General features: G+C 33.8%; 6 protein-coding genes across 10 annotated transcripts; 5 read left to right on the forward strand and 1 right to left on the reverse strand.

Moving 5' to 3' along the window:
- The first annotated feature begins 2,004 nt into the window (after positions 1 to 2,004).
- On the forward strand, positions 2,005 to 15,968 carry LOC111060263 (RING finger protein 121). Its single transcript, XM_039438789.1, has 7 exons — positions 2,005 to 2,178; positions 3,698 to 3,874; positions 5,104 to 5,258; positions 9,507 to 9,735; positions 10,804 to 10,937; positions 12,145 to 12,246; positions 13,902 to 15,968. The coding sequence occupies exons 1-7, from the start codon at positions 2,152 to 2,154 to the stop codon at positions 14,020 to 14,022; spliced, it is 945 nt and encodes a 314-aa protein (XP_039294723.1). The 5' UTR covers positions 2,005 to 2,151; the 3' UTR covers positions 14,023 to 15,968.
- A 5,309-nt stretch (positions 15,969 to 21,277) lies between these two features.
- On the forward strand, positions 21,278 to 109,023 carry LOC111057558 (protein kinase C and casein kinase substrate in neurons protein 1). Of its 4 annotated transcripts, XM_039438785.1 has the most exons (11): positions 21,278 to 21,528; positions 75,513 to 75,753; positions 81,208 to 81,356; positions 88,321 to 88,509; positions 90,708 to 90,719; positions 94,109 to 94,335; positions 95,634 to 95,754; positions 98,119 to 98,226; positions 100,434 to 100,588; positions 105,167 to 105,345; positions 107,677 to 109,023. In XM_039438785.1, exons 2-11 carry the CDS (start codon positions 75,540 to 75,542, stop codon positions 107,784 to 107,786), a joined length of 1,464 nt encoding a protein of 487 aa, XP_039294719.1. In that variant the 5' UTR covers positions 21,278 to 21,528; positions 75,513 to 75,539; the 3' UTR covers positions 107,787 to 109,023. The 4 variants fall into 4 exon arrangements, with proteins under 4 accessions (XP_039294719.1, XP_039294721.1, XP_039294720.1 ...); XM_039438787.1 differs by lacking the exon at positions 98,119 to 98,226; XM_039438786.1 differs by lacking the exon at positions 90,708 to 90,719.
- A 3,430-nt stretch (positions 109,024 to 112,453) lies between these two features.
- LOC111057557 (proteasome subunit alpha type-1) lies at positions 112,454 to 123,302 on the forward strand. The gene is made up of 5 exons (XM_022344991.2): positions 112,454 to 112,563; positions 116,410 to 116,660; positions 118,009 to 118,168; positions 121,238 to 121,447; positions 122,108 to 123,302. The coding sequence occupies exons 1-5, from the start codon at positions 112,561 to 112,563 to the stop codon at positions 122,327 to 122,329; spliced, it is 846 nt and encodes a 281-aa protein (XP_022200683.1). The 5' UTR covers positions 112,454 to 112,560; the 3' UTR covers positions 122,330 to 123,302.
- Positions 123,303 to 128,463: 5,161 nt separating this feature from the next.
- Positions 128,464 to 139,183, forward strand: LOC111056017. Of its 2 annotated transcripts, none has more exons than XM_022343328.2 (5): positions 128,464 to 128,655; positions 132,252 to 132,416; positions 133,606 to 133,762; positions 135,903 to 136,109; positions 138,989 to 139,183. In XM_022343328.2, the coding sequence occupies exons 1-4, from the start codon at positions 128,597 to 128,599 to the stop codon at positions 136,053 to 136,055; spliced, it is 534 nt and encodes a 177-aa protein (XP_022199020.2). In that variant the 5' UTR covers positions 128,464 to 128,596; the 3' UTR covers positions 136,056 to 136,109; positions 138,989 to 139,183. The 2 variants fall into 2 exon arrangements, with proteins under 2 accessions (XP_022199020.2, XP_022199023.2); XM_022343331.2 differs by having other exon boundaries at positions 128,493 to 128,655; positions 135,903 to 136,133; positions 138,989 to 139,100.
- Positions 139,184 to 139,541: 358 nt separating this feature from the next.
- Positions 139,542 to 176,470, reverse strand: LOC111056016 (periodic tryptophan protein 2 homolog). The gene is made up of 19 exons (XM_022343327.2): positions 176,319 to 176,470; positions 175,038 to 175,150; positions 173,438 to 173,532; positions 167,437 to 167,565; positions 165,260 to 165,377; positions 163,977 to 164,129; positions 162,595 to 162,785; positions 160,806 to 161,019; positions 158,634 to 158,847; positions 156,334 to 156,482; positions 155,299 to 155,446; positions 152,336 to 152,492; positions 151,171 to 151,351; positions 149,422 to 149,569; positions 145,003 to 145,183; positions 143,558 to 143,701; positions 142,527 to 142,601; positions 141,411 to 141,615; positions 139,542 to 139,779 (listed from the first exon to the last, which is right to left on the reverse strand). The coding sequence occupies exons 1-19, from the start codon at positions 176,334 to 176,336 to the stop codon at positions 139,632 to 139,634; spliced, it is 2,781 nt and encodes a 926-aa protein (XP_022199019.2). The 5' UTR covers positions 176,337 to 176,470; the 3' UTR covers positions 139,542 to 139,631.
- Positions 176,471 to 176,739: 269 nt separating this feature from the next.
- On the forward strand, positions 176,740 to 193,104 carry LOC111056018 (V-type proton ATPase 16 kDa proteolipid subunit). Its single transcript, XM_022343332.2, has 3 exons — positions 176,740 to 177,035; positions 187,273 to 187,462; positions 189,973 to 193,104. The coding sequence occupies exons 1-3, from the start codon at positions 176,960 to 176,962 to the stop codon at positions 190,175 to 190,177; spliced, it is 471 nt and encodes a 156-aa protein (XP_022199024.1). The 5' UTR covers positions 176,740 to 176,959; the 3' UTR covers positions 190,178 to 193,104.
- Positions 193,105 to 205,159: the final 12,055 nt, after the last annotated feature.

Below are 205,159 nucleotides of genomic sequence, written 5' to 3' on the forward strand. Positions count from 1 at the left end.
ATCCAGCTTCTCCAGATTGATTGATGAATGTTTTTGGCTTTAGATTTTGTGGGAAAATGGTCATGGATAACATCAGCTTTTCAAAACTTAGTTAGTCTTGCCATTATAAATCATCATTAGACTAGCTCAAATTAGTTTTTACAGTAGCTAAACCCGACCGGTCCAAGCAACGCCATAACATACTATCATCAGCCCGTCGAGAATCACGCCTATATTTATATAGCCTTTACAATTAGCCCTGGTTTTTTTGCTGAGTTGGATTTTCTTTCCTTACCAAGTCTCTTAATATTATCATTTTATTTCTATTCAAACAACCCTTTATCAATTTCTACAAGCTAAATCAAAAGCATCTCGGACTATCTTATCTGAGCAAAGCAGCTATGAAAACAAATCCGTCTTATCACCACGGTTCGTGTCAAACTCTTTCACGGTGATCACTGTCCAGAAATAATAAGCTTGAAATAATTTGATAGTATGTGAGAAATGTTGTGGTACTCCATAATTGAAAGAATAAAAATATCAATCTGTAAGGCGAGAAGTGTACTACCGTACCAAGAACCTCACTCCCAACACGAACCAGAAGAAAATCAGTGACCAGTCGTTTATGCAACATAGAGGACGGCCAGAAGTCACAACTATTCACAGGGCCGCCTCTTCCTGCAATTATTCTTCTTCTCTATATATTTTTAATAATATACTGTCATCCTCAAAAAGCACAAAGAGTGAGTTGATCATTGTTGAAAAAATTAAAGAATGTGTGCATTTCATTGGTTTCTGGCCTATCCTGAAAGTTTCAAATCTCTGTACCGGTTGCTCAAAAGCCGGTTAAATTTTAATCGTGATTAATTCCATGAGGACCAATCAGAGAAGCCGTCTTACCAAAAAGGCCTTCTCTCATTGGTTCTCGTGAAATTAATCACGGTTAAAAGCCTTAACCGGCTTTTGTGCAACTGTGTCTCTATAACATATTAGTCTCATAACTATACAGTTGGAAAGTGTTCAAAAATTGTGTTTATAGTTTCATTTATAGACATTTGTAAAAAAATGAATATAAAATGCGGTTAATCACATTCACAAAAAAAAAATTGAACTTGGTCCTAAAAAAATAGTGTGTGTAAGTTATTTTGAATATGAGGATTAGAAGGCATATGTTTCTTATTTTTTGGACACAGTGGTGCCCACAGGAAAAATTGGCCCATCTGACACAAACTGCGTTATTAGAATTCTTGAAGTGAGCTCTGAAACTAATCTGGGGGAAGGAGGTCAACGACCCCTTTTTTTGTGAGGTGAAGGGTGAGAGAACTTGAAAATGTTCATAGAATAAACTTGTATACGGTAGTGTATTAGTTTAAGTTTTCTCTGTTATGGTCTATTTCGCACCCATCACAGACAATATCCTGCTAACGAGCTAAAAAGATTCAGCGCGTCCGAGATCCGAGAAGTGTTGGTAATCCGGGGCCTAGGTCGCAACCGCTGAGTAGGTTTATAGGTTTAAACAAAACCCAAGTGGCCGGCCCGGATCAAAGTGGAAAACTGAGACACGGTTGCATAAAAGCCGGATTTTAATCGTCATTAATTTTACAAGAACCAATCAGAGAAGCATTATTTTCAAAAAATAATAATAATTAATCAAGATTAAAATTTAACCGGCTTTTGTTCAACCCGGCTAAATTCTTGTAGGAATGGGATATCAAAAGGCAAATATCGATAAATCGAAAGGCGAATATCGATATATCGAAAGGTAAATATCGATAAATGCTTGACAGCTATCGATCGATAACACCATTGTTTAGAGATAAGAGATATATTCTTGATATTATATCAATGAATTTAAGGTCTGGATGGAAATACATTTTTTTAGAGAATATTCGCACATGGACCTTGGCAATCACTTCTAAGGTTGAAAATGAGAAAACAAAATTTTATTTTCATTTTTGATATATCAAATAATAGTAAATATCGATGTTAATCAAAGTGAGCCGTATCGAGTATCGAAAAATATCTCATACATAACCGCATCGCATTCCTCATCTCGTCATCTGACAAATTGAGTGAATGTTAAACCACTCATTTTTTGCATAATAAAGTTGAAAACAATGCTTTTCATTTGTAAAAGATAGATTCGACTTTTTATTAGTTATACAATTCATTATGGAGTCAGGAATTTCCGAAAATAAGGTGAGTCAAACCGGAATAATGAATAAATTGAGTCATGGTGTACATAACCTATATTAGAATAGACTTCTTCTAGAACTCTTCATTTATAATTAACTTACGACTCGGATTTGGGTCAAAATTCAACCTCATTACGGTCGTCAATATACAAAAATCAATAGTTATGACTCTTAAGATACATTTATTGCGAATATTTTATAATTTGATAGGCCTACCTAAAAGATGTACTGTAGGTATCGTGCAGCTGATGCTTGATAATTGTTTTTGTTTATTACTTTGCAATTTTTGGTCTGCTTAGGCTTTAGTGGGAGCAAAAAGAGTAATAAATTGCTCCGGGGCCCCAATTGAACAGAGGGTAACATTTTGGGCGTTTGTCATTTTCTTCAGTTTGTTTATTTAAACACCCGATATTATTGAATTATTTTGTAAGCACTTGCCTTAATAGTAATTTTAAAGCAAGCACTTGCTTACTGAAAATAATAAATTCTGTAGATAAAGCTTTCTGGTTTCTTTGAAAACATTAAATTGACTCACCAACATCAAGTATAAAATGAGTGTTATACAATTTGAAAACTAGTAATTTATTTTAAACAAAAATAATGAGCCTGGTAATCAAAGAACTGTAGTTTCTATATGCTTACGAATTTACTTACGAATTTCTCTAGTTTTTTCAATTCTCCTAGACTGCCTCACCATTACCGTACTATAGTTATGGGTATATTAGGGGGGGGGCGAGCCCTCCCCTCCCGAAATTAAAAAAAAAGAATTTTTCGGTCCGACTTTGGAAAACACCAGATTAACCTGGACGGCTGGGACCTGCCACCTCGTTACAAAAATATTTTTTTGCAATTTTATTGCAATAATTGTAGCTTCATCCCTAAAACTACTGGCTATTCTTACGGTTTCTGTCGCCACTGTGGAGAGAACATTCTCCAGCCTCAGACGACTCAAGACATACTTAAAAAATAGAACATCTGAAAGAAGACTCGCTTTGCTTTCTATCCACAGAGATATTTCAGTAAGTGATGATAAGTTTGCAAGGAAGACGAACTTTGTATTATAAACATTTATTTTTAAATAGGCTAGGCTAGTTTTATTTAACACTGTTTCTTTTTAAGTATTAAATCCAAATTTGTTTATTGAACATATATGCTATTCACTTGCATTCAGAATATTGATTTTTTTTTAAATAATGTTTATATAAAGGAAACTTTGTACCAATCATATATTTTTTTAAACACCTTTCTAATTTATTTACAGAATATTATTTAAGTCTGAAATATTCTTTCACCTGGGAAACGAACCACTTTTCTATCAGTTATTTTATAGCTAGAATAGTTAAAAATGTGCTTTTGGACACCTAATTTGAAAAAAATTCCTGGGGAGAGCCCCCGGACCCCCTCCCCCCCGGTATCATCGGCCCCACTGAAAAATCTCGATTCATTTTTCTTTATGACTGAATACTCTGCATAATTATTAATGAATGCTCTTTTATTGATTTCTGCTAAATCTTTTTCCTTAGTCGGCAGAGCCGCTGACTCCAGAGGAGATGCGACGTCTAGAGCACATAAGACTTCACGAGCAACATAGAGGCCATGACGCAATGCACCTTGAAATGATACTCATTCTTATCGTAACTCTCGTCGTAGCGCAAGTAGTTTTAGTAGAATGGAAACGAAGACACCATAAATCTTATCAGGTAATTTGATTCTTACTCCAAATAATCATATCTATCATATTCAGTCATTCATTCGTTTTTATTTATTAGCCATGAACAGAAATACATACTATAAGACATCATGTATCCAAGTCCAACTAATCGACAATTGGCGTACAATGCATTCAAAAACATAGAATCAGTATTTTAAAATAAAGTGGAGATTGGGAGTAGTATTTTAAAATATAAATTAATTAGACTGCTATGTCGTAATTTAAGTATTCAAAAGTGATTATTAACAAGCAGTTCGTAATGAAAACAAACTTTGAAGAGTTTTTTTAAATGTAAAATAAACTAATACACTATTAGTTTCAGTCTGCCTTGAATGCCTAAAAAGTTAATCAAATATGATTTGATTTAATTTACGATATTTAACTGTATATGATAATGCTGTGTTGAATAAATAAATATCTTATCTAGTATGAAATTAGACAGTTTTCGTACGGTATCCGCGTGGAAAGTTGCTGACCTAATAATTCAAAGTACTCGGTCTCTATAGTCACGAGAAAAAGGTCGGCGTCCATTACACTACTGCAGTTGCAAAATTTCTCTTATGTCTGAACCATATATAGTTAAATATCTCTGACTTTATTATCTATGACTAAGAAGATACATCATTTTTCTCGGGCCATTCCCGTGTTTCGAATGAAAACTTGATTGTTGGTCCAGGCTTTCTTTAGTTTTTTTTTTTTAAATAGTCTTGCGAAAACTCTCCTGGCTGTCCAAATTAATTATAATAATTTCTCTGATCGAGGGTACAATACGACCAGAGGAGTTTATTCAGTAATAACATAAAACACGATGATTACATAAAACAGTCAAGTTACCTACGATTATTTACAAAGTAGTGATACAAAAAATTATAATTAGCTGATTTGAGCTAATGTTGCCCTCACTGTATATGTGTCGGGGTACGTCTATTTTTTCTTTATTTAAATGTTACATTATATGAAAATATGTAGGATACGAACAATTTTAGGCTGAGCCTGCAGCTGTTCTCGTCCGATATGAGTAAATGATTGATTTTGATTTACATGACAAGATTTTGTTATTTTACATATTATATTATTTTTCTATAAAAATTCGGAAAACACATTTTTGTGTTTATCCTGTTGATTCTTTGCCAATCATTGATTTGTTTCTGTACGTAAATAAATAAATAAATTATTATATGATTTGTGCTTGTATGAATAAATTAATGAATTTTGCAGCTCGTAACGTTAGCTGGTATGTGGATAATTCCGCTCGGCTGCTGCTTAAAAAACCAGTGGTGGAGGTTCATCTTCCTCTGGCTACTTTTCTCGTGCATAACTGCTCTAGTCGTAAGGAAAGCGTTAGAGAAGCCTATTCAAGGAACCACTCCTAGGTATGTATATTGGAGAGCTCTATGTTGTAGAGAATATTATTTCTCCTACTATGTTGAAAAATTATGATTATTTTAAACTTTCTGTGTTGTAACTTAGTTGTGGAGAAGGTGATATCCATATTAGGTGAAACTACTTGAAAGGGACACAACGAATTAGTACTGTTTACACAGTAAAAGCTTAAACTGAATCGAACCAGCTGGTGGGTTAATTTCAAATTTTGTGATTCAATCACATTTCAATAAATCATGATTATTATTGAAAACTCAGATGGCTGGATGAACTGGAGAAGGACTTGAGAGAGATGGGAATACGACGATGGAAGACGACTGCACTGGATAGAGAGAGATGGAGACTGATTGTAGAGCAGGCCAAAACTCGACTATCGGGTTGTAGTGCCACATAATGATGATGATAATTATTATTGACCGAGCGAAGTGAGGTTTAAGATTCAAGTCGATGGTTTGGCATTTCTCTTTATGATTAAATTTTTATATGTTGCGCATTTACGGCGAAACGCGGTAATAGATTTTCATGAAATTTGACAGGTGTGTTCCTTTTTAAATTGCGCGTTGACGAATATACAAGGTTTTTGGAACTTTTGCATTTCAAGGATAATATAAAAGGAAAAAGGAGCCTCCTTCATACGCCAATAGTAGAGTAAAAATCAGACCATGCCATGACGCATGCAATTCAATATCTCAATGTGACTTGGCAAAAAATCAGCAGCAGTGTAGACTATTAATTGCATGCCTCATTGAATGCAATTTTTAAGCACTATTAAATGAACTATTGATTGCGTGCAATAACGCATTCAATTAATGACTAAAATAACATAGTATTGTCTCTCGAACTTTCTCTGCTTTGAACTCGGGATGTCCTGTTGCCAGTATGTCTTGAAGGAGATTAGTTTTTGATGTAAGCATTTTTGATACACCTACCCGAACAGCTATTAGCTGTTTTCACACCGATATCTCGCCGACACAACATACAAACAGGATTTACTCTGATGGACAGTATAAGAGGAGGCTGCGGTTTATAACTGCGCGAGGTCTACTGTTTACAGAACTACTTGTAGAAAACGAAACTTAACATATATTTGGGCTCAAACTGAGATTCCGTTTAAAATGGCACCGTGCAAACTTCCTTTATTTATTAGAACATTAAAAAAATAATTTAGGTAATTTCTGAGAGTTTACTACATGTAAAATGAAATTTTATTCCTTATTAGTTGGACATGGCATACATTCCATTGGAATACTATACTGTGACAGTGAATTACTATTTTATTTTTCTGAACACACAGAAACTGAGTAAATTGCATCTATTCTACTGTAGTTTACTAGCGAGTGTATCAACCAAAACTGGTTTCTCATTTTTCCAATAAATAAGTTATAGTGACAATTTGTAGACACTTCATTGGTATTACTTGAATCCATTAAACTTGATCAATTAACAATGTGGAAAATTGAAATTTCTTGTTGATATTTATTACATTCAACTAGATCTTTCTGTGACTAGTGCCTCTACCGTATCAAAAATTCATTGGAAAGTAGACCTTGAAATGTCGAATCACACGCTCAATTAAGTGTAGAATCACAAACTTAATTAAATGTGATATTGAGTGTGACAATATTAATGAAGTGTGGAATCACTCACTTGATGTTGTAAAATAATGAAAGAAACTTGATCATTTTCTTCAAGCTGGTTTTAATTAATTTTGAAGTCATTTAATCGAGGAAATAAGTTTAAAGTACTGTATTCCATTTATCCAGGTCTCCCCCCACATTGTTCAGGAAACTGTTCCATTATCATGTATTCCAAACAGACAAAAGTTCATTTCAAAAATTTCATCACAATTTGAATTGTTTGTCTAGGCTATACCACAGAATACAAGGAATACATAATATTATAGGAGTTTAAAGAATACATATATTATAGGAGTTTTCTCTGGCTATACTTTGACAAAAAAATATCTCTCAAAATATCAACTTCCAATCTTTACAAATTGGGGAAAAAATTTAAACTTTTATAAACACTTTTAGCACATCTTAAGATGTGCTGGTTTCAACACGAAACCGCTGTCTCGTAAATTGATAAAAGTGGATTTTTGTTCTAGATGTAATGTAGAGATGATTACTTAATGATTTGATCTGCCAACTAAGACAGTGTTTTTCAGTTACGGAGAAGTTCCTGTTTTTGCTCGTCCAATATCATTTCAATGACGAGCAATTTGAAACAATGAATAAATAAAATCAATATCTATTAAACTAAAAGTAAATGCTACTTGAAAAGTTTAAAGCTATGAGTTCCTTCTATTTTATTATGATACTATTTTCATGGCTAGTATACGAATTCTTCTTATTAATTTCCACTTAATCTTAGTTTAACACCGTGTGTTGAATGTGTTCTTTCATTCAGAAAATTGACTCGAGATTTATACTCTAAACATGTTAGACAATGATTGTATTGACTATTCTTATTATTTGTGCATTTTTTATGTTATCATTGAAAGAATAAGACGTTCATGTTGCTAATACCATTATATTTGTTCGAAATCAATTTATCTCTATTTAACTTGATTGTTCATCAACATCAGTTCACCTGAAGATGTGGCAGGTGTTGCCATGAAACCTGGTTCTGCAATTTAGATTGACTTTGAACCAATATAGTGGTATTGACAACATCAACGTATTATTCTTTCAATTATGGAGATTTACCTCAACATCACCTCCCATACAACCAAATTATTACTGTAATTATTAAGTCCGAGAACGGCTTAATATCTCATACACAAAGGTAATTCGACGGTGGGTGAGGTTGAGGATCCTACTCAAATTGAAAAAAAACACATTACTATGACTTTAAAAATCTGATCCGACATCTTGGATCCGCCATATTGAATGCAACTTTATTTTTTTAAATAGGAAGGTGGTCATGCAATGCATGAATTCGATACGGAATTCCAAGAAAAAAATTAATGGTTAAAACCGCACATCTCAAACCGTTTAGAAGATATTCATATTATTAATCAATACCGCTTATGTATAATTCATTTTTGAATTACATGGTATTGATTAATAATGTGAATATCTTCTAAACGGTTTGAGCAATCAATGTGCGGTTTTCGCCATTCATTTTGTCTTGAAATTCTGTATTGAAATCATGTATCGTATGACAACCTTCCTATTTAAAAAATAAAGTTGCATTCAATATGGCGGATCCAAGATGGCGGTCCAGATTTGTAAAGTCATAGTAAAGTAGTATTTTCAATTTGAGTAGAATCCTCAATCACACCCACCATCAAATTACCTTTGTGTATTAGATATTAAGCCGTTCTCAGACTTTTTTCTCTCCTTTCAGCTTTGAATAATATTGATTAACAATCTTCGAAACGGTTTGAGATATCGATGTGCGGTTTTCACCATTAATTTTTTCATAAAATTCCCTATCGAAATCATGTACCTTCCTATTTAAAAAAATAAAGTTGCATTCACGATGGCGGACCAGATTTTTAAATTAATAGTAAAGTAGTATTTTCAATTTGAGTAAGATCCCCATTCACACCCACCTTCAAATTACCTTTTCCTACAGTTACGTTGAAAAGTGGCCATTGCTGCACTGATTACAGAACGCAAAGAATCACTTTTCCGCTCTAGTGCGGGAAAAATTTTTCTGCACTCCAGATTTGCAACATGGCAACGCAAAATACTTAGTAGGTTATATGGAGCAACAGTGCAGCAAAATCAAAATGAAGTTGGTAACAGTGACTGCTGTGGCTGCTATAGTGAGCAGAGGTGCAACGAAGCACAACGCGCTAATTATTATTCATTATATATTATAACCAAGGACAACGAGGACTTTAGGATTTTAGGATAAGGTTTTTATCAATAATAAAATTACACAGAAAAACATTTGATGCATTTCAGGCAATTTTACCCATAATTACCCACTTTTCATATTCAATGGTAACTGTAGGAAAAACTTAATGTGAAATACGTGCGCAAAGTACCTCTGCTGCACTCAAGAAACCATTCCGCCCTCGCCTACGGCTCGGGCGTAAACGTTTCTTTCGGTGCAGCAAACTGTCACTTTGCGCACTAGTTGCACAAATAACTATTGTGTATGAGATATTAAGTCGTTCTCGGACTTTTCACCCACTCTGTATATTTTGTGAATACTGATCACTTGATTGTTCAAGTAAAAATGTGATTGATGTGAGAATTTTTGATTGTGATACTGTTTTGCAGGCTAGTGTACAAATGGTTCTACTTCATCTACCGGTTGAGCTATGGCCTGGGCATCGTGGGCTATGTGATAATGATGGCCACCCTATTCGGCCTCAACATAGTGTTCGATGCCAAGCCACAGACTTGGATGGATGTGGCGCTGCTATTTCTCTTCTATGGCCTCTACTACGGAGTCTTGGGCCAGGACGTGGCTGAAATATCCAGTGACAAGATGGCCTCCCATATTGGGGTGAGTGCGCAGCTGAAACGATTCAAATTCGAAAAACTGTATCCAAGTTTCTAAAGTAGTTCAGAATAATGTTTGGTTAGGCTTTTTTGTATTTTCAGTTTTACTTTTGATCTCTTTCAAGAACTTTGTACTTCGAGTTTGTACTGATTTCATTCACTTTAAATGTTCTCCCAAAAAGTATACTTGGAGAACAATCCCGTGTTTTTTGTGTTGGAGTGCAAAATTGACCATTAGAATTGTGTGGCAGCATGGAATAATAAAATTATTGGAACTGCTCTGTAATTTAATAATTACAGCAACATTTTGAGATAATAGGGCGGGGCTTAGAGTGAAACTTCAGCTTTGTTCGTTCACAATTGGTAGTCTCTGTTGTTAGTTGTCAAATCAGCAGTGATCTTGCTATTTTTCCCTTGCCTGCTACAATTTTATTGTACAAATTAAGCTCATTCGGAACTTGTTTACTTGTATCGATGGATATATCTTGCTTTCTTTCTATCTCACTTGTTGTAAGGCAAACGCTCACTGCAACAGACGAACTTATGCAGACAGACGGAGGGAAAATCAGGTGTTTGAATGTTGCAATGCACACAGACATCTGTCTGCTCATGTTTGCATAAGGACGTTTGATTTTTGTCCGCCTGTCTGTTGCTGTGTGAGTTTGCCTTACAAGAAATGAGGTTAAAAGAAAGCAAGAGATATCCATCGGTAGAAGTAAACAAGTTCTGAATGAACTCAATTTGTTCTAATAAAATAATGAATACATAAATAAATAATTTAACCATTGTAATCGTTAATAAATAATAAATTAATAAATAATAACCATTGTAATCGTTAATAAATAATAACCGTTCTAACTAACCTAACCTAAGGCTGCCAGGACTATTCCACTGATTCTTTCTTCCATGTCTGACACTGAAGAATAACCTAGCTGCATTTGGTCAGCTGCAGTTGTATGAATTATAATAGAGAACGTTTTGGGCTGTTAGTAACCTGTGGTGTCTTTCTTAAAGTTGTATGCATGTCACAGTAAATGATGGATTGATATTAATTTTCTTTTTTGAATTTCAGTACTACACGAGTCAAGGTATGCCCACAAGGCACCTGGAGCCGGGAGTATGCGCCGTGTGTGGCAACAAACTTCTAGTCCATGAAAACGAAGAGGGTGTTCTCGAAAATACTTACAAACTAAGCTGTGATCATGTGTATCCTTCAATGCTAACACTTGTTTCAATGCTTTATTCCAATTTACTGAGTTACTGTATTATTCAATTCATTATTCTGTACCTCAGAGCTAGAGGATCGTAAGTCCATTTTTGACAAAATGATGTTTTTAGTGGGTCTTGTTTAGTTTTTCGAACTCTATAGATTCAAGATAAGGTAAGTCATCTGCAGTTGATTGTTTTGAAGATAGTCAGAGCTGAAAGAGCGTAAGTCCAGTAAGCATTAACACTGAAACAATGTGAGTCCAATACTTCACAAGTGAGTTTAATGCTGATTCAACTTACGCTCTTTTGCCCCGGCTGGGAGTGTATTACTTTTTGGGCTCTCCTGTAAAATCATCCGTTTGAGTCTTAAGCCCTTCTAACTCTGAGGTACAGTATTATATGTTCCATTTTTTTTATCTTCCAACTTCCATTTGGTGTTATATGTTCCATTATTATTATGTATTATGTATTATTGTATTCCAGTATTATATGTTCCATTTTTTATCTTCCAACTTACATTTGGTTACTGTAGTATTGTATTTTTCACAAATAACTGATAGTTCACGTTGTTCATATCATGATAATCACCAGTATCTAATTACAATGGTAAAATGCAATATTTTTCACTTCTCATCTTGCTGATTAAGTCCACATAAGTAATAATCAAGTTGAGTATCGTGTTGTGCATAGGAAAAGTAATAGCTGCGCTGAATAGTGAGTTGTGTTTTTCTGGCTCTAAATTTTTGGAGTTCGAAATTACTCAAACATTTTCTCATTACAGTAATTGTGATTTGAGTGTTATATCAGTCTTTATATTAGTCTTTTATTCAGTTTATCAACCGTAAAAAATAAACATTTTTAGTTTTTGTTGTTTTTCGGTGAAAATGAACTACATTTTAGAAAAGTGAAATCTTAATCCTATTTCGAACTTTTTATCTAAATTTGGAAGAGAAATAAATAGTACAAGGTATCCTCAGTTTTTGTCTCCCAATTTGTGCCTTTTTCTAATAATAATATGTGTCTTGAGGATTCCAAAAGTACCAAGTACCTTTTTAATTATTGTGAATTAAACCAATATCATAGCAATCAAGCCCTATCAAAAATCGCCTAACTGCTACTATTAAAAATGTGCTATTTTCTCAAGTGTTGATAATAATTTACTTGTGATAGCAAATACTTGCTTCCTTGACAAAACTAATTTCAGATTCCATGAATTCTGCATTAGAGGCTGGTGCATTGTGGGTAAGAAGCAAACGTGTCCTTATTGTAAGGAGAAGGTCGACCTGAAGAAGATGTTCTGCAACCCGTATCCTTTTGAAAATACTAATCTCTATTTATATATTTTTCTCTACTTTGAAAGATACACAAATCATAGAATGATTGGGAAAGGATCATTACTCAAAATTACCTGTTCCAATTTATTCTACTGTAGGCCACTGTAAAGGTTGTGAACACACATAGAACTGTAAGCGGTCTTAGTAGATATAGAATATACATATACTTTATAGATATAGAATACACATTTCATAATTTAGAATTGGTCATTGATCTAGACAATTGTAAGACCGCTCGAATCGGAACGCATGACCGCTCTCTGCATAAATGCGTTAATTGAAAAAACAAGTCTAGAAAGTTTTGTTAATTCTGGGATACCTTTGGTTATTCTAGTGCCACGGGATTCAACTATATATATGTTTTGAAACCGATTGAATCAAATTAACCAAAGTCCAACTCACACAGCAACAGATATAGTACAGAAATAGGACTGAAATAGTACAAGGTATTCTTAGTTTTTCTCTCCCGATCTGTGCTTCATTGTAAAAAATAATAAATGAGAAATAAAGATAGACTGGGGAAAAAATCAAACGTCTGCATGCAGCCGTGAGCAGACATATGAAGACAAACGAACCTCTATGTGCGTTGCAATATTCGAACGCCTTGAGAGGAATTTTTCGTCCGTCTATCTACATAAGTCCGCCTGTTGATGTGTGCGTTTGCCTTGAGGCCCATATGCAATATCTGCTTTTAACGCTAATCTAGTTTTACTAGAAGATATTGTCGCATTTATTATAATGCGTTGATTAAGGGAGATCAATCAGCTGTTGGTTTAAACCCGGAATGAAACATATATATAATAAAAGCGACCATACCATCATTTAATCGTAAATTGGCGTTAAACTTGGTACATATGACCCTAAAGCTGGGTTTTAGTTAGTGCGTAAATGCCGTCGTCGACCACGACAGGGTAAGGGTCTCAGATTGGGTAGATTTCAATTTGTCTAAATAACCTAAAAGATTAAGATCAATCATGTTCCAATGGGGGAGGTTGAGTTTATACTTTTTTATTCTTTTAAATGGCAATATGTTGCTATTATTGGAAATGTTTCGACTCTTGAATAATAAAGACAAATAATGAAAAGTTATTTGATCAGCTGTTTCAGCACACTTGAAATTTGGACAATATGAATGTCAACAATTCTTGTCGTCGTCGACTGCGGAAGTTTACGCATAAACGAAAATGCAACTTTAGGGCCGGTTTCCGAGCTCGTAATTTAGCCAAGTTCTAGACTTTGAACAGCTGGATTCAGAAAATTGGATTTTTCGAAACGGGGCGTAGTCGTTGTTCATGTTTAAATTAAACTTCGAAAAACTAGAAAATTGAACAAAAACATAAAGAGAAATAGTGTAAAGTTTCAGCTATTTTGAATTATTTAGGAATGTGAACGATTTTGTCAAGGAAAATCGTCTCCAATTATAGAAATGAGAAAATAAAGATTATCATAAAAACTACGATTACGCCCCGTTTCGGAAAGCCAATTTTCTGATTCCAGCTGTTTAAAGACTAGAACTTAGCTGCTCGGAAACCGGCCCTTAGTGTTTGTTATTTCGGGGATATCTTTTTATATTCAAGTTTTAAGTGATGTAATTCTTGTGAAGTTTTTCTTGACTGAAAATTGACAGATGGGAAAAGCCTCATGTGCTGTATGGTCAACTGCTCGACTGGATCAGATGGTTAGTGGCGTGGCAGCCTGTCATCTTGGGACTTGTGCAGGGTATCAATTATGTGTTGGGACTAGAGTGACAGGACCAGTAATTATCTGTTGATTCGTTTCAACTTTCAACAATCGACATTAATTATAGATACTGCTGATTACACTTTCAATATTTTTATGAATTATCATAATACAGCGCAGCTTGTTTCAGTTAAATTTTCTTCAACCAAAATACTTTTATTCTAAATAAAAAGTCGTTACACAATTTTTCAACTTTTGATAGAATTTTTAGATGGATTCCATCCAGATTTTTGGGCTTAATCCATAAGGACAGTGCTCATTGTTTGTATCGTAGTACAGCTAGACTGATGAAAATAATTTTTCCCCAATTTCTCGATAGTTTTTTGAATGTGTTGTAAAATTGCACAAAATTCAAATTGCATGCTATTAAATACCCTGAAGATTGAAATCGATGAACAGTAATTGATGAAAAAAAATGTTCAAGCGGGAAACGAACCTTAAATTTTCTGATTGTTAGTCAGATTGTTTGACTTGATTCTTTCATAGCTAAGGATTTTCTAGCCTTAGTAATGGTCACAGAATCAGTCTTGCCAATAGCTGCTTATGTACCAAAGTTTGTAAAACTAATGACAGTCACTGTAAACGTTATACTCAATCAAATTACATGGAGTTTGTACCAAGAGCCCAAGACAGAAGTTTGACAGACTATTTGCTTGTATTAGAGATGTATGCATGTTTGGTTTAAAAAAGTGAATTAAGTGAACATCTATGGTGCTGTCATCTCTCACAGAGGTTTTCAGGGTATCTGATACCTTATTGATTTGTATTTTGTTTCATCAATTACTATTATATTTGATAGCAATTGAATAATAATTGCAATCTCATTTTTATTTCCAAATTTAAAGATGTATTCTATTTATTTTGGGCTCATGTTATATTGACGGTACATTAGTAACTGGTTTGTGAATAGTTCTTTGAACTGTTTTGCAGAATAATTAATTACAAAGGATTACTAGTAACCTTTTTTGATTTAATTTATGATTTGTAAAAACAGAAATAATTTCAATTTGAAATAACTTTAATATTGAATAATTATAATTTTTGTTTATTTCAATTTGGAAGAGAAACAGTAGATATCAGTAGAAGATTCCTAAATTGTTGTCTTGGATGGCAAAATCAAAAATGTCAGCTCAACTGTCAAAATTATAAGTTTCAAACATACTTCTCGGTAGTTCGGAACTCACCTAAAACTGTAGGTCCATTCATCTACCATCATAATCCATATTTATTCGCTCTTGCACTTTGATTAATTCTCAATCTATAGTTATAGTTACACTTATATCTTATAAAATTATTCATGAATGTTTTATTTGTAGAAAGCTATTGCTGTATTTTAAGGCTATTTGTCTGAACACTCTTGTGATGATGATGATGATAATAAAAGAGCTGCTGAAGCTCTATAAATGCTATTTTCCCAACATATTTTGCTAATATTGGCGGTAAAATCATTGTTTTAACAATTTTAATACTCATGGGCAATTTATTCAAGTTATATGTCTATTTCCCTCCTTTTTTATAAAACTATTCCGACCATACTTTATCATCCTTCACAATATTCACTTTCTTTAACTGAGACTTCTATATTTTAATTAGGATTAGAAGTGTAATCAGCGTCGTTACTATTAGATTTGACACAAATCTATATTATTTATAATGATATTAGTTGCAAAATGTTAATATATTATTATTATTATTTTCTAAATCTTTGAAAGATTCCATAAACAGTTCACCATTAAAATTACAAATAATATATTTATTGTATGCAAACGTTGTGTGTTACATCAGTGTGTGTAGGTGTTTTAATTTTAATGGTATGTTATTTGGTGTTAATTTGTCCTTATTTGTTCCATTATGCTGTGAATTATGAACACAATCTATGAACGTTTTTTTAAAATTCGACAATTTTTATTGCAAGCTGTAGACTTTTGAAAAATATACATATTTCGTGATCTCATTGAGTTGTATTTATTTATTCAACATTTTTCTAGAAATAAAAAGGTAAGTAGTTTCTATTTGAATACTATGAGATCCTACCGAACGTAAATAGATAGTAAAAAAATCAGGTAGGCCTACTATCGTGCGTAGTATTCTTTAAATATATTGTTCAAAATATTCCAATGTTTTTCTCAATTTGTTAAAATATTGTCTCATTATATCAAGTTACTTTTGTTGAATATTTAATTTAACTCATAATCAAATCGGCTAAAATTAGCAATCAAACATTTATTTTGGAATGTGCAAGAGTGAGTGGATAAGGTAAACCGTCTACGGCGGCACTGGTCATTGGTTCGTTTCCCAATCTGATTTGCATTTATTTATATCACTCATACCGTCATTCAAACACATTTTGTTAGCATAATTTATTAATAAAAAGATTCATGTTGCCTTGATACAATTTTAGTCCAGTCAATATATAGACATGAAAAAGGGGGCTTGCTTGCAATTTATATTGTAGCTCTGATTTTTTATTACCTATATTGTTTGGATTCATGAGAGAAGTCCAGAACCAATTTTTTATGCAAAATTTCCTTGTACTAGATACAGAATGGTCCAAAAACCTTGTATTTTCGGTTCATTTTCCAGTTTTAAGCTGCTTCCTCCAAATCCTGTTATCGGACAGGAAAAGTCGCTCTCGCCTTTTCTCAAGATCTTGAAATTCCTAATAAAATGAGATAATTCTCTTTCTTCAATAAGTACTGAGTCAACATTTTTTAAAAGTGAGTAAAACTTTAAGAAAAAATCAATGTTGATGAATTTTAGTTTTTGATCAATAATATCTTCCGATTGTTACCATTCAAATGTATAATTCAAAATCCCTATCTGGGCGTAATTTTTTGCTCTACAATCTGAGACCAGGTAGAGCGCTATATATCATGTACATTTCCAGGTAGGCTACACCTGTCAACAATGCTCCTTGTATTTTTTAGAACTCTTAATTTTTTAGCTTCAACCATTATCACCAACTCCATTGACATTACATTGATATTATGCTTATACTTATGTATATAAGTTCTTAGGATTATGTTCTATGAGAATCACCAGTTAGATGCACTTAATTTAGTGGAAAAGCGCGTATAAGGACACTTCAAGGATCAAAATTTCAAACAATCATAACTTTTGACACAATGATAGGATCTCGTCGTACTACAGCACATTCTTCTCGGCTCGTCAAGGCGTTTCATGCATCATAAGTCAAATTCGGTTAAAAAATAGAAAACTCAAATCCTTGAGTGTATTGGTACCTTAACCAGTATTTCAATACTGGCACATAAAAAATGGCCAATTTCTATATTAAAAGCAGCATGTCTTATATGCGCTTCTCCGCTAAATTAAGTGCATAATAATAATGAGTTTCTGTTCATGGCGTGGTCATAGGTATGGCCACAAGTAAACAAGTCAAGAACATAAAAAACTGTCATAAGACAGGTCAAGAACAAAAAATACACGTCAAAACACAAAAAGCAGCAAGAAGTATCTTGACTCACAGTCTGAGGATCACAATCATAGAACTCCCTCAGAATAAAAGGGGTTCTCCTGAAGGAAAGCCCTCAGTCTCCTCTTCAAGACCATCTCTGACAGAGTCCTGGCTGGAACAGGCAGCTTGTTCAAAATTCTAGCTGGCTGGTAGATGAGGCTGCTCTGGCTCCTCCCCAATCTACAATATGGCAGATCCAGCCTCAGCCTGCTTCTGGTGCCATAGTCATGCACATCACCCCTGGTAGGAAAAGTACGGACACTGTGGAATGCCTTTATAGCTGACCTGTAGCTGTAAAGATTGAATACAGTGAGAATCTTCTCACTCACAAAAAGAGGCCTACAATGCGCTAAAAATTCCGCCCCACAAAGAATCCGGATGGCCTTCTTCTGCATCAGAAGTATATCTTTTACCTCAGAGGCGCCACCCCACAAGGTGATACCATATGCCATCACACTTTGATAGAAGGCAAAGTAACACATGCGAAGATGGGCCTCTGGTACACGTCATCTTCTCAGGCTCCTGAGCAAAAACAGCACCCTGCTCAACCTGCCACAGACTACCTGAATGTGCCCGCCCCAGGAAAGCTTACGGTCCAGAGTGAAGCCAAGGAGCTTCACTGGAGGGAAATCATACAGTACTCCATTCCTGAGGCCAAACACAATTCTTTGGGTCTTCTCGCCATTGAGAAGGAAAAGATTTGCCCGAAACCAGTCTGCAACAGCCCTCTCAGAAGCACACATCTTTCTGCCCAGGTCAGTCATGTCACCACTGATATCCAGCATTGAGGTGTCATCAGCATAACACACACCACAGTCCTGTCTCTGAAAAGGGCAACATCATTAATCATAATGATAAACAGGAGAGGCCCCAGTACAGAGCCTTGGGGGACCCCACAGCTCACTGATCTGACTTGAGACCTCACACCATTCGCCAGCACTATCTGCTCACGTCCTTCCAGGTAGGAACGGAGAAGCATCAGAGGGCTGTCACCAATTCCATAGGAAGCGAGTTTGGCCAAAAGAGTAGCATGGTCCAGGGTGTCAAATGCCTTTCTAAGGTCACACAGTGTGAGCCCAGCAAGGCCTCCATCCTCAAAACTTGCATGGACCGTGAGAACAATAAGTTCAACAGCCTCCACTGTCAACTTCCCCACTCTGAAGCCAAACTGTGTACCTGCAAACAGATTATTCAACTCACAAAATTCATAGAGTTGCTCAGCTATAACCATTTCAAATATTTTGGATAAAATAGGCAAAATCTACCGGTTATTCTAATAGAACATGATCTTATAAACTTATATCATTTTGCAAAATCTCAATGTGATGACAATGGAGTTGGTGATGATGATTGAAGCTAAAAATAAGGTGTTTTTAAAGGAGCATTGTTGACAGGTGTGCCTCGAAATCTACATGAGATAGAACGCTCTACCTGTCTCAGACTCAGATTGTTTCAAATCCATTTTCATGATTTTTTGAAACGAGCGAATCGAACTTCCTAAATATACAGTATTTTTTCATGTATTATTCACGTCAAATGATAAAGAAGATTCAATATTCGTTTATTGTCAGAACATTAAAAACAATAATGCAAGACATCGTCAAAAAATATACAAACAATCACAATTTTAACAATTTATCACAGGTCATAGAATTACATCACATTATTTAGTATTTCAAACTGTAAGGTTAGCAGTCAATTAAAACAAGTTTTACATTAATATATCACAGGTCATAAAAATTACATCACATTATTTATGCATTACATCAAGTCATTTATACTGTAAGGACAACAATAAATTAAAATATTTTTCACACAAATTTTGAACTGTCTAATTTCAAGCTCTTTTATTTCAACTGGTAACTTATTGTACATTCAACTAGAACTTGTACAATTAGAACTGTCTAATTTCAAGCTCTTTTATTTCAAATGGTAACTTATTGTACATTCTTTTTCCAAACTCAACAAAACTATTCAACATAAAGTGGTAGTTACACTGAGTGCTGTAGCCTGTAGTAAAATGGCTGTGAACATTACTATTGATTGGAAAACTGTTTACATTTTTCTTTGTGTACATCATGCATTCAAAAGCATACAATGCAGTAATTGTCATGATTCTTAGGCTTTTAAACAATGGTTTACAATGGGTTCTACTATCCTTATTACAAATTACTCTGATAGTTCTCTTTTGTAATATAAAAAGTTTCTTCACATTTGAATCTCTCCCCCATGCAACAATGCCATATGCCAAATGAGACTGAATATATGCATGATAAACAGCAATCAACACATCAAGACTAACAATATGCCTTAATCTGCTAAGCATAAAAATACCTCTAGAAACCTTACTACACAGTAAGCTGACATGCTTTTCCCACTTTAAATTATTTTGTAATGTGATGCCTAGAAATTTCACATGATTAATATCACATCGGCCACTTAAATCAAATTTTAACAACTGTGTTTTGTCTTTGTTGAGACAAAGAGAGTTTGCAGCTGTCCAGTCTTCGATAGTTGCATTGACAAAATTAAGGATATTTATGTTGTCAAAGAATTGTGTTCTACAACTTGAGTAATTTTTTTTTATCACAGCCTGATGGGTTTCCGTAATAAGCAGCTTTGAATATAGAATTTGGCCATTTTTTTATGTATGGAAATATATACAGTAGGTTTAAGTACAGTCATGGATAAATTTCTGATTTTTTGACCGACTTTGACTTATGATACATGATTTTGAACCGCCTGGAGGAGCTGAGAAGAGTGAGCTGTAGTATGAGAATGATCATTGAGTCAAAAGTTATGTGTTTGAAATTTGATCCTTGAGTTTTCCTTATGTTGTGTGCCTCTCCACTAGAAAATAGATACAGAAAAGAAGTTCATCTAACGGGTGCTTATGATAGAACTTGATCTCATAAACCTTTATTATTGAACCTCATTCTCAATAAGAGGATAATGAAGTTGATGGGGGTTGATGCTGAAAATCGGGTGTTTTTCGAAGTACAAGGAACATTGTTATCGTGTGAACTGTATCTAAAAATCTATCTGAGATAGTACGATCTACCTAGTCTCTGGTTGTAGAACACAATATTACGCCCAGAGGGATTTTGAATTATAAGTTTAAATTGTTGAAATCGGAAGATATCGGGCCTAGGTTGATTGAAAACATAATTTAATTTTTTTCGTTTTTTCCGAGAATTTTATTTTTTAATTGTACATTAACTCAGCACTCAATAAAGATAGAGAGCTCGGAGTTATTCCATTTTATTCACAATTTTGTTATCTTAAAAAAGGTGTGTTTTTCCTGTCCGTCGATGGCTCAATTTGGCAAAAATCTCAAAGAATTTGAGGAGCTAAAAATCGGTGGTTTAGTTTTTAGGGCACTCTGCAGCCCCGATTTCTTCAAGGCTAAACCGCTAAAAGGTTAACTTTTCGTATGTAGTATGTCCAATACTCCATAATTATTTCACAGAAAAATTACCGTAGTGTGTTCAGAGTTTTTTCCAGCAAAAAGTAACTGGTGCCTGTACTTTAATTCTCCGAATCGGCGTTTAGTATTTAAAAAAGCGCGCTCTTATGAGCTAGCGATCCTGTCGGTGAAGAGAGAAATCAAACTAACAAAGATATTTTTCAAAATTTTATTTCAATGATTCCTGAATTTTATATGCAACTTGTCTATAATTTACTACACAGATAACATTTTCATGATCATTAATTACAACAAATGAAGTGTAATGCAACTCCAGGTACGCCTGTATTTCAAGTTCTGACAGTGACATTGGATTCAGTAAGTTGCCTGGCCTGCTCAGTAGCGAACATCTCTGTGATGTCGACTGTTGTGATCTGTGCTGTGAGATCTGCGATAAGTGGTTACGTTTTTAGTGTGTGAAATTTTCTTTATTTTCAAAATTTGTGGTGTTCTGTGCTTTTAGTTTTAATTAGATACATACATGCTTAAACAAGTGAATGAAAACATCGTCTGAATGATATTGGAATAAACAATTTCGATTTGTGCTGGATACAGTCAACCACCCATTTCAAGGTACAGTAGGCTAATTTATTTACCTAATCTCCAATTTGTTTACATTTTCATTACCTTATACGTACTGATCTGTTTTATTATTTCTACTAGTTTCTTCAGAAGTTTCAGGAGAATGATCTTGTAGGCAGTATTTTATTTACGTTTAGTTCATTCAGAATTGTATTTCCAACCTAGCCTATCTTTCTGCAAGTAGGCTAGTGTATGTCAATTCATGTAGTGGGTTGTTTTACTGTTTATAAGTATAAATAACTATAAATCCTTTTAGTTTAACTGCTTCTCCTTAAGACAATCTTATTTGTCTTATATCTTGTAATTCAAAAAAGTGTCATCGTCTGATTAGAATATCTGTAAGTCTAAATTTAAAATCTTCAACCTGTCTTGACATGTACACGTATTTAAAAAAAAAAAAACGTACAGTATTTTAACTGATAATTCTTATCAATATTATCTACTTTTTACAGTATCAGAGCAGGGTTATTTTTTAAACTAATTGTTTTATTCAGATAGATGAACATTTAAAATGTAAATTGGCTACAACAATGATAAAATTTGATTAAACTGTAGAATATTAATTAAACACTGTTTTATATCTGAGCTTTGTAAATTATTTTTGACAGACAAGTATCTATGAAATTATGGCTGGCTTGTATTTCCAAGTTGCCATATAAGTTGAACTTTTTAGAATATTGCTCAATCCAAATTATTAGCTACGAAAAGGTACTTAGTTGTCTATTGTTATAGATGAATGAATTAAAAAGATGATTAAAAGGTCAAATAATTTTGCTCTTTGTCAGAAAATTATATGTTCAAGCAGATACACCAAAATAATTGTAGAACTAAGCAAGTTATAGGTCCGTTCGACCTCCATTCATTCAAAACTGGCCAGTTTTAAGGTGATAAACAAGATATTGCCTATTTCACATGCAATAAATCAATCATGTTAACGACAGTAATTTCTCAATTTTTTTTAATTGTCAATATCTTACTGTCCATAAATATCACCTCTATTTGGACAAGTTCCACAAAATTTCTGTTTCTAATCAACTTTTGGTTTAAATGTGTTCCATCCACATCTATAATACCGTACTACAAATAAAATTGTTCAATATCAAATGGTGCTTTTGTTTTGAAATTATTATATTTTGGAGTTGAAAAGAAAGCTTCCAAATCACGTCTTATTCTACCTACAATAATCGAATAGTAATTTATCTCGCAATGATGCTGGTCTTTATCCTTTTAAGACACGTTCATTACAAAATAATAACAATAACAACTTTGACAAATGAATTAGGTTACATTATCCTGTAATTAAATAACACATCTAAGCTAAAACAGTATCTGAAAAAATATGTCGCTTAAAAATTTTGGGCTATTACATTCATTAAGTGAATCAATTAACATAATATTCCTAGAAGAATATTCCGTGATCTTCCTTCATAGACCTAAAGTGGCATATCGTAATTATTTATTTATTTGATGAAGATGTCAATATTATAATACTCAACCTATATTAATTAGTTCTGGTCAAGAGAATTGTTGCTTTGCTCAAGTGGAAATCTCTGCTAAAAAAATTAGCTGCTTTGCCTACGAATCTTGTCTAGAACACGAATATTTTGAAATTTCCAATAGCTGATATCGATTCTTAACATTTTTTTCTTGTAAATGCTGCCTAGACAATTTTAATAGTGTACCGTACCGTAACTAGATTTTTTGGATAATGTGCTACGATATTTATATTCTGTCTTTATTGAAACTATTTTACCATAGTAAAACAACACACAATTTCTCCCGAAATACCTTACAATTACTTGTTTGTAGAGTAAGTAAGATGTAAATTTGTAAAATTATATTTTTTCAATTTCGAACCATTATTGAGAGTTATTTCTAATACGTAACCTAAGATACAAAAATAATAGTGTCACTATAAAATAAAAATAGAAATTGTTGTCAAGTTACAATACTGTTCTAAATATTTTTTTGCCATTCCGTAATATCTTGATCATTGATGTATATATGTATCTTAAGGCCCAATTAAATGCTGTAAATCACCCTGAAGACTTCTGCTACTGCAAATATTGACAACAGGGTAAACAGGTAGATGGAAATTCGATTAGTGCTACTATTAAAAAATTATTTGTCAGCCCGGGAATCGAACCCAGTACTCATCGAATTTCTATATAGCTGTTTACCCTGTAGTCAATATTTGCATTAGTAGAAGTCTTCGGGGTGATTTGCAGCATTTAATTGGGATTTTCGTTTAATAATAATTATTCATTAATTAGCATTTGAACAAATGCAACTTCTAATTTATTTCCATCTGTAACTTAAGTATTTTTCATGTAGAAGGAAGTATGAATAAGTTATGAATAAAGTGATGTTATGGATGAAGTCACATCACAATGATTTGCAGGATGAAATTATGAAAACTATGATAATTAAACTTATCAAGTTCACTTGAAGGTCTGTACTCTGTACTGAGTAGATTTATACTGAATTTCACTAAATAAACGGATTTGGAAGATTTCTCATTAGGCTAAATAGGTCTCTTCAAATTCTACAAGAGACTTCTCTAGTAGAACTCTCATCAAATTCCTGAATAATCTCGTGTCAAATTTTGCGTCTGGTTCATTTCAAGACTATTAAAAAAAATACAAGATGCATTGAGATAATTCATCAATGACTGATACTGGAATAACGTTGTGAAAACTGTATATAAAGTGACTGGTATTATAAAGTGGAAAAATTAACGTCTATTACAAAAATTTGAGACATTTTGTGATGAAACTTGATTTCAAGCAATTAAATTTTAAATAGGTCGTTGAAGGTTTTATCTCAATTTTAAGGCGTCATTGTCATAAATTTCAAGTGTTATGACTGACTGAATTGAGAAATAAGTTCGTTTCTGAGCAGAGTTGCTTCTTGATTCTTCGTTATGTGATGTAACTTAAATTCCAAGATCATTGAAGGAATTCAATCTAGTTCAAATTAACTTCAGACAAGAATAATACATGAATATTATTTCAACTGGAAAGTTATTGAAAACGAAATATATGTATGAGCGTATGACTTGAAAGGCCTTCAGGACATCAAACTCTTCAAATTCATCTGTTGAAATATTCTGATATCTCCTATCATAATTTGAGAATTGTTTTATAAAAACTTCAAATATCAATAATGTTTTATTATGAATGACCCTGCTCCGTTTCTATCCAGTCATTTCCAAATTTAGGTCTTCCTAATAAAAATTTCAATCTCATTGGGGACTTGAAAGTAATAAACATTTCACAGTTTGTCGGCTCGATACTTCTAAACTGCTTACGTTTTTGAGTGTATTTCTTGAAAATTTCCTTAGATAAGATAATAGTTGAAAGCTAAATTATTGAATTGTGCTTCTTCACGCAAGCTTCACTTAATTGCAGATATTTCATCAGAGATATCTCTTCTACATTTTTTCTTGATAATTTACGAAAATCATATTTGAACATGTTGTTGATTTTGAGTATATTGTGTTTCAGTAGTAGAATGATATCTTTGAATAATCATACTAAATATTATCAATATGTCTCATTCCTAAATTTAAACTAAAATTGGTCAATAGTTGTGTTGTAAACAAAGGACATGAAGCAATGTTTTCAATCATCGAAATTGATATTTCTTTCTCCGCTTCTCCTGTGCACAACAAAAAATATTCATCTATTCAAACATAATTATACGTATTTCAGTATTATGAAAAATAATTTAAAGTAGTATTTAAAAATATAAAAAAGTATTCATTTGTGATCCAGCCTTCTACTCTGATATTAGATAAGAACTACAATCTAGATTCTTAAGAGAATTTTAAAATTTGAATCTTTAACTTTACAATATTCAAGCTGTCAAGGATCCCGACTCCTGATAAAGATAACCCAGATTTGAGACTTATATTTTTGACGTAAACAAACTTTTCCTGTAATTTACATCCTGAAATACTCCTATTAGAACTCATCGACTATCTCTGAAAATTCAATTCTGTATTAATAAAAAGCTAAAATCTCGGGCTTTATAATTTTCCAAATTGAATGATTACTTTGATACATACCGTACTCCATATTTGTGTTACATTCGTGGTGAACTCTCCTTTTTGATCATAATCAACTAAGGCAAATCATCCTATAATTTTAATTTTCTTCTCATTTGTATAATGTTATCATACATAACTCTTTTCTTTCCCCTAGTATTCCAATAACTTTATTCCCTCTTCTTATCTCCTCAAAAGCCATGATTTTAAATCATTCATTCGGCTCGTTCCTAATTTATCCTTTGTCGCATTCTTCATTTCTCTCTTTCATCTCATTTTATTTATTTCCTTCCCCGTTTCAATTTTGAGTCCTTCTCTTCATGTAATTTCTCTTCATTATTTTACCCTCTTTATTTTCCCCTTTTTTATTAATACTCGCCCCTCAATAATGAATTCCTCTTTATTTTTATGCACATAAATCTATTCAATGAACGTGACATAAATGGAGGTGGTTGGGCATTTGGAGGGACATGAATTGGCGTCCTAATTGAGCGGCGTTCTGGTTTGTTTGAGTCGAATTTCTGATTTAGTTCACTTCATACCCTCCTAAGGCCCATTGTACTTTTAAAAGGACAATATTTTGTACTCTGGTAAAACCCAAGATTGATTCACCACTTTATGTAATTAAAACCCAACGTACTTATTACGTACCCAACGTACTGGTGTAGGCTATTTGGACTTTACTCCTTGAATTAGCCCAATAATACTTGAAAATAGTTCAGTGTCGAGAGGGAAACAGTAGGTAAAGTCTAAAGTGGACTAGTTACTGCCAGTTTTATAATAGAATAAAACATAAATGTTAATTTTTGCAAAAGTTATGAGATTTATTTCTAATTGTTGGGCTACGTGGTTGTGCTGTTATCGAACAGATTAGATTAGAGACTATTAAAAACAATATAAAAACATGAATTACCCTCTTATTTAAAGCATTTCAAACAATTAAATGTTTAAAATGTTTTAAATAAAAGAGTACTTAATGTTTTTATATTGTTTTTTGATAATTTTAATGAAGTAGCCCATACAAGTGATGTGATTTTATATTAGAGATGTCTGCAACTCCTGATTTCAGAGTGACCATTAAGATAATTTTATGTTTGAAGTAAATACTTCTAAATCTAGTATGAATCTAATAATAATTTTCCTTGTGCCCTTATTTATTTTTCTTAATTTGCAAACTATATACTTGATAATTTAGTAATTTATCCATCTGACCATCCATATTATTTGTATTTCTTTTTTTCCTCGACAAGTTGTACAGTTGTTAAGTGGGCATTTCTTATTTTTCAGATCTACTAAGATTGTATTTCAGAAGTTATATACTAGAGTACGGACTTCGAAAAAAAATATTGAAATTCATCCTTGAAAATGATTATAAAATTGTTACAGATGTAAATTACTGAGATATTGCAATTATTCAAATGCTAATGAATTAATTATTACTAAACGAAAATCCAAATTAAATGCTGTAATTCACCCCGAAAAGACTTCTGCTACTGCAAATATTGACAACAGGGTAAACAGCTAGAAGGAAATTCGATGAGCTCTACTATTCAAAAATGATTTGTCAGCCCGGGAAAACTATTTGTTTCCGGGCTGACAAATAATTTTTGAATAGTAGCGCTCATCGAATTTCCATCTAGCTGTTTACCCTGTTGTCAATATTTGCAGTAGCAGAAGTCTTCGGGGTGAATTACAGCATTTAATTTGGATTTTTGTTTAATAATAATAAATAATAAAATTGTTATTTTCAGTGACGATATTCTTGTCATATATCTCCTGAGTTTCTACTGGCAATATTGTGGAAATAAATTTCTATTAATTGCATGCTTAATTGAAAATCATTGTATAAAAAAAATCGACGATTATTATAAAACAATACTTGTCGACTCATACTTGTTGTGAATGTACTTGCTCGTACAGTATTAGTGAATATTTCTGATATATAATTCCAATTGCATGCTGCATCCTTGAAAATATAACTACCATTACTGCTCTTTCAGAAGGTTTGAATGACCCCAACAGGAAACGTCATATATTCTGTTCACAATAGTTCTGTGAATAGGAGTTATTACATTGCTAGAATCAGTTTTCGCCGGTGTGCTATAGAGAGCAGTTCTATAGATATAGTATTGGCGCTTCACTTGATACACCTCTAACAAGATAAACTGCATAGGATGCCGTACTATTGCGTCTATGGTCCGAATCTTAGTTCACTTCTATGGTATCCTCTGCTAAGTAAGATTCATCTCCAACTGTCAGCATTTTTTAATAAATATCACTAATGCTTCCCCTTTAACCAGTACTGACAGTTGGAAGTTGATTTCTTTTTAGTAGTGTACTAAAGACTTTTATCCTATTGTAGAACACACACATACAAATGCGACTCTACACACACACACACACACTCACAGTATGATTAGTGTGGAATGCTATGGCACCTCACACACAGACAAGTGTGTAATTTTGACAATTACTGGCCACCGTTAGCTGCCTGTGGTGATGGATTGTTGGGGAGGCTAGTTCCAAAAAGAGATGAAAGATTGAGTAGGATTGTGATGAGATGTAGATTGAAATATTGGAAGAACGAGGTTGGAGCTGTATTCAGGAAAGTTGTACAAATATCGATAGGCAAATATTGGGGATTATTGGAAAAAAATTTAATATTAAATAAATAAATGTTTATTTCCCAAAAAACTAAAACTACATCAATAAAGAAAATATTGGATAGTTTACAGTTACCTAAAATAGTCATTGATAACCTATATCAACTGCCACAAGTCCCATATCTGTCAAAATTTCAGGAGCTCCGCCCCATCTATGCAAAGTTCGATTTTAGATTTCCAATTATCAGGTCTCAGATATAATTTAAACGAAAAATTTCGAGTGGAAAAAATTGAGCATGGAAGTCTCTTCAATTAATGTCCAGGAACATTTTCACTTAAAATTGAAAATAAGCTTGAAACTTGAGAAAATTTAATTATTCAATTCCAAACTTTTGGCAACTGTTGATTCTATTAAATCATTCACTATGAAGAGATAGCAGATCTCGTGTGTATCCAGCGTTATTGAACTGTCACCAGCTGGCTCAGATCTTTGACTTGAGATGCGCGTTTACACTAGCGTCAGGTGATCAATTTTCATAACGGCAAGGAAATTTGTGTGAGTGCACCACACCAGATTTTTATAATGATTTTTGTTCTTATTTTCGCTGAGGTTGATGCCCACATGAGCTCTAGGCTTGTGCGTGGGTAATGAGGTTGATGATAATGAGAGATGAATTGTTCTACAGATTTCGGTGGGCTCTGAACCACCGGGAAGCGATTTTACAACTCAAGAATCATATTCAGTGGAGTTGGCTCAAGCGGTCACCCTTCCAACGGGAGTAGCAGGCGCATGATTCTTAACTTATCTAAGCGATAGCTTATCAGCGCGACCACTGAGTCAACCCGTTGATTTATTTATTTGTTTGCATTATTTAAAGATGCATTTGAAATTACATGATAATGACGGTTTCAGAATTATTGTAATTAGTGCACATTCATCTAGAGTGAATAAGATGAGTCATACGAGTATAGTGATGATAAATTTGACAATATGTGACAAATTAAGTGATTGATAGAGTCTGACAAGGCGTCTAATTTGTGCTAATCTATTTGCAATGTAACACCAAGTGTTGTGTGTTCCCATTACAATGTAAGTTGGCCAAACATGTATTTACAACAACTCATGTTCAAAATGAATTTATGTCAACAGCACAAACTAGATCGCAATAATATTATTTTCCTACAGTTACGTTGAAAAGTGGCCATTGCTGCACTGATTACAGAACGCAAAGAATCACTTTTCCGCTCTAGTGCGGGAAAAATTTTTCTGCACTCCAGATTTGCAACATGGCAACGCAAAATACTTAGTAGGTTATATGGAGCAACAGTGCAGCAAAATCAAAATGAAGTTGGTAACAGTGACTGCTGTGGCTGCTATAGTGAGCAGAGGTGCAACCAAGCACAACGCGCAAATTATTACATTATATATTATAACCAAGGACAACGAGGATTTTAGGATTAAGGTTTTATCAATAATAAAATTACACAGAAAAACATTTGATGCATTTCAGGCAATTTTACCCATAATTACCCACTTTTCATATTCAATGGTAACTGTAGGAAAAACTTAATGTGAAATACGTGCGCAAAGTTCCTCTGCTGCACTCAAGAAACCATTCCGCCCTCGCCTACGGCTCGGGCGTAAACGTTTCTTTCGGTGCAGCAAACTGTCACTTTGCGCACTAGTTGCACAAATAACTATTATGCAATTGTATAACTATGGTGATTTTATCGTGTGGCACTTCTATATCAACATCTCATGTACAATATTCAGTACTACTTGTACACAGAATTTATGTTGCAGTATATGTGTACAGTGGTCATTGCTGCGACCAAACTTGAATTGAATTTCAGCAATTTGCGTCTGTTGCAGACTTAGCAGTGATGCAGAGCTAAGTTGAAGTGGGGCTTAAGTGGCTTTTAAGTGAATGTTTCCGTTCATACATGACGAATAGTGAGGGCCCGAAATGTCCTAGGCCAATACATCATGCAAAATGTTTTCTCCCTCTCTCGCTCTTTCACTTAGCTTTCTCTCTCTTCTTGCCGCTCTCCAGTTGGTTCTCTGATTCTCTGGTTTCTCGTTTATCTGTGTTTTTCGTCTCTTTTTATCATCAGATTTCTGTATTTCATTTTTTACATAGTTTTCTATTCTTCTTTCCTGTTTACTATTCTATTTTTTAGCTTTTTCTTCTCTCTATAATGTCTCTATGCACTAGTTTCAATCGGTTCTGTCTTCTCTTAGTATTTCTCCCTTTCCTTTCCATGGTATTTCTTGTTCTCAATTATTTTTACAATTTTGTTTGTTTTCGTCTCAGCTCGCCAAACCTTTTTCCTCTCTCTTCTCTCTCTATTTTCTGCCCAAGTATTTCTTCTCTCATTCATCAGTTTTCTCTTGTAATCTTTACTTTTCCCTCTTCTCTTTTCCATTAATACTTTCAATACTTCTCTCTAGTTTTTTTTCATCTCATCTGTCTAGTTCTCATCTTTCTCTTCCTACTCCAATTATTTTTGAACCTCCTTCCCCTCATTTTCTCCTCTTTTCTATCTTCATCATCAATTTTTCCTTATTCTCATTTTTGCTCTCTCACTTCTTTGTTATTTCTCTTTTTATCCTATACTCTGCAAGTTTTCTCTTTTCTCTCCTTTACCATTTTCTTTCTAGTCACCTTTTTTATAATTTCTCCTTTTATATCTTTTCACATACCTCGTTCTCCTCTACAATTTCCTTTTTAGTCTAACTCTTATTGTTTGTCTCATCTTTCTAGTCTTCTTTCTCACTTTACCCTCTATAGTTTACTCCCTAATTCTTCTGTCTATTCTTTTCTCTCAGTGGATCCTACTTCTCTATAGTGCAATCACTACTCCTTTTTCTTTCATATCTGTAATTCTCTCCCACTCTCATTCTCTTCCTCTCTCTTTCTCTATTTCTATTTCTGAAGCCAGCTATTTCTGGAGCATTGTCCGAAGAGACCCTCCTCATTATTCGACAGCAAATCGAAGAGTCTGTCCACAGTGCTGTATCAATGGCTGTGAAATCTATTTTCGAGGAACTTCAGGCATTGAAGGAGGAGAACAAACAGCTGCACGATAGAATTCGTGAGCTGGAGGTGTCTTGTCACCTGAAGGTCGACGACCTCGAGCAATATGGGCGCCGACATTCTATACGTATTTTTGGGATCCCGGAGAGTGACAAAGAAGACACGGACCTGCTGGCGCTCGATGTCTTTAACAAGAAGCTGAACGTGCCCGTGACTTTGGCGGATGTCAACCGCTCGCATCGCGTTGGAAGGCGTCAACCACCTCAACAAGGGCAAGCTAAACCCAAGGACCGACCCATCATAGTTCGACTCTGCAGCTACCGGACCAGGAAGATGATCTTCGACGCTAAGAGGAAGCTGAAGGGTTCCGGCGTCACCATTCGCGAGGATCTGACTGCGGAGCGCCTCAAGATCCTCAACGCTGCGGCCGACCGTCATGGGCATAGGAATGTCTGGTCATCGGACGGGAGGATCAAGATCTCTATCGGCGAGGGAGGATCCAAGAGGGTCCACACAGTCGAGAGGATGACCGACCTTCAAAAAATAAAGGTAAATTAAATCATTTCAGGATTCGATTACTAAGGTGCCCTTCACTACAAACATAGGAAATTCGTATTAAAACATTTCACAATAGATATACCTTGGCATTTTTCATGAGCTGGTTTTCTGTTCTATAAATGAATCTTTCCACTGCTATTTATGATTATGTATGAGGCAATTATTTCAAACTAAGGAGATCCACATTTGTTAATACTGATTAATAATTTATCTTGATATTAATTCCCAAAACTACGTTCAATGCATCAACTACTATACTCCAGAGGGTACTTAGAGAATCATTATCTCCATTTTTACTAATAATTATTACATCTCTACCAAAATTATTTCCATAATTAATAATTTCGAAATGCTGAATTTCAAATAAATGGATGATTAACATACGTTATAGATATGGATGTAATCTATAGGTAAAGATAGTAATCTCTTCTATATTAGGTGTACATAATGATATCTCCTACTGTTGCCACAGCTCGAGCAATAGAAGCAAATGTGTGAAGAATTATTGATAGAACGGAGGGGTGGGTAGTCTGTTCATATGCTTATATAGGGGCTGTGTTTCATTTAATGTTATCTTAGACATTCATCACTAAAATATTACAGTTCTCAATTTACTACTTTTATTGTTATTGCAACTCCCAATAGTTAATTATACTTCTAATACTATATAATATTTTTCACACTTCACCGTTCAATCCTATTTAAAACTCATCTAAAATAATCTAGCACTTTCTCCATCGTCTCCTCTACTTCTTATTTTTCTTTCTAATTTCTCTTCTTGATCTTATATTTATAATGATTACTTGAATATTTGTTTTGCGATGATGATTATTATTCTTTTCTATTCTTCTTCTTCTTCTTCTTCTTCGTCTTCTTCTTCTTTTTCTTCTTCTTCTTCTTCTTCTTCTTCTCTTCTTCTCTTTCTTTTCTTCTTCTTCTTTTTCTTCTTCTTCTTCGTCTTCTTCTTCTTCTTCTTCTTCTCTTCTTTTTCTTCTTCTTCTTCTTCTTCTTCTTCTTCTTCTTCTTCTTCTTCTTCTTCTTCTTCTTCTTCTTCTCTTCTCCTTCTTCTTCTTCTTCTTCTTCTTCTTCATCTTCATCTTCTCATCTTCTTCTTCTTCTTTTTCTTCTCTTCTTCTCTTTCTTTTTCTTTTCTTCTTTTTCTTCTCTCCTTGATTATTTCAAGATCACAATGCGATGTTCTATTTCTTATTCTATAGTTCAGTTTCATAAGTTCTTCACAATCTGTGCACATTCCTTCTTTCTTCTTTTCTTCCCTATTATTATCATTATTTTCCCTGTGATTTTTCCACTAGCTATCCAGCATGTTCAAATGTTTATTTTTCTCTCTATATCTATTTATCTTTCTACCTTTTCTCTTTCCATCTGATTACCTCTACTAATATCCATATATATATATAATATCCATAATTATCCATATTATTCGATTCTTTCCCACATTGAATCATACTATTCCTCTTCAATTTTATGGGGATATTATTCATTATCAGTTGTATTATGTATCTTTTCTCAATTGATAACTTTCTTCAAAGATTTTTCGTTTTTCTGCTGGCTTTTTCTTCTCTTTTTCAGTTTTTACTGGATCCCATTTCGCTCTATCTCCACCATGAACACGATCTTCCACTACTGGATTCCATCTCTCTCTATCTCCACTTGGACTCGATTTTCCACCACTGGATTCCATCTCTCTCTGTCTCCACTTGGACTCGATCTTCCACTACTGGATTCCTTCTCGCTTACCTCCACTTGGACCCGATTCTTCCACTACTGGATACCTACTCGCTCTATCTCCACTTGGACCAGATCTCCCACTACCAGTTCTTCCTCAATCTTCGTCTTATTCACCATTAGGATTATTCATCACCGGAACTCCACACATCTACATCTTATTGTGTTTAGTGAATTTTGTTTTGAACTAGTGCTTTAAATAGTGAAGGGAGCCGAACTGTCAAGGCATGCTGAATGCACTCGAATCAAGAGACTTTTTCATTTAGGTTAAGTTTTATCAGTTTCATCCCCATTTTCCCCGTCATGTGTTGTTCTGAGGTCGGTTCACGATTGGTCTGCTGCTTCCATGATGCCTTCACTGACACGTCAGCTCGCTCGCCCTCAAGTAGGTATGATTATTTCAATAATAGTAATAATGACGCAGGTATGTTTCTAGCAAATAAGCTCCACTCTTTCAAAAAATTTTTCAAGGCTGCTCACCTTAACGTACAATCCCTCAGTTGCCACATTGATGAACTCAGAGCAATCTTCCGTTTTCAGGACTTCAATATAATCGGAATTTCCGAATCATTTTTGAAGCCTAGTATTTCATCAAATTTTGTTGCATTGCCTGGATATAATCTTTTCCGGAATGATAGATTAATAAAGCTTGTGGGGGTGTAGCAATTTATGTGAAAGAAGGTATCAAAACAAAAGTTTTAATCACATCTAAACAAGAGTATTGTTCCAGACCAGAGTTTATGCTACTTGAATTATCCTTATCTAGTACTGATAAATTACTCGTTGGTATCTGTTATCGCCCACCAAAAATAGGTCATTTCACAGATTTCGAAAGTGCCTTGCTTTCTCTTATGCCTTGTTATAACCGTATACTAGTTATGGGGGATATGAACACCGACTTGAACATGACAAATCGTAACTTTGACTACTTTCAACTGACTACAATTTTCCAATGCCTAAACATGACTATTTTACCTCTCGATCCAACTCATCATACTAATGAATCAGACACACTCATTGACCTTCTCATTGTTAGTGATCCCAATGAGGTTGTTCAAGCAGGCCAAATCTCAGTCCCAGCTATTTCTAGACATGATTTGATCTACTGTGTACTTTCCCATAAGATACCCAAGCCAGAACAGAAAATTATCACTTATAGAGACTTCAAAAACTTTGATGAAGCCGCCTTCCTGACTGATGTGGCTCAGACTCCATGGCATCAAATTGAAGCATTACCCTCAGTTGATGACATGGTCAAGACTTTCGAGAATTGGACTTTGACTTTGTATGACAAACATGCACCTTATGTGACAAGGAGGATTAATAGAAAACGACGAGTACCGTGGATGACTGAAGACATACTTAAGATGATGGGACGTAGAGACAAAGCACATAGAAAATTTAAAAAGACATTTGACTTGGACAGTTTGATAGAGTATAGGAGCCTTAGAAATAGGGTTAAACAGGAATTTCCGAATCATTTTTGAAGCCTAGTATTTCATCAAATTTTGTTGCATTGCCTGGATATAATCTTTTCCGGAATGATAGATTAAATAAAGCTTGTGGGGGTGTAGCAATTTATGTGAAAGAAGGTATCAAAACAAAAGTTTTAATCACATCTAAACAAGAGTATTGTTCCAGACCAGAGTTTATGCTACTTGAATTATCCTTATCTAGTACTGATAAATTACTCGTTGGTATCTGTTATCGCCCACCAAAAATAGGTCATTTCACAGATTTCGAAAGTGCCTTGCTTTCTCTTATGCCTTGTTATAACCGTATACTAGTTATGGGGGATATGAACACCGACTTGAACATGACAAATCGTAACTTTGACTACTTTCAACTGACTACAATTTTCCAATGCCTAAACATGACTATTTTACCTCTCGATCCAACTCATCATACTAATGAATCAGACACACTCATTGACCTTCTCATTGTTAGTGATCCCAATGAGGTTGTTCAAGCAGGCCAAATCTCAGTCCCAGCTATTTCTAGACATGATTTGATCTACTGTGTACTTTCCCATAAGATACCCAAGCCAGAACAGAAAATTATCACTTATAGAGACTTCAAAAACTTTGATGAAGCCGCCTTCCTGACTGATGTGGCTCAGACTCCATGGCATCAAATTGAAGCATTACCCTCAGTTGATGACATGGTCAAGACTTTCGAGAATTGGACTTTGACTTTGTATGACAAACATGCACCTTATGTGACAAGGAGGATTAATAGAAAACGACGAGTACCGTGGATGACTGAAGACATACTTAAGATGATGGGACGTAGAGACAAAGCACATAGAAAATTTAAAAAGACATTTGACTTGGACAGTTTGATAGAGTATAGGAGCCTTAGAAATAGGGTTAAACAGGAATTACGGAACTCAAAGATTAGGTACTTGAATTCGTTTATGACAAACAATAGACAAGACTCTAAATCACTTTGGCAGGGAATAAAAGAATTCGGGCTTGGCAAAGAGAAATCGAATCCACAAATTGACTTACCATTGAATAATATAAATGACCATTTCGTTTCACACTCTAACCAACGCGACGAAGTTGTCATTGCTAATCACATTGATGATCTTGAAGAGCAGGTTACAAACTTAGATTTACCAATCACTGATCAATTTCATTTCCATCCAATCTCAGAAGAAGACACTTTCAGAGCAATTCAACGTATTCATAGTAATGCTATGGGTGTAGACAAAATTCCTATTAAATTTATCAAGAAGATGTTATTTGCTGTTTTACAACCATTACATACATTTTCAACAAGTCACTTGAAGAAGGCATTTTCCCTGAAAACTGGAAGTTTGCTCTGGTTCGCCCTCTAAATAAAGTTCCATCACCCAATAAAGTTGAGGATTTTAGACCAATCAGTATTTTACCTGCATTGTCCAAAGTGCTAGAAAGACTCATTCATGCTCAAGTTGTAAAATTTCTAGACAACAATAGTAAGCTTCATAACTTTCAATCAGGCTTTAGAAAATTCCATTCAACTGAGACAGCTCTGCTTCGTGTCACTGATGATATAAGGTTAGCTATGGACCAAAGAAAATGCACCATCCTCACCCTATTTGATTTTTCTAAAGCATTCGATACTGTTGATCATACAGTCCTTCTGAATAAGTTGGCTATTCTTGGTTTCAGTCACAACTCGTTAGTTTGGTTTAAATCCTATCTATTAGGTAGGAAACAATGTGTATCTGTCGGTGACAAAAAGTCAACTTGGAAAAACGTTATGCATGGAGTACCACAAGGTTCAATTTTAGGCCCTCTCCTCTTCACTTTGTATGCTAATGACCTTTCTTCCATTATCAAATTCTCCAGTTTCCATACTTATGCAGACGACCTTCAAATCTATTTAAGCTGTCCCATAACAAAAATTAATGAAACAGTTGGAATAATGAATCAGGATATCAATTCGATAGTGGAATGGACAAAGAAAAATGGCCTTAAGCTTAATCCCATCAAAACACAACCCATTATAATTGGATATTCTCGTCTTATAAACAATATTGACCTTGAATCGATTCACAAATTAGTGTAGACGGTAATGACATTCCTTACTGTAGCTCAGTTAAAAATTTAGGCATTATTATGAATAATACTCTTGACTGGTCAGAACAAGTGAACAAAACTTGTAAAAAGGTATTCTCAGCCATGCATGCATTGAAGAAAATGCACGATATCCTCCCTAGAAACATTAAATTATTATTGGTTCAATCTCTCATCTTCCCACATTTAATGTATTGTAATTCTGTTCTTAACGATATGCAAGTCACTCTGAATGATAAACTACAGCGTTGCCAAAATTATTGTCTACGTTTCGTCTACTCTCTCCAACGCCATGATCATATCACCCCAGCCCACATTGCTAGTTCAACATTAAAGCTTCCGATCAGAGGCTTTTTCGAATAGTCAAGCTTGTTAGAGATATCTTGATATACGGTAATCCGAACTATTTTAAAGATGATTTCAAATTTGTCTCTGAAGGTAGGAGGATAGATGCTTCACATACTAGAACCGGAGAAAGTACTTTAAGGATACCCAATCATCGAACTACTATTTTCACAAAATCCTTCTTAGTCAGTGCCTGTCGTGCATGGAATGCACTTCCTGTTTCTATCAGGTCCATCGAGAGCCGAGCGAGCTTCATCCTAACTTTAAAAAAACATCTTTTGGAACAAATGACTGAAACTGTCCGGCCTAGAACGATCACATGACATCCATCCCCCACCCATCCCACAAATACAAACCTTTAAACCATGTTATAGAACGAATTGTATATATATATATATATTATATAAACTCATGTTATTTCAATTATCCACTGCATAATGCTGTATATTACTGAAAGTTGATAACCCTGATCTACTTTCAGCCTACTTCATTTTATTAATCAATTATTTGATCTTATCTACCTATATAATTATTTTACTCTATCAATTTTCTGTTTTTTTTCTCTTTAATATTCATATTGATTAAAACTTTTACAATATTTCCATTAATAAATAAATCCTTAGTTTAAATAACGAAATTAACGTTTTGGTAGAGAGTTAGTGGGGAGGATATTTTTAATATTCTTTCCGAAGAATGGACATTGATATGTCCAAAGCTCCGCCAATTTATGTAGATGCATAACAATATGATTATTATCTATAGTTATTATATTACAAACTGCTTTTTCATATCATATACAGTTCAATAATTATTTTCTTAGTCTATATTATGTAAATTCATCTATAATTTTGCTGTATTGTAAGCTATTGTATATAAGTGTATAAGCCAGTATATATTGTAATCTACATAAATAAAGTACTCAATCAATCAATCAATCAATCAATCTTCCTTACTCTCTGTTCCTTTCATTCATTTTCGCTCTCTATCTCTTCAAGTGGCCCAATTTAGGTCACATGTGCTCTGATCTTGCCTCTTCATGATGCAAATGAAGCTGCAAGCAATCTTCCTCCACCCTCGTAACCATTAGCAAATTCGTAAAAAACTTGATGGAGGCATTAAAGCTAACAAGCCTTCTCATAACACAGCTTCTTCAAATGCCGCTAAGTTGATGCATTCATAGCTTGTTTTTACTTTTGATAATGCTCACTCGGGTATGAGTAAATAAGAGAAGATTAGTAAGTTCTAGAATCAACAGAAGAAATTCAAAACTGATGTTTGTTGAAGAATGACCTGGCCTGATAAAGAATGTTTTCATATTTTACAAGAACACTGATTTAAGATTCTCAGTTATTAATCCAAATTAAAAGATCATCTTGCTAATTCCAGCTTGAGCATGGAGCTACTAGACTCTGTTGGTATTTATAGACCTATTGATAATGGTATTGGACCACATGTGTTGACAATTGTATAGATATTGTTAGTGACATGAATTGATATCTAGGTGTCTTCCTCAATTATCTGAAAACAATAAGAAAAATGAAAAACCTCAACCGAAATTTACTATTCCCAGTAATTTACTTGAAATGCTATCTGGAAAGTTGCACATCACTTAGTTACTACTGCCACCTAGTGGCTGAATTTGCAACTACGTCTCGATGAATAATTGTTGACCAATCAGGAGAGAGATCGCTTTTCGAGAAATTGTTCATCACCAAGTTACTTTTGACATCTACCGACAGACTTTGGAGCTAGGTATTGAATAATCTATGACCAATCAGGGGAAAGTAGGCGGGGTTTGATGTCATGCGATCTGAGCTGTTGTACACCACCCAGTTACTGCTACCATCTAGTGGAACAATTTGAAACTACACGTTCTCGATAAATATTGGCCAATGATGGAAGAGTAGATAAGGAACTAGAAAAATAATGACCAATCAGGAGGGAGTAGTAGGAGTTAGAAGTTGTGATTGAAGGAGTGACGAATCTGAAACTCATTCGTGATTTTGTTTTCTTTATTCTAATTATATGCTTTATTCATAAATTGTATACTTTGCAAGGCTCTATTTTGTTGTCAATCATTGCAATTTCGATTTTTTCCTTTTTTTAATTAATTCTGTATCAAAATCTGATGTATATTTCTTATTTTATTTTTTCATTTTGCATTAGTTTTCTTTCATTTTTTTACTTAAAATCTTTGAAGTGTAATATTTATTTTGTCTAAGTTTATTTATCTTTTGTAACTAATTTTTTTCCTGTAACTGGGCACCCGCCGAAAAACCTTTGGGTTTGGCAGGACCCTCAACTGTTTGTATTGTGAATAAAAATTTTGATTGATTGATTGAAAACTTTTCAATGGGTCGGGAAAAATGAATAAACATCCAAATTTGAATAACCAAATATAACCACTGGTCTAACTTATTCCTCAGCATCTTTTGTAAAATTCACTCCAAACTCTTAGTATTGTTTGAATGGGAAATATAAGTATTGATGATATAAATATAATAAGAAGTTTTGCCAGTTTCAATAGAAACTCACTATAGTAGCGTTATCAAGGCTGCTAGCTCACTTTTGATACGAAATCTCAGATGCAAACACATTATTTTATTAGATGATAATGAAATTTCGCCGTACGTGTGAACCTGTTTCAAGGTTAATGGCCGTCCAATTATTATCATGAAGAGTTCTGACTAGGTTTGCATTCAATTTAGTTCGCCTTGATTAGTGTGTGATGCTCTAACAAAAAATATGTTAATATTGTCTGAGTTTCACTTTTTCCTTGTGAAATAACGCGATTCTGATTGCAAATAATTTTTCTCATCATGCAATACAAAGTACAATGATGCTACAATTTATAATAGAAAGTGTAGTACAATTTATAATCTAAATACAGTAAATAAGTTAATCAGTAATCAAATAAATACGTAATATAGAATAATCAGTAGATCAGTTATTCTACTCATCATACAATAAAAAAATAACGATACTACAATTTATGTTTAAAAAAATTCAGTTGCTATCTTGAAGTTTCTCTCAATTCGGAAGCAGGAAACGATAATCTTTATCCTGGTCTAGTTGTTCCTGTTTCAAAAGATTATAAATTTATGAATACTGTATTGTAAATGAATAAACGGTGAAGGATAAATGAATTTATTTCTTCAAAATAACATGTAGGAATCACAGAATATTTTCGGAAAAATGTTCTTGTAAATTTGTTGCTGCTAAATCTTATAATATTTTGGTCCTGGAGTAGTGTTTTGTAATTATTTGACGTCACAATGTACCCTAGAAGCATTTTTTAGAAATTGAGAATTAAAAATTTTCCAATTCAAGTGAACTATTCCTGCTTCGAGCATGAATTCGAATCATTTCATGATAGAATTATTAAAAATTTGTTTATGTATTAATGTCTTATTTCTGTTACAATAAAGTTAAATCAATCAGATACAGAAAAAACACCAACACACCAGATGTGCACTTCTTGGTTGTTGCTGAAGAGTCCTGACGGTTCAGTTTAATCTGGATCAGATAACTCAAAATTGACAATCTCAACGATTTTTAATATTCTATCTCCGTGCTTGCAAAAACATTGTATTTGAATTAGAATCGTAATCCATGTTTTTACATGATTGTCCATTAGTGGCCTTGAAAATAAAAATCTTTGTAGGCCAAATTCTTTGAAAGTAAAACTTCTAAAAAACACCTTGTCGTTCTAGAACTAATAATAACTACTTTTCCAAGTCCCCTGACTCGTCTTCAAAAGAGGATGTATTAAGTTACTCATGGTAACATAGTAGTTACATAGTAACAATAATTTCTTCTTCTTTAAATAAATCTTCACCGATTTATATTTTATTGTAGAATTGGAGATATATTGAATTTCAGGCTCAAAACTCTTTCCAATTCTTCGTTCAACTTCTCAAAAATGCCTTGTCATTGCACAACTACACCACTAATCAACTCTTCTAAATCAACTCTATTGATTCTATACATATTTGTATCATCACCATGTCTAATTGTGTCCACTCTGCTCATTGTGTCGGCATCGTCTCAGCTAGCCGGTGGTCATCCTTAAGGATATTCATCCTTAAGGATTTTATTCAAGGAGGCAGAACCCAATTAACAGGTGCGGCCTCTACCTTTGTGGACTGTATAATGCCAGTACCGGATTCCATTAGATTATCTCTCTCTTCTCATTGCTCTCTCTCTCTCTCTCTCTCCCTCTCGATACCACATTGAGATTCACATCTGTTTGGGGTCAGTAACCAAAGACCCACCTCTTCCCATGTAAACTTACAACAGCTAAATAATAAGAATGTTCAGGAGAACCGGTTTCCCTATGTTTTCCATGTGTGTCAGAATTTTAACTAGATATTCTTCTTCGTCCCCCCTTCTTCCTGCTCCAATCCTATTTTCCCCACTCACTAGTCACTACCCTTCTTCTCGTCTATATAGTCGTTTTGTTGTAATTTATCTGGCTAATTCGAATGTTTTGACAAAAATGCGTCTGTCAATGAGATATTGTCCAACTTATGAGAGGCATTTTTGTTTTAACGTGCCTTTTTAGTCGAAAACTTGTATTTTGATTGTTTATTTGACTGTTATGACATCACCTGGTATTGGAAATTATTAATAATTTGGTGGAGCAAGTTTGTTTACAAGAAAAATGCATATTTTGTCCCTGTCTTCTTTACTGTTCTGATGTCAACATGTTCTAATATAATCAATAGTTTATGACACTGTATATCGATAGTGTAGTTTAGTCACTGTATAGAGTAGTTAGTCAACTAGTTTATAATAATGTGTTACGATAACATAATATTAGTCAACTAGATTATTATAATGTGTATCGATAATATGATCATTAAACTAGTTACTTTCCTTGCCCTATTACCATAGGTAAGGAAAGTATTGCTTTCCGAAAAAAATTAGGGTACCCCAATTTCCAAATTTCTATACGTTCCAAGGTCCCTGAGTCCAAAAAAGTGGTTTTTGGGTATTGGTCTGTATGTGTGTGTGTGTATGAGTGTATGTGCGTCTGTGTACACGATATCTCATCTCCCAATTAACTGAATGACTTGAAATTTGGAACTTAAGGTCCTTACACTATGAGGATTCGACACGAACAATTTCGATCAAATGCAATTCAAGATGGCGGCTAAAATGGCGAAAATATTGTCAAAAACAGAGTTTTTCGAGATTTTCCCGAAAACGGCTCCAACGATTTTGATCAAATTTATACCTAAAATAGTAATTGAAAAGCTCTATCAACTGCCACAAGTCCCATATCTGTAAAAATTTCAGGAGCTACGCCCCATCTTTGCAAAGTTTGATTTTAGATTCTCAATTATCAGGCTTCAGATACAATTTAAACAAAACAGTCCAAGTGGAAAAGATTGAGCATGAAAATCTCTACTATTACTGTTCAGTAGCATTTTCACCTAGAATTAAAAATAAGCTCAAAATTCGAGAAAATGTGATTATTCAATTGCAAACTGTCGGCAACTGTTGATTCTATTAAATCATTCACTATGAAGAGATAGCAGAGCTCGTGTGTCTACAGCGTTATTGTCCTGTCACCAGCTGGTTCAGATCTTTGAATAGTAGACTTGAGATGCGCGGGAACACTAGCGTCACGTGATCAATTTTCATAACGGCAAGGAAAGTTGTGTGAATGCGCCACACCAGATTTTTTATTATAATGTGTATCGATAATATGATCATTCAACTAGTTTATTATAATGTGTATCGATTAGTCATTGTGTAGCTTTTTCATACTGTATGATTCTGTGAACGTGACTACTGCTTTTAGCAACTATTGTCCCCTAACGGACAAATTTCTGAACTAGGTTTCGAATGATTTTCAACCAATTAGGAGGAAGTAGGCGGGGCTTGATGTCTTTCTATCTGATGCATCACCCACTAACTGCTACCATCTAGTGGAATATTTTAAAACTAACTTGCGTTTAATTTTCTGTATTGCAGTGAAGATGATGCTGTGATAGATAGATATCCATATTAAATGAAAACGACTTGATATTGTGAAACCACTGTTTTATTGAAACAATTTGAGATATTAGTTGCGGCTGTTTTTATAAATTAGTGGTTTGACAATATTAAGCCCTTCTAATTTATTTGCGATTTATCTGGGAAGAATAGACGAAGCTATTATAATGCCCAATCAGGAGAGAGTATTAGAAACATGAAGGGTGACTGAACCTGTGGTTCCAATCTGATTCCATTTTATCATTATGTTGTGTTTGTACTGACTCTGTGCTCTATTCGTGAATTGTATCCTCTATTTTTTTCTCTATCATTGTTTGCATTTTCAACGTTATTTTGTGAACAGATCCTCTTCTATTTTTCTATGTAGATTAGCTTAAAGAGTGATGATAGAAATGTTCTGAAATTGAGTTCTAATTTCAAGCTAAGCCCAAAAATGGTAAAAGTAGGAACCATACGGTTTTGTTGAGCTCTTATAACTAATGAACTTAAAATTTGAAATGGATTATATCGATGACCAAAACAAGTCACCCGGCTATTACTGTATGAATTGAATTTCTTATTCTCAATAATATACACTACATATCATACAAATACATATGCAATCACATAGGGGTGATGGTGGGAAGGAGTTGAATGGATCGTAAAAAGTTTATAAGCATTTAATGGGAGGTCGCCATAGATAAAAGGTTGGGAAGCACTGGTCTAGATATTACATATATAATGAATGCAGTTCACTTGAAAATGGCATTAATGTCCGAAACATGTTGTGACAAAATAATCTAAAAGGGTACTGAGATTTATATATTTTATTTATTTTAAACCTAAAGAAAAAAAGAAAATAATGACTGGAGGTTTTGTAAATAAATGGTCAATAATAATAATTGTTGAATTTTAATTGTCATCAGTTATTATAATCATCATTAGATTTATTTATTTATTGATTGATACAAAGAATACAATTCATTAAAATGATTAGGGAAGGACCAACAGGCACAGCCCAAAACTGTTTCTAATTACAGTAGTAGAATTTGATGAGTGTTGAATCATCACCAATTTCAAACTAACAAGCCCGATCAAGATGACTACTATATTTTTCACCAGGAACCTAGAAAGCGCAAATAATCTTCACATTTTCCTGAGCTGTACAAAAAATGTTACTTCTTCAAATCCAATTTTCAAGGTCGGATTACTAACAAGGTCGAACAGTTGTAAAAAATGAGGTCGCTGTCTATATGCTGCTAGACAATTGTTTCAAATAAGCTCGTCTTCTATTTGATGCATTTCACGTGTGGTAGTGGTAAGCACTAAGCAACGGTCTGGGGAACCTGTTCCAAACTGCTACAAAATACTTATTTACTACATTTTGTCAGTATCCCCTATAAATAGCATCAATGCTACCCCATTCATCCAAAGCTGACAGTCTGTAGTGAATCTTACTACAGGAGACACATTCCTACTTCTGCCTACGGGCGAGCTAGATTTGTGAGGTGATTTTTCACCTTCCCTCTCTCTCTCGTCATCTGCATGCTCTCTGTCACTTCCCATTTTCTCACTTCCTCTTCGGAAATATTCTGTGAAGAAGCTACTTGAAGATAACAGTGCCTGAAATGGAGAAGTGTTGGGCGTTGGTCGAAAACTATCGTTATCAAGTGGGCTGTGACTTCGGAATTTGTCTCGGCCTCCTCTCTTATTTATTATTCTTCTTTCTTCATCGATGTTACTCTCTCTGTTCGTTGTGTGTTATCGCCTGCTAATATTATTGATAGGTTATCATTTACATTATTATAGATTATCATTATCAATTATTACATGTTGAATGAAAAAGACTAAGAAATTGTCAAAAGCCACAGATTTACATAAAATTATTACATGTACTGTATATGCATTGGAAAATACCAAGAATTAGGGTTGACCAAACGGGTGTTTCAACTCGTAAAACTCAATGTTTTGGGGAACGTTGTGAATTGAACGTTTCATTGTTATTATGCTTTGGCCCGGTTGCACAAAAGCCGGTTAAATTTTAACCGTGAATAATTTCACGAGAACCAATCAGAGAAGGTGTTTTTGAAAAGACGGCTTCTCTGATTGGCTCTCGTGGAATTAATCACGATTTAAATTTAACCGGCTTTTGTACAACCAGCATTTTGTGTTATAGTAATTCTATAGTTATTGTGGTCAAACTCGAATTTCCACTCTTCAATTTTATTGTGTCCTATTTCATAATGTCCAAAAGTATGTGCAATTTGAGCGCAGCCATAAACTTATCAATCCACATTTGAAAAATAGGAAACTTCAAAGTTTAAACTGAAAATCCTCATTTCTTTATTTACTGTAAACTTTATCCTATGTTATCTCTGAAAAGTTGAGCTTTTTAAATGCTATTGCGATCTTCGATAGCTCAGCCAGATATCAAAATTTTATAGAGGATTGATGGTGGTGGGTTTGAAACCCGATAAACTCATGGACTTTGGTTCAACATAACTACATTATAATAACAGAATTATGCTTTACGGGCTACACTAACCTAGAACTTAATGTTATACAGTAAACTCTAATCTATAACTCTTATATGTGTTGCAACAATTCGGTAGTTATATCAAATAGAGTATAAGTGGTCTTACTAATTCAGAGGTGATGGCTAGAATGTCATATTCGTCCTAACTTCAATGTAGTCATTGGATTCACAAATACATTCTACGCATAACATGTTACAATTACAATGTAGTGTTAATTGTATAGATTTTATGTAAGTTTTACAATTTATCTTTTTACTTTTCACTATTCTTCTTCACTTATTTTTTCCTATTTTCTATTTTTCTTCACTTCTCTTTCAAATTTCTCTAAAAATCCTCATTCATTCACATATTTTCTCTTTGTACAAGACTCCTCTTTCTCAATTATCTTCTTTTTATCTGTATATCTTCAATTTATTCGTTGAAGTTTCTACGATTATCAGCAGCTCAATCAGTTAATACCAACTGGGTTTGCAATCAACTATTCCAAGCCTAGTTCAAGTACTTTCATATTATTGCCTGTGACACCTAAAGATTGTTAATGCATTTCACATTCCATTTAAATTGCTATCACTGAAGGAATGTGTCATGACCTGTTGTGAGTACGTGTGCATACCTTAGCTTAGATAAACTAATATGCTATACAATATAGTCTACATATATATTCTGCCATATCGTTAAACGTATACCCGCATGTTCATGTGTTGGAAATACTGTATTCTAGAAAAAATATTCGGAAAGTGTCCTAGACCTATACGCAATTACGTATACCCGTGCTTGCTCATATTTATTGACTTATTCTTTATTCTATTCCCCTTCCATTCTTTTTCTCATAGTAATATTACTCTTCTTTTCTTTCACTCCTCCTCCTCCCTTCCTTCTCCTTTATTTTTGTTTTTTTTCAGTTCTCATTTCCTATCTCTTTTCACTCTTTTTCTCCATCCACCTCCTTCTCTTCTTCGTCTACTTTCGTTCTATTTTCCTCATCATCCTCTTAGACTTTATACTTTCCACTCTTGCATCCATTCTCTCAATGTCCTATCCAGTCTTCCTTTAAGAAATTCTTTTCGACTACTTTTCATCCATCCTCCCATCCATTCTTTCACAAGATTCAGTTTTACGGGATTGTTTCCGATTTTTCACTGGTTACCTTCAAGATTCTTTTGTTTGCTTTTTCGTCACCTGTTTCTTCTCCAATCTCTTCTTTTCCCAACTCTTCCTTGATCCTTTCTCACTTAATCTTTTTCATCGTTTCTCATTGTATTTCGTCATCTTTTCCATTTTCTTTTATTTCTCATTCTCCATTCTTTTTTTAGTCTTAATTTTCAAATTCAAGTTCTTTCTCCGCTCTCCTTCTTTTCCGTCTCCGTTTCCTTTCCTTTATGTGTATTTCTCAGTTTTCTCTTCTCTTATTTATTAACCTCTTTCCCAATCTTGGCTTGAAATTTATTTCCTTCTTCCTTTCCCTTCCTCTTCTTCTTTCTCCCCTTCCCCCCTTTTTCATCCTTCCATTTCGTGATCATTTTTCTATGGTTCCTTTTCCATTTTTCCTCCTCAAAATTTATTCTTCTCATTCTTCTCGTTCTTTCACATCTTCATCGTCTGATTGGTGGAATTCCTTGCAGCTCACGTTGCAAGTCTGAGAGATAAGTGTGACCCTCGAGGGTCAAAGCTGGCTGAACTTGACCTGAGGTCAAAGTTAAGGCTAGCCGTGAGTGTTATCCAAATATGATTCCTGTTTTCAAGCCAGTACGTTAACCTCTTTTTTATGTTATTGTTAATTTTAATTGCCTCTGCAAAATTGTGGACACGTGTTTTAATTCTGAAGTTTTTGAAGATAAGACGCGTGCTAAAGCTTTGCTTACAACGAATTTCTGTTTTGTTGGGAAAGAACAGAAACTGTAAAAGCCATTGATTCTTAAAAGATTGTTCACACATTGAATATCTTGATTATTTTTCTAAAGTAATTCATATTTGTCTTTGGTTTCAGGTATGTCCAGACCAGTGCTAAAGTAGATTTTATTTTATGATGTTTGGTAAGTTTCTTTTGGTAATACAGTAATTATTCTAGATTTACATAATCTCAATCTTTCATAATATGAATGGTGTAAATTATTATTTGTCAATCACAATGATTATAATCATTTTGATTGATAAGAGCATTGATAAGAGCTATTGACTCAAAGCTATAGCTTAGTATTTTTCTATGATTTGTAACAATTTAGATTGAGGAAACTTCCTTATAAGTTAATAAATAGAATAGCTTATATATTTTGACGTATTTTCCTATTTATCCAATGCCATTTATCAACTTATAAGGAAGTTTTCTCAATCTAAATTGTTACTTATCATAGAAAAATACTAAGCTACATCCTACAAATGCAATCAGCCTATTGTCTTCTGTTTTTCTCCGGGAGGATTTTTCTCGTGGAGGAATCCCCGTACTGCATTCCAGATCCTATTCGTTGGGGTTCTAGTTCACCTGCTTATATATTTTCCAATATTGTCTTGGAGCACTTCAGAAATTATTCTTCAACATTCTCACCAGAATTTACGCTATTAATATTTGTAGAAGATAAAGATGTAGATGAAGATTCTAAATTTATAAAACATCAATTTATTTCAAACTGTGATTAAGTATCCACTCTACCGTTGCTTCCAATATACTTATCTAACTTTTCACTTTCCTTGCCCTATTACCATAGGTAAGGAAAGTATTGCTTCCCAAAAAAATTAAAGGTACCCTAATTTAATGTTTTCTATACGTTTCAAGGTCCCCTGAGTCCAAAAACATGATTTTTGGATATTGGTCTGTATGTGTGTGTGTGTGTGTGTGTGTGTGTGTGTGTGTGTGTGTGTGTGTGTGTGTGTGTGTGTGTGTGTGTGTGTGTGTATGAGTGTATGTGCGTCTGTGTACACGATATCTCATCTCCCAATTAACGGAATGACTTGAAATTCGGAACTTAAGGTCCTTACACTATAAGGATCCGACACGAACAATTTCGATTTGAATGCGATTCAAGATGGCGGCTAAAATGGCGTAAACGTTGTCAAAAACAGGGTTTTTCGCGATTTTCTCTAAAATGGCTCCAACGATTTTGATCAAATTCATACCTAAAATAGTCATCGATAAGCTCTATCAACTGCCACAAGTCCCATATCTGTAAAAATTTCGGGAGCTCCGCCCCATCAATGCAAAGTTCGATTTTAGATTCCCAATTATCAGGCTTCAGATACAATTTAAACAAAAAAATCAAATGGAGTAGATTGAGCATGAAAATCTCTACAATTAATGTTTAGTAACATTTTCACCTAAAATTGAAAATAAGCTTTAAATTCGAGAAAATGTGATTATTCAATTGCTAATTATTGTTGATTCTATTAAATCATTCACTATGAAGAGATAGCAGACCTCATGTGTGTCTCCAGCGTTATTGCCCTGTCACCAGCTGGCTCAAATCTTTGAATAGTAGACTTGAGATGCGCGGGAACACTAGCGTCAGGTGATCAATTTTCATAACGGCAAGGAAAGTTGTGTGAGTGCGCCACACCAGATTTTTTAAATTCACATTATTTAACGGATGGATAAATACTGCTCATGTTATCCTTACAAGGAATGTGTCGCCTTCCATCTTCTTTCTGTTATCTGGTAGGCTGAGCAACGTGAATGAAGTCAGGTCTTAGAATCAATGACCTTCAGAAAATGAAGTTTCCTCAGACGGAGTTAAATGTCCTCTCTACCACTCAACCCTTGGCGTGGCGTTTCATCCTGTACCGACGGTAGACGATGTTGGGTTTTATAACAATCTGAATCATACATTCCAGTAGGAGCATAACTTGTGGGATTAGAAGGGCAGAATCCCTAAAATGACAGTTTCCAAACAGTAAACAGACCGAATTTTAAGGCGGCTAGACAACAATGAAACGTTTGGGGTGGATCAGGTTTCTCAGGTCTGCTATTCTGGCTTTCAAATTTTATTTATTCTGATGTCGGTCCCTGTTAGATTCCGCCTCAAGGAAAACTTTGTTACTTTTTCAACATATTCTGTTTTTCTCATCATATTCTTTCTTCTCTTTTATCCTCCTCCCTCCTCCTTGTCTTCCTCCTTCTTCTCTCCTCTTTCTCCTTCTCTCCTCCTCCTCCTCTTCCTCATATTCTTTCTTCTCTTTTGTCCCCTTTTTCTCACTATTTTGCAGGTCTTCCTTCTCCTTCTCTTCCTCATATTCTTTCTTCTCTTTTATCTTCCTATTTCTCACTATTTTGTAGATCTTCCTCCTTCTTCTCTCCTCCTCCTTCTCTTCCTCACCTCTTCCTTCTCCACCTCCTTCTCCTTCTCTCTAACTTCTCTTTCTCTCCTACTACTCCTCCTCCTCCTATACTCCTCCTCCTCCTCCTCCTCCTATACTCCTCCTTCTCCTCCTTCCATATTTCTTTCTCAAATCATTGTTTGTCTTCCCACTGTTATTGAAGAATTATATTGATACCATTGTATTCAAATCATTTTGAGAAATATTAAAATAATATTGATCACATTCACCTGCGATTAAGAAGCTTATACTCTTGCAAATTGGACAACTTTTACTTGGCGTGGATGATGAAATGGTTCAAGTTTTGAGATGCTACAACGTAATCGGCATATTTAGCAGCAACTTTCGACAACTTGCCAAATGATCCATTATCAAGTGATGTTAAAAAGGTTTCATGGATAATGTATGATTTCTGTTATGTAATCAGAGAGTGGGGCTATTTTGAATCGAATTTATGGCAAAATCATAACTTTTGACCTCAATGAATTAATCATGCTCGGTTTCTCATCAGTCGAAAATAACTTGGTCCCAATACTTTTGCTTCAAGTAATTTATGGCAGTTAGTTTGCTCGTTTCTCTATGGTTTTTATACCAGTAATCTTGCTAATCTTTGAACCTACCATATTTGTCCATCTTCCTTCTCTTGTATCGGAATACACTATAATTAATAATAATGTAATTTATGGCAATATAATTAGACATTCATTTCTTGTTTGAAATCAGCTTTATGTAATTTTATGAATCAGATTGTAATGGATTGTAATGTTAGTTTCTAATAACCAAGATAAAAAAAATTGACCCTGGATCAGTGTGCAGAGATTATCCAATATCAATTAATAATAATGTAACTCATGGCAGCATAATTAGACATTTATTTCTTGTTTGAAATCAGCTCTTTGTGATTTAATTAATCGGATTGTAATGTTAGTTTCCAATAACTGAGATCAAACTATTAGATCCTGGATGAGTGTGCAGAGCTTATCCAATATTAAATTTGATCTCGTTTGTTTGCCTCAACATTACATTAGTGACGTCATAGACGTGAATATTTGTTTCGGATATTGTCAACCCTACACCTACCATTATCATTCATGTAATCTTCTCAAATGGCACATGATTAAAAAACGACTGTTATCATCTCATTAATAACTCTAATTTCAATATTAAATTTTTAATTCCAATTGTACTTAAGATGAAGCTTTGATGCTTTTCACTTCAGATGATCTTGTGAAAAGTGGTGATGCATGCAGTACGAAAAGAATTAATTTCTCTGTGACTCTTTGACCAATCTTAATAAATAAGGTATCCTTGAAATCTTGATAACATTTTCTAACTGTTTTGTCTCTTGTAAATTTTCTGTTAAGTGAACGGTTTTCGTGAAATTAAAAATGGCCGTCATTTTGAAAATTTTAATCGAAATTTTATAATTTCATTTTTTAAAATTGAGTCTTCATAGCATAAATATTCATGCCAAATTTTTGATCAATGTAACATTTCGTTCTTGAGATGAAAATTCTTGAGTAAAAAAACAAAATGGCAGCTATAAGTGTAACCACTGAGTTTTGGACACTTCAAATACGACATCTGCAGTCTCCTATCATCCAGGACCAATACCCTAAAATGTTCGACACTACTTCTGAAACATCCTGTATAATATATATACTGAACATTCAATAAGTTCGGATGGAAAGAGTTATCTTGGAAAAATAATTTATTTATACTTTGTCCGAACCTCCGAGGTACCGGTTGGACCTCATTCTGCTTTAATCAATAATTATTAGTTTCCTCTGAATCCAGTGTCTTTTGATAGTTCCTTAATTGCTCCCCTAGTTCAAAAATTGGCCACACAATCATCTCTCTCAAAAATCATTGCAATAAAATAAAATTTAAATTAGAATATTATGATCGTGACATTAATATCTCGAACAAATTCTCAACTATTCATGAATTTGTATCCATCGATATTGATTTCTCTGAATAGTGTATCACAGGGTGAAGAATGGCATGGTTCTAAACTTGACCTACGAAAAGTTACATCATTCTATTCAGACAAAATAGGTTCAGCGCTAAAATTGCTGCTGCTGACGAAATACTTCTTGATAGACACACTCACGAAATGCCACCAGATCTAAAATGGAAAAACCATGTGGACAATGGTATCGTCATCCTTCTCATTCTTCTCTTTTCTCTTCTTCAATCGTCGTCTACCTTCTTTCCTTCTCATTTTCCTCCAGCTTCTTCATGCTTTACCTTTTGTCTTCAACTTTTCCTTCTCATGTTCCCATCACTTTCTCCACTTTTCTATTATCCTTCACCGTTTCCATAATCCTTCTCAGTTCCTTCTACTTCTTCGTTTTTCTTTTTCTACTTCTTTTCATCCTCCTTCTCCTCCCTCTTCTACTACTCCTTCACCTCCATCTTCTCCTCCCACTCCTTCTCTAACTACTTCCCCTTCTAATCCTCCACCTTCTACTCCTCCTTCTTCTCCCACTCCTTCTCCTCCTCCTCCTCCTCCTCCTACTCCTGCTGGTGCTACTTATTTAAATCCTTCTTTGATCCTCTTCTCCGCTCCTCTTCTATTCTGTTATACTTTTTTGTTCCGCTCCCTTTTCTCTGCTTTTCTTCTCCTTTCTTATTTTCCTTCTTTCTTCATTTTGTTTCTTTTCCCCCTCTCTTTTTTTCACCTTCCTCTTATATGAAATTAAATTCTTCCTTCGTTCTTCTTCCTCTTCTCTGATGTTTCCTCTCCCTCTTCTTCTACATCACATTTTTCTTTTCTATTTTCCACCACCTTTCCATCCATTTTGCTCATCACTTGCCTCTATTTGCGCTGTCCAAAAGCCGAACGAACTCTTCCACTTGCACTAAAGTGGCCGTTTTCCGGTCGTCGTACCTTTTGTTACAACAATAAAAATTATCATCTTTCGGACATAGATCATTATCATCATCAGCAGCATCATCATCATCATCAGAATCATCATCATCAGCATCATCATCATCATCATCATCATCATCACCAGCAACATCATCACCATCATAATCATCAGCAGCATCAGTAGAAGTTTCATCACGATCAGAAACAGTAAATGAACCATTGGCTTCATTGCTGAAGTACTCAACTAGATTCAGTATTCGTCATCATTTTGATCAAGATCGAAACATTGAAAATATCAGCAGTGGTGGCATCATTCAAAACACAAGAATCAGCATTTATCATTATAATTATCAGCTCCATCATCGACATTAAATGCACAAAAATAGTACAATAAGTAACATTGAGAGCATAAAAGCATAATCGTCATCATTATCCTATTATATTAAGCGAGCAATTTCTGTATTTTTATATCTGGTTATCTATCTGGTTATTTATATTTTTATCTGGTTATTTATGTTCAACGAATCTCGAAAACGGTTCTAACGATTTTCACGAAATTTACACTAGGTCTCATCCTTGGGAAAACTCGCTGAACACCATTAAGGGGATAATTCATCCTTGGCTGAAACAGCTGTGGATAGTAAAAAAGTGAGTGAGCAACTGATTATGTGAAAAATCAAAATATCGCATCCCCGAAATTCATAAGATGACATAACGAGCTGTTGAATATAAACACGATCATTTTAGAGAATTGTGTTCTGTTTATCAATAAATAAAAATAACGAGCGAAGCTCGGTGCCCCGATATTTGTTATTATCAAAGAAGGGACACAGAATAGTGGCATATTAGGTACAGAATACGGTACCTATACTGGAAGTTACAGCTTTATTCTCATCATTATTAAATAAATAGATTTGAATAAATTATTTCATCATGAATAAATAAATGAATGAACTATTATAATCATCGTCATTGAAGGTACAAGAAATAATAGAACCAGTTTCATAATTGAAAGCACTTGTATAAGCATTATTGTCATCATCATCATCATCATCATCATCATCATCCTCGTTTAAAGCAACGTCAGAAATGTATCAGCAAGAGCATCATTTAAAGCATGGCAAGTGGCAGTATCGAAATGAGTGAGAAACAGCGACTGAGAGTGAGTGAGATGCATGTCTTACGTCATTCTAGGGTGCGATACGCTCCACCCTGCTTAGCTTTTCAAGAATAAAATAGAAATGAATGACTGCCTTCATTTTGTTGCCTAGCAAAGCGTAGCTGGGGCGACTGGAAAAGAAAAAGGAGCGGTAGTAGACAAGAAGTATTGAGATGATTGAAGAATCTGGAAGAGAAACAAAACTGAGGAGAAAACTGAGGAAATAAGAAATAGAGGAAGTAAAAGTGACAATAAAATATAATGTCAAGATATATGAGAAAAAGAGAAGGAAATACTGAAGAGAACGACAAGAAAAGACTAGCAACATGTTCAGAGCCTCCTTCAGATGAAGCCTTATAATTGGCTGATAATTGAACAATCAAAGTAAAGTTCAGTCATTGGCCGAGACTAGACACGCCTACAGTTCTCCAAATATGGGCATGAGAACAGTTGAACAACAAAAATAACTTATACTAAGTAACTAACAATATCCAAATAGAAAATACAAGTGATAGTAAAAGATGAATGACAGTTTTAGTAGCTTGAATATTCTCATTCACCTTTTGCTCATTCATATTCTCACTCATCTTTCCTATTAGGGTTTGTAAGTTATCTAGTATTTCGTATTGTTCAACAGTTCTCATGAATTTCGTAAGCTGTAGGTGTGTTTTATTTACCTCGGCCAATAACAGAGCACAACCTTGATTGGTCAACAACTAACAATCATCTAAATGAAGCTTTGATGTTTAAGATTTCAGTTTACTAGATGTCGATAATAGTGAAACTAGTATCTCGAATTGTTGAAATAAATCAGCGGGTTTGAAAATTTTCTAAGCTGTTTCTATTCAAAATACTCTTGGATGAAGATTTTCATTCATAAATGAAATAATATATTTCTCATCTATTTCACTTTCCATGACGAACTGCTAGTTGATAATTCGTTTTTGAACTATTTTTGACAACACGAGCAACTGAACTTCAAGTCTCATAAACTTTTTGATTCAATAATAAATTCAAATAAAACCGCCAACACCATCGATACCAACAGACCGCATCCTACCTGCCAACAACGGGATGAAGACAGCAGTGTTGAAAATAGATTCAAAAATGCTAGTTTTTAACAACTATTATTCAAAAAATGAGACTTTTTTGTAGTGTTGTCAAAAATAGTTCAAAAACGAATAATTTAACGTATATATTGGTTGAACTGCATTCTCCACCAATATTAAAAGTTATCATCCAGTAATATTCAAGGATTGAAGCACGTCTATACCTGTTCAAAGTGCATCAAATAGTTGTAAAATACACACAGATGCCGAAAGTCAAGCTGCATCTCAACCTTCTTGACTGACGGTCGGTTGTAGAATCTCAATATAGAGACGTAGCCGAACTCTTGAATAACAAGTTCAAACCAGTTTTTTATTCAATTCTCACCGCTTCATTCATCCCAGCTACGTCAACTTCATCACATGTTTCTGACGTTGGCTCGAAAAAAGAAAGGAACTAACAAAAACTAGCGATAAAAAAATTGTCAAATAATTGGTTGCTATCAACTTCACATTGGAGGGAAAATCAGGAATTTTTGGTGAGTGTGTGAACTTCGTAAGCTGGCCTCTTGAACGCGTGGAAAGGTGGCAAAAAATGAAGGCCAGTTTCAAACGGTATACGAACTTGTAGCTTGTGGTCGGTAGTATAATAGTAGTCGAGCCAACCACAAATATGAATGAAATTCTATCTACGAAACCGATCACCTTCAAAAAACTAGACATGAAACGGTAGTCATCAATTTGGAAAGAAATTGTATTATAGTGTACTTTTACAGTACAGTGAAATTGTAATACAGAATACTTGCAGGTTTACTTACAGTGTCTTGCGAAAAGTGACCCCGGTATTGTCACGGTGCTGTGCTAGCCTAACAAACATTGTCAACTTCTGTATCACTTTTACCTGAAAAATATACTTGAATGCACAGTAGACTACTGTTGTACCAACTACAGTTATTTATACAAAAATACTCTAATGCACAGTGGGCTACACTATTGTACCAACAACTTCTGTGTCAGTAAAATACTAGGTTAAAATATTCTAGTGCTTCATTTTGTTGAAATATCTTCATATATCACTAGAAACTGTGTCACAAGTCAAAAATTGTCCTATACAATGTCAATTTCCTCTTAGTTAGTTCTCCTGTAATAAACGTTATTCCAAACAGTTTCCACTTTGAATTGAAAACCTTACTGTTGTGTTGTGAGTGAAGTTGTAGTCCTTTTCCACATTTTCTTCAGCTGAAGAATGTGGCTGGTAAAGCCACAAAACCAGGTTCTGTATATATTATAATAATTTATAATAATAAAAAGTGGTTGACAATTTTTTAATTTGTGTTTTCATTGAATTGAAAATTTATTTGTCAAATAATAAAAATGAATAAATAAGTTTTCATTCCAGTGTAATTAATATGTTAAAAAAGTAATAACTAAAAAAAACATTTTATTTTTGAAATTTGATTACTTGATTAAATTTAAATAAAATTATTTCATGGGGAATATATTGATGTCAATTTAATTTGCTAGAAATTTTTTTTCAATTATCAAAAATCACCCAACGTTTTAGAATTTGGATAAAAGTAGTCGGAATCAAGTCGAAATGAAATATGGTATTTCGTCTGGAATATGTTTACGTCAATTCAATTTGCAAGAAGAGTGTTCCAAAAAAATCACCCAACTTTCCAGAATTTAGATTAGAATGAGTAAGAAACAGGTCCAAATATCATAATCTTCAAATCAGTGTTTGGGTTTCAAACTATGTCTCAAAATATGTTTATTTGAAGCAACCTGTCTCGTATCTAACAGTCTAGAACTGTACTTCCGCTTTTAAATTCAGTTCTACTAGCTTCAAATGAAAAATTAGTAACCAAGTATTATAGAGCAAATTTAATCCAGTTCCAGTCTAGTTATTCAAGAACTTTTGTTCAGCAAAATTACTCAGTTATTGTGAAAAAGTAACTTTTTTTACACTAGTGATGTTGTTGACTCCTAATAAGAAGAAAACGACAGTAGAATACTAGGCCAAATCAACTGTTACGCAAGCCACTCTTAGCCGTCCTCATTGTAATGTTCTAACAGTCTTTTTAATTGACTTCAATTCGAATCGTTCAAGTGAGATGCGTCCTACGAATGGAATTGTTTGTCAAAGATGTATCAATCGGTCTAGAATTTGGGACATTGGTAATTGGGTCACCCTCTAGCTGCTAAGTGATGCTCATTGAGTAGGTATTTAAATGAAATAATTTTAAAAATTGTCCAGTACGTTAGTTCAATAATAATAATCATTACGCCATAACAGAGGCCCTGAAATTGATCAGGTACGGCCTGAAAGCTCTGACACTTGACCTGAGCCAGTCAGGTATTTATTTTCAGGTGATATTATATTCATTAGTGATCGATTAAAAATGTTGTACTTATCTAAAATCATCACTTTATTTGTTGTTGAAAAAGACTAGAAACCGTATCTATAAACGATTCTTGAGTATTTTCTTATCCAACATTGTTTTAGTTTCATAGCAACCAATCAGTCGATTCCATCAAATGGTTTTTAGGTATGCTTGGGTAAACACGTTGTTGCTAATATTGTTTATAGAAGTTATCAGCCTCATTTAAACTTCAACGTTTATAGAAACAGGTTTTCATCGTTAACTTTTGGTTGAACTTTAGATCAACATTTAAACTTCAACGTTTATAGAAAGAGGTTTTCATCGTTAACTTTTGGTTGAACTCATTTGCTCAATTCACTCGCTTAAATTTTTATGAACTGAATTCATCATAGTTTCTAAATTAATCAATCAAGCCAAATATATTAATCGATAAAATAAATCAATCAAGCAAGCTGATGAAATAAAATGATTTTTTCAATTCAATTTAGTTGCCATTTTCTAATAATAAGAATGCAATTTTTTTCTGCAGTGCATTCTTAAAAAATAAATTTATTGAGGAAATTGAAGGTCTCGAAACAGTTCAGTATGATGTTCATTATAACCATGATCTCATAATATGGAATTCTTATTAACAGAAATGTCTTATTGTTACAATAAGAGTATCTTTAAAAACACATCAAGTTTAGAAACACTTGGATATTGTCAATTCCACATTTCATTCTGGAGATGAATACAATAATATATCCCACTATCCCATACATATCAGTTACAGAACGAAGTACTCATCCAACGCATAGTCTAGTCTAGACAATACTCAAAGAAAACAAAAAATAATTCGAGCTTTTTTATCTGTTAAACTGGAAAGTCTGGGTGTTTGTCAGAGGGAAGTACGTCAGAGTGACTGACGTCAGGCAGGCGTTTCAGGGGGTGATGTGTCGGAGGGGCGAGGGAGACTTATCTCCAGGGGTTGGAATAGCAGCGACCCGAAAGGGTGAAAGTCGTTGACAATATTATTGTGCCATATTTTGTTGCCAGAATGTGTTCTCTGTCCCTCCTTAGTTCCATTGTTAAGCTGTTTCTGCTCTGCTCTGGTCTTGAATTATTATCTTGCAGTATTTTCGAAGAAACAACTCGGAGATAAAGTGAAATGAAGTTTTTCTCCGACTTTTGGCCTTTGCTAATAGATTTGATCCACAACTTGTAGTTCTATCTGTAATTAATGTGATAGTAATCATATTTTGTAATGAGTTGTAATAGGGGTGATTTTGTGACATGAATAAACGGATTAATTGTCAAAACCACTTAATTATTGAAAAATTTATGAACTAGTTTTCACATTCAATAGTTTATTTGTACGCGATGATTATAATGAGTTTCACGAATTTTGATTGAATTACAAAATTTCCATTATCATTTTTCATTCAAAATTCTTAGTTTCTGTATAGGCTACTTACTGTAAAAAGTGATCAGTCCATTTTTAAGTGAATCTGCACTCGTTTGTACTGTACATTTTTTTTGCTGCAGCAAATAAATTCATCTATTCATTCTTTACAATTTTTTTCCAAATTCCAAATTATTTATTTTAATCAAGACGATGCGCAGTATATTTAGTAACATAGGTAAGAGTAAGAAACCAATGATCTAAATGAATCTCGAATACAGTATTAAATGACATATTATTAAAAAGTTTCAATGAAATTGCGTAGACAGAACGATTGGAAATGGTATGAGAATCAAAAGTTTTTGAATTCATAACAGCACAAAAATAGAAATCCAAAAAAGTTAGACCTATTCCACAGTGCTGCGCATACAAGCATGATTTCCGTTCTTTCTCGTGATGCGCGTGCTCTCTCGTCTGCGTGCTGTCCACGTCAATCTGTCAGCATTGGTGGAATGGGAAGCATTTACAAGGATCACTGACAGTCTGAAGTGGATTTCACTGTCTTGTCACAATTTCCAACAGTTTTCAACTCTTGCCAGCTTATCAAACCCAATTTTGAGAATTTTCAATTTTTCCAAAATAATAACGATGTGATATTTCACTAGAGCAATAAATGGTGATGCGCTTCATGATTTATGTGGTTGATTATTGTTTTGTTGTCTGCAAATCCAATTTACAGAGAATAATGATGTTCATGATCATGATAATATTGTGTTTTATTTTCTTGGGGATGATGATGATGATGATGATTATGGTGATGTTGTGTGTGATTTTCTTCAAGATAATGAAAAAATTGAATAATTTTTTATCATTTACACATAAACACCATTATTTATTTTTCCATTCATGGAGACAACAAGTAATCACATGATGATGATGATGATGTGTTTGATTTTCTTGAGGATGAGAATGAAGTTGATGATGTGAGACAGCAAAAAAGGTGAAAGTAGTCGGTGTCTATCAAACTCTTGACTAATTAGTGATGTGAACAATGCCACCAGACTCCAGTATGTTTTCATTCCCATACAGAGCTTCTGAAAGGAGAAAGATCCTGTAAGAAAAGGTGTATTTGATTTGATTCAATTAGCTTTATTCATGTGGAATTTGCGCTGTAGTTGGAAATTTTCGTTTATGATATCTAATTTGCTAATAGACGCAACATAAGCAGGAAATACAGGATCAGAATGAAGAATATTGTAGGCGAAGAACGAATTCCAATTCAACTTATTGATTACACACAAAAAATACAAACAATTACAATAACAGTTGTAGTAAATATAACACAATAAAAATACAACAATGCTACAAGTTATTATACGTATTTGATAACTTATTGTAGGCTAGTGTTCTGGAGCGTCGCAACTTCAGTCTGCTATCGGTTCGATTCTCATTTCCTCTGGCATTTATTTGTCTCGAGCCATGCCTAATTAACCATGCAAAGTCATTTGGGCATCATCAGCGAAAAAAATTAAAAACATCCCTATCACTGCCAATGATTAGAAATGTAACCTTTACAAAATCTAATATTTTTAATGATATTAAAATATTAAAAATTGTCTTTGAACAACATGTGTTTCGATTGGGGAATATGTTATTATTGTGTTAATATAGTGGAATGTGTTGATATTGGGGAATACTCAATACTTTTTGAACCTGGTGTAACTAGGTAACCTTTGGTTAACTGACTGTTGTGTTCAACGTCTTTGTGAAACAAACAGACGTTACAGAAAGACGTTGAACACAACAGTCAGTTACCCAAAGTTAACCTAGTTACACGAGGTTCTTAAATTTTGAAGATTCCCCAATATCAACACATTCCACTATATTATAAATAAATATCGGGGACCGAGCTTCGCTCTGGAGTACAAAAGCATAAAAAATGCATTACGAAAGAAGAAATTATAATAACATTCATACAGAAAAATGTTCTATCTAATCACAGTAAATTGAGATTAATTCCCAAAGGGAAGGCAAAAATTTCCCTCACAAAGACCCAGTTGTACAAAAGCCGGTTAGATTTCAATCCTGATTAACTTCACGTGAACCAAATCAGAGAAGACCATTTAAAAAAGATGGATTTACTGGAATTGAACAGGATTGAAAATAACCCGGCTTTTTGCAACCGGCACCAAGTACCTGATTGAATGATTACAAAAGTTCAACAGCTGAGTCATAATTTTGACACAGTCCACCACACATGAACTCGCTCACTCACTTCCATCACCTACAGACGACGAAATAATTATTATCAGCTGTTTTTCCAAGGATGATTAATAATTATCCTTTTAATGTCCTTCAGCGAGTTTTCCAAGGGATGAGACCTAGCTCAATCGAATCTTTATATTATAAACCTACTATGTTCTGAATTTCGTGAGAATCGTTAGAGCCGTTTTCGAGATCCGGTGAAATACAAACATATAAAACATCTAAATATAAAAACAGAAGTTGCTCGTTTAATAATATTGGATATATCATATCCCCAATCGAAACACATGTTGCTTTACACATTCTGTAACGTCTGTTTGATTCAAGATTGCCTTCCACTACAAATGAAAATTTTGGTAGAATAATATACATTGTATGTGTTGAAGTAACTGATATTTTCCAAGATCTGTAGGTGACTCAAGAGCGTCGACTGAAGTCTTGAGCACTTTGGTCGTTTCTGTTTTATGAGTAAAGAATGCAGGAGTTGGTGACGAGGTTTGTTTGACTCAGTGGGATTGGAATGTGATATTTTCGTTTTTAAGATTTCCTGTCCAAAACAGGATTTGTCTAGATTCGAATACTGTAATATTGCCACAGTTTCTTTCCTTCAATGTATGTTACTGTATATAGGTGGATTATTAAATTATGGTTTGCCAGTGTTAGGAGTTGAACTAGTACGTCATGTGTGTGTTTCACTGCTGATAAGTCAATGACAGTATTGAAGTGAAGGATTATGAATGGAACTCATGGATTCATTTGAGATAAAATTTGACGGATAAATTTCGATGAATTTATGAACTCAAGGACCCCTTACTTAGGGACCCCTTCAGTAGCCCCTTTGAAGATCCCCACCACAGTAGGGGGCTTCTTCTGTCTTATAAAGCAAAATGTCTTAGAATGGGGAGCGTTCTATAAAGCTTCAAAGCATGGGAAGCGTTCAAAGTACGGATTATCATTGGGACACACCAACATAAAAATAGCAAGACTATTGAATTGAATCACCTCGGAAACATTGCATTTTATTCGTTCATTGTCATGAATAATAATATGAATGAATGCAAGTACTCAAGTTCTTAGGAGGTAAAGAGATTGGACAATGTGTCAGAAATAGATAGGGTTAGAGTGAGGAGCATAGAAAGAGAGAGAGAGAGAGAGAGAGAAAGAGAGAGATAAAAAAGAAGTAAGTACTCGGATGTTCTAGGTCGAAGCTGAATTGTTCGTCAAAGAACTTGGGAGAGACTCGAGAGGCTCTTAGCCATCCTCCTACGTCTCTCCTCCTTCTCCACTTCTTTTCTTCTTTTCTTCTTCTTCTTCTTCTTCTTCTTCTTCTTCTTCTTCAACGTCTTCTTCTTTTTCATCTTCTCTGTCTTCTTACCTTCTTCAACCCCTCCATTTCTTTCAGATTGTGACTCAAGTATGTCGTTCACATTCATAGCGTACGTGATTTTCAACCCCTTCAAAGTTGGGCATATTTTCCCAGAACTTTTACCTCCTTGTTAGAACCTTTCAGCAGATTGGTGAAACATTATAATTCACTGAAAAAATTCAATTTGTTAATTTTTCATCAGTCATACGATCATTATTTGTAGGCTAATAAAAATTTAAGTAAAAACTTGTCAGTAGAATGAGGTTCAATTTCTATGGCAAAAATAATGGGGTAAACGAAAAATTATTCAAGCACCATGATTGAAGTACATAATTCCGAAATATTTAACGTATATAGGCATGAGATCAAAATTTAAAATATTTTAATTCTGATAAATTCAACAACACTATTTCCAGTGATAAGATTGGAAACTTTCTATCCTGGTCTACAACCAGATACAAAATACAAGAGATACAAGATACTACCAGATACAAGGTTCAATAATTGTATTTTCTTATTTATGTTATACAAAATAATAAACATGGCATCCACTGTACTAATTCAATAAAATATAGAAAGAGTAGACAAAATCCAGTAGGCTTGAAATCTTTGGTAGTGTACCAAAATAGCCGGCTGAATCAAACGGGATATCACGTGTTACGATCACAGACTGAATATCTCAATAAATCATTTGCGGCTGCACCTCAACTATGTACCTACCAGAATTAGTAGGGCGACTGGAAGACTCTATATCTATTTTTCAAACTGTGGACATTCGAATGCTGGTGCAATATATGTTTAGCGTTCTTTTAATTTTATCTGATTGTTTCACTTTCAATGTAAATGTGGGATAATGAGATTCACTTTATTCTGTCATCATTCCCTACAATAGCCTATAATTACCACCAACGCTTCCCATGCTGGCAGTTTAAAGTGAATCTAAAGCTCTTCCCACATTCAACAATACTCTTGGTCCCTTTCTCCTCTATTTCAATGAATGATTCCACCTGTTCAACTTTTCTTTTCATTTTTTCTCATTTGATATGTCTCCTTTCATTTTGCATCTTCATAATCTCTTCTCTCTCCATTGGTTTTCCTCCAACTCAAACTCCTCCTCCACCTACTTCCTCTTCCTAATTAATTTTTTCCTTGTTTCGTCCTTCTCCTAATTCACCTTCTCCTTCACCTCTTTCTGCTCCTCTTCTCTTCCTCTTTCTCCTTCTATCCTACTCTTCAACCCTCTTATCATGTTTCTCTTCCTTCAGATTTCTGCTCCTCCCAACTACCTTACTCTTTGTATATCTTCTACTTTCTGTTTCTCTTATTCTTTCATCAACTCATATCATTCTCCTTTTCTCTCTTCTTAGTCTTCATGTTCTTCTTTCCTTTCTTCTCCCCACTGTTTCTGATTCCCTCTCTCTTCTTTTTCTCCTCTCCCCTCACATCTTTTCTTTGTTCTGTCCCCAGCTTCTCTTTGCCCTTCCCTCTTTCTCCTTCAATTATTTGTTACACTTTTCTAGACACCATATTTTCTCCTTCCTCTACTGTCATAATCATCTCATTACCTCTCTCCTCTGTTTCTACCTCCTTCTCCAACACCTACTGCTCCTTCTCTTCCTTCTTTTTCTTCTTCTTCTCCCTCTGTCTCCTTTTTCGCTTCCTCCCTTCATACTTCCTCTATTAATACACAAACATCTTTTCCCCAAACAACTTTCATCCCCTCCTTCTTTCTCTTTCGCCCATTCATTCTCTTAATCCTCCTTCCTCATTTTATCTTCCATCTTCTTCTTTTTCTTTCTCCTCATCCTCTTCTTCTCCTCCTTCTCCTCCTCCTCCTCCTCCTCCTCCTCCTTCTCCTTCTCCTTCTCCTTCTCCTTCTCCTCCTTCTCCTTCTCTCCCATCTTCTCATAGCCGTTCGTCTGCAATTCCTTTCAACGATGACTCACGTGTTTGTATGTGTAGAATTCATGTCTGCTGTCCATTACTTGCCGTGAGAATATTTTGAAAACTTTCTTCACGAAACGTGAAACGCATCTGAAGAAGAAAGATGAATGTATTGAACAGATGTAATGTACTGAGTGTCTTGATTAAATTGTATTTGTTTCGATACGATGTAATTTTCAATCATAAATGTTGGCTGAAGTGGTCACCCGTCCAACAGCAGTAGCAGGCTTTTTCCTTATCTGAGCGAGTAGATCTGGATACCAGCGCGACCATGGAGCCAAATGCTCCTCAAGTTTTACTTGGCGAATATGACTGAACCATCATCATCATCATCATCATCATCTCCAATAAGATGCAAAGTGACAATGTCACAAGGCACAAATACCCCCTGTGCCCTGCCTCTCAGAGAGCGATCTACGATTCTATAGATTTCTATATTATCTTAGGTGAATGATCTTTATCAATATCCTCCTAAAGAATTCTGATCGCAGATCGTTTTCTCTCTAAGGCCGGACCCTTAAGTTCAGTGAGTTTGTCAGCCCGAGTTGAAAGACCAACATAAGCTAGAATACATTGAGTTGAGCATCATTGCTTACTGCATTTGATAACTTATTTTAGACCTACGTTTACATTGTTGTCAACTTTTTGGGCATGGCATTTTTCAAGCTGGCCAAAACGCGACCCAGAATGCTCTACTGTTGGGAGAGTTAGTCAATCAGATGACATTCTGGGTATGCGTTTTTTAGTTGAGCTCTGAATGTATTTCACTCCTGTTTGCAGACAAGATTTTTCTTAAGCAAACACTATTGTAGTCAATGATCTGTAATAATATCATTTGTGTAACGGAATTTGTCATGTAAGTAATATCATTGAATAAAACTTGATTTGGTTTGGGTTTCCTCTGGGCTTCTAGAAACACTCGACACTGGTCAGCTTTAGAGGTGTCTAAGGCTAGTTACACACACATCTTTTTTCGGACGTTCGATTTTTGCCGACCTTCTATTAGATTAAACAGATGTTTGTCAAGTTCCGTTAAATCTGACGGCAAAAAATCGAACATCCAAAAATCGATGTGCGTGTAACTGGCTTAAGGTAGGCGCACACAGATCGTCATCGGACGGACGGCACGCATCGGACGGATCGGACGATTAGATTTGATGCATTGTTTTCAATTGGAGTGCGCTTACCTATCCGCATCGTACGCATCGTAGATCGGAAATGCCGTCAGGTATCCCGAGAGGAGCATTGAAGCGACGGCTCCGTTCGGATTTAATGACTCAATGGCTCAATCGCACGGAGATAACTGGTGTTCAGTTTAACTATTTGTTGCCTGAGGACGTTCAAAAGCTCAAAAAACATTACTTGCGACATGCAGAAATAGCTAAAAAGATTTACTTCGTCTTCAATTCAATCAGGAAACAGATGATTAAATTCTCCGTTTTCTATCCTTTTCTGATTAATTCTAAGGATCCACATTTTTCGTTTTATCTTCCTACGTCGCTGTACTTCTTCATCTTCGGCTAACAAACAAGTAGCAATTATCACTTCTTCTTAGCTACTGCTATCCGTAATTTATATACTGTAATATTTGTTTATTAAATTCCTAATTTGCACACGACTCGACATACGTCGCAATGAACTAAAATGCCAATGCTCCGATGACGACTAGTATGCGCAGCATCTAAAAAAAGTACGATCCGTCTGTGTGATGACGATCTGTGTGAGCCTACCTTAAATCATCCACTGATTACAGAAAGTAAATGAAGAATAATTATGTATTCTATCGATTTCAATCAGCTGATGAATATTAAACTATCAATAGGCTATTGATTACTCTTGGCACGGGTGAGGACAGAAGACTAGAGATAAGAAGAAGCAAGGAGGAGAAGAAGAAGTAAAAAAAGAAGTAGAGAATGATCATTCACCCGGCTAACGGCTATCGGAATATTTGGAAGCGGCGAAATTGAAATCAACAAGGGACGACATTCCTCGGTGTATTTCTCCTCCTCTTCCTCGTCCTCCTCCTCCCTGGGCCAGGGTTTGATGACACTGCCGAAAGGCATTTCACTTTCTTGTCTGTGGCCTCTGACAGCAATGCAAGACGACACACATTACAAGAGAGAATAAGTGCACACCGGTACTACTGCTGAGAAAGAGAGTGATATAGATGGTGTGCAAGAGAGAGAATGAGGGAGAGAGGTGCCCGCGGCAAGTTGCATCCTGAATACCTTTACTTCCTCTACTTTCCTGTGGGTAAAATTATCCTTAGTAGGTAATGAGTACTGCAATTTCAATTGCAAATTTATGTTATTCTGAGAAAAAACAATTATATTAACAACATATTTTTGGAATTTTGGTCATTCTGGATTGCTCTTGTCAAATCAATAATAATATCGGGCCACCGAGCTTCGCTCGTTTTATTTGATGAACAGAACACAATTCTCTAAAATGATCTTGTTTATATTTCACAGCTGGCTATTATTTCATCTTATGAATTTCGGGGATGCGATATTTTGATTTTTCACATACTCGCTCACTCACTTTTTTACTATCCACAGCTCTTTCAGCCAAGGATGAATTAATGTCGTTCAGCGAGTTTTCCCAAGGATGAGACATAGTGCAATCGAATTTTTATATCATAAACCTACTATGTTCCAAATTTCGTGAAAATCGTTAGAGCCGTTTTAGAGATCCGTTGAACATAAATATCCAGATATAAATATAAATAACCAGATATAAAAATACAGAAATTGCTCGCTTAATATAATAGGATTTTCGTATTTGAAACAGTTGAATGACCGCTTTGTATCAGCTGTTATACTCCATATTTACTTCCTGTACAAATATTATTTTATTGAAATCTAATTCAATCCCTTATTGTATCACATTGTATCATTACTTAGGGCCGTTCGCACAGTTTAAAAACTGAATCAGAAAAGCTGGTGGTTCAATCTGAAAGAGGTCACACATTGTAATTAATGTGACCATAGCTTGATTTTATCCACCAGCTGTCCAGATAAGCGTTTAAACTGACACTTTGCAATAGCTCCTTATAGTTATTATGTAAATAGGCATATCAGAGATCTGCTTTTTATCAAAACAAACGAAGGAGTGAGTGAATTTCATTGACCATTGAGCTTGATCTGTATAAAGGCTTCAAGAATTTGTAAAGTTTATCGATCGAAACGGCCTTTCCATTATCGTCAAACCTACAAATGCCAAAACCCTTGAGTCTAAACTAAGAAATCGTTATAGTTTTTCAATCATAGTTTACTGCTCAAATATTAATTTCGAGTTTTCTCTTTGAGATTTAATCTCAAAGTCAGGTTCAAAGGCTCTGGGAGAGATGGATAAAAATGTTATCTTACAAGGTTGAATCACTACACCTGTCGTATCTTGCAGCATGATCTGAAATATTCACTGGCATTTCTGGAACTCTTTCTACTTTTGTTAAAATCACTCTTCAAGCCTCCGTGCTAATCTCTATTCAGCTTGGAATATCTTATCATTATTTTATCATGTCTGTGTCTAAATTGATGTTGTAGATCAACTCTCAGATCTATCTTGGCGCCCTAATTTCGCCCTCCTAGGTTTATAGTAAAGACAGAAATTATTCAATTCAACAATGAATCAAATTTTCTTGTAACATTCCTGTGATAATTTCCTCTTTAAGACTGTTCGGTACACCTTTTTATTTAAATTGGAAAATCTTTATCAATATAATTGTTAAGATCGTAAGAGTGAGAAAAAGTGGCAACTGAAATTTTTAAGTGATCTAATAAGCGAGTTGTGGGTTGTTGAAGTGCTAAACTCTGTTTTATTTCCAGATCATAAACGGTTTCGAATTTTCCATTGGAGTTTTTTTTATACATTCAGTATATCATTGGCTTTGTTCTAATAAGGGTTATTTCGCGATTAATGCCAAAATAAACGAGTTATCGAATTTAAAAAAAATGTTACTTTTTTATTTATGAACGATATGGGGAATAAAATATTTTAGTTTGGAAAGATACATTTTTTGAATTTTTAAGAAAAATTCTAATAATATAGTCGAAACCGTTTATAATCTGGAAAGTTAGCACGTCAACAACCCATAACTCGCTTACTAGACCACTTAAAAATTTCAGTTGTCACTTTTTCTCTCTCTTATAATACAATACAAATAAATTTTATTTCCATTAATATACAAATAAACAATCTAATCAATAAAATGTACATAATATTCGAAAATACAATATATGAAATTTACTACAAATATAAATAAATTGCATTTTTTCGGAAATTAACGTACTCAACTATGGGAAACCCATGTTCTAGAGCAGGTGTAGTAGTAGTACAGTTAAATTTAGAGTGGGGGTGCAAATACATTGGGTAAGTGAGCTCACATATTGTTCGAAATTATGTTTTCTATATTATGTCTTCCAGTTGTTGTGATCCAGTTTTTAACGGCGCTTTTAAATTTTCTTGAGTTTTCTATCATCTTGATATGTACAGGAAGTAAATTGTGGAGTTTTGGTGCTAGGTGGTTGAAATGTCGTTGGTATGTTGCCTTTCTAGCCACGTTCGTGATAAGTAGGCTTCTATTTCTTGTGTTATGACAGTGGTTTCTGTTTTGAAAGCTTTCTGGGTTCTTGTGCAGTCTGCAAATAATTTCTAGGGAGTAGAGTTGTCTTGCGTCCATCACACCAAACTCATTGTAGAGCTGGTCTGATGGATAACGAGGTGGCTTCTGCTCAATTATTTTAATTATTAGTTTTTGCACTTTTATATAAGGGGGTCGAGGTGAACGTAGTTTGTTCCTCCCCATCCTACAATTCCATAGGTAAGCAAAGACTGAACTAAGGAATAGTAGACCATTTTCATGCACTTCTCGTCTATTATTGTTCTCAGCATAATAATGATTCTAACAATTATATTGAAAAAAATATACAATTTAAATAATTTAAAAAATAACCGAACAGCCTCAACCTCATCGTTCTTTTCCATATTTTTTTCTCATTCCTCTTCATTTTCTGCATTTTTCTTTTCTTCGATCTCTCATAATCCATTCCTCCTTAATCAATTCCGTTCTCCAAATGAATCACTGGAGCGAGTCTAACCTCCCACTCAAGTTTCCAGTTGTTTCATTCCCACACAACTATTCTCTCTCTCTCTCTCTCTCTCTCTCTCTCTCCTTCTCTCTTTGTCGCTCTCCCTCTCACACACTCTCTCTCTCTCTCTTTCTCTGTATTGTTCTCTAAAGATTCTTTGTTTCTCTCTCACTCACTCTCTCCCCACCTTTAGCATATTATTCGTTATGAAGATGATGATAGTGACAACGGTTGCGATGATGATGATGATAATGAGAGTTATCATTAGCTGCCTCTTCACCATAATAGTAGACGTCTTCTTCCTTCCACCATGCAGCATATGTATGGTGCGCATGCGCACTGATCCGGTATGTTTAGAGGCAACATCACCATTATAACACATGAATATATGTGTGGCTTTAGTTGGGGATTTTCTCACGGTGCTCTGCCTCAAGGTCATGCTTATGATTGATCCTCATCGCAATCCTTTGCGCTGCTTTGCCACACTTATCATCGACACATGAGTGCTTCTCTTGATATTAAATTGTTAAATTCATATCAAAATGTTATTGAATTGTTATATTATTAAGTTGTGGATCTAAAGTGTTCTCATACGATTCGTTAGTATAGATTGATACTTTGCTAAATTTCCGTTGAATTAATAGATTTTTGATCTGTAAAAACCTATCACTAAATTGTCTAGCCTATTCAACTTGTTTCATGGAGAACTACATCTTTCGAAAATATTTACCTCTGGTTTATTGAATAAAATTGATGAATTTGTTACTATAAAATTGTTGTTAAATGAATATTGTTAAAAAAATAAATTCCCTTCAAACCCCATCAAGCTCACACTATTCGAAAATATTGCCTTTTCTGAATATGAATTTTCCCGGGTTCAACGATCTAATATGCCACTAGTCATGATCATGCATATGACTGTGAAATGGGGCCTTCATAATTATATCCATTCCTCAGTTCTTCGTCTTTCAAAGAAGTACGTTAAAGCAGTAACGATCCCTGATTGGTTGATCATTCATTTTACAAAGTCTGTATGGTCTGTCGATGGATTACATATAGGCCTATTACTGCATCGATGCTACTTGCATGCGATTGGTCAATTGGTAAATCGCAGTTGACGAAGAGAATGGCTTGCATTAATAACATGTTGCCAATTTTTTCCAAGTCAGTTATGCGGATTAGACTCAAACTATTCTGAGTTCATTTAAATGAATAGCTAAATTTTACACATTGGTCACGCTAACTGTAGTGTTCAGTTATTTTCCGAAAAATTTTTGTGAAATTTATAGGATTGTTTTTTTAGTAGAAATAAATTCATTCATTATTCATTGTCTTCGTATTCTTATTGGCGAGTCGGTTCAAATTCTTAATAAACTTGCACACTAAACTCTCATAATAATTATTCTTTATTTCATTCTAGCTTTGCAGCTTCTTTCTTTCGTAAAATTTGAAATGTGAAGAAAAGTCTCCTCCCATAAAGAGATCTAGGCTACGAAAATGTTTATATAGTGAATTGAGTGAAATAGGCCAATGTTCTGTCTGGCAGTAGATATCGAAAACAGAGCTGCATGTGCCCTAGTGAATACGTAAACTCTGGAATCACTCATCTGGCATTTAACCTTGCTACCACTTTATAGACTTTTTCGACTAGGAAACTTTGTAGACTCTGACATACATTGTGTACAGCACAGATAGACATCTCTTTCCTCTCCATCTATAGAACGAGAGTCTACAGAAATGTATTTCAGTTTTACAACTATATAATATCAAGGTTCAGATCGATGTATTATGAAATATTTAGTACAAACTTGAGTTCATGAAATTAAACTCAATTACACAGTGAGATGATCATCAGTCTTACAAGTTACAACATTCATGATTTAGTGAAGTATTTTTATTTTTTTTTTGGGTTTCAACATCTCTAAATTCCTAGTTTATATATAAATGTTTACATGTTTACATGAGTTTGTGGATTTGAGTGAAATTTTCAATATTTTTTTGCAATTGTGAAGGAAGAGTTTTATTTGGATTCATATTTGGAAATTGATCAATCTAATAAATTCAAAATTGTAGTAGATACATTTTTTGGACTGAAATTGTGTACGAATTATCATTTAAGTTACGTAAGTAGCATAACCTTTAGACTGTGTATTCCAAATTAAGGTTTGAAGCAGTTTTGGGCAAATGCCTGTTGTTTTTACCTGAATTGTATTTGCATATGAATAGATAAATAAATAAATAAATTTCAATCTTTTTTTTGCATACACTCAACCAAACAAGATATTCACAAGTAAAGATTTTTACTTTGACAAATTTTGCAAAAATTTCATCAAACTCTTATACTAGTCTAGGTACTGTAATGATAATGCAACCCAGTGGAAAAACATGAGACTATTCTTAAGAAATTGGCGTGGTTTTGTATAGAAAGGTTGAAATGAATAAAACGGAATAGATCATCAAATCTTAATGTAACTATGGTCATAAAACAAGAGATTAGGTTAGTTTGTGATACATTTGTGTGTTTCTTTGTTAGTCTATGATACAAATGCATAGCAATGATAAGTTTATCGAATTCTCTATCCACCATTCCTCCTAGCTCACTGCATTATCATGTCAATAGAGACATTATGCCAATAATTTCTATTGAGCGAAATGCAACAATTTGCTTATCAATGTACCTGACACACAGGCATCATTTGCGTACGCTCTTATCTAACGTGTACTGTACAGTATTGTAAACCAGTCGCAAGTTCGAATAATTATTGAAGGCTTTGAGTAAAGAAGACACCGCTCACCTTGAAATGTCACATGATTTGCTAATTATTGATGACGTATCACTCTCTCACTCAGTCTCTCTTTCTTTCTCTGTCTCTCTTTTCATCATCATACCTTCCGCCTACAAATTCACATGCCAATTTTCACTCAATTCTTCGTTTATTGTCTGTCTTCTATGCGCCAGCTTCTAAAATCTTGCACTTCTTGTCACCTTCAATTTCATAGACTAAGGGGCTTGAAAAACTGTCTTTGAGTTTGTGCTAGAAAATCACTTTCCCCTGTGATTGGAACCCTTCTAAAAAATTAGGTTTTTTCTCTCTTCAGCAGTCTTTTCATTAATAATTATATTCATTATCTTATTAAATCAACACAACATAGAAGTAGAAATGAATAAGTTCTGAAACTTCTCATTTCAATCAATAAATTTTGTGTAACCTGTCAATTTTGAATTAAGATGAGTGATAATAAAAATGAATTAAGTCAAAACCACAAGGGTATGGTTTATTCAAACTCTTTATCGTTTTAATCCTTCTTGCCACATTTGTTTTCATGAAATAATTTTTTTTCACAGATTTTGACTATAACGTTCAATTGAATAAAACTTTCTTTCCGCACTATTCACTAATCACCTATTTGGTTACAATCCAATCTCGAAATTATACTCTCGTTTAATTCCAAAATCATACCTGTTTTAATACATTTTATGGGCTTTCATGTAGTTTAATAATAATATAGAGTGACCTGGCTAGCTCAGATCTTTCTAGCTCAGGTGCCAGAGTTTTCAGGTGGCAACTGATCAATTACAAGGCCTCTGACATGACCTTACAACTGCTTTTTAGGCAGCCGGGACCGATGGCTTAACGTGTCCATCCGAAACACGGATGTAGAGTTTAACTACTCTACATTGAAATTGAATAGTTTGAAGAAACATACGTAATTACGTTTCTATAAAAAAAATGATCAAAGTTTGGAATAAGAATCATAAGACAGTGGAGAGTTTTAAACCACTCGTTTTCTACTAATTTGTTACCGGTCCTTTTTCTGATGTCATGCATTTTTTTTCATACATGAAAAAGAACTGTATGCTATTTTGAGTTCAAATGTATTCATTTTTAATAAATGAATATGTGTTTCTTATAAACAATTCATTTAATTACAAGTATTACAATAATGAAATGAAAAAACAAGAGGTAGTACAACACTAAATTTACTTCTTGCTTGGCTATTTCTTCAGCTTCACTCTTACATCGGAAAGAACAGTTTGTTATTTTCCCTTCAGTGTATTGATCTTCAATAATGTAATGAATATTCTCTTGTATCCTTTTATGGAATCTAACAATGAACATGATGATACACCCCTACCCCTTCTTAAATCTACTATTGATCGGCTCAAGGTCAACATTTATCGTATGTCGTGATTGGATGACCCTTCGACAGCTTCTTCAATTATTCATCTGTTGTTGGCTAAGCCTATTAATCGTTCTTCTCAAAAAATAAACCTGGAGTCCTGTCATTGTAAACACATATACACCTGTCATGATTGCAATGGAATGTTGGTGTATGCATAGTAATGAAGCGTGTTGTTGGATGTGTCATCGTCTATTATGGGATATGATTATATGAAATAGAAATTTATTTGTTGGTTCATGAGCAAGAATATTTAATCTTGATCATCACGGTTTAAATTTGTTCGTAGAGTATTCGTTCCATGAACAATAGTATAGAATAGAATGACTTCTTTTTTTGTTGACGTGGCGAAGTTTGGACAGAAATTTCCACTCTACCACTTAGCCAAGAACCACGAATAAGTAAGTGGTTTGGATTCGACTCCTTGAACAAGAAATTTTAATGTTTTTGCAACTTTTTTACTGGTGAAATTTTTTCTTAAGTAAGCTTATTTCAATTTTTTACTTTAAATAAAATAACAGAATTTGAAGAATGTTTTAAAAGTTGAATAAATTCCCCTAGAATTGATATTCTGCGAAATCATGTATTATGTCATGTCAGATCATGGATGATTAATATCTTGGAGAATGTATCCTCAAAATTTCATGAATTTATTTGATACCAATTCGGTAACCTTCATGGATTTTCTTTCAACTTTGAACACTTAACTTTGACACTTGTTTGACTTTGGTCACTTAATTTTTTATACTTCATACCAAAGTATAAAAAATGGAATAAGCTTTCTTTGAAACATTTTACCAGTAAAAAAGTTGCAAAAGGCCTTGAAATTCACTGTCGAGTCCTTGTTGTATCTCAAAAAATAAAAATTATGAAAAAAGTTTTTCCTTGGAAATTTGTTTCATTTTGGTAACTTGATAATATAAAATTATATAAAGCTTTTTGATTAAAACTGATATAAAATTTTAATACTTTGAAAAATGTCATCAGTGAAAAGTTTTACGCTGTGATCACAGTGATACGCTTCGAGCAAATTTTTTCTAGGTTAGGTTTTTGTATCTCCAATTTTTTCCTTTGCTGCTCTATTTGAGGTTAAATCATTTTTCTATCATTATAATTAGTAATTTTCCAGTGGTTTGTTTATTGTTATTGGTTGTTTATTCTATGTTAGAAGCCTCTCGCTGATAATGAACATGTGTATTTGCCTGGTAAACATGCATGTTCTACCTTTAGTGGCCAGCCTTACTTATGTGCTAGGGTTCGAGTGATACTGCCGCATATCCACTGAAATATTCTTATTTTGTGCTCTATGTCCAGATCACCTTTATTTACTTACTTATTTATTTATCATTCACAATCAACGTAAGGATGAAGAAACAAACTACAGTCCAAAACTTCTTTTTATCCCATTTTCATAAAATAAATTGTCCGAATAAAGGTTATTCGAGGTTTTGAGCCTTTTCAATTCTTTCAAGCTGATGTCACAGCCTGTAATGTGTGTGTCATGTAATAATAATTTCATTCACCTCATAATTAATTGTTTTGTTTTATGGTGCAGGCTGAGGAGTAGCAGTAAGGGGGGAGGATGTCTCACCATAGCGACGACATGATGCTGATAGCATCGTCGGACTCGTTCTGGGAGCCGGGCAACTACAAGCGCACCACCAAACGCATCGAGGATGGCTACAAGTTGTGCAACGACCTCGTCACACTCATCCAGGAGCGAGCCGACATCGAGAAGGCCTACGCCAAGAGCCTCAAGGGCTGGTCCAAGAAGTGGACTGACCTCATAGAAAAAGGTAGGCTAATGAATCAATTAAATAAATATAAACGAATAAATCAATTATAATAGAAACGAATAAATCAATTTTATAAACAAATGAAATGTTTATTGTCAGCCAGCCAAAAAGCTCAAGACGTTGTCAAAAAGTTATGTACATAGTTTGTACATCAAGCACAAACAGTCATTGTTACGTATTGAGATCATATATTAATTCATACATTTCTGAAGAAAAAGTGAATACAGTATTTTAAGACCAAGTACGGGTTGTATCAGATTTCTATCAGAACCACCCGTTAGTTGACTAAATTTCAGTATTCACCAGTGGAGAACAGCACATGAGGACACCTCAAGGATCAAAATTTCAAAAACTTCTAACTCAAAGACCATGTTCTATCAGAACCGTCCGTTAGTTGCACTAAATTTCAGTATTTCCTAGTAGAGAACCGCGCATAGGGATCAACATTCTTAAACACACATAACTTTCAACAAAATGATCGGATCTCCTCGTTCCACAGCTCATTCTTCTCAACTTGTCAACGCGGCTCATAAGAGTGGAAATAAGCTTCTCAGGCCCGGTTGTACAAAAGCCGATTAAACTTTAATAGTGATTAATTTCACGGACACCAATCAGAGAAGCCTTCTTTTCGAAAAGAATGGTTCTCGTGAAATTAATCACGATTAAAATTCAACCGGCTTTTGTACAACCGGGCCTAAGCAGCTAATTTTCACACTTATGAACCGCGTTGTCAAGTTGAGAAGAATGAGATGTAGTACGATGAGATCCGATCATTGTGTCAAAAGTTATAATTGTTCAAGAATGATGATCCTTATGCGCGGTTCTCCACTAGGAAATACTGAAATTTAGTCAACTAACGGGTGGTTGTTGATTTTTCACTTTTTTTCTTGAAATTTTACTCTTTTTTTTGAAACTCAATACAAGATGTTGCTCATTGGAGAAAGAAAGCTCCAAATAATTTAATTTTATTCAACATTTTATTAAGGTATCTAAAAAAGGCCAGAGTGAATTTTTCTGTCCGATGACTTGATTTGGCGGAAATAGCTGTAAGCTGGGAAATGAACAGAAATTACAATGTTTTGGGGGCACTATCATGTGCAATTTCCAGTTAGCACAAGGTAATTTTGCATGAAAAATTGGTTCTCATGTATTCAATAATAATAACAATATATTATTATAAGATCAAAACTACTAGTAGTTCTGTGAACAGTAGACCTCACGCAGTATTCTCATCCACAAGTACCTGATTGAAACTATATACCTTATGGAAATACAGCAATTAATAGACTGACTTCTCCACACATCTGTGTAATCACTTGTCAGCTGATTTATGATGAATAATTCTATAGTCTGATTTTTCCTTTCCTTGCCCTATTACCATAGGTAAGGAAAGTATTGCTTTCCGAAAAAAATTAAGGTACCCCAATTTCTAAATTTCTATACGTTTCAAGGTCCCCTGAGTCCAAAAAAGTGGTTTTTGGGTATTGGTCTGTATGTATGTATGTATGTGTGTGTATGAGTGTATGTGCGTCTGTGTACACGTTATCTCATCTCCCAATTAACGGAATGACTTGAAATTTGGAACTTAAGGTCCTTACACTATAAGGATCCGACACGTACAATTTCGATCAAATGCAATTCAAGATGGCGGCTAAAATGGCGAAAATGTTGTCAAAAACAGGGTTTTCGCGATTTTCTCGAAAACGGCTCCAACGATTTTGATCAAATTCATACCTAAAAAAAGTCATTGATAAGCTCTATCGACTGCCACAAGTCCCATATCTGTAAAAATTTCAGGAGCACCGCCCCATCTATGCAAAGTTTGATTTTAGATTCTCAATTATCAGGCTTCAGATACAATTTAAACAAAAAAATTTTAGTGGAAAAGATCAGCATGAATATCTATACAATTAATGGTCAGTAACATTTTCACCTAAAATTGAAAATAAGCTCAAAATGTGAGAAAATAAGATTATTTAATTGCAAACTGTTGGCAACTGTTGATTCTATTAAATCATTCACTATGAAGAGATAGCAGACTTCTTGTGTCTGCAGCGCTATTGTCCTGTCACCAGCTGGCTTGGATCTTTGAATAGTAGATTTGATATGCGCGGGAACACTAGCGACAGTTGATCAATTTTCATAACGGCAAGGAAAGTTGTGTGAGTGCGCCACACCAGATTTTTACTCTGATATTGGCGTATGAAGGAGGCTCCTTTTTCCGTTTATATTATTCTTGAAATGCAAAATTTTCAAAAACCTTGTATATACGTCGACGCGCAATTAAAAAAGGAACATACCTGTCAAATTTCATGAAAATCTATTACCGCGTTTGACCGTAAATGCGCAACATAAAAACATATGAACATTTAGGCTACACATTCAAACATTAAGAGAAATGCCAAACCGTCGACTTGAATCTTAGACCTCACTTCGCTCGGTCAATTAGAAGATCAAAACTACAATAAATTTTGCAAGCACCAATATATATAGTGACTGGACAATTTTTTTCGTTATTTCATTTCTGAGCTCTACGTAAATTTGTAATTAATTTCCGAAACCACTATTTTATTTCATGTCTGCAACTTGTAGTACTAGAAATTAGAAACGTCTCCTCTGTCGTATTTCTTGAGTATGCAGTTGGATGCATTTAATCCTGGAACCGGCATTCATAAAAAGCTGATTGATCCTTTCTCTCTGGCCTTCAATTATCCAAATAATTGCCTGTGTGTCTCCAATGCCTCCAATTCGTGTAAACGATTCCTTGATTAGTCAGTCAGAAGAAAGTCACTGATGACCAGATCCATAGAAAGCTGGCCTATTAAACTATAGATGAGTCAAAGTATGACTTGTCTGGTGCCAATTACTTAATGTAATATCGTGGCATTTCAACTTGTGCTTCATTACTTGAAAGTTGAGCTAGAGAAGTACGATTTTATAATTATTGTGCCAACTGACTTCTGTAAAGATGGATTTTCACTATAGTTCAGTTAGTAGCAATCTAGTAATATTTCCTTATAAGGGTTGACTCTAGAAATAAATTATACAATGGAGACAAATTTCTTTTTTCCAATTATGCAAATTATTCACAAATAACATAAAAGTTATTGTTGAAAGATCCTAGTACGAATGAAAGGATCTATATTCAACTTGAATTCATTCGAATGAATACATTTCTTCCATTGCTATATTAGTTCTAATTTGAATATTATTATTCAAAGCATATATTATATCATTATTATTTTCCAAAGCCTAGAATATTCTTCATTGATTCATACAATAAGTACATCATCAAAATGATAGGGAGAGAAAAAGTAAGGTAACCTTGTGCTATTCCTCTCCCAAATTTAGATAAGGTTGCACATATTCCGAAATAGGTTGTCTTGTAGTTGCTCACTTTAGTTATTATTATTCTAATTTGAAGCATATTATTCATTGAATGAATACTCTGAATGTTCATTTAAAGACTGCTACTGCTTTTATAAATAAATAAATAGATTTTATTGTCGTAGACCAATATAGGTGATTGACAAAGTCATAAAAGTCATAGTAATACAATTTCAAAATAATAAAGTCAAAGTAAAAGTGTAAAGTTACAAAGTAGAATTACATCAAGTATACTCAATATTGTGTTTTGTATGTTGAATTTTGTGAGTTGTATTATCCATGTATAAATGCATAAATCCATATATAAATAATTTATTATTCCATGACGAGCTTATACATTTTGAAATTTCAGGCAAAAATAAAGAATTTGAATTTATACTTCTGAATATATTATACTGAATGTATTTATAATCCAACATCAATTATTGATATCATCTGTTAAAATCTTGATTCCATTCATAATCCCTGAGATAATCTGTGGAAAACTAATACGACATTCATTCACAAAATGTGTTTATGAATAAAAACCACTAATTATCTCCCATTGATAGATTTATTAGACATCTCATTTTAAAAGCCTATTATTAGCAGTTTATTTTTGAATATTCATGCTCCATCCCGTTAAAATTAACTATTAAATTACAATCTTGGCAGAGTTAATCTTCTAGTTTTTGAGTGTGACACTCCATAAATAAGTTCATCTGAACGATGAATTTGTTTTTACTAGCAGCAATGATTGTAAACGATTATAGTTGTTAGCTGTGGCCATCATATTGATAGCTCCTTGTCTGGACTCGGCTGTGGAATGCATTTGTAGCATATGCATAGTCTGGAATCTGGCGGCCAAATATAGATCAATTCAACGCAGACATTTCTAATCATTGTGTTTATTCCAGTCAATGGACGCATTAACTGTTCAATAATAGCTCTCTGCAAGAAAAATACAACCTGTTATTTATGAGAATACAAGTAGTGATTGTTATCAATACTTGATACTATAGTGAGATTCACGCTATAAAGTCAGTGAAATGATAGGACTACAGGATTGCCAAGTGTGAGGGTTCCACCGCCTTCTAGAGCCAATAGCATGATTCAATTCATCACAGTATATCTGATCGATAATATCAACTGTTGATTCTTTTTAATTATCAATTATATTTCATTCCTCTATCTTCTTTAAATGTATGAATGCAGGGATACTTTCTTTTATTTATAAAATATAATTATAGTATCCTTTGAAATTAATAAAATAATAGAATAAGAATACTATAGCTACTAGTTTCGGTGTTCACACCATCATCAGGTTATCCTATACTATTAAACCAGCAATTTCTGTTTATATGTTTGTATTTCACCGGATCTCGAAAACGGCTCACGATTCTCACGAAATTCAGAACATAGTAGGTTTATAATATAAAAATTCGATTGCTCTAGGTCTCATCCCCTGGGAAAACTCGCTGAAAGACACTAAAAGGATAATTATTATTCATCCTTGGAAAAACAGCTGATAATAATTATTTCGTCGTCTGTTGATGATGGAAGTGAGTGAGTTCATGTGTGTGGGATTGTGTCAAAATTATGACTCAGCTGTTGAACTTTTGTAATCATTCAATCAGGTACTTAGTGCCGGTTGCAAAAAAGCCGGGTTATTTTCAATCATGATTAATTCCAGTAGATCCATCTTTTTGAAATGGTCTTCTCTGATTTGGTTCACGTGAAATTAATCAGGACTAAAATTTAACCGGCTTTTGTGCAACCGGGCCTTTGTGAGGGAAATTTTTGCATTCCTCTGGGAATCAAACTCAATTTACTGTGATTAGATAGAACATTTCTGTATGAACTATAAAATTATTATTTCTTTTTTCGTAATACATGTTTTATGCCTGAGTACTCCAGAGCGAAGCTCGGTCCTCGATATTAAAAATAAATTCCAAATAAACGCTTACTTATCTATCTTATTCATACATATTTTTAAATTTAAATTAGAGTTTATTTCAGTTTAATTAAAGTTTAAATTAAATTTGAATTAAGTTGTTATATTTTAAATAATTATTTTTCTAATTTCAGGTCCAGAATACGGAACATCGGAAGCAGCATGGAAAGGAGCCCTAATTGAATCAGACCGATTATGTGACCTTCATGTGAAGGTCAAGGACAATCTCACCAATGAAGTCATACAGAAAGTGAAGAACTGGCAAAAGGACACCTACCACAAGGTACAATCACCCACCAATCACTACTCTTGACTAAAGACATGTGCTTTAAGTCAGTTCACAAAGCCATATATCCACTAAGGGTCGTTTGCACAGTCAGAGCTTGAACTGAATTTAATTAGTTGTTGGCTTAAACTCAAAATGTAACACATTGTAACAAACGAGACTTGATACGGATTTAATCCAGTTTAAAATGAAATTTAGTTTAAACTGTCACTGTACAAACGGCCCTAAGTGATGGCTAATTCATGTTCTATGAAGTTGTAGTTTCCAAATCAAGGCAGTTCACAAAATCAAGTCCGAAGTCAGTTCAATAAAGTTCAATAATCGAACTTATAATTGAATAATTATTATTCTCAAAAATTGAAGAGACTTGAGATTTTGTCAATATTGCACTTTATTTCTATAAAAATTATTTGCTCACACATCATCAGCTGCACTAAAGCATGATCCTGTAAAATAATAATTTTTTTTGAAATATTGACAAAATCTCATGTCTCTTCAATTATGGAAAAGTTCCACAGCATCAATATTCACTTTACAAACTTTATTCTCAAAAAGTCAAAAGTTGTTAAGTCAGATTCTGTCCTCAATTATTATTGTCAAGTCCAGCATTCAACGCTCTGCGAGGCTTTCTCACTATAGTACATATACTATACGCCATATACTAAACAGGGTGGGTGAAAAGTCCGAGGACAGCTCAATATCTCATACACAAAGGTAATTTGACAAAATGGTGGATCCAAGTTGGCGGACCAGATTTTTAAAGCTATAGTAAAGCAGTATTTGCAATTTGTGTAGGATCCACAATCACACCCACCGACAAATCAGCTTTGTATATGAGATATTGTGCCGTTCTCGGACTTTTCAACCACTCTGTATAATAATCTCCCAGTCATACATATCGATAGATCAATAATAATACAGAGTGCATTGGGGGAAGTATTTTAATTTTAATCAATTTTTGAAAATAGCACTGCAAAATGAAGCAATGCTTGGTAGTAAAGTGTAAATGTGGCTGTCAAATAATTTATGACTCCCTTCAATGGCGGTATTACAATAATTTGTGACGTTACTGGAGCTGACCACCCTCTCAAGTCTTTTTGTCCATACTTAATCTGTAAGCATGATAAACCACCAAGTATACTATGGTCAAGTGGAATACTCAATAGTATTTTGAAGTTTGACACAAGTACTTTCACCTCGAGTTAGTACTTATTATGAAACAGGCCTAAGGTATGCAATGAATACCAAATATAGAGAAGGGATCGGATCACTCTCCTTATGGCCAAACTTTTTGCATTATTTCATTTGTTTTGTATGCATCAACTGTCGTCCCTGTCACGTTTACTTTCTTTCTTCTCTTCTTTTCTATCTTCTCCTTCTTTCATGGCACGTCCTTGTGTGATTAAGGTGGTCAATACATGGTTGCCAACTTGAAATATTGCTCAGGTATTCATTGCATGCCTGGCAACTTAACAAATGACGAAAGTTGACAGGTGATACTGGTTATCTAATGAAGGATGGCTGAAACTTTTGATTAGCTAAATATGTTGTCCAATTTGTAAATTACACTCAGAGTTTACATAATGAAAATATTGTTTATTAGATGGAGTTATGAATTTTGAGTCTTCCCTACCACACAACCTTGACAATACCAGAAACAGTAAAAAGTAGATACAATAAATTAAAAAAATGTATGGGTATAGTCATAGAGAAACAATAGCATAAGTAGATATCCCATGGTATAGGGTGTTTATGTCGTAACTTTTTCTGTTATCTCAAGCCGATAGTCCACGTAGTTATTTCCCATAAAGCTATCTGACGCTGGCAGTCTCTCATATTGTGCCGTTCATACAATCTCAACCGGCCAAAACAGTAAAAATCGACAGTAATCGGCTTGAGATAACAGTAAAAGTTGCGACATAAACGCCCTATACCATGGGATATCTACTTACGCTATTGTTTCTCTATTGTATAACCTAGTTTTCGTATCAATTTTTTCCCCGAGTACGTGTCAGGAAGAGAGGATATACTTATTGTATTTTCCTACAGTTACGTTGAAAAGTGGCCATTGCTGCACTGATTACAGAACGCAAAGAATCACTTTTCCGCTCTAGTGCGGGAAAAATTTTTCTGCACTCCAGATTTGCAACATGGCAACGCAAAATACTTAGTAGGTTATATGGAGCAACAGTGCAGCAAAATCAAAATGAAGTTGGTAACAGTGACTGCTGTGGCTGCTATAGTGAGCAGAGGTGCAACGAAGCACAACGCGCTAATTATCATTCATTATATATTATAACCAAGGACAACGAGGACTTTAGGATTTTAGGATTAAGGTTTTATCAATAATAAAATTACATAGAAAACATTTGATGCATTTCAGGCAATTTACCCATAATTACCCACTTTTCATATTCAATGGTAACTGTAGGAAAAACTTAATGTGAAATACGTGCACAAAGTTCCTCTGCTGCACTCAAGAAACCATTCCGCCCTCGCCTACGGCTCGGGCGTAAACGTTTCTTTCGGTGCAGCAAACTGTCACTTTGCGCACTAGTTGCACAAATAACTATTTCATACTCTGAATTTGATGTAGAATTTGTTTAATTAAATGGTTCTCAACTTGTGTTTCAAGACCCATATTACATTGGGACACCAGGCTGGGACACCAAGTGTCCGAGAGAGTCGCGGGGCATTAGTTCGTAAAGCGTCTATTACGCTAGGTATACCAGCCAGTACGTTGGGCTGGGACACCAGGATTGGAGAGTGAGGTAGCATTTTTTCTCTCACCTGGTGTCTCACTGGTTTTCCAGCTTACTTCAGACAATATGGCCACCTCTGGTGTCCGTCCCACTGGTGACCGAGGCTGGTGTCCCAATGTAGTACGGGACTGAGAGGCTGGGCTATTATTCTTTAAAGCTGCGTACACATATACGCGCCTCCAACCCGCACCGAGCACGCTCCGCCCTCGTACCGCCCTCATTCCTCCATCGCCCCCGCACCCATCATGAACATTACGGAAGATGTTAGATCTTCTCGCGTTCCCCGGTCGAACCACTGTTGCTCCCCGGTCGATCATCAATCGCTCTGCTGGAGTGACGTTCGGTTGCGGAGCAGAGCGAAAGTCTGTACGCACCTTTATAAAGCTTGTAACCTCTCTACATATAATAATAAAGAAATCTTACTTTTTGACATACTTTATAATATGTTCAACGTGTTTTCTACATTCTTCAAAATTACAACTAATTTAGGTGTGTGGTAGAAAATGATATCAATTTGCAATCATAAAAATTATACTCAACAATATTGATTGCTTTCCATGTGTGAATCATTCATTCATCTGTGAAGAGCTCAAAAATATAGATTTTATTTCATTTAAATAGCTTGTTGAAGGTGATTGATAGCTGATCTTTGAACTTCAAATGTGTATCTTATTCTTTTTTACAGTAATTTAAATGTCAGTTTTATCACTCCAGATTTGCAACATGGCAACGCAAAATACTTAGTAGGTTATATGGAGCAACAGTGCAGCAAAATCAAAATGAAGTTGGTAACAGTGACTGCTGTGGCTGCTATAGTGAGCAGAGGTGCAACGAAGCACAACGCGCTAATTATCATTCATTATATATTATAACCAAGGACAACGAGGACTTTAGGATTTTAGGATTAAGGTTTTATCAATAATAAAATTACATAGAAAACATTTGATGCATTTCAGGCAATTTACCCATAATTACCCACTTTTCATATTCAATGGTAACTGTAGGAAAAACTTAATGTGAAATACGTGCACAAAGTTCCTCTGCTGCACTCAAGAAACCATTCCGCCCTCGCCTACGGCTCGGGCGTAAACGTTTCTTTCGGTGCAGCAAACTGTCACTTTGCGCACTAGTTGCACAAATAACTATTTCATACTCTGAATGTGATGTAGAATTTGTTTAATTAAATGGTTTTCAACTTGTGTTTCAAGACCCATATTACATTGGGACACCAGGCTGGGACACCAAGTGTCCGAGAGAGTCGCGGGGCATTAGTTCGTAAAGCGTCTATTACGCTAGGTATACCAGCCAGTACGTTGGGCTGGGGCACCAGGATTGGAGAGTGAGGTAGCGGTTTTCCTCTCACCTGTTGTCTCACTGGTTTTCCAGCTTACTTCAGACAATATGGCCACCTCTGGTGTCTCTGGTGTCCGTCCCACTGGTGACCGAGGCTGGTGTCCCAATGTAGTACGGGACTGAGAGGCTGGGCTATTATTCTTTAAAGCTGCGTACACATATACGCGCCTCCAACCCGCACCGAGCACGCTCCGCCCTCGTACCGCCCTCATTCCTCCATCGCCCCCGCACCCATCATGAACATTACGGAAGATGTTAGATCTTCTCGCGTTCCCCGGTCGAACCACTGTTGCTCCCCGGTCGATCATCAATCGCTCTGCTGGAGTGACGTTCGGTTGCGGAGCAGAGCGAAAGTCTGTACGCACCTTTATAAAGCTTGTAACCTCTCTACATATAATAATAAAGAAATCTTACTTTTTGACATACTTTATAATATGTTCAACGTGTTTTCTACATTCTTCAAAATTACAACTAATTTAGGTGTGTGGTAGAAAATGATATCAATTTGCAATCATAAAAATTATACTCAACAATATTGATTGCTTTCCATGTGTGAATCATTCATTCATCTGTGAAGAGCTCAAAAATATAGATTTTATTTCATTTAAATAGCTTGTTGAAGGTGATTGATAGCTGATCTTTGAACTTCAAATGTGTATCTTATTCTTTTTTACAGTAATTTAAATGTCAGTTTTATCATTCCACATGTATATGGGCTATAAATTGAGCAATTTAATAACTTTTGAATGTGAAGTGATAATGCATCACAACATTGACAATTGAATGAAAGCCAGTTTGTGTAATTGTTGTTCTTTTTTATAGATGTTGAGAAACTTTGTCTTTGATCGGGTAAAAAAATTTGCTCATAATTTACATCTCGCATCAAGCTTTCAGAAATTTTGCCACTGTAATAGAGATTTTAAAATTTTATAAAATGTGCACCATTTATCCAAAAGTAATTAATGGAATTAATTGAAATGAAACATGATGTTTCATACAACGTAGTTCAATAATTCATTTTCATTAGATTTATATCCTTTTTTGTTTAAAGTTCAAGTTTCAAAATATTTTATTTTTAATAAAAATTTATTAATAGATCAATATCATTTTGAATTAATCTTATGAAAATCTCACTACAAAATATGAATTAGCATAGCGAAATAGGCTTTGCACACAACTAATAATATTTAATATACAAATCACCATTTTTTTCGCATGCTGTTTAGAGAATATTTTTTATACTGAAGAATATTCTTCATATTATTCCTTATCAAAAGTTGCCCAAAATAGTTGTGATTGCATCCTCTTGCAATTTGAAATTATTAATTTCATTTATAGCAGACATTAGCATAAACCTGTAGAAGACATTGAAAACTGCTTAAGCATGATACGATTTTAGTACAAAATAGTTTTATTTTCTTAACAACATTTCATCAGAGTTCATTTATTAGCTGCTTTCAAGTCTGTAGCTTATAAACACATCAACGTTTATTATTAGTTTTCTAAATTCCATTACTTGTAGCCCAAATAATATATATGGTACAAAAATATTCATCAATAATATATTCTTCTAGTAGAACTTATCAATTTATATTTACAGTCATATTGATCGATTTTATTCATTAATAGGACTGAATTTATAATTTTCAAAAAAAGATTAATTTTTGCTAATAATGACCAAAGTACCTCTTCATTTTTAGTAAAATAATGAAACTCATACTTATTTTAAAAATAACTTTTCTATTCGTACAGGTCATTAACATTGAGGATCATCATCATGAGATAGCCTATTATCAAAGATTAAAATATGGTATATTGTCACTTGCTGAAGATGCATCTGTTTCCATATTATTTTGTATTAACTATGTTAGATATTAGATAAATTACTCAATTCTACTTCTCATCAATTAGAGGTATTGAATAAAGACAGATATTCCATGAAAATACTAGAAGTAAAAAATTGTTATTTTTTAGTAGAATGGTGTTTGATACTGTCACAATCTATATGATTTTTTTGTTATTGTAAAAAGTTAGTGACAATTTCAACAATTTTTTCAGTTCAATTTTTTTGACGATATAGCAGTCTAGTTTTGTGTAAATAATTATAGAAACTACCACTCACGTAGGGGAGCGCTCTCAAACATGACATCACTATCTTCAATACTCTGTGTTTTCCACAGTATTTTCTAGACTGCTATTTTGTCAGAAACGTGTTTAAAATGATTCTCATCTACCAGCTCGTAATGGAAAGTTAAATTAAGAATATTACTGATAGTACATTACGGATGTCTACCATCAACTTCATCATATAATGAAGTTAATGATAACAAATTACATAAATAAATGAAATTATGATTGGGGATAACAACATACATAGCCCAAAACCGTTCTTCAAAATTTTGATTAAAAAGTATCATATTACCTTTAACACTACTAAGAAAGACAAAAACCTAAAAACCCCAAATAAAACAGAAATCGTTTTCATGTTAGATAAATTATGATCATAGATGTGTATATTATAGGCTATAGGTGTATTATTATCATGGCTTCCATATTATCTCATACCATATAATCTCAGGTGTAAAATCACAAATTATGTAATTAAAAAAAAAATTATGAATGGTGAGAACAACACACATAGCTCAAAACCGTTCTCCCAAATTCTGATAAAAAATGTCGCATATCACCTTCAATACTAAAAAGACTGAATAAATAAAGACTTATAAAACTGAATTTGCTTCCATGTTAGTTAAACAATGACTATGTTATTAGTGGGACTAATATCAACTAATATTAATGGAACTTATTAAGTACTTTTTATTAATTTGTGTATGTTTTGTTTGCAGTCAATGATCGCTATCAAGGAACGAAAGGAAATGGAAGATACATTCAAGAAGGCGCAGAAACCGTGGGGCAAACTACTGCAGAAGGTGAACAAGGCAAAGAGCGATTACCACGCGGCGTGTAAAACGGAAAAATCCGCCTCTAACCAGGAGAGAAACGCCACTGGTGATAGCTCTTTATCTATGGATCAGGTTAGTTTATCTCAGATACCTCTCTGTAGTTCAATTCATTCAAGTTTTCTTCGTATGTAATTCACATTTCATAATTTCTTTTCACTTTGTTTTATTAAGGCTGTGCAAAGGCTAAAGATAAACTTTCTACTGGTGACATTTTTCAAAGTTTCTCCATTTGTATATCATCAAGCTATCAAAATAAAAAAGTTTTCTCAGAAAAACATTTTTTTCCGATCATTGTTTTTTTGAGATCTGAGCACCTAAAGCTCAAATTTTTGGGACAGAACATTTCAAATTCGGTAAGAGATAAATCCATGAGATTCAGAGTATAAATTCTTCATGGTATTTTTGATTTAATAAAACAAAGATGTTTTGAAAATATTAATTTTTGAGAGAGTTATACAATTTACTAAAAAATGACAAAAAGTAACTCAAAAAAAGGTTGATAGGTAAGGTAGGTAGGTAAAATAACTTTATGAAAAATTGATATTTTCAGGAAATTTCTGTTTTATTCAATCATCAATACCATGAAGAATTTTTCCACTGAATCTCATGGATTTATTTTTTACCGAATTTGAAATGTTCTGTCCTAAAAATTTGAACTCATATCTCAAAAATTAATGATCGGAAAAATATGTTTTCCTTTGCACAGCCTTAAGAACTGTTTCTTGAAACTGTATAATAATTATTTCAAACATCCAATTAAAGCTAGCTATATTAATATAAATAAGGGCTCTGCTACTGCAAATACTGACCAAAGAACTAAATAGCAGAAAATTTGATGAATGAAACTTCCTCATTTTTCGACATTTCCATTCATCAAATTTCCTTCTGCTATTTAGTCCTTCGGTCAATATTTGCAGTAGCAGAAGTCCTTAGTTTTATTTATATAGCTTTAATTGGATGTTTGAAATAATAATTATACAGTACTAATATTCCAGCAGTTGGTTAAACTGCAATTTCCAATAAAATCGTCCAACTGTATCTTATTTCTTATTTTTACTCATATTTATCAATAGTTTTAAATAGTCTTATAAATGCACATTCTGAATTAAGATCTCTTGTCATTGTTTTGGGATCAACAATATGTGTGTTTAACAGAGAAGGGAATAAACCCTTTTTGGACTAATTTTTAATCAAAATTCGGGAATGGGATAGTAAGGGCTACGCATGTTTTATCATCTCCAATCATTCTCTGATATTCATCAGAGAATGACATGTGTGTGTATGTAATTGATGAATAAATTAATAAATTAAGTATTTTAATAGGGCTACTTGAAAATGGCATGAGTGCTCGAAACTATTTGTGTTTGTGTAAAATATTATGAAAAGGTACTAGTATTTGTTGAATGTTATAGATGTTGTTTCCCATGACGAAACACTTGATTATAAGTCAGTTGAAATTACGACATTATTTGTTTCAAAGTTTTTGTCACAAATGCACATGAATTTGAAGGCTTGGCCATACAGAGATTAATCTGAGCGGCGTTAGGTATCTATATCATAGATATCTATATCTATATTATCCTAATGATCGCAGTCTGAGGCCAGGCCCTAAAATAGCTTCTTGATCTTTTATATTTTTCCACTTTTCTTCTGATAATATTATGTTTGGAAGAGAACACAGGCATTGCCCAAAAACTGTTCTTCTTCCGAATTTTGATAAATTAATTGTTTTGGTCTATAAAGATTGGGTTGTTTATTTATTTACTTTATTTATTTTGGGTTGTTTATATTTAAATATTTACGTCCAATTTTTCCACCAAAAATATGGGAACTGGAGATTTTGAATTTAGTAGTATGAAATACTGAATTGAAATTTAATATTCTATAAAAAATTCTCAGCAACCTTGGAAAAATGAGCTATTTTCGAAACCAAAGTACACAAGTGAAGTGTAGATTAAATGAAGCCAAAAATACACAAACTTACTCACTGTTATAAACATAGGAAGTTTGTGTATTTTTTCTGGCTTCAAATGTTTTGAAACAAAGGTACCTATGTTTCTGGCGTACCAAAATAAGAATTTCTTGGATAATAATGGAGTTATTATATGTATATTATGAGTTAGCATCACAAAGTTTGTTACTCACAATCATATTTATAGTATCAATTATATTCGCTATTAATCAATTGTAACTAAGGAAAATATTAAGTTTACTTTATTTTTATTACTACTTGTATCAATACTATCTTCTTTTTTCGTTTCTTCTTTCAGAGGGCGGCCTTGGTGAGATAAGTTGTAGAATTTCAACTTTTCTAAAAAAATGTCTGACTAAATTTTTTTCTAAAGCCTGACTAACCTATATTTCACCTGGCACTAATTTCACTTATTTCCTTGTATTGTAACCAAGTTTTCAGCATTTTCAATAACCTTGTGTAATATTCCCTTTTCCACAATAATTATAAATTATGTAGATGAACAGTGATGAGATATAAATAACATTAATGTTTCAAATTCAACCAATGCTGACACTTGAAAGGGAATTCCACTATAGCCATGTGTGTTGTCAGCCCTATAGAAAAATCATAGCTTACCTTTCTTCTAATTTGTATACAATGTTGTCCTTATCTGGAACCTTTGATGTGTGTATTTATTGCGTTGTGCCCCTGTTTTCTCTACAGCTTTATACTGTTCTACTCCATAACAGCTTTTCTAGTACAGTATCTCCACTAAATTATTCAATTTCCCCAAATACTTCAATCTTCAATAGTATATTAAAGCACAATATCCTGGTTTAATGTTGCTTTTATAGTTATTTTCTCTTGTTTTGTCTGTATAACGCTTTAAAGATATGGATTCCTAGGTTCCATATAATATATATTTGAAGGTACAATATTTTTGAAGGTGTCTCAACCACCGACAGTATTTATTACATTTACTAGGAACTAGTTCCAGTTGTTGAGATGAACAACTCTTGTTTGATCTCTTGTGATATCACAAGAGACTGAAACTACTGAAACTATTCCCTCATTTTTTATTTAATCTATTTAATTCAATAAATAAATAATGGTTTTGTGACAGCTTCAAGTCTGTTTTTCAAATATTTTAAAATATACAGAACCTTTACTACTACATAATTGACCAATTATAAAAAAATGAAACTACAACACAATCTTATTTATCAAGCGAAATCCAACTTGTTTAAGAACCTCCAACCATACCACTGTAACTATTTTATGCTTAATCATATTATGTGTAAATTCACCGTCAAAAATGATAATTATCCAGTAATTCCATATCACAAATTAGTACATTAGAACTATTTAGATCCTTTCTTGAAAATTTGGGGTTATCTTGGTTCTATTCAAGTGAATCAATCAATTTCTTAGAGCAGTTGAACAATAACAAGTCTTCTTATGTGTCATTTGTAAGAAAATGTGTTGTTTATAAAAGTTTGTTTAAAACACTGAATGAGGAAACAGACTATTGTGTAGTTGAAAGGAAACTGTCTATCATCTAGTTTAAAGGGAACATTGTCGGACTCAACTAAGAAATTTTATCTTTGCATAAATGTTTTTTTCCATAGTCTGTATAACATCATGTGCAATTTTCAATTATTCCATAATCCTATGTTGGTTAAAATTAGAGCTATCGTGATGAACCTCTTACCTTCATTAAATTCATTGAAAGGAACTTATCAGTGGTAAATTCTTTTTTATTGTTAATTCACATGAATACAGTAAACAATCAACTACTATGAATCATAGATTGAGTTTTATAGGCTTTCATTTTATGACAGACTGGCACACTGTTAAACGAGAGGATGAGGGCACTTGGAGCATCTATTAAAATGGAAAATAAATAGTAGTAGACAGATTACTACATAAATAACCAGTTTTTTGTTTTATTTCGTTATTCATTCAAAAAAGTGTTGTATCAATTAAAATCAGGCAATAAAATTCTTAATTATCTCTCTGTAATATAACAATAAATGTTTGTATTCCATCTCAATTCCATCTCTTGTTTTATCAGTATAACGCTTGAAAGATATGGATTCCTAGGTTCCATATAATATATATTTGAAGGTACAATATTTTTGAAGGTGTCTCAACTACCGACAGTATTTATTACATTTACTACGAACTAGTTTTTTTTGGTTAAGATAAACAACTCTTGTTTGATCTATTGTGACATCACAAGAGACTGAAACTACTAAAACTATTCCCTCATTTTTTATTTAATTCAATATAGTTATTTGTGCAACTAGTGCGCAAAGTGCCAGTTTGCTGCACCGAAAGAAACGACGGCTCGGCGGAATGGTTTCTTGAGTGCAGCAGAGGAACTTTGCGCACGTATTTCACATTAAGTTTTTCCTACAGTTACTATTGAATATGAAAAGTGGGTAATTATGGGTAAAATTGCCTGAAATGCATCAAATGTTTTTCTGTGTAATTTTATTATTGATAAAACCTTAATCCTAAAATCCTAAAGTCCTCGTTGTCCTTGGTTATAATATATAATGAATAATAATTAGCGCGTTGTGCTTCGTTGCACCTCTGCTCACTATAGCAGCCACAGCAGTCACTGTTACCAACTTAATTTTGATTTTGCTGCATTGTTGCGCCATATAACCTACTAAGTATTTTGCGTTGCCATGTTGCAAATCTGGAGTGCAGAAAAATTTTTGCCGCACTAGAGCGGAAAAGTGATTCTTTGCGTTCTGTAATCAGTGCAGCAATGGCCACTTTTCAACGTAACTGTAGGAAAAATAAATAATGGTTTTGTGACAGCTTTAAGTCTGTTTTTCAAACATTTTAAAATATACAGAACCTTTACTACTACATAATTGACCAATTTCATGTCTACTTTTGCTATCGACTATTTATAGTATACTGTAGTACATAGATACACATTTCACTCAATCATAGATTGAGTTTTATAGGCTTTCATTTTATGACAGACTGGCACACTGTTAAACGAGAGGATGAGGGCACTTGGAGCATCTATTAAAATGGAAAATAAATAGTAGTAGACAGATTACTACATAAATAACCAGTTTTTTGTTTTATTTCGTTATTCATTCAAAAAAGTGTTGTATCAATTAAAATCAGGCAATAAAATTCTTAATTATCTCTCTGTAATATAACAATAAATGTTTGTATTCCATCTCAATTGTTATAACAATAAATGTTTGTATTCCATCTCAATTGTTATAACAATAAATGTTTGTATTCCATCTCAATTCCATCTCTTGTTTTATCAGTATAACGCTTGAAAGATATGGATTCCTAGGTTCCATATAATATATATTTGAAGGTACAATATTTTTGAAGGTGTCTCAACCACCGACAGTATTTATTACATTTACTACGAACTAGTTTTTTTGGTTAAGATAAACAACTCTTGTTTGATCTCTTGTGACATCACAAGAGACTGAAACTACTAAAACTATTCCCTCATTTTTTATTTAATTCAATAAATAAATAATGGTTTTGTGACAGCTTTAAGTCTGTTTTTCAAACATTTTAAAATATACAGAACCTTTACTACTACATAATTGACCAATCTCAATTTCATGTCTACTTTTGCTATCGACTATTTATAGTATACTGTAGTACATAGATACACATTTCACTCAATTTTACATTTTCTAATTACTCATGTTGTATTTTTAGGTGAAAAAAATGCAGGACCGTGTACAGAAAACGAAAGAAGATGTACAGCGCGCTAAAGAGAAATACGAATTGGCGCTTCAGGAGTTGAACAGTTACAATCCAAAATACATGGAGGACATGACAGTAGTATTCAACAAGTGCCAAGAAATGGAAACACAGAGGTTGCAGTTCTTCAAAGAAGTTCTATTCAGCATACACAAGTGTTTAAACATTTCACAAGATCCACTGTGAGTACAGTTATTTGAATATTTCACCTGATATGTGATATCAATTACAATTTTAAGATTCAAATCAAATCAATCTTTTGTTAAGTTAGATTGTGGTAATTCGTAACTTTTCCTGAATTTGATTGTAAACGTTACATATGAGTTGCTGTTTTCCCTGCCTTAATTTGAGTTGTTTATAATTTATAACATGTGAGTAGACGAGTTTGTGAGTTATTTAAAGTATTGTTGCAAGAGCTAATTAATGTTAGTTCATTTCAAAACTATTAGTACTTGAAATATTCTTATTTCAACACATAGTAATAACATATTATATTGTTGTAGGATTTTTTGCAATTATCTTCATTGTTGAATTCAAGTAGAAGAGTTTTCAATCAATCAATCAATTTTTATTCCAATCAACACAATACAATATACATTAAATAAATCAAAACACAAAAAATCACAGTCAAAAATAAATTTCCAATGAAATACAAAAACAGGCTTCATGGCGGGGTGTGCTGAAAAGAAAGAAAGGAGGAAAAATATTTAGCCAACTATGGTTTCCCATGTAATAGGCAGGTAGAGGGTATAAAAGTAAGGAATAAAGGGGTGAATAGGAGAAGAAAAAGGGAAGTATTGGAGAAGATAGTAGGAAAAAAGAGAAAACAATGTACAAAAATTGTAAGCGAGTCCACTTTCAACAAATGTATCTAAAAGAAATGGCCTTGCAAACAGTAGTTTGAGCAGAAATCTCGAGATTCATACGTCGATATGGAAGAAAAAGTTACTGTATGTCCAGGTTTTTATTTCGAGTTTAGTTTTTCTACTAATCTTAGAGTCTATGAAAAAGTGGTCCGGGATAAGGTTTATTATTTTAGTGCCTATATAGATCAACTGTTTCCTTAAACATTCAATATTGGTGTGATATGTGACATATCTATTCGCAGTGGGCCTTAAATGATAATTATTTACAATTGAATTTAAAGTGCGAGGAAAAATGGATTTTTATTTTATCAAGTATTCAATTACGGGTTTAATATATAATTGTTGTATTGCCATTACCTTAAAGGAGAAAGAAAGTTTGAATTGACTAGCTGAAAGTATCTGGAAAAGGTTAGACTGTATCAGTAACTCATCAATGAGGATATCTTGCAAAACATTTTAATAATCATTAGTCTATAGTTTAAATTTTTTCCTACACTATTTTAGAAATTATAATTAAACTACGTCCAGGCTATGTCTAGGCTAGCAACACTTTCTAATATGTAAGTATCGTCTTTTTAATTATATTTCTGAACATTTTCTCACTGTTTTTATAGGCTTCCACAAATCTACGAAGAATTCTACCATACAGTGAACAACGCCGACCACGAAAAGGATTTGAAATGGTGGTCGAATAATCACGGAGTAAATATGGCAATGAACTGGCCCCAATTTGAGGTATTTCATACAAACTTTTTTCATTTCTTCTTTGCTACTCTTTTCAATATTGTTTGCTTTTCAATTAATATTTTTGATTGAGTAGTAGTTCTTGTTAGTTTTAGTTGAAATATATATTCTAGGCCACAAATTTTGTTTCTTTGTTCAAATAACGTAAAGATTTCAAATAAATTTCCAATTCAAGATTTTCTGAAATGCTGATGATTGAATGATATTATTGCAATAAATTATAGTATTTATAACAATAATACTACTGTTTTAGTACACCTAATCTTTTACTTCCATAATTTCACTTGTTTGTAAATAAATAAATGGATAAGTTTCAAATCAAATATTGAAACACATATTTCAATTTAAATATTCGCTCAAAGTAGGCCAAACTATACAAAATAATTCACATAATATATATATACATTATAGTCTTTATAAACATTCCATTATAAAATTATTCTTGTATAATAAAATATCCTTATATGAAGGATTCCGTTATTTCATCTTATATGACGTGGTGTGTAATGTATCAACTGTTCAACTATATTAAATAATAACTTGACATAGATTATTATGTTCAGACTTTTATAATAATATTATTGAGATTTCATTATTATAAACACTTTCATCCATTTTTCTTGACAGTTGGAAAGTTTGTGTCAATTTAAAAGAAATTCAGGATTTTTCTCATTGCATCTTACATGCTCACCATGCATTGATATCCATACATAAAAAGTTTTTTCGAAGTCTATACTTTTCATACCATCCACAAACAATTGCACTTCAATCTATCATAAACTTCAGAAACAAAATAATTTCTTAGCATTTTGGAATGTGAGCATGCTTTACTCACATGTGAGTGTGCATAAATGCTTGACGTGTTGTTCGTGTTATTCATATTTATATTTAGAATTTCTATTATATTTTTCTGTGCTTCTATGTTATATCCCAATCCCGTTACAGATAGTCTCTACTTTTTATTCATTTATAAATTCCCTTATTAAGTGTTTACATGTGTACAAACGTTCTACTTTCAATTCAGAGAAAATTTGAAATTAATTGACATTGAATATTCATTATTGCAGATAAGTCTCATATACGTTATATCTGCACTCTATAAATATATTGGACGAATAATGTCTTGCTTTGTAAATTAAATGTTCATAATTCAACGTATTATATGTTCTACCTTATGCTTAAAACGCATTGTTCTAAAAATTTGCTGAGTCGAAGCGCTATAAAATCATTGCGGCCTATGCGTTCTATTTGAATTTAAGTTTAGTTCTCCTGAAATTGCAAAAACTGCGAATTCTTGCAGTAAGCAGTAGAGATTTTATGTGTTATCTTAATTCTGTTATTTCAGTTGTATTCATTCTAACAAGTGTGTTGTCTTTCTTGATGTTTCCATGGCTAACAATACGGGGCCAAATTTAACCAATTGTTATTTTTTTTTAATGGATGAATGCTTATAATCTATTAAACCATTACTTGATTCCTAACTGTTCTTCTGTGACGTAGGCTATATTTGAAAAATCAATTTCATCAAACTAATATTGTTGGGAAGATGAGCAATTTTTCATGAAACCTAATACTTTACCAGGCTTTCAATCGAGAAAAGCAAGATAATAAATCAATCGACTCGACTTGTGATGAATTTTCCATGTACAATGAAGCCTTATCACAGACCTCTCCCATTTCAATTTGTTTAATCAGTCAATTACTATTACATTTATTTTCCACCCATATCGAAGCTGTTACTTCACTTCCCTAGGTTTTTGCAATAATATACTATTATTTTTTTGTCTATCTCATTTTATAAATCAATCAGTAGGAGTTAGCATGAGCTCTATTTCCTACATGTCTATGCTACTTTTCGTTTTTTCTATTCACTGTTATATTTTTTTATACCATGTTAATGCTATTATTTATAAGTCATTCTATTCATTTATTCAGTAGGAGATAATCCGATTATAATGTAAAATATCTTCACTATTTAGAATCAGTTACTTTTTAAATATTGTTGTTTTCTGCCGTTTGTATCTCAGGCATCAGTCAGTAGAAGTTAGCATGAGATCTATTTTCCCCATGTACGGTTCATGACCTACTTAATCTTTTACTTTTACACGTGTTTGAAATGTTATGCTCTTATTTTCCCCGCAATTTTTATCCAATTTTATAAATCAACCAGTAGTGCATTTGCTGATACCGTACCCATATGTGTTCTGTATTTCTCTCTCCTTTTCTATTTTTCTATACCCCATGACTGTGTGTTGTGTCTCTCTCCTTTTCGTTGTGTTGCAATTTTCTGTTGTTTTGTGCGATGTTGCAATTTATTTGCATGATTGGCTGTGTTTTGTTGCTGCTGCTGTCCAGGACTACACCGAAGAGTTTCGGGACATAGCCAAAGGAAAGTCCAAGGACTCAATCCCGGCCGGAAGTATCACACTCATTAATCAGCGGCCTGTCGGCGAGGACTTGCATGTAAATAACTTGATTTTTTTCATCTTTCGTTCGAGCATGGCACTTTTTTGTAGATTTTATCATTTATTTAATGTGTTTGAGATACTTGATACTATGAGAAAACGTATGTATTCTAAACGTATGTAGGTATATGAAAATGTAGGAACATAAAAATGTAGATATTCTTGGTACTTATATCGATGTTCTATAATCCGTGAATCGATAAGTTTTATTTCTCGTTCCAGAATGATCTTTCTTGTGAATTTTATAATTATCATGTGTTTGAAACACTTCAAATTACAGTATAAGGAAATGTAGGTATTCTTATATCGTATCTGTACGTATATCGTCGAGGTACTACAATTCGTAATTTAATTAGTTTTATTTTTCGTATGAGAATGGCCCTGTTTTATATATTTTATCATTTTTATTTGTTTGAGACACTTGAAATCATAAGAAAATGTAGGTATACTGATGTACTTATATCGTCGAGGTTCTATAATTCGTAAATATAATTTTCAACTTATGATTTTTCCATTATTAAAATTAAAGCAATGTTACTTTAGGTTATAAAAAACAGGTTAGTCCAATGCCTATTCTTTACTATTCTAGTAGACGTTATAGTTATTGGAGGCAAGTTATTGGAAGAATGTAATTTGAACCGTGTGGACACTTACTTGAACCTATTAAACGAACCTTCAACGCTATTATTAAAATTTTGCATAGATTTATAAACAAAGCTAAATTAATTCTAAAAACGTAAATTTTATATTTATTAGTTTGAGTACAAAAACATTCTTTACGCTTAGATGGTTTAGGTATATGCTTCAAATTCACGCTTAAATGGCAAAAAGCTTCATGTAGCTTTATTGAAATTGTGATTACATTCATTTCCTCAAATCAACCCACCCAGCTACTTTAATTCAAGTTTTATGTTGCTCTTATCCTTGGCAATAGCTTTCTCAATAATTATATGCATCGAAGCTTCAAATTAATTTTTAAACTGTACCATTAAATTTTTACCAACTGTGTTCATATATGTCCTGGATTTCTTCCCAAGTTCTGGACAAGCTTTTTCCAACGGTAATGTTGGTAATAGGCAATTCGTGAAATAATGTGATTAAAATTTTAAAATAACATTCATCCCATCTAAATATTTAAGATTTAACATGACATACAGTTGGAACGAAAATAATGTTATTTTCACCTTAATTTCATTTTTATATTATTTTTACCATTTTAATGTGCATAAAACTAGACCAAACACTTTAAAGAATTGAATTCATTATTACATGTTCTTTACGTACGGTATCTTCTGGGGCTACTCAATATTTTCAAACTAATCAACTAGTTTCCTTTCATTTATCTTGTATGAACATAACATGTTTCATGTGTCATGTCTCATTAGGACAAGCGTAAAAAATTACAAAAATGGTTTACTAGTTGATTTCAACTTGTCTTAAATTATAATACCGTATGTTGATAAGTGGTTAACAGAGCTATTTTTGTATGATCATAAAAATACAAATAAAAAAGTGTAGGCCTACTAGTTGATTCGTTTCAAAATAGAATATTAATATCATATTAATTTATTATTATTCTCTATATTTATTTAATATTGGATACTGATAATTTTATCATCTACTAATGATGCCGATGATTATTATTATCATCATCTGTATAAGGTCTGTTCGCACTACGCTCCGCTACGCTGAAATTCGTCTTCGGAAGACGTAGCCGTCCTTTCTCCCATTATTGAAAGCTACGCTACGCTGATATTAACGCTGATTTACCTTTCAATGTTCGGAGATAGAACGGCTACGTCTTTCGAAGACATATTTCAGCGTAGCGTAATGCAATGTGAAGAGACATTAAGATTGGATTGATAGACTAATTTCAAATCATAATTGATTTTAACTGATTGATTCCCCCACATGATCAAGAGTCCAAATGTGGAAATATATTTCGTTAATTTTTGTTTTGTAACAATTGATTATGTAATTCGCTTTTGTGAAAATAAATTCAATTAAAGTTGTTTGAAAACTTGTCTCTTGGTTAAACTATTTATTTATTTAAATATTGATAGATACAATATCATTCTCAACTTTATTTATTAACAAATAGTTGACAAGTTGATGATATATCTGATTTTAACTTGTTTTGACTTGTACGTTAATAACTGGTTGACAGAGTGTTTTTCAATTGGATATCGCGTTTTTTTTTTCAAGGAATTTCCACCGACCAATCACAAGACTGCATCGAAGAAGCCGCAGATGTCGCACCCTCGAGTGATCTCGACGAATGGCGTCGACGCAGCCGACACGCAAAAGCAGCCCAACAACAAATCGTCGCCCGAAAACAACGGACCTTCTGCTACTATCACGTGAGCTATAATCATCAAGAATTCAACTAAACCTTCAAAATTGTCATGTTATTAGATATATCATTAGGCTCGTACTGGAATTTGTCTGTGAGCCTTTCTATGTGTGTATCAAATAAATGAATAAAATTGACTTCAATTATATTTCAACTTGAATAACGTCAATCAATTCTATTACAGAGAATTATTACTAGCGCCCCTTTTATTTTCTTTAGCCGCTTTTACACCAGAGTTGCCAACTTGGGGCACAGCCACACTGAAAGCGGAGCGGAGCGTGGCGTGGCGTGGTCAGAGCGTTCATGATACAAACAGGAAGCGTCTGAGCGTCAAGCGTCTAGAAAATGGCGGTCTCCAAGTTTGCACGGACACTACTTTGTGAAAACAATTACTTAAAGTATTGGATTTTAGCTAAGCCTGCTAGGATTGATTGATTGATTGATTGAGTACTTTATTCATGTAGATTACAATAATTTATAATGGCTTATACACTTATATACAATAGCTCACAATACAGCAAAATTATAGATGATTTTAAATAATATAGACTAAGAAAATTATTATTGAACTGTATATGATATGAAAAAAGCAATTTGTGATAACTAATAGGACAGAGTGGACAGATAGGACAGAGTGGGTTGATGAAATTAACTTGAATCGTAGTCTATTTGGTCAATATCACATCTGTTTAATGTTTTAAGAAAGCATGAGTCCCGATTTTGTGAGTAGCCCCACAGCCTACTATAGATAAAGTAAGCCATGGTAGTCCACATGCGAATGTCAACTTCAACCTTTTATTTTGACGAGAGTGAAGCCAGGTTTAGAAAAACAAGTCACTAATTGCAGGAATCCAATATCTGCTGATGAAAGACTTGAAATTAAAAATTAATTACAAAGATTGAAAGTTTGTGTTTCTTCGATGGTTCTAAAATTGTTTAAAATAACTCAATATTTTTGTTACAAATGGTAATTAAGTGGAATATTTTTAATAAATTCACTAACTGAAGCCATCTAAATTAAAAATTTATAGTTTTCATGTTTATTTTTGGACTAAAATTTTATAGAAATTGTACACGTGGAATTCTAACCTTATCTTGGACTTTGTCACCTATAAATTTGGAAGAAAAATAGCACAAAGACTACCTTATTATTTTATCTTCCAATGTTATTACATAAGTGTCATTTTTATTGTAAATAAATAACACTAAGGTAACCATATTTCATAGAAATTTGAATGAAATGGATTAGAATAGCCTTACTTTTGATTTCAAAGTGCATTAGATGAATGCTCTCTCTTGAATAATCAAATAATACACATTACAGGGGAATTTGGGCAAACATTGAATTTAATATACTAGTGTACTAGAAAATGTAGTAGAACAAGTGCATTATTATGTACAAGAAAATACTACTAGTATGTACATTAGTAGCACTTTGACGCTCCGCTGGTAGACGCTTCAAAAACAAACCAGCTTGTTCCAAAGATTGACGCCACGCTCCGCTCTGCGAGTAGACGCTAGCAGTGTGTTTTAGCTCATTACTTAACATGATATTGTTCACGACGCTCCTTGACGCAACGCTCCGCTTCCAGTGTGGTTGTACCCTTCGTTTTCAACGAAAAATACCATACTATTAAAATACTATTTGTAGACAACATTTTGTTGACAACTTTGATGTAAACGCTTTAGAGACACAACTAGTTTTAAGTATTTATCAAGTGTCAAAAGAATGACTATTTTTAAGTGAATAAACTAGTGTCTCAAAGAAAACAAAAATGATACTAGTAATTCTTTGTAATGAAAATTTAAAATAGTTCTATTGAGATAAATACAATTACTTGAGATTCTTTTGTGAATCCGGCAGCACGATTAAAGGCATTTCATGAAGGCGTGTTTTTCTAGTTTGTAAAACTATGTGTATATACATCCTATGAAATGTACTGAACTGCTTTCACAGTAAATGATGATAACAAAAGAATAATTTTACTATCGAATAAGCTGTTCCAAGTGTATAGAAAACAATGACAATTATTATGAATTAGTCAATAGAATAGTGAGATTGTTGTAATATTTTGTAACAAGAATCGTGAGGAAACTAATTTTTGTGTGCCAACATTCTGGCAAACTTGATAGATCTGCCAAGCTATGCAGTACATTTACATTTCATATTGTTTGGCAAACATGGTGTTTGCACAAAAATATTTTGTAGGCCGATCAGTTATTGTTTTTCATGAAATGTCTGCACTGCTGAGAAGAAAGAGAATAATACCATTAGTTACTATGAAAGTTTTCACTTATTTTCTGTGGGACTATTCACAAATTGGCTGACTAGTGTGTACACTCCCATAAGAAGAACAATGGTGTTATTCTCTTTTCCTACAGTTACGTTGAAAAGTGGCCATTGCTGCACTGATTACAGAACGCAAAGAATCACTTTTCCGCTCTAGTGCGGGAAAAATTTTTCTGCACTCCAGATTTGCAACATGGCAACGCAAAATACTTAGTAGGTTATATGGAGCAACAGTGCAGCAAAATCAAAATGAAGTTGGTAACAGTGACTGCTGTGGCTGCTATAGTGAGCAGAGGTGCAACCAAGCACAACGCGCTAATTATTATTCATTATATATTATAACCAAGGACAACGAGGACTTTAGGATTTTAGGATTAAGGTTTTTATCAATAATAAAAATACACAGAAAAACATTTGATGGATTTCAGGCAATTTTACCCATAATTACCCACTTTTCATATTCAATGGTAACTGTAGGAAAAACTTAATGTGAAATACGTGCGCAAAGTTCCTCTGCTGCACTCAAGAAACCATTCCGCCCTCGCCTACGGCTCGGGCGTAAACGTTTCTTTTCGGTGCAGCAAACTGTCACTTTGCGCACTAGTTGCACAAATAACTATTCTGCTCAGGAGTGATGACATGTATTGGAAAACAATAATTTGTCGGTCTACAAAGTATTTTTGTGCAAACACCATGTTTGCCAAACAATATGGAATGTAAATGTACTGCATAGCTTAACAACCCTATCAAGTTTGCCAGAATGTTTGCATACAAAGTTCTCTCACCACTTCTGTTACAAAATATTGCAACAATCTTCCTATTTTATTGAAAACTAGCTTACACGGTGAACTTCGTGCCGCCAAAAAGTCAATGTATCTCATGTCACACTTGACTTTATTTGGAGAGTCATGAAATTTATCTGACAGTCAATATTTTTATTTACATCTCAATAGGGACTTCCTATGTGCTTAAAACTACCGTTTTAATACCAGTAAACAATTTTATCACAGAGTGACGTGTTTATTACAGCTGGTAAGTTCATATGTTAAATCATATTATCACAACATGATCTTGAATCATGATGATCTTCCCGTTCTACGTTAGCCGCTCGGCCGACAATTTCAAAAACATAGGTCTGTAAAATAGATTGATATATAATTATTATTAGCCCCCCTATTAAAATTTCTGGTCAGAAACCATCCCCAATATTCACACAACATATTCCCAAAGTTTCATGCCTTTCTGTCAAGTAGTTTTCGAGTCTATAGGGAACAAACAAACACACAAACAGACATTCATTTTTATTATAGAGATTGATAATAATTATTGCCATCCATCCAATGCATACCTCTTAGAACGACTTGTTCAAAGATAAAATCGTTGATGGTAATCATCATAATCATTAACATCATTATAATTTTTTTCGGTTCCTAGATCCAGAACTCTTGGAAATTACAACTCCCCTCTTAATAGGATGCAATTTATATCATTTTGTCTGGGCACCTAGATGTCTTCTGGTTTTCTAGCGCTAAATTTCGGAAAGCGTTATACAGTATGATAATCTTGTCTGAACATTGATCTGATCAACTAAACTGATGGTGTTTTAGCGTGGACGAGCATATGGGTCCCAAACCATAGTCGTTCAGTGATAAATTGTTATTTTATTTTATTGATAATATATTATTTGAATTTTTGTTTATTAACAATTATTATATTCTTTAATTTGTATGAGTTTTTGAATTTTCCAAATCCTTGTATTTTTCATTTTTGCATATTTCAGAAGTATTTGAATTCTTTGTATTTCTCATTTTTAGTTACTTTTTTGTTATTTGTATTATTTCTTTCTGCATAAGTTATTACATTCGTATTTGTACTTTTTTTTTGTAAAGGAGACATACTTGGGAAACCCGTTGTCTCCATTGTGAATTAATCAATAATCATTGGTTTTCTGATCAGCAGAGTAGAAAGTCATTGTAGAGCAGGGGAGTATTCACACATTAGTGATCTGTCATTCTGCCAATCACTCTTGCAAAATTTCACATGTTGTGTGAATACTCTTGAAAGTATCTACTTCTACCGTAGAGGAAAGATAGCATAGAAAGGCTTATCGGCTATATAGACTATATCAGCTTATAGACTATATCACTTATCGGCTTCACATAACTGTGAAATTTGTGAAAGCATAAGTTAAAGGATAGCATTTATTATGCTATCTTTTCTCTATCTACTGAGCAGAGATTATATCAGATGGGATAAGAGATGTGAAGCTCAGTTGTAATGAGTGTTTGTTTGTAGGAATGGGAATGGGAACAGTCCTGGTCGAGGGGGCGGAGAGGTGAATCCGTTCGAGGAGGAGGAGTGGGACGAGGAGGGGGAGGGGGATCCACTGGTGGACAACGGGGAACCGGGTGTGCCCGTGCGGGCGCTATACGACTATGAGGGCGCAGAGTCCGACGAACTTAGCTTCAAACAAGGTCAGTCAACCGTCACATTCACCTTAAAAAGTCACTGCAAATTATACGTTCACAGTGTTGCTGATTACCACCCTTTTACCACCGCCTTTTGTATTAGATAGGTCAAGTCTGTGGAAATTATAGGACTACAGAGTTACCAATTCTCTGTTACCACCGCCTTCTGTAGTAGATAGGTTATAGAGTCAATGGATATTATAGGACTACAGAGTTACCGATTCTCGGTTATCACCACCTTCTATAGTAGATAGGTTATAAAGTCAGTGGGAATTAAAGTACGGTAATAAGGAGTTAAAAATGTTATAAAGTCAGTGGAAATTATAGGACCACAGTGTTGCCGATTCTCTGCTATCATCGCTTTCTATAGTAGATAGGTTATAAAGTCAGTTGTAGGACCAAAGTGTTGCCGATTCTCTGTTACCACCGCCTTTTGTATTAGATAGGTCAAGTCTGTGGAAATTATAGGACTACAGAATTGCCAATTCTATGTTATCTCTGCTTCCTGCAGTATATAAGTGCGATTAAAGTATTTATAAAATAGAATTATAGTACCCTTTAAAATTAATAAAATAATAAAACATGAATACAAATTTTAAAATTTAAACTATAATTATATTTTATAAATACAAGAAAGTAGCCCTGAGTTTGAAAAACAGTTTACAGTTTGAAAAAATGGAACTGCGATTAAAGTAATTACGATATGTAATATTAATTCTTGCTTTTTGTGAATAATAATCAACTCTCTCAAATAAATTCTATTCTTCAAGAAGTGTTCCTCGGCGTTCTAGAGTAGGTAGCATTATTCAAGTCATCGCGGTATATCTGATGTAACATGTAATATTAATTGTTGGCTCTTGTTAATTATGATCGATAATTATATTCTATTCATCAAGAAAATATTTTTTCTCATGATTTAATAATCAAATTTCCTTAATTGAGATGCCATATTTTGGTAGTTCATTACATTCCTTCGTAGCCAACATACGATTTGACAACAGTGCTGAGGTAGAAAAGGATAGAACTATCTGCTTTGTCTAATGACAGTCAAGGATTGCAAACTAATGTTAATATGTTGCTGACCATTGAATAATCAATAAACAATGTATCTCTGAATCATTAAATGAATCTCAGTTTATGTCAAGGTTAAATTTCGAGGACCTTTCTAAATTTTGGGGTCAAGTTTCAAATTCAAGGTTATAAGTCTAAATGTGATTCTAAAGGTCATCTTTCTGAAGACTCAATTTACAAAGTTCTTCTGGGGCGGAGTCCCTTCAAAATATCCCTCAGACCCCCTGGAACAATTCGTACTGGAACCTATATTGTTACAATAAAAGCACTGCTTATAGATAGAAGTGAAGTAAAATTCACTTTAAACTGCATTGATGTTATTCATGAGGATTACTGACAATATAAAGTAAATCTCGCTAGAGAAAGACTCCAGAAATCGTTGTATAAATTATTATTTTCCGACTGAAATAAATTTAAATCGTTAACTATTTTCGGCCCGTTTTCTAGGACACTTATTCGATCTAATAGATCAGTAAATCTATAGATGTAATGGTCCATTAGTTTAAATTAATTACCTAGTGTTTTAGAAACCGCGCCTAAAATTGTGTGATGTGTTTGTTTGTGGATAGATAAATAAATTTACGTTTTCGTTTGTCAAGGTATTCGTTGGACATAAAAATCTATTTGGCTAGCAGTATAGTGAACCATTTTTTTGATCCCGATTTGGTTTAACAAAAATTCGAGTGCTTTATCTGCTTTTTAACGTCGAGCGGTTAGCTCTAGGGACAAACTAATTCCGCTAGATCGATCCAGCTGTACTATTCACTTGCTGCCCGAGCATAGCAGGCGTAAAACCGTGTTTTAAAGGTACACATACCAGCGGCTATTATTGTGTCTATGAAATAAGTTTAAGCATCAACTTTATTCATCAAGAACAGCGCTACAAGTTGCTATGAATTTGAAGTCTATAGAACAAACATTGAATGTGGAAAAGGAGTTTTAAATGCATAAAATTTAATTTTCTTCAGATTTTCAGAAACAAAGTTGACGTAATTTTTGCTATATTGAAGAGGAGACTTGCATATTTTTCTCAAATTTTTCTGACCAGTAGTTTTTGTAGGGTATGTGTACCATCTGCCTCAAAAAAGTGACTTTTGAAGCCCTATTGTTAGCTAACAGAAACTGATAAAAATATTTCAATTGCATAGATTATGTCCTAAGAACATGTCCACTAGATTAAAGAAAGGAAAAAACATTTTTTGAAAAAAAAATATTGAATGCACAATCTTAACTTTGTACTTTCATTTCTATTTTTGTTTTTTGTAGGTGAAGAATTTGAGAAGCTTGAAGACGAAGACGAACAAGGATGGTGTAAGGGTAGAAAAGGAGGGCGAGTCGGTCTCTATCCGGCCAACTACGTTGAACCGGTTGCTTGAGACCAGTTGACCGCCGTTAGCTAATCAACCGTTAACTCAACTATCCAAAACATAGGAACAGAATTAATCTATACAGAGATCGATAGTGTGTTATATACATAAATCTAGTGATATGAGATCGGACAGCGGACGTGTGTGTTTGGTGCGAGAATCTTTCTAGAACATTCTAGAATCTAGAACATTCTAAAATCTAGAACATTTTCGATCGGATTGAAGACCAACACCAGCTCAATAACAACTACTATACTGTAATTAATATTCTTTGTAAATTGGTTAAGTATTTAAATAAGTGCGAGGTTGTAATAATTTTAGGTCTTTGAAAAGGCTTAGACAAAAAATTTGTTGGTGTATTAAGAAACAATTGAGACAGTAAGAACAATTAATTTTGAACTTGTTGGAAGAAATGAATACACGAAATTTCATCGTCATTTACAAACGAAACATAAAAAGCAGTTCTTCCTTTGTTACAATATTTATTTTATTCATTTATGCATCACATATTTGTTAATATTAATTGTGTGGCTGTCAGTTTGTTTGAAGGATAATACGAATAAAATGGCGTCAATTTATCCAGAGGAATGTTGTTTTTCTTGTTTATTTTATTTTTGTTGATAGAATTATTATTGTTCTGTTTAATTATATCCAAATAAAATGATTTAGGTTATTATTGTACTTACATGAATTTGTACATGTTAAAATGTGTATTTTATGAATTGATTTATCGAAGAGGAACTTAACAAGCGATTATTTTATTTTCATTCCTTATATTTATGTTTCATATTGTATGATAAGCATTGTATTGTGCTAATGTGTAATGTTGAAATAATGTGGCTACTAAGAAATAGTGGCAATTTGTGCTAACATCCGATAAATAAATTGAAATTGCTGCAACGTATTCAAGTTGTACCTAGTGCCAAAAATCAACAATATTCTACTAGCAGTGTATTATATATTTGAACCGAAATTTATTTATTGATATTGAATTACTGGAATTGAACCTGAACAAAGTAATGTAGTTAATAACTGAATACGGTATCACAGCATTTTCAATTTATTTGCTAACAGGTATAGTTAAGAGGCATATTCGTGAAAGCTTGAACTTTAAATTGATAGTTATCAAAGTAATAAAATGATACGAAACTATATTAAAATCAAATAATGTCAACATATTATAGAACGATAAGATTGTCTTATTGTAAATTTTATTATTTATCAATTACAGCTTTATTTTTGTTTTTGTTATTGTTTTTATTCAAGGTACTTGATCTTTTTGTCATTTTTCCTTAGAAATTATTATACATTTTATCTGAATGCTTGAAAATTTTTCAATATACTGGTAATTAAATTCCAAAACCTAAACATTTTGAAATCATTATGTGAAACTATATCGAATCTGGTTGTCCCATTACTATTTCCTTATTAAAAGTGATTTTTCACAATGTTATTCATGATTGTCTTTTCTTTTGATTTGTTTCTACTTGAATATAATATAGTGCCGGTTGCAGTTACACAAAAGCATGTTGAATTTTAATAATGGTTAAATCCCTTGAGAACCAATCAGAAAAGACGTTTATAAAAGATTGGTTCTCGTGGTATTTAATCACGGTTAAAATTTAACAGACTTTTGTGGAACCGGGCTTTGGCCTACAAGGGAAGCTAAATTTTAGCCCTAAAATTATGATGGGTACTCTCAAGGTGACTGTATAATATTTTATTGATTGATTATCTACAACTATTGCAACCTTGAAACTGCATATATTCAAAAAACAAGGAAAAAGTCAACTAAGACAGTGGGTGAATGCAATGTCTCATATCGTAGGATATGTTCGTGTCACAGAGAAAACAACATTGTTTCCCTCTTCTTTGATCGTGAGTAAATGTGCATTTATATTTGATATCCTGTCGAATTTCGCTAAACCGGAGTTGATTGCAGCAAAGTAAATCTGTTCCATATCTTGTGAATATCCTGTTTTTCCCTAAACTCGCATTATTTTTCTTATAAGAAGATGTTTTTAAATCAATTGTGCGTGAGGATTTTAACTTGATACTCCTGTTCCCCTCTCGGTTACAAAACCTAGTTTTTTGGCAAGTTTGATAGAATCAGTTTTCAATGAAGAGTCAGAGCGGGTTGAAAGAATAGAGAAAATGATGCTTTCACTTCTTATTCCATTCACTTGTACCGTACGTATTGAAATAATTAAGTAAATTGATAAATTCTAGATTTATCATTATACAAGCAAAATGTAAAGAAATAATATGCAATTTTTCCTTATATGTCAAAACACCGCCATTGAAATAAAAGCCTATGGCTGACATAGTTTGAACAATTAGCTGACCATCACATATTGGAAAATATTAATCAATAGCATTGAAATGAATATGCATGTGAAATTCTCTCATTCATGAGTTTTTGATGAAATCAGCATTATTTGATTTTCAAAGACAGTAGTGTGTGCCAGCTACTAGTGAATATGCTAAAAAGTAACTCCAGTAGGTTGACATCCCCAATTGACATAAAAACAAACTTTCCAGTGAATCAGTAAAAGATTGAATGGATCATATAATACTAGTAGTTCTGTGAACAGTAGACCTCGCGCGGTTATAACGACGACACAAACCATAAGCACATCCACACTGATACACTCTAACTATTTATTTGATCAGATCATGCTTACACAAGATTTAATTATCATATAACGCTTTCCGGAATTTAGCGCGAGAAAACCAGAAGACATCTATAGTGAGGTCCACGTTATAATGACAGTATTTGATCAACTTTGGTTTTGCTATCCTTGTCTATCATTCGACAAAGCCGGTTTTACTATCCTTTTCTAGGTCCACAACGATGTCAATTATGTTTTTGACGGTGTAGAAATATAATTAATGCAGAGAATCGGTATCGCTATTCTTCTATCTTTATCCACTGCCATTATAACGTGGACCACACTATAGGCGCCCAGACGAGCAGTTATAAGTTCTTTGCATCCTATTCAATAGTGCATAAAAATTGCATTCAATGTGGCATGCAATTTATAGTCTACACAGCTGTTAATTTTTTACCAAGTTACATTGAGATATTGAATTGCATGCGTCATAGCATGCAATTTATAGTCAACTCGACAGCTGATTTATGATGAATAATTCTATAGTCTGATTTTTACTCTAATATCGACGTATGAAGGAGGCTCCTTTTTCCTTTTATATTATCCTTGAAATGCAAAATTTCCAAAAACCTTGTATATACGTCGACGCGCAATTTAAAAAGGAACATACCTGTCAAATTTCATGGAAATCTATTACCGCGTTTCGCCATAAATGCGCAACATTTAAACATTAAGAGAAATACCAAACCGTTGACTAATACATGATATTCTAGAATTTTTGGACCCTATTATCTCACCAGTTGTCTCGCCGCCAAAAGTAATAATGTTCAGCATGTGTGTCACATTACAAAACAAAATTATCAAAAACACTACAGAATCATTCTGGGAGGTTGCAACTGGTTGAGTTTTTAGCCAATTTGTGATATTTTGAGAATTACAGTTTTCTTTATTTTTTCGCATGGTAAAATGCGACCACAGGCAGGCGGCACTGCTCTGCTTATTAGGACACTCATATCAGGAACGTGAGAACGTTGGAAAATATGTGGAAACTTCGTCATAAATACAGACGCAAATCATACCGGTAGCTACTATAAAATCTGTGATTGTCATCAGAAAAAAATACTTTTTCTGTGCTTCTACTTGTTGCTCCACTCTATAAGATTGTGATGCTACCACAATGGTAAGCAATGAAATTAGTCCAGGCAATCAATGCTCAAAAAAAGGTATAGAGGGAAATGTTTGGGAGACAATTTTTGACCCCACAGTTCTGTTAAGGGTAGTTAGGAGGTAAACATATCAAAAGTCTCCACCCCTACCCGCTGTGCTATGTGGGTGGGGGTGGTTTAAAGGTACCATTTTTGTTTTTTTCGCATATAACTCGAAAACTATGTACCCTGAGAACTCGACTGTCATATAACAAATTAAAGCTTACATAATTTTCTACAATATTTATTAAAAACCTTTTTCTATATCTCCTATACCGTAGTTTCCAAGATATCCGCTCTTAAAGGTTTGACATTTTTGAAAAAAAACACGTTTGCCACTATTTTTTTTCTATTTGCTCTTATAAATTTTCAAAAATCGATGGGAAAACCCATGTTGATTATGAGATTACAGAGCATTAAACTCTCTTCAATTTGATGTATAATTTCACGCTTTAACGAATTCCCCTACACCTTTTGCAGCAGCTTTAGTGTTGAGTGTGAAATCTCTATTTTTGAACAATAGACCAATTGACAAAGGAATTTAGAGGGAATGTTTTAAACAAAATTTTTGACTTTGCAGCTTTGTTGAGACTAAATAGGCAAAAATCTCATGAACATTTTTTTCAAATTTTGGAAAGTCATTACAAATTTTGATTTTACCGCTTTACAGGCTGGCTGAGAAAGAACATAAAGACGATTGGCATTATTGATGGAGAATGTTACTTATTTTTATGACTTGAAATGATAAATGAGAAGAATTTTTTATCATTGCAATGCATCAATCAACTTATCTTAATAAAATGTTTTTAATAAGTTTTAACAGCAATGCTTTGATATTAACCAACCACCAACTCTAGATCTAGAAGGCAGTAGCTTTGAGCGTGACTGAGCGTTTGGAATTTGGATCTTGAGAGTTTGGTAGGCATTTTGGAAATACAATTACTTGGAAAAAAATATAAATAAATAATGGTGAGTAAACTATTTGATTTGATCAATATGACGAATACTTATAATCCTCTATTCATTGTTCGATTATCAATGAAGTTGAAAATATTTAGTGTTTTTCATGGTTTTGTATTTCTAACCTAAAAGCATAGTGAGTCGGCAACATAAACCCTCTTTTATTTTTAGCCTGTTGATAAATAAAATTTAAAAACTGATTTAAAAAAAAATGTATTATAATATTATTATCATTCTTCATATTTAATTTTGAAAATTTGAAGACCTCAATTGAAAAATGATGATATTTTATGTTTAAGATGACAGGTGTTACAATTCATCATTTCCCAGAGAAACTCTTATTGTTTGTCATCTTTAAGAAAGATTTATCAACTATAAAAATAATTTTATATGCATAGTAATTGAACTGAACATAGATGCCCCATATATTGAAGCTAATTTAAATTAGATGGCAGTTTCTTCTGAGGCAGGACATTTCTTTGTAGGCCTACGTATATGAACTCAATTTAATTTTTGTAAATGCAATCAATAAAAATACACTTATAACACAAAGTTTATCAAGATGGAACTAAAAAGATAAGGAAAAAATAACACAAAAAAATTTCTTTAAACCACTTGACTGGAGGTTGGAGACGTTCTGTGGCCGTCTCTTATACATTTTAAGGCTTGAATGGGGTAGCTCCTAATTGCTATGCGATCACAAAAGTTTTGAGTATGGCTATTTGATATCAGTGTTTTTTTTCTGCAAGGAAAGAGTTTTTAGTTGACTGTGCCGAACGTTGTCCCAGTTGTAATACAAACGCAATAGAAGATCTTGAACATATTTTTTTATCTTGCCCGGTTTCTGAGAGTTCTAGACGTCGATTCATTATGAAATATTTACCGTACAAAATTTAGTTCAAAATCAAGATAAAATAATTAAATTGTCAAATTTCTCAGCAGAAAAGAATCGTAATGTTTATATTTATTTGAAAAACGTTCTATTTATCAGATCCATGATAATGGACATTTATAACTTGTATCAAGATCAAATACAGATAATTTTTTTAAGTATAATCTTGAATATAGTTACGATAATGATGAAAATCTCTACTGAAATTGTTATGTTTTGTCTGAATGAGTTCTCTGCCACTATATTTTATAATTATAAATCAATATATTCTTTATGAACGTGTTCGTTGTAGAGTTTGATTACTGGTCAGAATAAATCATCATTAGCTAAAGTTTAATTCTTTCTAGTCATGCATAATTCTGCTAGTCATTCCTTACTGGTTTTCTGATTATTTACTATATTGTTTTTGTTAATTATTGTTATTAAGTTACCTACATTGTATCTTGTTGAGTAATATTGTCAATAATGTCATATTATATATAGGCTATTTTTTTTTTAATGTTATATTGTTTCCAAATGCTGATACCTGGATAGTAACTCTATTTGTATGAAATATGTTCAATAACAAATAGAAAAAAAATTTAATTAATATTTTTTTTTAAATTAATTTGATTTAATTAAAAATTAAAATTTTGATTGATTTTATTTGATTGATATCAGTGCGCCTTCTGGTGTGCTGATGCAATTGAACTCTCCTCATACCTGTGGAGTTTCCTCTTCAGCTACAGCAATGAACTGTAGATGTATTGGCTAAAGACTGTGTCAGCACTTGCTTTCTTTAAAAGATTGGTAGACATGGTTTAAGGCAAGGTACACCACTTATTAAAAGTAGAACTATTTTCTGCAGCCGGGGAATCCTTTCACATACTCGCACGTGGCCCCAGATCACATATATAATCATCAATACCATAATTGATGTGACTATGGAAGAGGCCGTGATAGGCTGTTAGTAGGTACCTGGTGGGTACTTGCATCTTCAGCTTTCACAGCAGACATGTCACCCATTGAGGGTCGATTGCAAACCATACGTACAGTCTGCTCCCATGACAAAAGATTTCAATACAAATCCAAGGAGCTTGACGTCTCGTCCGCCAAAACTCGTCCTGACCTCCTCTTTCAATATAATATATAGATTAAATTGCTGTCATCCGCGGCATATATACCAAAGACCCATTTGATTTAGGAAATTATATCATTAAGTAACAATGCTAATGTTCTAAAGTTAATCTGGCTATTAAGCCCGGCCCAGACGCTCAAGTTAAGCTTCAGTCTTTTGCTCAAGCAAAAGTTGGAGCATGTAAGTCGTTGCGTTTGGACGGTAAAACGGATGGGTCTTCAAGCTTAAGTCGTCAAACTTGAAATGTGTCGGCCGGGAATCTTTTTCCATCAAACCGTCCGTCTTTTGCCTATCCACCAAAACCTAAATCGTGTCAAAAAGGAGATAGAGAAATTGTGATTCCAGATTCGTATTCAGTCCCCTCAAATTAATAAAATGCCTCTCGAGTACTTGAAAATGAGCAAGTTTTTTTTAATATCGATTGTATATAACGCCATTTAACCCTTTTTTCTTTCTTGATTCTCTCAGAATTTGATGTTGATATTATGATTTACTATCATGATATATTAAGATAGGGCATACTTCATCCTACAGAAAATTCTTAGATCAAGGCCTTTAAGCTGGAGCAGTAAAATTAAAATTTATAGGACAGAGCTGCGACCAGTGGTGATGTATGTTTGTGAAACATGGGTATTGAAAAGTTGTGATAAGATGCTGTTGAATCGATAGGAGAGGAAAATCCTAAGAAGAATTTATGGGCCAGAGCTAGAGGCTGATAGGTGGCGACTCAGAAAAAATGATGAGCTCTATAATCTGTATGGGCAACTGAGCATTGTTACTGAAATTAGAAGAGCAAGAATTCGTTGGTTGAGCCATGTGGAACGTATGCCGGAAACCCGTACAGCACGTATGTCTCTGTATCAGCAACCAGGGGGACAAAGAAAACGAGGCCGACCACGCAAGAGATGGTTGGACGACGTGGAGGCAGACCTTCAATCCTTGGGCGTGAGAAGGTGGAGACAGCGAGCACAGGACACATATTCATGGAAAAGGCTTGTGGAGGAGGCCAAGGCTCTTCAAGGGCCGTAGAGTCAATGAGTAGTAGTAGTATTAAGATGTATTATATTGTTGATAAGAATACTATCTACAAAATTTCAATCCATTTACAATCACTGTGTCTCGAGATATGACATGTAAACAAAGCCATATAGCGATTAACAGTAATATTTTTGTCATTATGTTAAATATAGCATTATCCAGTTGAATCAGCGAAAAAATACGATATAATTATTACTCATCTACCGGATATATGTCAACCGTATACAATTCAGACTCAATGAACCATATCAAGCCCAATTTCCATCGGTCATTGCCAGAAGTCAAACATCATTGTCAAGGAGATGACAGGCATACCAACCATGAAATTATGAAAATCATTTCACTCAATACCCTTGTATTGTATAAGTACAATACCCTTGGCTTGTTGCCAATGTTTAATTATATGACATGCGCAGGACATACAGTAACTAGCCTTCTTCACTTGGTTTATATTGCAGATTGCAATATTCATTAACTTCTCGATGAGTGAGTGTATACTGAGCTGTCAAGTGTAAACTCTACCTTTCTTCCTATTTTTACACACAAAACAAGAGTGGCCAAGAGTACTAGCTCTTCCATAGTTGATGACGAACTGAGCTTGAAAATAGGAAAACGGCCGACATAAGACGGACGCGTGTGGACGCAATTTTACATCAGTCTTTTGCTTGAACCAAACGATCCGTCTTTTGCTTGAGCAAAAGACTGATGGTAAACTAGAGCGTCTGGACCGGGCTTTAGTGTACCTAAGGAAAACTATCAACTACCTTACTTTGGGGCTATCTTACGAAACTTGTATGTTTGTTTCCAGTTCAGAAACCAGTACGACAGTGACGTGACGGTATGGAGTCCGCAGGGGCGTCTTCACCAAGTGGAGTACGCCATGGAGGCTGTGAAACTGGGATCCGCCACCGTGGCGTTGAAGAGCAAAACGCATGCGCTGATTCTGGCATTGAAGCGAGCCACATCTGAGCTGTCTGCGCATCAGAAGAAGATGATTCTCATTGACACTCACATGGGAGTTACTATTTCTGGGCTCACCGCCGATGCTAGAGTGCTCAGGTTAGGTTTTTTAGGTTGAATTTAAATTTATTTCAACATGCCTAACACTTCACAATCAATCCATAAGCTATATTTTAAGGATCTGTTGTATAAAGTTCTCTCTGTTCCCTCACAAATTTAATTAAGTCTAGAGTCTCAAGATGTCTTCAAATCCTAAGCAAAATTGCTTAGTTTATTTTTAATTTACATTCTAATATTAATGATACAATCAATCTATAATTTAAATAACTACAAATCTCTTGCAAGCTAAGAAATTCTGTCTGTTATCTTACAAATCTTAATGAAGACTAGATCCTAGAGATTGCTTCAGATTCAAAGCTCAAGTGCTAATGTCATTCATAAAAATAAACAAAAGAAAAAAGATATACCCAACAATAGACTCTCCAAGACAAACAATATTCATCTTCATCTGAGCCTCAACCTTTTCAATAAAATACACACCAGTTACATACCAGGGACGGTATGTCCCTCTTTAAAAAATGTATGTGTTTAAACGGCTAGCGCCACATAGCTAGAAGTAAAATAAGTTATAGTCCGAGAGTATTTTAAATCTGAAGAGGGTAAACCGATTCCCCCTTCCACAGTTTGTAGCATGGACAGAGTAGTGGGGAGGAGTGAGCATGCTGTGGAACAATTGGATACTGATACAAAAGTAGGGAGAATGCTGTAAGGTAGTGGGAGTGATTATTAGTGAAGGAAAGAGCTTCGGGCCTTTCTGGCTTCTAGAGAGAATCGTGTAAAAAGTAATAACTCTCGGACTATAGTGGATGTTTGGCAGAAAGTAACAGTTGAATCTGGTACAGCGAGCTCTATCCCCTGATAAATCTATTAATTGGTCTACCTACGTTTTCTCTAAAGCAGGGGTTTCGTTTGTGCGTAAATGCCGTCGTCGACCACGACAGGCAATCTCAGATTGGGTAGATTTCAGTCTGTCTTCATAACCTAAAAGATTTTGTTCAATTACGTTTTAATGGGGCAGGTTGAGCTTATACTTTTCAATGGCAATATGTGGATATTATTAGAAATGTTTAATTCTTTAATAATAAAGACTAATAATGAAAAGTTATTTGATCAGCTGTTTTAGCACACTTGAAATTTGGACAATATGAATGTACGCATTCATGTACAATATACATTGTATGTCTTGAATAAAGAGATTGATTGATTAAATGTCAACAATGCTTGTCGTCTTCGACTGCGGAAGTTTACGCACAAACGAAAATGCACCTTTAGGTTGTGCATTCTACCTAAATCGATAGTCAATTGCTATCAATGTACAGTACAGAACTGTAGATTGAGCATGTAATATTTTCTGATCTTAATTCATGTTTTTTGTTGTGAATTACAGTCGTTGGATGCGATCGGAGTGCCTGAATCACAAGTATGCCTACAACGACTGTATGCCTGTTTCAAGGCTGATCGCCATGCTAGGCAATAAGATGCAGCTCTGCACACAGCGCTATAACCGACGTCCGTATGGCGTGGGACTTCTCATTGCTGGATATGATGTGAGCAACATAATCATGCAACTCTTCAAACTCTGTTATCCTTGTTAAACTCAAATATTCATTTATTTGCCAATGAAAAAAGGCTTAGCCCTTTCCATTTCATTTCAAAATTTTGTTGGACAATAGAATGAATGAAAAAGTCTTTATTCTCAAAAAGAAACATGTTACAAATATTTGAAATGCTAATCAAACAATGGGTGATGTGAATAAAAATAAGTAATTACTTTTACTTGGTGTTTTTCAAGTAAATACTAGACATTAGGTGAATAAAACATCAGTATTTAGTACTCCTTTTGCAAGTTCAGTATTTACTGGGCTTGACAAGTATTTTCTGATAACTACACAAGTTTACTGATATTTCCTGAGTAATTACTGAAACTAGGTGAATAAACTCTACTATTTACTGAAGTTTATAAGTAAATACTGACGTTTCCTTAAGGCTGCCCCGGACCAGACTTAAACAACAGTACTTATTACTTTTTTCGTTATGGCAGCCTTCATGAATGTTCACGTCGCAAAAAAATACTCAATGAGACGCAGAATCAGCCCTTGTAGGTATAAAGAACTTCTTTGATTTGAAAAATAATCTGTTGATTTCCTGTGCACAACATTCCTACCAGAATCCAATGAGAGAAGAGGAGCGGCATTATCACCAAAACAAAAAGTGAAAATTTTTCTTTGTTACCTATCTTATCCAGGGTATCTATCAGGAGTTGTTGGTGCATACTTCGGAATACATAGATCAACAGTTAGCAAAACATTCAAATTTGTCTTGGACAAGATCAACGACAAAATTGTCTGACTGGATCACATTTCAAACTAACGACCAACTACATACAGCGAAACAAAAATGGATTACAAGATTCATGATGCCGTGTGTAATTGGTGCAGTCGATTGTACTCACATAGAAATTGAAAAACCAATTCAATTTGGAGATTTTTACATAAATCGTAAATTAAAATAAAAAATGAATGATAAATGGGTAAGTCATCAGTTCCCTAAGGGTACGCAATGTAAGCATAGCAGGGTCCAGGGGTCCTCCCCCGAAAAATGGTACCTCACAAAACTAAGGTTTTACATGATTTTGTAAGCCTTAAGGGGGAGTTTTAATCGTCATAGTCCTGCTATGCCACTTACGTACATGAGAACTGGAATATATGGCTTATGTCATCACCAAGACAATTTTCGACAGGGAAAATTTAGAAACGTTCAGTAATTACTGAAGAATAAAGAGAAGAAATACTTTTTACTTTAAGTTCATTAAACTTGACTACACAAGAGTACTTATCCCTAAAAGTATTTACTTATAAGTAAAAGTTAAAGGTTATTCACCTACTTTCCAGTAAATACTAAACTTGTAGAGTATTTACTCTACTCAACCAGTATTTACTGATCAGTAATAAGTACAGTTTATTCACATTAGCCAATAATTTTATAGAATAGTACTCCTCACCTAGAAACGAGTCAATAGGTCAAAGAAAAGTTATGTATCATTAGCAATATTAAATACAGATTAGTGAGATTTATTTTATAAAGTAGTCATCACCTGATTAACATTGGATTGTTATCCTTGTCAGACATTTATTTATTCAATCATGTACAATCATACTTTACTACATTACTCCTCAGCTCTACAGGTCTTTACAATCCTTGGCCTCCCTCACATAGCCTCTCCATCTGTCTCGATCCTCGGCCTGCCTCCTCCAGTTCGCGTCCTTAGATCGCGTTCCACATCATTCGTCCACCTATTTCTTGGTCGATATTTTCTTCTTCTGTTATATATTTTCTCCTTATTTATACATTTCACCACTCTTCCATCTCCCATTCTCAACATATGCCCCATCCATCTTATTCTGCCAGCTTTTATCGACCGCACATTGTCTTCATTGTTTAAGAACTCCTCAATTTCAAAAATTTTCTTCCTCTCCTCAGACCATTCTCAAAAACAGGGCCCAAGATACTTCTCACAACCTTTCTTTCAAAAACTCTCAGTCTTTGCATATCTCCAGCAGTAAGCACCCATGTTTCCGATCCGTAACACACCACAGGCTTTACCAATGCTTTGTATTGTACAATCATACTTATATTATGAAAAGGCACAACAGGATGATGGCTTAAACTGTCCCATTTCAAATGCGTACTACAGTTGAAATTAAAATGTAGGTTATGCCACTTATTTGACTAAGCAGATTTCTAGCTTCTTTTTGTAACACGGCATCAATTCCTAATCAATCATGGACTTTGAAGAAATTTAATGAACTACCAACATATCTCAATTATGAACAAATAACACATGAGTTTCTTTTTCCAAAGAGAAAAGTGCAATTTTAGAAAGTAGTTGGGGAAACAAATATTTATCAACTTCAGTTAACAGCAGATATATATCATTCAAAGATATACAGGGTGTTATTCTACATCTTTCTCTTCGAAATTGAATTTTCTACAAGTTCTGTAGAAAAATATTTTGTGTTTATGGTTCATTTAACATAGTAAATCTACTTCAAACCTTAAAGGAACTTGTTTTTCGGGTCCAAGTTTCGCGTATTTCGTCACATATCTTGAAAATTACTGAAGCTGCAGGTCTGGAAACGGTTTTATCCAATTTTTCAGGTCATTTTACATAAAGTACGCTAAATTGTACATCTTAATTAACAGCCAACAAATACCCGTAGGGCTTCGTTTCGGAAGGGGGAACTGAAATCTTCCACCCTGTATTACTTGGTAACCAAGCATTTTCGGACCTATGTTAATTAGAACTTTTTTCTTCTCTTGATGAGAGGAATCACGCCCTGACGTATGGACACCTTTTTTCAGAACACCCTGTATACAGTATTGGGTTAAACATGTAATTAATAAGAACCTCTTCTTCCTTTTCCCCTCTTTTCCTCCTCCGCCTCCTCCTCCCCTTCCTTTTCCTCATCATCCTCCCCCTCCTCTTCCTCCTCCTCCTCCTCCTCCTCCTCCTCCTCATCCTTTTGCTTTTTCGTTTTCTTGTCACTTTTCCCATCCTACTCCCTATTCACCAACTTCAGTTATATCTAACTTTGTCTAAATTGATTTGCATCTAGGACCAAGGACCGCACATCTTCCAGACGTGTCCGTCGGCCAACTACCACGAGTGCCGAGCGATGGCGGTCGGAGCGAGGTCGCAGAGTGCCCGCACCTACCTCGAGCGACACTTGGACGAGTTTGCCGACTGCTCGGCCGAGGAACTGCTCAAGCATGGGCTGAGAGCACTCAGGGACACCTTGCCCAACGAGCTTGAGCTCAACACTAAGGTAAGCTCAACACATTCTTTATAGAACAGGATTATTTTTTTATTTGTTTGGACAGTAATATCCAATCTAACACTTAACCATGTCGTTTGCAAAAAATAAAATACAAAATATACAGAGATAATAAAGAAATTGAACAAAAAAATTACAATAAAATAGAAGTCATATTTTATATCATATTAGTCTATTTTTAGTCTAATTTATATCATAAAATAGAAGTCTGCAAATATAAGTGTTTTTCAATTAACTAAATCACTTTACTTCTGACAGAGAAGGCAACAAATATTTGAATGAATGGATAGACGGGTTACTGAATAAAATGAATGACTCAGATTAGTAAGAATTGGAATCACAGATGAGTTTGTTGATTTCATAGGAATAGTGAATACAGAAGATAACCTATGAGAAAAACCTGTGTAGGCCTAATATAATTTTAAAGAATGTACATGGGAAAGATAATAAACAGTAGTGTAGAATAACGGGATAGTAAAGAAGATTTAAAATTTTTCTGTTTGATGAAACATAAAACTCCTATACCATGGGATATCATCTCATGCTATCTTTTCTACTGAGTTATGTCAAAATTTAATATTCTTTTAATATATTATTTTTACTTATTATTTAATTTTTATGACAAATATTTGATATTTTGTTATGTTACAGAATGTAGCCATTGGCCTAGTGGGCAAGGACACGCCGTTCCGTGTATTTGACGAGGTGGAGACTGGCCTTTACCTGGCAATGATCGAGGGCGAGGAGCGGCGCGGGGGTGGAGCGGGCGCAGGTGGCGCTGTGGAGCAGGACGACAACCCCCCCGCCCCAGGACCCGACGGGGGGGACGACCACCCCGACCCCCAGGTCGCGGTTGCCATGGAGACCGAGTAGAGCACAAATGGCGCCCAAACGTGGCCGCCACTGTTCTGCTCTTCTGCTTTGCAAAAAAAAAAAAAAAATGAGCCGTGGTTGGGGGTTGGTCCTGGTGTCTGTTTGCAACTGCCTGTGTATTTTTCAGCTTATAATTTTTTGTGGTACCATGTTAGAAAAAATCAAATTATACATACCGCCCACCTTTTATACTTAATTTAACCGAACTTGATTGAATTCTCCACCTCAAGACCAGGGATTCTGATGTTACTGTATAACTATATTACATTATTATAGTAGAGAAGAGTCTTATTCTGCCTTCAATAATTTAAAAGTTTTGTACAACTTGAAAAATAAAATAGGGCCTAGTTGTGTACGATTATTTTCAGGTTTCAGAATAAGAACTTTACTATTATTACCCTAGCAGTTTGTAATATCTTATAAGAACATTTTGATTGTTTTATATAAGGCAGTGAACATTTGAGTAGAATAGAGCAGATACAGTGTTGATGTATTGATCTATTTATATGCTTTCCTTGTAATATTTTAAACAAAATAACTTCATATTTAATAACAATATTGTCATGTTTTGAATATGATGCAAGATGCAAGTGATTGGTGTCTATTCCTATTCGTACAAACGTTCCATTTATCATGAAACGCGTAAAATTTCTAATTGAACTGAGTCATGAGACTGTAACAATAAAACTGGTAAATACAATTATTCACGGTACCATAACAGGAGTTGATGTGGCGAAAAGTAACTTCAATTCAAGTCTTAACTTGATACACTCTCACAAAAATTGATAAGTTGTAGATAGAAAAGTTAGTTGCAATATAGTACATCTTCTGTGTCGACTCTCAACCACGGCTCTCTCTATTCAATACAAAAGTAATACAATTCTAAAGTTATTAATTTTCTATTTAACCGAAATGCTGAATGTTGAATCGATTTGATTGGTTTTGAAATCAATAAATATTTACTTTCTAAAAATGTTTTATTCTTGGATTGTCCTTATTATTTGAATAATAATAGTCCTTGAATTATTTGAGGTAAGTAACAGGAATATGCAGTCAGATCATGAAAATTCTAAAACGTTAACAAGATAAGAGCATTTTACGGTTTTCAATTTCAATTTTCTCAACTAAATATTTATACAGAGTGGGTGAAAAGTCCGATCTCATAAACGAAGGTAATTTGACGGTGGGTGTGATTGCGGATCCTACTCAAATTGAAAAACTACTAAACTATGACTTTAAAAATCTGGTGCGCCATCTTGGATCCACCATTTTTTAATGCAACTTCATTTTTTTTAAATGGGAAGGTGGTCATGCGATACATGAATTCGATACGGGATTTCAAGAAAAATTGGATGACGAAAACTGCATATAGATATCTCAAACCGTTTGGACGATATTCACATTATTAATCAATACTATTCAAAGCAGAAAGAAGAGAAAAAGTATGAGAACGGCTTAGTATCTCATAAACTAGAAGTTCTGTGAACAGTAGACCTCACGCAGTATTCTCATCCACAAGTACCTGATTAAAACTATAGACCTTATGGAAATACAGCAATAGACTGGCTTCTCCACACATCTGTGTAATCACTTGTCAGCTGATGAATAATTCTATAGTCTGATTTTTACTCTAATATTGGCGTATGAAGGAGGCTTCTTTTTTCCTTTTATATTATCCTTCAAATGCAAAATTTCCAAAAACCTTGTATATACGTCGACGCGCAATTAAAAAAGGAACATACCTGTCAAATTTCATGAAAATCTATTACCGCGTTTCGCCGTAAATGCGCAACATATAAACATTTAAACATTAAGAGAAATTCTCAAATTTCAAGCTTATTTTCAATTTTAGATGAAAATGTTACTGGTCATTAATTGTAGGGATTTTCAATCTTTTCCACTCGAAATTTTTCGTTTGAATTATATCTGAGACCTGATAATTGGAAATCTAAAATCAAACTTTGCATAAATGGGGCGGAGCTTCTGAAATTTGAACATAAATATATGAGACTTGTGGCAGTTGATAGAATGACTATTTTGATATACTCATCAATGACTATTTTAGGTGTGAATTTGATGAAAATAGTTTCATAGAAAATCGCAAAAAACCCTGTTTTTAACATAATTTTCGCCATTTTAGCCGTCATCTTGAACTGAATTTAATCGAAATTGTTTGTGTCGGATCCGTATAGTGTAGTAAGTTTCAAATTTCAAGTCATTCCGTTAATTGGGAGATGAGATATCGTGTACACACACACACACACACATACAGACCCAATACCCAAAAACCACTTTTTTGGACTCAGGGGACCTTGAAACGTATAGAAATTTAGAAATTGGGATACCTTAATTTTTTCGGAAAGCAATACTTTCCTTACCTATGGTAATAGGGCAAGGAAAGTAAAAATGAATGGCGATATCTTGAGTGGCCGCACATCGATATCTCAAACCATTTAGAAGATAATTATTCACATTATTAATCAATACCATGCAAATCAGTTAATGAAATACATGAGTGGTATTGATTAATAATATGAATATCTTCTAAATGGTTTGAGATATCGATGTGCGGCTTTCGCCATTCATTTATTCTTGAAATTATGTTTCGCATGACCACCTTCCTATTTGAAAAAAATAAAGTTGCATTCGGACCAGATTTTTAAAGTCATACCGGTAGTAAAGTATTTTTTTTTCAATTTGAGTGGGATCCCCAATCACACCCACCTTCAAATTACCTTTGTTTATGAGATATTAAGCCGTTCTCGGACTTTTCAACCACTCGGTATATTATCTCTTTTAAAATAGAAATAAAGTATCTTTTAGATATTATTTTTGAGACTAGCAGTGCACCCGTTCTTGGTCGGGAGGACTAAAAAGTACTACATTACATCAGGAAAAACTACATGACAAATATTTTAATAGGATATTTAAATATAAGTAAGGGAGGCTTTGCTTTTTAAATGTAAAGGTTACTTATAAAAAGTTGAATAATAATATCATTGATATTCTTTTATTGCAAAAGAATATTGCATAGCAATTTTGGTGAACATTCATACAAATTTGGAACGATTCTATTCATACAATATATAATGTCGGCAAGTTTAGGTATTCTAAATCCTATACTATTAAACGAGCAATTTCTGATTAAATGTTTTGATGTTTAAATGTTTATATGTTTGTATTTCACCGGATCTCGAAAACGGCTCTAACGATTCTCACGAAATTCAGAAAATAGTAGGTTTATAACATAAAAATTCTATTGCACTAGTTCTCATCCCTGGGGAAACTCGCTGAAGGACATTAAAAGAATTTATTCATCCTTGGAAGAACAGCTGATAATTTCGTCGTCTGTTGATGATGGAAGTGAGTGAGCGAGTGCATGTGTGAGGGACTGAGACAAAATTATGACTCAGCTGTTGAACTTTTGTACCTAATTCAATCAGGTACTTAGTGGCAGTTGTACAAAAGCCTTTTAAATTTTAATCCTGATTAATTCCAGTAGAACCAACCAGATAAGCTATCTTTTTGAGATGGTCTTCTGTGATTTGGTTCACGTGAAATTAATCAGGATTAAAATTTAACATGCTTTTGTGAGAGAAATTTTGCATTCCTCTGCGAATTAATCTCAATCCACTGTGATTAGATAGAACCTTTCTGTATGAACTATGAATATTTATTATAATTTCTTCTTTCGTAATAATTTTTATATGCTTTTGTAGTTTTGTAGGTACTCCAGAGCGGAGCTAGGTGCCCCGATATTTATCATAAATTGGAACAGGTTGTTACTGATGTTGTGTTGTTGGTAGTATTTACTTTTTAACATTACAGGAGTAAATAACACAAGTCGAACAAAATTTATCTTTAAATGGTTTGGTTTTTGGAATAAAGATATCATCTGAACAAATACATTTTGTAAATTCTATCTATTAATACCAAATATCGGGGCACCGAGCTTTGCTCGTTATTCATTCATTGATAAACAGAACTCAATTCTTTGAAATGATTGGGAAAGGACTAACAGGCACGGCCCAAAACTGTTTCTTCCCCGAATTTTGATTTATACACTATAAAATTTATAGTTGGAATATTTAATATTCCAAAAAGTAGGTTATGTTTCATACACTTGAATTCAAGTGAAATTTTCAGTCCAAATATTCGAAAACATAAAAGTTCTAATTTAGATTGTTTACATACCAAATTGAATAACAAAATAACACTCACTAATCACTTAAAACTGTAAAATAATTATTAACTTTGAATATTATGATATATACCATCTCATGTCAACAAATCAGATTACTGTATTTTGATCGAGTCGATTAAAATTTCTAGATTTCTCGCGCGATACGATAAGCTAATTGATTACACAGCTGATCTCCCACACAGGCACACGCATCTTCTGTTATCGACAGACGACGAAATCATCATCTGTTTTTTCAAGGATGAACAATTATCCTTTTCATGTCCATCAGGGAGTTTTCTCAGGGATGAGACCTAGTGCAATCGAATTTTGATATCATAAACCTACTATATTCCGAATTTCGTGAAAATCGTTAGAGCCGTTTCCGAGATCTGTTGAACATAAATAATCATATAACCAGATAGCCAGATATAAAAATATAAACAGATATACAGAAATTGCTCGCTTAATATAATAGGATAACAACTTATAGTCCAGTCAAATGATCGTTTTTCAGGAAACAGCCCCGAAAGAATTTTTTTGGATGGTTCTATCTGTATTTTGGGGCGCTAAATTCTAATCTGAAATTTGCTGACACGCCAGAGGGCGACTTCACCCCCAAAATTTTGGACTTTTTTTAAGTTCTCCATTTAATCTCGAGAACCTTGAATTCATCGAGAAAAAGCATTCTTTATATAATATTGAAGATAATAAAATTTCCAATGAATTGACTGGTCGCGCAGGACTACTCTTTGGATTTTTTATCTGAAGTGTTCCACAAGATACACAACTTTGAATGTGCGAGAAATTTGTGATACTTCCTCCATTTTCACAGTCTCGCATATTATGCAACGTTGCGTATCTTGTGGAACACTTCAGATAAAAAATCCAAAAAGTAGTCGAGATTGTGATGAATTTTCTCCTCTTTTCACTTCCATGAATTACTTCTGTTTTCAATACTGTTACAATAATTACTTGATTACTGTGTGGTGAATAGGGTGTAAATTTGAAAGATTGAAATTGGCTTCATTTGATATTTTTGACAAAAGAAGTTTTTTTTCTTCTGTCAAATTCACTAGAGCTTGCGATGTTGTTTATAATTGCATTTTCATTTTAGAGACATAAATATCATCATGAAACGCCTTCGAAATTAAAATAATTATTAGATTAAAATGTACATTACAATTAAACTTATCATTGTGCTTTTGAGAAAATTAGGTTGCAACAGCAAGGAAACTCAAACACAGGACCATTAAAAATTAAAATTAAGCAAATAAGGAAATCAGAATAATAGTGGATGATGAAGTTATAATTTATTTTTGTGAAAGATTTACCATCAAACTCATAGGCTTAGAATTACTAAAATTCCTGCATACAACATATTATCAATTGTATTTTTCATGCTTTATATTGAGTTACACTTTGCAAAATATAACATTGTAAAGGTGGGAAAAGTATTAAAATTAACTACATTAGGATATCTCTATTTAATACCTTGATTTTTTAGCCATGATTCAAAATGTTGGCATAAAATGTAAAAAAATCGTGCCCCCCCAAAAATGTTGATGGCGCAAATTGCGCCATGCCCCCCCCCTTGTGGGCACCCCTGTGTGAAGTTCTTAATTAGGAATTCCTGTCATAATTTCACAACAAAATCAACTGCAACTCACATGACTTCTCTAGTAATTTAGTACAGCATTAATTATTGTACAATGTTCAAAAGTGTTGTGTAATAAATCGATAGTGAAAAATAATCATGACATTGTAAAGTGAGGTTGACTTCGTCAAACTGTCAGCATTGGTTGAAAGGGAAGCATTGATGTGACAACATAAGGAATGCTGACGGATTGAAGTGAATCTCATTGTCTCAATTGTTGAACAATTCTAATGATTGATATTCAATTTTAAATTAGCATACACATTTATGTTGACTAGAGACTTTAAATAGGTAGTTGAAACCCAGTGACGCACTGCACTCTTCAACACATTGTGTTAGATCGAACACAAATAGAAAAGAGAATAATTTTTAGTGATGTGTTAATTTAGTTTTTTAATTGATTTCAAATTTTTGACCCTACCATAACGCAATGGGTCATGTACTTTTTTGGTTCAGGACTGCCTTGGTGACAATTTTCCTTTCTCAAATGTGAGTTTCAAACCCATTCTACTCTTTCAAATTAATGTCTCTTACATCGTTAATAAAATTATAGGTTCATTTCACTGCTATACAGCGAAATTGCTTAGTTGAATTCTATGAATACCTGAGTAATTAATATTTATTCCTTTATTCACATTGACAATCTTATTATATTATTATTATTTATTTATACATTGATACATTGGCTACAATGTCATTCTCAACTATGAATGATTGGGAAAGGAACAACAGGCTTAAAGCCCAAAACTGTTCCTTTCCCAAATTTGGATAGAAATTGTCCAAAAATAGGTTATGTTTTTTTATATTGATAGTTATGAAATTATTTACAACAATAAAACTTGCAGAAAGGAAAAACAGGCTAAAGCCCAAAACTCTTCCTATCTCATGCAATTTACACAACACATATTAATATTTGCTAACAGAATGCTTTTACTGTATTTTGAATGCAATAGGTACTATTAAGTTTTGTTATTTTATTATCTTAGAATAAACATAGTTCCTTATGTTTTTCCTATGGTACTATGCAATGATAACTTGGATACATGGATAAATTGTAAAGACTACCCAACAAAAACAAGCTATACGATAATTTCATTGTTATTATTATAAGACTAGTAGTTCTGTGAACAGTAGACCTCACACAGTATTCTCATCCACAAGTACCTGATTGAAACTATAAAATAGACCTTATGGAAATACAGCAATAGACTGGCTTCTCCACACATCTGTGTAATCACTTGTCAGCTGATTTATAATGAATAATTCTATAATATAGTTTGATTTTTACTTTCCTTGCCCTATTACCATAGGTAAGGAAAGTATTGCTTTCCGAAAAAAATTAAGGTACCCCAATTTCTAAATTTCTATACGTTTCAAGGTCCCCTGAGTCCAAAAAAGTGGTTTCTGGGTATTGGTCTGTAAGTATGTGTGTATGTGTGTGTGTGTGTGTGTGTGTGTGTGTGTGTATGTGTGTCTGTGTACACGATATCTCATCTCCCAATAAACGGAATGACTTGAAATTTGAAACGTAAGGTCCTTGCAATATAAGGATCCTACACGAACAATTTCGATCAAATGCGATTCAAGATGGCGGCTAAAATGACGAAATTGTTGTCAAAAACAGGGTATTTCGCGATTTTCTCGAAAACGGCTCCAACGATTTTGATTAAAGTTATACCTAAAATAGTCATCGATAAGCTCTATCAACTGTCACAAGTCGCATATCTGTAAAAATTTCAGGATCTCCGCCCCATCTATGCATAGTTTGATTTTAGATTCTCAGTTATCAGGCTTCAGATACAATTTAAACAAAAAATTTCGAGTGGAAAAGATTGAGCATGAGAATCTCTACAATTAATGTCCAGTAACATGTTCACCTAGAATTAAAAATAAGCTCGAAATTCGAGAAAATGTGATTATCCAATTGCAAACTGTTGGCAACTGTTGATTCTATTAAATGATTCACTATGAAGAGATAGCAGATCTCGTGTGTCTCCAGCGTTATTGCCCTGTCACCAGCTGGCTCAAATCTTTGAATAGTAGACTTGAGATGCGCGGGAACACTAGCGTCACGTGATCAATTTTCATAACGGCAAGGAAAGTTGTGTGAGTGCGCCACACCAGATTTTTACTCTAATATTGGAGTATGAAGGAGGCTCCTTTTTCCTTTTATATTATCCTTGAAATGAAAAATTTCCAAAAACCTTGTATATACGTCGACGCGCAATTAAAAAAGGAACATACCTGTCAAATTTCATGAAAATCTATTACCGCGTTTCGCCGTAAATGCGCAACATATAAACATTTAAACATTTAAACATTAAGAGAAATGCCAAACCAACGACTCGAATCTTAGACCTCACTTCGCTCGGTCAACTATAGATACACGTAACAGGAATCACTTTTTATGGATTCCTTTTTACAAAAATTCTATTTACAATTCGGAAGATGACCGCTTCAGCCAAATCCTCTGGATAAGATTCATGAGTTGTAAAATCGCTTCCCGGTGGTTCGGAACTCACCTAAAACTATAGGTCCATTAATCTCTCATTATCATCCCTCATTACCCACGCACAAGCCTACAGCTCATTTCGGCATCATCCCCAGAAAAAAAGTATTTTATGTAAAAAACTATGGGTATTGTGTAATGAAATGTGTGACGTGTGACTATAGTCAGGTCCACGTTATAATGGCAGTGTTTAATTAGCAATGGTATTGCTATCCTTGTCTATCATTCAACAAAGCGGATAGCGCTATCTCTTTCTCGCTTTGCCCTGTTGCGTCTTTTAACAATGTGTAATTGATAATTAATTAAAATATTTCATCTCAATTCCGTAAATTCATTATGAAATTGTTGAAAAATATAATTTCTTGCTTAATAAAATATAATTGATTATTATAAACTAGAATGAACAGTTAATATTACATCAATAAACCTATATTACAGCTACCGTCTATAGAAGGCATTGACAAGACAGAGGATCGGCAACGTTTTTCTCCTTGCTATCTTTCTCCACTGCCATTATAACGTGGACCTCACTATAAATATTCCAGAGGTCTTTTCTCATACCTACCATACTTTGTACTATTTCGGTTTAGATTAAACTTGGAAAGTTCAAACAGAAAGTAACGGAATTTTAGTTTCCTTCATAAACTGCGGTTATCTATTTCAAACAGGAGAGAAATAGTGTACGAATAATACCTCTGGTTCCCTATTCGTTTGTAATTTCTTTATATACATGAAAGTGTCACTTATGAGAATGTAACTGTGAAGTATTCACTTGATTTAATTGACCGAAGCGAAGCTGAGGTCTTAGTTTCGACTCGATCGGCTTTTGTCTGTTTGTTTGTTTGTACCGCAGTTATTGTCCGATTTGCATGAAATTTGGTATGCAAGTTCTCTCAAACAAGGCGCAGAAACGTATGTGTAACGATTTTTGGTAGGACTTCCGGTTTTTTTGTAATATTTGAAAAACCGTAGAATAACCTCAAAAGTTACTTATTCGTATCTTTGAAGATACGGTACAGCAATTCATATGTTCCTACTTTTTCGCATTTGTGAGCATTAACATTCTGCATAGGCATAACAAGCCATGAATCCACTTTTCATGAAAAACATCATTAGCAACATCCTGTCATTGTCACCAACAAACCCATCCTATTTAGAATTATTTTCCATCTCACCATCGTCTGTAAGACGATTCATCATCTAAATAATTTAGATTCTTAGGCAATTATTGTCTACTGCATATTCCATTTTTCCGTCAGTCGACCGATTTCTTATTAGATTAATTATTATAAAAGTTGTAGTACCTATATATGTCTATATTGTGAATATGGAGACGATATAAAGGTACCTCCTTGATAAGTCCGGTGTCCCTGCAAACAGTGTCTCTAGCACTTTCAATGGAGAAAATAATAGATGACATGGCTAAATCTTCACAATATATACTGTACTTACTGGCCCTTCTCATTAGACTGAGAGTTGTATTCATGAGCGAGGTCTACTGTTCGCAGAACTACTAGTATCTTGCTTCTTAGCTTCAAGCACATAACTTGATTTAATTGCTATTCTTCTACTACAGGTTGTTATGTTATCATGAAGATAATGGAATTAATTTTCTTACCAAAGAAGTAATTAACAGTGACGTAGACAGTGAAGAAGATCGAAGGGTTCAAGTACATTTTCAAATTCCGACCATAAATAAGCCTATCAAGGGTCCTCATCAAGAAGAACATTTCAATGCTATGCAAGTATATATGTCGATTACTATCCTTTTGATGTATCCACTTTACTGAACGTATAGTTCATCTGAATTATTATTATAATTGAATATCAATTAAATATTAATTATTTAAATAGATAAATAGAATCTTATTCAGTGAAGGAATCTCTCTTTCTACGTGATGTTTTTTAATTTATTTTTTGTATTTGTATATTTTGCAATTTCAATAAAGTTTTTTATTTGAATATTAAAACTCATGAGCCTTGTTCTAACTCATTATTTACACTAACTCATTCATTAGTGGAAAGGAGCGTTACAAACTTAGGTCTGCTTGCATCGCCTGGTTCGTGGGTTCGAAACCCGCCGATGGCATGGATGTTTGATCATCTCATCAATCCACCAATGCACTTTCCATTACCCTCGCACAAGCAAAAAGCTCGTGTGGACATCATCTGCATTAAAAAAGGAAAACATCAAGTTGAACTTTTTTCTACATAGCACTAAAGAATAATGAAATTATTATTACTTTTAAATGATAATACCTGAGAATATTGTTGCAGTGAGAACCCTGTCAAGAGGAACGAACCAAATTACCTACGCAAATCCCTCTGAATCACCACTATTCTGTACTTATAATTCTAAAAAATGTTTCTCTTAGGCTCAACTCACTTACGCGACTCAGGTCGAGAAGAGACTCGACTCTAGTCGAGAGCATGTGTTTTCAAATGGTGACGTCGCGGAGACTAGAATCGACTGGTCGACTCTAGTCGAGAACATGTGTGTGTTTCCAAATGGTGACACTCAGACCAGTCGATTCTAGTCTCCGCGACGTCACCATTTTTTGAAAACACATGTTCTCGACAAGAGTCGAGTCTCTTCTCGACCTGAGTCGCGTAAGTGTGAGTTGAGTCTTAGATACAGCCTCGATGCTCACCTGTCAACGACATGACTACTCAAAATGACGTGATTTTCCCCATCTTACGCCACTATAGTACTATACTATAAACTATATACTATAAACTATATAACTAGATAAAGTAAAATTTAACCACTAGTCCCACTCCGCCTTATCATATTTATTCGTCAGTGATCGTTGGGGTGTTCTTCAGTGATTAGTGAAAATTTTGGGTCAGGAAAGTAAGGAAACTTTGAAATTAGGGCGATATTCTACACCACCTGGTACTTATAAAATTGTTTTTTCTCTTTTCGACAGCTGCATGTCTGGCGATAGTACTATTGCAGGGGATTCAATCCAACATCAAGATGTCTCACTTGTAAGTCGCATCCTTGATCCACCAAGCCAGCCACTTGATGAGTACACTCATACTATAGACTGGAGGACCGAAATACTCACCTGCTTTGTACCACAGGTGAATATTATTTAGTCACATCCTCACATGCATTCTTCTTCAATGAAATTCAATCAATCAATTTTATTAGAAAAACATTTTTACATTGTTGGGTCCTGCTAAACCCGTGGGTTTTTCAGCAGGTGTCAGATCAAAACAAAATTATTCACAACGTTAAATTAAAATTAAGTATAAATAAAATAAAATACCTTATTTGTCGTGAATCAAGAGTAATATACAAGAAATTAATAAAAGGATTACAAAATTCTATTATATAACAAACTTTTTATTCTAAATAGGCTAACATTATTATAAACATGATAAATAAGGAGTTAATGAGAGAGCGAAAAGGGTTTAAGGAAGGAATGAAGGAGGAAATATTTTATACAATATTCATTTAGGATTTGACAAATTTGCTCTTTAAGGGTGTGACTACATTGGATGCGTATATTATGTGCAACTTAAATCATGCATGAGCCGAAAAAAAATAATTGAAAATTGCCATTGAAACACGTTGTGACTTGCATATAGCTGTTCACACTGAACGCAAATGCAAGTGCAAGCGTTGCGTTCAGTGTGAGTCTTCCTATTGCTTTTTTGCCACACAGCACAGAAAGCAGCTGTTTTCCAGTCCCTACGTAGATCTGAAAGACCTTGTTTGCAGACGACTCTTGTCTGACGTCGGAAAAGTCTTTCTTTCCGGCCTAGACCGGAAAACGTACTCTTTCTAGCCGCTAAAATGGAAGTCCGTAGTTAATAAGTCATCTGCTAGATCGGGCGAGTGTCCACTTTCTTCATCAGCTGAAGTCGCCATGATTTCAGTTCGAATCTCTAATCAAACTAATTCAGCATTCGCTTCACAACCATTTTTATTCAATTATTAATTATTGTTGATTAGCGCATTCCGAATTTTCAAAAATGCTTGAAGATGACGACGCCCGTGATATTCCAAGTGAAATTTTAAAAGAATCTGAAATCCTGACTGCAAATCTTCTACCACTAAAATCAAGAGATAGGTACGATAACAAGTATTCTTTATTTATTTTGTCAGCAATACCTGTAGTGTGGCGAAAAATATCGTTCGCACCACTGGCAAAAATGTTTTTCCGGCTCTCAATCTTTTCTAGTCCTCGGCCTACGGCCTCGGACTTGAAAACCGATTTCGAGCCGGAAAAATCTCATTTTCTGCTCTAGGTGCGAAATATACTATTTCCAGGGTTTATTTCTCATTTGCAAGCTTGTTCATGCATAACCACTTGCACATATACGCATCCAATGTGATCACACACTTGGGCCCGGTTGCAAAAAAATGGTTAAATTTTAATCGTGATTAACTTCACGAGAACCAATCAGAGAAGGCGTTTTTGAAAAGACAGCTTCTCTGATTGGTTCTGGTGGAATTAATCACGATTAAAATTTAAACGGCTGTTGTGCAACTGGCACTTGATCTCTAGACTAGATAGCAAAACAGTATTGACAAAAAAAGAAACCTTCAAATTGTTAGCACTGATTGGATGGGAAACTTGATATTATTTATCTTGATTTGGGGTTCATACTAATCAAATTCACTATATCCTAATATATGAGTAGGTCAATGATTAAGGTATGCTACTTGATAGGTAAGTATGCTTGGTACTTGGTATTTGTAGTGACAATACATTTCAATAGGAAATGGAAGTTTCAAAGAAATTGTTACATAACGTGCAAGGTTTATCTTGTGATTATTGCTGAACTGGATTATACTGTGTAGCTCCTTTTGTTTGAAAATTGGTATGTTAGCTTGAACCAAGGAATCTAGAATATATTCTAGGTTCCTTGGCTTGACGGCTTGAGCCATAGAGAAATGATAGCATGATACTATCTTTTATCTATTCTCAAACTATTTATAATGTATAGCTCAAAGTTGGAAAAAAATAACAATGTAGTATATTGGTCCCTGCTTTTGGTTTCTAAACAACCAAAACTTGAGAACTGTTTATGAAGTCATTAAACGTCATTTAAATAATACCCTAGAGCACTTGAAATTTTGGATTAATTTTTGCTTCCTTTTTTACATTTGATTCCTGTTTAAAATTTGAATTGTTCATAACTAACTTCCATTTTCATATATTATGTTAGTACTCTTTGTAAAATGTTTGTTAGCATGGTGCTATTTTTACAGACTTTATACGGTTTCCACCAAGTCAAAAGAGTGTACACACTGAAAAAGCTAGTACATTACGTTGTGCATAATGGCACTGGGGGCGAAATTGAAATAAAACAAATCTTACCAAAAATAAGGAAGGGAGAAAACAATTTCATGGAGTTGAAGTGACAGTGACCACCTACAGTCCATACTTGAACTTCACAGAGACTTATCTCCAATTCAGTAAGCTTGGATATTTTTTGTAAAGTAAGCACAATTTGTAGAACCTAGTATCCACTTACTCAGTACAAAAGTCCCCCGAGAATACTCTATAAGGTTTTAGATGGTTTTGGACCACATATTCAAAATGATTCAGACTCGTTACGTCTGTGGTTGAACTTGAGAAGGGTCAGAGTTGGAAGGTTCATTGAAGTTTTGCTTATTATTAACTCTTAACAAACAACGCCTTTTCAAATAATTTTAACTTGATAGTGTGTAAACTTAATTATGTAGGCACAATTATGAACCTTTCAAAAGTGACGATTACATTTGAAGAGGTGATTTTTATATGGATTTTGATTTTTTGTCCGTAGACTAAGATTGATGCCCAGATGAACGGTTGATAATTTTTAAAATCTGACGAAATTCGTGTTTCACGCCTCAAATACTAAAATATGACTCAATTCAAACTACGATATTCCATTTGTTTGAAAAATTTCGCTAACTCCAAGCAGTTAGTCCTAGGTGAAAATTAAAATTCTGCTGGAACTTTGGTGGATGATAGTATTTTTTCAATTCAATAATTCTTTATTGTCATATACAGTGCACAAGAATACATAGATAGATTTTGGCTATAGGAATAAATATCAATTTACAAAGATGTATTGCACTATCGACCTAGAATATTATTGCTAAGCCATACAAAGTTTGCAAGTTTTGCAAAAAATTAACAAAACCTGCAATTCTGTTATTCGAAATTCAGAGCCATTGGTCGACGACTGCATCGCAAACATGCTCACTATATTATTTAATAACAAACAACCATTTATTTGAAGGCGAAAAACACGAATTTGAGATTAAATTTAAAGAATTCGTTGACCTACACCCGTTCAGAAGATAAATATTCAATTCAAATAACGTATCATCTAATATTCATATGTGGTTCTTTATGGAAATGATTTTCGCAAGCATCTAGGGAATTTTCAAATTTGTATTTGATATTATTATACGCTGATTTTTCCCAATATCATTGGAGAATGGGTATTGAAATAAGCAATTATGTTGTACCCAACTATAAATGACCTACTAGAGTCAATGTTACTGAAGAACGCACACAACTATGCGTACAACGACCACTTTGATTGATTAAAAAAAAAACTCCTGCCATTCAAATTTTTGTTATTGTCATAAACAAACATTTATTGCATCGACAAAAGTCACTTCAACATAATTATTCATGTACAGCACTTGCTCTTTGAAGATTTGAAACACTATTTATTTATTCATACATTGAAACACAATAGCAAAATAAAAAAACAGGTGCTGGCCCAGAACTTATTCTATTCCCAAATTTAGTGTGATAGAATTTCCAAAGTTTGTTCTCAAGTTCACATCAAAACAGCCACAAATTTCACTTCAAAATTAATAACTAATGCCCGGTTTCACCTACAGTAAGTATATAAACCATGATTATATAGTTACTGTAGTTTCACCAAGGAATTTGAACATGGTCATATCAGGTACACTTTAAGGGCCGGTTTCCGAGCTCGGGATTTAGCTAAGTCCTAGACTTTAAACAGCTGGAGTCAGAAATTTGGCTTTCCAAAACGGGGCGTAGTCGCAGCTTTTATAACAGTAGTGGTAGTTTTTATTTTCTCATTTCTATAATTGGAAACGGTTTTCCTTGACGAAATTAGACATTCCTAAATAATTCAAAATAGCTGAAACTTTACACTATTTTCTCTTTATTTTATTTTGTGTTCAATTTTCTAGTTTTTTTGAAATTTAATTCAAACGTGACTGACAATGACTGCGACTACGCCCCGTTTTGGAAAACCAATTTTCTGACTCCAGCTGTTTAAAGTCTAGGACTTAGCTAAATTCCGAGCTCGGAAACCGGCCGGCCCTAAGAGTGCACTGGAACATATGATTTCTATGGCGATAGGTAACCTGCTATCGATATTACCAGTACACACTCTTGTAAAGCGTACCCGTTCAAATGTCTTGACCAAGCTTGGTGATACCAATACCTACTATTTCTTAGGTATTAATAGGGGTATTCACAATGTTGTTTTAGCCAGCTGAAGTGCTATTTGATAACTCTGGATTGTGAACGCCCCATCTAAAACCATCTGCTATCAGCTAACTGCAGTAGCGATCCAAGCGGATAATTTGTCTAACTCAAAGTTTATTATATCTCAAAAGTAAGATTATAAACATATGACTGCCGTTTTAACAGAGATTGCTACAGTTAGTGGACTCAAACCTGCGCTATCTGCTATCTCGTCTGTTAATTTTTTCTAACGTACCACTATTAATAGCATTGAGTTAACACAGACTTAGCAAATAGCTGGAGTTAGTGAATAGCTCGACTTAGCCAGCTAACTCCAACATTGTGAATACCCCTAGTAAGTGGAGTACGCTATATTAGCATAGAGAAAAAATAGCGTAAGTAGATATCCCATGCTATGGGGCGTTTATGTCGCAACTTTTACGGTTAACTCAAGCCGATTATTGTCGATTCTTACTGTTTTGGCCGGGTGAGAGTGTATGAACGGTACAATTCGAGAGACTACCAGCGTGACACAGCTTCATGGGAAAGAACTATGTGGACTATTGGCTTGAGTTAACAGTAAAAGATGCGACATAAACGCCCTATACCATGGGGTATCTACTTATGCTATTGTTTCTCTATGATATTGGTTAAGTAATAGTAGGTATTGGTGATACTGGGCATGAGAAATGTCTGCTCGTACCATGCCCCCCCCCCAGGTATAAGCCACAGTCGCGTGAGTCCTTTGAAGATTGTGAATGTTCCACTTGATAACAAAAATATAAAAATCTTGATAGTAACAAAAAACATTGAGCACCTATGGATGAAGCATTAATTTTGTACTTTTCAGAAGGCCAATACAGAACTATCGTATTCAAAGATCGTGGGTTATTCAATAATGAGAAACTGTCAGTTGTTCGCAATTAGTAAAAATGTTGAAGAATGTCAGGGTCTATATCAGTTCATAAGAGGAGATTGGATATTTTTGTTGTAAGAATATTTTTGTTATAATATGAATTTTCCAAGTAAAATGAATTGGTTTTTCTGCACCACCAGTATATATTTATTCTAGTTTGTCGCAATCATTACCCATGCACAAGCCTAAGAGCTTATGTGGGCATCACCCTCAGTATTAAAAATGGTTAAAATAGTGAAATTGTTTTTGATAGTAAGCTATTTTGTTGAATCTACGTGTTAATTATTGCTCTTTGTATTAATGTGATCTTTTTTCTCTTAAGATGAGAAACTCAATGATTATGACGAATGATAAAGTATTTAATTCGTTCAAAGACGTCTTGTTCAATGTGGATAGTTCATGATGTGTGAGTGGAGGTGAATAAATTAAAATGCAAAGTAGGTAGGACAGTATTTTGCTTGATAGAAGAAAAATCCAAAAACCAAACTTCATTGTAACAAACACTCATGGTTTATTAAAACAAGAAATATAAAAAATTAAAAATTGTCAAAACTAAAACTATTTATCCTAGATAAAACTAGCTAGCTACTTCCATAGCTAATGAATAGTTATCATCATCTTCCCTATCCATATCCATACTTTCCTCATCGTCTTCCATCTTTTTCGTATTCCGCAGACCTCCAAGTCTATTTAGAAATTTAATTGTGTACTTGTTGTAGTCACATCTAGACGGACAAACAAAATAATTATTAGAAATGTCTGAGAATGTGATACAAAAGTAACAATTTATTTATATGATATTTATTATTTATACATTAGACCGATAATTATTACTTGCATTGAAATGAAAAGTAGCAATCTTCTATGGCCATTTCAAACCCATGTAACTAATTAAAATTCATGATAATAATGAAACATGAAAAATGTTCAATTACACTGTAAATAGTATAACTTTTGATAATATGAATAACCCATTAATCTGTTCTCTGTTATGAAGTTTACAGTGAATGAATATTTCGAAGCAGAACTAAGATTGGCTTTTACAGTTCGGAACCCACCTAAAACTGTAGGTTCATTCATCTCTCATTATCATCTATCATTATCTCTCAAATAGTGCTTGAACTCTATTGGTTGCCGTGGAAAAAATTTTAATGTGAAATTTTCAGTTCAATATTATTATCAAAATTTTTATAGTTTTTGCTTTTTAAATGTGATTTTGTGTTTGAAAATAGTTTTCTTGATTTTAAAATTTATAAAACAGAAAGTCAGGAAGTGAAAGTGCAAATTTTTAGTGAGAAAACATGAAGAACCCAAGACATAACCTATAAACTTAAGTGTTGATAGGAAATGACATTGGGAAATACGACAAGGCAGAACATCCGAAAGGATATCTCTGCCGATAAAAGCCATAAGAATAAATAAATAAAATAAATCTCTCATTATCATCCGCCTCATTACCCACGCTCAAGCTTAAGCTCATGTGGGAATTACACTCAGTAAAAAAAAAGTAGTACACCTGAAATAGTTTATATTAGGAAGATATTGGGATTATACGTATTTCCACATAGCCTGAAAACAATTTGGCAACGGTGTGGAGTTGAAAGGATAGATCTATCTGCTTGTCTAATCACAGATAAGGGTAGCAAACCAATGTTAATTAGTGATGAGATGCTGACTTTAGGCCTGATCCAATTATAGGGATTTTATTGAATTAATGCACGAACTCAAACCTGAAGATTTACTCACATTTAAATATATATATATAATAGAAAACATTTTATGTATTTATATATATATATATATATATATATATATATATATATATATATATATATATATATATATATATATATATATATAAATTAAAACAGGAGACACGATATAAATAGATTGAATCAAAAATTGATTGACAAAGGGGGCCCAGCTCCCGAAAATTCCCCCCCATTTCTAATGTAAGTTTTTAAGTGTTTTCAATCTATTTATATCGTGTCTCCTGTTTTAATTTATATTACAAACTTTAAAGTGTCTTCTATATATATATATATATAGAAGATTATTTTTCAATAAAAATGAAAAATAAATTCCATTCAAGTTCAATTGTACAATTCCTTTCTCCAATTTTAGTCTAATTCTTTTTTGATTTCTAATTTTAAATCTCCTCTTTTCTATCAATTCATAAGCCACACCTTTCCTTATTCATAACTCACTCAAATATTAAATTCTTATTTCTAATATACAACATCAAGTATCCAACTTTTTATGAAAATTATGTTTGTTTTGGCATTTAGCTGTAAACTTCATTGTGTTGTTATATTTTCATGTAATGTATTTTTAAAAAAATAATAAATGCACTTACATTTTGGCAATATCGTGATATTTTCTGGTGACGGACCGCTGGACTGTAAGAAGTGTTCTAAGTGGAGGGGTGTCACATTTTAGCAGAAGACTTTCCAGCCAGATCATAAAATATTCAATATGGCGGCTGTTTTCCATCACCGTTGCTATAAAGTCGAGACTCTTCTGGGCATACTGCTGCGGTAAGGATGACACGCACAATTCAACTGAAAAAAATTAGACAAAATCGTACATGAAGATTAATTTTAATAAAAATATTAGAACATGCGGAGTTTAAAAAAGAAAAGAAAATGTACAGAGACATTGCAATTGACTAATATTATGATTGTATTACAGATTGAATTTCAACTTGAGGGTCAAGTATTAGGATTTATAAGAAGGAATTAAGTATTGAAGAAATTTGAATAGTACAAATTCACTTTTTAGCTAACTTTAAAAAAAGATTGTTGTAATTGAAATCTTTCTCTCTCTAGTAACGCTTAAAAATCCATATAAAATAGTATATTATAACGGCAAAATTGTATCACCTTATATATTGTACTTTATAAGTAATCATCTAAAAATTCTTTTCGTATTACTAAAATGTTTTCTTGAAGCTCTGAGTGCCCTATTAAACCAACAAGTTATTGATCAGATTGTGCAAGATATGTGGACTTGCATACAAATCAATGCACAGGTATAAGAAAAAACATGATATGAAATTCAACTTGATGCCTTTCGCTGATGAACCATCTAAAGAATCGAAATTCATAACTGTACTTATTTTATAATTTATATTTGATGTTATTTGTGAGTTGTTAGAAGAAAATTAATTAACTAAATTAAAGGAGGATAAACATAACCTCAAATCGTTCAATTATTTTTATTATAAGGTAGTCAATTTTCACAAGAAAGACGCTTATTTGGCTGGAAAGCTAGCTACAGAAATGTGCGATCGCATATTAAGAGCTGAATAATTATTGAAAAATATTATAAAAACTTACGCAGGTCTTATGAGACTGTTAATGAGAAATTACAATGTTATATTTTTAATGTTTCATGTCATTCAATATTTATGACTTATTGTGAAAAAAAGTTGAAAAAATAAAAAAATTGAATAAAGTTCTCAGAAACTCACTGCTAGCAGACGGAATCGATTCAAAAACTTCGAGTGTAACGTTGGGCATATTCAATCTGAGGGCCATCATGATTGCTGCAAAATAGAAGATATTCGTTAATTATAAAGTGAATCACTTTTTACTAACATAATAAACAAACACTGCAAAATGGTATTGTAAATTATATAGTAAACTATACAAAACTAACGAATATAAATTAAGAAAAAATATATAAACTACTATACTAGAATCCTTCATTTGATGTAGCCTGAATTAATAATTAATTAACCTTAAAACATAAGAAATTCACTCAAATTGCGATGTGAAGTTTAAGGCCCGCCGCAAAGTAGACCCATGCTAATCCACGAAAAGCAACCCACGCCGTGGGATGTTTTGTAAACCATTGCTATAGAATTAATCATAATCAATTAGCTGATAAGTGGATTATTCATTGCATGTATTTATTACACAGTTGTCTGGAGAAGCGTAGCAATGGTTTACAAAACATCCAAAGGCGTGGGTTGCTTTTCGTGGATTAGCGCACTACCTCCTTAAACAAAGCCGTACGGTAGTGCATTCGTGTGACGTCAGCACAGGTGGGGCTCCTACACCAATAGAAACACTAGCTGATATAGATCAGCTGAAATCAACGAATTATTATTGGTGTATGAGCCCTACCTGTGCTGTCGTCACACGAATACACTACGGCTTTGTTTACGGAGGTAGTGATTAGCGTGGGTCTACTTTGCGGCGAGCCTAAAGCGACGATCACTGGTGTGACCAATAATTTTGAAGCTAAAAACGCTTAAAATTTTCAAACTGTAAATTAAAATAGCCATCATGATTCTCCAGTGTATGGTTTTTGAAATGGTGTATGGTCTATGGTCTTGAACGAAGAATTTTTTACCTTCACTTTTTCAAGATAATATTACTTAAGTTTGTAATTGGGGAATTTTTGGGAGTACTAAAGGAAGTAATTAAAGAATTGAGGAAGTACACAAAGACTTACATGAATTATTAGCAAAAAAATAAGAAGTGATACTGTACTAACCTTCGGAATATTCCTTCTTCAAGAGAGTTTGCTTGACAGTTTGAGGCGTTATGTTCATTTCCAACTGGTAAGGATCAAACATGTATTCAGCATCCAGTGAGTAGATTAGTAGACCTTCTGTGGTCACTGCAGCCCACGACTGACCTGAAAATACATTATTCCATTTATACTAAAATATTTCACAATCAAAATAATTAGTTCAGACAGGGAGTGGGATGATAATCCATACAGTTTCATTCACAGTTTTTTTCTGAATATTGTATTTGTTTGCTCTATCCAATAAATAAATAAAGTAAACATTCGATAAACATTGATTTGCTATCCCTTTCTGTCATTAGACAGAGCAGATAACTCCGTCCTTTTCCAACTCTACACCGTACACGTATTGCCAGGCTATTTAGGAATATAATGAACTACCAGAGTATTTCATTACTACGTATTACAACGTGTTTCGGATGTACACGTTAATTCGTCGGTCCCGGCTGCCTAAAAAGCAGTCGTTAGGTCATGTCAGAGACCCTGAAATCGATTAGTTGCGACCTGAAAACTCTGACACAAAACCTGAGCCAGCCAGGTCCACTCGATATTATTATTATTAACAGAGTATTAAATCTCAATTATGAAAACTTATAACTAAATCATGAAAAGATACGTGATATTCAGTAATATTGATCATTATTAATAGCAATCATCGATGAATATAAGATCAAATATATCGAGATGTCTTCAATAATATTATTATTCTACTATTAGAAAAATGAAACGTGATAACAGTGCTAACAGTGCTAACCTATGAAATCCACTGAATTAAAAACGTGAATCTCACCATAGAAGCTTTTACTATTAAGCATACTGAGACTAAATAAGTGATTCAGGCAGTTTAAAATGGTTTTATTCGATTATTCTTCAATTAATTATTGGCCAATTATTTTTTCTATTTAAAAGTAACATTTAAAAATTATATTCTTCAGCCATCAAATACAGCCCAATTGAAATGTGTTAATCACTGACCATTTCGAAAAATGTTGATATTTTTTTGGTAAGCTTCAATTTAACAGAATTTATTATGGAGTAAAAATGTCTGACATTCAATTTCATATAATGATGAGTAGTTACGAAAATTTGTTATGATAATTTTTCTAGGAAAGCTACAATTTGGCAGTAATTAGGAGTAAAAATATCTAGGATTCGATTTTACATATTGATGAGTAATTCAACTAAATATTTAATGAGTTTGAGTGGCCAAAATTATTGTTTGCCAGCAAAGGGCTTGAATGTAATCTGATTTTACATTTGACTATAAAAGTACGCTACATCCAGCTAAATTCTGTACTTATTGTTTTTCTTCTTCTTTACTTTTACCCATTTAGATGGGATCGGTATTCCGGCCTCTTGACCTTGAAAAACACATATAACTGAGATGCTAAATATGTGATATAATTTACCTGTAGGTGAGAACTGGACTTGGAAAACTCTGATCTCCGGTTTACTGGACCTGGCAGCCATGTCTCCCTTCCTGACTCCGGGTAGCTTGACTGCCGTCTTTTCAGTCTTATCGTGAAATTCTCGCTCTTCCACCAGCGCCATATTGCCAAATTCCGTCATTTTTCGACGATTTATAAAGTCCTGCAATCAAACCACAAAAAATAATATTAGTACTCAGAAACCGGAGTTTTTTTAACAATTTCGTTTAATGAATTTCCTTTTGAAATTTAGTTCTTCGGTCGTTTTCACTAGCAGAAGCCCTTAGTTCTAGTTAGCTTTCATTGGATATTGAAATTATCATCATAATATTCAGAAATATTATAATTGTTCATCCTACGTTATACATACATACATACATACATATCCGGGTCCCGTTCCAGCTAGTGCCGGGTCTGGGTGTTTACAATGCCTCTCCATCTTGTTCGGTCCTCCCACCATCGCTCGTCCTCCACCTGCCGCCATCGGTGTCCTCTCTTCTCCACTTCGTTGGCCACTGAGTCTGTCCATCGTCGTCGCGGTCGTCCTCTTGGTCTCCTCCCTTCAATCCTCATCTCCTCCATTCTCCTTGGCAGCCGATCCTCTCTCATTCTCTTCATGTGCCCAAACCAGCGTAGTCTCATACTTTCAACCTTTTCCCTTATACTCCCCATGTTCAATTCTCTTCTTATATCCTCATTTCTAACTCTGTCTCTTCGTGTCTTCCCCTTTATTGCCCTGAGGAACCTCATTTCTCCTGCCTGTATTCGACTCCACTCTCTTTCCGTCATCGTCCATGTCTCGGCTCCGTATAATATGATGGGTACTTAATACATCTTCTACATCATAATCTTTGCCTTTTCTGGTACTTTTCCATCCCAAATCAAATGTTTAACTGTTTGGTAGAAATTCCCCCCCTTTTGTAATCTTCTAGTTATCTCGTGGTTTATTCTCCCATCATCTGCAATTTCACTGCCCAAGTACCTGAAACTTCCAACATTTTTCAGGGGTTCTCCATTCAATCTGATATCTCCGGCAAAATTGTCATCCCTTCCAAAAACCATTACTTCACTCTTTTCCCTGCTTATTTTCAGACCATATTTCTCCATAACCCTGCTCCAAGCATCCAACTGCATCTGTACATCCTCAACTGTTTCTCCCCAAATCATCATATCATCCGCAAATATCATTTTCTTATCCCTTTCTCCTACTTCCTCTCTCACTTGTCTATTCATTCCTTCCATAACTACATTGAACAAGGCTGGTGATAGAATACTTCCCTGTTTTAGCCCATTCCTTACTTCAAACTCGTCTGTACAACCACTTTGTGTTCTTACTCTGCACTTATATCCCCTATTCATCTCCTTTATTATGCCAATATGTTCTTTCTCAATCCCAAAATTTTCCATTTCCTGCCACAAACCTTGCCTATCCACTGAATCATACGCTTTCTCTATGTCTATAAATAGCATCACAATCTTCTTATTATATTCCCAGCTCTTTTCCATCAGTTGTCTTATGGAGAATATAAGATCTACTGTACTGCGGCCTGGTCGAAAACCATATTGTTCCTCACTTTGTTCAAGCTCGATTTTTGGGCTGATTCTGTTTAGTAATATTCTTTCGAAGATTTTCGCACAGTGGCTCATCAAGGTGATTCTCCTATAATTTTTACAATTCTTCTTACTTCCTTTTTCAAACAAGGGAATTATTTCTCCTTTCTTCCAGTCCTCTGGGATTACTTTGTTTTTCCAGATGCATTTCTGAACTCGGTAAAACCATTGTATTCCAATCGGTCCAGCTGCCCTAATCATGTCGACTGATAATTCATCAGGTCCGGGTGCCTTTCCACTGCTCATTCTCTGAATTGCATCTTCCATTTCCTTCCAGCTGATATTACCCTGGTTTGTCTCCCACTGGTTGTTTCCTTCTTCCTCTATTTCTCCCTCGTTGTTGTCTTCATCTTGTCCATTAAGAAGTTTCCTGAAATATTCTTCCCATAACAGTTTTATTTCCTCAGGCTTCTCTACAATTCTCCCGTCTTCTCCTTCCATTCTTTGTGGCATCTCATTCTTCTTCTTCTTATTTTTCATTATCCTATAAAACATTTTACTATTTCCTTTCACGTCATCTCTCAATTTATTTACAAAACCTTCCCATGCATTTTCTTTTTCTTCTTCAATAACTTTTTTACACTTTCTCTTTTCATTATTATATGTATCTCTGTCCTCCTCTGTCTTGGTTCTCCACCATTTTCTCCAGGCTGTGTTCTTATTTTTGACAGCCTCAATCGTACGTGCATTCCACCATACCGTTTCCTTATCTTTAATTTTCCCGGATGTCCTGCCACATACTTTCTCCGCTGTATTTACCAAAGCTCGTTTGAATTGCATCCACTCCTCCTCCACTTCTCCATTCTCACTCCTGGGCATTTCTATTGCTATCAACCGTCTGTATTCTTCAGCTCTATCCCTGTCCTTCAACTTCCATTCCCTTATTCTACATTGTCTTTTCTGCTGTTTTGGTCTTTCCATTTCGTTGCATTTCCACTGTGCCACAAGCAATCTGTGGTCGCCATCCATGCTCACACTTGGTATCACTTTAACATTTGTTAAATTTCTCCCCCATTCCCGGTCCACTAGGAAATAGTCAACTACACTCTTATTTCTTCCATCCCAACTATACCTAGTTATCATATGGCTTTCTCTTTTCTTGTACCAAGTGTTTGCAACTCTCATGCCGTTCCTTTGGCATAAATCAAGAAGTTTTTCTCCTTCCTCATTCCGTGTACCATAACTGAAACATCCTATAACCTCTTCATAACCTGCCCTGCTACTACCCACATGCGCATTGAAATCTCCCATCACTACTTCGACGTTGTGCAAATTACTTTCCAACTCTTCTTCAAATCTCTCTTTTTCGTCGTCGGTACATCCTACTTGTGGAGCATAAACTTGTAGTATTTTCAGCCTACGTTATACACAGTTATAATTCACAAGCCATGGCAATGAATTGAAAACTATCAACAGGCTTGACCAAATTTTTTAAAATACAAATTCAAATTCATTTTCACAAAGTATAAATACTTTTTATTAATACATTATTTATTAGTACCTACAAATACAGAAACTGAAAATACTTTTTCTGTACTGAATTTTCGTTGAATAATACAGTTCTCAGGTAATGTTTTCCCGATCTATAACTAAGATTCCAAGTGAAAAAGTATTCATACTAAGAATTTTGAATTTACAGAGTTGAGATTTCAGAATTTGAGGAGTTCAACAATGACCTTGGATGTAAATGAAACAATTTGTGAAGAGTTGTAATTGTTTCACAATAATAATAATTTCTCTGATTGCTAATGAATTGCAACCAGAGGAGTTTATTGGCAAAACATATACATAAATATTATATTACACATACAAAAGTTGCTAATACTAAACTTAGTTCTAATTGATACAATTACAAAAGAGTTGCAATTTTGAAACAATGTGTTCAATAGTGTTATTAATTATTCATCAATACTCTTGTATAATATCCAAATAGAAGTTTATGTTGAGCCAGAAAATACACATTAATTTTGCTGGATAATGTATTTTCCACATCTAGATTATACAATAAGAAAGGTTGACAGGACTATAGTTGCATAAATATGTTAATTATATTTTTGAAAGAATACATTAATAAGATCAAAAAACGGGAAATCAACTCGAAGGGCATTTATAGTGAGATTAACTTCAAACTTTCAGAATTGGTCGAATAGGAAGCATTATTATTATCATCTATGAGAAATGCTGACAGATTGGAGTGAATCTCAATATAGAACTATCCTTCGATTTTCTTATAAAACTATTTAAACTAAGGTAGGCCTACTTGATACAGTATCTATTACATACGCCAGCGAATATGAAGAGATTAAACGGCGTTTTACGCTGAACATGGTAAGAATATGATTTTTTTAATTGTTTCACGGTTCATTGTTTTTTCTATTCAATTTATGATAATCAACAGTTAATTTTAAGAAACAGAACTTTGCGCTTGACGGGGTTAGTTTAGTGATTATCATTTTCTCAAAAGCCAACATAAAACTCAATTCGTTCTCTTTCTGAAATCTTAAGCCAATTTTTATTATTATTATTTCAAATTGAATAATAAATCACCTCTTGATATTAGAAAAAACGACTAGCAGTCAGATATTTTACAATAAATCTTCTTAAAGAAGAAGATGGCGGACCTGCCGAAAGATCTCGTTGTCACAGTGAGTGATTAATTCATTTATTGTAAAATATCTGACTGCTAGTCGTTTTTTCTAATAGCAAAAAGTGATTTAATAATAAGCAGTTCGTGATGAGAAACAACATTGAAGAATAATAAATGTTTATTATTATTGATTAATTACTCACATCAACAGCATCCAATGACCGATTCTGGGTGATTTCGAATTTTTTCGTGAGCAATCCTTCCTTGACATAGTAGATGCACACGTGTTTGGATTGACCACCGGCTATCACATACTCCCCATCCGCCGAATAGCACACTGTATTGAATGACCTACAAATCACAACATAATCTACTTGACATCTCAAAATACATTACAATAAACAAAAGTATTATTAACTAATGAAGAGTTGACAGACATTAACCTAATAAAAGACGTTAGCCCTTGTACTAGAATAGATGTAATGTTTGTAGTAGGCCTAATAAGAAAATAGATTCAGTGTCCTGGTTGACTCAGGTCAGGGGTCAGGGCCCTGTTGCATGACAAAATACAAGCCAATATTTTTGTAATTTCCTATTCTAATAACCAGCAGACTACTGATATTATTAAACATGCAATAAGAATTACTGGTGTAAGAGTTTCCGGTCATATCCGATCGGGAACGTGACAGCTTGTCAACTCGGCATTTTGACCACAGCTTGTCACCTCCCTAAAAATATATCGCTCCTGACAAGTTGTCAACCCAAAAGCTAGTCACCTTTTGAGACCACAGGTGACAAGTATTCGGGACTATACACATTACAGAGTGTCAACGTCAACCCGTCTAATTGTCACCTCATTAAGCCAGTTATACACACATCGATTTTCAGACGTTCGGATTTTGCCATCCCTATAAAAAATACCATATTAAACGGAACTTGGCAAATAAATGTTGTGATATTGTGTACGTTCTGGGTACAGTACATTGTTCCAGTTCCAATCGTAAATTGTTCCATCACGTGACTAGTGCAAAATGTTCCCATGGAACGCCATTTCAAAATCGTTGGTTCAAGCTTTACACCAAAATGTGTCGTTTACTAGCTGAATGAAGAAAGGCTGTTTTACAAACTTACCGTCTAGAAAAGTGTGCATTTCTTTTATTCCATTACTCTCAAATTTTCTATAGAGAAAAATTCATTTAATGAATGATTATCAAACATCATATTGTTGGTTATTTATTCTATGGCTATGCTATGGTAAACAAACTATCAGCGCATGCGCAGAGAAGCAAGCAGACTACAATAATCGACCAATGAGAGCTCAGATAGTTGGAACTGTACCAGACCGGACAATTTACCACGCTTCGACTGTGGGGCAGGAATTTTGAACTGCAACTGGTTTCTGGTACAGAATCTGTCAAAACTCTTCCCATGGAACGCGGAACTTTTTTTACCTGGTAAATTGTGAATCGGACAATTTATCACATTCTATGTACACAGAACGGGCCCATTATGTACATCAAGATATGTTCAATCTGGTAGAATTTATAAGATGATAAAAAATCGTATGTCCAAAAATCGATGTGTGTTTAACTGGCTTTAGGGTCATAACATAGCGAAGGTAGTTTCAAGCTTCTGTGGACTTACTCACTATAGAAAGATTGTTTGACCACCGCAATTTTGTCTTTAGAAAGAGAGTGTAGCCCACCGCAGAATCCATAAGGCCTGACCGCTCTCTGTTTGGACTGACTCAGGTCTTGTTTCAGAGTTTTCAAATCGCATCTGATCAATTTCAGGGCCTCTGCTAGTACGACTTTACGATTATTTTCAGGCGAACAGATAAGGTAAAACATCAAAACACGTACGCAATAATAGAAAAATGAATTAAATAATGGATGGAATGAATGAAGCGAATTAGCTGATTATGAGAATGAATGAATGAAAAGTTTACTGACTTGCCAGCCAGCGATTTCTTAGCAGTGATAAGATCAGCTTCGAGGCGACCACTACTGAGGTCGTTGCGACCCTCGATACACGAGCACTGACTCGCAGACTCCACCTCGAAAGAAGTGAGGTGCCCATTCAGGGTCGCCACTATCACCTCTTTGCCATCTGGCTTATACGCCACCGATACACCTGTATGTGCACAACACACAAACAATATATAATATATAAACATCCAGATAGAAATGTGAAAAACAAGATGTAAGATGTACATTCAGCTTCTTGAATCTAAAGTGAGATTCACATTTCCAAGTCAGTCGAAATTAGAGGAAGGCAAAGTTGCCACTTTTCCTCTTCCACCACCTTTTATAGTTGGGGTATTCACGATTTTGAGTTGGCCAGCTAAAACGAGCTATCTGCTAGCTTGAATCAGCTGCTATATTTTGTGCAATATACAACTATAGCATTAGTAAGTAATAGTAAGTAATTAAATAGTAAGAAATAGAAAATAGCTGGTCTAAATCCGACATCGTGAATATCCCTATTAGATAGCTTTGATTCAAGTTATCCAGGTTAAACTGACCTATAAGTGTAAGACCATGAAATCCACGTTATTTTAAAGGGCATCCATCAAGGTGAATTGTAATGTTTCTACCACTCATATTAAAGAGATATTTAACATTGGCAGAGCCATTAAAATAATAATTAAGTAAAACTGTTTTGATTTAGTCAAAACCATTTGAGAAAATAGTTCGGTTGTTACATACACCATTTCGAATCTCTATTGTCTGTTTACTAGTTCACTATTAATCTCCATAACCTATTTATTAATTTACTAGAGACTGATAATGATGTAACAACCGAAACTAGTATCTCAACTTGTTTCAATAAATGAGTGGTTTTTACAATATCTAGATAGACGGATATGGACACCACAACACCACCTTCACAACAACACAGAAATGCATCAAGTAGTTGAAAAATTGGATGAGAAGAAGATGAAACATAAGATAAGAACAAACGAGGCTTCAGGAGGTCATTTTAGACCAATTTTGAAACTTAGGGCGAGACTTGACTGGAAATATAATTTCAGATAAAATTAATATGACTGTATCTATTTTAATATTGTTTTACAAGAGGATAACATTTGATAAGTTAGTAAATAAATGAGATTACCGTCAGAGGATAGAACGATTGTTTCACTCTGAGCTCCCGACTCGATGGCATTCCAAAGCCTTAACGTTTTGTCCCAGCTGACTGAAGCCAACGCTGTACTGGATAACACGGGGCTGAACGCCAAGCCAACAACTGGCCCTTCGTGACCTGTTAGCACCTACAACATGTAAAAATTATTATGAATTAATCAAGCACTCTAGTAGATTTATTGCAACGAGAGCCAACAATAACTTGAAGTTTGCGTTTTTGATAACTAATTTCCGCTTTTAATTGCTGGACTCACAAATATCTGTTCACAATGCTTTTTTACACTAATACCCGGTTGCAGAGTCATTACATAAAATCAAACATAGCTATGTGAGACATAGTTTAAAACCACTGAAATAAATGGTTGGTCGTTGCACAGTCGTTTGCCGAAGCCCATTTAGCTATATATCGAATTAGCACCACACATAAGTCACACTGCAGCTCTATTCACTTTTTCTCACTATATTTAGCGATTTGGAGGTTATAAACAACTTAAAAAATTGGGAGAGAAAAAAAAATACTTATATACAGATGATTTTTCGTAAACATCTTTCAAAAAAGCTATCACAACCTCTAAAATGCATTTGGTGGGAGTAGATATTGTTGGATTTAACAGCACGACTTCGGGCCCATAACTTAACTGACCGTTTTTAGCTATTGGGTACATAAATAAGCTCTTTCTGACGACTGTGCAACGAAATCATGTGTCTAATTGGGTGTTTTGAGTTTTATGGGAGCTACAGTTTACTTTGACATCTGTGCAACAGAAAGTGAATTTATGACTTCATAAATGAGTTAACTGCCTGATTTTAACTTAATGTGACAACTCTGCAACCGGGCATGAATCACATTCTGTGCTTATTGAGTTCAGTATTCAACAAAGATGTTGGGTGGCAACTGTGAATCGATCTTGCTGCTCCAAGATCCACTCTCACACGCACATGTTTGTTTACCATTAAATCAAATCAAATTTATTTCCTCCAAAAATACAACAAAAATATCAGCATTTAATTTTAAACTTAATTTCACTAAATTATATGGAAATAAAACAAACCCTGTAACCAATTCGACTTAATAATATATAGAACTTAAAGCAATAAAAAAGGAAAAAGCTTACTCAACTAGAGTTGAGTTTATATTAAGAGACTTGTAGGAAAATTTAAAAAGGAAATAAATGTTTTAAATCTTAAATATTAATTAGGGGAAAAGCTAAAAAGAAAATAAAGATAGAATAAAGACAACAGAGAAAAAATCTGGTGTGGCGCACTCACACAACTTTCCTTGTCGTTATGAGAATTTATTACCTGACGCTAGTGTTCCCGCGCATCTCAAGTCTACTATTTAAAGATCCAAGCCAGCTGGTGACATGGTGACAGGACAATAACGCTGGAGACACACGAAGTCTGCTATCTCTTCATAGTGAATGATTTAATAGAATCAACAGTTGCTAACAGTTTGTAATTGAAATAATAACATTTTCTCGAATCTCGAGCTTATTTTAAATTTTAGGTGAAAATGTTACTGAACATTAATTGTAGAGATTTTCAAGCTCAATCTTTTCCACTTGGAATTTTTTGTTTAAATTGTATCTAGAGCCTGATAATTGGGAATCTAAAATTAAACTTTGCATAGATGGGGCGGAGCTCCTGGAATTTTTACAGATATGGGACTTGGGACTTGTGGCAGTTGATAGAGCTTATCAATGATAATTTTAGGTATAAATTTGAAGAAAATCGTTGAAGCCGTTTTCGAGAAAATCGCGAAAACCCCTGTTTTTGACAACATTTTCACCATTTTATCCGCCATCTTGAAATGCATTAGATCGATATTGTTGGAGTCGGATCCTTATATTGTAAGGACCTTAAGTTCCAAATTTCAAGTCATTCCGTTAATTTGGAGATGAGATATCGTGTACACAGACGCACATACACTCATACACACACACACACACACACACGTACAGACTAATACCCGAAAACCACTTTTTTGGACTCAGGGGACCTTGAAACGTATAGAAATTTAGAAATTGGGGTACCTTAATTTTTTTCGGAAAGCAATACTTTCCTTACCTATGGTAATAGGGCAAGGAAAGTAAAAATAAAGATAGATTGATAGAAGATGCAGAAATTTTAAAGAAGCGGTGAACCAAAAATCAAATTCTTTGAAGTTTGAAGAGAACCAAGTAGAGAGTAGAGTAGCTTCTTCAGAGTAATTTATTCAGTGTTACTTGCACATCAATGTGTTCTAGTTATTTGGCTTTCGTGTAGAGGCATTTTCCCCTGTAACCAATCATTATGTAATAAAAAATATATGCTAATGTATTCATGTTCGAATATATATGATAGTCGACAGTGATCTACAGCTTCATTGATATAATCATTATTTTACTAACGTAGCTTTAGAAACTGGGCTTAGTTAAGAAACTAGAAGTGGATTTTTTAAACATTTTATCCAAAGTCCTAAAATTCTAATCATAGCTTATCCTTGCACAAAATCAATTAAAATGTTAATTGATATTTATGCAATAGTAGAGGTACATAGTTCGAGAGAGTTCAGTTCAGTTCATACAGATTCCGTGTTGCCGCCATAGCTGGTAGACCCTTAGTGGAAGCTATTAATCCTTCTATCAAGCACGCTAAGCACGGGTCAATAGTAGCTTCCACTAGTTTAGGTCGACTAGAACATGTATTTGGAAATGCCATGCACAAATTTTGAGTTCGGGACATTTCCAATTCCGCGTTTCCGTGACAGCTAGTGGAAGCTACTATTGTCCCTGTGTGCAGGCTGTGATCACAGGTATTCATTCTGGCACTGAAGGTGCATAAGAACTGAAGGTATTCTTTCTAGGTAGAATAATATAAAACATATCTTAAACTGTATGATGGGTATTGCATTTTTGAGCACTTTTGTAAGACTTTCTATTGACTAATATTGACCTCAAGCAATCGTCCGACTTTCATGGACCAGAGATAGATTTCGAAGACATCCTGTCCGCCGGCTGCAACGAATTCTCCACTGGCATCCAGAGCCAAGCTCACAAACTGCACAGGGCGGGGCGACGTGAATGTGCGGAAATTACGGTACCTGCCAATAGAAACACACATGAAAATCATACAATAAGGTCTGCTTATCGCAACTACAGTATACGTTCCAATAAATACAGTAAATAAATAATCATTTATTGATTTCATTTCACATAACACCAAATTAATGATTGGGAGAAAATCAACAGGATCGACCCAAAATTATTTCTCTCCCTAATTTTGATAATAGAATAGCCAAAATGAGGTTATGTGACCTAATTACTAGAGGCATGTAACTTGAATCGTGTAAACACTGACTTGAACCTGTAATTTGTATGTGTATGTGTACACACGTTTCACGTGAAAATTTTCTGGTAACCGGCTTCCAGTAAATGGAGTTATGAAAAATAAGCAAATAAGACAGTAGGTAATTGAGAATATTTGGACTGCACCAAAAATTTCAGTAATAGAACGAGTGTACTGAGTTCTTACTAATGACTACCTTAAAGCTAAGTTTCAAACAGTTTCAACTGCGGATAATGCCCACATAAGATTTTTATTTGTGCTCAGATGATGGAAATTTTAAATATAGATCGATTTGAAACAAAATAAAACAAATATATTAATTAGTTAAACACTATTCATCGGTAATAATGTAAAATGTTTCATGCACTTTCTTTAATGCGGATGATGCCCACATAAGCTTTTCACTTGTGCCCAGGTAATGGAATTATATTGATGAAATAATGAAACATCCACGCTGACCGGCGGGATTCGAACCCACGACCAGACAGAGTGTAACAGTCTGGAGTTGCAAACTACAGACCATTACACCTCACCGGCCGGCTATTCTAAGTCTATAAATACTGATTCTTTCTTTAAAAAATGAAATATATTTTTGAATGTATGAAATGATTAAATCTAAATTGAATTGATTGTGATATTGACCTAGTCATATCGAAAGCCCGCACCGTACCGTCAAGCGAGGCAGAAACGAGGAACTTGCGACTATTGGCGAAACGTACGGCACTCACGCTCGATGTGTGCTCACTGAATGTCACAAAGCAGAAACCAGATCTTGTGTTCCATAGTTTCACCTGCAAATCACAACAAAATACAAATTACTAAAAAAATAATGTAAACATTTATAGATAGTCTAAATAATAATTCATTTATAAGTAGAGAGGTACTTAATGAAAAAAAACAATGTTAAACAAATATTTTTTATAAGTAGCGGCATTAATGAAATGAGTAGCCTATGGAAACAATCAACATGTAGCCATTGGCCGTTTTCATACTCACCGATTTCTCGCCGACACGACACGCAGAATGATCCCCGATTGGCTAATTCTCACCAAAAGCTGATTCTCAGTCAATCGGAGAACATCGTATGTTTCGTGTCGGTGAGGAATCGGCGAGTATGGAAACGGCTCAGTTCAACATCAATTATATTACAAAATATACATAGTAGAAAATAGTAGCCTACATAATAGAAAAAATATAATGTCATAATTCATTGATGAAAACATTTTTTGTTGCTCTGGAGAATACTTTCAAGCATGAGAGGTTTCAGTCTGTTGAAAATGACCAAATGTGTTTGGAAGCATGCTCCAGTCACTTTCACTTTCCGCACAAACATTTTGTACTGCAAACTCAGGATTCTATTAGAATTATAATAATTATCAAACGTAATTCGAAATTAAATTGCTGTCAACCACCCATAAGACTTCTGTTATAGAAAATATTTTTATTTATTTGTGGATACAATTGCAGACCATATTATTGATAAGATTGAGATTATACAACAGGCTTGACCCAAAACTATTCTACTAACATGTCCAAAAATATTGAAAATAGGGAGAACAGCTAGAAGGAAATTCTATGAGAGCTATTATCTAAAAATGAATAACACACGCGTAAATCGAACTCGTTCTTTTTGCCAGACAGGCATGCTCAATTACTACTCCAACGGATAGCAGCTATCATTCTATACAAAATCAAAACGGCTTGATAGTACAGGATTTTGCAATAGTACAATTTTAACTACAGAGTAGTTATGGCGTTTAATTTGGAATTTCTTTTGATAATAATTATGCATACGTTGTTGTGTTTAGATGTATTCTACTTTACGAAGTTTTAATAGAGTAATAGTAATTTACTAAGAATATCTTTACAAAGTACTGAAAGTACTCTATTTAAGTTTTCTAAGTAAAGTTTTCTATATAGAAGAATCTCGACATTAGCCACACAATCCATCCATGAAACCCTCAAAATCCTCTAATACAGCCACATCTCATATGACTCCAATCTTTTGTTGTAACTTCTGTCAATGTCCATAACTCTATTCCATATAAAAATACCGAAAAAACATAAACAAAAAGCGCAACATTGTGACTTGATTATTCATATCCAGATCTCTACTTTTGAAAATTGAGGCCATCTTAATGAACACACTACTCCTTTCCATTCGGCATTTAAGATAACATGTTATTACACTTGTTTATGCAGACATTGAATACATAACTGTAAACATACAGTTCTCAGATTTTCAAGTCAAGAAGCGTCCACAGGAACATAAAGATCAGAATATATAAAACTATAATACGCACAGTGGTCACTTATCTAGACCGCTGGGAAAGGGAAATGCTGCGTAGAATATATTATATGGACCTATGTGTGATGAGGGTGTCTGGCGAATAAGAAACAACAACAATGAATTAGCTGCACTCTATAAAGAGCCACCCCTGTCTGTATATGTCAGACTGAACTGCTTGAGATGGGCAGGGCATGTGGAGCAGATGCCAGACCCTCGGTCACCCAGAAAAATATATGTGGGACAACCGGGAGGCAGAAGACCGGTGGGAAAGCTAAGACTGAGATGGGTGGATGGCATCTCAAAGGATGCTGCAGAACTTCTTCGCATCAGGAATTGGAGAATGAAGGCAAGAGATCGTGATGGATGGAGGCGCAGTATTGAGGAGGCCAGGGCTCGATTTGGGCTGTAGCGCCATCAAAGAAGAAGAAGAAGAACATACAGTTCTTCTTCTTCTTAATGTTCTTCTTCTTCTTCCTGTGGTTATGGCGTTTCGGGTCAGTCGCTTCCAGGAGCCTCGGTCATGTGTTTATAATATTCAAATTATAATATTACAAGCACTTATATTTTTATATACCTGACCAAGCAAAACACATAAATAAAAGAACTATATAGTGCATAATATGTAGGTATTTGTGTTGTGTATCTTGCATACCTTTCCGTCTTCTCCGCCGGTTGCAATGTACTGTCCATCTATGGAGTAGGCGAGACACGCCATGCCAGCCGCATGCGACTGCTGCTTCATCACATATGTCTCGGACTGCCACTCCCACACCAGCAGTTGGCCGTGACTCGAACCCCCGCAGCCCAGGGCCAGCCACTCTCCGCTCCCGTTCAGTGACACCGTTGTGATTGCCTGCTCTGATATACTGCAACAAAATCAAATTGCTTTCAAAAGAGTACTATTTTTTTAATTTAAATTTCATTTATTGCCAATTTAGAACATTCAAGACTTATTACATAACATTAAAAATATTTACCAACAATGGGTTCATTCTGGGAGCAAGGTAAGTGGTAAATTGTTCCCTGTCAAGTGACTGCCTATCACGTGACTGGTGAAAAACTACTTGTTCCCATGGAACGCCACTTCAAAATCTTTGATTCAAGCTTTTGGCGCGCACTTTTGAAGTTGATTCCCACCAAAGTTTGTCTTTTACTAGCTGCGAAGATGAACAAATGTTGCTTTACAAACTTACCTTTTAGAAGAGTGTTCATTTCTTCCACTTCATAACTCTCAAATATTCTACCATTCAAAGAATGGTTATCAAGCATCTTTTTGTTGGTTATATATTATGTGGCTTTGTCTCTTTACTGTTTAGGGCTACTTGTAATATAAATATAAATACAAATCTCAGTACCCTTAAAAAATGGCATCAATGTCCGAAACATGTTGTGTTAAAATAATTCAAAAAGGATACTGAGATTTATATTTATATTTGGCTTTACTATGGTAGACCAACAAGCCATCTGCAGACGGTTCATCCTATCAACCAATGACAGCCCTTCGATTTTGGTACATTCTGAATGCGCCGCCGTCAGAGTGCAAGAGAGGATTGATTTATCGGTAACTGGATTTTGGAACATTTACTGTCAAAATGGTTCCCATGTGACGCAGAACTTTTTATCGCTAGTCACAATTCACCACTTGGAACAATTTACCGTGTTCCCAGAACTTAACCAAAAAAACATTATGCAATCCTGTACAGATATCAACAAAAACATAATATATTTTCTGTTCGTAATTCACCATAATATCATATAAGCCCTTATGTCTCTAACGCTTTTGATTTTTCTAGACTAAGGCCCTGTTTCTAGGACAGTTATTGAATCTAATGAACCATTGAACCAATTTATTCAATATAGACTTAATGGTCGATGGTCGAAACCGGGCCTTGGTTACTGTAAGTGCCACTTTTAATTGCATTGTCAATATTAATTTAATCAATCAGCTACCAGCAATATTTGCATTAGGTTGAAGTTTTATGAATTAAATTAGGTGAATTGGTGAAAGTAAAAAGATTATTTTCGCCACACTTCACAGAAAGCAGCTGTTTTCCAGTCCCTACGTAGATCTGAAAGACATTGTTTGCAGACGACTCTCGTCAGAAGTCAGAACAGGTTTCTTTCCGGCTAAGGCCGGAAAGAGTAACCTTTCCGGCCGCTAACAAATTTCAAGTGGGCTAAAACAGATGATCAAAAAACTTTTCATTATTTGTGTTTATTATTCAATAATAATTAAAACATTTATAATAAATAATAAAAAAGTATAAACTCAACCTCCCACATAATTGAACATAATCTTCTAGGTTATTTAGACAAATCAGAATAAAAAATAAAAATACTTGGAAAATTTCTTGATATTCAGATTACCTAAGATTTGCTAGAGCTATGACCTTCCACTTTTGCTTTTGGAAGTGCTTAATAAACAATTATTCTCATATATATATTGTTTATTTTTCTGTGTGGCAAAAAATAGCGTTCGCACCACGGGCAAAAATGTTTTTCCGGTTCTCAATCTTTTCTAGTCCTCGGCCTACGGCCTCGGACTTGAAAACCGATTTCGAGCCGGAAAAGTCTCATTTTCGGCCCTAGGTGCGAAATATACTATTTTGGATTTCTCTTTGGTTTGTGTATCCGATCATATGCCTTAGCTGAACCACTGATAAACTTGATTTTTTTCAACTAAATAATAAACTAAGGAGATTACGTTTTACAATACAACTTTTATCCTTTGCTGTAAAGCAGGAGTTACGTGTTGGTCACAGGTGAATATGATAATACAGTTTTTTCGATAATCGAGTAATAATACCTTCTATAAATTACTCACCTCATGGAATGTATGAGATTAACATCAGGCAGTTCGTGTATTAGGAAAGCACCATTCGAAAATCCTGTGACCAATATATGAGTTTGCTTATGGTAGGCAGCCGAGGTCAGTTTGGGCTTATCGAATCCGAACTGGTCGCACAGGTAATGTTTGGCCAGCAGCTTCATCAGACGCTTCTTCGAATCCGTGTCTTCCGACTCTTTTTGTTCCTCATCTTCCGAAAAAAACAAGATAATTGAGTAAAATATCATTGAATTTTGTTAATCTTTGTCGATATCCGTGTCTTCTGTCTCTTTTTGTTCCTCATCTTCCGAAAAAAAACAAGATAATTAGGTAAAATATCATTGAATTTTGTTACTCTTTGTCGATTCATTCGAAAAAAATGTTCAAGCAAGATAATTTAAGTAAAGCATCGCTGAAATTGTGCAAGAACGTACTATTATTATTAATACGTCGTATTAAACCGCATTTAATGAGCAAAGCTCAAACGGTGTACGACATGTGAAATATATTTATTATTTGTAATTAATTTCATTCAATTTAGAAGTATTTTTTAATTTGAAAATGATTTTTGTGTTTATGGATTGTAAATTGAGTGTGTAATTGAAGAATTTTTGAAGTGACACATAACCTCTAGCTACATTTGGACTGTTGTATAAATTAGAATTGGAACCGTTTTGGGCGTAAGTTAGCCTGTGGTACTTTTCTGTAAGTTGTATAATTCTGAATGAGAATAAATAAATTAAATATAGGGGGTTTTCCTCCATTGAGGGAAAGTTTTTCATTTCAAAAAAACGTCTAAATGATTTTCTGAACACTAGGATTTAAATGAAAATTTGAGAAGATCTCATAGCACTTTCTCACTGAATACGGGCAGCATTCAGTTAGTGTATCTTTGAGAACTGCAATAAATTTACTTAGACATAAATAAATATCTGTTTTGAACTATTTCCTACTATTCTCTAATTGAAAATGTCCAGTTAGGCTGTAGTGTCGTTGAAACTAGTTCAAAACGGACCATTACTTGCAGTTCGTCATGGATAGTGGAATAGATAAGTGTAAATAAATATTGATAACAAACAATAATTCGTCAAAGTGTTTCCTTAACCTTTGTCAATTGATACAAGAAATTGATTTTCATATTTAAATTTCCAAACAGTTGCAAATGGTTCTAAAACACGCTACATACAGGGGAAATCGAATCGGACAATAGTAGCTTCCACAAGCAGCCGCGGGAACGCGGGATTGGAATTGTTATACACATTCGTGTAACGGATATTTCCAATTCTGTGTTTCTGTGGCAGCTACTAGTGGAAGCAACTATTGACCCTGCTAAAGAAACTGAGCCTTACGCCTATTTGTGATCTTTATATAAAAGCACAAAAATATTGAACAATGAATTAATTGAAATGTCAACATGGCGCTGATAAAGTGGGATTCAGTTGAGTAACATGAGAAGATTCCGTTGAATATCATTTATGAGTCGAAACATTACTTTCTGATGGTTCGGAATCCTGCTGTAATATATTAATTAACTCATGAGACATAATTTTATATTATAGTTTTTTTTTTTGAAAACAGGGTTATATGGTAATATTTTTCAACTAACAAATCAAGTAGCCCTGAAAAAAAAACATTATTAGAAATCAATTACATCATTCATCATCATCCTTACTATTACACAGAAGCCCAAACCTCATGTGGGAATTACCCTCAGCAAAAAGAACAAATTTTAAATATGAGCTTTCACCAGAAATTAAAAAGGAAAACAGATAAAATTTCATCTTACTTTTCTTTTCATTCAACTCTTCCATAATCTGTTGCCTTAATTCCCCAGTTAGAAGATTGAGATCGTCTTCTTCTTCTTCCCCATCTCCTTCCTTCTTCATTTTCTTTTTGTTGGGGGCTGCAGTAGCAGCATCGAAGGGCTCCAAATCGCTGAGGCTCAAGCTACATTCCCATATGCACAGCTGACCATTTCTGCAAAATGGACGAAATTGAGCAAAATGATTGTTGCTTTGGAACCTAGGAGGCTGGCAATAGTTTCAAAATCCGATTAACTATTACTATACTACATTGCTTTTCATTTAATGCTTGAAGGTTTATTTCAAAATCCGATTGACTATTGTATTGTTTCATTCAATGCTTGAAGTTGAATTGCTTCATTTTGCTTCAAATTGTAATGCTATCCTTGTCTATCATTCAACAAAGCAGATAGCGCTATCTCTTTCTCGCTTTGCTCTGTAGCCAGATCGTCTTTTAACAATGTAGAGTTCATAATTAATTAACAAAATAATTCATCTTAATTATGAAAATTCATTATGAAATTATTGAAAATATATTTGATGTTAGAAGCTTTGTGGCTTCATTTAAAATATTGTTTGATGCCAAAGTCTAGTTTGCTAAAAGATTTTTAAATTGATGAAATAGTCAAAACTAGTTTCTCGTTATTCTAATGAAACAGTGATTGTTGCAAGTCCTTCTATTCAATTTGAAATTATAAATTCGAGTTCTTGCAATAAGTATGGTAGTTTAATGTCTCAATATTAATAATACACTTTTTCTGCATTCTTCCAGTCAGTATCAAGTGTTTTTATTAAATTTTATCGATCAAATTATATATATTAGATGGAAAAGGAATCCAAATATTTATCATTTCAAAATAAATATCAATACAGTAATATTGATAACAAGGATAATCTATAATATAATAACGGAAAGAATTGGCTTATATATGTACGGGATAGGAGATTCACGAGTCTCGTCTTATCTACTGAACTCATTAACTTGAAATTTTGCATATAGATTTTTAATTCAACGAGGATGGTTATAGGCCCATTACAAATTCTCCTAGATTTCAGTAGGTCAAGTATTCAGTTTGTCAAGTTTCTATATGATAAATACATAAATAAAAATTTATTTAATATAATTAAATAATTCAATCAAATCCAAAAAATAATATTAAAGATAAATATTTAATTTCAAGGACAAAATTTGATAATTAGGTTAATAACTTAATTTAATATCGTTCTGAAGAGAATCCGTTAATCAAATAGTTCTGGTAAAGCCTGCTGTTCCTCTCAATTTGTATATAAATATTATAAATTGCTTATTAATAGATTGATGGATGAATAAATGTTGTTTCTGCTTACTCGATTCATTTGCACTAACCTTCCAATGGTGGTAACATCCAAAGAGTCTTTTTCAAAGAACACAGCCACCACACAATCGGAAAGTGCACTGAGCGTGTGCTCCCTGAAGTTGGTGTACTTTTCCAATGGGTAGAGTTTAGTTGACGTATCCTTAGACCCAACAGCTATCACCCTAGTAAAGTTTGAAAAGAGAATATTAAGTCATCATGAAAAACCAATCAAGTAACTTGTAATTAATTCAAACTCACAAACCAATGATGGTGCTATGAGCATTGAAACTCAAAACATTCCCCATTTTCACGTTCTCATGATTTGTGCGAATTTTCCAGTGTTCACGTCACTACACGTCGAGGTGACCTTGAATATTAACAGCTGATCAGCCTCTGCTGGAAGAAGATACGTTTGAATGACTACTTCCTGAATCTGATGTGTATTGTAAAAATCTCCACTATAAAATGAATTATTCCAATGTTGAGTGGTAGAGTAGACCACATCTCAACTCCGCCTAATAAGGAATAGGAATATTATTTATTATTTGAGTATTTATTTATTAGTATTAACCTAGAGTAAGTTATTATTGTTACACTATTATTTTGTATTTTCATTTCATTCCAATGAAGCTAAATTTTCAATCCTAAAATATACTTGTTTTTCCTATTCAATGAAGAATCGAAGACTTATGAACTTATTTATAGATTTATGGACATTTCTTCTCTTTTCCCTTAGTTGGAAAATCAAAGGCTGAAGGCACATTCCACATTCTTATGAATATTCATTTATTGATTAAATTATAGAAATGATTAGGGGGGACCAACGGGCACATCCCAACACTGTTACTTTCTCCTATCATAGATATGGTCATAAATATTTTGTCCTTCACAGTCACCAAATATTTGGTCAAAAGTCTCTTTGAAACATTTGTCATATCTATGATCAAAGTTTGATGCAAGTCGATTGAAATCGATAGTGTTATAGTTCTGGGGAAACCAAACACCTTTTTAAAAAGAAAACTTTATTTTTTAAACACATATTTATAATATACATAACTAATAAGAGAGAAGTGCTCTCGGTGAAGTTTGGCAGTAGACTGATAAAAAGTACTATGATCGAGCATTGGAATACAGCATCAGCAATAATATTAGGTGTTACCAGATGTAACTTATGACCTACATATGACTGTCTAATGGGGCCCTTATCTAAAAAGACTGCTTGGTATGTGGATGATGTAATTTATTGTAAGATTCCTAGTGATATTGTGGCTTTCATATTCGTTATGACATTATGAAATTTATGATAACGAACCTTGAATCGGAAGTCCAGTCGACGCAAGTGGTTTCGTCGAAACATCCATGGAAAACTCTCACCATTTCCATAGGATTGTAATCGCCCGTGAAATTTCCCGGAGCTTTGTAGATGAAAACTGTTGAAAAATTAATAAATCACATAAATAAAAGAGTATGAGCCCCAGCGCAAAGCACCGCTTGTTTCATTCAAATTTGACAATTTTCATAGTAGTATTTTTTTAATAAATTTTCAATTAAGGCTCAACTCACACCTACGCGACTCAGGTCGAGAAGCGACTCGACTCTAGTCGAGACCATGTGCTTTCAAATGGTGACACTCAGACCAGTCGATTCTAGTCTCCGCGACTGTCACCATTTGAAAACACATGCTCATCGACTAGAGTTGAGTCGTTTCTCGACCTGAGTCGAGCCTTATTGGACAGTGCAACGAATTTTATAATTATATAAGGATGGATGTATAAATGGGAATGAATCAGGATAAACATTAATGCCAATTAATATTTGTCATACATCAAAATATAAGATATCCTCAACATTCAATAAAAAATCCATGCTATAGTGAGGTCCACGTTATAATGGCAGTGAAGGAAGATACGAGAACAACGTTGCCAAATTGACTCCATTTTGCTACTGACTGTACACAGCTGTTAAGCAATTCATCTCATTAAATTTGATCTGATAGTAATTTGAATTCCTTTGATAAAATAATCAATTTCATTCCAATTAATTAAATTCATCGATAAAATGAATATTTTCATAATTTGATTCTAAACTTTGCTTTCATAACTAAGATCAGATTTACAATGGCGGCTAAATTGAAAAGCTGTGATACACCAATCTGAACTTCAAAACAGCAATCAAGTTATTCGGTAGGTATTATATTCCAATTTCTTTTAAAAATAATAGAAAAATAGAAATCCTATATAATAGAATAATATCTCAATAAAAATAATTATATAATTATTTATAAAAATAATTAATACTGAAATAACCTTTCAATATTATTTATACCGGTACCAGTGTAGGCCTAACCTATTCTGGTAAACTGATACATGTTAGGATGGTCTCAAAGTTATCAACTTTTAAAGTGTCGTTTCAAGTGTAATTTGTGTTTCTCATACGGCAATATCTAAAATTTATTTCATTTATTTAAATATACATTTAAAATCAATTATACGACTTATCTACTTTAGCATTTTGTTGTAAATCAAAATAAAACATGGCGGCTGAGGATTGTCTTTCTACTTCTGTACAGTCACTGTTAAAAGTGAAATGAAATATTTCTGGCCAACTGACAACATTGCAAAGCTAGAGAGAGATAGCGCTATCTGTTTTGTTGCATGTTAGACAAGGATAGCAACACTATTGTCAATCGTGCACTGCCATTATAACGTGGACCTCACTATATACATAATGATCCGGGTGAATCAAATATAATAAAATATAATAGTAGAACGAGTACTTGACTTTTTAATGGTAGCCTATACTTGCATAATATGCTATAATAATGCTATGCAGAAATGCATGGCAAATATGTTAAACTACAGTGACATTCACATTATGAAGTCAGCTTCTTCCTTTTCCAACTCCGCATTTTTACCAAACCGTTAGCAGTATGAAGAAATATAATGAACTACCACAATATTCAATCTCATTAAAATGTATATTAAATCATGAAAAGATAATATTCTATTGGAAAATTTAATATATTTTATACATCTTTGATAATAATTAATAAGAATCAACAATACATGTAAAATATACCGGGACGAATTAAATCTCTACTATTTGACTCTATCGGGATGACGAGATGTCTCTCGACCTACTATAGAAGTGTTTTGAGTTTCATGACGCCATCAATCTCACAAGTGTGGGTAATGGATGAAGCAAATTATATATAGATACTTGCTTTCGTTGTCCAAGACTGGAGATTCCAGATAGACAGTGTCACAAACAATGTTGGTTGGTAGCCATTTGGCTAGTCGTTGAAGTAGAACTGCTTAAAAAATGGGGCTCATCCTCAAGCTCAGCAAATGAGTAGAGTGACAAGAAGGCGGTGGGAAAAGAAGTGGCAACATTACTGTCCTATTATCTCCGCTGACATTACAACGTGGATCTCACTACAGATCTAAAGATAATGCAATGAAAAATTGAGCATTAAAAATGTGAAATTACCATTATTTTCCTTGCAAACAGCAAAAAGTTTGCCATCTGGGCTGAATTTGATACAGCAAACGGGTCTCTTGAATTCGAACTTGTTCACCGTTTGTTTGCTCACCATACTCACTACCGAAGCTGTACCAGCTGAAAAACAATTACAACATACCTTGATTATATATACATTATCATAGATAACTACATACTTAGATTATTGCATTGAAAATCACTATAAATGAAATTCCAATTGAGCACAGTGTTAAGGTGGTGAAGATTGTTCCAAGAAGCCAACACGACTCTTGGAATGTCCTACAATTGGCTGAGAATCAGCTTTTGGTGAGAATTAGCCAATCGGAGGACATTCAGTGTGTCGTATTGGCTTGTTGGAACTACAGGTACTATATATACAGAGTGTTCTGAAAAAAGGTGCCCATAAGTCAGGGCGTGATTCTTCACATCAAAAGAAGAAAAAGTTTTAATTAACTTGGGTCCGAAAATGCTTGGTTACCAAGTTTTACAGAGTGAAAGATTTCGTCTGAATTTCAGTTTCCCTTCCCTGCGGGTATTTGTTGACTGTTGATTAAGATGTACAATTTAGCGTACTTTATGTAAAATGAACTGAAAAATTTAATAAAACCATTTCCAGACCTGTAGCTACAGTAATTTTTAAGATATGTGAGGAAATACGCAAAACTTGGTACTTTAAAGTTTGAAGCAGATTTACTATGTTAAATGTACAATAAACACAAAATATTTTTTACTTGACTTGTAGAAAATTTAATTTCGAAGAGAAAGATGTAAAATAAGTCTATAATAGACAAACGCAACCTTTAAAAAAATCCTTAATTACATACAAAACGAAAAAACCTTTTTTTTAGAACACTCTATATATATAAACTGTTTATATAGTTACTGTAGTTGGAACGATCGTCAGTGGCCAGCTTTAGAGAAGACGTAACCCATCTCTTGACACTCAATAAAAATTAAAATACAAAATATGAGTAAGAATTAAATAGATTTCAGGTGTGTTCTCACAGAAAGCGGCCGAGCGTTACGTGTTCCATCGGTCTAGGCTTGTTCGAACTCGGAACGCCTGACAGTTCTCTATGCACAGTAGGCTACACACACCCTTGGGGGAGACCTAGAAAAGGTCTGGATTAACCTATTTATATTAATTTATAAATAGAATTAAAACCAATTTAGTATCTATAGAGGTTTAGATAAAAACTAAATACATATAATAATTATTATGATATTCACTATAAGGGCTACTCGTATTTATGTGAAAATTAAAAAATCAAAGTTCCCTTTTTTAAATTTATTCTATTACTTAAGACATGTTTCCACTATCTTATTTTCAAGTGAGTTATAAAATAAAGTTTAAAGAAAGGGAGCATTGATTTTTTAATTTTTAAACTATTCCGATATACATCAGGACAATTTTAGCTGCAAAATAAAGAACTGGTTATGGGAGTTTGAAATGCTTGTGAATATACTCCCAGTGTCACTTACTTTCAATAAATTTAATCAAGGAATGTAAACTATTTGTAACAATGGACAAATAAGCAATAATCGTGATTAATTTTATAGTCAAAAGTGCAAAGGGGCAACTTTATTTTGTAAAAATTTCAACATAATATTTTTTCAGTTGAAATCTTTGACAATCAATCAGCTTCCTTCAAATATCGAAAAAAAACAGCTGTGCTATTAGTAAAGTTGTGTTTCTTTCTGGCTCAAAATTTTGCAAAATTACTCAAAAATTTCAAATTTGTAGAGATTTGAGTGAAATATTTTTGTTTTTAATTAGTTTTAAAATATCAAAATTTAAAATTTTTATTTTAGTCATTAGTTTTGAAGTGTAAATTGGACTTTTTGAAGTGACAAGTGAAATCTACCTCATTCTTTTTACTTTCCTTGCCCTATTACCATAGGTAAGGAAAGTATTGCTTTCCGAAAAAAATTAAGGTACCTCAATTTCTGAATTTCTATACGTTTTAAGGTACCCTGAGTCCAAAAAAGTGGTTTTTGGGTATTGGTCTGTATGTATGTGTGTGTGTGTGTGTGTGTGTGTGTGTGTGTGTGTGTGTGTGTGTGTGTGTGTGTGTATGTGCGTCTGTGTACACGATATCTCATCTCCCAATTAACGGAATGAATGTAAAATTTGGAACTTAAGGTCCTTACACTATAAGGATCCGACACGAACAATTTCGATCAAATGTGATTCAAGATGGCGGCTAAAATGGCGAAAATGTTGTCAAAAACAGGGTTTTTCGCGATTTTCTCGAAAATGGCTCCAACGATTTTGATCAAATTTAAACCTAAAATAGTCATTGATAAGCTATATCAACTGCCACAAGTCCCATATCTGTGAAAATTTCACGAGCTCCGCCCCATCTATGCAAAGTTTGATTTTAGATTTCCAATTATCAGGTCTCAGATATAATTTAAACAAAAAATTTTTAGTGGAAACGATTAAGCATGGACGTTTCTTCAATTAATGTTCAGTAACATTTTCACCTAAAATTGAAAATAAGCTTGAAATTTGAGAAAATGTAATTATTCAATTGCAAACTGTTGGCAACTGTTGATTCTATTAAATCATTCACTATGAAGAGATAGCAGAGATCTCGTGTGTATCCAGCGTTATTGACCTGTCACCAGCTGGCTCATATCTTTGACTTGAGATGCGCGTTTACACTAGCGTCAGGTGATCAATTTTCATAACGGCAAAGAAACTTGTGTGAGTGCGCCACACCAGATTTTTTGAAACTTTTATTTGTAAAAATTTGGGAAAACACAGTTTTGGGCTATGCTATAGCCTACAATGATAGGCTTTATCTAAAGTAAGCCATGGCTATGCCTGTAGTTGTCTTCTCCCATCATATTTAAATTATTATGATTTGAGATTGTCAATGAAATAAATAAATATCAAGCAATATTTCATAATGAAACAGCTGCACCTTGAATCAACTGGAAAACATTTGTTCTGAGAGAAACATCAGAGAAAAAAGAAGAAGCATTGGAGCATTAGCAAAACAAATTAACCAAGTTCAACTGTTTTTATGTTCAAAAAAAAAATACAAACATTATCTTCAGTTACTCAAAACATCAAAATTCTTAGTTTTTGAGGCACCGAGACTTTGAAATAATTCTTTGAAATTAAATTTACAGTGAATTTCATGGGTTTTATTTAGTTTTTGACGTAACCTAATTTCAATTTTCTCACCAAAGAGCACACAGATAACTTGAGCATAGTGACCGTACTATATTGTGTATACAAACTTTTAACAGTGAAATCCCAAGAAAATTATATTATTTGATTTTGATTCAGAAGACAAATTAAGAATAAGAAAAAGTGGATTGATATTCAAGTTTTTACAGAATTTTGAAGTTTTAATCTACCAAATTTATACAACAGCTTGGAAAAGTAATAGAAAAAGCTAAAAAGCATTTTAGAGTCAAAACGTTTTCAACAAGAAATAATAATACTATGGAGGAGGAGTCCAAATCTTCACAGCCTCAGAAACCCAGACCCAAAGGCAAAGACAATGTTACAACAAATCCGTTTTTCAACTTTTTGCGCGGCTTGCGTCAAAATCCGCAAATGAAAAACGAAAAAGTGACGCAAATCGCTAAAAAAGGAGCCAGCTTATGGAAAAAGATGACTCCTGAAGAGAAAAAGGCTTTCTACGATATGGCCGAAGAAGCAAAAAGAAATAAAATGGGACAAAAATCTTAAAGCAATAGAAACAAGAGAAATTTGAAGAAAAGTGATACAAAAATTGGTTTAAAAACTTGATTGTAACTTAAAATTAACAATAGCTTTGTAATTTGTAAACTGGAAACTATTTGCAAATTTCTTCAAATTTAGCACTCCAAATTATTTTTTGGAAATGTAATATTATGTGATGTGTTTAAAAGTTTAACGTCTATGACATAGAAACAAGTTCAACAACGAAAATAATATTGTGATTATATCGGTGTGTTATATATATCTACTGATCAAGAACTGTTGTGTTTTGTAAAATTTTGTTAAAATAGTCTAAATTATTGTGGTTTAATGTACATAATAAAATCTATTTTCAATGCCTTTGTTAATGTTTTGTTAAATTTAAAAATTTAAATTCAAATCTTTATCTGTCCCAAAAACATGATTACAATGACAATGGTTATAAAAGTAAATTACAATATAAAATGAAATACGATCAAAAAGGATAGAATATAGATATATTAAACGGGAATTACCTGTAAGGTTCAAAAAAGCCTGAGCGCAGAGGCTCAGAGTGTTCAATGAAGAACAATAATGCAAAAAATAATGTGGTAACATGCAACTTAGTTCTGTTAAACTAAATAATATTTAACATTTATTGAGAAAATCGGGGAGAGTAACAGGAAGTGAGGAGGGGAAGAGAAAGTTGCAGAGTAGGGACATAAGAAAAAGAAAAGGGTAGTTGAAAATTACAAAAAACATGGAAGTCTTTATACTAAGATAGGAGATAGTATAGTCTTTATTCTCTAGATTTCAATTACCATTTTTACATGAATTTCAATTACCAGTTTTCTATTAAATTTACTAGTGATAAAATGGTTTAGGATAACATTAATGAGGTTTGATTACTTATATAAAAATTGTTCTCTACGAATTTAATAAAAAAGTATTTGCAATTTGAAAAAGGTTATACGATGTTACACTTCTTTATTTGTCCCAAAAACATGATTACAATGACAATGGTTATAAAACAAACAAAAAAATACAATACAATATGAAATACCATCAAATAGGATGAAATATAAATATATTAAACGAGAAAGACATTTTTTCTTTTTTTTAGTGTACCGGTAATGAAGTTTGGTAGTTCTGATTACTATACTTAACGCATGGATACCGTTAGTTGCGAGACCAAAATGTTCTCTCTGGACGTATTACCAAATATTCCTAAAATTTTGGGAGCATTATATAACAAACGGTTATATGCTGAACACTTCAAACTGTAAATTATAAAATCTTTTTACATCTTCAATGTTAAGTTTTGGACAGAAACTCTGTGCATTAGAATGGTGTATAAGCTGTAAATACAGAATTAGTCATATGTATGGGATGTATGGGAACCCTTCAATAAATTAGAGACTGTTAAAAATATAATACTGTAACTTTCAGGATAAGTTATTGGTCGAAAGTTAAAAGGCCTTTTGGCGTACAACTGTATTTCATCCCCTCATAAGGGGGTGACTTAGGGGTTGTAACTGAAATATTTTAAATATAAACACCCATTGTGTAATACATCATTTAAAGGCCATTTTAAACAAGAAAGGTGGCATCAATAAGAAAGTTCTATGATGCTTGTATCCAAAATGGCGGCTGATTGAAATTCTAATTTTTTTAAAAATGAGGGGTTGTAACTCAAATATTTTAAATGTAAGCACCCATTGTGTGGTACATCATTTAGAAGGCCTTTTCAAAAACAAGAAAGATTACATCAATAAAAAATGTTCTGTGATAATTGTATCTAAAATGGCGGCTGATTGAATGTCAATTCATTTCAAGTACAAACTAAAACTTCAATCAGTCGCCATTTTGGATACAAGTATCATAGAAAACTTTTATTGATGCCATATTTCTTGTTTAAAGAAGGCCTTTAAAATGATGTACCACACAATGGGTGTTTACATTTAAAATATTAGAGTTACAACACCTAAGTCACCCCTTTATGAGGGGTTGAAATACAGTTGTACGTCAAAAGGCCTTATAACTTTCGACCAATAACTTATCCTGAAAGTTACAGTATTATATCTACAACAATCTCCACCTTATTGAAGGGTTTCCATACATACTAATCACTCTGTATATTGATGGATTATCTTTTAATTTGTAATTTGTGTTGAATTTGAATTCTATTTCAAGTAGAACTTGAAAAAGTTATATTTTGTTGATGATAAATGAACGCTCAACAGACCACGATATTTTTGACTCAATTCACACGAATATAATTTATCTAAAATTTCATTTTTTCATCCTTACCTTCATTGACAGCAATCAAGGCGGATCCATTTGGAGATAAATCAATTGCGGTGAAGTTGAAACGACTTTCAACTGGCAGAGTCCATGATTTGTTGCTAGAAAAATGGAATATTTTTACAGATAACAATACCTGAATCAATACGAAACAATCACAGTGACAATAAAATAATAATTTTCATGATGACTTGTGCGAATGTAATAAGGTGAGGTATAATGCACAATTCAACCATAGAGAAAGCTAACACTCCTGTATTCTTATTCTATGATAGAGTCCAGATGCTATGTAGAATGATTCATGATTAACCCTGTTAAGTACTAATCTGGATTTTTTTCAGGAAAATCAAGTTAATGTAGGATTCTGAATGTATCATAAATTTATGGGATTCTAACATTATTATTATTATTATTCCTATGATTCTTTGTAATTACGGTAACTTACTTAGAAAATTGTCTAGAAAACTTGATTCTAAATCATCCTAATTATTAACAATCAATTGACGTTGGAACAATACATTCCAGGAATGAAATGAAATAATATTACTTGATGAGATAATTTTCGCAGTTTTCTAGACAAACTTGAAAATTTGTATGGTTTTGTGGTAAGACCCCGGGTATGGGGGCCATGGGCCATACCCAAGGGTATGGTTGAATTTCTTTACCCGCAAAAATCATTGGAAATGCAACTTTTAAGCCTAGTACGGTTTGGTCGCCTAGGTACCATCTACCAGGACCGATAGACAAAGAGTAGCCTACATTGCACTAAAATGATAATTGTTGTTAGACATTATTTCAAATATATTTTTTTTAATATTCTCTTTAATAGAATGGCCTGAGTGTAGCATTGATGGCAGTGGCCTGACATTGACTCAACGTTGACATGGGAGCCACACATTCTTGGAATAAGTGAGAAGTTATAAAAAGTGATATACATCCTCAGGAAACTGAGATGGCTTCTGAGAATAGAACACTCTTGTTGATGCCATACCATTCAGTTTTTGGTTATATTCATGCAGTGTGTAGTATCCTGATATAGTGCCATTTACCAAATGCCAGGAACGTTCTGCTGCTACAAAAGAGGGTACTACGTGTTATTACACACAGTATAATGCTCATTGCCAGCCCATCTTCCGCAGATTGGGCATTCACACAGTCTGTGGTCTTTGGTCATTGTTTGGCTTTTCTGCTACAACATATCAACATTGCAGCGGAGGCAGCGGACAAATTTGGATGTGCCATGCTGTCGTCTGACGAGAGTGAGGGACTGTTTCCCGGTGATGGCATTGGAAATGTTCAATCATTCGCCAGAGTGAGTGAGAGAGCACCCAGTGAGTGGTTTGTCAATGTGGCTGATTGGCACAAGTCCATAATATGAAAAAGAGGATTTTTCAATGAGAATAATAATGATTTGCAACACTGCCATCATATGATAGTGTGAGTGTGTGTTCTATTGACCTTCGTTTTGAACGTATACAGCTCCTGCTATAAAGGCTTCATGTTAACATAAATATGACACGATCAACCCAGGAATGTCCTGGCCAACGACCTAGAAATTGGAGATTATTATTGAGAAATACTTTTTTTAAATAAATACAGTACTCACTTTTTGAGATCGAATACAGTGATTCTATTCCCAACTGGACTGAATATACAGTTTCCGTCCGGCGAGAAAAACACATTTCCTTTCTTATACACCGAGCCCAGAAGATTACTGAACTGAAATATTAACAAATCAAAAGAAGAATTGATCAGTTATCGATAACAAGAAACATTAAAAAGTTATAAGGAACATGGAACACAATTGCAGTGCAGTATAGCATATTATATTTAAAGCATATAGTATATTTCACCACACAACCGACAGCTCCAGTGGTTGATTTCTTTTGACAATTCCCATATTGATGGGGTTGAAACAGTTCATTTTCATCAAAGTACCCACAAAGCTGAGTGTACATTACTCTGAGTTTTGAAAAAATAAAAATATTAAAACTGAGTTTTGGATAAATGAGAATTATTGAAGCTGCTCTGAATTTTGCCAACTCCTCAGGAGCTCAGGGTCTCCTTTCATTAAGACGGGAATACATCTTCAACTCAGTAGTAGAAAGTCCGGAATCCAAACAATTGTTGATTGGCTCACCTAATGTGTAAATTGAATTGAGTGCTGAATCCCAAGTGACCGGCATCTTGATTGATTTTTATCTATGACATAATACCAATGAACCCACAAGTGTGGGTAATGAGCGGAGAAGTTATAAGGTAATACTCTCAATTTATTGCTGACTTCATTACTGCGGTTAAAACTCTATAAATTTCAGGACTTGTTAAATTATTGTATTATTAGACTACAACAGATTGTTGAGAGTTACCCTCACCCAATTCGAATACCTACAGTTCCAAATATAAACGTGACTTACTGCCTTAACCGATGGTCACAAAGGACTATTAAAATTTCAGCAACATGTTGAATAAAGAAATTATCCATGTAAACAGTATTTAATCTTTTCATTAATACAGCTAACTTCTTCTTAAAACTATTTTAATATGATATTGCTAGAAAATTGTAATAAGATTTCTTATCCAGACCTTCTTTGTATTGACAACGACGAGTGTTGAGTGAATAATTATTGCTATAATAGTTCAAATTTTGTCAGGTACTACCTAACCTCAAACCAAAACTGCATTCATTTATGCAGCAAGAAAATTAAAGCGTGATTTTATGTATGTTTCAACAACGTAGAATACATAATAGTAAATAATAATAAATTCATAGCAGAGGTTTTAATTTTTAAAAACACAAGTTTAGCCTGATAATACAAAATTCACATGTGCTTTGTGCTAAATTATAATTTTGACCAAATAAAGATTTATAAATCTTCCGGCTTACCTTGTAATGGAACTTCATCTTGAAAAATTCAAATATGAACTAATAAAGATTTTTAATTTTTATAATAATAATATTGTCATTTTAAGTTTAATTTGAAACATAAAATTAATCAACATAACCTAAAAACATCACGTTTTGGAACATCAGCTGTGAAAACTGAAATCACAAATTCTGTCATATGATCAGTCTGGCACACCCACTTATCGCAAAATAGTTTGCAAAGCTTTCGGTGTTATGTTTTACAAGCATAATAATTAAAATATCATAATTACAAGTAAAGAAATAGTTTTGCCAAATAATATCTTTTTTCTCATAAGTTATTCTGTCAAAGAGCTTACATAATTTTTGCTGTCAGATATCGCAAAGGCATTGAGAGATAACCAATAATTGCCAGTGACGTCAGATAAACTCCATGTAAAAAGGCTTGCAATTGGTTGATGAAATGGAATATCGTAGCTTTTAGCCAGTAGCAAAACGCCACACTTGGTGTGTTGAGTAGGAATATTTCGACTCATCACATGACCATCGACCACTTTAGGCCATTTTTGATACAAGAGAGTGTTTAGTTCTCTGCAGTTTAGTGCACGGATAAAGTTCTGTTAACTTAGGAACCTGTAAATACTCGAAACAGTATTCTCGAAATGGCGGAAAAGGATAACCCAATTTACGGACCCTTTTTTGGAGTCATGGGAGCTGCCTCAGCTATTATTTTCAGCGGTAAGTATTCTTTTCCATACACTGAAAGTGCGATATTGATTAGATTGGGACTTTACCTTATTCACGATTTTCCTATTTATTATCCTCAAAACGTGTTTCCATCTAAATTTTTATTAATTTAGGAACTAATTGAACAATATTCATGCTTTTCTATGTAGATTCTAATGATATTTTGCGTTTCTACACAAATTCTGTACTGTAAGCCGTATACAGGCGGTAACATACTCATGATTAGACAGGTTCTAAACCAAGTACTTGAATTCAATACCGTTTCAGTTATTATATACTTCATGAATTTCATATAATTTTAAATTCTAAACCATCTTATTTGTGACAATCAAGTAGATTTCTACACAGCTGGTAGCCCAATTTTAGGTTGTTCGGCTGTAATGACATGTTTCAAACACTGGTTGCTCAGTGATGAATCATGGTTTTGTAGGTAGGTTAATATTTTTTATATTTCTTTTGTAAGATGGTCAATTTCTTTTTCTAATTATTTATCTATTACTTTTTAAGGCTAGTAGTGTATTTTGTGAAAGTTCTTCAAGACATGCCAAGTCAGATGACCTACTGTCAGTGCTAGGACCACTCCCTCATGATCAGCTGATCTAGCTCATTCAAGTGGCTGTTGTACATACTATCTTGCGTACTAGAAATGTATTCAAGCACCAGAAGCTTTGATGTATATACATTCAACAGGTTGTTACAACTTGTGAATCTGTTGAATATTTTATTTTGTTCAAATTTAATCTGATAGTTTCCTACCACGCCTTACCTTTCCTGATAGCGTAGTCGGCATGACTTCACGTGATCTAACAAATATTGAAATTGACCCGTAAATGGTTTTATTTATTACCGATTAAAAATAAAAAAATGAGAAATCTCATGGAGTTTTTATTTAGTTTCCCAGAAGTAGGCCTACAGCTCATGTGACTTGGTCATGAGCATTATTTGAGGGAACCAATGTTGGAACTGTGACTAGAGGTTTGTAGTTCTAAAAATAAAATAATGTCTTCATCTTAACCCAATTTCTCAAATTTTGCATTTTTTCTTTTGAATTATATTAATTCAATGCAATACCTACTTCCCTCGAATTTGTTGTTAAAACAGTAAAACTGACGATGAAATTAGGCTATCTGGAAATTAATCTGATAGCTATTGTGTGCTGTGTTCTAATTTACTTTATCCCAAATCAAATTTCCTTTTCGTTGCAATCTATTATTATTTACAAAATATTGATATATCTCGTTCTTTGGAATTATCCAGCCTGAATTATCAGCCTTTCCACATGTTAGATCTCCACCCATTCAATGATAAGCACTTGATGTGAGTTCTCGTGGCATATGATTAATTAAAAATATCAGTTACTCTTTTAGGCATGACTGATAAACTCAATTCCGTATATTTCCATAATTTAAAGGAATTGCCGCACGTTGTGAATCTAAAAATATTTTAATTTATGTTTATGCAGATTTTTAAGGTGTGGTTTATTTAAACTAATCATGCCTACTTGTCTTATTGAAGAACTGTTACCAATATTCAATTTTACTATTCAATCACTAAGCTTATTTAATATTCTTACAGGGGAAACTCATTTCACTGAAAAAACTTTTGATGATAGTGACTTTTTATGATCATATCTGAAGTTCAATAAAACAGCTCCCTAAACTGCAATTTTCTTATAAATTTCTGTTTGAAATATTTTTCTGTTGACTTGGTGATTTGATTCATATTACTACTGACTGGACTGTTTCTATACAATGCCTCACAGTTCTGCTGATTCTTCCGTAAAATATTAGGATATTTGGAGTAGAGTGCTTGCACTTTTAGTTTGTTGGATTTCACTAAACTATGGATTATTCTTATAGAACTCAGTCTGTATAATTTTCAATCCATTCTTCATCTCCTAAAATTACAATCAAATTTATAATCATGACTCATTATTATAAGTTCAGAATTCATTGCTTTGCAAAACTTTATAAATTTCTCCATTTTTTTGAATGTTCTCAACTTGTATTTTAATTCAATTCGGGAATGTTTTGTTAGTAACACCAAGACCAAGTAATCCTTCATTAATGAGATCTGTAATGTTGGAATCCAGCAGCAGAAAAACGTTTTGTATTCTATCATATAGAAATATAGGCTACATAATGTGAAACAAAAATTCAATTTTTTCTTTAAAAGAGCATCCTTTTCAACCTTACGTTAAAGAAGTAAAATTTAAATTTACTTCTTGCTTGATGCATAGTCCCCATTATCAAATAATGATATTGTTTCTCATTATGAAATGTTAAGATTGTATGATTTGAATAAGTTTTATCTTAAGGATGGTTTAGGTGACCCTAGAATTTATTGTTATAATCTGAAAACCAACAAGCTTACAATCTTCAGTTATCAATGACTTGAGAATACTATCTTTTGTTTAAGTTGAGCAGTGTTTGCAGTGTTTTGTAGCCTAGTAAAATTGTTCTTGAACCTCAGCTGTCCTCAACCAATCAACAAACTGAAGATTTAGCTGTCTTCAACCAATCAACAAACTAAAGATTTTCGAATATTTGTCCACTAAAACATCAATAATATAAATGAGACTTTGTTTTATCTGTCTTTGAAACGTGTTAGACTGTAAGTCTGCCGGTTGTAAAACCTCAAATTGGACTCTTTTATCTTGCTAGCAAACCGTAATTATTGTATGGCCCGCTGCCAATTATATCTACTTCTTATTTGTTCATTTTTGGCAGATGCCTTTCTAACAAAAGAATAGTTGTAAAAGAATGGGTGTGGAGAAAAAATAAGGACAGATAATGGAGTACTGAAAGAAATTGAGGAGAAGCAATAAGAGAAAATGAGAATTGGGAAGAGGGGGGAGAAGAAAAAGAGAGAGTATGACTGTGTATGTAAATGGAGTAGACTAAGACGGAAAAAAGGGGGTAGTTGTTCAGGAGGATGGTGAAAATAAGGAGTAGAAGAAAGAGGTGTTAGGAGTGAAAGAGGGAATTGGAGGAGAAAAGGGTGCATTATAAGGAGAATAGATAATGAGAAGAGGGCAAGATGAGAAGAGGAGAAGAAGAAATGTAGAGGAGGTAGAGAATTATGTTGATTAGGAATAAAAGTAAAATCAGGGTGGAGAGGTCAATTGGAAGAGTAATGAGAGATGAACGAAAGTTAGTTCATCCCCTTCACACAGACATTCTGAAAAGTGCAAAACAATTTCAACTAACAAAATAAAAATGTATTGCTTTTTAATGTGTTAAAGGACAGGAATATGATCCCAATAACCCAAGGCACCATATAAAGATACCTGGAAGACACAATCTTTTGTGATTTCTGGTCTACACAAAACAGTTTGCCTAGGTTTTTTTAACAGTGTCTCAGATTTAATTTTTTTATTTTCTGTATAAGACATTACACTAAATCCTATGATTCATTTTCAAAGTAGAAGAGCCAGAAAATGTATATTATGATAAGAATATGACACATTCTATATGTGCTTCTCCTAGTTCAAACAGTCTCTGACTTACCCCTTAGTTAAAACAAACCCCATCTGACGGCTTAGTCTTTGCAGGGGTACTCCTGAAGTTTTGAGTCTTTCGCTTATTTTAAAAATTAGTTTTGTGGAGTAATGAATATCCTGAGTTTGAGGTAATAGAGGTGGAATAAGAATTGGGAAATTTGTTTGAAACGTGGTAGATGATTGAAAGAGTAAGTTGGAAAGGAGAAATAAGAGACCATTGAGAAGTGATTAGAGTAGAGGAAATTGCGTGATAAAAGATGTTGAAAGGAAGTTTGAATTGATGTTTTTGAAGAAAGAGAAAAAGTGATAAATTTTAAGAGAACGACGAAATAGAATTGGAGAGAAGGAAGAAGTTGGAATAATTTATTTTTTACATTGATTTGATTTTGTGTTATCAGAAATGTGAATAAAATTATATAAATAGTGGTGGTCCAGAGATGTGCCACAAAGAAATATGAAAAGAAAAATTCAAGTACAGTATTGAAAATTGAACCAAATTATTTATAACTATTAATTTATTATTAAACATCATTATTAATTTTTTGTAGAAACAGCATAACGTCACAAATCACTATAAGTTACGATGAAATGGAACTGTCTGAAATCCTAGTGTTATCAATTTTCTGATAACAGAATTGTGTTTGATCTTTCAAGCATGTATAAACATACAGTAGTCGAAATTAGCTGACATTGTGTTGGAATATTTTACAATAGTGCAATGCTTTTCCAATGAATTGCTTTTAAAAATTGATACGTTCTCATGAATAACATTTTTAATCAAACTGAAATCTTCTTCAGCTTTAAAATTGTTTGAGTTGATGAACTTTCGCTGAACATTGTAATTTAATTTAATTACAAGCATGAACGAATGTAGGCCATATTTCAAACTATGAAAAGTGTTACTTTCTACAGAATTATAATCAATGTTTGAAATTTCAACAAAACATCTATCAACAGTTTTATTGTCACTTGGTTCTTCCCAATTAGCTACCAAAAAGAATAATTTTCCAAAATTAAAATTGATGTCATATTGACGTGTAATTGAAAGTATTCAATGAGTTGTGCAATTTTGATTTTCAATCTTCAGATTTTTACGAGAGTTGCCTACAGTTACTAGGCAATTAATTCATTGCACACACTGTTGGAGATATGAAAACAGCTACTAAAGTATGCCATGCCATGCCATGCCACTACAATACACAGCCAAGAGCCAACTGATAAAACATCAACTATTTATTACATAGTTTATTGAGATCACAGATCAAGTTCAGCGTTGAACTCTTTAGTGACTGAAACCAATAATATTATTTAGATCACTAAACCTCGTGAAGGAAACTATATCTTTATATTTCTTGTTTATGCAAGTTTTATTCACTTAATTTTATATAATAAGATTTTCTGATTATTCATGAGTGGTATTATATTTTATTGTACTGTGGATTTATTTTATTTTTATATTTTATTGTATTATACTTTTTGAAGTGAAAAGTGAAATCTTAACCTCATTCTTTTTTGAAACTTTTATTTGTAAAAAATTGGGAGAAGACAGTTTTGGGCTATGCCTGTTGTCTTCTCCCAATCATATATTTATTATATTGTCTTCTCCCAATTATATATTAAAATTATTATTTGTAATTGTCAATGAAATAAATAAAACTCATATTCATCCCTGATGCACATTACCTTGAACAATTTATTGGAATTTTTAAAGGGACAGATGAAGCTTTTTTCCAGCAGAATTTTTAAATTCCAATGTTTATAATAATTATATATTGAATAAATAATACTCTGAATATTTTTCAAGTAGGGTAATGTTTTTTCCTGGCGCGAAGCGTACTGACTTTCCTTATTTCCAAGGAATTATCCATGATTCATGTTTCTGATTATAAATGGATTATGAATGAGTTGAAGATTCGAGGATTAATTAAAATTTAGTAATTCATTTCGGATGAATTGAGTGCATCTTCATCGTTTTGACAACTTGATAACTTTTACCTTTTACTAGATGGCACTTATTAATAATTTAATTATGCTATTTATATTAATTTCATTTATAAACATGCTACTGAAGAAAATATTCTGATTTGAGTTTTGGATTCAAATGAACTTCAAAGTCGTCAATGACATTTTACTTGAATTTAAAATGTTGTATGCCACTTGAGCACTACTCAGAATTTGTGGCTTCACACAACAAAAATATAATAATTATGAATCTCCGCTGCTAAATACTTGATGTTCAACATTCCCATCAACTCTGTTCTTCTTTTACATTTTATGATACATTGGTAAACGATTACAAGGACTGGTACCTGTCCATCTATGAAAATGTACACAGTGTTGATTAAAATGGATGGAATCTCTTATAATATTTTTTCCAATGAATGTTCAGGTAGGATTTGAGGTTATCACAAAGTTTCCCATTACCGTTTGGAAGTGCATGGAATGAATATTATCACTTTCAATGGAAGTTTGGGTAAAAATGAAAGTAATCGAACGTTTTTCAGTGACTGTTCCCATAAAAAACGGAAGTAATCCTGCATCTTTGATCATTGTAAAGCCTCATGCGATTGGCAAGACGGTGACGGGAGCCTGAGAACTTTTAATCCGTGATAAATTGGTTGAAATCGTCACCGTTTGCGAATCGCAGTGGTGTTCCCAAAGCTTAATGTTACTGAAAAGTGGAAGGAATCACAACATTCAATTAATTATTTGTATTGAAAAAATCACATTCCAATTGAATTGACAAAATATGGAAAATCATTATTCTCGTTGAATATGGCATAAGGAATCACAATTTTTCGATAAATGTTAGTTTAGTGTGAGTTTGAAGAGCTGAAAATGAAGTTAGGTTTGTGGCGTGGCTGAGACCTCGTGAATCACATGACTGTGATCGCAATGATGTAGGTTAGGTTAGTCACATGACTGCCTGTGTTATGTAATGCCAGCTAGCCAGCCTCGTCAAGGAAGGTCATTGAATTATTCATGCTCTCAGTCTATTCTATCTCTCTTCTACTCCTACTCCTCCTTATTCTTCTTCTTTTGATTCAATATCTCCTTATTCTCTTTCACACCTATGCCTTTATCACATCTCTTCCCATAGTCCACTCTTTTCTCTCGAGATCTCCTACTGTTCTCTTATCACCTATTCTTCTCCTTTTTCTCTTCCTCCTACACTTCTCTTCATCTTATTTTTATTTTTTCCACCTGTCTTAGTTCTTCCTGTTCTTCTCTACTTTCTGTGTTATCTTTTCTTCTGCCTCCCAATTTTTGGTCAAGTGGTAGAGAGGTCATTACTGTCCAAACTTCGCCACACCATGAAATGGAAGATTCATTCTATTCTATTCTAATTTTCTTGTTGTCATCTTCTATTATTTGCTTTCTCCTTTGAAGCATCCTCTTCTTTTTTATGTTTTCTTATCCTGTCCTCTCTCATTCCTATTAACTTTCTCAATTCAGTTTGGCTGACTCTTCTTCTTTTATTTTCACGCATGCTCTTTTCTCTATCCTCATCATTTTCCTGTATCAACTCCAGATATAATCTTCATTTTCTTGTGTTTCCTCTTTTCATTCTATCTAAGTCCAATATTTTTTTGCCTTCATCTCTATTCCATTCTCCTATCTAATTATTTTTGCAGGCTTCCAGTCTTCCTTTCAACCTCCTATAATTTTTTCCCTACTTCTATTTATCTTACTAGTTTTCATCTCAAGCCCATATACTCTATCCTCAAATTTCTATTCTTCTTTACAATCTTTTTTCATTCACCTCGTCCCACTGTACTCATTTTTTACTCTCTCACTCTCTGATTCTTCTCCACTCTATATCACATTCACTACTTTCCATTCCTGTTACACCTTTTCTGTCTCCTGTAATTCTCATTTTCATCAACGGTTTCATTCTCTTTCTATTTTTCTCCTATTTGATCAGTCTCTCTCGCTCTTGTGCAGTGGCTGAAAGTGAGAGATGACCTTGCATTATTGGAGAATTGAATAGTAGTGGAGGAGGAGAGCGAATATTGCTCTCTCCTTTTCCGTTTTCAATGCACTGTAAGGCCAGTGGTTGGCCTTGTACACAATTTACTTGGGAATATCTGGGCAAATTATAATCGTCTTAACCTAGTGATAATGGTAATTTTATTTATACTCCTGGAAATTTGTGATTTCTATCAATTTATTGATATTCTTCTACGTTTTGAAAAAAAGTGATTTTCATCAGTTTACTGATATTCTCCCAGTTGTTCAAACTTTTACTAATAATCAATAGACTCTTATCAACATGGAACATTATTCTTTTATTGATTCAATGATACAATTATTTTTTTAAATAATTTGGTGGAGGATCAACAGGTACAACCCATAACTGTTCCTTCCCCGAATTTCGATTCATCTAGATTAATCAAACATTGATATCAAAGTTTAAATGTATATGCAATCAAATAAAAAAATAGTGAATTCACATTCAGTAGACAATTACTGAACATGCAAGCTATGTTGTAGATTCTTGATTTACATGGAAATTGATTCTCTAAATAAAAATGAATGCAGTGTTGAATAGAAGGCTAGAAATATAGTAAGTCAGAACTACACTCATGTGTTGAAATAATAAGTAGTTGATAAATATAATATGTAGCTCTAACAATTCCAAGTCGTTTTATTCAATATTACACATTTATTACATGATTATTTATGGTGTTCTAGAACGACATTGGTTTATAGTTTGTCATAGAAATATTCATTTGAATCAAAAGTTCAGGAAATTGGAAGCTTGGTTTAACAGGAAACGCACTAGTCACTATAACAAATAACTGACTAATGACCGTTATTTAATTGATGGCCTGTTTAGTGAGTCAACCGTGACATGAACACTCTTCATAGCCTACTGATAACACACAAATGGCATTGCTTTGTGGCCAATGATTCATTCATTCATTCATTTCTGTTTTAAAATGTATTAAATCAATGAATATTACTTCAAAAGAAACTTGTAAAAAATGTTTTTATCAATAAATTATGAAAGTTACGCTTGAACCTATTAATAAAATTTGTGAAATTGTTGGACAAAATTATTCAGGGCATACTACAATCACTTCGTGCATTTTTGTAGTGACTTGGGTTATTGGCAGGTGAATGTGCTAGATATATTGATGCAGAAATGAGACTTCTATGCACCTATATTGAAACTATGAGTCACTGCTTTTTATTGTTACAATCCTGTAATTCAATTTAAAACAAACTGGCTCCTCAATGTTCAATCAATTAATGTTGATTCATTTCTTCTATTATTTTTATGTCATTCAATTAATCTATCACTAATATCCCTATCAAAACACTGGAATATCTATAATAGAGAAGGTTTTCTTACCAAAAATATGATTTTTTGCTTCTTCTACAAATTATTACATCCTTTCATCAATCTCATGTATTTTTTCAATTAAACGCTGGGAGCTACTTACGACACAATTGCCTATATTTTTCCTAATATTTATCTCCCTTAATTTATTTGCTCGTTCTATGTATTCAAATATGTTTCTATGTTTTTCAATCAATTTATTTTTATGTGTCTTGCACAGCGCTGAGAGCATTGTGCAACACAATTTTGTCTAGATTTTTTCCTAATATTTATCCCCCTTGATTAATTTGTATTCTATGTATATTTTTACCATGTTCTATGTATTTTCAAACATGGTTTTATGTTTCTTGATCAGATTTGAACTAAGCCTGATTGCAGTGTATTTTTCGCACAGCGCTGAGAGCATTGTGCAACACACTTTTGACTATATTTTTCCCAAATCCTCCTCTCGCTTACTTTCTAAGCTCGTTCTATGTGTTATTGAACAGCGCTGGTAGCATCATACGCACAATATTTATACTTTTCCCAAAATTTATCTTCTTCAATTTTCATCCTCGTTCTATGAACAGTATTTTCAAACATTTTTATGTTTTTTATGTCTATATTTTCTTCTCTCTTAATTTCAAATCACCAAAATGAATCAAATCTCCAAGGCTGGCCACTAACGGTAGAACATGCATGACACAGTCGCCGTACATTGTTGTCTCATCACAGCGAAACTCTTCGAACAAAATTTTTTGTGGTTAGGTTTTTGTATCCAAATTTCTTGTTTATTTTTTCTTCGCTGCTCTATATTTGAGGTTAAATAATTTTTCTATCATTATAATAATTATAAAGTTGTGTTTCTTTTCTCGCTCAAAATTTTGCAAAATTACTCAAAAATTTCCAATTTGTAGAGATTTGAGTGAAATATTTTTGTTTTTAATTAGTTTTTGAATATCAAAAGTTAAAATTTTTAGGTTAGTCATTAGTTTTGAGGTGAAAATTGGACTTTTTGAAGTGAAAAGTAAAATTTTAACCTCATTCTTTTTTGAAAATTTTATTTGAAAAAATTATGAGAAGACAGTTGTGGGCTATGCCTGTTATCTTCTCTCAATCATATTATATATTATAATTATGATGATTTGTGATTGTCAATGAAATATATAAATAAATAATTTGTAATTTTTCAATGGTTTATTTATTGTTATTGGTTGTTTATTTCATGTTTGAAGCCTCTCGCTGATGATGAATATGTGTAAACATGCATTTTTATCATGCATGTTCTACCCTTAGTGGCCAGTCTAAGGATGAGTTTTTTATCATTCTATGCTTGTTGTATGTATTTTCAAACAAGTGTTGATAGTTTTTTAATGATTGTTGTTGTGTGTTTGTTGCAGCGCTGGGAGCGTCGTACGGCACGGCGAAGTCGGGCACAGGCATCGCGGCGATGTCGGTGATGCGACCCGAGCTGATCATGAAGTCGATCATCCCCGTCGTCATGGCGGGTATCATTGCCATCTACGGCCTCGTAGTCGCAGTGCTCATCGCCGGCGCACTAGACGCTCCCAAGAACTACTCGCCCTACAAGTCAGTATACAACTCAGAACTCACTAATATTCACCAAATCAATGTATGCTTGCATTTATTATAATGTGCTGCATTCCGGTTTTAAAAGGACAGCTAATACTCAGTACCACCCAAGTTGGTTCGACTGTTGAATCAATTTATGGTTGCATTCATTATAATAATTTCACATTCAGGATTTAAACGGGCAGCTGATTCATCTCAGTCTAAACTGAAATTGTGCATATGGACCTGAATTGGATAAATGTTTGGTTTAAACTTGAAATGTAACACATCCTAATAAATACGACCACTGATTTAATCCATCTCCTTTTCACATAACACTAGAACCTACCCCGTGCGAACGGCCGGCCCGATACCTTACCTAACCAATGTTGGCAGTCAACGTTGTGCAACACGCTTTTGGAAAACTCTTCGATTTCGATACCATCAAGTTTCCAAAATGAAACAAAAATTTCAAAGGATCAATGAATTTTTTTATCATTTTACTTTTTCAGATATGAGCGCCTAAAATGTAAAATTGAAATCTTTTTTTGATGATTCATTTCAGAATGGCTACAAATAAATGCATGAAGTTGTGAGGATAGATTTCTCTGCGATTATATTCTGAGAAATCAAATATGTAATTTGATAAAAAATATCCTTATTTCATAATTCATTTGTTACCAATTCTGAAATGTTTCACTCCAAAGATTTCGACTTGAGGCGCTCATATATCAAGAAGTGAAAATGATATAAGAAGTTCTTCTCTAGAAATTTGTATGTTTCATCCTGGGAACTTGGTAGTATCCAAATGGAAATACTTAATCGAAAAATGTCACCAGTTGAAAGTTGGCAAAAGCGTGGTCCACAACCTTCACTGTCAGCATTAGTTGCATTAGTTGAATGGGAAGCATTAAAATTGAGTTGTTGTTGTAAGCTCTTAATGCCCCAGCTAGCATTACTATGTCAGACTAATAACAATAACATAGCTCTCCTCATAGGCAGTTGAGCATTTAAAAGGCATGCTCACAGTTTCAAGTGAATCTCATCATAATCATTACACTATACCTATTACATAACGAGAAGGCCCCTGTTTCTCATTGTTGGCAAAGGTTTTCAAATAGCAGCCACATGCCTTCTCGTTATGCGCCAGTTATAGTCTGAATCCAAGTGCCGCTTGCATTGTCAAGTTTGGCGCCCTTACAATAGATTATTATAATGGCTTTTTGTCCAAAGGAAAATAAAACTGATTATTATTATTAATTCTTCGACCAGCACTCGAGCCCAAACAATATTAAGCTTACTGTATCAAAGTGCAAAGTATTAGAATCAAAACTCCAAGTCTCCAACTATTACTCAAATCCAAAGAGTTCTATAATAAAGTAGCTATATGACCGCACCATTTTCGCATAGTTATCACTTATTTTACAATTTTGATTGAAGTTTTTTTACACGCAAAATCTGCACATGTGAGATGTGAGGCCGAATGTAAATTGTCCCAGTCTAACGTTTATTGGTGCCTGTCACTCGTCAGGTAAATCTTTTTATTTAAATCTGTAAGGATACAACAAATTCTACAACAGAAAATCAAGGTGGAATAAACTGGTAGGTTTTCGTTGATTGCAACTACGGCTGAAGGAAATACCGTTGATTCTAATGAGAGTCTTTAAGGATCTCCTTTCTTGCAATGCTTGAACACTCCTATAAGAACCAAATACATTCTCCCTCTGTAGTCGGACACGGTTGCATGGACGAGAATACGCCTTGAGCGTTTCAAATGAAAACATCTATTCTCGAGCGTTTGTGAGCTAGCTGCTGAACCGACAGTTGTTCTGTAATCACTGCGATTTTCTAACCTATAAATTGAGAATAAAAAAGTGTTTTCCTACCAGATACTAATATGTGGTGTGAAAATGTTGTGTGCAAACATACTGCCAAAGTTGATAGATGGCCGGACTTCTGAGGGTCAAAACATAGTGGAGCAGAGAAGGTAGCTAAGGGTGCCTTCACCGCTTCACTACGTTTCAACCCTACTGCGTATTCCCACACATCTCTGTATCAGAGTCAGTGACTAGTACAGTGATTCCCATGAGTTCTAATGGCACTATTACCACTCAGCGCGTCTATGGACGAAAAGTTACTGTGGATCCAGTTAGATTTAGTCGAGATCTCGATCGAAAAGCTTTCTTTACATATTTGACTACATATGACTGTGCAATGTAATTTTCACATTTTTATATAATACTAGCAGGAGCAGGTAACCCGTGCTCCACAAGGATGTAATTAAGTCTTGACAAACTGAAAACTTGACCTACTGTAATCTTGAAAAAATTGAAATAGGCCTATAACCATCCTCAGTAAATTAAGAATCTTTATGTAAAATTTTAAGTTAATCAGTTGAGTAGTTCAGACATGATTCATGAATTTCCTATCCCGTACATGTATAAGCCAATTCTTTCATTGATTTCCTTGATTATAGATTCCATGTTTTTGTGTTTTTAGTGGTTGCTAATGAGTTTGTGTGTGTTTAGGGGCTTCCTGCACCTGGGCGCCGGTCTGGCGGTGGGTTTCAGCGGTCTGGCGGCCGGCTTTGCCATCGGCATCGTGGGTGACTCGGGAGTGCGCGGCACAGCCCAGCAGCCGCGGCTCTTCGTCGGAATGATCCTAATCCTCATCTTCGCCGAAGTCTTGGGTCTCTACGGCCTCATTGTCGCCATCTATCTCTACACTAAATAGACGAACCACCAACAAGAAGAAGAAGACGAAGTGAAACGAAGAGCGCCACCACCATCGTAGAGAGCGTGAGAGAGAAAGAGAGAGGAGGTAGTGTTGTTTAGTTGTAGTACTGTTTGAAAGTGTGTGTGTGAGTGAGAGGGTGTGGGAGAGAGAGAGAGTGGCTGTGGTTCAGCGGAGGGGGAGGGGTAAGTTGTAGCTTGGTAAGGATTTTTGGCAGTGTAAAACACTGGTTTTTATAGGATATGAAAAGTTTGAAGTGTAAAATCCGCTGTTTTCTGGAAGGATTGAAGATTTGAAGAGATTAAGTGTAAAATCCGATAGACTGTTTGTTGCCATAAATGATGTTGAACTATTGTTTATGAGCTGGAGTTAGCTCTGAGAGTGTAGTGTTCTCTATCACTCAACCTTGGTAGACCCCTGGTTTGTAGAAGGTCCAAGTGTTGGTCTGGGGATTTGAGGTGCAACAACTAGAAAGTCTGATTTGGTTCCAGGGGCCTTTACTGAAAATGGAAATGGTTGAATATGTTTGGGATTGGTTTTATGAGTTTCTCTGTTGGATCAAACTAGTGCTCTAAAATGGTGCTTTTAAGGTGGAAAATTTACATCGAGTTTTGCAATTTTATTCATAATCGTAGGATAATTTGCCAGATGAAGATTGTGATTAGAGTTGTAAATTATAAAAAAGGTTTTTGTGCTTTTGAAGGATTTTGGAAATTTATGGAAAAATAGTGTTTTATCAAAGTCTCTCATTTTTAATGTTGTAGATCGACGACGTGTCTTTCTGACTTTTAATTGGGAAATTATTTAAAAAAGTGCTGAACCACAGTCGCTTTGATTACTCTACAATTTTACAGCTTTGTTGAACTTGAATAGTGTGTGTGCTGCGTATGATGACTGAGTGTGTGCGTCTGAATGATTGTAAATATTATTATCAGAAACCGAAGGAATATAGAAGAGAATATTACTAATATTATTAGAAGCTTGTTCTTCCTGTTTTGTTACAATTATTGTTTTGTTTCATGTATAGAAATTTTATTTATGTACACACTTTCCATTTAATAATTAAATCAATATTGTTGTTTGAAAGGCAGCATACAATTATTACAGATTTTGTTCCGGTACCAAACTATCTGTACATAATTATATTGTTGGAAGAATCAGTAAACCAATTTATTATATTGAATATTGTTTGAAATTATGAGAAATAGTGATAATATTGAAATTAATCTTTTCCTAGAATTTGTTAAAGTCACTTGTACACATGCACCCGCACACACATACTCTCTCTCTCGCTCTCCTTCTCTATTTCCTCTCTCTTTCTCTCTCGTAAAATTTATTTGTAGCTGAAAATTTGATGAATAAAAAGTAATTGTGTAAAAATAATTAGACTCTGTTCTTCGATCACATCCTGTATGTTTTCAAAGCATAAATATCTGAAAAACTTTGCATTTTTCTTGTTGTTATAATATTGTTGTCTACATATAATATGTGTATTGAATGATATGTTTTGATTTTTAAAGATAACTATTATATAGTCTAATAACTGAATCGAGGATTGTTTGTTATTGCTATTACTCTACTGCTGATGGTGTTGAAAAATATTACGCTCTGAAACTTAATTGTTATCCCTCCTCAGATTCGTTATAAATATTACTCCTCCTCCTCCTCCTCCTTCATTCTCCGGTGTTTCGTCGCACCTGAGTGTGTTCTCTCTCTATGTCTGTATTCTCTCTTCTCTTTCGCCCCTTCTTGAGATGATTGGTTATGAATGCAGCATAGATATATGTGTTGATAAAATATATCTAGCTTTATAATAAATAAAACTTATTGCGAACATTCCAGAATCAGTGTAATGTAAATAATGTTAGCTAACAGAATTTTGAAGTCGAAAAAACGTTGCGTTTTGATGCAATCGACATAACGTAACGTTTTACAATAATAATAATGAAGCATTGGTGTACAGTATATAAAGTATATTTATATTTGTCATATCACACATCATATAATATATAAATTTAGTAATTAACTGTTGTTCAAAAACCATCACTTAACGATATAATTCAGTTGATCGTTGTTGAAGTAGTTGAAACAAGTTGTTGTTTTTTTAACCGCTTTGTAAATGTAAGCAATATACAAATTTATGCTGAATAAATAGCTGTTACGTTGTTTTCTGTGGAAAAATATTCTGTGCTAAAACATGTAGAAGAACGACTAGACAGTTTGAAAGATTGATAACAAAATACTACTATCAATTAACGAAAATTGTTAGATGTTCAATAAACTAGTTCATGTATGTCGTCATTTAATGATGTAATAAAACCAATATTAGTAAATTGTTGACAATTGTTTATTGCTGTAAACCAGAGTCAAAATGGTAGATAAATTTCTGTTTGATGACGTGTGAGATTCTTCGTAAAAATTCTGTAGCTGAAAAATTCTGCACAATTGTTGAAATTTAACTCATTTTAGACACTGAAACTAGGTTTGTTTGTTCGGTAGTGTATGTATGGTGTGATATGTATGTTTCACTACATATTGTTTCACATGATGTATGAGAGTGTAAGTATGTGTGTGTGTGTTGCAATTCTATTAATTGTAAAATACTGTTTCGAGTTATTTTAAGGTGTACTTAGGCCTATAAGATGGAGAAATTATTATAATCTATATAGTTTAAATCTATGGAAAACAGATTCTTTAATTTTACAATTACTGAATACTTGCAGCTGCCATTACAGTTAAACGTGTTTGATTTGTATGAAGATAACTCTTTAAATTTTTATCGATAACATTTAATCTTGAAAAAACAGTGCAGAAGAATAATAGTAATATTATTAGAGAAAGTTAAATTTAAATACATAGGACAGCTATACCAACAACCATATGTGTGAACAATAATGATTAATAAAGGTATATTTAGAAAGTTTGAATTTTTTCTGTGTTGCCAGAGTTTTATTCATAAAGTTTACTTTCCATCACAAAAACATTTGCTGCCTACCGTTACAAGTTACTGAACAAATATCAAGATTTTTTGGAAATGAACGTGTGGTTACCATAAGTTTTCAAGGTTCACAAGTTTTCATTACAACATGTTTCAATACAACCCTGTTTTCGCCTGTTTCAAATATTTTGAAATTTGCAACTCATTCTGGGGATTTGTTGTAATGGAAATAAAATTTTGTTTCTGGTAATTTTCAAAATAAGTTAGCAATCGTACAAATATTTTCCAGTTACAGATGGTTCAGTCCTGAAAAAAAGCTCGTCTGCTATTAAGCCGCTGCGATTTCAAGCTTTTTCTTCTTACTGAACTATCTATACCTTGGAGTTTACAGTGGTAGCGCATACAAAAACTAGTGGCCTGTTTTATATAAAAAAAATTGTAAAGTCTTAATATAATACTGGATATAGCTGCTCACGTTTATAAAATCATCAGGTAGCAAGCCGAGCTAAAGCTTTGTTCAGACCAAGCTATTTTACTCTGCAGAGCAACAGAGCAAACGTCCGCAGAGTTTGTGTTCACACCAAAAACATCTGTGGGCCGTCAGAGCTATTTTTGCTCTGTTCTCAGTATTGCACTCTGATTCCAAATTTTTAATTATTACATTTATTTTTCATTTTTTGAGCAAACGCGAGCCAAATAATTAAAGGCGTTGAATACAAATTTAAAATTAGAATTCTATCTCCATTTTTACGTGATGAATTTACGGTTTTTGATGAGAGATATTTATCGAAAACGTCCGCTCGGATGCCTGGAAAAAATCGCTCCCAGAGCGATTCTAAAACATCCGCTTGCGAGCAGAGTTTTCTTGGAACGTCAGTTGGTTCACACAGATGTCGGTGTGAACACCCGCATTGTTTAAGCCGGCGACAGATCTTTATACACCCATCCATCCACAGATTTTGGTCTGAACATTACTTGAGCATTATGTTTTTCCTACAGTTACGTTGAAAAGTGGCCATTGCTGCACTGATTACAGAACGCAAAGAATCACTTTTCCGCTCTAGTGCGGGAAAAATTTTTCTGCACTCCAGATTTGCAACATGGCAACGCAAAATACTTAGTAGGTTATATGGAGCAACAGTGCAGCAAAATCAAAATGAAGTTGGTAACAGTGATTGCTGTGGCTGCTATAGTGAGCAGAGGTGCAACCAAGCACAACGCGCTAATTATTATTCTTTATATATTATAACCAAGGACAACGAGGACTTTAGGATTTTAGGATTAAGGTTTTTATCAATAATAAAATTACACAGAAAAACTTGATGGATCTCAGGAAATTTTACCCATAATTACCCACTTTTAATATTCAATGGTAACTGTAGGAAAAACATAATGTGAAATACGTGCGCAAAGTTCCTCTGCTGCACTCAAGAAACCATTCCGCCCTCGCCTACGGCTCGGGCGTAAACGTTTGTTTCGGTGCAGCAAACTGTCACTTTGCGCACTAGTTGCACAAATAACTATTAACATCGAGCGCTTAGCTCTAGGGACAAACTAATTCCGCTAGATCGCTCCAGCTGTACTATTCACTTGTTGCCCGAGCATAGCAGGCGTAAAAACCGTGCTTTAAAGGTACACATACTAGCGGCTATTATTGTGTTTATAAAAGAAGTTTAAGCATCAATTTTATTCATCAAGAACAGCGCTACAAGTTGCTATGAATTTGAAGTCTATAGAACGAACATTGAATGTAAAAAAGGAGTTTAAAATGCATAAAAATTTAATTTTTTTCAGATTTTCAAAAACAAATTTGACGTTATTTTTGCTACATTGAAGAGGAGACTTGCATATTTTTCTGACCAGTAGTTTTTGTAGGGTATGTGTACCATCTGCCTCAAAAAAGTGACTTTTGAAGCCCTATTGTTAGCTAACAGAAGCTGATGAAAATATTTCAATTGCATAGATTATGTCCCTAAGAACCTGTCCAATAGATTAGAAAAAGAGAAAAAAATATTGAATGCACAACCTTAGGTAACCAACTTTCTTCTGTATTATAGGAATTATAAATTTTATGTAACAGAGGCCTCATAATATATTTACTGATTTATTGATCCAAGTATCAAATCAAACATTTATTTCGCCATTTAAAAAAAAAACAATCACAAATAAAGAGCAAATCAAATATGATGAATAATAAATTTAAACAAAATACAAGTGTTAACTTAAAAATAAGAAAATAATAATACAAAATCATAAATATCTCTTTACGTATGTATATATAATTTACGTATTATATATGGCATCACCAGCAAAAGAATAAACTTTGCCCGCTGGTGACCGTTGCAAATCGAAAATATTATAATATAAAAAAAAATCCTCATCATTGAGTCATTTCTGAGAATGAAGAAAAGAAAAAAGTAAATAAATTATAAGGGATACAATAAATTTTAATTTGAATAAGGTTCTCTATACATTGAAATTATTAGAGGAGGAACAAACACATCTCAAAAATGTTCCTCTCCCGGATTTTAGTGCATAATATACTAATATACATAATACTGGTTCAAAAAGTCCAATGAAGAACGACTAATCTCAATGCTATATATTTATATGGAACCTGTACAATGTGAAGAGTTTGATTAGAATTTTTGAGTCGCCTTAAAATGTCTCAATCTTGAACCAACCCAACACAAAAAACCCTTAATAAGAGTGCAGAAGATTAATAATAGTGATATGAGAGAAAATTGGATTTAAATACATGCCTACTCTAGGACAGATATACTACAGTAACTATATTACCCTATAGTGAGGTCCACGTTATAATGACAGTATTTGATAAACTTTGATGTTGCTATCCTTGTCTATCGTTCGACAAAACAGGTAGTACTATCCTTTTCTAGCTCCACAACGAAGCCAAATACTCGTATGTTTTTGACGATGTAGAAATATAATTAATTAAGGCAGACAATAGGCAAAGCTGTTCTTCCATCTCTATTCACTGTCATTATAACGTGGACCTCACTATATATATATGGGTAATATAGTTACTGTAAGATATACCAACCTCGTAATATCTGCGGCCTCCAGCCCGGTTGAAGGCTGAAAATGTAAAATTTGACATTACAGACTATTCTCTATGTGACATAGGCCTAGAATAAACAATCTATATTGTTTATTCATTGATAAATCATGTTTAATCATAGATTGTTTATTCTGCGGTCATATGACTCTTAAGAAAGCTGAAAGCCGAACTCTACTCGTGGAGACGGCTTTAGGCTGCTTACATACAGAGTGATAGCTTCTCAAAACATACACATTTGAATGGTGTGTTTATAGTAAGGTGAACGTGACTAGCAGATGAAATGGAAACTCATGAAGTTTCTCCAGTTTCAGCTATCATTAATTATTGCTCTATTAAACAGCCTAAGACCCGGCTGCACAAAAGCCGGTTATATTTTGATCGTGATTAGTTTCACTAGAACCAATCAGAGAAGGCGTTCTTGAAAAGACGGCTTCTCGGATTGGTTCTAAAGGAATTAATCACGATTAAATTTTAATCGGTACTTAGTCTAGTTATATACACATTGATTTTTGGGCGCACAATTTTTTGCCATCCTTATAAATTCTATTACATTAGACAGATTATGTGTTAGTCAAGTTTTCCCTTTAATCTGGTATAATCTATATTTGTTTGTAACTGGCTTTACTTATTTGTCGTACGACTTAAGATAGTGGAGAGATCTAAAAATCTCCTGCAGACAGGGACAATAGTGACAAAATGCCGTCATACTGATCCAAGTATGACATTAGTAGCGTCCAAACCCCTTCTCACAGAAACAATAAATCAGCCTTCATGTACACATAGGGCCATCAGTAGCGGATACTAAAGCTACTTACTAAGATAATTTGAAATTAGAAATGTCCGGAACTCAAAACGTACAACATTTTCCAATTCCGCTTTTCCTTTAGTAGTTGGTGGACGCTTAGTTAACGTTACTAATGTCTGTGTGCAGCATACTTTGATAAGACGGATTATAGTGGCTGCCAATAATGGCCAGGTCTAGTGGACGCCAATATTGGTTATTGAGAGGATTGTAAGGTCACAGTATACAAACCGGTACAGTATGGAAACTTGGCTAGTACCCTGACGCCAAAATCCGCCATCTTGTTAGGAAGCGCCGCATTGTAATAGTATTGATGGTAGATTCGGATCACTTCAATGATCCGGATCAATTGATCTCATTCACTGTCACGAGCCAATCAGAAGACCAGGATTGGAACTTCCTAAGGTCACGTGACGTGTCTAGTATTTGCGTCATGTAAAAAGCATTGGTTAGATAGGCGTTTGATTACAAGTTTCCATTCTGTACCTATTCTGTGGTAAGGTGGTTACGCCTCGCCGTATAACGCACCTAGTAGGCCTACTACTGTATTGGTGTTCTCAATGTTTTTGGTTTACCAAATTGGTGATATAATTGAATTGTAAAATAATAGTAATTATAGAGGCTATTCAGTACGATATTATAAAAACTGAAGCCGACATTTTATGCCGTAGGCTTAGGACCTACATGGGGTTTCCGAACCTTGATCTCAAATCAAATCATTCTTTTTTTTGACCAAAAACACTTCAATAATTAAAATAATTTACTATCAGCGAAATAAAGATATAAACTTCTATAAAGTTAAGTTACTTTCAAAATAAAAATACAACTTTCCAAGTTGAAATCTTGACCTGTACAATTTAATCTCGTGCAACACCAATCTACAAGAGTTTGGATCCCGTTGAAAACAGAATTTATAAACGAAAATACCGGTATCGTTGAACCAGTGAGATTTAGTTAATATCGTTGAACCAGTGAGATTTAGTTAATATCGTTGAACCAGTGAGATTTAGTTAATATCGTTGAACCAGTGAGATTTAGTTAATATCGTTGAACCAGTGAGATTTAGTTATATCGTTGAACCAGTGAGATTTAGTTAATATCGTTGAACCAGTGAGATTTAGTTAATATCGTTGAACCAGTGAGATTTAGTTAATATCGTTGAACCAGTGAGATTTAGTTAATATCGTTGAACCAGTGAGATTTAGTTAATATCGTTGAACCAGTGAGATTTAGTTAATATCGTTGAACCAGTGAGATTCACATCAAACTGTCAGCATTCCTTACTCATTCAACTAATGCGGACATTTAATTTTATTGAATGAAAAAGACTAAGAAATTGTCAAAAAAACCACAGATTTATTGATACTTAGAAAGACCGGTTTACTGATAATAAACAGAGTTTATCCGAGATTGACAATGGTGTAATAACCGAAACCGGTCTTTCTAAGTATCAATAAATCTGTGGTTTTTTGACAATTTCTTAATCTTTTTCATTCAATATGAATAATTATCACAATATCAACTTCTCAACTACACAAAAAGATTTAATTTTATGATGCTCCTCATTAAATGAGCACTAATCAGAGCATAATAGAAAATGAGCTGATCTTTCTTTAGGTAAGAAAAGAGGAGGTTTCATGTGAGAATTCGTCCCTTCTCTTATTGGATGATGAAAAGAGCCAATAAGCCTCATTTGGGAAAATATAATCCAATAATTTACACAGTACCCTATAGATTATTTTCAAGTTTGTTTTAGAAGAGAAATTCCACTCGCATAAGGATAACAGTATTATTAAAAGGAAAAACTAGAGTATATTTTTACAAAAAATATGAGTCTTCCTATGAATGAAAAGGCTCCCACACAGTAGTTTGTTTGTGTTTATTATGCATCATTAATTCATTATGCAGCTCATTGATGTATCCACGGCTATAGTGAGGTACACGTTATAATGGCAGTGGAGAAAGAGATCAACGTTGCCGATCCTATATCTTGTCAATGCCTTCTATAGACGGTAGCTGATACAGCTTTATTGATGTGATGAAGCGGTTCATTCTCGTTTAACATAATCAATTATATTTTATCAAGCAAGAAATTATACTTTTCAATAATTTCATAATGGATTTTCATAATTTATTAAGATGAAATATTTTGTTAATTAATTATCAATTCTAAATTGTTAAAAGAGAATCTGGAAACAGAGCAAAGCGAGAAAGAGGTAGGCTATCTGCTTTGCTGAATGATAGACAAGGATAGCTATAGCAATACCATTGTAATAATCAAACACTGCAATTATAACGTGGACCTCACTATAGTGTGCAGGTGTCTTTCTCGTATATTACATAAAATTGTATGTAACAGGCCCATGTTGCGTTGAAAGTATAATTTTAAAGTAAAATATGATCATAATAACTACACCTAAACATTATTACTGACTTACATTACCTCTAACTGTGGTAATCGTGAAAATATAAATTGGGACTAAATCCTACTTGTATGTTTTATCTTATGATGGGGCTCAGCGCGCAGTCTCAGTGCCTCTGATTCAATAAATTTATGTATAAAGGCTACTACTTTGAAAGTAATCATTAAACATAGGGTAAATTTACATTGACAAACAGTTCATAAAGGATGAAGACTTGAAGGAAAGTTTTAAATATTCAATTTAACAACGAACAATATTTTGATATATTAATTACCGGTATTCTAAATTTGGTAGGATAATAATATTGATATGAATCCTATCTCAAACTTGTAATTGATATTATGATTTTTGTGTTACGGTACTGAAATTCGTAACTAAATATTCTGAACGCTATCTCATTGTATTCTGGTATCTCCTTGGAGATCTAGAATTTTTTCTCAATGAACTAATAGAAAATGTTAGAATTTCGAAAATATACTCAATTAGGCCTATCAAAATTTGTCTACTGGTTTATGTACATCAATATTGGAATGATACGAAAGTTGGAAGTATTTTTCAAATGAAATTCTCTTACTAAAACTCTGAATTGTAATTAATGAGAATAAACACTCGAAGTTTGCCTTATCTTTTCTTGTCAGCAGTTATAGAACTTCAAGTTTCTACCTGCTACTCATAATAAGTGATAATGAACTGATAATCAAGCTTCTCTGTGTAGTAGTTTCATTCAAGGTTTTACACTCTTCACTCATATTACTTCACTTACCAAATTCCCAATTCTTTTTCCATGTATTTCTTTTATCTCTTTTTACTTTCATATTTAAGTTAATTCCTATTCAATAAAGACAATCAATACCGGTTACACACTATCTATACACTATTAATACACTACTATCTATCAATACACTATTAAACAGTCCATTATTTCTATTTATAAAATAAACGTTTCCTCGAGTCTCAAATTTATAAGGAAAATTATTCACTCTAGAGTACCGGTAATAGCGAGCTCTCAATGTTATTGAAAGAAAATGGAATAGTTAAATAATATAATAATTTATCAAGGTTTCTGGTTTTGAAAAATTAATACAATTAGTATACACTTTGAAATTGAAATTGAAATTCTTTATTCTCCAAAAAAGATTAACAATACATTTGTATGTAAAAAATAAAAATACATTCCATTGGAGGCTCCTCTTATGGGCACATGCCTGTGAGAGAGGAGCGAGTTGTCTAGTAGCATCCAATATACATAATCTTAAATTTAACTATTCATAGCTATGAAAAATATGGCTATAAATACAATAAAAATAGAAAAAAATTATTTAAGAAAAAATAGAACTAGTGAAACAAAAAAAAAACAAAACTCAATCTGGAGAGAGGTATTATTATGAATAAAAATAAAATAAACCAAAACTAAAAACGAAGTGGGAAGCACGGTGAGATCGACGAACAAAATAAAATCGTAAAAAAGATACAATAATTGTTGAAAACCTGCTTTTTTGACCAAGGATCGAGAACACTCACATCCAACAAGCGTACTATGTTGATGGATTAATTCTCCATTTTGGAGTATTTGTTCGAAGAGTGCAAACATTTATTGATTCATAGAGGAATTCATGAAAAAGGTTGAGTTATGACTCACTTGCTATTAAGAATTTCAAGAAAATATTATCAATTGTTTGTAGATTTATGATTAATAGGTTCATATTCCACTGACTGACGAGTGACTCGTGGATTTTTCTTACCAAAATAAAATTTAAAATAATCAGGGTCGTATTGAAGACTTCAACTGAGGACTCAATTTTAATTTTTGGAATGAATAATGGTGTGTGGAGTGAATAGTTCATAGTTTGTATCAGCAATAAGAATAAGCAATTAACCTATTTAATTAATCAAACGGCTGAAACTCTAGACTGAGTGGAATGTGAGATGAAACTATTTTCTCCTCACACTGAAATTTGATATAGGTACTGTTGTAAAGAGATATTATGTTGTCTACCGTTTTTAAAAGCGTTCAAAAACCGTTCCTATAACGTTTTCTGTACTGAAAATTGGGTTCAATTTATTGGAAGATAAGAAAAACTCTTAAAAATTGTTCTATAAGTTACACACTATATTATATACCGGTATATGAATATCACTCAGCGGTAAGCTGACAAAGCATATCAAAAACAAATGAGCAATGTTCAATAAAGCTACAATATCCTACTATTTATTCCAATAAAGAGAATTTATATTAAGACAAAAATAATAAGAAGAGAAATCTTCTGATGGAAGCGAAAAATGAAGATGAAAAGAAAAGAAAAATTGAAGGAAAAAATAATTCGAAAATGAGAGAAGGATCTTTGGAACCGAGGACGATAGGAGGAAGAGGATGAGGAGGATGAGGAGGAGGAGGAAGAAGAGGAGGAGGAGGAGAAGAGGAGGAGGAGGAGGAGGAGGAGGTGACAGTAAAAAAGGAAGAGAAGAAGAATAGGAGAGAAAATGATTGAAAGAAAAATAGTTTAAAATCAAGTAGAAATCACAGTAGGCCTACACTATTCAAGTCTCGAAGGCCACTTAAACCTTGCAGAGTTGAACTATGGCTATTTCACTGACCTGAAGTCATTTCTCAAAGTATTCTCATAATTACCATCTCTATCTTTTATCTTAACCGTCTCTCTAGTTTTTTTCTCTCTCAAGCAAAAAACTGTAAAAAGGCTTCTTCCAGACCTCAATGGTTCTCACCTGTTTTTAACAATGAGTAACATACGGTATTGAATTGGCATCAAATCAAATTACAGAATTTGTTCTCTTTCAAAAAATAAGAGAATATGCATCTTTTAGTCACTCTATGCTGATATATTGAATATGCTAATATAAGAGAAGTGCGTGAAATCGTTACAATAATCTTTCTAAAAGTATTTGATCAGAATCAAATTATTGATAGGATATAAAGGCCTAGACTTACAAATTCCAATTATTACAGTTAGCAGAATCGATTACATTACATAACTTATTACCTATCTCAATTATCTTCTTAATGATAGTTTGGGAAGAAGCATTGACTCTCAATATATGCCATTCTAATCCATAATTCCAATAATATACGGTATTGAAAATCTATAAATAAAAAACAATTATCTCAACAGTTGAACTCTTAAACAATCCACGTTTTCTAGATAAAGATACTGTAAATGCACTTGAAGTAACTAGAGCAGTAATTGACTAATTGTTATCAAATGTGACACTGTTCATCACCATATGAAAAGCCGACTCCCTCTATATTAGCTACCGTATCATTTATGAGTTTAAGGCTGTGCAAAGGCTAAAAATGAACTTTCTACTGGTGATATTTTTTAAAGTTTTTCGATTTGTATATCATCAAGCTATCAACATTAAAAAGTTTTCTCAGGAAAACATTTTTTTCGATCATTACTTTTTGAGATATGAGCGCCTAAAGCTTAAATTTTTGGGACAGAACATTTCAAATTTGGTAGGAGATACATTCATGCGATTTAGAGGATAGATTCTTCACGGTATTTTTGATCTAGTAAAACAAAAATTTTCCAAAAATATAGATTTTTGAAAAAGTTATCCAATTTACCACAAATGACCAAAAATAACTCAACTAAAAATTAATTTTGGTCATTTCTATTGAATTGAATAACTTTCTCGAAAATTGATATTTTCAGGAAATTTTTGTTTTACTAGATCAACAATATCATGAAGAATCTATCCTTCAAATCTCATGGATTCACCTCTTACCGAATTTGAAATGTTCTGTCCCAAAAATTAAAACTTTAGGCGCTCATATCTCAAAAAGTAATGATCGGAAAAAAATGTTTTCCTGAGAAAACTTTTTAATTTTGATAGCTTGATGATATACAAATCGAGAAAATTTGAAAAATGTCACCAGTAGAAAGTTTATTTTTAGCCTTTGCACAGCCTTAAAAATTACTTCCCGGTGATTGGGAATCCACCTTAAGCAGGATTCACTCAGTTCACTCTTCTCTCCTCATGAAAGAAATTATATTTTATTTTGTTAGAGTTCGGGAAAACAGTTTCCAATGATTAAATAATAATAACTATGAAATAAGTAGTTCGATCTATATTCGATAATTACAGTTACGGTACGGTATTATAGATTACATTGAACTAAGTTATTACATCCTTTTATTATATTAGATTTTAGTATTATATGCTCCCATTTTATTTATTTCTACTAAGCCTGAAAACATAATACTGTCATAGTCGTAGGCTTATGTTCAAGGTTTATAATAGCATTCTTTTACAATATTTTTTCCGAGGTTCCAAACCTTCTTTCTGAAATTGACTTGAAAAATTCATAACTGTCAATGGAGTGAAGCAGTGGAGCGGTCATCCTTCCAATGGGAATACCACAAGCACGTTTTTAGGTAATATTTTGTAATGGTATATCACTCTAATTATATTAATTATGTAATATAATTTGACATTTTTGCAATTCGACTTGATCGAATAGTTCTCATAATAAATCAATTATTGTAATGGTTTAAGGTAACTAATTTTATTTTATTTTTAAATTGAATCAAGCAGTTTTTAGGTTTTTGCCTATATTCTATTTTTAATTTTATTCTCGTATTACTGTATTTGTGAATAATTATTCAATAAATAACGTCTCCTCAACGAGGTTCTTGCTCTGATTTTTCCTTTTTCATGTACACTTATTTTTCTTACTCACTCAGCATCTCTTTCATTTTCCTACTCTCTCTCTCTCTCCAAAAGAGAAACCAGAGTGGGTCAAAGATAGCGCTAGTCTTGTGACTCCAACAGTAATTATTACGAAGTCTATTGTAGTAACCTCCCGTCTAGTGTTCACCTGTCTGCTGGCAATTTTCGCTGTAAATTTATTCAAGGTCACCTTTTTTTACACAAATTCTCATTCAAATCAGCTGATTGAACAGCTGACTGCACTCGTTTGGAGGTCGAGGCAACTAATTATCACTAAGGAGACTGTAATATTCTGAAATATCACAATAGGAGATACATTATGTTGCAAAAGAATATAACAGAATGATCTGGTGAAAATCATTAGGACCTACCTACATTTATGCACGATAACTGAAGTGCATTAGATGTGATAGTGGCAAGAATTTCGGAAAAATTAGGATAATTTTTTATGCTCTTGGTCTTGCTACCCGTTCCGTTGGAAGGTTGACCCCTTGAGGCTTGCTACACAAGTAAATTCGTATGACTTTTTATACGAATTAGATACTGTAGGTATGAAATATACAAAATATTTAGAATAAGTCTACCGTATACTTTTTATGATCTCGGGGTACTCCCGAAGGCTTAGGCTGGTCACACAGCGATTAGTCAAGACAAGACTAGTCACGTTTAGTCACAATACTTCAAATAGTTGCTTATGGAGTCATGTCTAATTGCAATGACTAATCAGTGTGTGTTGCGTCATAAGCAACAATGTGAAGTATTGTGATTAAACGTGACTAGTCTTGTCTTGACTAATCGGTGTGTGACCAACCTTACTTGATCCCTTGAGGCTTGCTACACAAGTAAATTCGTATGACTTTTTATACGAATTAGATACTGTAGGTATGAAATATACAAAATATTTAGAATAAGTCTACCGTATACTTTTTATGATCTCGGGGTACTCCCGAAGGCTTAGGCTGGTCACACAGCGATTAGTCAAGACAAGACTAGTCACGTTTAGTCACAATACTTCAAATAGTTGCTTATGGAGTCATGTCTAATTGCA

Source organism: Nilaparvata lugens, chromosome 12 (genome assembly GCF_014356525.2).
Source record: "Nilaparvata lugens isolate BPH chromosome 12, ASM1435652v1, whole genome shotgun sequence".
Taxonomy (NCBI): domain Eukaryota; kingdom Metazoa; phylum Arthropoda; class Insecta; order Hemiptera; family Delphacidae; genus Nilaparvata; species Nilaparvata lugens.

Bases quoted from the DNA above. Each gene is read 5' to 3' on its own strand.
- LOC111060263 (XM_039438789.1), top strand. From the start codon at position 2,152: ATGGAGTCAGGAATTTCCGAAAATAAG. The intron at 3,875-5,103 runs GTAATTTGATTC...TGAATTTTGCAG, and splicing joins GACACCATAAATCTTATCAG to CTCGTAACGTTAGCTGGTAT. The intron at 5,259-9,506 runs GTATGTATATTG...ACTGTTTTGCAG, and splicing joins ATTCAAGGAACCACTCCTAG to GCTAGTGTACAAATGGTTCT.
- LOC111057558 (XM_039438785.1), top strand. From the start codon at position 75,540: ATGTCTCACCATAGCGACGACATGATGCTGATAGCATCGTCGGACTCG. The intron at 94,336-95,633 runs GTGAGTACAGTT...CTGTTTTTATAG, and splicing joins AACATTTCACAAGATCCACT to GCTTCCACAAATCTACGAAG. The intron at 100,589-105,166 runs GTGAGCTATAAT...GTTTGTTTGTAG, and splicing joins GGACCTTCTGCTACTATCAC to GAATGGGAATGGGAACAGTC.
- LOC111057557 (XM_022344991.2), top strand. The intron at 116,661-118,008 runs GTTAGGTTTTTT...TGTGAATTACAG, and splicing joins GCCGATGCTAGAGTGCTCAG to TCGTTGGATGCGATCGGAGT. The intron at 121,448-122,107 runs GTAAGCTCAACA...GTTATGTTACAG, and splicing joins AGCTTGAGCTCAACACTAAG to AATGTAGCCATTGGCCTAGT.
- LOC111056017 (XM_022343328.2), top strand. From the start codon at position 128,597: ATGGGTCATGTACTTTTTTGGTTCAGGACTGCCTTGGTGACAATTTTC. The intron at 128,656-132,251 runs GTGAGTTTCAAA...CTTCTACTACAG, and splicing joins ACAATTTTCCTTTCTCAAAT to GTTGTTATGTTATCATGAAG. The intron at 132,417-133,605 runs GCAAGTATATAT...TCTTTTCGACAG, and splicing joins GAAGAACATTTCAATGCTAT to CTGCATGTCTGGCGATAGTA.
- LOC111056016 (XM_022343327.2), bottom strand. The intron at 155,447-156,333 runs GTCAATATCACA...TTCTATTGGCAG, and splicing joins CGGGCTTTCGATATGACTAG to GTACCGTAATTTCCGCACAT. The intron at 151,352-152,335 runs GTAATCTCATTT...GTGCACATACAG, and splicing joins AATCGTTCTATCCTCTGACG to GTGTATCGGTGGCGTATAAG.
- LOC111056018 (XM_022343332.2), top strand. From the start codon at position 176,960: ATGGCGGAAAAGGATAACCCAATTTACGGACCCTTTTTTGGAGTCATG. The intron at 177,036-187,272 runs GTAAGTATTCTT...TGTTTGTTGCAG, and splicing joins CTCAGCTATTATTTTCAGCG to CGCTGGGAGCGTCGTACGGC. The intron at 187,463-189,972 runs GTCAGTATACAA...GTGTGTGTTTAG, and splicing joins AAGAACTACTCGCCCTACAA to GGGCTTCCTGCACCTGGGCG.